Genomic DNA, 243,793 nt, shown 5'->3' on the forward strand with positions numbered 1-243,793 from the left:
ACAGAGTTGGTAGATGGAGAAGCAGCATGGAGATGGAGAAATAACCACGGAGAAGCAGCGTGGCCTAGTGGAAAGAGCCCGGGGCTGGGATTCAGAAGGTCATGGGTTCTAATCCCAGCTCCACCACTTGTCTGTTGTGTGACCTGGGGCAAGTCGCTTCACTACTCCGTGCCTCATTTACCTCATCTGTAAAATGGGGATTGAGACTGAGCTCCACATGGAAAAGGGACTGTGTGCAACTCGATTTCCTTGTCTCCACCCCAGTGCTTAGTACAGTGCCTGGCACAGAGTAGATACGTTCCCTGCAGTCTAGAGGTGGGTCTGCATGAGGTCAGCCACGGCCTGGCCATGATCACAGGGCGGAAGCATCCTCCTGGATGTCCCTGGTTGTGCTGGGCAACTCTCAAGGGTCATTTCTTGCAGAGGAACCTAGTGAAAAGAGTATTCATTCAATAGCATTTATGGAGCGCTTACTATGTGCTATGTGCTATGTACTAAGCGCTTGGAATGTACAATTCGGCAACAGATAGAGACAATCCCTGCCCATTGAGGGGCTTACAGTCTAATCGGGGGAGACGGACAAACACAATAGCAATAAATAGAATCAAGGGGCTGTACATCTCATTACCAAAATAAATAGGGTAATTAAAATATATACAAATGAGCAGATGAAAATGTATAACCGTTCCCATACCGGGAGTCGAACCCAAGCCGCCTGGGTGAAAACCAGGAATCCTAACAGCTAGACCGCTAAAGTACGGGCCTGAGAGTCAGAAGACCTGGAATCTCATCCTGGCTCTGCCATTTGCCTGCTGTGTGACTTTGAGCAAGTTGCTTCACTTTTCTGGGCCTCGGTTCAAGGACTGCGTCCAACCTGTTTATGTCATGTCTTTCCCAAGGCTTAGTAGAGTGTTTGGCACATAGTAGGCTGGTAAATACTCCGATTATTATCATTATTATTATTTATTAGTACCCTAAAGAATAGCAGCTTGAATATAAGATGGCCAATCTCACTAGTCAGGCAGGATCAATGCAGGACACTGTGGGATCCAGTGTCCCACACGTACAATATATATAATAATACATAATGTAATATTTATAAAGCGCTTACGTTGTGCCAGGCACTGCACTGACAGGCCACACCGCTTCTAGATGATTTTGAACCTGGTCTTAAACCTTCTGTATCATCAGTGCCAGCTGCCAACCCCTTTATCGTGGAGCCAAACTTCGGAGATGGGTACGTCCAGCCAGTTACCCTTTTGGGCATCACCTGTTGCCGTGACACTTTCCGTCAGCTCTGGCTGCCCTCCCTTCACTCCACTCAGCCGACCCACAGTCGCTCACTCTCTCCTGTGGCACCGGAGGCTGAAGAGAAGGCAGAGGTGTGCCAGCCCTGGGTAGGGGATATCTACTCCACTCAGCTGGCAAGCAGATGGGAGTTGTGTCCTGTACCAGAAAAAACTCATCCCCGGCCCACAAGACTAATCCCACTTAGCAACAGCTCACTGAAATACTTTCTTGCCTCGAATCTCTGCTCCCTCCCCTCCCTCTCTCCCTCTCCATAGATTTCTTCTCTCTCTCCTCCAGACCTATTCCTGCATCATCTCCCTGATCTTCGCCTCTCCCTAGCATCTCTCTCAGCACTTTCTGGCCCCCTCAAGCAAAACATGGCAAAGTCAGACTTCCTTTTTCATCAGTAGAAGCTTCCAATCCCTCAGATGCAGAACCTCCTCCCTTTCATCTCCTCGGCCTCCTCGCCCCCTCCGCCCCCACCCCCATTCAAGTTGCTGCTGGATCTTTTCATTCTTTATCCTCCACCCGTAACCCACACTTCGGTCAGCTCAGATCTGGGCAGCTGAGTCCTCTTTGCTGACCATCTTCCAGAAACTCTCTGCTGCTTTTTCCCCTCCCCTTGTTCTTAGATCCCCTCTGCTCCTGGTTCACAGTACAACTGTTACATCGGATTTCCAATCTCAGTGGACACCCCGTCCCTTCCATTTAGAGCCACTTACTTTCTCAAGTCAACAAGCCTCCGGGCTAATGACCTACAAGGGCCCCATATTTCAGATCTACACTCACCTGACCTGGCCAGACCGGACCTGACTGCCAAGAAACTCCCAGAATCTTCTTCAGTCGTCAGGTCTGCAAAGTGAGATGGATCATTTTTGCTTTCAGCAAGAACCTCTTGTGAGATTTTGGCAACTATGTGTGCCCACGGGGTCTGGGCTGCATGTGATGCAGCATGGCTCAGTGGAAAGAGCCTGGGCTTGGGAGTCAGAGGTCATGAGTTCTAATCCCGGCTCCGCCGCTTCTCAGTTGCGTGACTTTGGGGAAGTCACTTCACTTCTCTAGGCTTCAGTTAACTCATCTGCAAAATGGGGATTAAGACTCTGAGCCCCACGTGGGACAACCTGATCACCTTGCATCCCCCCAGCGATTAGAACAGTGCTTTGCACATAGTAAGTGCTTAAAAAATACGATGATGATGATGATGATTATTGTTTCCGCCAAACCCACGTCAGCCTCAGAAGTCCACCTTCCCCCCTGAAAAAGCCACCCCTAATTCAGGTGGGGGAGATCAGAGGAACTTTCCTCCCTGAACCTCCATAGTTCATTTTCCCACTCTCTCCCCACCACTTTCTCTGGTTCCGCATGGAAGTTTTGTCCATGAGGACTCAAGCAGTGGTATTCACTGAGCACCTGCTATGTGTAGAGGATGGTACTAAGCACTTGAAAGCGTACACTATAACAGAGTTGGTAGATTGTAACCCCAGCGAGGTTACAACCTAGAGGGGAAAAACAAAGTTACCCATCACGGACTCTCTCCTTTGCTTACGAGCTTCCTCGGAGGTGAGATCGTATCTTTTCGAGCCTAGAAACCCTCAGTCCATCCATTAATGACTCAATAACTTTCAATGAAATGTCAATAACAAGAGTTCCTGCTGCCCCAGAGTTTGGACACCTTCCCATCCAACACTTACTTATTTCCCCACTTCATTCTCCCGGGAAAGCTAACAAGAATCAGATCCTTCTAGGAGAAGCAGTGTGGCCTAATATATAGCGAACATGGGCCTGGCAGTTAGAAGGATCTGGCTTTTAATCCCGGCTCTGCCACTTCTCTGGTGTGTGACCTCGGACAAGCCCCTTAACTCCTCCGGGCCTCCGCACCCTCATTTGCAAAAACGAGGTTTAAGACTGCGAGCCCCATGTGGGACGGGGACTGTGTCCAACTTTATTAACTTGTATCTACCTCAGAGCTTAGTACAGTGTCTGACACGTAGTAAACACTTAACAAATGCCATCAAACAAAGAAAAAAAGACCTAGACAAACTAGAAAAGCAAATCTCACTGGAATGGCACAATTTGACAGAGCAGTGGCACACAGTGGATTCCTTGAGGACAATAAGAAAGCATCTCCAAGAGAAGATGGGGAAAAACTGGTGTCAGAGTGTACCAGAAGCTGAGTTTTAAAGGAACCAGCCATGTAGAACCTTTAATCACTGATTCAATGATCAATGGTATTAATTGAGCACTTACTATGCACAGAGCACTGTATTGAACACTTGGGAGAGTACAGTACAACAAAGTTAGCAGATGCCGTCTCTGCCCGTAACAAGCTTATAGTCTAAAGGAACTGACTGACGGAGAAGCAGTGTGGTTTAGTGGAAAGAGCCCGGGCTTGGGAGGCAGAGGTCGTGCGTTCTAATCCTGCCTCTGCCACTTGGCAGCTGTGTGACTTTGGGCAAAACACTTCACTTCTCTGTGCCTTGGTTACCTCATCTGGAAAATGGGGATTAAGACTGTGAGCTTTACGTGGGACAACCTGATTACCTGGTATCTATTCAGTAGTATTTATTGAGCGCTTACTATGTGCAGAGCACTGTACTCAGCGCTTGGAATGAACAAGTCGGCAACAGATAGAGACGGTCCCTGCCCTTTGACGGGTTTACAGTCTAATCTACCCCAGAGCTTAGAACATTGATAATAATAATGATGATAATGTTGGTATTTGTTAAGCGCTTACTCTGTGCAGAGCGCTGTTCTAAGCGCTGGGGTAGAAACAGGGTAATCAGGTTGTCCCACGTGAGGCTCACAGTCTTCATCCCCATTTGACAGATGAGGTAACTGAGGCACAGAGAAGTGAAGTGACTTGCCCACAGTCACACACCTGCCAAGTGGCAGAGCCGGAATTTGAACCCATGACTTCTGACTCCCAAGCCCGGGCTCTTTCCACTGAACCACACTGCTTCTCTAACAGTGCTTGGTACATAGGGCTTGACAAATACCATCATTTATTTATTTTTATTTATTTTATATATCAAGAACCAACCAAGCTGGAATCGGGTGTGGGTAAAATTCATTTGTTCATTCATTCAGTTGTATTTATTGAGCACTTACTGTGTGCAGAGCACTGTACTAAGCGCTTAGGGACAATCCCCGCCCACAAGGAACTCACAGTCTAGAGGGTGTGGGGTAAAATGAAGCATTGTACACAGGGAAGATTTATCCCTTAAATACTAACTAGAGATTGTAGATTCTCCATCCCTAGAGATCTTCAAGGGAAGACAAGACACAAATTGATCTGGCCTGGGTGGTTTGATCATTCACTGCCTGGAGGCAGGGACGTAGATCACATCACCTCTAGAGATCCTCCCCCGCCAGCTCCGAGAATCCTGGATTCTGTAAAATGCCTCGTTTCCGCCCCAGGGCCTGGAGAGTAGCAGACTGGAGAATGAAATGTCACTTAATCTGTTGAGGTGGCTGAATATTTCATAAAATGAGAGCAAGAAAATACAGACCTGAAGCTTGTGCTCTAATCCAGATCCTGCCCACTATCCTTTGAAGCTGAACTATAGAGAGGCCACCGCTTGCCACTTTTCCCAAGTTACCTGGCTGTTAGCTCGAAAGGACGGAGCCGCCTGCAACTGGGGTGGGGTGGGGGATGCAGGAGGGGCAGAAAGGGAACTCTTTTATGGCAGCCTCCCTCCCCACAATTGGATTTATCGGCACCATGAAAATCATCATCATCATCATTCAATTCAATAGTATTTATTTATTTATTGAGAGTTTACTAAGGGCAGAGCACTGTACTAAACTCTTGGAATGTACAATTCGGCAACAGATGGAGACAATCCCCGCCCACTGACGGGCTCACGGTCTAATCGGGGGATCATCATCATCACCATCATCATCTTCCTCTTCTCATCAGTAACAGTATTTGGGCGTTTCCTGTACGCATGACTATAGTATGGCCGAGTAGAAATGGTCCAGGCCTGGGAATCAGAAGACCTGGGTGCTAATCCCGGCTCCACCACTCGCCTGCTGTGTGATCTTGGGCAAGTCACTTCACTTCTCTGGGTCTGTTTTCTCATCTGTAAAATGGGCATTCAATACCGGTTCTCCCTCCTACTTAAATTTGATGATCTACCTCAGGGCTTAGTGCTGGGCTTGGCTCATAATATGTGCTTAAGAAATTCCTTAATTATTAACCTCCAATTTGCCATGTCTTATAAGGAGGAGATGGTGATTGTATCTGTTATATTTAGCCTTCTTTTCCCAGACTCCCTCTCGTTCATTCATTCATTCATTCAATCATTTATTGAGCGCTTACTGTGTGGAGAGCACTGTATTAACTGCTTGGGAGAGTACAATACAACAATAAACAGACACATTCCCTGCCTTCTGTGTCATCTATGCACTTGGATCTATACCCTTTGGGCACTTGGAATTCATCCCATCTTCAACCCCACAGCACTTATGTACATATCCATAATTTAGATAAGCAACGTGGCTGAGTGGAAAGAGCACGGGCTTGGGAGTCCAAGGATGAGGGTTCTAATCCTGGCTCTGCCACTTGTCTGTTGTGTGACCTTGGGCAAGTCGCTTAACTTCTTTGTGCCTCAGTTCCCTCATCTGTAAAATGGGGATTAAGACTGTGAGCCCCACGTGGGACAACCTGATTACCTTGTACCTACCCCAGGGCTTAGAACAGTGCTCGGTAGATAGTAAGCGCTTAACAAATACCATCATCATCATTATTATTATTTACTTTTATGAATGTCTGTGTCTCTCTCTAGACGGTAAACTCGTTGAGGGCAGGAAGAGTGTCAAACAACTTTGTCAAGTCCTCTCTCAAGCGCAGTGCTCTGCACACAGTAAATTCTCAGTAAATCGGTTGATTGATGGTGTACTCTCCTAAGTGCTTAGCACAGAGCTCTGCACTCAGTAAGCACTATTTATTTATGTATTTATATTAATGTCTATCTCCCCCTCCAGACTCTGAGCTCACTGTGGGCAGGGAATGTGTCCGTTAATATAGCCTACTTTCCGAAGTGCTTAGTATAGTGATTTGCACACAGTAAACACTCAATAAATACATCTGCAAGAATGAATGGTTGTAAAACAGGTGAGAGGACAGGTTGGAGATGTGGCGATTTGGAGAGGAGGTGGTTGAATCATCTTAGCGGATGAGCTCCTTAAGAGAATAAACATGGCCCGAGAAATGAAGAGGTCCAGGAGGGAGACTCATGGCAGTCTGTCCAGCCTGAACCTCCTACTACAGATCCTGCATCTGCTCAGAGCTGTGGTTCACAGCATCTGACAGCTTCACTCATTCATTCATTCATTCATTCATTCATTCATATTTATTGAACGCCGTGTTCTCAGGACAACCCATCGACAGGGGGTTTCTGGCTCATGTTGAAGCTCCAGCTTTTCTGCCCGTCGTGCCCCTGAGCAGGCAGTCTTTCAACCACCGTGGGACTCATTCCCCCAGCAGGAAAGAAGGCTTTCTGGAGGCGGCCAGAGATCTGAAAGCACTAATAATAATAATAATGGCATTTAAGCGCTTACTATGTGCAAAGCACTGTTCTAAGTGCTGGAGAGGTGATCAGGTTGTCCCACGTGGGGGTCACAGTCTTAATCCCCATTTTACAGATGAGGCAACGGAGGCACAGAGAAGTTAAGTGACTTGCCCAAAGTCACACCGCTGACAAGCGGCTGGGCCGGGATTTGAACCCATGACCTCTGACTCCCAAACCCGGGCTCTTTCCACCGAGCCACGCTGCTTCTTAGTTGTGGTATCTACAACAAGTGCTTCAAACGATCAATCCGTCGATAGCATTTATTGCTCTCCTACTGGGTATAGAGGACTGTACTGAGTGTTTGGGAGAATATAATAGAAGAAGAAGAAGATAGAATCCCTGCCCACAAGGAATTTAAAATCCAGTGGGGATGTGCACATGATAATTTACAAATTGGAGGAATAATGTAGTGAATACTTTACTCTTCCCAAGGAGAGCCCTGCCTCCATCCTGTACTGAAAATCCCCCATTTCCTCTACTGGTACAAGGGGTGGGCAACTAAGTGATCTCTGCCCAACTCTACATCGTGGGGGTGGCGGGCAAGGGGAGCAGGGAATGCCCAACCAAAGTAAAAGTACCTCTAAGATACCACTTGTCCGAGAGAATATCGGGATCAAACTTAATTAGAATGCTTTTAAGTGCCGTAAATTTGTGTGGAAACAACATGAAAACCCTAACAATGTTATTGGTAATTGTTGTAAATGGCAAATATTTTTTACACACACAGCCCTCAACAGCTTTCTAAAACTCATTAAATAGCTCTCCAGACTAAATAATTGTCTAACCCTAATTATCTAGCCCTGCTCTACAGGCACATCCAAAGATACGCAAATATATATGTATACATACACACACACACTATATACAAACCTGCATCTGCTTAGAAATGCCCAGTAAGTCAATAAGAAAATGTTTTAGAGATGGCCACAAAAGGGCAGGAATGGCATCTTTAATGTCTCCGGTCAATCAGTGGTATTCACTGAGTGCTTACTGTGTGCAGAGAGTTGCCCTAAACGCTTGGGAGAGTACAATATAATAAAGTCGGTAGACACGATGCCTGTCCTCAAGGAGGGAGCAGGGTGGCCTAGTGGACAGAGCAAGGACCCAGGAGTCCGAGAGACTTGGGTTCTAATCCCGGCTCTGCCAATTGCTCACGGTGCGACTCGGGGCACGTCGCTTAACTTCTCTGTGCCTCAGTTTCTTCAACTGTAAAATGGGGATACCTGTTCTCCCTCCTACTTAGACTGTGAATCCCATATGGACCAAGGATTGTGTCCCACCTACCCCAGCACTTAGAACAATGTCTGACACATAGTAAGTCCTTCACAAATACCCCCCAAAAGGGGGCTTACGGCTTAGGGTCTTTTCCCCTTTCTCTGCACTCCGCTCCTCCAACTGTCCATCTTAAGGCCTACCTGCAGAGCCTTCAGAATGGGGTTCCCCCCGGATGCAGAGTCCAGAGGGGCTGGTCAAGCGCCTGGGAGAGTGAAAGAAAGACACAAGGGCTAGGAGTGTCCAAGAGAGTGTCCTTGAAGATGGGAAGAGGTGCCCCTCCTCAGCTGTGCGGAAGAAGAGGAGGTGTGGGGGAACAGGGGAGGAAGGGGTTGTCCCCAGGGCAACCAGGGCATAGGTCCACATCTCCGTCAGCCCTCCATCTCCACCCTTCCCCCCAACACCCGCCACAAGAGTCCATTACCACCCAGCTGGGCTGAAGAAAAACACTCGGTGGTGGGGGCAGACCTGAGGGTTGTATAAATACTGCAGGAGGGAAGAGGAATGGCCAGGTGCCATTCTAATCAGTTAAGCACCCCCCCCCCTCGGCCTTGCAAGAAGGGAGGATGCCTAATCAGAGTGGTATCGTAGGCATGACCTTGGAGAGGGGCAGAGTGGGGTTGGGAGGTCCCAGGCCTGGCTAGGTGGGAGGCGGTCTACACCCAGGGCTCCCAGGACAACCTAAGATTAATCCAAGGTCAGAGATTGGCGAGAGGCAATGAGGATAGTGAAGAGCAGTGAGGGGTGGTGGGATAGAGATGCTTCCTGGCAGAGGAGCAATGGGCAATGCCGGGCCTCAGAGCCCCCAGCCCCCAGCAGTGGTCTCCCCTCAGAGTCTAGCATCACTCCTAACCTAGCCCCCGTGCTGGGTTTCACCCAGGCCCGGCCGGCAGACCTCCCACATGCCCAAGGGTGAGGGAGGCTGGAAGCCCTAGGACATCCAAACCATAAAGTACCTCTGAAAACGCTCTTTCCATTTCACATTTCTCTCTTCACAGGACTGGATAAGGCTCAGTTTTCCCCATCCCAGACCTCCCAATCAGGTCAGCGGCGTCTCCACCTCAAATCCCGACTCTCTTCTGCCCGGTCGCTTTCCAGAGCAGCCATGGGGCTGCCGTTTCTCGACCTCCCTCCAGCCCTACCTTGCCCATGCGCCATGGGTGGACGCTGATTTGGGTCCCGGGCCTGGCAAAGAGATGGAGCCCACTGATTGGATTATCAGTATACCTCCGGGGGTGGGAGGGCAGAAGGAAAGAGCAGTTTTGCTCCTGGCCTAGTAAAGCACCCGTCCTGGTTTGCAAGACTCTGCCAACTCAGTCACCCTCAGCCGCCAATTTCTAAGCATCTTGAGCTCTGCCTCAGAGGGCAGGTGACTAAAGTGAATTTGCAAGTGCGAGAAGCTGGGGGAGGTGAAAAGGAGACGGAGCTGGAAGGCAGTTTCCAAACTGCTTATTCTTTGAAGGGGAGTTTGTTGACCCCATTATGTGAGAAGCTCTCGGAGGAGCTTCTCCCTGGAACTAAATTCGAAAAACAAACAATAACGGGGCCAATTTTATTTTACCCTTTTTAATGGGGCAGTGGAGGGAGCTGAGTGGGAGAGGGCTAAGGGGAGGGGATACGACTGTGGGAGAGAGGTCTTTGGGATGGGCTAAAGAGGAGAATCCTGGACTCAGGAGACCTAAACCCCAATCCTCCCTCTTCTTCTCACTGTGTGACCTTGAGCTAGGCAAACAGCCTCTCTGGGCTTCAAAATTCTCTATCTGTCACAGCCCAGTGATGATCCCAGTCTTTCTAAGCCTCCCAGGTGGGAAAGTAACAGTAATTAAAAATTATGGTATTTGTTAAGCGCTTACTATGTTCCAGGAATAAGAGCTCTGATATAAAAGGGGATCCAGGAAGGGCTAATTGATCCAGATACCCCTCCAGGAGAGATATTTCAGGTGGCTCGGAGGGGAGGGAGCACAACCCCTCTAAACACCCCCAATCCTGTGTTTTCCAGCCCAGGTATGCACAGGCAGGTGTGCACAAACACCCTCCCGACACACGCATACACACGCAGAGGGAGCGAGGAGGGGACGGATGGGGAGCGGGATCCCCGAGCCAGGAGTTGGAGGCTGCCGGTCTGAGAATTCCTGTCTGGAGCAATAGCCCGAACCAGATTATTCCTGTACTGAACTCCCCCGTATCACTTGGACTATGCTATCTACCCATCGCCTCTCCCCATCTTAACCCTTCCCATTCCTGGACACATATTTAATGAGAGAGTCCCCAAAAGACCACTCGATCAATAAATGGCATTTATTTGGGCAAAAGAAGAGGAATCAGAAATGGTTTTAGCCCTTATACCTGGTTTCCATGGGCACTTCTGGGTTCATTTTAGACTTGGGGCACAAGCGTTAGGCTGGTGTGTGTGGCTGGGGAGTTCCTCTCTAGCCTGCTGCTGCTGGACCTCAGGAAGCAGGAATACCCTTTGGGAAGCAATAGATGCCGTGCCTGTCCTGGGGTCTGGAGCCTTTAGACCAGACCGTGACCCCAAGTCTCTCCAGCTTTGGCCCAGCCGGGGGAGGGGGGTCCTGCCCCCCCAGGGAGGGAGGGTCTCCCTGGGCCTGGGAAATCGGAGGCACCCCCAGCCAGGAAAGCTGCCCTTTGGGAAGGATGGGAGGCAGGGAGAAGAGGGAAGCCCTAGAGGGAAAGAGCCTTCCTTCCCTTTCCCCCTCTTCCCTCTCCCCCCCTCCCCCTGAGGCTGGGAAGACCCCTGGGACCCCACAGAGGCAAGAAACCCAAGGAGGAGGGGGAGGAGATGCGGGGGGAGGGAGAGGATAAGAGGAGGAGGGGGAAAGGGAGGGAGAGATTTTGGGGGTGCTGGTTAAGACAGGGAAGAGGCCTGGGGTCTGGCAGGGCAGGATGCGGGTGGATGCGGGTGGTCGAGGGGTGGGGGCTGGAAGCGGAGAGGGGGTTGAGGGGTCAGGGATCGTGCGGGGGTGCCCGGGGGAGAGCAGGATGGGGGGCGGGAGGGATTCTCCGCCCCCTTGGGCGCGTCAAGCGGCGGCCGGTCCCGGATTGGTGGCTAAAAATAAAATCTCCTCTGATCCGGCCGCTGATCCTCCCCCGGGCCGGCCCCCCGCCCCCCCCGGCCCAGTCCTCCATCCCTCCCCCCCAGTCGAGGACCCGGGAGCCGGGGGAACCCAGGACCGGGAAGGACCAGCCGGGACCCACCGGAGGCCGGCTCAGGTAAGTGACCGGTCCTTGGCCCGGCCGCCCTCCGGCCAGAGGGGAGGGGGCAGAAGGAGCCCCTCTCCCCATCAGCCCTCAAGCCCGGATGGGCCTTGGGGGTCAACCGATCCTGGAGGGTCTTCGCGAAACCCCCCTCGTGTGTGTCTGTGTGTGTACCTGGGGAGGGGACTGCTAGGCCGAAACCTGGGGAACCCGGGTTGGGCCCCCTCCCAAATGGGGACAGCAAGGACACCTGGGTTCTCCCGCTCTGCGGTCACCCGGGAGGTGGAGGGAGGGGGTCAGAGATGGGAGGTGGGCCCCGGGGGTCGGTTAAACCAGAGACCCCCCACTCCATCCACACTCCCCCTCTGCAGTTGGAGCATTGAAGGCCGGATCGTGTTCTGTCAAGGGCCAGGGGCGACCGGGATTCCTGTCGTGACATTGACCCGGCCTCCAAGGGGTGGAGGGCAGAGGGGACACTGGGGGGGGGGGGGACGACAAGATACTGGGGTCACTCACCAGGAGGGGAGCAGGGGGCTTCAAGCGCACTGTCGTCGTCCTTCCCTCCTCCCCCTGTCCCTCACATCCCCCCCCAATCCTGTAGGATCGTCAAATGCCCCAGTCCTCTCTCCCGCCAAGATGATGGCGTTTGTTAAGCACTTACTATGTGCCAAGCACTGTTCTAAGCACAGGGGTAGTTACAAGGTAATCGGGTTGTCCCACGTGGGGCTCACAGTCTTAATCTCCATTTTACAGATGAGGGAACTGAGGCATGTGACTCGCCCAAAGTCACACAGCTGATAAGGGACCGAGCCGGGATCATCCCAGCCGGCTCTGGGATGCTGGAAGGGAGCAGCCGGGGGAGGCAGTAGGGGGGCCCAGGAGCGGGGGGCTCCGTTCTGGGCATCATAATAATAATGGTGCTATTCGTTTAGCGCTTACTGTGTGCCAGGCACTGTACTAAGCGCCGAGGTGGATACGAGCGGGTCGGACGCAGTCCCTGTCCCACATGGGGCTCCCAGTCTCAAGCTCCATTTTACAGATGAGGGAACCGAGGCACGGAGAAGTGAAGGGACTTGTCCCGAAGTCACACTGCAGACCAGTGGCGGAGTGGGGATTAGAACCCGTGACCTTCTGACTCCCGGGCCCATGATCTATTTGGTCAGGGCCCTGCAGAAGAGGGAGGATTGGGGATTGGGGCTAATACTTTCAGGAAGTCAGTTGGGCTGAAACGGAAGGTGCAGGCTCAGGGAGTTGTTAAGTCAGTCAGTGGTATTTACTGAGCGCTTACTGTGGGCAGAGCACTGTACTAAGCACTTGGGAGGGAACAATATAACAGAGTCGGAAGACGTGTTCCCTGCCCACAATAAGCTTACAATCTAGAGAAGCAGCGAGGCCTAGTGGAAAGAGCACGGGCCTGGGAGTCAGAGGACCCGGACTCCAATCCCGGCTCCTCCATTTGTCTGCTATGTGACCTTGGGCAAGTCACTTAACTTCCCTTTGCCTCAGTGATCTCATCAGTAAAATGTGGATTAAGACTATGTGCCCTTCATATTAATGCCCTTCTTTCATATTAATGTCTCTCTCCCCTTCTAGATTGTAAGCTTGTTATGGGCGGGGGACATGTCTGCTAGTTCTGTTGTATTCTTCCAGTGCTTAGTACAGTGCTCCACTCATAGTAAGCACTAAATAAATAAACAAAAATACAAATACAATAGCGGGGGAGAAGGTTAAGGTACCAGTCGGGATCTTGTGTTTGAGCTGGAGAGAGGCAGGGGCCAGGGAGGAGGAGCTGAAGGTCATGGTTGAAAGAGCAGTTTTGGAGGGCAATTTTAGGCCCAGAGTGCAGGATGCTGGGAATGGGAAAAGACTAGAATTAAAGAGCCCGGAAGTCTAAGCAGGAGGGGACTGGAGACTGGTCCCAGAACTTGGCAGAGGGGTTAAGGTGGAATGGGCAGAACTGAGCAGTTGAAGGAGAAGGAAATTCTTGGATTTGGTAACCCATCCGTGAAAACCAGAGGCGGCAAAGATGGCCCTGAGGTTCGGGGTTTGGGGTGCACGTCTGCCCACATTAATGGGAACTCCAGGGAGGGCGGGGACCAGAGTCATCCTGGAGGCAGGGGGAGATTCTGGACTAGAAGGGCTAGGTCAAGCATAGAGGAAGAATCTAGGGTCATTTGTACCGGTTCCAGTGTTAGAAGATCAGATAAACTCCCATGAGAGAGGTAAGGAGGCCCCCGGCCTTGGGAAGAAAATCACACTGAGCTGAGAGAAGGGGAGGAGGTGGTGGTGTAGCCTCCCGATGGACAGATTAGAAAAATAAGAGGAGACCCAAATTGTGCCAGCGCCATGAAAACCAAGGCTGGAAAAGGGTACCCGGGAGGGTTGAATGCTAAAGGTGGAGGAGGTTGGGAGGAGGCGCCCCTCCCAGCCATGAGGAAATCATGATTGACCTCCAGCAAGGATGATGTCTGCAGAGTGGTGAGCAAAGACGTCAGGCTAGGGAAGATCAGGGAGGGAGCTGAATCAATCAATCAATTAATCAGTGGTATTTATGGAGCGCTTATTGGGTGCAGAGCACTCTACTAAATACTTGGGAGAGTACACGGTAAGAGGGTCGGTAGACACGTTCCCTGCCCACAGCGAACTTGCAGTCTAGCTGAAGAAGACAGCGGGGACTACATGATGGGTGAGTTTAGATTTAGGTAGGAGGAGGGAGGTGGGGGCCGGGGGTGGTCTCTTGGGCCCCCAGGATGGAGCAATGTGGGTGTTACACCACAGCAGGGAGTCTCCCTGATACCTCACCTCCCCCATCTCAGGTGGAAAAGCTCAATCAATCAGTCGTATTTACTTACTCTGTGCAGAGTAAGGAAGTGAGCACGCGGGTGACTGCCCCTGGCCTGTCCGTGCCCCGGACCAGAGCGTAACGGGGCAGGAAAGCCTAGTGTCCAGTGTGGGGCTAGGTGCACATGCCCAGTGCCGGTCTACGACAGGGTGAGAGTGCCAGGGGCCACGCTGGGCTGAGGAGTGAAAGTGTGACTGCCTCTAATCCCTTACCTCTGGGTGGCCCGAGATAACAGCTCCTCACCAGGGTGTTGGGATGCCCAGCAGAGCAGCCGGTCTCTGCCTCTCCACCACCTCCAGCTCCTCTCCTTTCCACCAGCAGCCCAAGAGATCCAGATCACCAGCAGGGAAACCGTGTGGCTGAGCAGAGCCCAGCTGGTCTGTCCGTAACCTTAACCTCAGGAAACAATCTCTGATGCATCTGGAACTTCTTTGGCACTTTTTTTGAAGATATTTGCTAAGCGTTTACTATGTGTCAGGCAGTGACCTAAGCACTAAGGTAGATACAACCTAAGCACGTTGGACCCAGTCTGTGTCCCATGTGGGGCTTACAGTCTTAATCCCCATTTTATAGATGAGGGAACTGAGGCACAGAAAAGTGAACTGATTTGCCCAAGGTCACACAGCAGACAAGTGGAGGAGCTGGGATTAGAACCCAGGTCCTTCACACTCCCAGGCCCAAGCTGTATCCACTAAGCCGTGCTGGGAAACTGCAAATCAATCAATCGAACATATTTATTGAGAAAGCTCTGGGGGTATCAATCAGGAAGAGGATGGAGAGAGATCATTCATTCATCGATCCAGTCAATCGTTTTTATTGAGTGCTTACCGTGTGCAAGGCACTGTACTAAGCACTTGAGACAGTACAATAGAACAACGAACAGGCACATTCCTGCCCACAACAAGCTCACAGTCCATAGGGGACTCCCTGGGGCAGTAGGCTGGAAGAGCCCTCCTTTCTCCTGCTGCCTGACCCCTCTTGCCAGCTTCTCCTCAACACCTTATCCAACCTTGGCTTCGCGGACTCCGTCCTCTCCCGGTTCTCCTCTTATCTCTCTGGTCGGTCATTCTCCGTCTCCTCTGAGGGATCCTTCTCCCCCTCCCATCCCCTAACTGTAGGGATTCCTCAAACTTCAGTTCTTGATCCCCTTCGATTCTCCATCTAAAGTCACTCCCTTGGTGAACTCATTCACTCCCACAGCTTCAACTATCATCTCTACACGGATGATACCCAAATCTATATTTTTTCCCCTGTTCTCTCTCCCTTCCTTCCTCCAGGCTCACATCTCCTCCAGCCCTCAGGACATCTCTACTTGGATGTCCTCCTACCATCTACAACTCAACACATCCAAGTCAGAGCTCCTTATCTTCCCTCCCAAACCCTGTCCTCTCCCAGTCTTCCCCATTACTGTGGACGGCACTACCATCCTTCCTGTCTCACAAGCCCACGACCTTGGTGTCATCCTTGACTCTGCTCTCTCTTTCACCCCACACATCCAATCCATCACCAAAACCCGCCAGTCTCACCTTCACAACACTGCCAAGATCCGCCCTTTCCTCTCCATCCAAACGGCTACCAAGCTGGTACAATCACTCATCCTATCCCGATTGGATTACTGCCTCAGCCTCCTTTCTGATCTCCCAACCTCCTGTCTCTCCCCACTTCGTCTATACTTCACTCTGCTGCCCGGATTATCTTTCTACAGAAACGTTCTGGGCACGTCACCCCACTCCTTAAAAATCTCTAGTGGTTACCTATCAACCTCCATAACAAGCAAAAACTCCTCACTATTGGCTTCAAAGTTCTCCATCCCCTTGCCCCCTGCTATCTCACCTCCCTTTTCTCCTTCTACAGCCCAGCCTGCACACTCTGCTCCTCTGGTGCTAACCTTCTCACGGTGCCTCGTCCTTGCGTGTCCCTCTGTCGACCCCTAACCCACTTCCTACCTCTGGCCTGGAATGCCCTCCCTCCTCAAATCCACTTAACCATCACACTTCCCCCCTTCAAAGCCCTTCATCTCCTCCAAGAGGCCTTCTCGGACTAAGTCCCCCTTTTCTTCGACTCCCCCTCCCCTCCCAATCGCCCTGACTTGCTCCCTTTGCTCTACCCCCCGCCGCACCACAGCTCTTGTGTATAGATGTACATATTTATAATTCTATTTATTCAATATTAATCCCTGTTTATTTGTTTTGACGTGTATATATCTATAATTCTATTCACTTATATTGATGCTCTTGCTGCCTGTTAACTTGTTTTGATGCTTGTCTCCACCCCCCCCTTCTAGACCGTAAGCCCATTGTGGGCAGGGATTGACTCTCTTTATTGCTGAATTGTACTTTCCAACTGCTTAGTACAGTGCTCTGTGCTCAATAAATACGATCGAATGAATGAGTGAATGAATAGTCCCATGGTAACCATGGTAACCTGTATCCATCGTCCCTCAGGCTCACCCCCGGGCCTCTTGCGGTCTTCCTTCCACAGCCGGAAGCCCCGATCCCTGGCCTAAGCCTTCCTTTCCTCTTCTCCCACTCCCTTCTGTGTCATCCTGACTTGTTCCCTTTATTCATCCCCCCTCCCAGCCCCACAGGGCTCTTACGTACATATCGTCTTTTATTTATTTATATTAACATCTGTCTCCCCCACTAGACTGTAAGCTCTTTGTGGTCAGGGATCGCGTCCATTTGTATTTCATCGTACTCTCCCAAGTGCTTAGTTCAGTTCTCTGCACCCAGTAAGAGCTCAATAAATGATTGATTTTTCAGGACTCTCCCCAGCCAGAGCCCAACCTCCACCTAACATTCAGGGTCCAGTCCTAAACTGATTGATTGTACGTTTTTTGGGAGCTCAGGTAAAGGGAGTGAAGCCCCTTTAAACGCCCTCCGAGGCCCAAGCTGAATCCAGTGTGGGGCAGCTGCCCGTGCAATGGAAACCAACCCTAGGGGTAAACGTAGATTTACTTCTTGGTTTGGGGCTCTGCTTCTCCACCAATCCTGGGGGGGCGGAGTTACCCCCCTCTGAAAAGGAGATTTAAAAGGGGAAATGACCGTCCCCTCCACCCTGACCACTTAAGGACGGAAGGGGCCTAGCTGGCAGTAGGGGTCAGGTCTCGCGCATCCCAGGAGCTGGGCCTGACAGGCTGATTCTAGCCCACGGCCCAGTGGCAGACCCGGAACTTGCCTAGCAGGGGCGGGAGAGCACACAGTGGTGCCCTCCCCAAACGACGGTAAACAAGGCCGGTTGAGATCCGCAGCGGCTTCCTCACGTGACCGCCTCTGGTGGGACAGGATGGGACTTGCCGCGTCTGGGGCCAAGTAGACGCTCCCTCCAGCCCAGATCCCTTCCCTCCTCTCCCATACTGGCGACCCTGGGCTCGCCCCTCTCCCGGCTGTCGGGCCGGGCCGGGCCGTCCCCAAAGCGGCCTTTGAACTACTCTCTCAGCGGCCCTTTATCATCGCTTTCTCTCCGGAGCCTGGGGAGGCCTGGGCGCCCTGTAACTCTCCCTCTCTTCCAGGTGTCCGGTGTCCGTGCTATCCGGCTCCATCCGACACCACGGCGGCCTGCTGCCGCCGGCGGCCGGGCATTGGGTGTCAGGCTGCCGTAACTTGGATATCGGTGCACCTTACTACCCAACCCGGTTCCCCTCTGTCTCCTCTCCGACTCTGTCCACCATCCCTAATAATAATAATACTATTAACTGTGGCATTTGCTAAGCACTTACTGTGTGTCAGGCCCTGTGCTAAGCGCTGGGGTGGATAAAGCAAATCGGGTTGAGCACGCTCACTGTCCCACATGGGGCTCACGGTCTCAATCCCCATTTCCCAGATGAGATAACTGAGGTACAGAGAAGTGAAGCAGATTGCCTAAGGTCACACAGCAGGCAAGTGGTGGAGCCGGAATTAGAACCCGTGACCTTCTGACTCCCAGGCCCGTGCTCTACCCTCTACGCCATGCTGCTTCCCGAGCAGCATCCCTCCACCCTGGGGCTGCGGGCTCTGCTTCTAATAATAATAATAGCAATAATAATAGTGGTATTTGCTAAGCGCTTACTTATGTGGCCAAGCACTGGGGTAAGTATATGCTATTTAGACTGTAAGCTCCCCATCGAACTGTAAGCTCGTTGTGGGCAGGGACTGTGATTGTTATAATTGTTATATTGTACTCTCCCAGGCACATAGTACTTTGCTCTGCACACGGTAAGGGCTCAATAAATATGATTGATTGATTGGATATGGTCTCTGTCCCACTTGGGCTCACATCCTAGACTGTTTGACCTGATTAACTTGTATCTACTCCACTGCTTAGAACAAACAGTGCTTGGAGTATATATATATATACATATATATATATATATGAAATCAATAAATATGATTGAATGAATAAATATTATATATATGTAGGGAGAGAGGCAGAAAGAGAGACCAGGTACTGAATCCCCATTTTATAAATGAGGAAAATGAGGACCAGAGACGTTAAAGTGATTTGCCCAAGATCACAGAGCTGGCAAGTGGCAGAGCCAGGATTAGAACCCGGGTCTTCTGACTTCCAGACCTATGCCCTTCTCCTGCTTCATCAGCAGTCTCAAAATGCTCCAGATCTCAGTTTCCTCAATCATAAACTAGGGTCTCGAAAGGAGCTTTCTCAATGGTCTCTCACCCCCTGGCCGTACGGATAAGTGCAGATTAGATGCCAAGTGCTGTGCTAAGCAATGGGGTAGATCCAAGATGTTTAGGCCAGACCAGTAGATGATGAAGTATTTTTAATTCATGTTGCCAGGTAGACTCCACCCCCATCTTGGCTGCTGCTGGTCTCCTCTGCCTTAAGCCCGGGCCCGAGTCCCTGGCCTTTTTGCTGATCGACCAGGCTTGTTTAGGCCATTTGGCGTTCCGAAGAAAGATGGTGGGGCAGAGCCTTGACTCTCTCAGACCTCTGGCGAGGGAGCGTGCTTGGACCCTGCTCTGGCCCTTCACCTTTATCTAATAATAATAATAATAATGTTGGTATTTGTTAAGCGCTTACTATGTGCCGAGCACTGTTCTAAACGCTGAGGTAGACACAGGGGAATCAGGTTGTCCCACGTGGGGCTCACAGTCTTCATCCCCATTTTACAGATGAGGGAACTGAGGCGCAGAGAAGTGAAGTGACTCGCCCACAGTCACACAGCTGACAAGTGGCAGAGCCGGGATTCGATCCCATGACCTCTGACTCCAAAGCCCGTGCTCTTTCCACTGAGCCACGCTGCTCATCTCCCCAAGTCACTCCGGCCCTGAGCTCTGACAGCTCGGCCTTCGGTCCTCCCGGGGCGGCGCTCACAACCCTCCCAGGGCAGTGTTCTTGTTCTATCTGTCCGAACACTGAATCTATCAGTGTTCGGGCCCAGCGAAGAGCGTTCCCAAGCTAGATTGGTCAGCTCTTTGGGAGGAGCGGAACAGGAGACTGGGGGAGTGAGCAGGGCAGATTCTGAAGTCCTTATGCGACAAATAGAGAGCATGCAAATGCAGATAAATTGGCAGGCCAACAACATGCAAATCAGCATGATTGAACTCTGAGTGTTTTTTATCCCCTGCCTGCAGACTGCTCAGACATCCCCCAGGTGTTTGGGTGATGCCACTCTACCAGATAAGGGGTAACAGCAACGGGCAGGGGGGAAACTGGGCATTATCCAGATCTCATTGCTGCCCCGCTCCGGAGAGGGGGGTCAACCACGGGTCACTGGGGTTAGTTTAATTCTGGAGTCACTTGGGGGTGGGGCAGAGTGGTCCCTTAGAATGGACAGATGGTGGGGGAGAGGGTGAAGCCCCCATTTTGGGGGTGGGAACTGACCCTGACTTCTGACTCACCCCTCTGACACCCTCCAGTTCTCCTGGTAGGGGGAGGCAGAAGGGGTTTCCCAGGGGAAGAGGTAGAGTGAGGTTTTGGGGCAATGGGGAGGAGGCTTTGGAGAGTGTGAAAGCCAGAGAGACAAGTTTCCCCCACTCGGACTGTGAGCTGGTTGTGGGCAGGGAATGTCACTGTTTATTGTTGTATTGTACTTTCCCAATTGCCCAGCACAGTGCTCTGCACACAATAAGCTCTCAGTAAATGCCATTGAATGAATGAATTGAATGAAAGGAATGAGGGGTGGGGGGAGAAGAATCAATCGGTCAATCCATAGGATTTCTGGAGCCCCTACTGTGTGCAGAACATTAAACTAAGGACTTAAAAAGAGTAGCCCAGAGGTAAAGACAAAGGCCCGGCCTCAAGTTTGTCAAGTGCTTACTATGTGCCGGTACTAAATGCTCTGTATTTAGTAAAATGCTCTGCAAACAGTAAGTGCTCAGTAAATATGATCGATCGATTGATGGGCCTCACGGTATTAATCCCCATTTAACAGATGAGGTAACTGAGGCTCAGAGAAGTTAAGAAATTATTATTATTAGGGTATTTGTTAAGCCCTTACTAAGTGCCAGACACTGTACTAAGAGCTGGGGTGGATACGAGCAAATCAGGTTGGACATAGTCCCTGTCCCACGTGAGACTCACAGTCTCAATTCCCATTTTACAGATGAGGGAACTGAGGCCCAGAAAAGTGAAGTGACTTTCCCAAGGTCACACAGCAGACAAGTGACGGAGCTGAGATTAAAAGGAGACTCTCAGGCTCGTGTTCTATCCATGAGGCCACGCTTCTTCTCAAATGGAACAGAAGATCCCGGCCCTAGAGGCAGGAAAGAAACACCCCCCCCCCCACCACTTCCTGTCTCTCCTCCTGGAAAGAAGAGGAAGCCCTGAAAGAAAGAGAGGGTGGACCTAGGAGTTTGTGACCAACTACCCAGTGGAATAGCATGGATGTGTATAGGGATGATGCTTCTGGAGAGGAAGAGTGGGTTTTTTAATCGATGATATTTATTGAATGCTTACTGTGTGCAGAGCACTGTACTGAACGCTCGGGAGAGTACGGTACAGCAGAGTTAGCAGACACATTCCCTGCCCACAGGGAACTTACAGTCGCGGTAGACTGTGAGCTCCCTCTTGACTGTGAGCTCGTTGTGGGCAGGGAATGTGCCTGTTTGCAGTTGTACTCTCCCAAGGGTTTAGTACAGTGCTTTGCACACAGTTAAGCGCTCAATAAATCCGATTGAATGAATGAAGTCAGGGTACGTGTGTGTGAGTGTGTGTATCTAGGGCCTGGCTTATTTGGAGAGGATTTTTTCTAATGGAAAATTCCACTTCTGCCCCACATCCACACGTTCACAGTTCACCCTTAGAGTGTGAGCATTCCAAGCGCTTGGTGCAGTGCTCTGCACACAGTAAGCGCTCAATAAATATGATTGAATGAAAGAATGAATGAATGAGCGAGCAGACTGCTCCGTGCAGACAGGGGGATAATAATAATGTTGGTATTTGTTAAGCCCTTACTATGGGCAGAGCACTGTTCTAAGCGCTGGGGGAGATACAGGGTAATCAGGTTGCCCCAAGTGGGGCTCACAGTCTTAATCCCCATTTTACAGATGAGGGAACTGAGGCCCAGAGAAGTGAAGTGACTTGCCCACAGTCACACAGCTGACAAGTGGCAGAGCCAGGATTTGAACCCATGACCTCTGACTCCCAAGCCCGGGCTCTTTCCACTGAGCCACACGATGTTTACGGAGCCTCAAACTTCATCCCCGGCCTCAGGGTGCACCCCAGCATGTCCGTCTGATCGATAGCTCCTCTAGACTGTGAGCTAGTTCTGGGCAGGGAAAGCGACTGTTTATTGTTGTGTCGAACTCTCCCAGGCGCTTGGTACAGTCCTGTGCACACAGTAAGCGCTCAATAAATAACAGTTGAATGAATAGCCAGCCCTGTCCTCCAACCTACTTCCATCCTAGAGATCATTAGGTCAATCCCAGAATCCAGGCAGACTGGAGGAGGGATGGGGAGGAAGCTCACGGGCCACAACTGTCAATCCAGCAGACTGTCCGGACAATCCGAAAGCATCCCTCGGGATACAATCTCTTGGTCAAAAATCATAGCCTGGACTGGTTGAACCATTCCGGAAATAAGCCATTCCAGAAATAGGCAAAATTTCTTGTTAGCTGATCCCAGCGGAGCAAGTGAGAGCAGGGACAGGTCGTGATAGGGCTGTTAAGAGACAGGTGAATTGGGATTTTTTAAAAATTTTTTTGGAAATATGTGAGGGCTTTATCCCAGGCTATCTTGATTATTAGATGTGAGAGCGTGGGTGTATAAGGAAGAGTGTGAGAATGAATGTGAGGGGGTATGAAAGCGGTGTGCTGTTAGTGTGAAGATGTGTAAATAAACATGTGTGGGAGTGTGTGTGTATGCACGTTGGTGGGTGTGGATGAGTGAATGAATAGGATGCGTGTCAGGAAATATGAGACGGTACAAACAAGCAAACCTTACAATTGTCCCTTGTTCTGAATTCGCCTGCCTCAGATTCACTGCTCACATGTCTTCCCCCAGCCTAGAAGACCTTGCCCCTTCATCTTTACCAATCATTTCATCCCTCCCCTTTCTCAAAGCCCTCCTAAAAAAATTCACTTCAGGCTGCGTTTCTCATTTAACACACCCCATGGTCATAGTAATAATTGCAGTGTTGGTTAAGCATGGACTATGTCCCAAAAGGAGTGTGCCTAGTGGAAAGAGCACAGACCTGGGTATCAGAGGTCCTGGTTTCTAATTCCAGTTCTCCCACTTGCCTGCGGTGTGACCTTGGGCAAGTCACTTAACTTCTCTTTCTCGGTTTTCTCATTTGTGAAATGGGGATTCAATAGCCGTCCTCCTTCCGACGTGCCCACGTGAGCCCCATGTGGGGCAGGGACTGTGTCCAAAGTGATTAAATTGTATCTACTCCAGCACTTAGAACTGTGTTTGACACATAGTAAGTGCTTAATAAACACCATTATTATTATTACTATTATTATTTACCCAGCACTGAACTCAATTGCTCTTCTTCCCTCTAACTGCCCCACAGCACTTACGTATATATCTGTAATTTTGTTTATTTATATTGATGTCTATTTACTTGTGTTGCTGTCTGTCTCCCCGCCCCTAGACTGTGAGCTCATTGTGGGCAGGGATTGTCTCTTTTTATTACTGTAGTATACTTTCCCAAGCGTTTAGTACAGTGCTCTGCACACAGTAAAGCGTTCGGTCCTCTACCTTCTGGTCTGCTGAGAAGCAGCATGGCTCAGTGGAAAGAGTCCGGGCTGGGGAGTCAGAGCTCATGGGGTTCAGATCCCGGCCCTGCCGCTTGTCAGCCGTGTGACTGTGGGCAAGTCACTTCACTTCTCTGGGCCTCAGCTACCTCAACGGTAAAATGGGCGTGAAGACTGTGAGCCCCACGTGGGACCACCTGATCACCTTGTATCCTCCCAGCGCTTAGAACAGTGCTTTGCACATAGTAAGCACTTAACAAACACCAACATTGTTATTATTATTATTATCCCCTTCCCAGCCACCCTTCTTCCCCACTCCCATTCCCGGGCTTCCTCCCCGGCTCCTGTCCCCACGTTTTATTCCCCACGACTCCTCCTGCCTACCTTTCCATATCAGTGCAAGGCCACATCCTCCCAAAAGCTTTCCCCAGTGAATCTCACCCACTCTCCCATCTGCCGGCACAACCGTGCCCTGAAACTTCCTTTCCTCCTCCTTCCCAGCCTCCCCAAACAGATCTAGGCATATTCCTATTCAGCGCGTGTGGCCTTCCTTCTGAGCAGACCCGGGGCCTGTGGCTATTTTCCAGCGTGGACCGCCCGCGAGCCAGATATCCTGTCACGTCCTTGTTGTTTGCCAGCATCTTGGTCGGTGACCCCAATCTGGGTGTGAGCGTGTGTCCGGTGCATGTGACCGTCACCCACCCTTCCCTTCCCCCCCACCTCCAACTCTTAGTTTTCTTACACCTCAGCTTCCCAGGGGTCCGGAGACCAGTGAGGTCGGGAAGGGTGGTGGGGGGAGTCTGTCTCTAAGCCACCGAGAATGGGTTGTCCGAGGTGGGGCCGGGGGGCTCCGTGACAGGACAGGGAGGCTGGATCAGAGATAGAAAGCCCCGAGGTTGCCCGGCACCTCGGAGCGAAGCCAGACTCCTCACTCCTTTGGGAAGAATTGCTGGAGAAGCTTAATTATCCTCTGCTCTAATGATGGCGATTAGCTAGTCAAATGAGCCTCGATTTGCATCCCTTCTCGTTGGCAGAAGTCTTCTTTGATTGGTCAGCTGTAACCTAGGCCCCGCTGAGCAGAAGGGGCGGAGGCAGGGCCCCCCTACCCGGCTGGTTGAAGAGCTGGGGGGCTCAGTCTGCCCTCCTGGCTGTCTGTACATCCTCTTCGTCCCCCGCCCCCCCGCCATCTGCATTCCTCTTCCCCTTCAGTGAAGCGGGCACTGGCGGAGGAGAGCTTCTCTCGGTGCTGTCGTGTCTGCCGCTCAGATGGGCCTGCTGGTGCCCAGGATGCGGGCTCTGGTATGTCAGGAGAGCGCCCAGCTACCCGCCTGCCGGGATGCCAGGGCACCCAATCCTGGATGTAGGTGTGAGGCCGCCAACTGTCATCTCCCCTAGGGGAGGGGCCTTGGCTGGGTCACTTGCTGGGCACAGTGGCAAATCCAGGATGACGGGAAGGTGGTCCCCAAATCAGTGATGCTGAGGATGCTCAGCATCCTTGATTCTATTTATTACTATTGTTTTTGTCTGTCTTTCTCCTCCGATTAGACAGTAAGCCCGTCAAAGGGCAGGGACTGTCTCTATCTGTTACCGATTTGTACATTCCAAGCGCTTAGTACAGTGCTCTGCACAGAGTAAGCGCTCAATAAATACTGTTGAATTAATGAATGAATGCTCGGCGGGGTAGGGGGGGACGTGGGGCTGGGAGTAGTGTCAGTGGTAACGCTGGTGATGGTGGTGATGGGGACGGTGGTGGGGACGATGAAGGTCATGGTGGCGCTGGGGGGTGACGACCGCCAGGGATAGTGGGAAGGTGACCATGATGAAGAGGAGAGTGTTGTGCGGTTGATTTTGACCGTAACTGGTTATAATGGGTCTGTTATAGTGTACTCTCCCAAGCGCTAAGTGCAGTGCTCTGCACCTAGTAAACATTCAGTGAATACGATCGATGGACTGACTGATGGATGCCCTATCCCTAGGATGCATGGGGAGAGAAAATTGGATCTGCAAATGGACTGCCTGTGTTGGGATGGAGACCTTAGGTGGTGGGCCTGAGGCACTCTACGCAGACCCCGACAGGTTTTGTGTCCCGGATCTGGGGGCCCAGTCCAGCCTGAGACAGTCAAGTCCATCTTCCCCCCATCCCTCCGTGCTCCTCTCCTCCTGCTTTTGTTTTAGGAAGGTTTGGGATCAGGGGCAGCTGGATTGTTACTATCAATCTGTGGGTTTGTGCTCATATGCTCATATGTGCTCATTTTGTGACCTAGGGGAAAGAGAGCACATTCATTCACTCATTCATTCATTCATTCGATCGTTGTGCTCATATGCTCATATGTGCTCATTTTGTGACCTAGGGGAAAGAGAGCACATTCATTCAATCATTCATTCATTCATTCAATCGTATTTATTGAGCGCTTACTGTGTGCAGAGCACTGGATTAAGCGCTTAGAATGTACAATTGGGCAACAGAGACAATCCCTACCCAACAACAGGCTCACAGTCTAGGCTGCTTCCCCTCAGGTCGCCCCTTGAGGGTGATGATGATGATAGTATTTGTTAAGTGCTTACTCTGTGTCAAGCACTCTTCTAAGTTCTGGGGTGGGTAAAAGGTTTGCAGGTTGAATGCAGTCCCTGTCCCACATGGGGTTCACAATCTTCAACCCCATTTTACAGAGGAGGGAACTGAGGCACAGAGAAATTAAGTCATAATAATAATAATAATGGTGATATTTGTTAAGCGCTTACTATGCGTCAGGCACTGTACTAAACACTCCTGGAGTGGATACAAGTAAATCGAGTTGGACGCATTCCCTGTCCTACGTGGGGCTCACAGTCTCAATCCCCATTTTACAGATGAGGAACTGAAGCCCAGAGAAGTAAAGTGATTTCTTGGTCCTCCTGGTAGCTGCTCCTCCTAATTGTGGCATTTCTTAGGTGCTTACTATGTGCCAGGCATTGTACGGAGATCTGGAGAAGATACAAGATAATTGAGTTGGACACGTTGGGCTCACAAGTCTTAATCCCCATTTTACAGATGAGGAAGCGCAGAAAAGTGAAGCGACTTGCCCGAGGTCACACGGCAGACAAGTGGCAGTGCTGGGATTAGAACCCAGGTCCTTCTGACTCCCAGGCATTATCCGCTATGCCACTCTGCTCTCCCCCTTCCCGCACAGGAAGACCCTACCGCACCACACCCTGACCAGATCACAGTTAATATGTGCATAAGCCATCCCGTGAACGGTTAGCATGTACACAAGAGATCCTGTGAAGAGTCAGCATGTGCACAAATGATCTTGAAAGCAGTTAGCATGTGCACAAGCAATCCTGTGAACGGTTAGCACATGAGTCTGACAAGTCCAGGGCAGTTTAGCGTGTGTTTCGTGGGTGACTGTTTAGAATTAGCACGTGCCCACAGGGAATTTTCTATAAGTTCATGGGGTCCCAACCAATTAGAAGGTACCCAAGGAACCCTTCTGCAAGAGGACAGTCTGTGCTTGGGTCCGTTTTTTAGGAGCCCGAGGGCATGCATGTGCATATATGTAGAGATGCGTACCATGAGATGTCTAAGAGGCAGCATCCAGACACAGTGGGACGGCGGTGAAGGTCGAGTACGGCCAGGGGAGTCTGTGCTGAATGGATGGATACGACTGTTGATCTCTACATACTCATGTGTGTGGAGCTGCTTGTGTGTGTGGGAGGGTGACTCCTTACATGTGTGTGCTGTACGGAGGACATGAATGGGATTATATGGCAGAGGTGCCATGTAGCGGAAGCAGCATGGCCTAGCGGATAGAACCCGGGCCTGGGAGTCCGAAGGAGCTGGGTTCTAATCCTGGCTCCGCCACATGCCTTGCTGTGTGACTTCGAGCAAGTCACGCAACGTCTCCGGGGTTCAGTGACCTCATCTGTAAAATGGGGATGAAAACTGGGAGCTCCCTGTGGGACGGGGACTGTGTCCTAGCTGATTAGCTTGTATCTACCCCAGCGTATAGAACCCAGAGTAAGCCCTTAGCAAATTACCATCATCATCATCAAGTGGAAGACAAGGACATGTTTTGGGGGGCTGGGAGGGGGAGTAGAGGTAGAAGAGGCTGCCTTCCTTGCCCCCCCACCCCACTTCCCTAGTGGCAGGAAGCCAGGCCAGACCGGAGCAGAGGGGAGGGGGGGAATGTGATGCAGGAGCATTCCCCAGTTGCCATGGAAACCATCAGGAGGAGCTGGAGAGTGGGAGCAAAGTGGGGGAGGAGGGAGAGAGAGGAAGAAGGAAGGGAGGAGGATGAGAGGGGAAAGAGGGGGAGAGAACTACAGGAGGGAGGAGTGGGATGGATGGAGGAAAGGAAACGAAGCGGGGAGGGGTCCCCGCTGCCGAGGCCCCGCCATCACTTGCCGGCCCGGCCGGAAGCCGGCCTCGGTGCTGCTGCTATGACAACGAGGGGAGTCAGGGGAGGGAGACGGAGCAGCGGCCTTGGCCCCACCACCCCCGGCCGGGCCCAGGTAGGTGCCCAGTCAGCAAACGGCAAGGCGGTGGGAGAACGAGGCTGGGAGAGGAGTGGACCAGGGCTGGAAGATGATGGGGCCCGGGACCTGCGGAAGGTGACCTCCCAGGGTCAGGGGCGGTGCAGAGAGGGTGAGGGCCGGCTGGGCGAGGGTGATTTGGCTGCAGTGGGTGAAAGGAGAGCATGACTTTGATTCCCAGGCCCAGAGGACGAGTGAGCAGGGATGGGCCTGGATGATCCCAACTCCTGCTCCCGACTTTCCCCTCTTCCGTCCCTTTGCGGCATTTATCTTAGAAGCCTCCCGGTCCATAATCAAGCACTCGATCAACTGTATTCGCGCTTACTACGTGCAGAGCACTTTACAGAACGCTTGGTAGAGTGCAGTATAGCAGATTTAGCAGGTACATTCTGAGCCCATCACGAGCTTACGGTCTAGAGCAATCTAGAACAGTCTAAAACAATACTATAAAACATAAACATCTAGTTGGTGGGACGTAGCATCTCTTGTGAGACCACTGAATGGGGCAGACCTTCAGGGTCAGCCGTCACAAAGTCAAATCCAATCCCACTTATGTTTATCTGGGGAGGGGGGTGTTGGGCCAAGGGTGTCCTGAGGGGTGAGATACAAGGCTGGTGATTCTCTGCTTGTGGGGACACCCACAAAAGCACTGGAGGACTTACTGGAAGTGAGCACCGGGTCCATTTCTAACCTGAGCAGAGCTAGAATATGGTGGTGCCAGGCTTCACCCGGACTCAGTTGGGCCCTGCCGGGCCCCAACCTGGTCCTGTCTCGAGCTTGGGCCTGGCCCAACCTGACCCAAGCCCTGGATGGAGATTTTCCAGGACAGCCCGAGCGCAGCAGGTTCTAGAAGAGTCTTCAAGGCCTCCCTATTGGGTTGGGAGCTACGGACCAAGTCCCTGGGGGCTGCCGGGATTTCTTAGTACCTGCAACCTTCCGCCCACCCCGTGCCAGCCCTCGGTGCCTTAGTTGTTACCCGCGGGACTCCCGACAAACCTCGCAATTACAGTCAAGGAAGTGCGTATGACATCACACGAGTGCGATACCCGAGGTGTCATTTTGTGGAAGTAAACCCCAGCTTGACCACCTTGGAACCTTTCTCTGCCATCCCAACCCCATCAGTTGGTCCTTTCATTCATTCAGTCGTATCTGTTGAGTGCTTACTGTGTGCAGAGCACTGTACTAAGCGCTTGGGAAAGTACAATACAGCAATAAAGAGCGACAATCCCTGCACACAACGAGCTCACAGTCTAGAAGGGGGGAGACAGACATCAATAAAAATAAACAGACATCAACATAAATAAGTAAAATGACAGATATATGCATATCCCGCCTTTGCCACTTGTCAGCTGTGTGACTGTGGGCAAGTCGCTTAACTCCTCTGTGCCTCAGTTCCCTCATCTGTAAAATGGGGATTAAGACTGTGAGCCTCACGTGACCCTTTTATCTACCCCAGCGCTTAGAACAGTGCTCTGCACATAGTAAGCGCTTAACAAATACCAACACTATTATTATAAGTGTTGTGGGGCAAGGAGAGGGGGGAAGAGCAAAGGGAGCAAGTCAGGACGATGCAGAAGGGAGTGGGAGATGAGGAAAAGTGGGGCTTAGTCTGGGAAGACCTCTTGAAGGAGATGGGCCTTCATTAAGGCTTTGAAGGGGAGGACAGTAATTGTTTGGCAGATTTGAAGAGGGAGGACATTCCAGACCAGAGGTAGGAAATGGGTCAGGGGTCGATGGCGAGACAGGTCAGGGGTCGGTGGTGAGACAGGCGAGATGGAGGCACAGTGAGAAGGTTAGCACCAGAGGAGTGAAGTGTGTGGGCTGGGTTGTAGGAGAGAAGCGAGGTGAGATAGGAGAGGGCAAGGGGACGGAGTGCCTTAAAACCAATGGCGAGGAGTTTTTGTTTGATACGGAAGTGGATTTTTGAGGAGGGGGGTGACATGTCCTGAACGTTTTTGTAGAAAGATGATCCAGGCAGCGGATTGAAATATGAACTGGGGTGGGGAGAGGAAGGAAGTTGGGAGATCAGCAAGGAGGCTGATGCAGTAACTAGGAGGGCTAGGATGAGCGACGGCATTAACGTGGTCCAGATTTGGGAGATTTCCTCTCCAACCCCCAGAGGCGGGTGGGCCCTAGCATTACGTCTGAGCTGGGGACTCGCAGCAGGAGACACAGCAGAGGGAAGCTTGATGCTTAAAAAAACCCCAATGAAAACAGAAATATAAAAGTGACTGGTTTTGTATCAGCACAAGACAAAGGGCCACCTGAAACCAGACTGCCTAGGATACAGTGGGATGACAGGACGCCCCGGCTACTACCCTTCGATTTCCTTCGATCTCCCCAGGCCTCGGAGCTCTAAAAGGCAGGAGTGGGGGAGGGGTGGAGAGTATGTGTGTGTGTATGTGTGTGTGTGAGAGAAATAGAAAGAGAGAGGCTGCCTAACTCTAGCATCTTGGCCTTAGTCAGGGGCCAGTGCCCCAGCTTAGCACAATGCTCTGCACACAGTAAGCGCTCAATAAATACAATTGATCGAATAGATGAATGAATATCAACCCTCCTTTTCACACACAAGAGCCCCAGACCACCCAACCAAGGGGTCCCAGGTCCGGACCCCAGAACTAGATGTGCCAGCCCCTCTCCTGAGTTGCTGATGGGGAGGAAAAATGAAATTCAGCTTTGAAATAAACTCGTACTCAAACAGCTTACTTTCACTTTGTTCTATCATGTGTATTGAGTGTTCCCTTCCCTTATAGGGTGGCTTATGGAGCAAGGTGAACGTTAGATTGTGAGTCCCATGCGTCCAAAACTATTATCTCGTATCTACCCCAGAGCTTAGTATGGTGCTTGACACAAGTAAGTGCTTAATAAGCACCATTTAAACCCACACCCCCGCAAAAAAATATGTTTTGCAATTTTCTGGAGGCAAAGTGGGGAGCACCACCACTTCTGTCCAACCTCTAATCTCTCCGTTCTCTGGAAATCTTTCCTTCGATAGACCTGGTACTCTGGGAAATCACCCAGCCTACTGGGTGGAAGGAGGCCAATCCCAATTTGAACCCTCAAAATACCCCTTCATGGGTATTTTGTCACCTCACAACCCCACAACCCTGAGCTCCTCCCAAAATCGAGGGATCTTAGATTCAAAATTCCCCTAGCACCCCTGGAGCATCCCGGGGACAGCTGGATGCTTCCTTCAGCTTCCCTGCACGTGGAAGAACCCAAGTGGCAGTTCCAGGGCATCCCGAGGCCCTGGGAGGGCCATGGCCAAGTCAACTATTGGTGTTAGAGCTGCAGGGCATCCACCAGCCCTGCACACTGGAATTATTGGCTCAGTGTGGAAGGAAAAGCTGAAGGCTGAGATCGTGGGCAGGACAAGCCCTCCCCTATCCATGGAGGCAGTGGTCATTCCATTCATGCCTTGCTAACCTCTTACAAGATAACTTCTTGGTGTCTAATCTCAGTCCATCCCTCACTCCCGGTGCAATCCAAGTCCAGAGCCGCCAAAGAGAAGCTGATAGGGGTCTCAGATGTCTTGGGATATCAGGCCCGGCTCTTTCTCCCACCCAGCTCCTAGGCCAGAGCCCAGGGGAAAGGTGGAGGCAATGAGCTCCCTCCGTCCCACCCCCCTGGAGGTCCCCAGCTGTGAAGCCTGCGGCCCGGCCTGCCTTCCCTTCCGCCACCTCCCTCTGGAGCAGGGCTGAGAGTGGAGGAGGAACAAGGAAGAAAGCAATTTTATGTTCTCTGTTACCTTTCCTGTGGGCAGCTTGGGGTGGGGCCAGCGGCTCTTCCTTGTGACGGATATCCACAACTGCAGCGGCTGCCCTCTCTACCCACTCCTCACCCCACAACTGTCTGACTCCGAGAGTTGAATCAAGCATCACTGATTGAGGCTCAGGCCCCGGACACAACAGGCAACTACTTAATATTATTACTATTATAATTTTTCTCTAGTGCTTACTGTGTGTAAAACGCTGTTCTAAGTACGGGATGGATACAAGGGGCTCACAGTCTAAGGAGGAGGGAGAACAGGCATTGAGTCGCCAGTGGCAGAACTGGGATTGACCCAGGGTTGCTTGAAATCCACTCCATGCCCCTTCCACTAGGCCACACTGCCTCCCCTGTTCCCCTGACCATCAGCCCCCATTGTAGCTCAGGGCTCTTAATGATAGCTTTTTGTTCCTTATGGGCAGGGATATGTTCACCAACTCTGTGGTATTGTACTCTCCCAAGCCCTTAGTACAGTGCTCTGCACACAGTAAGCACTCGATAAGTACCACTGATTGACTTTCCCACCTCATCTAGACCCCCGCCCCAGCCAGGGCTGCTCCCTCCTGCTGGCTGGGTGGGAGGTCAGAGGTCAAGGCTGCATTTCCCACTTATCCTGGGTATGGGTAAAAGCAGCTTAAATCATAACAATAATGACCATAATAATGATAAGATATTATTGTCACTGTTCTTATTATAGTACTGGTTAAGCACTGCCTATGTGTCAAGTGCTGTTCCAAGTGCTGGGATGGAAACAAGAGAACCAGGTGGGACCCAGTTCCTGGCCCACATGGGGCTCACAGTCCTAGGTAGGAGAGAGTAGGATTTAATCCCCATTTTACAGATGAAAAAACTAAGGCCCAGAGAAGTGAAGTGACTGGCCCAAGGTCCCACAGCAGACCGATGGCAGATCTGGGATTAGACCCCAGTTCCTCTGACCCCTAAGCCGTGCTTGTTTTCACTAGACCGCTCTGCTGTAAATGCTGGAGCTGGGCTGGGGCTGATCTGCACTGGGCTGGGCCTGGACTCACGACTGCCTTTTCCTTTCCAGTGAATGAGTCCCAGTGCTCTGTTGGCAGCAACCGAGTGCCCCTCCGGGCCCCTGACCCCTGGCACCATGTCTGGCTCCTACGAGGAGGCCACCCCAGGGCTGGAGGAGACCACCGATAGCTTCTGGGAGGTGAGATTTTCTGTCCCAGCTCCCTTCTCCTCACCCCCCATCCCCTCCCAAGCCCCACCCCTCCTCATTACTCCCCCAACTCCTTCCCTCCAACCCCAGTGATTCCCTCCTCCAGCTGGACAAATCTCCTGGAACCCCCTACCCACCTCACTCTCCATCCCTCACCCTACCCCTGCACCTTCCTTCCCTACTTCCATATCTCATCACCCTCCCACTGCGCACGCACACACACACACACACGTGCACAAACACCCACATGCCCACCCACGTGTGCACACACGTATGAACACACGCACACATACGCAATCAGATTCAGACGCAGCCACATTCCCCAAGAGAGTCCAACCAGTGTGCAGAGGCACCTGCGTGCCTCTGCATTTAAACCACAGACCCGCCCTCTTCGTCATCATCATTAGTGGTATTTAATGAGCTCTTACTACATGCAGAACACCGAACTAAGCGCCGAGGAGAGTACAGGCCAACAGAGTTGGCAGACACACTTCCTCCTGCCCAAAATACACACTCTTAGATACACAGACCCGTTCACACCCATGAACGCTGCCTAGGCACACATGCAGAAACACATGCACAGTCTCAGTTTCACCCCAGCCCTCCTCCCGGACTCACAATCACAGGTAGTTACCCCTCCCAAAGGCCTACCTACCCTCGCCACCCTTGGCGGTGGGTCAGACCCGGGCGTGCTGGACCACGAGAGGGCGCCCCGGCCTAACGCTTGCCCTCCATCTGCCTCTCACCCCCCAATCCGGTCAATCCACTGCCTGTTCTCTCCCCAATCCCTTTTGCTCCCCCTCTCCCTTCCCCATCCTCCAGCCCTCCCGTTCCCTACTCCCCTGTTCCTCCTCTTCACATCCCTTCTGGGGGGTTACTTCCTCTCCCCACCCTCTCGACCCCTTGCCAACTCCCTAGCCCTACTGGGTCCCGTTCCGCCCAGAGAGGGGTTGTCTTGGGAGCCAGAACAGGGAGGCCGAGATTGGAGGAGTGCGGTGCGCCCCTAGCCTTTGCCTTCCAGGCCTGGCCCCGAACCCTGCTCGTTTCATTTTTGGCCCACCAGCCTTTGTCATCTAGGCCTGGCCCCGAACCCTTCTCTTTCCAGTTTCGTCCCCCCAGCCTTTGCCTTCCAGGCCTGGCCCGAAAGATTGGCGGAGTGGGGTGATGCAGTGGATGGAAGGAAAATTCATTCATTCATTCAATAGTACTTACTGAGCTCTTACTATGTGCAGAGCACTGTACTAAGCGCTTGGAATGTACAAATCAGTAACAGATAGAGACAGTCCCTGCCCTATGACGGGCTTACGGTCTAATCGGGGGAGACGGACAGACAAGGACAATGGGGAAAGGGATGAAGGGGGACAGGAATGAGAGGAGAAGGGAGATGGGAAGCAAGGATACAGAGACGAGAGATCAGAGAAAGAGGGGTTGGGAGGCAGCGGACAGATAGGGGAGGGAGATACTTCATGGAGAGCTAGGATTGGGGGCACAGGGGGTGGGGGTCGGGCGGGTGGAAGCCCCTCTGGGGGCAAAGCTCTCCTTGGCACCTCCATGCCCAGTGTGAGCGGTGGAGCCTAGAGGGCAGGTAGGCACCCGGAGAGGTGGGGGGAGTTGGGGCGGTTGCTGGGCCCACCGGAGGAAGTTGTCCCGGGGAACGGCAGCAGGGAGGTGCCCGAGGGAGAGGCCTAGAGACCAGCCCCAGGGGCCTATGGGTACCCCTCGCCCCCGGGCCCCTTGGCCGCAGGTGGGGAACTACAAGCGGACAGTGAAGAGGATTGACGACGGGCACCGGCTCTGCAACGACCTCATGAGCTGCCTGCAGGAGCGCGCCAAGATCGAGAAGGGCTATGCACAGCAACTCACCGACTGGGCCCGGCGCTGGCGCCAGATCATCGAGAAAGGTGCTTCCCGTCCCTTGGCCGGAGAGGTGCTGTTCCTCCCTGACCCCCGCCCCAGAAAGGTACCTCTCCCCCCGCATCCCCTTGGAAAAGTGCTCCTTCTCAATTCCTGGTAAAGTGTTCTTCCCTCCTGGAAAGGCCCCCCTCCCACCCAAAGCTGCTTCTCCCTTTGCTCCCCTTATCCCTCCCCCAATCCCATGCTGTCCTCCCCACCATCACAAGAAACTTTGCACTCCTGTCCCAATGTGACCCACCACCCTCCATGCCCCTGTGCCCAAGGGGCCAGCACGACTGCGATGGAGACGCGTGGGGAGACCATCGAGAGGGCCAAGGGGGACGGTGCCTGCCCTCCTGCTCTGCTCAGCCTGGAACTGGGAGGCGGGGGCCCAGGAGCCAAGACTCCCGTGTCCCCGGCACCCACAGGCCCTCAATATGGCAGCCTGGAGCGGGCGTGGGGCGCGATGATGACGGAGGCAGACAAGGTGAGTGAGCTGCACCAGGAGGTGAAGAACAGCCTGCTGAGCGATGCCCTGGAGAAGGTCCGCGCCTGGCAGAAGGAGGCTTATCACAAGCAGATCATGGGCGGCTTCAAGGAGACCAAGGAGGCCGAAGACGGCTTCCGGCGGGCACAGAAGCCCTGGGCCAAGAAGATGAAGGAGGTATGGGGCGGAGGGAGGGCACGGCGGGGCGAGGGGTGGGAGGGGCCGGCTCCCCCACACCCCTGACCAGGCCTGGCTCGGTCCCCCTCCCCGCCTGGCAGCTGGAGGCGGCGAAGAAGGCGTACCACCTGGCCTGCAAGGAGGAGAAGCTGGCCGTGACCCGTGAGGCCAGCAGCCGGGCGGAGGCGTCGGTGGCCGGGGACCAGCAGAGGAAACTGCAGGACAAGGTGGACAAGTGCAAGCAGGACGTGCAGAAGGTCTGAACCTGGCATGGGGACCCCTGGGAAGGGCCGGGGGTCGGGGGAGGAGAATCGGGTGCAGATTCCGGGGTGACCGTTGGGCGACAAGAGAACAGGTGGGTGGGGCAGAGGTGGAGGGGAGCCCTGGTCGGGATCCCGGACCGGGGACAGGAAGAATAGGAGAATCGGGAGGGATGAGAGACGTGCCGCCCTCTCCCCCCGCCCCCTCCACCACACACCCTCCCCGGCCCCCTGGCCCGAAGACCCAGGAGCGGTACGAGAAGGTCCTGGACGAGGTGAGCAAGGTGACCCCGGCGTATACGGAGGGCATGGAGCAGGTGTTCGAGCAGTGCCAGCAGTTCGAGGAGAAGCGGCTGATGTTCCTGAAGGACGTCCTGCTGGACATCAAGCGCCATCTCAACCTGGCCGAAAACAGCAGGTACCTGAGACTACCAGGGACAATGGGGGCATCGGGGGCAAGGGGGAGAACTGTGGGCAGTCAATCCCAAACCTCTAACTTTCCTAACCCCAACCCCAACCCTACACAAGCCCTTTACCCTATATCCTGTCCTAACCCTAAAACCTGACCCCTAATCCTACCCTAACCTCAGACTGGGTCCCGGACTATGACCCCCAACTCCCAAACTCTAAACCTTGACCTCAGTAAAAATAATAATAATAATAATATTTGTTAAGCGCTTACTATATGTCAAGCACTTGTTCTAAGCACCAGGGTGGATACAAGCTAATCAAGTTGGACACAGTCCCGGTCCCACGTGGGGCTCGCGGTCTTAATCCCCATGTCACAGATGAGGGAGCTGAGGCCCAGAGAAGTGAAGTGACTTGCTCACAGTCACACAGCTGATGTGGCAGAGCAGGGATTCGAACCAATGACCTCTGACTCCCAAGCCCGGGCTCTTTCCACTGAGTCATGCTAATAATAATAATAATATTTGTTGAGTGCTTACTAAGAGAAGTGGCATGGTTTAGCGGCAAGACCACAGGCTTGGGAGTCAGAGGTCACGGGTTCGAATTCCGGCTCCGCCGCTCGTCAGCTGTGTGACTTTGGGCAAGTCACTTAACCTCTCTGTGCCTCGGTTTCCTCATCTGTAAAAGGGGGATTGAGTCTGTGAGCCACACGTGGGTCAACCTGATTACCTTGTTTCTCCCTCAGTGCTTAGAACAGTGCTTGGCACAGAGTAAGCACTTTACAAATACCATTATTATTACTGTTATTATTAACCCTTAAACCAAGATCCTAACCACAAACCTAACTCTAAACCTTGGCCCAAATACTAACCTTAAACTATAAATCCAATCACAACCCTAACCCTGAATCCTGACCTTAAACCGTGTCCCCAACCACAACCCTGATCCCACCTCCAACCCTAACCCTAATCCCTATCCCTAGAACTAAATTCCAGCCCCAAAGAGCGCTGCTCTATTTCTGAATTGTACTTTCCAAGAGTTTAGTACAGTGTTGTGCACACAGTAAGTGCTCAAGAAATGCGATTGAATGAATGGGTGGATGGATGGATGGATGGATGGATGGAGGGAGGGAGGGAGGGAGGGAGGGAGGGATGGATGGATGGATGGATGCCATCGAGTGAGGTTGTCAACAGCAGTGTAGGAGTTCTGGCCGGGCTGTGCTAGAGGGAAGGAAGTGGGTGGGCAAGTCAGGGATGGCTGCCTGGAGGAGAAGGAGGTCTCGGGCGGCAGTGGACAGGAGAGAGGACAGGGAGGTGGCGGTCAGGAGCCGGAAGGGGATTTAGTAGGGACAGGACCTGTAGGCAGGGGGCAGGTATAAGGGATGGTTTGAACTCCCCGTGGGATGTCTTGGGAGACACTGAAACTCTGACTCCGCCTTGGCCCGTTCGCCCACCCTCTGGGCCCCGGAGATGCCATGCCCCGGCTCAGCGAGTGGCCCACGGGGACCCCCGCCATGTCTCCCGCACGTGGGCCGTTGGGAGGTGGAGTGGCCGGAGGATGGGAAAGATGGAGCAGCCTGGCATAGTGGATAGAGCATGGGCTTGGGAGTCAGAAGGGCATGGGTTCTAATTCTGGCTCTGCCACTTGTCTGCTGTGTAACCTTGGGCAAATCACTTTACTTCTCTGGACCTCAGTTACCTCATCTTTAAAATGGGGATTGAGGCTGTGAGCCCCAAGTGAGACAGGGAGCGTGACCAACTTGATTTGCTTGTATCCACCCCAGTGCTTAGTACAGTGCCTGGCAAATAGTAAGTGCTTAACAAATGCCATTATTGTTATTATTATTATTATTAGGAGAGGGGGAGGTCTTGAGGAGTTGAGGGCTGGACCAAGGGGGACAGAACCGGGATGGCAGGGGTGGACAGGATCCCCCAGGTGGAGAGCTCCGAGGGCCACGATGAAGAGCTCACCTATGACCCAGAGCAGGCCGGGGCCTGGGAGTGGGGCCTGGGAGGAGCAGATCTGCCGTCTCTGCCCTGGGCCCGGTGGTGAGAGCCTGCCCGTTCCCGCCCCCACCCCAGCTATATCCTCGTGTACCGAGAGCTGGAGCAGACCATCCGGGCAGCGGATGCTCAAGAGGACCTCAGGTGGTTCCGCAGCACCAGTGGCCCCGGCATGGCCATGAACTGGCCCCAGTTTGAGGTGAGGGTCTGTGGTCAGGGAAGGGAGGGAGCAGGGGGTGCGGGGAAGGAGGAGGGGGACGCTCAGGGCCGGAAGTCAGGGGAGGAGAAATATGAGGCACTGAGGGCTAACTGTGCCCAGGGGGTAGCCGGCCAACTGGGCTAGGCTCCCTCTCGTTCCGCTCACCTAACTCGCCGCTGACCTCTCACTCACATCCTGCCTCTGGCCTGGAACATCCTCCCTCCTCAAATCCAACAGACAATTACTCTCCCTGCCTTCAAAATCTTATTGAATGCACATTGCCTCCAAGAGGCCTTCCCTGACTGAACCCTCTTTTCCTCTTCTTCCACTCCCTTCTGCATCATACTGACTTCCTCCCTTTATTCGTCCCCACCCCCCAGCCCCATGCCACACGTGTACATATCTGTAATTTATCTATTTATATTAGTACATTTCTCCTTCTCTAGAATGTAAGTTCACCGTGGGCAGGGAATATGTCCGTTATATTGTTATATTGCACTGCCCCAAACACTAAGTACAATGCTCTGCACACAGAAAGGGCTCAAAAAGTACGATTGAATGATTGACTCCCTCCCCCTCTGATCTTCCTCCGTCTCCCCAGGACTGGAACCCAGAACTGACCCACACCGTCCCCAAGAAGGAGAAAGTGGCCAAGAAGAATGAGGGGGTGTCGCTGACCAACGCCACGGCGGGAGTAGAGTCTGCGGCCCAGGCTGGAGATCGGGGCAGGTGAGTCTCCAGAGAGCGGGGAGGGGAGATGCCCGGCTGCCAATTCCTCCGTGGAGAAATCTGAGGAATTTGGCCAGTGTCCGGACCCCCAGCAGCTCCAGTGGTGGGACGAACCTACTCTCTGACACCCCTACATCCCCAGTCTGGGAACAGTCCTGAGCTGGGATAAATTTGTGGACTATGGACCTAGATTTAATTATTGGAGAGATAACGAAGGATGCTAGGAGACTTGAGAAGAGTGAAATAGAAAAACTAAGTCTCAGATGGAAACCAGGTAGAAAACATGTGAGTGGGAGAAGGTCTAGTGAGAGAAAAGGGGCCCGAGGTTAAGCCTAGGGGCCGAGAGGGACCCTCGGGGGTGGGGGGGGGGGGGAAGGGAAGAGGAGGGGCCGGAGGCAGAGGCGATGAGAGGAGCAGTCAGAGAAGTGGAAAGGGAAAAAACCCAGAGGAGGAAAGCGCGGTCAGTGGTGTGAAATGTAGCGTAGCAGTCCCTAAGGATTTGTACAGAGAAGTGATTCCTGGAGTGAGCAGGACAGTGGTCCCCGAGGATAACAGAGAAATGATTCCTAGAATGACCAGGACAACCGTTCCCGAGGGTAAGAAAAGAGTCGTGGTTCTTGGAGTGAGAAGGAGGTGACCACTGGAGACCGTAGCAAGAGCAGAAGCAGGAGGAGAGCGCTCAAGGACCAAGTCACAGGGACCAAGGGGGAGTAGGGGGAGAATGATAGGAGACTGACCACCGTGATTGAGAACGTACTCAGACATGAGCAGGAGATATGACTCAGAACTGGAAGAGACAGCTTTTTAGAAACAAGGACCCTGGGGATGGTTGAGGTGAAGGAGAAACTGTTGCCTAAGGGATAGGGCAAGTGATTTACCTTCCCTGTGCCTCAGTTATCTCATCTGTAAAATGAGTATTAAGACTGTGAGCACCACATGGGATAGAGAAGCAGCGTGGCTCAGTGGAAAGAGCCCGGCCTTGGGAGTCAGAGGTCATGGGTTCTAATCCCGGCTCTGCCGCTTGCCAGCTGTGTGACTTTGGGCAAGTCACTTCACTTCTCTGTGCCTCAGTTACCTCATCTGTAAAATGGGGATTAAAACTGTGAGCCCCACGGGGGACAAACTGATCACCTCGTATCCCCCCAGTGCTTAGAAAAGTGCTTTGCACATAGTAAGCGCTTAACAAATACCACCATTATTATTATTATTATATGGACTGTGTCCCACTCAATTAGCTTGTATCTACTCCAGCGCTTAGTACAGTGCTTTGCACATAGTAAGCGTTTAACAAATACCACCATTATTATTATTAATATTATATGGACTGTGTCCAACTCAGCTTGTATCTACTCCAGCACTTAGTACGGTGCCTGGCACATAGTAAATGCTCAACAAATGCCATTTTAAAAAAAAATGAAAAAGGAGAAGCCAGTGATACTGGGATTGGTGATGGGGAAGCAGGCAAGCTGCTCAGAGCTGGAGATGGGAATGATATTCCAGAGGAGGGAAGCATCTTCCTCCAGTTACCAGGCAGGCAGTTACCATCCGAGAGAGATGTGGGTGTGGAGGAGGGAGACCTGGGTCACCCGACCCTCTCGTTTCTCTGGGATGGAGGTGGACGGTTCCGGGAGAGGAGGGAAATGACCATCTGGAGCAGTCAGGGCCTGCAGCATTGCCTAGTAGTGATGGGAAGCAAATGGGAGATTGGGAGTGAGAATTGATAATGACCAAGGTTGGCATAGAGCCTGCTGGTCCCTCCTCCAGTGCTTGACTGGACAAGCCCAGGAGGGGAGAGCAGAGCATCTGGTAATTGTCTCTTCCCACCTCCTCCCCTTCTCTGCTAACCCCGAACCCCAGCCCAAGATCCCCCGTCCCTTCTCCCCGGGACCCTTGACTCCTTTCCCCGTAGCCACTCCCTGGGCCGGTTCCCCAGGGATGAGCAGGCCGAGGAGGGCAGCGGGAGGCAGGCCTCTGCACTGGGTTGCTTTTGGGAGCCGACGGGAGCTGATGGAGCTGACGGGGCCCTTCTTTCCCTCGACCTCCCGTCTCAGCGTCAGCAGCTACGAACGGGGCCAGCCCTATGCTGCCGAGTGGTCCGACGATGAGGGCGCCAACCCCTTCGGGGCAGGGGAGGCCAACGGGGGTGCCAACCCGTTTGAGGATGACGTCAAGGGGGTCCGGGTGCGGGCCTTGTACGACTATGACGGGCAGGAGCAGGATGAACTCAGCTTCAAAGCGGGTAGGGGTCAGGGCCCCGGGGGGGCAGGGCACCAGGAGACCAGGGTGTGGGAGGACTGGGTCTGGTGGGGTGGGGCACCAGGAGACTGGGGTGAGGGGGACCCAGGCCTGCCGGGGTAGGGCACCGGGAGGATGACGGGGGATGGTGGGGGGGTGAGGGCACGGTCCCGGGGGCAAGGTGGGATTTAAACCAATGGATGCTGGGGAGTGTGAGACCCAGAAGGCTTGGGTGAATAGAGTAAAATGGGGAGCATGGGGCAGCGTAAGGATCTGGTGAGGGGCTCTGGGGGAGCAGTGGGAAGCCAGGAGGGCTGAGTGGGAAGTTCTAGGGAGAGCAGAAATTAGGGGAGAAGGATCCCCTGCTGGGTCTTCTCCCCCACGCCTCCCGCCAGCCCCCCACTAACTGCCCTCTCCCGACCCCCCTTCCCCGCAGGAGACGAGCTGACCAAGCTGGGTGAGGAGGATGAACAGGGCTGGTGCCGAGGCCGCCTGGACAGCGGTCAGCTGGGCCTCTACCCCGCCAACTACGTGGAGTCCATCTAGCTGGGGGGCCTCCCCTGCCCCCGACCTCCATCCCCCGCCAGGCTCCCACTCCCCAACATCCCGACTCCACCTTCCCCATCGCCCTCCCACCCCGCTCCATAGAGTCCAGACATATTTTCCAATCAAGCTTTTATTTTTTTAAAAGTCGTCTTGGGAAGAAAAAAACAAAAAACAAAAAAACAAAACCAAGGATTGGCAGGGGAGCAGTGTAGAGGCCGAGGTGGGGTGAGGGGTGAAGGGGCTCTCGGGGTGCCACCCTGGTTTCCTGGAGCGCGGAGAGCCGGAAGGACTCCAGCTCTGCCCATCCCACCAACGAGGACCTCCCTGGACCCCCAACCTCTCCGTCCCGGGGCCCCTCTCCTGTCCCCAGGTCCCCTGCCCCACTGTCTCCTCCCAGAACTCTTAGCACTAGGACATCCCTCTTCCGGGCCCCGTGGTTTGCCTGCCCAATCTCCTCACTCCCTGTCAGCTCCAGCCAACTTTCCCCTTCCAGGCTCCACACAGCAAAGGCCCTTCCTCAGAATCTGTTTCCCTCCCACTGACGCTCTCCCAGATCCCACAGCTTCCCGTCTCCAAAGCCGGTGGGCTGGGGCGGCCAGGGAGTGCTGGGACAAGCCAGACTTTTAGAAACAGTCTGGGGGCCAACGATCCCTTGAGTCCAGCCATTCTGACCCCAGAAGGGTAAAGGCGAGAGCCGGTGCCCAGAGAGGGGCTACTGGGGTCAGGAAAGGTAGCTGAATCTTTGAGCCAGAAGTGGACCTCAGCCCCCTACCTTTTCTTTCCTCAGTTGCTGCAGTGTTCAGTCCTGCCTAGGGGCCAGAGGGAACCCCCGCCACTTAGACCCCGGTCCCCTAGTCTGTCCCTAGAGAAACATCCAGTCGCGATGACCAGCAGCTGGGATGACTGGCAGCTGGGGAGATCTGAAGCAGGTGAGGGGGCCTAGTTCTCAGTTTCCATCCGGACCCCTCCCAGGAGGCAGGAAGAGTCATTTCCTGCACCATTTTCATACCTCCAGGAGTCACTGGTCCATCCCCTGTCCCTTTGCTCCCCAAGGTGTTCATGGCCCAACCCCTGCCCTTCTGCTCCCCCATATGACTGCGGCCCACCCCTTGCCCTTCTGCTCCTCCAGGTGTCCCTGGCCCACCTCCTGCCCTTCTTTTCCCTAAGGTGTTTGCGGCCCATCCCCTGCCCCTCTGCTCTTCCAGGTTTTCGGGACCTATCCCTTGCCCCTCTACTCCCTAGGTGTCTGCAGCCCATCCCCTGGCCCTCTGCTCCCCTAGGTGCCTGAGGTCCAACCCCTGGCTCTCTGCTTCCCCCTCCCCGCCCCCGCAGTGTCCCCGGCCTATCCCCTTCCCGCTGCTCCCCTGCCGGTGTCCCTGGCCCTGCTCCTCTGCTTCTGACTCTGAGGAGGCATTGGTGGCAGGTTGCCCCATCCTGTAGGAGCAGTGAGCTAGCAGTTGGCTTGCCTGTGGCTGGTCCCGCAGGGCAGCGATTGGCATCCTGTCATTAAGGTAGTGGCTGCTGCTTTTCCCATGGGCAAATTTGGCTGTCACTCCTCCCTCCTTCCCTCCCTTGCCCTTCAGCCCTTGCCCTCTCCCAGTTGCAGGCTGGGCACAAAAACTGGGATTTGATCACACGCAGAAGGGTGTGGTTCTTGGCACTGAGGGGCTGTAACCAGATCAAAGGGTGTGAGGATTTGGGGAGCTCCCACTATCCCCGTCCTCCCTCAACCCCACCCCAGCTTAGGATGCCAAGGGCACCCTTAAATGGGAGCAAAATATCTAGTTCCACCCCTGCCTGTGGGGGTGGGGAAGTGGGTGGGAGAGGCAGATGGATGGACTCCGAAGCCTTCAATCTCCATGAAGGACAAGGCCCTAGGGCAGAGGCACAGGGAGGGAGGAGGGCAGGAGAGGGTGGTGGATCCCAGAAGATCCGTCTGTAGCGTCTTCTCTTCCTTTCCCTTCTCCCTGTGCCTCCTTTCCCTTCTCCTGCCTTCCTCCCCTCTTCCCCCCACCATCTTCTCCTCCTTCCTCCAGTCCCTCTGGTCCCTCTGTCCCCCTCAACCAGGGCTTTGGGGGCATAGATGAGACCTCAAGACTAGAAGAGGGGAAGGTGGATGTGACCCTCGGGGGCACCGTCTCACTGGACTCCTCTGACCCCCCGGGGGCTGGTCCCCAGGCCCAGCTGGAAGTGGAGCCCTGGGGCGCTAGGGTGGGGGTGAGGGTCCCGGGGCTTCCTGCAGATAGCCTGACTCTACCAAAGGCTGACGTCCCTAATCCTCCCCCCACCATCTCTGCCATCTGGTGCTGCGCCATTTCCCCTGCAGAACTCCCAGGGATTTCATCAACAGTCCCATAGACCCAGAGGCCCTCTCCCAGGGGACACCTCCCCTCAGCTACCACCGTCCCTCCCTGGCACCTTCTTTTGTTCCCTGAGCAGACTAGAGATGGAAGGACTAAAGCCAAGGCCTCACCCTCCAGGAGCAGGCAAGTCACCTCAGCTGACCAGGCAGGGCAGGAATATCGTCTGCTGCATAAAGGCAGACTCAGAGGTTCTATAGACTTCCTGGGGCCACTTCCTGCCTGCCTCCCTCCTCCTGGGCCTCGCTGGTGGTCTCAGAAATGCGACAGCGAGAGCTGCTGAGGGGATCCCAGGCCTGGGCCTGCTCCCTCGGGGGCGGGAAGAGAAAGCCTCAACTGTGTCCCCTGAAATCTCTCGGACCCCACCCCCTCCCCACGCAGGGTCCACCCCAGCCAGAGGAGCCCCGGAGGAGTCCGGGATGCGACGGCCAATTCCAGGAAACCACCGGGCAGCGCCACTCGGATCCCCTGGCTGCTGGGGTAGAGCATCCTGGAGCTGGGGGCACCGGGCCTGGGAGAAGAGGGAGCCAGTGAGGGGAGCAGGGCAGCTCGATCTGGCCGATTGCGATTTGACGGCAGTCTCTGCCATCTTTCCGGCCTCTCCCTCCCTCTTTGCCCCTCCTAGCCTCACCTCATCCAACACGGTCCTGGGCCCCTCTCCCGATTCCCCCACCTGACTGTGCCAGGCACCCCTACCGGCCCCCTACCCTGGACCTGGTGACCAGGGGCACTGAGCCTCCAGCCCACTAGCCCTCGGGCTGGTTTGGTTTCCAATGGAGAAAGCACCGGCCCCTGTTTCGGGCTCCCTGACACCTCCTGCCAGGCGGGGCCCCCATGGCCGGATCCGGGAGCAAAGCTAAGCGTCATCTCGGCTCTCCCTCCGCCTGCCCGTCTCCCCGAGCCCCTCGGCTTCCGGCCTTCCATTCATTCTGGCGCGTGTGAGTCTCCCCTCCAGAAATGCCGTGGTCTCAGCAACGCACCTGTTTTGTACCCGACTGTGTAATTTACAGGTCAATATTGTGATTGTATTTATGTGGATAAAACCAGAACCGTGTCCCTGTGACTGCAGTCTCCTCCTCTTCATTTGATGCTCAGGACTTCCTCTCACCTGGTGTCATGGCCCCCGCCTTAGCTCTCTGACTGACTGGAGGGTAGACTGTCCCTCCTGTTCCTTAGCCCACGAGGCTGTTCCATTGCCCCCTTCCCCCTACAACTGTCCAGCCTACTCAGTTTAGCTGGTATGCCAAGGGCTTAGGAGCAAAAATTTCTAGTTCCACCCCTGCCTATGGAGGTGGGGAGGTGGGTGGGAGAGGCAGATAGATGGGCTCTGAAGCCATCAATCTCCATGAGAGACAAGTCCCCAAGGCTGCAACATGAGGAGGGCAGAAGAGAGGGTATGGGGTGGATCCCAGATCTGTCTGCACTTCTCTTCCTGTCCTCTTCCCTTCCCTTCTTCTCCCCGTGCCCCCTCTCCCTTTTCCTGCCTTCCTCCCCTCTTCTCCCTAACATCCTCTCCTCCCTCCTCCAGCCCCTCTGGTCCCTGTGGTTTCCTCCGCAGAAGACAAAATCTCAGGTGTTTGAGAGGGGATCAGTGCCCCGTGTAGCTGAACTTTTTTCCCATTAGAGTATAAGCTTCTCAAAGGCCGGGACCTAGCTTCTAGTTTTGCTTTTCTAGTCTTCTTTTGCTTCTAGTGTACTCCGCCAAGCAGTTGGTACAGTGCTCTGTACATAGTAGGAGCTCAATAAATACCACAGATTGCCAGGGGAAGACTCACATGAGAGAGGGGCCCTCTAGGATGGATGTTGCTCCGTGCTTGCCGGGGGCTGCCGTGTCCCTTGACCCCAAAACTCAGAGGGAGAAAGCATCAGGGGCTCGCCCCTTGCCCGAGCCCAGGTTTCCCCATATGTTTTGGGCCTTATGGAGGCCCAGAGGCCTGGGCCCAGGTGAGGCTCTCTCAGAGCTGCCCCCGACCCCGATGGACTCCTCCACGGATTGAATCTAAGACCTGGGTCAACCCCAACCTCCAGCCTGGCCCTCCATCTCTACAACCACCCACCCCAGACTTCTCCCCCGCCAGCCTCTGACCCCAGCTTCCAACACCAACCTCCACCCGGCCTCCTCCTACAGCCTCTGACCCCTGCTTCCTCCTTCCTCCTCCACCCCCAACCTTGGGCTACAACCTAGATCCTGTGAACTCTGAACTGAGTCCCGCGAAGAAAGACACGCAGAATGACCAAGAGATAACGTGGCAGAGGCAGGCAGTGATTGGGTTAGACAGAATAGCAGCCTCTACATCTGAACTTCCCCGAGGATCTCATTTCCACAAAAGTGTGGTGCAAGCCCAGGTCTCCCGCGGGCCCTGGGGTTCACAGCGCTAGGGACCAGGTCTCTGTGAGGGTTACTTACTGTGTCAGCCCGGGCACCTGTGGGGGCAACAGCAGTGGAGGGAAATGTGTCTTCCAGTTCTATTGTACTTTACTCCCCCGAGAGCTTAAAAAATGCCTTGCACACAGTAAGCATGAATAAACACCGCTGATCGACAGATCGATTGGAGGAAGCCACAGTGCTGGTGGCGTCTGAGTTGGGAACATGTGTGTACATGTCTGCGGGTGCGCAAGTGTTTGTACGAATGTATTTGTGTCTGCACACACATATACACACATGCATAAGCATCTATGCATATGCAAGCACACCCATACTGCCCCTCACACCCAAACACCCTCAACTCCCCCCTCATTTACACACAAACACACATTGCAATGGCACACCCAGAGATACACACATTAGTATACAAACTCGATTCACCGACCCACACAGGTAACCATATATGGACACATATGCTCAATGAGATACATTCACGTTCATAAGCTCAGGCACACACACCTAGGCTTAACCCCCCCACCAACACACACACACATATGAGCAAACAGGAGCACACGTGAGTATACATGAGCACACAGGCATCTTTAGATGGACTGAATGTTGTTCCACCGGACTCGGGACCAATTCTGTTCATGAGCATCTTTAACAGCGTGTGGTCTGGAGGAATCAAGAATGAACTGTCAAGCTTACAGGTGCCCTGAAATTGCCCCGAGCAGCGAGCCTGCGATTGGAGGAAATGTGTCTGCCAAGGCAGGAAGTAAGACAGGGTGAACAAGCCAATGTGGTGCAATTAGGGATGCCCTCCAAACCAAACTGGAGGGGGGCAGGGAGGGGACGGGTAGACCCAAATGGTCTCCATCACTCCAGGCTGTCAGCAGTACAGGCCAAGGGGAAGAGGTCAGTCCAGTCTTGGATTGGATAATCCATGGCCACTTCCTGCCCTGCAGAGTTTCCCCCTGAGGAGTGGGGGCTCAGGGCCCCCGCTCTCCCCTAAGGCTTTTTGGGGTCACTAGGGAAGGGGGCCGCAGTTGGGTGCTTCCATGAAGAAAACCGAAGAAGTGGCACAGAAAGAGCATGGGCCTGGGAGTCAGAAGACCTGGCTTCTAACCCCAACTCTGCCATTTGTCTGCCCTGTGACCTTGGGCAAGGCACTTCATTTTTCTGTGCCGCAGTTTCCTCATCCGTAAAATGGGGATCTGATACCTATTCTCCCTCCTACTTCGATTGAGAAACCTCTGTGGGTCAGCGACCACATCCAATTTTATCATCTTGTACTTACCCCAGGGCTTAGTATAGTCCTCGGCACACAGTAAGCACTTAACAGATACCTCAATTATCATTATTATTAATGTGGTGGGGGCAAGTGATGGCTGGGAGTTGGGGGTGGCACAGTCAGCCCCTTTCTGCCCTGCCAACCCAGAGGTGATCCACGGGGCCCTCACCCCCGGCTGCGGGACCCTCGGGCCCGGAAGCTGGGTTGGGCTTTGACCTGCTGGAGGAGAGGCTACCTCAGGCAGCCCAGGTCAGGTCACCCAAGATTTTGAAAGCACACACACACACACACACACACACACACACACACACACACACACACACACTCCCCCCACCCCCGACCACCCCTCTTCCAACCACTTCTGCAGCCCACCCTGACCCGGCTTACCCATTCCTCTCCCACCACCCACCCTCCACCCTCTCGGACTGGTTCAGCTGAGAGGTGGGGGCGGAGATGGGGTTGGGTTACAGACCTTTTGTATTTCTCCGGGGCAGACACAAAGGTTCAGGAGCGGGCTCCTGTCAGCCAATCAGGGGCCAGGAGGTGCAGACCACCCCTCCCTCACCCCGGCCCACCAACACAACGCAATAAGGTACGAAACAGAGAAACACAACTAGAAGAGATTGTTGGCCACCCAGTGTTCTCCCTCTCCCTTCACCCATCCCTCCTCCTCCTCCGTCTCCTCCCTTGGCCTGGTTCCGAGCCCAGGGCCCCTGGGGCCTTCTCTGGCCCAGGATCCGTGAGAGAGATGAGTGGCAATTCCTCACAGTCCCCGGGACAGCAGAGAGGCAGGAACAGCGCAGGAGGACCAGAGGTGGTTGCCACATCAACCTTCCATGCTGCTTTTCTGGATCCACAGAGAGGAGGCAGTTATCTCAGCTCTGTCAGCCATTGGGAGGGGGCAGAGGGTTGGACCACAGAGGCTAGTCAAGTCCTGGAGGCTCCCTTCCTCTCCCACCCACCATGTCCCTGGTGTGGGGGGCGGAGAGTGGGGACAGACTAAGCAGAAAGAGAGCCCGAGCTGTGCCGGGAGACCTCCCGGGTACCAGGTGAGCCCCTCCCTAGCACGGCAGCTTCCGGCTCCACAGAACCCGCAGCAGCCCTTGGATGCTGGTTTGGGGGGGTGGAGGAGCGGTGAAGAAGGGGCAGGGACTGCAGCCTTTGAACCCTGTCCCCTGGCTCCGCTCTCTGGCCCTACTGCCCCTCCAGATCCCCTGTTCCGGCCTGTTCTGGGCAGCAAGAGATGTTGGCAGGGCTGGGGAGTGGGCAGAGAGGTCAGGTGGGACCCATTAAGAAGTGATATCAGGAAGAAGTAGGGTGGTTCAGTGGAAAGAGCCGGGACTGGGAGTCAGAAGACCTGCCTCTACCCAATCCTGGCTCTACCACTTGTCTGCCCTGTGACCTTGTGGCTTAACTTCCCTGGGCCTCAGTTTCCTCATCCTTAAAATGGGGACTCAATACCCCATTGATGGGATATTGATTGATTAATGGGCCAGGAACCCTGTCTGACAATCTTGTATCAACCCCAGCATTTAGTACAGTGCTTAGCACATGATAAGCACTTAACAAATACTATTATTATTGTTATTATTATTATAGTATTATTACGTTAGGAGTCATCCGGTAGGGAGTGGGCCTGGAACCTACAGATCCCAGGGTCCGGGGTTGGGGAGAGGGGGTCTCCCTGAAAATCTCTGCCCCTTCCACATGCCCCTCCTGGATGGGGCGGTCAGGCCTGAGATCAGCTGCTCCACCAGCTGGGCCCCGGAGGGGGCAGCCCTGGAAGATGGCACCAGGGGACCAGCGCCTCTCTCTCTCTGCAGCCGCGGGCTGGCGCCGCCCTGCAGTCTGGCTGGCACGGGGTGGGGGCAGTCAGAGGAGCCCAGCCCCGGGGGAGGGCAGTCCAGGACAGGGGCTGCCCCTCCCCCTGCCCCCGCCGGTGCCCCTCCCGTGCCCCCCTCAGACCGGGTGCACGAACTGGTAGACGAGGCGCTGGGAGATGTCGGGTTTGCGGATGATGCCTTTCTTGTAATACTGGCGGATGGAGCGGCTCAGCTTGTCATAGTTCATGGCCGGCCGGTTTTTCCGGATACCCCAGAGTCGAGCCACCTGGGCTGAGTCCTCGATCTTGAAGATGCCTGGCCCGGTTGACGGAGGGAGGAGGGTGGCGGCGGGGGGCAGAGGAGAAGACACAGTCATGGAGTGAGTGGGGTGGTCCGCGACTGGAAGGGTCTTCGGGAGATAATCGGGCCACCAGAACTCCTGTCTCCGGGCAATGGGACCCCCCACCTTCTTGACCCTTCCTTAAAAGCCTCCCCCTGGCTCCTGGGGCGGGTACCGTCTGAAAGTCCTTCCTGATGTTCGGCCTAGCCCCTTCCTGCTGCCATTAAGCTTGGTCTCTCCCTTGTCCTGAAGCTGCAGTGCCCGACTGTAGCCCGGGCTGTCCCCTTCCTGCATGAGTCAGCTCCCGGGGTGTCTTAGGCCTCTGCCTTGCTCCGGCCCCTGCCCCCGGGCCCGGACCCCGACCCCCGGCCCCGGCCCAGCCCACCTTTCTCTTTGTTGAGCCAGCGGATGAAGCGGCCGTAGTTGTGTGGCTTGAGGAGCAGCTCTTTGAGGAACTGCCAGAGGTGGATGGGCTGCCCCGAGCAGGAGGAATCCACCTCACTGTCCGTCCAACTCTCCTCGCTCCCTGCTGTGGGCCAAGGACCGGGGCGGTGGGCCAGCTTGGAGCCGCCCCAGGGGCCGTGCCCTCACAGGCCCCACCTTTTCCCTCCCTTCCCTTCCCCTTTCCTCTCCTCTTCTTCCCCCCTTTCTCCTCCCCTCCCTTCTCTCCCATGTCCTCACCTCCCTCCTTCCTCCCTTTCCCTCCTCCTTCTCCTCCTTTACCCTCCTCCCCCTTCCACCCTTCCCCTTGCCTCTCCTCCCATTCTCTCCCCTCTCCTCTTTCCCTTCCCTCTCCTCCTTTCCCTCCCTTCCCCTCTCCTCCCCTTTCCTCTCCTCTTTCTTCCATTTTCCTCTCCTCTTCTCTCCTCTCCTTTCCTCCCTCCCCTCTCCTCCCTTTCCTTCCCTTTCCTTACCTCTCCTAACCTCTACTCCTTTTCCTTCTCCTCTCTTCTCCTCACTTCTCTTCTCTTCACTCCTTTTGTCCCTTTTCCTTACCTCCCCTCCTCTCTCCTCCCCTTTCCTCCCTTCCCCTCTCCTCCCTTTCCTTCCCTTTCTTTACCTCTCCTCCCCTCCCCTCTCTTCACCTCTCCTCCTTGTCCTTCTCCTCTCTTCTCTCCACTCCTTTCTTTCCTTTTTCTCCCCTCCCCTCTCCTCCCCTTCCTTTCTTCCCCTCTCTTCCCCTACCTTTCCCTTTCCTCTTCCCTTAGCACCCCCCAGCCCCCGCGCAAAAAGCCCCCTCCCCTGAGGAGCCGAACTTACTGCAGTACTGCATCTCTCCGGGGGATGTTCTTTCTTTCATCCAGGCCGCTACAAGAGATGCAAGGGCTAGTCAGTCCCGGCATGCAGGACAGTGTTCTGCGCTCAATCAATACCAGTGACGGATTGGCTAATTGACGGTCAAAGGCGTGGATAAGGGACAGGTGGGTGGGGTGGGCCAGGGGAGGGATTGGGGGGCAAGAGGGAAAAACGTTTTGCCACCCAACCAGCCCCTCAACCCCAATCCCCCTCAGATGGAGACCCTAACCCCCAAGAGACAAAGAGACAGAAGCAGACCCAGCTCGGGACAGTTGAGCCTGCCTCCTCATGCCTCTGGATGAGAGAGGAGATGGGAGTAGGGGGTGAGAAGGGAGGTGGTCAACATCCAGCCCCGATGTCCGGCCCGCGGGTGGCGAAGTCTTGCCGGCGATGGGGCTGCGAAGGGTTAGGAAGGGCCAGGAAGGGCGAGAGCCCAGCATTCAGCCTTGGCCTGTCCCGCTCCTCCCTCTCCCTCCTGCTCCTGGTCCGGCCTCCCACCTCCCACCCTGGCTGCCTCTACCTGACTTCCAAATGTCCAGGTGGGCATGAAGGACATCCCCGCTGAGGGGGGACCGTTGGCGGAACTGCTCCTCGGACATGGCGCACAGCTCTCGGCCGGTCAGTTCCTGGAACGCCCGGCCCACTGGGGGCAGCCGGTACTGGTGTTCCGTCCACAGGATCCACTTCTGGACGTTCCCTGGGCTCCAGTCGGCCGGGTCTGTGGAGCGGAGCCCCGGACCCCCGGACAAATCCCGCCATCTGCCAGGGTGTGGGGGAGGTGCCTGGGGTCGGGCACGGGCAAGGCTGGGGACAGGGCCAGGGGTGGGGACCTAACCAGGCATTGGCATTAAATAAGCACATCTGGGTGTCACTCCCTTCCAAGCCAAGAAAGTCCGCCAGCCGCTCAGTTTGTGGAGAGGGCAGAGTCCCGATTTGGCCAGGGCACTGCGAGGTGGGGCGGAGGGTGGGGAAGAGTCAGTTCCTGCCAGGGAGGAGATGCCCGGGGGGCAGAATGCGGGCACAGACATAGAGGACTGGATGACCAGGGAAGAATGGTGGGAGGAGGAGGAGACAGCACCCCCGCTCCAGAGAAACGGACGGTCCGACGGGAGAGGCGGAGGAGAAACGGTTGACCCAACACAGGCAGACAACCCCAAAATGCAGGACCAGGGATGGAAGCCGTCAAAAAACCAAAAAGGAAATCCACACTCCTAACAGAGACTCCCTAAGATCTGGGGGAAGCTGCATCCATGTGATCGCTTTCAGGGGAAGTCAGTCTGGGGAGGCTTCTGAGAGGAGGTGGGCTTTTCTCCATTTTTTCAGGAGGGGATTAAGAGGCGAGGGGAGGACGTTCCAAGCAGGGTGAATAGGCACAAGCAATAGTGGACTTGGAGCTGGGTACTGGCCCCGAGCCTCAGGCCCTCCGACCCATCCCCGGGGGTGACCTTCTCGCCCCGCGTGCTGCTCAATGGTCCATTGCACCCCGATGTCAGAGCCATCTGTTCCAGGCTCCATTGTTCACGCGGTGGGCAGACGCCTCCTCCAGCCCGTGGGAGACAGAGGGCCCGGCAGCTCCGAGGAGTAGGGGGCGGAGAAGGGAACAGCCTGCCCAGGATCCCCCCGACAGAGAGAGGCACAGGGAGAAATGGGCTGGAAGGGGCCGGGGAGTTGGGGTGGGTGGAAGGAGGATTGAGGGAGCCTAGCGGGTGCGGGGTTGTAGGTCTAGACCCTGTGGGGAAGAGAGTAAGGGTTCGGTTTGGTGATGGAAGACCTAGATTAAGTGACTTCTCTGGGGATTTACCAAAATCTGGATTCACAGAGAGACAGAGTTTCTGAACAGGAACACCCTAGAGAGGGACTCTCACCCCCTGGCTCACACACGTACACAAAAAAAAACTCAAAGACACACAGGAACACACACCACCACTCACACCTAGAGGTACTCACAGTCCCAGGCTTGCAGCCCGGCACGCATACACACAGGCACATATTCAGACAAGCCACATGCAAAAACAAACACTGACACATCCAGGGAAGGACAGACCTATGCAAACACCCACAGATACGCACACACACACACACACACACACAAACACACACATCCCCACAAATTCACACACCTCCCCTGACCCCCAGCTTTACAGCTCCAAGCAGAGAAGAGGCCTGTGAGGAAGAAGGCCCTAATCTGTCTGGAAGAACTGGGCAACTAGGGAAGGCGGTGAGTCCAGATGAGGTTGGGAGAATCTGGGACGGGGTTGGGAAGGGCTTGGGGCGGGAAGGGGGGAACTGGGGCGGGGGGAGCAGGGGTAGAGGTTCATCCTGGGGAGTTCTCTTCACAGAAGGGGTGGCCCCTGACTCTCCTGGTTTGGGGCTAGTCCCAATCTTCCCTATGAAGGTTCTGGCGGGGCCCGGGTCCGTGGGACTACTTTCCCCCAATCCCCACTCTCTGCCCTCTTCCCACACCCCGACCCCAAGCCTAGGAGCCACCCCCGTAGTCCAGGCTGGACCCAGATCCAGCCAGGGCTGCCCCCACCCACCTGCTGTGATGTTGAGCAGTTTGCAGGCCGTCTGGATGTCCTTGAGGACCTCGCCCACCACCATGGACTGCACTTGCTCCAGGGAGGCCTCCTCCAGAGGCAGGCTGGGAGCACAGGGCAGCCCTGGCCCCGCCGGCCCCACCCCTAGACCCGGACTGTCGATAATGGGGCACTGTTCCGGCTCCTTCGGGGCCACGGCGCCCCCGCCCCCGGGGGGGCCCTGGCCCGAGCCCTTAGGTCCCCAGCCTCCGTCCTCGGGGTACAGCATGTCGAAGTAGGAGAGGTAGAAGGCCGACAGGCCCTGCTCGGGGCTGGCTGGGGGGCTCCAGCTGGGCCTCTCGGCCTCGGCCGCCTTCTCCGGGCCCGTCAGCAGCACAGCGTCAGGCAGGAGGAGCCGGGCCGGCGGCAGCGTGGTCAGTCCGGGCCCGGCGCTGCCCATCCCTCCGCACGGGATCACCCTGGCGTCTGCAGCCCGTGGGGCGGAGTGGTCCGGGGCGGGACGGAGAGGGGGGAGGGGGGAGACAGAGACACGGACGTTCGTCAGTGGGCCGAACCTCGGCCGTGGCCTGCACAGTGGGGACCGCTAAGCCTGTTAGGTGGGGCGGAGGCCCCCGCCCTCTGGCTCGGCGGGGCTCGGGCGCCCGATGCTTCTGGGTCACCGGGCAGCGTGGAGACTCAGACGGCTCCGGGGAGTCCCAGGTGTCCAAGGGAACCACCACCCGGGGCCTGGGGGCATCCTGGGGGAGCTCCCGAGGGTCGCAGAGGTGGAGGAGAGGCACATCTCCAAGTGACAGGACCGGGGTAGGGATAAGGGAGAGCCCAGTCTGGCCACTCGTCCCCGGGAGCAGATGGGGGTGGTGGCCAGCCTCCTCCATCCACACCAGGCTCACCCCAGAGGGTGGGAAGGGTGGTCGCCTGCTCCCGGCGACCAGATGGAGCCTTGGGGTCCCCAGCCCTGTGGCCCTTTAGCCCTGGGTCCTACGGTCCCTCAGCTCCCTGGCCCCTTTAGTCCCGGGTCCCTCGGCCCTTCAGCTTCTGAAAGCTACTCCTTGGCCCTCTGGTCCCTTAGCCCCTTGTCCCTCAGTCCTCCGGCTCCTAGCCCCAGTCCCCCGGCCCCCAAAATCTCACTTCCCGGCCCTCTGGTTCCTTAGCCCAGGGTCCCTCGGTTCCCCGCCTTTCTAGCCCCCGAACCCGCAGGTCCCCAGAGATCACTCCACGGCTCCTTAGCTCACACCTAGTACACTCTTTCCTCTTGCTGCTGCCAGGGCAGGGGCTTGGGACACGGGACCTACTGAGGGTCATCCAGTCCATTCCCCTGCTATGGGCTAATCAGCCACGGAGGACTGGGGGCTGAGAGATCGGGGCTCAGGATGAGGGGAGGCCTGGCAGAGGTGGGGATGAGCCTCAGCTCCTGATGTCCTCACTAGACGGAGGCAGTTCTGGGAGAGGCTTGACTATGCCTCAAACCCCTGCCACCCCCCATCTCCCATCCCAGCGGGGCCCAGTGGGGGATCCTGGCTCTTGCAGTGGGGAGGGGTACAGCCTCCAGGGAAGTCCCATCTCCCGACCCCGGGTCATTCTGCCCATCTGATTCCTGGAGCATGCCCATCCTGGAAGGCTCCTTCCCTAAGGCCAAGGGTCACCTTGTGGTCCGGCCCTCCCCTCCCCAGGGTCCAGAGGTCACCACGGATAGGGGAAGATGGCGGTCGGGCTGGGGTCGGGGTCGAGGGGGCTGCTGGTGTGACGGCTATTGCTGCGGGGTCAGGGTCTCGGGGGGGCTTCTGTGAGGCTCAGGTGGGGAAGGGCAAGGTGAGGGTGTGTGCTGGGACGGGGGCAGGGAGTGGTGGAGTCAGAGCCTTTCAAGGCCTTCTGTGCAAACACTGCTGGCTGTTGGCTGGGCTGGCCCAGGGTGTTTACTGAGGAGTCCAGGACACGTTGTGACTCCCTGGGTACACCGGCCCTTGCCAGCTGGCCCCACTGGCACAGCCCACCTGCCCGGCCCCTCCCTCTCCAGGCCGGGTTCCTTCCCCTCGTTAGTCCCCCCTCGGTCCCGCCCTCCCTGGGCCCTGCCCCCCTCTGGGCCCTGCTCCCTTCATCCTGCCCGCCAGCTCTGCCCACTGACTCCGTTTCCCCCCGACCCTGCCTCCCTCCCGCCCTGCCTCCTCAGGCCCTGCCCAGCCCCAGGTTCTCAGCTGGGCCACGTGTCTCGATCTGCCACGTTAGGGTGCAGATTGCCAAGGCTAGTCAGGCCGCGGGCCAGGGCAGTGCAGGTGCGAGAAGTAGGTCTTGGGGCTTGCCACCCTCGCCTCGACTGGCCGCTTGGTTGCCACCGCGGGGCCGGCCGGGGCCTGGAAGGGCAGGGCAGGATCCGGGGAGGGCAGGAAAGGGTCAAAAAAGGTCGAGCAGGGCTGGGAACGTGTCTGTTATACTGTTGTTCTGTACTCTCCCAAGTGCTTAGTACAGTGCTCTGCACACAGTAAGCGCTCAATAAATACAATTGATTGGGTAAGCCAGGTCAGGCCAGGCCTGGCCAGGACCAGGGAAGGGCACAGAAGGCCAGACAGGGCAGGGGAAGGGTAGGGATGGCATGAGGGGCTACCGGCGGAGGGGAGAAAGGAGTGGAGGGTCGATCCCCCTTGCCTTCTTTCATTCAGTAGTATTTAATGAGCACTTTCTGTGTGCAGAGCACTGTAATAAGCACCTGGGAGAGTACAGCACAATAGAATTGATAGGCACGATTCCTGCCCACGGGGAGCTTCCAGTCTAGAGGGGGTGCTTGCAGTCTAGCCCACTGCCCCCACAGCCCAGGCTGGGGAGTCCTCCAGTCACGCAGCCTGGGAACTCGGCGGGTTGGAGACACCTGGCCGACCCCTGACCCCAGCTCTCGTAGTCTCCGGTCCCCCCCAGGCCCCTTAGCCCCCGTCCCTCGGTCCCCTGGCCTCTATTCTCTGGTTCCCTGGCCTTTGCATGCTCATTCCCCGGCCTCATAGCCCCGGATCCCTCGGTTCCCTGGCTTCCTAGCCCTTGAACCCTCAGCCTCCCGAGGTTCACTCCCTGGCCCTTAGCCCCAGGTTCCTTGGTCCCCCAGCCTTCTAGTCCCAGGCCCTCCAGCCCCCAAATTCATTAGACTCCAAGCCCCTGGCCCCCTAGTCCACTGACCTCTGAGCCCTCATCCACTCGGCCCCCAGATATTCCAACACCCTAAACCCTCACCACTCCCCACATACCCCCCAGTGCCCCTCCCAGCCTCCCGAATCCCCAGTCACTAGCTGCCCGCCCTCCGGCCCTGAGGCCTTAAGCTGCTTTCCGGCTTCCCCCCGACCCCCGCCGACGTTTCCCCGGGCAATGCGCCCGCTGCCCAGCCGCGATGTGATTTACTCTGGATTAAAGATGCTGCCGGGAAGATCCGAGCAGCCCCTGGCCCCACCGCCCTTCACCCCCGCTGCCCCCACACAAAGCAGAGAAGGTAACAGCTGGCCGGCCCTAGGCCTGTGAGAGCCAAGACTGGAGCTGGGACCAGGGGCGGAGGGAAGGAGGCTGGATGAAGCCTGGAGGGGGAGAGGGGAGGAAGGGGCCCTGAGAGCCCCAGACCCTGGCAGTCCTGCCTCAGCCCTGGCATCCAGGGTCTGTCATTTTCCTGGCCCCATCTCCTGTCGCCCTGGGCCACTCCACTTTCCCTAGTGGATGTTGGGCTTCCCTTTCCTTTCCTCAGCCACCGTGCCCTGCACAGAGCCCAGAGGTGGAGGGGAATATGGGGGGAAGGCGGGGTAGATCTCCGGGGGTGGGACCCTGTTGGGTCTGCTGTTCTCACCCACCTTCAGGGCCTAGGCCTGGAACCGCTGGGGCCGGGGGCTCTTGCAGTGTTCAGACAAGGGCAGCTCACGCTGACCATCAGGACGCATGGCCCTAAGCTCTCTCTCGCTGGGGCAGGACCGGGAGGAGGACTCGGGAGTGGGAGGGGGCGGGTCCCCTTCTCCCCATCCCCAGGCCATTTTCATCCCAGTTCCTCTCCGTCCTCTTGCCCCATCCGGCCTGGGTCGCCCGAGCCAGGAGGATGTGACGGGTCAGCAGCGGGGCAGTCCACAGGCTGAGGGAGGGCAGGGCATTCAGCTACAAGGGCAGCAACCCAGCACCTTGGAGAGAGCAGAGCCCAGATCCCGAGGAAGGAGCAAGAGTCCAGGGGAGCAGGACCAGGCCCGCCTCAAGCCCAGGCTCAAGTTCCGGGCTCTGACCCGGGCCCTGACCCAGGCTCAAGGTCCTGGGTGCCCAAGCACTGGGCCCACAATTGTTCCCAGAGGCGGAGGAGGTGGTGTACCCCAACTCTCCATCACTCTGAGCTTCCGGTTACACGCCCCCGCACAGGGTAATGGTCCCCGTCCCTTCTTTCTCCTCTTCCTCCTCTCACCCTCTCCTCCACCTTCATCAACTGATGTCCTAACTTTTCGCTACTGGGGGAGGAGCTGTAAGAGGGAAAACCGAGGGCACAGCCAGACTACCAATCTCCTCAGCCTTCTGTAGCCCCCCGTCTCCGCTCCCTCTCCCAGCTCCCCACCATTCCTAACCCAACCCCTTCAGCCCCTCCCCTGGACTTTCTATCCTCATGACCCATCTCCCCACCTCCCGGTCCCCTACCCAATCCCTACTTCTCCTGGGTCCCCTGTCCATGTCCCAATCTTCCTAGGTGCCCCTTCCCATCCCCTGTCCGCCCTCCACCCTCCATCCCTCACTCCTCCAAGTCTCCCGGGGAATGACCGAGGCTCCATCACCCACGGAGCTCTGGGCCGGGCCCCTCCTGTTTCCTGGGACCTCCAGCTCTGCCTCCTTCCAGATGGGCCGAGGGTGGCTTCAGCTGACTCTCCCACAAACCCTCAAGACCAGAATAATGACCCAGCACATGAACCTAAAATAGTGAACACAGCACAGAGACCCACACAGTGACCCATCAGAGACCCAGAAGAGTGATCCAGAACAGTGACCCAGCACAAAGATGCGCATAGAGACCAGGCCGTACCCTTTTCCCTCCTTCATCGCTATCCCCTGCCCCACCCAGAGCTGGAGTCCCTAGCAGGAGCTGAGAGTTGGGGGCAAGCGATCGCTCCCCTCCTGGGCTTGGATGGGGGGCACCTCTGCACCAGGTTGGCAGAGGGAAGGACCCGAGGCTCCTTCTCTGGTGTTGTGATTTCTCCTACCCTCGGAACGAAAGGGGGAGGTGGATGGGGAAGGGCAGGAACCGTGTAGGTACCCATGGGCAAGATTCTCAGCATGGAGGAGCAAGGATCCTCGGCAGAGAAGCAGCGTGGCTGAGTGGAAAGAGCCCGGGCTTGGAAGTCAGAGGTCGTGGGTTCTAATCCTGGCTCTGCCACTTCGAGAAGCAGCGTGGCTCAGTGGAAAGAGCCTGGGCTTTGGAGTCAGAGGTCATGGGTGCGAATCCCGGCTCGGCCACTTGTCAGCTGTGTGACTTTGGGCAAGTCACTTCACTTCTCGGTGCCTCAGTTCCCTCATCTGTAAAACGGGGATTAAGACCGTGAGCCCCATGTGGGACAACCTGATTCCCCTGTGTCTACCCCAGCACTCAGAACGGTGCTCGGCACGTAGTAAGCGCTTAACAAATACCAACATTATTATTATTATTATTATTATTATTATCATCTGTGTGACTTTGGGCAAGTCACCTAACTTCTCTGGGCCTCAGTGACCTCATCTGTAAAATGGGGATGAAGACTGTGAGCCCCAAATGGGACAAGCTGTTTACCTGTATCTACCCCAGTGCTTAGAACAGTGCTTGGCACATAATAAGCACTTAACCTAGACCATCATTATTATTTCTGCCCACCCTGCTGTGCCCAGCGAGTCCCTGGCAAAATCACCCCTCAAAGTGAGGGTGGGCGGACAGGATTGGGCAGGACTAAGGAGGGCTGAGGAGGGATGGGCTGAACTGGGGCGGGTTGGGCAGGGCTGGAGTGGGCTGAGGAGGGCTGGAGTGGTGAACGTGGACCCTGCCAAGTCTTTTTTGTAATGGACTTTCTCCCTCTAGACTGTAAGCTCATTGTGGGCAGGCAATGTATCTGTTATAATGTGTTCTCCCAGGTGCTTAGTACAGTGCTCTGCACACAGTAAGCACTCCATTCATTCATTCGATCATATTTATTGAGTGCTTACTGTGTGCAGAGCACTGCACTAAGCGCTTGGGAAAGTACATTACAACAATAAACGGACATATTTCCTGCCCACAGTGAGCTTACAAATCTCCACTGATTGATGGATTGACTGGGAGAAGCGACCATCACTCTGGCAGAATATTGCCTGAAGATCAAACCCTTCAGCAAGGAGGCCAACTTCAGCCCTCGCTTCCGGGAGAACTCATCCTGGCAAGAGTTGCTGCCAGTCTGGCAGTGCCCCTTTCCCTCCCCTCTGTCTCCCTTTCCAACTTCCCCACCTTGTCTCTCCCTTTCCACTGCTCTTTCTGACTCCTTCCTCTGCCCTATCTGCCCCACCCTCTGCCATCTCCCATCCCCAATGCCCCTCCCTCCGCCCGCTCCCCACTAATGCCTCTCCATCTCCCCAGAATCACCCTCTCCCCATCTCCCCTCCCCACACAATTTCCTGGCAGCTTCTGCAGGCTGCTTCCCTTCCCTTCCCTGGCTTTGGGAAGAGGAGGGAGGGTCTGCGGTTGGTTTTCACGGTTCCGCAGATGCAGGAGCGGGGAGGCTGAAGGTCCCGGCTGCTGCCAGCAGGTCAGCAGGACTCTGGCCTTGGCCTGGTGGAGGCCCCGGCCTCTGCCAGGAGCCCAAACCTCCTTCTGGCTTGCGGGGAGAGGACGGGAGGGAGAGAGAGGAAGGGAGGGAGGGTCCTGGCATGGATCCCCAGAGCTGGCCTGGCCCCTCCCCACCGGAGGCCACCCTCCCCTAGGTGGAAGTGGGCACTGTAACCATGACGACAGGGTGGCGGTCTTCATCCCAGCCATGCTGGGAGAGGCACAGACACGAAATAGTCACAGGGCTCTCTGAGTTCGGGGCCCAACCCCATTCACCCAGTGAGCCCCTGAAAAGCCCCTCAAGTTCCCCGCCCCACCCCCAGCCTCTGGCTCTCTGCCTCTAACAGCCCCTGGCTCTCTCTTTGTAATTTATTATTTATTTTAATGTCCATCTTTCTAGACTGTAAGCTTATTGTGGGCAGGGAATGTGCCTGTTTATTGTTATAGTGTACTCTCTCAAGCATGTAGTACAGTGCTCTGCACACACTAAGCGCTTAATAAATACAATTGACTGACTCTCTCACTCCCTATCTCTCTGTTGCTCTGCGTGTGCGCCTGTCTCTCCATTCCTGCCCGGCTCAAACCCTGCAGTGAGAGAAGCTGCATGAAATGTAGGAATCACTAGCTCGGAGACCCTCAGCGGGGATGGGAAGGAGCAGACTCTCCCATCTGTTGTCCGCATCTCGGGCATCGTCTCGGGCAATTCCAGGAGAGATCAGTAGGGCATCTCGGGCATCATCTCAGGCAATTCCGGGAGAGATCAGTAGCCCTGGCTGATCGATAGGAGCCTGCAGCCAGAAATTCCTGCCGCCCATACCAACCTCTCAGCAGGGACAGAGGGGCAAATGACGGGGCAGGGTCACACAGACAGACTGGTGAGAACGGAGGCCGACAGGTCAAAGGCAGGCATGGAGACAGGCAGGAGGGGAGGCAAGGAAGCAGGGTGGAAAGGAGGCAGGGAGGCTCAGGCTGGGAGCAGAGACTGGCTTTGGGAGCGGACAGAGGCAGCCAGGCAGCGAGACGCAAGATGGGTCACATGCCAAGCAGGCCGACAGAGGTCAGGGAAGCCATAGACCTTAATTGCAAGTCCAGTCACCCCTGTTCACCAAGCAAACTCTGAGGTCTTTGTACCCCACCCCAACTCTTAACCTGTGAAGAGCCAAACTCCAACCCTATTCCGCCAGCCTCTAGACTGCCAGACCCCATACTGCCCAGCCCCGACACTGCTTAGCCCCAACGCTGCCCAGCCCCAGTCTGCCCAGTTTCCAAACCGCCAACACCATACCACACATATCCATACTGTCAGGCCCAATATCCATCCTGCTCAGCCCCCAAACTCCCAGCCATTCCCAAGATAATTTGTCAGTCTTTTACACGCCGCTTAGAGCGGGGAAGAAGCCGAGTGGGCCTTGTATGAGTCAGGGAGGGGCTGAGACCACGTGAGGGAGTGGAGGCAGGGGGGAGGTTGGCTGGCCAGGTGGCGGTAACTCCAGGAAAAGCTTCTGCCAACTTCCCCCTCCCCCCTTGCCCCAGTCACCCCTTGAGAATCCGAATGCTCCGCTTGCTTCTTGGCTTCTCCTGTTACAGGTCGTGCAGACTGTAAGGTCCTTTTTTTAAATGGTACTTGTTAAGCTCTTACTATATGCCAATCACTGTTCTAAGAACCGGGGTAAATACAAGACAAACAGGTCGGACACAGTCCCTGTCCCACCGGGGGCTCACAGTCTATGCAGGACGGAGGAGGATTTAATCCCTATTTTACAGTTGAGGTAACTGAGGCACCGAGAAGTTAAGAAGCGACTTGCCCGAGGTCACACAGCAGATAAGTGGTAGAGCAGGGATTAGAACACAGCTCCTCTGACTTGCAGGCCTGTGCTCTTTCCACCGGGCCATGCGAGGAACATGTCGACTAATTCTGTTGCACTGTACTCTCCCGAATCCTCAGTAGAGTACTCTGCACACAGTAAGCACTTGACTCTAGACTGTGAGCCCGTTGTTGGGTAGGGATTGTCTCTCTCTGTTGCCCGAACTGTACTTTCCAAGCGCCTCGTACAGGGCTCTGCACACAGTAAGCGCTCAATAAATACGATTGAATGAATGAGTAGATACCACGGATTGACGGATTGATCGGGATCTGTCCGATGAAGGAAGGAGTGCTCCAACTCCCATCTCCATGCCCAAGGCCTCCGGGCAGGGGAGCCATGCTGAGTCCTTACTGGGCAAAATGCCCGCCCATAACACTGGCTCCTTCCTGTTAGAGGGCAAGTTCCTCATGGGCAGGAGCTGGGTGCCATCTTTGGTTTATTCTTCCCAAGAAAATTTCACCCAGCGGGTGAAAGCGTGCTAATGCTATTAATCTTCTTCTCCCGCACTTTCCTTGCACTCTCAGATATGGAAAGTCACTGTCCCAGGGGCTGGGACACCTCCTAGAAGCGATAGTAGGGACAGTAGCCTATAGTAAGCGCTTAACAAATACCGTAACTATTAGTAGTAGTAGTAATAGAAGTAGTGCAGTAGTAACGTGGTATTGGTGGTGATAATAATAATAATTATAGTATTTGTTTAGCGCTTACTACGTGCCAGTCACTGTACTAGGCGCTGGAGTAGATATAAGCAAATCGAGTTGGACACAATCCCTGTCCCAAGAGGAGCTGACAGTCTCAACCCCCATTTTGCAGATGAGGTGACCGGGGCCCAGAGAAGTGACGTGACCTGCCCAGAGTCACACAGCAGACAGGCGGCAGAGTCGGGATTAGAACCGACAAACTCTGACTCCCAAGTCCATGCTCTTTCCATTGAGCCACGCTGCTTCCTTAGTGGTGCTAGTAATAAGTAGAGGTCATAGTGATAGTAATCCCAGTCCGTGGGTGCGGCAGTTCCTGGGAATGGCAGATGGGTGATCTTCTCCGGATCGGAGCGAGGGCGGAATCACACTGGGTCAGGCCCAAAGCCAAGCACCTGGTGGCACTCTAGACCCTGGTCACAAGGAGAAGGGGAGAAGGGAGAAGAGGAGGGAGGGGCAAGGGGGAAGGCGAGAGGGAGGGAGCAAGGAAGAGAGGGAAGGAGAGAGAGGGAGGAATGGAGGGAGGGAGGGAAAGAGAGAGGGAGGAATGGAGGGTGGGAAAGAGAGAGAGGAAGGGAGGGAGAGAAAGAGAGGGGGGAAGGGAGGGAAGGAGAGGGGGAGGAATGGACGGAGGGAGGCAGGGAAGGAGTGAGAGAGGGAGGAATGATAGGTGAGAGGGAAGAAGGGGACAGAGGAAAGGAGGGAGAGAAAGAGAATGAGGACTGGAGGGAAGGAGAGAGGGAGGAATGGACGGAGGGAGGCAGGGAAAGAGTGAGAGAGGGAGGAATGATAGGTGAGAGGGAAGAAAGGAGTGGGAGGGGGAGGGAAGGAAGGCCTGGGCTCCCCCAGGCTGTGGTGGAAGAGACCTATGCAAAACAGTTGAGATAATGAATCTGGGAAATGTCAGGAGGCGCCTAAGGGCATCAGCTCCTTAGGGAAAGTTTGCTTTGGGCCCAGCCGCTCCACCTGACTGGCAGCGCTGGCCGGCCCAGCCCTGGAGGGACAGGTCCCAGGGTGCCCCAGGCTCCCGTGGGGGGCAACCGGGGCAGGGCAGGGCGGAGGCTGCAGAGGGAAGACTGCCCCTTGGACTCCTTGCTGGCCGTGGACCGCCACCCTGTGGAGACCCTCTCTGAGGGCAGAGGGCAGAGGGCAGAGCTGCCAACCCCCGCAAATGAGTTCCCTGCTCCCTGCCTTCCAAAAGCTCCCTCTATCTGACACGGGCAGGTGGGTACTGCCAGGAATGCCAGGGAGGTGGGCGTGCACAGGCCCTAAACGGATCCCTGCCTGGAGAAGCACTGGAGTCCAGGGGGGCCGGGGAGCAGGGAGGGGAGCCAGCACAGGGGAAGGCCGGAGGGCCGGGAGGCAGAGACGGGGTGAAGGGCAACCGCGGTTAGAGCCAGACCCCGCTCCCGGCCTGTTTGCTTTGTTGCTCAGCCACAGCAGCAGCAGCAGCAGCTGGCAATGGGGAGCAGGGGTGGGCCCGGGACAAGTGAAGAGGGAGGAGCTTTATTGGGGGGGGCAGAAGGAAGAGCCCAGGCCCTTTGGACCCCAGCATCAGTCTGGCAGAGGTGGGGTGCGAAGGAGTGCACCGGAAGACTCGGAGAGGACCGGGTTGCCCGGTCTAGCGGAAAGATCGCGGGTCTGAGGGTCAGAGGACCTGAGTCCTAATCCAGGCTCCACCACTGTGTGATTTGGGGCAAATCACTTCACTTCTCTGGGCCTCAGATATGTCCTCTGTGAAATAGGGATTCGATGTCTGTTTTCCCTGTGGGCCCCAAGTGGGACATGAACTCTGGCCAACCTGAGTATCTCGTATCTACCCCAGCGCTTAGTACAGTACTTGGCACATAGTAAGCACTTAACGAATACCATTAAAAAAAGTAAGGTCCCAAGCTCCGTTTGCCCCCCCCCCCGCCACTGTGTGACGTCAAGGGGGGTGGGGGTGGGGGTCACCCCACCATGGGGGTCTCACCCCCATATTCTCTCTCCCTTTCCCCCTCCATGGTTCCTGCACTCCTCCATTCCTCAGCCTCCTCCCTCCCCACATCCCTGGCCCAGAGGAGGAAGCTGACGATGACCTGCCATCTTAGGAAAGAATGGGATTCTCTTCCGCAGGGAAACTGTAAAACACCAACCCGATCGCCCGGACTCTCCCAAGAGCTTAGGACAGTGCTCTGCACAAATTGAGTGATTAATAAATACAATTAGTTAATCGATCGATTGGAAGCAGTTTCCGGCCCTGCGGCCCCCTCCCTGTCACTCGCCCCCAAGCCCTTAGGCCAGCGCATGGAAGCGCGCACACATGGAACGTACGAGGGAGGTCACACATACACGACGCACACGTCAACGTCCTCCCACCCGCCCGGGCCTCGGCCACCTCTGCCGGCCGCCCGCACGGTCTCCGGTCAGCCGGCCGCCGCCCGGGCCCACCGCTCCTGCCCAAGCCCGCTCAGGTCAGCCTGGCTCTGGCCTCCGCTTCACCATTCCCAGCCTGCGGTGGGAAGGCCAGGCACATTCAGGCTGAGGGTCCCTCACTGGATCGAGCCCCCCACGCTCGAGACACTCCCTCCGGCCACAGGTCCTGCCCAGGTGGGCCGGCACACGGGCAGGCGGGCGCCACGCCGTCCCTGGCAGCAGAGAGGCTGTTTGTGTTTCACTCTCCAAGCAGAACCGGCCAGGGAAGGGAGAGGGACGGGGAGAGGGGAAGACATCGACCCTGCCCCGGCACTCGGTCGATGCGGCCCCTCGGCGGTTGGGGACGGAAGGGGGCCTGGGGGACTGGATCATCCCCTCGTTCCACCGGTTTCTGCGTTGCTAATGCTCGCCCCTGGCCATGGCCACGAAAGCCCCCTCCCCACCGTTCCCCTCCCTGTGTGCCGGGGGCGCCCGGGGAAGGGGAGAAGGCCGGCCTCGTTCGGGGTTGACAACGTGGCAGGGGTGGTGGCGGGTCCGGAGGGCGGAGGAGGCCCCGGCCCTGGGACCAGGATCCTCAAGCTGCCCTTTCTCCAGGGACCCCCCCCAGTGGCCGGGCATAGTCGGGAGGTTCTCAGGGTCGGAAGGAGGCCCGCTGGCTGCCCGGCGCCCAGTCAGCCTCGCCCCATACCAGACTCACCCGTTAGGTGCCCAGAGGCCTGGAAGTTGGCGGCGGCGGCGGCAGTAGTCCCAATCCACGGGGCCGGGAAGAGGCACAGAGTGGGGTGGGCGCTGGGGGGTCTCAGACGGGCAACGGGGGAGACGGCGGGGTATGGGGGGGCCAGGGCCGGAGAGCAAGGCCCCGCTCGGGGGGGCGGGCTGCGCCGCCTCTTATGCGGGACGAGAGACGCGGGGGCAGAGAGCGGGGTCCCTGCTGGAGTCAGGGCAGGGCGATCTTCAAGATGCCATCTGCCCCCTCATCCGGAGCTGCCTGCCGTTGCCCTGGCCGTGCCCAGCCCCGGGAGGCTCGATTCCACAGCAGGGGAGGGAGGCCGGTGGGCAGAGCAGAGGGCGCAGGTATGTGCGGAGGGTGGAAGGCGATGGCAGCGGCGGTGACGGAGCGGAGGGTGCAGTGTTGGGTCAGAGCCTGCTTTCCCATTATAAGCCGAGAACACCGATCTCCTTCCTTATTTACCTGAACAAACAAGGTCCCCGCTTACCTCAGCTGGAGGTGTCTAACCAGACCGGCGTCTAACCGGACCGCTGCTGCCAACCTTAACCCTTGCGGGCCGGAATCCCTGCCCTCCCACCCTTCACCCTGGAGCCTCTCCCTCCCCGCTCCCAACCCGGATCCCCCAGATATCACCCCCCGCCCCGCCATCCTTCCACTCCCCCTCCCACCCATCAAGCGTGGAGAAGTGGAAAGAACCCGGGCTTGGGAGTCAGAGGTCGTGGGTTCTTCTCCCAGCTCCATCATTTATGTGACTTGGGGCGAGCCCCTTCCCCTCTCTGTGCCTCAGTTGCCTCATCCATAAAATGGGGATTAAGTCTGTGAGCCCCACGTGGGACAATCTGATGACCTTGTATCTACCCCATTGCTTAGAACAGTTCTCGGCGCATAGTAAGCGCTTAACGATTACTATTATTATTATCATCCCTGAGGGGAGGGCCTGGCTCAGAGCAGGGGTGGGGACCCTCTTCAGGAAAGGGGACCCCCAGCTACGGCAGGTTCCCCCACCTCACCCCCTCTTTCAAAGGGTCTCCTGGAGACCAGATCATTGGCTCTGGGGGGGATTTGGGCAGGAAGAGGAGAGGAGCCAAGAGGGACCTGGTGGAAAGGGCTGGTTTGGCTGGAGCGAGTGAGTGAGTGTGTGTGTTTTGGGGGGACTCTGCTCCTCCTCCCTCTGCCCTTCCCACCGCAGTCCAGCCTGGCCTGGCCCGGGGGTCCCAGCAGGGGACGTCCAGTCCAGGGAGCCAGTCAGGGCGCGGGCATCGGCCCTTCCTCACGTCCTCCCCGGCGGGTGGTGCCCCAGTGCTCAGCGCAGGATGGGGCATCGAGCTGGGAGTCTGAGCCACCAGAGGGCGGCCTTGGGTCGGGGGGGGGGAACTCCTCCTCCTTCCCCTACCCTCACCCCTCACCCTCTCCCCGCACCCCAGGCCGCAGAGCCCCTCTGCCCTCCCATCTCTCTCTCTGCCCACCCGTAGCTCTCTGCCTGTCTCTGTCTCCCCCTGCCTCCTTGGCTGGGTCGAGGGTAGAGAAGCAGCGTGGCTCAGTGGAAAGAGCCCGGGCTTGGGAGTCAGAGGTCATGAGTTCAAATCCCGGCTCTGCCACTTGCCAGCTGTGTGACTGTGGGCAGGTCGCTTCACTTCTCTGTGCCTCAGTTACCTCATCTGTAAAATGGGGATGAAGTCTGTGAGCCCCACGTGGGACAACCTGATTCCCCTGTGTCTACCCCAGCGCTTAGAACAGTGCTCTGCACATAGTAAGCGCTTAACAAATACCATCATTATCATTATTATTATTAGCGGGTGGAGGAGGGATTGTTGGAGATGCAGCATGGGCCCGGGACCAAGCTCTGGGACTATTCACAGATAGGGGCAGCCCTAATTTATCTTAGTGCCTGTCTGCTCCATTGAACTGTAAGCTCCTTGTGGGCAGGGAAAGTGTCTACCAACTCTATAGCATCGTACTGTCCCAAGCGCTCGACACAGAGAAAGCATTTATTAATTACCACCGATTGACCGACTGGCAGACGGATCGGTCCATTCCCTCTCCACCCACCCCTCTTCTCTTCTACCCTCTGTCAGTGGAGTCCGTCAGTTGATGGTGTTTATTGCGTGCTTACTGTGTGCAGAGCACTGTACTAAGTTCATTTAATCGTATTTATTGAGCGCTTACTATGTGCAGAGCACTGTACTAAGCACTTAATAATAAATGGTATTTGTTAAGCACTTACCATGTGCCAGGCACTGTACTAAGCACTGGGGTAGATACAAGTTAATCAGGTTGGACACAGTCCCTGTCCCAAGTGGGGCTCACCGCCTCAATCCCCATTTTACAGATGACGTATCTGAGGCCCAGAGAATTCATTCGTTCAATAGTATTTACTGAGTGCTTACTATGTGCAGAGCTGTACTAAGCGCTTGGAATGTACAATTCGGCAACAGAGACAATCCCTGCCCAATAACGGGCTCACATTCTAAATGAGAAGTAAAATGACTTGCCCAAGGTCACGCAGCAGACAAATGGTAAAGCTGGGATTAGAACCCATGACTTTCTGACTCCCAGGCTTGTGCTCTAGCCACTACACCATGTTGCTTCTCTTGTGCTTGGGAGAATCCAATATAACACTAAAAGGACACATTCTCTGCCCACACTGAACATTACAGTCTAGAGGGGGATACAGACATAAAAGCAAATACATAAATTACAGATATGATGGGGATGATGATGATGATGGTATTTGTTAAGCACTTACTAAATGCCAAGCACTGTTCTAAGCTCTGGGGGAGACATAAAGTAGTCAGGATGATCCATGTGGGGCTCACAGTCTTCATCCCCCTTTTACAGATGAGGTAACTGAGGCCCAGAGAAGTGAAGTGACTTGCCCAAAGTCACACAGCTGATAAGTGGCGGGGCCGGGATTAGAACCACAACCTCTGACTCCCAAGCCAGTGTTGGTGCCACTAAGCCACACTGCTTCTCATATGTATGTATGTATGATATTTATGTAAGATATGTACATATGTGCTGTGGGGCTGGAAGGGGGATGAATATAGGGAGCAAGTCAGGATGATGCAGAAGGGAGAGGGAGAAGAGGAAAGGAGGCTTAGTCAGGGAAGGCCTCCTGGAGGAGATGTGTCTTCAATAAAGCTTGGAATGGGGGAAAGTAATTAATTGTCTGACAGATATGAGGAGGGAGGGTGTTCCGAGCCAGAGGCAGGATGGGGGCGAGAGGTCGGTGGTGAGATAGATGAGATGGAGGTACAGTGAGAAGGTTAATATTAGAGGAGCAAAGTGTGCAGGCTGGATCGTAGTAGGAGAGTAGCGAGGTGAGGTAGGAGGGGGCAAATAGTGATGGAGGTTGGCAATTACTGGGATGTTCCAGCCATCTGTGGGATGAAGGGGAGGGGAGGACGACAGCCAATCTGGCTGCTGCAGTGGTCACTCACAGAGCGGGAGGGCTGAGGAGGGGGGTCTGAACCGCAGCCTGAGGCTAGGTCATAGCCAGGGCAGGGGCCGGGTTGGGCTTGGGGGCAAGAAAAAGGAGGTTGGGGAGAAGCCAACCCCTCCAGCTCCCAGGGTGTTGAGCAGGGAGGCTTGGGTCGGGGGGGAAGGGGAAGTTTTGGGGATCAGGGCAGAGAAGCCTGGGAGAAACTGGGGGAAGACACTGTGGGAGCCAGTTGGAGGGGAGAGGTACTTCAACGGGCCACAGCGCTTTGCAGGGAACGTGTCTATTGTTATATCGTACTCTCCCAAGCGTTTAGTACAGTACCCTGAACACAAGAAGTGTTCAATAAATACAACTGACCGCCTGACCATCTTAGTGGGTAACCTGGGGCAGGGTGGGGAGGAGAGGGAAGAGGAGGAGAAGATTCAAGAGGGGTGGGGAGGAGAGGAGGCAGAGACATGCCCGGTTTTCCCTCCAGGCCCCACCCACGACCAGTTCGTTGCCTGCTAGGCGCATGTGGGCTCGGCCCCCTACCCCTCCTTCACGCCCAAGCCCACCTCAACCTCCCAGCCACCCCCTGGTTGGGCAACCGTCCTTGACGGGCACAGCTAGCTCTTGCCCTCACCCTCGGACTACAAAACCATGGCCGCAAGAGCCCATCTCGGTCCTGGCCGCAGGGTGGGGGCCTGCGTGGGGCAACTCCCCCGATTAGACTGTAAGCCCATCAGTGGACAGGGATTGTCTCTATCTGTCGCCTGATTGTGCATTCCAAGCCCTTAGTACAGTGCTCTGCACATAGTAAGCGCTCAGTACATACTATTGAATGAACTGGCTGTGGGTGAGGCGGGTTGGAGACAACTGCCCGGGGCCCCGCAGCAGATTCCTCCCTCTCCTCTGACTGGTCTCCGGAGAGAGGCCCAGGTCTCAAAGAGCAGCCTCCCCTCCAGCCCCCACACCTAATAATTCGTTCATTCTATCGTATTTATTGAGCGCTTACCGTGTGCAGAGCACTACACTCTTGGAAAAGACAATTCGGCAACAAATATAGACAATCCCTATTCATTCATTCATTCAATAGTATTTATTGAGCGCTTACTATGTGCAGAGCACTGTACTAAGCGCTTGGGATGAACAAGTCGGCAACAGATAGAGACAGTCCCTGCCGTTTGACGGGCTTACGGTCTAATCGGGGGAGACGGACGGACAAGAACAATGGCGATAAATAGAGTCAAGGGGAAGAACATCTCGTAAAAACAATGGCAACTAAATAGAATCGAGGCGATGTACAATTCATTAACAAGATAAATAGGGTAACGAAAATATATACAGTCGAGCGGACGAGTACAGTGCTGTGGGGATGGGAAGGGAGAGGTGGAGGAGCAGAGGGAAAAGGGGAAAAAGAGGGTTAAGCTGAGGAGAGGTAAAGGGGGGATGGCAGAGGGAGTAGAGGGAGAAGAGGAGCTCAGTCTGGGAATGCCTCTTGGAGGAGGTGAGTTTTAAGTAGGGTTTTGAAGAGGGGAAGAGAATCAGTTTGGCGGAGGTGAGGAGGGAGGGCGTTCCGGGACCGCGGGAGGACGCGACCCGGGGGTCGACGGCGGGACGGGCGAGACCGAGGGACGGCGAGGAGGTGGGCGGCAGAGGAGCGGAGCGTGCGGGGCGGGCGGTAGAAAGAGAGAAGGGAGAAGAGGTAGGAAGGGGCGAGGTGATGGAGAGCCTTGAAGCCTAGAGTGAGGAGTTTTTGTTTGGAGCGGAGGTCGATAGGCAACCACTGGAGTTGTTTAAGAAGGGGAGAGACATGCCCAGATCGTTTCCGCAGGAAGATGAGCCGGGCGGCGGAGTGAAGAATAGACCGGAGCGAGGCGAGAGAGGAGGAAGGGAGGTCAGAGAGAAGGCCGACACGGTAGTCTAGCCGGGATATAACGAGAGCCCGTAGCAGTAAGGTAGCCGTCTGGGTGGAGAGGAAAGGGCTGATCTTGGCGATATTGTAGAGGTGAAACCGGCAGGTCTCGGTAACGGATAGGATGCGTGGGGTGAACGAGAGAGACGAGTCAAGGATGACACCGAGATCGTGGGCCCGAGAGACGGGAAGGATGGTCGTGCCATCCACGGTGATAGAGAAGTCCGGGAGAGGACCGGGTTCGGGAGGGAAGATGAGGAGCTCAGTCTCGCTCACGTTGAGTTTTAGGCGGCGGGCCGACATCCAGGTGGAGACGTCCCGGAGGCGGGAGGAGATGCGAGCCCGAAGGGAGGGGGAGAGGACAGGGGCGGAGATGTAGATCTGCATGTCATCTGCGTAGAGATGGTAGTCAAAGCCGTGAGAGCGAATGAGTTCACCGAGGGAGTAAGTGTAAATGGAGAACGGAAGAGGGCCAAGAACTGACCCTTGAGGAACTCCAGCAGTTAAAGGATGGGAGGGGGAGGAGGCTCCGGCGAAGGAGACCGAGAATGACCGGCCAAAGAGGTGAGAGGAGAACCAGGAGAGGACGGAGTCCGTGAAGCCAAGGTGAGATAGGTATGGAGGAGGAGGGGATGGTCTACAGTGTCAAAGGCAGCAGAGAGGTCAAGGAGGATCAGAATGGAGTAGGAGCCATCGGATTTGGCAAGAAGGAGGTCATGGGTGACCTTAGAGAGAACAGTCTCGGTAAAGTGGAGGGGACGGAAGCCAGATTCCACACCGGGTTTACAGTCTAGAAGGGGGGAGACAGACATCAAAACAATTAAGCAGGTATCAATATAAATTGAATTATAGATATATACACATCAAAACAAGTAAACAGGCATTAATATAAATAAATAAAATTATAGATAGGTACATATAATAATAATAATGTTGGTATTTGTTAAGCGCTTACTATGTGCACAGCACTGTTCTAAGCGCTGGGGTAGACACAGGGCAATCAGGTTGTCCCAGTGGGGCTCACAGTCTTAATCCCCATTTTACAGATGAGGGAACTGAGGCACAGAGAAGTTAAGTGACTCGCCCACAGTCACACAGCTGACAAGTGGCAGAGGTGGGATTCGAACTCATGACCTCTGACTCCAAAGCCCGTGCTCTTTCCACTGAGTCACGCTGCTTCTCTATATACATATATATATACACAAGTGCTGTGGGGCGGGGAGAAGGGGGTAGAGCAACCGGACAGGCTCCATCTGAGACCGGTCCAGGACCCCCCAAGTGGACTGGACCACCCAAGGCAAAGCCGCCGTGGTCTCTGTCTCTCCTGAAAACCATGACCACGGGAAGCAGCGTGGCTTAGTGGAAAGAGCACGAGTTTGGGAGTCAGAGGACACGGGTTCTAATCCCGACCCTGCCACTTGTCTGCTGGGTGACCTTGGGCAAACCGCTTAACTTCTCTGTGCCTCAGTTACCTCATCTGTAAAATGGGGATTAAAGCTGTAAGCCTCCTGTGGGACAACCTGATTACCTTGTATCTACCCCAGCACTTAAAACAGCGGTTGGCACATAGTAAGTGCTTAACTAATATTATCATTCTTATTATCATGACCCACACGGGTAGCCTGGCACCAGGACAAGGGGGCAGAGGAGCAGGTGGGAGCCCAAAGGGAGCTGGGGGATCTTCTATGCCTCCTTTCGGCCCCGCACGCTATCTCTTCTTTCATTCGTTCATTCAATCGGATTTATTGAGCACTTACTGTGTGCTGAGCACTGTACTAAGCGCTTGGAAAGTACAAGTCGGCAACAGATGGAGACAATCCCTACCCAACAACGGGCTCACAGCCTAGAAGGGGGAGACTTCCTCATAACGCACAGGTCCAGCCCCCGCCATGGCCCCGGGGAAGCCTCACCTCCACGGCCCAGGGTCTGGAGCCATCACATGTGGGCTCCTGCAGTCAAACCCTTAGGCCTCAGGATTATAGTGGGGTCCTTTAAGGAGCCTCCCATCCAACGGGGCCTTCCCAACCCCTTACCTTATGTTCGGTTTCACCCTTACTTTTGGAATCAGTTTCGCCCCTACTTTCGGCCATGGCTTGGGCCTCAGCTCCACCTTGCCTTTTAGCTTCAGCTTCGCTCTTACTTCTGGCTTCGGCTTCGCCCTTAAATTCACCCTCGACTTTGCCCTTACTTTCGACTTTGGCTTCGCTCTTACTTTTGGCTTTGTCTTCGCCCTTACGTTGGGCCTCAGTTTTACCTTTGATTTCTCTTCAGCTTCATCCCTTACTTCTGGCCTCGATTGAATTTCGGCTTTGGCTTCGTCCTTACTCCGTCCCTTGGTTTCCCCTTTACTTTCAGCCTCAGCTTCGCCCTTACATTCGGCTTCAGCTTTGGCTTCGACCTTACTTTCCGCCTCGGTTTCGTGGCCTAGCGGATATAGCACGAGCCTGGGAGTCCGAAGGACCTGCGTTCTGGTCCCAGCTCCGCGACCTGTCTGCTGTGTGACCTTGGGCAAGTCACTTAGAAGCAGCGTGGCTCAGTGGAAAGAGCATGGGTTTAGGAGTCAGAGGTCATGGGTTCTAATCCCGGTTCCGCCCCTTGTCAGCTGTGTGACTTTGGGCAAGTCACTTCACTTCTCGGTGGCTCAGTTACCTCCTCTGTAAAACGGGGATTAAGACTGTGAGCCTCATGTGGGACAACCTGATTACCCTGTATCTACCCCAGCACTTAGTATGGTTCTTGGCACATGGTAAGCGCTTAACAAATACCAACATTATTATTATTATTCTCTGTGCCTCAGTTCCCTCACCTGTAAAATTGGGGATGAAGACTGTAAGCCCCATGTGGGACAGGGACTGTGTCCCACGGGATTTGCTTGTATCCGCCCCAGTGCTTAGAATAGTGCCGGTCACATAGAAAGCGCTTAGCAAATACCGTGTTATTGTCATTATTATTATTATTGTTATTTCTGCTGGGGGAGGCAGGGATTGAGGGCAGCTCAGGAGCAGGGGCTGGAGCAAGGGCTGTGCAGGGGTGGAGGTAGAGGCAGAGCCAGGATAGGGCGAGGCAGAGCAGAGCTGGGCAGGGCTCTAGAATGGTCTAGGAGTGAGCTGGGCTAGTGGCTGAGACTGAAGCTGGCAGGCCCAAGACCTGAGGTAGGGAGACACACTTAGACACTCAGGGAAAAATAAGAATGATAATAATTGTGGTATTTGTTAAGCACAGATTCAGTCTGTGAAGATCAGATACAGACCCTGTCCTACACAGGGCTTTCAGTCTAAGAGCGGGAGGGAGAATAGATTTTTATTCCCCATTTTATAGGTGAGGACGCTGAGGCACAAAGAATAATAATAATGTTGGTATTTGTTAAGTGCTTACTATGTGCAGAGCACTGTTTTAAGTGCTGGGGTAGATACAGGGTGATCAGGTTGTCCCACGTGAGGCTCACAGTCTTAATCCCCGTTTTACAGATGAGGGAACTGAGGCACAGAGAAGTGAAGTGACTTGTCCACAGTGGCAGAGCCGGGATTCAAACCCATGACCTCTGACTCCCATGCCACTGACTCTCTTTCCACTGAGCCACGCTGCAGATTTCTGGATTCCCCGGATCGGATAGGGGCTGCCCCCGACCCCCGCTCGTAGAGGGTCCAGCCTCTGACCTCAGGCCAAGGTCAGAGCAGCCCCTTCTGTGTCTCACCCAGGCCTGGGTCTCCCCAGAGCAGTCACCCCCAAGGCCCCCTCACTCTCAACTCCCGTAAGCACCCCAACCCGCTGCCGGATCGATACTACGCACTTCCCATCCCTGATTCTGGGCCCATCCTGGTCCCTGTCCCCGAGGGAGGCATTGCCTGACCCTAGATCCTCCTGGCTCCTCTTTGCTCCTCCTGGCAGTCTGGCTGGCCCCCTGCCTCTGACTGGTCGGGTGGCTTGGCGGTCCACTCTCCAGGTTAGAAAACCGAGGCTTGGAGCTGAGTCCTGACACCCGCAGTTTAATCTTCCCTCCCCTGAAGTTGCGGTGGGGGAGAGAGGGTTTGGGATGGTGGGTGTTTCCCCAACCTTGGGTCCCGCTTTCCCTCCTCCGCCTCTGTTACCCCCTCTCTGCCCATCTCTGCCCTCTCCCTGGGGACTCCAGAGCAGCGAGTCCCAGTGGATAGATCATGGACGTAGGAATCAGAAGGACCTGGCTTCCAATCCCCTCTCTGCCATTTGTCTACTGTGCGACCTGGGGCAAGACACTTCACATCTCCGTGCCTCAATTCCCTCATCTGTAAAATGGGCATTAAGACTGAAACCTCCATGAGGGATAGGGACTGATTCTAACCAGACTTGCTTGCATCCACCCCATCGACTCTGGCACATTGTATGTGCTTAACAAATACCGCAATTATTATTATTACTCGCTCCCCTGCCCAGGGGGTGGGGGGGAGGACTCCCCTTTTCCCCATTAGCCAGGGCCAAGGCTGCCTTTAAGGAAACCACAGACGATAAGAGCACAATCGGAAAACTGTTCTGCTGACGAGCCAGCCGAGGCCTGGAGCGGGGAGAAGGCGGTCGGCCGGCCGGACAGGCAGCGGGAAGGGGAAGGAGGCCCCCCGCCCCTACCCCCCAGCCTCATTATCCCCTTTGAAATTTACCCACCTTATCAGGGGAAATTGCTTTCGGTGCCCAGTGCCGATTAGGGCCTTTGTGCTCGGCTGGCACCGGGGGCTTGGCGACCTGGCTCGGGAGCCTCTTCCTGGGGGGAAAACGTGGCACCATGGTGGGTGGGGGGTGGGAGAGGGCTCCTGGGGAAGGGGCCGCCCCGGTCTCACTAAGTTCAAAGATTCCCCCGACCTCCTCCGCTCCACTCCAGCCCACCTCCTCCGGTGGCTTGTCCGGGGCTGGTGGCCGGGCACGGGAGGGAGGGAGAGAGAGCGGGAGGGCAGAGCGGATTAGCTGGACAGAGTGAATTGGCCCAACCTGAAGAGCAGGACAGTGGGGAGTCTGGATCCCTGACCGGGTCGGGACTGCCCCCCATCCCATCTCTCGAAGGGGGCCCCGGACCAAGGCAGAGCAGCCCCCGCCGTGTCCCACCCCCGTCTGGGGACAGTCACCCCCCTCCTCGTCTGCTCGCTCGCATCCGGCCCCCACGAGCTCCTCAACCGGTGTTGCATTCATAATTAATGTATTTTTATTAATGTCTGTTTCCCGCTCTAAACCATAAGCTCACTGTGGGCAGGGAATATGTCTGTTATTTTGTTATATTGTACTCTCCCAAGCAGGACAGAACAGTTGCAGATGGAGGTGGGCCTTCTGAGAGAGATATGTCCATGGCATCACGAAGGGTCGGAGACTACTCAACAGCATTAGACAGAGACACTCTCCCACGTGCTTAGCATAGTGCTCTGCACACAAAAAGCGCTCAGTAAATATGACTGACTGACTGACTGAGGGTCTCCCTGTCCCGATTTACCCCAGACCTTTGGCTTCCCCCTGCCCCGGCCCCCCGGGACCTTCGGTGGGTCAGCCGGACCCCTGAGCTCTGCTTGGCTCCCAGGGCAGTCAGTCAGTCTTATTTATTGAACACTGCCTAAGTGCAGAGCACTGTACTAAGCACCGGGGGAAGTACAGTAGAGCAATATAACAGACACACTCCCTGCCCATGTGAGCTAAGAGTCTAGAAGGAGAGACAGACGTTAATACAAATAAAATGACAGATATGGACTTAAGTGCTGTGGGACTGGGAGGGGGGGTGAATAAAGGGAGCAAATCAAAGAGGCGCAGAAGGGAGTGGGGAGAAGAGGAAAAGAGGGCTTAGTCGGAAGACCTCTTGGAGGAGATGGGCCTTCGGTAAGGCTTTCAAAGGGGGGAGAGTCACTGTCTGTCGGATACGAAGAGGGAGGGCTTTCAGGCCAGCGGCGGGCCGTGGGCGAGGGGTCGGTGGAGAGACGAGATTGAGGTTCTGTGAGTAGGTTGGCATTAGAAGAACGATGTGTGCGGGCTGGGTTGTTGTAGTAGGAGGCTTGTCGTTACAGTAGGGCAGCGAGCAATCAGTTTATCAATCAACCATATTTACTGAGCACTTACTGTGTGCAGAGCACTGTGCTAAGGGCTTGGGAGAGTACAATCTAACAGAGTTGGTGGACACGTTCACTGCCCTCATGAGCTTACAGTCTACAGAGGAGACCTGAGCCGGCTTGCACCTTAGGCAGGGAGTCTTGGGCACCTACGTCCTCCCAGGTTGCCCCGGAGATGGGTGGAGGAGGGGAAGGGGCTACCCTTCCAGGATCCTCCTCTCTCCCCCACCTAGTTGTGGGATGGGCATGGGGGAGATTGGAGGGAGGAGAGGAGGCGGAGCAACAGTGTGCCAACTACAGCCCCCGGTTCCGCCTTTCACCGGCTGCCCGCCCTGCCTGTCCCGGGCTCGTCGCCCTTCCTCTCGGCTGGTCTAGGGCCAGAGGGGTGAGGAAGGTAAGCTCACTGTGGGCAGGAAACCTGTCTACCAACTCTGTTAGATAGTACTCTCCCTAGTGCTTAGTGCTCTGCACACAGTGAGCGGTCAATAAATACAATTGATTGATTGGATGTCTGGCGCTTGGGACTGTGGCAGGAAGGCCTAGACCCCAATCTTCTCATCCTAGGAGACCCCCTAGGCTTTGACTCCAGCTGGGCCCACAGGGTGAGGATGAGGTCGGGGGAGGTCAGGCTGCCTGGCCGGGGGCCCACTGGGCAGGGGTAGCCTCATTACGGCTGGACTGGCCGTGTCCAGCCACCAGAAGAGATCTGGAAATTGTGTGGGTGACTGAGAATTGCTCTCCAGGGCCTCACCTTGGGGCAGGTGTCACAGGGTCCCTGCTCACAGGTATTTCTGGGGCTGTCAATCAATGTCTCTTGGCCAGACCAAAAGGCACATTCATTCATTCAATTGTATTTATTGAGTGCTTACTGCGTGCCGAGCACTGTACTAAGCGCTTGGGAAAGTACGATACATCAATAGAGACCATCCCTGCCCACAACGAGCTCACATCTCCTCCAAGAAACTTTCCCTGACGAAGCCCTCCTCTCCTCTTCTCCTACTCCCTTCTGTGACACCCTTGACCTGCTCCCTTCATTCATCCTCCCTCCCAGTCGCACAGCAGATATTTATATATCTGTAATTTATTAATTAATATTAATGTCTGTCTTCCCCTCTAGGTTGTGAGCTCACTGTGGGCAGGGAATGCGTCTGTTTGTTGTTGTATTATTCTCTCCCAAGCAGTTACTGCAGCGCTTTGCACAAGGTAAGCTCTCAATAAATATGATTGAATGAATGAACGAACAGGCCACCTAATGGGAGGCGAACGTCACCGTCAGTGGTGATGACGATAATGGTATTTGTTAAGTGCTTACTATGTGTCAAGCACTATTCTAAACGCTGGGGTAGATACAAGATTATCAGGTTGGACACAGTCCATGTCCCAGATGGGGCTCATAGCATTAATTTCCATTTTACAGATGAGATAACTGAGGCACAGAGAAGGGAAGTGACTTGCCCCGTGTCACATAGCAGTCAAATGGCAGTCAGGATTAGAACCCAGGTCCCACGGACTGCCAGGCCCGTGCTGTATCCACTAGTCCATGCCGCTTAAGAGCAGCAAGTGAGGACTCCCTAGGGCTGGGAGGGTCTTCCCCATGCATTTCCTTAAATCTTGGGCAAATCACTTCACTTCCCTGTGCCTCAGTTCCCTCATCTGTAAAGTAGTAATAATAATAATGTTGGTATTTGTTAAGCGCTTACTATGTGCAGAGCACTGTTCTAAGCGCTGGAGTAGAGACAGGGTAATCAGGTTGTCCCACGTGGGGCTCACAGTCTTCATCCCCATTTTACAGATGAGGTTACTGAGGCACAGAGAAGTTAAGTGACTTGCCCACAGTGACACAGCTGACGAGTGGCGGAGCCGGGATTCGAACCCATGACCCCTGACTCCCAAGCCCGGGCTCTTTCCAATGAGCCACGCTGCTGAAGACTGTGAGCCCCATATGAGACAGGGACTGCATCCAACCTGATAACCTCGTATCTACCCCAGTGCTTAGAACAGTGCTTGACACATCGTAAGCGCTTCACAAATACCACCACTGTTATTATTAATCTTAGTAGTAGTAGTACAGTGCCCTGGACACAGTGAGAGCTCAATAAACGTGATTGATTTATTGATTTACCCTTAAGCCTCAAAGGGCACCCCTGGCCCTGGTCTTGTTAAATGGCGATTCCGTATTTGCCCCGCCATCGCCTTCGGGATTCTTTAGACTCCACTGATGCCCCCTTCGGCCTTCGTCTGGATAATTATGGCATTTGTTAAGCATTGACTCTGTGCCAAGCACTGGGATAGATTCAAGACAATCAGGTTGGACACAGTCCCTGTCCCACATGGGGCTCACAGCCTCAGTAGGAGGGAGATGAGGCACTGAATTCCCATTTTACAGATGAGGAGACTGAGGCCCAGAGAAATTAAGTGGTTGTGCTGGTTAAGCCCTTCCTATGCGCCGGGCATTCTTCTAAGCGCTGGGGTGGATACAAGCAATTCAGGTGGGACACAATCTCTGTCCCCCACGGGGATCACAGTCTTAAACTCCATTTTTACAGGCGAGGGAACCAATAAGGGACTTGCCCAAGGTTGCACAGCAGGCACGTGGCAGAGGTAGGATTAGAACCCAGACCCTTTGACTCCCAGGCCTTCTGACTCAGTTGACCACACTACTTGTCTTTCTAGGAGAAGACTTGCTTAGAAGAAGCAGCATGACTCAGTGGAAAGAGCCCGGGCTTGGGAGTCAGAGGTCACGGGTTCGAATCCCGTCTCTGCCACTTGTCAGCTGTGTGACTGTAGACAAGTCACTTAACTGCTCTGTGCCTCAGTTACCTCATCTGTAAAACGGGGATGAAGACTGTGAGCCTCACGTGGGACAACCTGATGACCCTGTATCTCCCCCAGCGCTTAGAACAGTGCTCTGCACATAGTAAGCGCTTAACAAACACCAACATTATTATTATTAGGTTGAAGAGTCTCTCCTCATCCCAACGCTGCCCTTCTCGGTTGCCCCTTTCTGTCCCTTCCCAAGTTCTGTCATGTCATTCCTGAGATGTAGCGACCAGAGCTGCCAGTACTATTGGGAAGCAGTGTGGTCTAGCGGAAAGAGCCGGGGCCTGGAAGTCAGAGGTCGTGGGTTCTAATCCTAGCTCTGCCACACGTCTGCTGTGTGACTGTGAGCAAGTCACTTAACTTCTCTGTGCCTCAATTCCCTCACCTGTAAAATGGGGAATAAGGCTGCGAGCCTCATGTGGGACGGGGACCGTGTCCGAGTTGATTACCTTATATCTACCCCAGCGTTGAGAACAGTGCGTGTCACATAGTGAGCGCTTAACAAATCCCACAGTTATTATTATTATTATTCCCCAGGTGGGTGGTCCCGGTTATGTTTGGATGCATCCCTGAGCCCCTCGCCCCACCTGACGGGGTTCGGCCCGTATTGGCCTTTCTGTACACTCGAAACGCTTAGTACAGTGCTCTGCACATAGTTAGCGCTCAATAAATACTATTGAATGAATGAATGGATGGCTGCTGCTGCGCCTTGGGCTGGCGATTTGAGTTTCTTCTTCTTGTTTTTTAAATGGTGTTTGCTAAGCACTTACAACATGCAAGGCACTGTGCTAAGCGCTGGGGGGATACAAGCTAATCAGGTTGGACACAGTCCATGTCCCACACCATCTTAATCCCCATTTTAGAGATGAAAGAAATTGAGGGCCGGAGAAGTTAGGTGACTTGCCCAGGGTCACGTAGCAGACGTAGCATATAGCGGTGATCTGCCCACAGTGGACGCTCAATAAATACCAACGATTCTATGCGGAGGAGGTGGGAGTCTCTTGGTTGACCTGGGGAGTGAGGTCTGGGTCCCTGAGAGGATCAAGCAGTGGGGCTTAGTGGAACGAGCTCGGGCTTGGGAGTCGGAGGATGTGGGTTCTAATCCCGCCCCCGCCACTTGTCTGCTGTGTGACCTTGGGCAAGCCACTTCACTTCTCTGTGCCGCAGTTACCTCATCTGGAAAATGGGGATTAAGACTCCATGTGGGACAACCAGATTACCTTGTGTCTACCCCAGAGTTTAGAACAGGGTTTGGCACATAGTAAGTGCTTATCAAATACCATTATTATTATTAGGGACCTGTTAATAATAATGCCTTATTAATAATAATGCATAGTTATGGTATTTATTGAGCACATACCGTGAGTCAAGCAATGTTCTAAGCACTGGAGTAGATACAAAACAATCAGGTCGGACATAGTCCCTGTCCCACATGAGGCTCACAATCTAAGCAGGAGGGAGAAGGGGCATTGGATCCCCATTTTATGGATGAGGAAACCGAGAAGCAGAGAAATGAAGTGCTCACCCAGAGGTCACACAGCAGGCAAGTGGCAGAGCCAGAATTAGAACCCCGGTCCTCTAACTCCCAGTCCTGTGCTCTGCGCCTTCTCTCCCACACCTCCTGGGAAAACTCTTCTCTCCCATAAACGTTATCTCTGATCCCTAGACTACCTCCACTTACTCATTCATTCATTCAATGGTGTTTGGTGAGCGCTTACTATGTGCAGAGCACTGTACTAAGCGCTTGGAATGTACAAATCGGCAACAGATACAGTCCCTGCCCACTGACGGGCTTACAGTCTAATCGGGGGAGACAGACAGATGAAAATAATAGCAATAAATAGAATCGAGGGGATGTACATCTCATTAAAACAATAGCAATAAATAGAATCAAGGTGATGTACATCTCATTAACAAAATAAATAGGGTAATAAAAAAAATCCCAGCCCATCGTGCATACTTAGACCCCCTACCCGTCCTCGACTCCCCCGTCCCCACTAAGATGCACCCCTCCCACGTTGCCATCTCTCTGTCAATCTCACACCACCCACCCCCAGCCCTGGATCACCTCCACAGAACATTTCTCCCGCTCCCGGGTGAACGCTGCTGGACGAAATCCAGGCGCCAGTCCGATTTCGGCCACTTCAGATTCCTCCTCACCGGCTCCTATTCTCTTCCTCTTAAACAACGGATTTCTCCCCTCTCGATGATTCTCATGCCCATTGTCCCTGAAGGGTCTGGGTTCTAATCCCATCTCTGCCCCATGTCTAGTGGCATGTCACAACTTCCAGCATGGCTCAGTGGAAAGAGCACGGGCTTGGGAGTCAGAGGTCATGGGTTCTAATCCCGGCTCCGCCACTTGTCAGCTGGGTGACTGTGGGCAAGTCACTTAACTTCTCTGTGCCTCAGTTACCTCATCTGTAAAATAGGGATGAGCACTGTGAGCCCTACGTGGGACAACCTGATTACCTTGTATCTACCCCAGCGCTTAGAATAGTGTTTGGCACATAGTAAGCGCTTAACAAATACCAACATCATCAACTTCCCTGGACCTCAGTTACCTCATCTGCAAAATGGAGCTTTAAAGTGTGAGCCCCATGTGGGACGGGGACTGTGTCCAACCTGATTAACTTGTATCTACCCCAGTGCTTAGAAAGGTGCTTGGTACATAATAAGCATTTAACAAGTATCATAATTACCATTGTTATTATTTTTTTTATTATTAATTTCTCTCATTTTATACCTCCCTTCAGAAACCTCCAGGTTCCTCCCCTTCCCTGCTCTTATCCCTATTAAACAATCAGTGATATTTATTGGGTGCTTACTTGTTCAGAGCAATGTACTAAGATCTTTTTTATATTTGTTCATTGCTTACTCTGTGCCCAGGCACTCTCCACATGGGGCTCCCAGTCTTAATCACCATTTTACAGATGAGGGAACTGAGGCCCAAAGAGATTAAGTGACTTGCCCCAGGTCATACAGGACCTTACCATGTGGTGGTGCTGGAATTTGAACCCAGGTCCTTGTGACTCCCAGGCCTATGCTGAATCCACTCGGCCACACTGCTTCCCCTGGAAGAATACAACGCTACAGATTGCCCACAAGAATCTTACAATCTACAGGTCCCTGTTCCTCCTGCCAATAACTTTGGTGGTAAAATTGCAACAATCAGGGGTGAGTGCCCTAAATGTCCCCTTCACCTCCCAACCCCATCCCACCTTCCCTTTCAACCTCCTTACACACTTCCACTCTCATTCTTCTGGGCCACCTCTCAAGAAGAGCTCTCCTGTTTGCTTTCAAAACCTACCCCTCTTCACCTTCTTCTCCACCTCTATTGCCACCATTCAGGTCCAGATATTTGACATATCCTGATAACTACTGCATCAGCCTCCCCACTGACCTACTGACCTCCAGTCTATATTTCCTTTACCTCCCTTCAGAACGCCCAGGTTTCTCCCCTTCCCTGCTCTTATCCCTATTAATTAAACAATCAGTGATATTTATTGGGTGCTTACTTGTTCAGAGCAATGCACTAAGATCATTTTTATATTTGTTAACTGCTTACTATGCGCCAGGCACTCTACGCAGTCCACGGCCCACATGGGGCTCATAGTCTTAATGCCCATTTTAAGTCCATATTTCGCTCTGCTGCCCAGAAGGTTTTTTTCTGAAATATTAATGGTTATTCTAAAACCGGTAGTTGTCCATTCCTCTTTGTATCCAGCAGAAATGCCTGACCGCTGACTTTAAGGCACACACTCAGTTCTCTCCCCACTGTTTATCCTCTCTCTTCTCCCACCACACCCCTGCTCACACACTTGATTACTCCTAAACCATCTCTTTCTCTTTCTCTCTCTTTTTCCTTTTTTTCTCTCTCTCTCCACCCCCACCCCTTTTCCCAACTGAAACTCCATCTTGAAATCCTGCAGACCACTCCCCCCCCCCACCTTCGAAGAAATCTGGGAATCCCATTTCCCTCAGGAGGCTTTCGCTGATTAATCTCTCATCTGTTTAACCTCCACCCTCCCAACTGCCACTTCAGCCCTTCTGTGCTACTTAAGTATTTAGATACTCAGAATTCCTGTAAGCACCTATGTACATAACATATATTTTGTGACTTCCTATCTTTAAATCAAGTTTCTGTCACTCCCCACTAGATTGTCAGACCCTTAAGGATAGGGATCAGGCCTTCTCTTTCCCAGATATACTCTCCCAGCTGCTGAGCACACCAAGCGAGTGCTTAGTACATACCTTTATGGCTACAACTGCTCTGAACACAGCAGGTGTTCAGTAAATACTGTTGACTACTTGAATGACTGCCAGAAAATCCTACAGAAATGACTGGGCATGTTGCATAGAGAAGCAGCATGGCTTAGTGGAAAGAGCCCCGGCCCGGGAGTCAAGAACCTGGGTTCTAACCCCAGCTCCACCATTTGTCTGCTGTGTGACCTTGGGCAAGTCTCCTAACTTCTCTGTGCCTCAGTTCCTTCATCTGCAAAATGGGGATTCAATACCTATTCTCCCTCCTACCTAGGCTGTAAGCCCCATGTGGGAACTGATGGTCTTGTATCTACCCTAATGCTTAGTAAAGTGCTTGGCCCATAGTAAGCCCTTAACAAATATTATTATGATTATTCCTGGAAAAGTATTTTCTAAATTAAAAAGTAGGGGTTAGGAGTGGTGAGACTGGGGGCCTTTGAGATTCCTGGATTTCAGGGGGGATTGGTTATTTTGGATGAAGTCTCCAGAAGTGGGAAACAAGGAGTAAGGCTTCCAGGGTCAGGGAGAAGAGGCTAGCTCAATCATCATCATCATCATCAATGCTACTTATTAAGTGCTTACTATGTGCAGAGCACTGTACCGAGCACCTGGGAGAGCAGATCGAAACAGAGTTGGCAGAACCTACCACAGCACTTATGTTCCTATCTTTAAATCATATAAATTTACTTCTTCATATTAAAGTCTGTCTCCCCCTCTAGACTGTAAACTCACTATGGGTAGGAATCACTTCTGCTCATTCTGTTGTATCATAACTCTCCCAAGCGCTTAGTACAGTGTTCTGCATCTGGCAAGCGCTCGATAAAAACCATTGAATGGTTTGTCGAGTGCTCCCTGTGAGCAGAACACTGTGATAAGTGCCTGGGAGAGTACAACAGAGTTGCTAGGCATGTTCCCCGCCCACAATGAATTTACAATCTAGAAGGGAAGATGGACATTAATATAAATAAGTTATCTAGTGAAGCTCCAGTAGTTAGAGTTACTTACTTTAATCAAAGCAGAACACCACTGCTGGGAAAATTTTACCCAATACAAGCACTGGGGGAAAGGGAGGTCTGGGAAAGGCAGAGCTGAGATCCTGTCTTAAGATCCCATCCAGGTAGAGCAGGGAGAGGAAGCAGTGGGGAGGTGTGGGTTTTGCAGCTGGTTGACTTCTGGCAGCAGAGAAGGTTCTCAGCGGCTGGTGGCACCGGCCCTGTCTCAGCTCTTTGATGATGGCGTTTGTTAAGCGCTTACTATGTGCAAAGCACTGTTCTAAGCGCTGGAGGTGGGTACAAGGTGATCAGTTTGTCCCACGTGGGGCTCACAGTCTTAATCCCCATTTTACAGATGAGGGAACTGAGGCACTTTAGAAGTGAAGTGACTTGCCCAAAGTCACACAGCTGACAAGTGGCAGAGCCAGGATTAGAACCCGTGCCTCCCGAGCCCGTGCTCTTTCCACCGAGCCAATCTTGGCTGGGCACCAGATGGATTTGGGCTGGGGTTGGGGCTGGAGTTGGTTAGGAGTGAGTTGGGTCTTGGGTTAGCAAAGAGTTTTGGTGTGGGTTGGGTCTGGACCGATGTTAGTGTTGGTTTTACTATTAACAATAAAATAACCATAAGAATCATAATTGCGGTGTTTGTTAAGTGCTTCTTATGTGCCAGGCCCTGTACTAAGCACTGGGGTGGATACAAGCGAATCAGAGTAGACTCGGTCCCTGTCCCACGTGGGGCTCACAGTCTTAATCCTCGTTTTATAGTTGAGGGAACTGAGATGCAGAGAATAATAATTATTCTTATTATTCTTATTCTTATGGTATTTGTCAAGCGCTTACTGTGTGCCAAGCACTGTTCTAAGTACTGGGGTAGATACAGGGTCAGGTTTAGCAGAGTGCTGGAGTTAGTTTTTTGGGTAAAGTTGGGGTCAGCGACGGGTTAGAATTTGTGAAGATTTAGAGTCAGGGAAAGACTAGGGTTAGCGTCGTGCTAAAATGAGTGAAGTCTTTGAGTTAGTGGAGGGTTAGGGTTAGTAAGCAGTTAGGTTAGTGTAGACTTAGGGTGAATGAAGGCTTAGGGTTTGTTTGATTTATCTGTCTAGTGTAGGGCCGGAGTGAAGTGAAAGGGTGGCCTGAGGAGTGAGGTGGGAGTTAAAGGGGGGCTTTTGGGGACTGGGATCCTCTCTGGCTGTGAGGGATGATCTCGGGCTGTGAGGGGGGTGATCGCTGGTTAGGGGAGTGAGTGATGCCTGGCTGTGAGGGGTGATTTATTGCCGTGGGGGTGATCTCTGACTGTGGTGGGGCGATCTCTGGGTTTGGTAGTGATTTCTGGCTGTGGGGATGATCTCTGGTTGTGGGAGGGTGAACTCTGGCCATGGGGGAGATCTAAGGCTGGGATGGGGTGAGCACTGGCTGTGTGGGGGTGATCTCCGGCTGCGGTGGGGTGATCTCTGGGGTGGTTGCCCTGCTCTCTGGCTGTTGAGGGGTGATCTCCCAGGTCCGGGTGGGCTAGGTGTCGGCCTGCGTAGGACAGCAACTATTGTACTAGTCCCTGATGCAGCTGAAAGGGTGACTCATCTCCCTCCCCCTCCCGGCCGGACCTCGCCGATTTTCTTACTAACCTGTTCCTGGGAAAACCCCCAAGCTGCTGCAGTTGGCGCATCCGGAAGAGCAGGGGCTGCGGGGGAAGCCCCCCGAGGCTCCCTCGCTGGGCCCACCTGGGACCTGGCTCTCTTCCATCTCTCACGGTTAGAACAGACATGTTTTTCCAGCCACCCTGGGGCTGGGGAGGTGGGCCGGTGGTAGCTCTGGAACTGGGGCCTGGGGAGGGGTCCATCCCCTTGGGACCCTGAGAGAGCTCGGGAGGACGGTAGCCTGGTCAGCGCTGACAGCAAGATGGCTGTGTTCTTCCCCGCCCTCCCTGAGGCCCCTTCCCTGGTTCTGCCCTCCCACCACCAACTAGCGTCGCGGTGAGGGGTTGCTGTTTGGCATGCTGCGGGCAGGAAGCACAATGACAGCGCTCTTGGGTTCTTCACTAGGCTCTAACCTCTGACCTCTCCCCGGAGGGTTGCCTGGACATCAACTGGTCCCACTGTTTTGGTTAACCTCCTGTGCTAGTCACCAGTGAGAGTTTTGTACCAATAGGTGTGGCCACAGAAGTGGACGTTGGTAGTGTTGAGGGCGAGGGGGTGGCGGGACACGGGCGGGCTGGAGGTGGGCTCGGGATCTATCTGCCGCCAGGGGACGGGCCCAGATTGAACGCACGGGTACCCGGGCAGGACCGGGTCCGTGAACCGCCGGCACAGAGCAAAAAGAGTCGCCATCTCAGCCTCACCTCTAGCCCCGGCTCTTCCACTACCAGGGCACACTGGGCACGCCGGCCACAGCGGCTACATAGTCCGGGGCCTTGGGAGTGGGGAAGAAACATGGGAGTGGGGGTCCACGGTGTCAGAAGGAGCTGGGGGTGAGAGGGGGGACTGAGCACGGGGATACTTCTGCCTCCCACCACCATGGAAAAACAATTTTCCTCTTGGATTGGCCGTTCAGAAACATCCTCTCTAATAATAATAATAAAAATAATACTTATGGTACTTGTTAAGCACTTACTATATGCCAAGCACTGGTCTAAGTACTGTTCTAAGTACTGAGGTAGGTACGAGTTAATCAGGTTGGATACAGTCCCTGTCCCTCATGGGGCTCACACTCCTAATCCCCATTTTACAGGTGAGGTAACTGAGGCTTGGAGAGGTGAGGTGACTTGCCCAAGGACACAGAGCAGACATGTGGAGGAGGTGGGATTAGAACCCAGGTCTTTCTGATTCTCAAGTCCATGCTCTTTCCCCTAAGCCATGCTGCTCTCGGAGGCTTTTCCCAGAGCCCCATTCTGACCTGTCCCAGGTCATGCCAGCAGCGACCCTAGGACCGACCCCACTCCCGTCCTTCCCAACAACTCCAGCGTCCTGGGACACCCGATCTTCCTGCGGCTGTGGCTCCTCCCTGGTCCCACTGGGGTGATCCTGACAGGGACGGGGCCTCTTCCTAGCCCGGTCTGACCAAACCCAAGCTCCTGTTTGGGACCCTCAGAGTTCCCATCCTGGAGCCTCGGCTTCCCTCTGTCCCCACCCCCCCATCCCTGTCCACCGATCCCACGCGCCTCCTTTCTCCGCTGCAGCCCGAGGCTACCTCCTCCTGAAAGCCCTCCCTGATTCATGCCAGCACACCCACCCCTCCCTCTCGACTCAGTTTTATAATGACACTCCAGGTGGGGGGTAATGTAGACCCTGTGTTCTTGCCGTGTCTCCTCTAAGCATCCTAGAAGTAGCATGGCATAGTGGATAGAGCACGAGCTTGGGAATCGGAAGGTTCTTATCCTCACTCTGCCGCTTGTCTGCTGAGTGACCTTGGGCAAATCGCCTCACTTCTCTGGGCCTCAGTTACCTCATCTGTAAAATGGGGACCTAGACTGTGAGCCCTAAGTGGAACAGGGACTGGGTCCAACCCAATTACACCTTATCTACCCCTGTGCTTATCATCATCAATCATCAATCAATCAACATGATCTGATGTCCAATATGCGACCGAGTGCTTGGCCCGGGCTCCACAGCCAGTGTCCCAGTCAATCATATTTTTCAATCAGTTGTATTTATTGAGTGCTTACTTTGGGCGAGCATTTGTACAGAGTTTTTCGGAGAGTACAACACTGTCCAGTCTAGAGGACGGTGCAGACTTGCAAAGTTGTTGCTGATGATGAAGACTGGTGGGGGAAGCAGTAGAGTTGGGTGGGGGGTGCCTGGGTTGATGATGATGATGATGGAATTTGTTAAGCGCTTATTATGTGCCAAGCACTGTTCTAAGCACTGGGGTAGATACCAGGTAATTAGGTTGTCCCACCTGGGGCTCACATTCTCAGTCCCCATTTTACAGTTGAGGTAACTGAAGCATAGAGAAGTTAAGTGACTTGCCCAAGGTCACTGTGCCTCTGTTACCTCATCTGTAAAATGGGGATTAACTGTGAGTCTCATGAGGGACAACCTGATGACCCTGTATCTCCCCCAGCGCTTAGAACAGTGCTCCGCACATAATAAGCGCTTAACAAATACCAACATTATTATTATTATTATTATCATTAAGTGACGGAGTCAGGATTAGAACCCACAGCCTCTGACTCCCAAGCCCGGGCTCCTTCCACTAAGCCATGCCGCTTCTCTATTCTCTGGGTTCTGTTCTCAGGTTGGCAGCCGTCCTGCTGAGTGACCTTGATTCATTCATTCAATCGTCTTTACTGAGCGCTTACTGTGCGCAGAGCACTGTACTAAGAGTTTGAAATGTACAATTTGGCAACAGATAGAGACCATCCCTACCCAACAACGGGCTCCCAGTCTAAAAGACTTGATCACCTCCCCTGTCAAGCCTCCCGTGAAGCGGTCTGTCCTGCTACCCGGGCATCCTCCTCTCCTAGTTATGCAGGCGGTGAGGCCCAATTCCCTCCTGTGTATTCTTTCCCTGCGCTTAGTACAGTGCTCTGCACACAGTAGGCACTTAATAAGTATTATGACTATTACGATTATTATTACTGTTTTTATTATTTGTAATGATGATAATAATAACAACTGTGGTATTTGTTAAGCACTTACTATTAGAGAAGGAGTGTGCTCAGTGGAAAGAGCCTGGGCTTGGGAGTCAGAGGTCATGGGTTCGAATCCCAGCTCTTCTATTTGTCAGCTGTGTGACTGTGGGCAAGTCACTTAACTTCTCTGTGCCTCAGTTACCTCATCTGTAAAAATGAGGATTAACTGTGAGCCTCACGTGGGACAAACCGATTACCCTGTATCTCCCCCAGCGCTTAGAACAGTGCTCTGCACCTAGTAAGCGCTTAACAAATGCCAACATTATTATCATTATTATTATGTGTCAAGCACTGTTCTAAGCTCTGGGGAAGATACAAGATAATCAGGTCAGAGACAATGCCTGTCCACACAGGGCTCACAGTCTAATCAGGAAAGAACAGGTACTGAGTCCCCCTTTTACAGATGAGTCAACTGAGAGTCAGAGAAGTTAGGTGACCTGCCCCAGGTCACACAGCAGGCACGTGGACGAGCAGGGTTTAGGACCCAGGTCCTCTGACTCCCAGCGCCGGGCTCTTTCCATTAAGCCACGCTGCTCCAACGTTATTAGTGTTATTATCATTACAGGAGCCCGGGACTGGAAGTGAGAGGATACAAGTTCTACTCTCAATCTGTCACTGATCTCTGCTGGGTGACCTGGGGCACGCCCTTTGAGCTCTCTGTGCCTCCCAACCCCTAGATCTTATCTCTAACCCTAACCGCCCTCTCCAGCTCCCTCCCTAACCCTACACCGTGTCCTAACCGTAACGCTCCCTTTAGGTGCCCATTTCTCGGGTTCATATACCCGTCGCTCCGTCGTTCAGCTGTCCGGTACAGATGCGGCCCTGATATTTTGATCTGAGACACCCAGCCTCCCTCCACCTCAGCTTCTGCCCCCGAGTTCCTCGGGGAAGTCGGAGGCTCCCCCACTTGCCTGCTGTATGACTTTGGGCAAGTTACCTAACTTCTCTGGGTCAAGTTCCCTCAGCTGTAAAATGGCGACTCAGTGCCTATTCTCCCTCCCACTTTGACTGCGAGTCCCCTGTGGGACGGGGACTGTGTCCCTCGATTATCTTTTACCTGCCCCAGCACTTAGTACAGTATATGGCACACAGTCAGCGCTTAACAAATGCCACTAAAAAGAATAACAAAAAACTGGGAAGCGGTGCCCGTGTTCCCAGGGAGCGGGGAGGGAAACGCAACACCTCTGGACAAGGGGAGGGTTGAGGAGTCCCTCAGGGGTCACCCCCGGGTCACACTCTAGGCCGCGCAGCTTGTCGTAAAAGGTTCCGGACGTCGTCCTCGTCACAGGCTGCGGAATCTGCGAAAGACACGTAGGTGACCAACGTCTGTTTCTTCCTGGTCCGCATAGATGCTCCCGGGACCGGTGGCCCCCCGAGACCCGTCCCGGCCACCCTACTAGGCCGGAGCTTTTCACCAGCTCCGCTTTTCTCCCCCCCGCACCCCGGAGCTCCCCGGAAGGCCAACCTCTGGTGGAAAGTTGCAATTTGCCTCTCGTGTGGGAGGTGCGCGGGTTAGCCTTTTGCTGGTACACACGCTCACACACAAACACCGCCACACCGCCACACCCCTCTGTTATCCCACACGCACAGTCATTCACACCCCCTGAGTGGTTTTGTGGACAAACCTCCTCCCCAGGATTGTGCGCAGCTACACACACACACACAGCACAGTCACTCGCTTACTCACTCCCCGCAACACTTAGGTCCATATCTCTAATTTTCGTATTTATATTAATGTCTGGCTCCCCCTCTAGACTGTAAGCTCGTCGTGGGCAGGGAATGCGTTTGCTTATTGTTGACTCGTATTCTGCCAAGCTTTTAGTACAGTGCTCTCCACACGGTAAGTGCTCAATAAATACGACTGTGAGTGAACGAATGGCTTACTCACTCACTCCCAGGTCCACATCCTCAAACTCGCAGCCCTCCAATTCCCAAACTCCCCGGATTCCCCTCTCTCCAGCCCGTCAGTTCTCTCACCCTTCTTGCTTTCCCTTTTCCCCATCTTGTCTTTCCCCTCCTCCGGCTTCTGGATTCCTAATCAATCAATCAATCATTTAATGTATTGAGTGTTTTCTACGGGCAGAGCATTGTAGTAAGAGCTCGGGAGAGTACGACAGAGTTAGTGATCCCCGCCCTCAGGGAGTTTCCAGTCTAATTCTTCAGGTCCTGAGATCGGCATCAAGTAAAAAGGCCCCAACAGGGAAGGCCGGGCAGGGCAGGGCAGACCAGGGCAGCTTCAGGGAAGCTCAATACCCTGTCAGCCCCAACCAGGCGCAGAGTCTGGTTTTCCCGAGGGGTGTCGGCCTGAACCTGGGAGCCGAGTAGAAGCCCCATCTCCCCTCCGCAACCCAGGCCGGAGACTGGCAGAGCCCTGGCAGCGAGGCGGGCAGCGGACACTCTTCAGCCTGGGGACTCCACACCCCCTGGCCACCCAGTTCCTTCACTTGCCCTGAGGTGGCCCTGGTCCCGGTGAGGGAACGAGGGATCGGGAGGGCCAGGAGGTGACCCGGGCAAGTCGTGGAGCTCCACGGGCTCCAGGCTGGGGGTGGCTCCTCGGTGCTCCCTGGGGTGCCCTGCCAGTCGGAACGAAGCCCTGGAAGGACCACCCTCCTCCCGCCCCTGCCTCCCTCGATGGAGCGTCCCTCTGGATGGAAAGCCCCCGGATGGAACCCCCACCTACGGCCGGACGGAACACCCTGCACTCTGCCCCGGCCCGGCCCAGGACTGCCGCTCCCCTTTACGACCCCGCACCCTCAGGCTGCCCGCCCTCCCACCCGCCGGCCCGCCCGCCCTCGCCTCCCAGATGTCACCATAAAGCCATTTCCGAGGCCGGGGCGTGCGTGAGGCAAACAGCCTGACCCACCGGCTGGCAGCCACGGCCGGGCCCTCCCGGGGCCAACCTCGCCCATGTGACGCAAGGGCCGGGCTTCCTTCCCTCCCGTACTGGGCCCTGGGGGCTGGGCCCCAGACGGGCCCGAATGGGGCTGAAACCCCGACCGGTGCCTAGCCGATGCCCAGCCTGGAGCCTGGGGGCAGGGCCCATAGCTGGCCAAGAGGCAGGGGCAGAAGCACGCAGAAAGCCCCCTCCTCATTGGTGCCCAGCCCCAGCCCCACATCTTCCTCCTCCTCTCCCGGCTTCTGCCCTTCCAGGGCTCAGTAAGGCAGAGGATGGAGACATCTGAGCGGCATGGGCAGGCCTTGGGACCAGACACACACACCCCTCCCCCCCCCCCAATCTCCCCTCTCTCCCAACACAGTGGCCTCCCTCTGAGAGACTGAGATAGATGGGCTGGAATTCAAAACCCAGGACTCCCCTAATCAAGTGATCTCTTCCACTCGTCGTTTATACATTCTAAATTCTTGATTTATATTAACGTCTGCCTCCCCGTCTAGACTGTAAGCTTGTTGTGGATCAGGAAGAGTTTACCACCTCTGTTGTATTGGAGTCTGTATTATGCTGTGCTGTGTACTCTGCACACAGTAAGCGCTCCATAAATACCACTGAGTAACCGATCGATCGATATCCCTGTCCAGAACCGGCACAGCCAGCAGCTCCACTGCCGGACGGTTTGGAGATGAGCGTGACAACCTGGGCCTGAAGGCAGGGGGCTGGACCAGTTAAAATGAATAATAAGAATTGTGGTATTTGTTAAGCACTTACTATATGCCGGGCACTGTACTAAGCGCTGGGGTGGATACAAGCAAGCCAGGTAGGACGCAGTCCCCGTCCCACGTGGGGCTCACCATCTCGCTCCCCATTTTACAGATGAGGGAACTGAGGCCCGGAGAAGTGACGTGACTTGCCCGAGGTCACAGTGCAGACAAGCGGCGGAGCCGGGTTCAGAACCCGTGACCTTCTGACTCCCGGGCCCTTCTGATCACGCTGCTTCCCCAGTTGGTCCCTCCAATTCTGGGATTCCAATACGGCCAACTGACGGGGGGCACATCTCCCTCCCCTCTGCCCCTCCTTTCCTGGCAACCGGCCCAGCTCCGGAGGACGACAGACAACCGCCGCGCCCTGGGCTCCGGACAGAGCTGAACCAACGACCTGGAGAACTCGGGCCTCCGACCCACCCTCCTCTGAGTTATCTGGTTAACCACCTCCGCCGCCGCTGTTTCGAAGGATCTGGTTTGAACCTGAAAGACAAGCCCTTTCCCCCTCCAAAGGCATAGCCCAGAGCAGAGGTCCGGGCATCAAGGGGAAGCCCCGCTCACCCTGACTCGGCCCTCCCTGCACGCGTCCAGAAGGAAGAGGGTCTGGACAGTGCTCTCCCCACTGGTTCTTCCTTTCCAGCCCCCTATTATTCTGTCAGCCGGGGGGGGGGGTGGTCTAGGGGAACCCCAGGGTTCTCAGTGCAAAGGCCACCCACTCTCTTCAAGAGAACAAGCTGCCCTTCCCTCTAGACTGTAAATTCACTGTGGGCAGGGAACGCGTCTTACTAACTCTCTTGTACTCTCCCAGATGCTTACTACAGTGCTCTGCACACAGTAAGTGCTCAATAAATGCCACTGCTTGATTGACTGATAGCGGCTGTGCCGGCAGGAGAGCAGCCGTTCCTCTGGAGAAACACGTCTTCTCACAAGCCCGCAACCTCGGTGTCATCCTTGACTCCGCTCTCTCATTCGCCCCACACATCCAATGCGTCACCAAAACCTGCCGGTCTCACCTTCACAACATCGCCAAGGTCCACCCTTTCTTCTCCATCCAAATTGCTACTACGTTAGTACAGTCACTCAGTCTATCCCAACTGGATTACTGCATCAACGTCCATTCTGATCTCCCAACCTCCTGTCTCTCCCCACTTCAGTCCGTACTTCACTCTGCTGCCTGGATTCTCTTTCTACACAAACACTCTGGGCATGTCACCCCCCTCCTCAAATATCTCCAGTGGTTACCTATCAACCTCCATATCAGACAAATCAAACAAAAACTCCTCACTCTTGGCTTCAAAGCTGTCCATCCCCTCGCCCCTTCCTACCTCACCTCCCTTCTCTCCTTCTCCAGTCCAGCCCGCACACTCCGTTCCTCTGCCGCCGCTCACCTCCTCACTGGGCCTCCTTCTCTCCTGTCCCACCGTCGACCCCTGGCCCACGTCCTACCTCTGGCCTGGAACGCCCTCCCTCCTCACATCCGCCAAACTAATTCTCTTCCTTCCTTCAAAGCCCTACTGAGAGCTCACCTCCTCCAGGAGGCCTTCCAGACTGAGCTCCCCTTTTTCTCCGCTCCTCCTCCCGTCCCCATCGCCCCGACTCCCTCCCTCTGCCCTATCTCCTTCCTCGCCCCACAGCACTTGTGTCTATTTCTACATATTATTCTATTTATTTTATTAATAACGTGTATATATCTATGATTCTATTAATCTATTTTGATGCTATTGATGTCTGTCTACTTGTTTAATTTTGTTGTCTGTCTCCCTCTTCTAGACTATGAGCACGTTGTTGGGCAGGGATCGTCTCTATCTGTTGCCAAATTGTACTTTCCAAGAGCTTAATACAGCGCTCTGCCCAGAGAAGCAGCATGTCTCAGTGGAAAGAGCACGGGCTTTGGAGTCAGAGGTCATGGGTTCAAATCCCGGCTCGGCCACTTGTCAGCTGTGTGATTGTGGGCAAGTCTCTTAACTTCTCTGTGCCTCAGTTACCTCATCTGTAAAATGGGGATGAAGACTGTGAGCCCCACGTGGGACAACCTGATTCCCCTGTGTCTCCCCAGCGCTTAGAACAGTGCTCTGCACATAATAAGCGCTTAACAAATACCAACATTATTATTATTACAGTAAGTGCTCAGTAAATACGCCATAAGACATGAAGTTCCGATGGACATCACTACAGCCCCGACTAGGGGAAAAAGCCTTTTTGAAAAGACCACAGGCCTGGGAGTCAGGGGACCTGAGTTCTACACCTGACTGCCTCATGCCTGCTTTGTGACTTTGGGTAAAACCTTTCACTTTTCTGTGCCTCAATTTCCTCAACTGTAAAATGGGGATTCAAAACCTGTTTTCCCTCCTACTTAGATTGTGAGCCCTATGTGTGGGACAGGGACTGCGTCCAACCTGAATAACTTGTATCTACCCCAGCGCTTAGAACAGTGTTTTTTTTCTTTTGGTTACACATTTATCACGTACCAGGCACTGTACTTTGTGCTGGGGTAGATAAGAGCTATTCAGGTTGGACACGGTCCCTGTCCCTCATGGGACTCGCAGTCTTAATCCCCATTTTACAGATGAGGGAACTGAGGCACAGGGAAGTGAAGCGACTTGCCCAGTGCCCTACAGCAGACAAACGGTGGAGCTGGGATTAGAACCCAGGTCCTTCTGACTCCCAATCTGGTGTTCTATCCACTAGGCCACACTGCTTGATGCATAGTAAGCACTTAACAAATATCCTAAAAACAAAACCCAAAAAACTGGGCATGTGAAATGCTGTGCCGCAACCTTAGGGGGTCCCGGACTATTTCCCAGCCCTTATCCACAATCCCTTGCCATGATCCTGCTAATACTATCGCTGAGCCCTGGACTTAAGCCTGCAACGTGCCCTGGGCTGGTTGGTCTCCTGAGGTAATGTGGCCTAGTGGAAAGAGCAGAAACCCGGGAGTCAGAGGACGTGGGTTCTAATCCCGGCTCTGCCACTTGTCTGCTGTGTGTGAGCTTGGGTAAGTCACTTCACTTCTCTGTGCCTCGGTTTCCGCATCTGTAAAATGGGGATTCAGACGGTGAGTCCTCTATGGGACGGGGGCCGTGTCCAACCCGATTATCTTGTATCTACCCCAGCGTTTAGTACAGTACCTGGCACCCGGAGGTGCCGCTCAAGCAGTCGAATTGTAAACTCCGCAGTGCTTAACAAATTCCACAATTATCATTACTTTTATTACCCCACAAAGCACTACGATTGAAGGCAGCAAGAGCTCACTGGTCGTGTCAGCCCTGAGTCCACAACCCACACCCTGCCTTTCATTCATTCATTCATTCATTCATTCGATCGTATTTATTGAGCGCTTACTGTGTGCAGACCACTGGACTAAACGCTTGGGAAGTACAGTTCGGCCACAGATAGAGACAGTCCCTGCCCACAACGGGCTCACGGTCTAGAAAGGGACAGACATTAAAACAAGTCAACGGGCATCGGTAGTATCATTATAAATAAATTGAATTATAGATATATACACATCATTAATAAAAATTAATAGAATTATAATGATAAATATGTACATCTATACACAAGTGCTGTGGGGCGGGGAGAGCAAAGAGAGCAAGTCGGGGCGATGGGATGGGAAGGGGGAGCCGAGGAAAAGGGGGACTTAGTCTGGGAAGGCCTCCTCTCCCCCTCGTCCCGGTCGGAGGGAAAGCCGAGGTTTGGACAGAGCAGGAGTGAAGAAGGGACTTGGTGACGTGAGGGGAAGAGGAGCCGGGAGTACTGACACCCGGTTCCTTCTCTCCCTTACCATACCTCTCCTCTTAACCCCTTCCTATCATCACACCCTCTCCCCCGCAACCCTCACCCCCACCCGGCCCCAGACCACTCAGTAACCTCTGGGATTCAAAAGTTGGGCTGGGCCCATCTCCTCCTTCCACCACCCTCCCGGTGGTGAAAAGGTTAACGCCCGGACGCTGGAGTGGGGTTCCTGGCTTCCTTCCAGTTTGGCACCCGGAGGAGCTGCTCAAACAGCCGGATTGTAAACTCCGCAGGCGAGAGACGTCTGTTTCCACCAGCGGTGGCGGGGCGGGGGGAAGGCGGGCCCCGCGGAGACTGCGGTTTCAAGTCGGACGCGATGTTGGGGCCGGGGGTGCTGGGGAGGTTGGACGGAGGAGCGGACGGACCCCGCTGGCCTGTCCCGTCGAGGCTCACGATGGAGTTTGGGAGGGCTGGGTCCGCACCCCGGGAACTTGTGAGGGTGAGGAGGGCCGGTCTCGACGGGGTGGGAGGACTGGGAGAGGCTGTGCTGGCCTCTTCTCTCCAGGGGAATCTGTTCCCCACCCCGGGTCAGCAGCATCCCTCGGATCCCTCCTTCCTCCTCTCCCTTCCACATTTCCTCATCTCATTCGATCAATCAGTCGTATTTATTGACCGTTCACTGTGTGCAGAGCAACCTACTAAGCGCTTGGGAGAGTACTCACAGAGCTGGTAGACACGTTTCCTGCCCACAACGAGCTTACAGTCTAATAATAATAATAATGGTATTTGGTAAGCGCTTACTATGCGTCAAAGGGTAGATAAAAGTTAATCAGGTTGGACACGGTCCTTGTCCTACCCGGGACTCACGGTCTTAATCCCCACTGTACAGATGAGGTAACTGAGGCTCGGAGAAGTTAGGTGACTTGTCGAAGGTCACGGAGCAGACACGCGGCGGGGCTGGGGTTAGAACCCAGATCCTTCTGACGAGGGGGCAACCTTGTCTTCTCAGATCCTGAAGTCCCAACCTAGATAAGACCTGGCCCGGCTCCAGGTCCTTCCCTCTGGTAATCCTCCTCCTCTTTTATCTCCGGGCATATTTCGGGACTGTAGCCGGGGGAACCCCGTGGGCCACCTGCCCCCCTCCCGGTGCCCCTGGGAAGGGTACGGTATGGATCGGGCAGACTTTAACTCCCGTCCGTCCTCCCTCCCCTAACAAAAATCATCACCGTGATAACCGTCGAGCCCTTACTCTGGGCTAAGCACTGTACTAACCACTGAGGGAGATACAAGATCATCAAAAGGTTGCACCCAGGCCCTGTCCCATTTGGGTGAGAGATCGGGCACTGAACTGTCATTTTCCAGATGAGGAAACTGAGGCACAGAGAAGCGAAGCGACTTGCCCAAAGTCACACGGCAGGCAAGTGGCAGATCTGGGATTCGAGCCCAGCTCCTCGGACTCCCAGGCCGGCGTCCTCTCATTAGGCCGCGTTCCGTCTTTCTCCGACTTCATCCGGCCTCCTGCGCCCCAGGTCTCGGGAGCCTGGGCTGAACTTTCCTCATCAGATAGGGGTCCGGGATCCCAAGAGGAGCCGAGGGCCCTTGGGAACTAGTGGTCAGGGCCAGCAGCTTCCCCGCCTAGCCCGCGGCCCCCGGGAGCCAAGGGAAGAGGGAGCCGCCGGTGGACAGCAGCCAGTTGGGCTTGGGGGAAGGGTGGATTCTGAACCGAGCTGGAGTGGCCTCTGATCCTCCTCCTCCTCCTCCAACTGACCATGGAGTCCGAGAGAGCCCAAGGTCCAGGGGTTCCGGCTTCCTGCTGGAACTGGATCTTAGGAATCGACTCTCTGAGCTGCCGGAGCCATTCCCGGGAGCTCCGAGCTGGAGAAGGCTGGCCGATGGGATGAGGGGTAGGGGGTGGGAGGGTGGGGCGAAGGTAGGAAGTAGAAGACAAGGGTCCCAGGACAGGGCCAAAGCTTCTATCCCTCCCCGCCCACTGTCCTGGGGGAGGCGGCGGAGCTGGTGTCTCAGGGAGGACATTTTCCAGGCAAATCCAACTGGTTTGGGCAGAACCTGAAGCTTCTCTGCATCTCCCCCTCTCCCACCCCTCTTTCCTTCTCCCTTTCCCAGCCCCCACTCCTCACCCCCGAGGGTCGAAATAGCATCTGAGCTTGTTTGACTATTTCTCGTTTGTCCTCGGACAACTAAAGGAGTAAGCGGGGCGGGGATGGGGACTCTCGGGGGAAGGGAGCTCGGAGGACTCTGTTTTTCTTTCACATGGGTAGGTGGGCGGCTAGACTGGCAGGCTAACGGCTTCCCCTGTCCCCCCTCTTCCACTTCCCCTAGTTACCGGGTTCCCACCACCCTCCCCTCAGAGAAATGCAAATTGCCCCTCTGCACATGCAAAAGAGCTTAAGGAGCCAAGTCCCCCCATGCCCTCCCCCCTCCTTGTGGGGGTGCCCGGCTTCGGAGAGTGAAGGGTGGCAGGGAGGCTTGGAAGGGGGTACCGGGCAGTGCCCGACAACCCCTGCCTCTGCCTGCGGCCAGCCAGATATTTCCACCTGGGGCTCAGTTTCCTCCTCTGTGAAACGGGGACAATCCAACTGTCCGCCTGCAACCTCCTCTCCCTCCTTCTGAGGGTTCAGGGCGGAAAACGTTCAGGGGAGAAAAGAGAGTTACTTCCGCTGTCTACTGAGAAGCAGCGCGGCTTGGTGGGAAGAGTACGGGTTTGGAAGTCAGAGGTCATGGGTTCTAATCCCGTCTCCGTCACTTGTCAGCTGAGTGACTTTGGGCAAGTCACTTCACTTCTCTGTGCCTAAGTTACCTCATCTGGAAAATGGGGATTAAGACTGGAAGCCCCAAGTGGACAACCTGAGAACCTTATATCTATCCCAGCGCTTACATAATAAGCGCTTAACAAATACCATCATCGTTATTATTATTATTACTGCATTGGCCAGTTGGAAGAGTCCCAGTTAGTAAGAACCAGGTGAGGCGGCCCTCTGTCTCCTGGGAAACTGAGGCTTGGGGAGGGGAAGCAGGGAATTACACAGAGCACAGGTGGAGGTGAGCCTTGTGTTCCTTTTTTGATCAATAAATATGGGGTTTATTGGAAACTATTTACAAATGAGTTGTTGCTGTTGCTCTCTGGCCCCTCGCTTTTCCTCCGGCACTTCCTGCCTCTTCTCCAGCGCTTCCTGCCTGCCGTTGGATCTTTCCAAACACGTTAAAGGGCCAAACGTTCCCAACGGAGAAGCTGGAGCCCCGGAGGCCTGGAGTCTCCCAACTCGCTGGGGCTGCCCAGGAAGAACTTGGGGCCTTCTCAGGGAAAGAAGGAACTGGGCTGCGTCACATCGTCTTCCCAAGTCTTCCCCTTGCCTTTTATTCCCACCTAAGGGAGGAGGCTGGTAACACCACCACTCCAGGCCCTTCGCACTCTTATCAATCGTATTTATTGGGCGCTTACTGTGTGCCGAGCACTGTACTAAGCACTTCGGAGAGTGCAACGCAATATTCCCTGCCCACGACGAGCTTACGGTCTTACATCCTCTTTCCTTCCCCCTCTTAGTGGGGTGAAGTTTCCAGGATGAAACCTTGCTCGGAACTCCAGCCCCCATCCAGAGTGCTTGGTACAGGGCTCTGCACATAGGAAGCACTTAAAAAGTACCATTAATTGACTGAGCCATGATCCCCACCAAGCCACCTTAGTACAACCAGCCTGCTCTCACTGATTTCCCAGCACCCGGAGCCATATCATCTGTCAGCTAATTCTAGCACTTGGAAGGTTACTTACAACAATGTTGGTATTTGTTAAGTGCTTACTATGTGCCGCACACTGTTCTAAGCGCTGGGGGAGATACAGGGTCATCAGGTTGTCCCACGTGAGGCTCCCGCTCTAAATGCCCATTTTACAGATGAGGTAACTGAGGCACAGAGAAGTTAAGGGACTCATCCACCTTATCTCCCCTGTACGTGGGTGAACTCAATCCTTTATTTTGACCACTGGAGTTGTAGAAATCTGTATGCTTGTCTCCCCTCCTGAAGTGTAGGCAGATTCATTCAATCACATTTATTGAGCGCTTACTATGTGCAGAGCACTCTACTAAACTCTTATTATGATGGCAGTTGTTAAGCGCTTACTATGTGCCAAGAACTGTTCTAAGCGCTGGGGGGGAGGGATACCAGGTAATCAGGCTGTCCCACGTGGGGCTCACAGTCTTAATCCCCATTTGACAGATGAGGTCACTGAGACCAAGAGAAGTGAAGCGACTTGCCCAAAGTCAGAGAGCTGACAAGTGGCAGGGTCGGGATTAGAACCCATGACCTCCGACTCCCAAGCCCGGGCCCTTTCCCCTGGGCCACACTGCTTCTCATTACTACTCTCTACTACCTTCCCCTACTAGAGTGTAAGCAGGGATCTGGGCATCAGAAGGTCATGGGTTCTAATCCCGCCTCTGCCACCTGAGGCACTTCTCTGTGCCTCAGTTCCCTCATCTGTAAAATGGGGGTTAAGACTGTGAGCCATGTGGGGCGAAGGGACTGTGTCCCACCCAATTATTTCATATCTACCCCAGGACTTAGAACAGTGCCGGGCACATAGTGAGCACTTAACAGATATCATAATTATTATTATTGGAGAAGCAGCATGGCTCAGTGGAAAGAGCATGGGCTTTGGAGTCAGGGCTCATGAGTTCGAATCCCAGCTCTGCCACTTGTCGGCAGTGTGACTGTGGGCAAGTCACTTAACTTCTCTGTGCCTCCGTTTCCTCATCTGTAAAATGGGGATTAAGACTGTGAGCCCCACGTGGGACAACCTGATTCCCCTATGTCTACCCCAGCGCTTAGAACAGTGCTCGGCACATAGTAAGCGCTTAACAAATACCAACATTATTATTATTATTATTAATTCTTTATTCTCTGCTTCTCAAGTGCCTTGTACAGGCCCTCAAATGCTGTGGCTACTATTATTTCCTATAGTATTTATTAAGCGCTTACTATGTACAGAGCACTGTACTCTCCGTGGGAGAGAACACACAGGGGGGAATTTGAGACATGGTCTCTGTCTCTCAGGGGCTCACAATCTATTCTATAACTACATCTGCTGCTATCGTGTAGACCTACTTAATAATAACAGAAGTGGCATTTGATAGGCTCTTCCTGCGTGTACTGAACTAAATGCTGGGGTAGATATTAGGTAATCAGGTCCCACGTGGGACTCATAGACAAAGTAGGAGGGAGAACAACTTATTATCCATCTAATCCCTTCCTTTTATCTTTATTATTTGACTCTAGGCGCTTACTCTTCTATCTGCTTTATGTTTGATTATTTGCTTCCACTCATATTCCCCAGTTAGACCGTAAGCACCTTGAAGATAGGAATCATGTCTTTTTTATCATTATTCTTACTACTAATAATAGTATTTGTTAAGTGTTTACTATGCGCCAGGCACCGTACTAAACTCTGGGGTAGATACAAGATAAGACACAGTCCCTGTCCCGCATGGGGTTCACAGTCTTAATCCCCATTTTACAGATGAGGGAATTGAGGCGGACAGAAGTAAAGTGACTCGCCCAAAGTCACATAGCAACAAGTGACAGAGCCAGGAGTAGAACCCAGTTCCCTGACTCCCAGGCCCACGCTCTTTCCACTAGGCCACGTTGCTGCGTTCAACGCTCCATGCACAAAAGGCACAAAAGGAGGAAATTTCACTGATGCTGTTGATGACCGCATCAAATACCTAGGCTACTTTAAGGGCTTCCCTAGGCCTGATTTTGTGAATTTATTTCAATTTTCGTTTTTGTCTCCTCTCTCTCTCCTCTTTTTCAATTTTCTCCTTCCATTTTGCACCTTAGCCCAGGAAATGGCTTCCTGCTATAGGCCCAATTAAGACCTTCTGGAGCCAGAGAAAATGTTCATCTTGGCAGCAGGGACAGGGGTAAATAAGGAGAACAAAAATCAGACCACTGGGGAAGAGAAAGACAAGAACTGTAGACAGTAAGCTCCTTGTGGGCACAGGTGGCATCTACCCACTCTAATACACTGTCCTTTCCCAAGCACCTGGTCCAGTAAGCACCCAGTAAGCACTTAATAAATACCATGGATTCCTTGACTGAATGGGGGCCTAGGAGGAAGAGGGGCAGGGCAAGAGATATGAGAGAGAATGAGGCGGAGCCAAGGACGGGGGGGGGCGGGGGGGCGAGTGAAGCCTGGCTGGAAGCAGAGAAGGAAAGGGCAGGGGTCTGGGGCTAGGGAGAAGGGCACAGGGCGGGGACGCTGAAGGGCGAGGCGCTAGGGGGACCGGGCAGGGCCGTGAGAAATAGTAATATTAATCGTATTTGTTCAGCGCTATGTGCCAGGCACTGTACCAACCGCTGCGGTGGTTACCAGTAAATCAGGTGGGACACAGTCCCCGCCCCACGTGGGGCTCACAGTCTTAAGCCCCATTTTACAGTTGAGATCATTGAGGCACAGAGAATTTAAGTGATTTGCCCGAGGTCACACAAGCAGCCGGAATTAGAACCCAGGTCCTCCTGACTCCCAGGCCTGGGCTCTACCCACTAGACCACGCTGTTTCTAGGGAAGGGAACGAGGGAAGAGGAGCTGAGGCCCGGGTCTGGTGATACTGTGGAGAGGAGGGCAGAGCCGGGGGGTTCTGGGTATCCTGTTGCTAATGAACATCCTGCAAACGACAAGCCAAGTTGCCCCTCTTCCTTTGGCATTCCCAGTCCGGGCAGAATCCGTAGCCGGCCTGCAGCCGTGACCTCCTCCTGCCGGGCAGTCGGGCCGCCCCGCCTCCTCCCTGGCGGTGCACACCCCTTGGAGGGAGCCGGCCGTGCCAGCCCCACGCAGCTCACCGAACCAGTTCCCAGCCGTCCCCGCGAAGCAGGGGAGCAGCCGCAGGCTTCCAAACTGCCGCTCGGGCCCGGGCGCCCCTCCCTGGCCCTGCTCTTCAGACCCGGGCCCCCCCCCGCCGTCCACCCTAGGGGCCGAGGCAGGTCGGACAATTCCTCCCCGCCTTGGGACTCTGCCCTGAGAGGGTACTGAACGCCCTCTTGGTGCCAACTCGGTTCTACTGTCCTCACCCAAGCGCTTGGCCTGGAACGCCCTCCCTCCTCATATCTGACAGATCATTACTCTCCCCCCCTTCAAAGCCTTGTTGAAGGCCCATCTCCTCCAAGAGGCCTTCCCTGCCTAACCCCTCTTCTAGAGAAGCAGCGTGGCTCAGTGGAAAGAGCACGGGCTTTGGAGTCAGAGGTCATGGGTTCAAATCCCAGCTCGGCCATTTGTCAGCTGTGTGACTTTGGGCAAGTCACTTCACTTCTCGGTGCCTCAGTTCCCTCATCTGTAAAATGAGGAGGAAGACTGTGAGCCCCACGTGGGACAACCTAATTCCCTTGTATCTACCCCAGCGCTTAGAACAGTGCTCGGCACATAGTAAGCGCTTAACAAATCCCAGCATTATTATTATTATTCACCCACTCCCTTCTGCATCGCCCTGACTTGCTCCCTTCATTCGTCCTGGTCCCCGGGCTTGGGAGTCAGAGGTCATGGGTTCTAAACCCGGCTCCGCCACTTGTCTGCTGTGTGACCTTGGGCAAGTCACTTCACTTCTCTGGGCCTCAGTTCCCTCGTCTGTAAAATGGGGATTAAGATCGTGAGCCCCATGTGGGACAACTGATTACCTTGTATCTACACCAGCGCTTAGAACAGTGCTTGGCACATAGTAAGGGCTTAACAAATATCATCATTAATATTATTAAAGTCACAAGTCACAATCCTTGGGTCCACATGGATAAGTGAGGGCTGAGGAAGGGCAGATAAGACTGTACTTTCATTTCAGTGCGGCCTGGTGGATAGAGCACCGGAGTAGACACAAGAATATCAAATCCGACACCTGGGGCTTACAGTCTAAGTAGGAGGAAGGCAGGTATTCAATCATAGATGAGGAAACCGAGGCCCACGGAAGTGACTTAACCAAGGTGGCACAGCAGGTCAAGTGGCGGGGCTGAGATTGGCACCCAGGTGTCCCGAGCTCGGGCTCTTGCGGCTAGGCTTCTCCTAGGGTCGGGGCGCCCACCCGCCTCGGCACCTGGGAGATGGGAAGGGTTGCCATTTCTCCGACAAAACTGCAGAAGCTGAGGCGGCAGAGGGCAAGAGCTGGTCTAGAAAGAGCCAATCAAGTTCCCTTCCTCTCTCCCCTCCCCTTCCACGATTCCATTTTTCCAGGTTGCCTCCCAGCCGACACACGCGCACATATCAAGACTGTCCCTGTGGATCGAAAGCAGGGGTCTGGGGTACTCCGTGTCACCCCACCTCCTCAAGCCCCATTAGGGGGGCCACTCTCCCACTGCCCCAGATCACGGTCCCGTAGTGGCTCCGGTTAGAAAGAGAGGAGAGATGGGGGCCTCTGGGCCTGGAGGGAGAGGGGAACGGGCCTTCCCAAGGTGAGGCCTTGGGGATGAGAAGTTCCTTCCAGGGCAGAGCCCAGCCAGGGAGACCCAGCTGTGCAGGGACCTCTTGACAGATGATTGATTCAGGCCTGTCTTTTCTGTGGGAGTCTGGGGTCCGGGACAACTCCCGCCGGCCCCCGCCCCACCCCAGCTTTCCGATTCCGACTCCTGAGGAATGCGGTTCGCACCCGCTCCCGGGTTGCTGGACAGAGGCTGTGGGGGTTGGGTGGAAGGGAGGGCGGGGATGCCAGGCCTCCCAAACAATTACTTCTCTTCCCCAGTCTTAACCTCATCTTCCTTCCTAAAGGAACACATACACGCACATATGTATATACGTATATAGACATAGATATCAGAAGCAGCGTGGCTCAGTGGAAAGAGCCCGGGCTTGGAAGTCAGAGGTCATGGGTTCTAATCCCAGCTCCGCCGCTTGTCAGCTGTGTGACTGTGGGCAAGTCACTTCACTTCTCTGGGCCTCAGTTACCTCAACTGTAAAACGGGCATTAAGACTGAGAGCCCCACGTGGGACCTGATCACCTTGTATCCTCCCCAGTGCTTAGAACAGCGCTTTGCACATAGTAAGCGCTTAACAAATGCCATCATTATTATTATTATATACATGACATATATCTATATATCCCCCATACCTCAAGCACAGAGGGACCTGGCAAAAAGGGGGAGCCTTCACGCTGATGTGCCAAAGATCACATGTGACGTTGGTCAATGATATTTATTAGAAAAGTGCTTCGCACATAGTAAGTTCATTCATTCAATAGTATCTATTGAGCGCTTACTATGTGCAGAGCACTGTACTAAGCGCTTGGAATGTATAAATCGGCAACACATAGAGACAGTCCCTGCCCACTGACGGGCTTACAGTCTAATCGGGGGAGACGGACAGACAAAAACAATAGCAATAAAACAAAAACAATAGCAAGTGCTTAACAAATACCATTATTATTATTGAGTGCTTACTGTGTGCAGAGCGCTGTACTAAGACTTGGGAGAGTACACTACTACAGTGTAACAGTCACTTAATGTCGCTACGTCTCAGTTACCTCAACTGTAAATAATGGAGATTAAGAGTGTGAGCCCCATGTGGGACGGGGGCTGTGCCTAACCAGACCAGTTTCTATCTAACCCAGCACTTAGAACAGTGCCTGGGACCTACTAAGCGCTTAACAAACACCTTAAAAACAAAAACAGACCAAGAGAGACGTGGCCTGGGTTTTGATTCCCTCCCCTCCTCACAGGCCGTTCGCTCGGGCCCAGTGAGTGATTCACAGTGGGATCGGGGGCTCCCACCCTCACTCAGATTCTGCGGGGGAGTCAGCATCGTCATCATTAAAAATGGGGGCTGCTGGTCTCCAGCCAGAGGAGCTGGACTGAATCCAGGGGCAGTCTGGTAGTAGTAATAGTTGTCATAGTATTTATTATGCACTTACTGTGTGAAGAGCACTGTGCTAAGTGCCGGGGCAGAGTACGCAGACGGGAATTAGACATGGGTCCTCTAATAACTATAATAATAATTATGGTATTTGTTAAACACTTTTTATGTCCCAGGCATTGAACTAAGTGCTGGGGTAGATACAAGCTAATCTGGGTGGACACAGTCCCTGTCCCACATGGGGCTCCCAAGTCTTAATCCCCATTTTCCAGATGAGGGAAATGAGGCCCAGAGAAGCAGAGCGACTTGTCTAAAGTCACAGAGCGGACAAGTGGCAGAGTCAGGATTAGAACCCATGACCTTCTAACTCTCAGGCCCGTATTCTATCTGTTACTCCAGGGGCTCACAGTCTGGCCCTTTCCAACCCCAGCAGGGCCCATCCTCCTCCTCTATCCACCCAGGGAAGACCCAGCATGTCCTTACTCAAACGATAATAATAATATTAACAGTGATAATGACGACTGCCATATCTGCTAAGTTTTTACTCTGTGTCTCAACTGTACTAAGCACCGAGGCAAATACAACATAATCCGGTTGGACCCAGTCCCTGACCCACATGGGGCTCACAGTCGGAGCAGGGGGGAGAACGGGTAATGAGTCCCCATTTTACAGATGAGGAAACTGAGCCCCAGAGAGGTGAAGTGGCTTGCCAAGTTCACACGGCAGACTTGTTTTGGAGCACTAAATCCTGTCGGTCCCACCTTCACGTCGCCACTAAAATCCGCCTTTTTCCTCTCCATCCAAACTGCTTCCATATCGATACAGTCCCTCACCCTATCCCACCTGGATTACTGCGTCAGCCTCCTTGCTGACCTCTCAGCCTCCTGTCTCTCCCCACTCCGGTCCATACTCTACTCTGCTGCCTGGATCATTATTCTACAAAAAACCTTTCAGGACATGCTTCCCCACTCCTCAAAAAACTCCAGCGGTTGCCCAAGTACCGCATCAAACAAAAACTCACCAGTGACTGCAAAGCCCTCAATCCCCTTGCCCCTCCTACCTCACCTCGCTACTCACCTACAACAAGCCAGCCCACACGCTTCGCTCCTCCAGTGCCAGCTTTTTCACCGTGCCTCGAGCTCATCTCTCTCGCCACCAACCCCTTGCCCATGTCCAGCTTTTGACCTGAAAGGCCCTCCCTCCTCAAATCCCATCGACGATTACTCTCCCCGCCTTCAAAGCGGTAGTGAAGACACATCTCCTCTCCTCCTTCCCTAAGCCCCTCTTTCCTCTTCTCCCACTCCGTGGCTCGGGGGAAAGAGCCCGGGCTTGGGAGTCGGAGGTCATGGGTTCTAACACCAGCGCTGCCACTTGTCAGCTGTGTGACTGTAGGCAAGTCACTTCACTTCTCTGTGCCTCAGTTCCCTCCTCTGGAAAATGGGGATGAAGACTGTGAACCTCACGAGGGACAACCCGATGACCCTGTATCTATCCCAGCACTTAGAGTAGCGTAAGCCCGTCAAAGGGCAGGGACTGTCTCTATCTGTTACCGATTTGTACATTCCAAGCACTTAGTACAGTGCTCTGCACATAGTAAGCGCTCAATGAATACTACTGAATGAATGAATGCTCTGCACATAGTAAACGCTTAACAAATACCAACATTATTATTATTATCATCATCCTTACTCCCCTTGTTCTTCCTGGTTCCCAGCTCCACAGCACTTACATACATATCTGTCATTTAATTATTTATATCGACGTCTCCTCCTCTAAACTGTAAGCTCGTTGTGGGCAAGGAATGTGTCTGTTTATTGTTGTATTGAACTGTCCCAAGCCCTTAGTAAAGTGCTCTGCACCCAGTAGGCACTCAATAAATACAACTGAACGAACGAGCGACGGAACGAATGAGATCGGAACCCATCTCCACTTACTCCCACCCTGGGCTCCTTCCAAGATGCAGTTTCCCTTATCTCCGGATCCTCCTTCCCTCCTCCCCTCTGTCCTCTGCCCCAAGGGCCGGCTTCAGGTGAGCGGGAGAGTGATGAAGGAGACGCCTCCCGGCAGCCATCGGAGAGGGCAGCTGCAGCAGAAAGCGCCCAGGCTCCCTCAGCTCAAGTTGGAAACGGCTCGTGGCCCAACAGGGCCTTAGCGCTACAGAGAAACGTTCACATTTTGGGGGTTCGGGCAGACTTCCACCTGATGTTACTTCATCACCTCACTGCACTGTGGGCCCGCAGCACCAAGTGATGACATCCCAGAGAATCGGAGCGGGTAGAAAAGTGTCCTCTTCAAGATAGCCAAATGTCTGACTTCTCCCCCAGTGGCTGGAGTCAGGAGGCAGTTGCCAGGCAGGACCTAAGAGAGAGCCCTAAGGGAACTGATTAATAATAATAATAATAATGGTATTTAAGTGCTTACTGTGTGTCAAGCACTGTTCTAAGCACCAGGGTAGAGACAAGGTAATCAGGTTGTCCAGTGTCGGGCTCCCCATTTTCCAGATGAGGTAACTGAGGCACAGAGTAATAATGGTGGTATTTGGTAAGCACTTACTATGTTCTGAGTGTTAGGGGGATACAAGATGATCAGGTTGCCCCACGTGCGGCTCAGAATTTTTAATCCCCATCTATCAGATGAGGTAACTGAGGCCCAGAGTGGTTAAGTTAGAGAAGCAGCGTGGCTCAGCGGAAAGAGCACGGGTTTAGGAGTCAGAGGTCATGGGTTCTAATCCCGGCTCCGCCACTTGTCAGCTGTGCGACTTTGGGTAAGTCACAACTTCTCTGTGCCTCAGTTACCTCATCTGGAAAATGGGGATTAAGACTGCGAACCCCGCATGGGACCTGATTACCCTGTATCTACCCCAGCTCTCACAACAGTGCTCAGCACACAGTAAGCGCTTAACAAATACCAACATCATTATTATTAAGTGACTTGCCCAAAGTCACACAGCCGGGATTAGAGCCACGACCTCTGACTCCCAAGCCCGGGCTCGTTCCGCCAAGCCACGCTGCTTCCACCCCATTAGGGGAGAGTGTTAGGGGACTTGGATAGGGAAAAGCTCTCAGGGACCCGGCTAAGGGGGAGCACTAAGGGACCTGAGTAAGGGAGAGATTTAGGACACCGGGCTAAGGGAGAGCACTAGGGGACCCGGCTAAGGGAGATAATCAGGGCACCTGGAAAAGGAAGATCACCGAGGGACCGGAGCAGCAGAGCCCTGGGGGGCCCGGGTAAGGGGGAGCATTAAGGCACCTGGATAGGGGAGAGCACTAGGGGACCTGGTTAAGGGAGAGCACAAGGGAATCTAGCTAAGGAAGAGTTCGAAGGGACCTGGTTAAGACAGAGCCCTAGGGGACCTGGATAAAGTAGAGCGCTAGGGGACCTGCCTAAGAGAGAGCTTGCCTAAGGAAGAGCACAAGGGAACAAACACGTTGTGGACGGGGATTGTCTCTCTCTATTGCTGCATTGTGCTTTTCCACGGCGCTTAGTACAGTGCTCTGCACACAGTAAGCACTCAATAACTACGACTGACTGAAGGAACAAGTGAAGGGAACCTGGCTAAGGAAGAGCACTAAGGGACCTAAGATAGAGCCCCAGGGGACCGGGTTAAGGGAGAACATTAGGGAATTAGCACGAGGAGCAGCGTGGCTCAGTGGAAAGAGCCTGGGCTTGGGAGTCAGAGGTCGTGGCTTCTAATCCCGGCTCCGCCGCTTGTCAGCTGTGTGACCTCGGGCAGATCACTCGACTTCTCTGTGCCTCGGTTACTTCATCTGTAAAATGGGATGGACTGTGAGCCCTACGTGGGCCAACCTGATTACCTTGTATCTACCCCAGTGCTTAGAACAGTGCTTGACACATAGTAAGCGCTTAGCAGATACCAACATTATTAGGGAACCTGACCGTGGGGGCGAGCTTGCCGGGGGCCTGGAGAAATCAGAATGAAGACCCATCGCCCAGCCCGCACCCCGAGAGCCGCCTTCGTCCCAGGTGGCCTCAGTCTCGAAAGCAGGGTAGCGCCAGGTGAGAGCAGAAACCAGCTGGCGAAGACTTCCTCCTCCTCCTCGCCACCCCATTGTTCTCGGTGTGAGTGAGTGGGGCCGCGGAGGGTGGGGGGACGGGAGACAGAGGCACCGGAAGCCAGGCCACTCGCGGCCTGGCCCGGAGAACACCGTTCCGAGTCACAGAGGGACGAGGTCTCGCGATCGGGGGCGATTATCGAGCGCTTACTGCGTGCGGAGCGCTCTGCTAAGCGCTTGAGAGAGCACGATGTAACAGAACCGGTAGACACATTCCCCGCCCACGACGGGCCCGGGAGCCGGAGGGCCTCGGTGTTCGTTTCGGCTCTGCCGCTTGCCTGCTGCGCGATCTTGGGCAAGTCGCTTGTCTGGGCCTCGGTTTCCTCATCCGTAAAATGGGGATTCAATAGCCGTTCTCCTTCCCCCTCGGCCGGTGAGCCCCACGTGGGACAGGGCTGGGTCCGATCTGACTGAATTGTACCTATCCCAGTGGCTAGCATATAGTAAGCACTTACCAAAGACCGCGATTATTCTTCTTGTCGGAGGGGTGCCGGGTGGGCCGGGGCAGGAGGGGACAGCGCTTGATCCGCTGGGGCGGCGGGGGGCACCGGGAAGGGGCCTCGCCGGGCCGACCTTCCTCCCGCCACATGAGGGTCAGGGAGCGGGGTGGGAATTCATTCGATAGCATTTATTGAGCGCTTACTATGTGCAGAGCTCTGTACTAAGCGCTCGGAATGGACAAATCCGTGACAGAGACGGTCCCTGATGAGGGGAGGCCGCGCGGGACGGACGTCTCTCGAGGCGGGGAGAGAACGTCGAGGCCCGAGGAGAGGGGGCCCGCATCCCCGGCTTCCCTGAGCCCGGTTGGCTCCGTGGTGGCCCCCGCTGCGGCCCGGGAGCCCTGGGGGGCTGCTGGCACCGGGAGGGGCCCCGTAAGATGCCGGCGCGCCGCACGGGAGACCCGAGTCGCGCCCTCCCCCAGGCCGGGCCGCGGCCCCGTGGCCTGCCCCGGCCCGCGTCACGCTGCCCCGTGGGAATGACCGGGGTGAGGAGCCGCCATCCGATCTGCTCTCCTGTGCCCCGGTGACTTCGTGACAGGTTACAGCCCTAAAGACAAACAGATTCTGTCAAACAAATAACCGTTGGGTGCCGGGGCGGAGGGGGGGCCGGGGCAGGCGGGCGGACGAGCGAGCAGGTTGGAGTGGCTGGGAGAGCCCGGGCGGTGGGGTGAGGGGTGGGGGGGGGCTCCATTTCCCTACACAGAATAAACAGCTGCAGGCACCTGGAGCAGGATGTAGCTCTGCAACCGTGGCCCGGGGGGCACGGGGGCGAGAGGGGTGGGGGGTGTGGAGGGAAGGTCGGGGGGTTGGTAAGCGCTCATTCATCCAGAAGCGCTCCACCCTGGGGTCCCAGAACCCAGCCCCCACTTCTCCCACTCTGGCCAGGGGTGGGAAAGGAGGCCGGGCCCCTCCCCTCCAGCGTCGGAGGCTCCCGTCTCAACCCGGGTGGCCGGGACCTGGGTTCTAATCGCAGCTCTTCCACACATCGACCCACCCCGACCCACGGTTACTGAGTGACATCAGTCCTGGCCCACCCCCACGCCAAAAGGTCGGTGCCCCGGGTACTGCCCTGGCGATGCTCCTGACCCGGCCTTCCTCCCGAGGACCGGGCGGACGGCGGGACTCCTCCGATTCCCGTGGCCCCGGGAGCCCGGTGGGCCCGGCCCCGGGCCGGCCATCATCCGTCTTCAGAGTACGTTTTGGGAGAAGGGGGCCTAGGTGGGCACCTGGAAGCGAAGGCCAGACAGGAGAAGCAGCACGGTGCAGTGATGCGAACACAAGCCTGGGAGTCGGAAGGTCATGGGTTCTGATCACGGCTCCGCCACTCGTCTGCTGCGTGACCTTGGGCAAGTCGCTTCGCTTCTCTGCGCCTCAGTTACCTCATCTGGAAAATGGGGATTGAGACTGTGAGCCCCATGTGGGGCCAGGGACTGCATCCGACCCGATTTGCTTGAATCCATCCCACCGCTCAGTACAGTGCCTGGCGTGTAGTAAGGGCTTAACAAATACCATCATTATTATTATTAGGAGATTCCAGGCCTGACTGTCCCTCCTGTGCTTAGGAGCTTTGGGGCAGCCAACGGCATTCTCTGGGCCTCAGTCCCCTCTATGAGATGGGAGACAAAATTTTGGCTCTCATCCTTTTTCCCACCCTCCCGGGCCCAGGGTGAGCATCGCCGAAACAGTGGAAGTGAGGGGAAGTGCTTTGTGGGCTGGGGAAGGGAGGCCCGTTGGCATCCTTGGGACTCTCCTTCTGAAGACGGGAACTGGCCTCCTTGCCGGCAAAGGCTGAAAATGAGAAGGTGAGAAAGAGAGAGAGAGAAGGTCCTGGGGAAGGGACTGGGTTCCCGGCCCTGCTTCCCAACGAGAAGCTAGTGGCTTCGTTCCTGGGGCCTCGGGTCCCCCGTTCCCCCCCGGGCCCCGAGCGAGAAGGACCCCGGACCCGTTGGGAAGAACCCGGCCCGGCTCCGGGGCCCGGGAATAAGTTCGATGCCCAGTTCAATGAGACTCAGCAACTGGCGATGGTATGTGGTTTTTCCGTGTTAATTTAATCATCATCATACAAATATTCATTTATACAGTAAGGAAAAGCTTCCTCGTTTCACCTCTGCCCAGGCACAATGAGGCCACACCCCGCCATCCCGTTCCCTCCACAAGCATCTCGCTCCCAGGAGAGGAAACAATGGGCCGCAGCGGGGGCCGAGGCACGGGCCCCACCTCCGCCCGGCTCCGCGCTCATCCAGGAAAACAAAGGAAAGCCAGGCGCGGGACGGCGAGCATTTCTGGGCTACCCGGAGGCCCCTGCCCGTCCCGGGCCCGGGTCCAGGGCAGCGAGCCGCCCTTAGCTCCCCGGGTGCCTCCCCACACCGCCCGCCCCCCTGGGAGCCCTGCCCCGCTCCCCCTCTTGCCGGCTAGCTGCCTGAGCCCGGGCAGATTCTCCCCTGAGCAACCACGCGGACCGAGACCCCTTCCGGTTCTGAGCGGCAGCTGCCGCTGCCTGAGAAAAAGGTCTCGAAATTCAACTTCCTTTTATTCCCCACGAGAAACACACACACGCGCACACACGCTTCACACACAGCGACTCCCAAACCGATCCAGGGCCTCGACCCCGAGAGCGGACGTTCGAGGAGGAAGGTACCCCCGGGGGCTTCTGCCGACTCTGCAGGCCCACACGGGGCTCCCCGCCGTCAGCCGTGGCCGCCGCGGCCCAGAGCTAAGCCACGGGAGCCCGGCGGAGGAGGCCCGAGGGCCACGCACCTGTCTTTATCCCGTCGGGAACTCGTGCCGAGAGGCCACCGGCGCCTTCCTCCCGGCACGCCCGCACCTCTCTCTCCAGCGCCGCTAGGAGACGGTCTCCGCAAAGGTGCGGAGACCCACGGGGACGGTCCGTCCTCGGGACGGCGCCCCGGCCCCGCGCCGGGCCTTCTTTCCGACCCCAACTGGGCCTGCGGTCTGAACGGGGGATGGGGCCGGCATCCCTCGGTGGTGGGGGGGTGGGGGGGACGGAGGACGGGAAGCAGAGACGACGAGACCGCCGGGGCGAGCCGGGAAGCGGGGGGGTGGGGTGGGGAGGGAGAGGGAAGACGAGCGGGTCTCCCGGCCGAGTCCGCCCACGTGGCCCGGGGACTCCCGGCGGCAGAGGGGCCCGGGGCCGTCCGCAGCAGGCCGAACCTCCCTCCTCGAGGGGCGTTCTGCTGGCTTGCCGATTTTCCACGGGGGCACGGACCACCCGAAGGTCACTCCCTTCCGAGGGAACGAGGCACTCGGCGTGTGCATAGAAAATGGCTACTCCAGCCCAAACTCAACCTTCCCAACCGGCTGTCGGCACCCGTTTACGACCAGGTCGGCTCCCGGCATTCCCTAGACCCCACCCCAAGCCCGCCTAAAAGCTGTTCCTTCAGCGAAGGTCTCTCCTTCGGAGAGGCTCGAGACCGGACGTGACGGGGGGTGGAGGAGAACGGATTATCGGAACTCGAGACGTCCGAGGGACGGAAAGAGCCCGAACCGTCACCCGCGCCCTCACGCGTCCCGGGTGCCCATCCCGTCCGGCAACGTGGGAAAGGCGGCAGCCGCCGCACCGACTCGCTCCTCAGAGGCAAAAACCTCGCCCTCCCGGGCCTTCCCTCTCGGCCGGTGCCTCCCGCGCTGCTCCTCGTTCGACTCCGTGCGGTTCGAGGGCCGGGGAGGGTGACGGGGGGGGGCGGGGGGTGGGGGGAGGGGGACGTTGCATATTCTTTTATCTTTGGCAGACAGCTGTCGGAGCCTGGATCGAACTTTCCAGGGAGACGGTTCCCTCCCACCCTGTCCCTCCCGAAGCCCGGCGCCGGGGGCGACGCGTGAACTTCGCGGCTACCGCGGAGCCTTCGGAGGACGCGAGAAGGTGTCGTTATTGCTCCACTTGAAGCCAGCAGCTTCGGCTCATCTCTGGCGGGCCCCTCTCCCCCCGGCCCGGAGGGAGCACCGCCGCCTTTCCGGACAGGCCTCAGAAGGCAGGAAGTCCATTACTTCTGATCCCGTTCGGGCGGTGGAGGCAGCAGCCTGGCTTCTGCCTGCTGGCTCCTAGCCCATCCCGAGGGAAGACTTGAGGGAAACACGGGGCAGGAGACCCAATGGAAAACAAAGGAACACATGATATCTTAAAACGCTACACGCTAGCTGGTGAAGTACACCTAGGAAAAGTTCATTTCTTCGGATCACAAGACTCCCTGTATAAGCACAAACAGGCACGCGCGCGCACACACACACACACGATTTTTCACTAGGGTCAGGTAAAGTCCTCCCTGCTACTGGGAGGAAATGCTCGAGAAGCCCTAGATTGCATTTACCTCACTGACAGCGTTTCCCTAGAGCAAGATCGACCTAGGAAAAAAAAAAAAAAGCAAATTTTATTTCTGATTGGAGATGCATTCGTCTAGGTGGGTGCGAGGGAGAGCCAGATCCAACGGGAACCTCTGCCTCTTCAACTCCGTCCCAAGAAAAGCCCCTTCTCCTGGGGATCCGGAGAAATCCGGCCTTGGGAGAGGTTTCTGGAGATGTGGAGTCGGGGGGGCGATCGTAAAGTCCCGGAGGGCAGAGAGGGCCGTCTACCAACTCTACCGTGCTCTCCCAAGCGCTTAATGCAGTGTCCCGTCCACCGAAAGCACTCAATAAATACCAGTGATCGATCGAGAGGGAGTCCAATTCGAAGGCCAAAGGGGAAAATCAACTGGAGGTTAAAAAAGAGAGGGGGAGAAGGAGAAGGGAGGAGAAAAAGGAGAGCATCAAAGGTCAATAACTAAACAACCGATGCACTAAAACCATCTCAGACTAGGGGCTGCTCTAACTTCACGTGAAACGGCAGACGAGCAATGACACACAGAACCCCCGGACCCACAGTGCCTGCCTTCTCCCTGCACCGGCTCCAGAGCCGGCCAGCACGACCGCCGCTGTGCTGCGTACAAATGCCCGCTGTCCCTTAGTTTTTAAAAAAGAAAGGGAAAAAACTCCCCCCGCAAAATGAACATTTCCTCAAAACTACAACTTCTCTGTAGGCAAAATAAGGTTTCTGTTTTTTCTTTTTTGTCTTAAAAAGATGGCTTTTCTCTTTTCCTAGTTAAACTCTTTCTGTCCCCAGACTACCGAATTTCTTGTGAGACTAACACCTAAAAAAACAAAAACAAAAAGAAAAGAAAAGAAAACTGTGGCTGTGTGGATATCTTCTCTGTAGCTTAGAACAGCACTCCGGCAATTCAGCATTCACACATGCATACTGAGTTTGCTTGAAACTGGTCTGTTTCGTTTCCTCCTCTTCTTTTTCCAGGATGTCCACGCTGGGCCGTCTGGAATCCAGAAAAGCCCCTTCCCCTCCCCCCAGAGCCAGTCCTCTGTTCACGTCTCTTCTCGACGATACCCGTTTTAAGACTGTCCGAAGGGATAAGGGCCGTGGAACCCCTGGAAGAAAGTTGGAGATAATCAGTGATTTACGTTTTCCAAACGGGCAAAACACATCTTCTGACAGACACCGGACACTTGGGCACCCTCGGACGAACCGACCAGCCGTGGCCACGTCCTTTCCTCCGTTTCCTCCCGTTCCGTAGCGACACGATTACGGAGGCCTGCGACCGCTCTGAGTCGGAATTCCGGATCTCGTCCAGACCCCGACTCCTCTTGACCCTGCCCCCCCCCGCTGGGACCTTGGTGCTTTTTCCTTCCCCGGCCTCACCTCTAGACCGTAAGCTAAAGCGCTTAGGACAGTGCTCTGCACAAAGTAAGCGCTCAATAAATAGGACTGTCTGACGGTCTGCTCCCCGTGGGTAGGGAGTGTATCTGTCGTATTGTTAGATTGCACTCTCCCAAACGGTTAGTACAGCGCTCCGTACGCGGTAAGCGTTCGATGAATATGGCTGCTCGTTAGCGTTTCCTGCTGCCTAGCCCCATCATTCAATCAAATGTACCTATTGAGAGGTCGCTGTGAGCAGAGCACTGTACTAAACGCTCGGGAGAGTGCGATACAACAGAAATAACGGGCACGTTCCCTGCCCGTAGCGAGCATGCGGAAACCCACCCCTTGGCTTCCCCAACGGACTTTTCCTCTACGAGCAAGAGGCCAAACCGACTCCAGAGGCAGTTGCGGGGAACCGGTCAAGAGGTCAGGGTCCACTGTTTCCCTGCCCCCTGCCTGATGTGGCCAGAGAAGCATCACGGTCTAGCGGATAGAGCACAGGCCTGCGAGTCACAAGGCCCTGGGTTCTAATCCCGCTCCGGCACTTGTCTGCTGTGTGATCTCGGGCAAGTCACCTCACTTCTCTGAGTCTCGGTTCCCTCATCTGTAAAATGGGGAAGGAGACTACGAGGCCCATGTGGGACAGGGACTGAGTCCGACCCGATTACCTTGTAAACTACCTCAGGGCTTAGAACAGAACTATGCCTGGCACATAGTAAGCGCTTAACAAATACCATAAAATATAAAATAAATAAGAAAACAGTTCAATGAGGTTGGCAATAGTCTCCAGGATACTGAAAGCTGAGGTTTCTGTCGAGCGCTTGCGAGCAGCAGAAATCTTCAGGGATAGATGTTCTGGCCCCCGACAGAGGATTTTTTTATTATCAAATGCCGAGTCATTTAATAATAATAATAATAATGTTGGCATTTGTTAAGCGCTTACTATGTGCAGAGCACTGTTCTAAGCGCTGGGGTAGACACAGGGGAATCGGGTTGTCCCACGTGGGGCTCACAGTCTTAATCCCCATTTTCCAGATGCGGTAACTGAGGCACAGAGAAGTGAAGTGACGTGCCACAGTCACACAGCTGACAAGTGGCAGAGCTGGGATTCACACTCATGACCTCTGACTCCAAAGCCCATGCTCTTTCCACTGAGCCACGCTGCTTCTCTTCATTTCCACTTCAGAGCGACTCTATGGATATATTTTCTCCAGAACATCCTGCCTTCTGCCATAATCCGTAACCTTTCTTCCATTATCGTTGTTATGGTCTCTATCCGTCCAGCTGCCGGTCTGCTCTTTTCCTGGCATTAGTGCCTTCTCCATAGAATTAGTCCTCCTGATTACGTGTCCAAAACACGCTAATCTACGTCGAGTCACTTGGCCTTCGGTTATTAAACCATCTATTCGGAACTAAGGTCGGGGGGCCCTTTCTCAGAAGCCTAGGTGTAACTCTGAGGTCAGTAGCCTCGTTGGATGGGCTGGATAGATTTTTTAAGCCCGAGGGTCACGCCTACTAGCAACTTTACAGATCATGCCTCAGCCTGGTAGCCAAATCAATCGTAATTCTTGAGAACCTACTGTGCGCAGAGCACTGTACGAAGCGCTTGGGAGAGTACAAACCAAGAGAATTGGCAGACGCGTTCCTGGCCCACGAATACCTTAGAGCCTAGAGGACTAGCCGAAGAGCGTAGTCTTACTTCGACAGGCTCGGACTGGAGCTAGCCCCAATTTGATCGCCCCCACCCCGCCCCAAAAGGTCACCTTGAAAAGAAACCAATAAAAGGATTCAAGTTTTCAGTGACATGGCAAAAAAATCCTCTCTCCTGACCTCTCTCCTCTGCAGTCTTGCATTTCCTCCTGCCTTCGAGACATCTCTTCTTGGACGTCCTGCTGACGCCGCAAACTTAACATGTCCAGAAGAGAACTCCTCATCTTCCCACCCAAATCCTGTTCTTCCGACTTTCCCATCACTGTAGACAGCATCACTATCCCTGTCTCACGGGCCCCTAACCTTGGTACCATCCTCAACTCATCTTTCTCTTTCAATCTACATTTTCAGAGTCACCAAATCTTGTCAGTTCCACCTTCACGACGTTGCGAAAATCCACCCTTTCCTCTCCACCCAAACGGCTCCTTTGTTGATCCGAGCACTTGATCGTGTATCATCTCGACTACTGCATCATTCTCCTCGTTGACCTCCCAGCCTCCTGTCTCTCCTCACTCCAGTCCACACTTCATTCTGCCGGCTGGATCCTTTCTCTAAAAAACCACTCGGTCCACCTTTCCCCACTCCTCAAGAACCTCCCGTGGTTGCCCATCCAGCTCTGCATCGAACAGAAACTTCCTACCATCAGCTTTAAAGCACTCTATCAGTTCGCCCTCTCCTATGTCACGGATTTCCTCCTAAAACCCAGCCCACATGCCTCATTCTTCCAACACCAACTTGCTCTCTGCACTTCAATCTCATCTATCTCGCCTCCTCCCCGTTGCCCCAAGTCCCCTTTTACATCGAACAGACCATTACTCTCCCTCCATTTTCAAAACCTTATCAGAATCACATCTCCTCCACGAGGCCTTCCCTGATGAAGCCCGCATTTTCCCCATCTCCTCTCCCTTCAGGGTCACACTTGCATATGGATTTGACCCTTTAAGCACTTAATATTCACCCAACCCTCAACCTCGCAGCAGCTGTGCATACATACAAAATTTGTTCGTGTCTGCCTCTCCCCTTAGCGTGCGCTCTTAGTGGACAGGGAATAAGACTACGAACTCTGTTATACCGTACTCTCCCAAGAACTCAGTACAGTGCTCTGCAAACAGTAAGCGCTCAATAAATACCACTGATTTACTGAAAAGATGGCAAGGGTGGGTTTTGGGCTTTCAAGAGGCAGATGGTTCAGTCTCTCCCTCCATAGACAGTAAGCTCCTTGAGGGCGGGGATCTGGTCTACCAATGTTATCGAGCTGTAAAGCCGTACTCTCCCAAGCACTTAGTACAGTGTTCTGCATCGAGAGAGCACTGTCCGATCCTCCCTACTGCTCATCAATCACAATCAGCCAGTGAGATTTATTGAGCGTTTACCGTGTGCAGAGCGAGGTATCTATTAACTGTTTCATCCTCTAGCCAGCTCGCTCCACCTTGACACAAACTCCCCACCCCAGGACTGTTATTTCTAGTAATAACAATTATGGTGCTCGTTGTGCACTTACTGAAGCATTGTTCTACGTGCTGGCGTAGACACAAGATAATCGGGTTGGACACAATCCCCGTCCCTCATGGGGCTTTCCGTTTAGGTAGGGTGATTTAATCTCCATTTTACAGATGTGAAGTGACTTGCTCAAGGTCACCCAGCAGACATGCGGCAGATCTGAGATTAGAACCCAAGTCCTTCTGACTTCCAGACCCGGGGTCTTTCCACTAGGCCTCGCTGCTTCTCCTATTGTGAGAAAATTTTTTTTTTCCAATTTCAGACCGGAACGATGCCAGGATTGGCTATGCGGCGATGCAAACGTGGAGGTTTGCAGACTTTTAAGATGAACTGCTCAAATTAAAGGCTTCTCCCTTCTTGATACTGTCCTGGCATGCAGAGCGCCAGCAGAGGTTCAGTTTAAATCCAGGTTTAGAGAAACAATGCTGGGAAGAGATCATGAGAGGAAAACGCTCAAATCAAGAAAACATTTGTTGGCCATCAAAGGCCTTTTCCCTCACACCAAGTGCAGTGGCCTAGTGGAAAGAGCGGGGGTCGGGAGTCAGAAGGCCTGGGTTCTAATCCTGGTTCTGCTATATGGTCGTCAACATCACCTGTATTTATTAGGCACTAAATATGTGCAGAGAACTGTACTAAGCGCTTGGGAAAGTACAAGAAGTTGGCAAACACATTCCCTGCCCATAAGATTACAGTCCAGAGACGGAGATGAACATTAATCTAAATAAATGATTTAATAGATAAAGAGATATATATAACACATATATAGAACATATATAAATATAACATATATATGATATGTTTAATATATCTCTTTATTAAATTATTTATTTAGATTAATGTTATATATATGTTATATATATATATATAAATGCCGTGGGGTTGAGGGTGAGGCGAGTATCAAATGGTCAAAGGTGACAGATCCAAGTATGTAGATGACGTAGAAGGGAGAGGGAGCCAGGGAAAAGCAGGCTTAATCGAGCAAAGCCGCTTGGAGATGTGACCCAACGCGTCTGCCGTGTGACCTAGGGTAAGTCACCTCACTTCTCCGGGTCTCGGTTGCCTCATCTGTAAGGTGGAGATTTAGACTGTGAGCCCCACGCGGGAGATGGACTGTGATCAACCTGATTAGCTAGTATCTACTCCAGCGCTTAGTACAGTGTCTGGCACACAGTAAGCTCCGAGAATAGCACGCTTAGAGCGTACACCGTCCTGGAGATCCTCAAGGGGTTTCGATTCACCTCCACGATGTCTCACAGGCAGGTAGGGTAGCACTTGCCAAACTTGACGGATGAGGAAATGAAAGCAGAGATTCACCCATTTGACTAAAGACGCAGAGCTCATCGCCTGGTGACGGAAAAGGAAACATTTCTACCATTTCCGCCCCAGAGCTCCTGCCTTGCGCCACTCTGCTTCCACGGTATTTGTCTAATATATGTCACACGTCGTCTCTGATCCTCTGTTTGCCCTCTGGGGACAGAAATCCCATCTAATTCCCTTTCTTCGGGGGAATGGCAGCTGTGGGCGTGGAGACGCTGAAGGACCAGTTGTCGACGCAGAAAGGTCAGCTGCGGTGCGAATGTCACCGCATTTTGTTCCACGGGAGTAACGACGTGTCCCCAAAGAGCCACCTTCCTGAGCAGCTCTAGAATCGGTCAATCAGTGATATTTCCCGAGCACTTACTGTGTCCGGGGCACCGTACTAAGCGACTGGGAGAGGACAATCCGGCAGACAAGACCTCTGACCTCAAGGAGTTTACAGTCTAGTGAACGGTGACCGAACAGGGAGATGTGGGGAGTACCGGGGGAAAGAGGTGCAGAAGAATTTAAGGGAAAGGGCAGGAGGTCAGGGCTTCGACGGTAAGCCAGGAATCACGTCTACCAGCTGTATTGGCCTCTCCCAAGCGAATATTAACGGTATTTAAGCACTTACTATGTGCCAGGCACTGTACTAAGTGTTGGGGTGGATACAAGCCAATCGGGTTGGACACAGTCCCTTGTCCCACGAGGGGCTCACAGTCTCAATCCCCATTTTGTAGACAGGGAACTGAGGCGCACAGAAGTCAAGAGACTTGTCCAAGGTCACACAACAGACAAGTGGATTAGGACCCAGGTCCTCTGACTCCGAGGCCCGTTCCCTATTCACTAGGCCATGCTGCTTTTACAGTGCTTTTTCACAGCGAGCTCTCCATCAAGACCATTGATTGATGATTGAGGTAAGCTCCAAAAACACTGGCAAGGGCGGGGGCAGAGGTCTTCCAGCTGCTTTAAACAGTCGACCAGTGCCGTTAGGAGAAGTGAATGCGATACCGTTTTCAAAGCACGAAGCGGCATGGCCTAGGGAAAGTGCACGGGCCTGGAAGCCAGAGGACCCGGCTTCTAATCCCGGCTCTGCTACTTGACCGATAAGCCTGTATCTACCCCAGCCTTAACTCGCCACCTAGTAAGCCTTTAATACTAAAGTTATTACTGTTCGGGGCATCGTGTTTTTCTACAGTTTAGCCGAACCTATGCCCACCTGCCTGAGAGGGGGACCACTAGGGCTGGCTTCTATCTTCCCCCTTCCTAGTCCCCCATCCCACTGCCAAAATAGGGCTGGCTGGCCCTCGTCCACTTGCACGGTGAGGGGGAACAAAACTGGCATAAATCCTGTGGGATAACTCAAAAATTAATAAATTAATAACAGTAAAAAGAAAAGGAATTTGTTTAGAACTTACACTCTTCTAAGCGCTGGGGTAGATACAAGGTGATCAGGCTCCCACATAAGGGGGAGTACAGGTATTAAAATTTTGCAGATGAGAGAACTGAGGCCCAGAGAAGTGAAGTGACCTGCGAGAGGTCACACAGCAGGCAAATGGCAGAGCCAGGATTAAAACCCAGGTCCTCTGAACTCCCAGGCCCGGGCTCTTTCCACTAGGCAACTCTGCTTCTCTACTGCCCTCGTCCTTATCCCTATCGCCGTGATCCCGCTGCTTCCGCTGACTTAGCGGGGGGTGAGGATGCTTCCACCCGGGGAGCCCTGGCTGGCTGTGTCGGGAAGGGACGTCCCTTTCATCCTAGTCAAGCCTGAGACGGAGGCGAGCGGGAGAGGAACACCACACTTCCACTCCCGCTCGACACAGTTCCCCCTCCTCCCCATACCACACTGCCCGAGCACAACCCTTCCACGGTGCGTCCAAGCTCCGGTTTTCAAAACACGGGTCGGGCCCCGCCGGCCAACATCCATCCGGCGCTTAAAACAGCGCTTGGCACATGGTAAGCGCTTCACGAATACCATCGTCGTCCCGCCGACGGCTCGGACGAGTTCCGCAACACGGAGAGGACCCGGTTGTGGCGGAGCAACCCAAACGTTCCGCTCCCGGGGGATCACCCCCTAAAACTACAAGCTGCGAGGCATTTCCCCCACACCGCGCACCGTTCAGATTTATAGCCACTGAAATCACGATTGCTAGAATGTCATCGGGATCGGGTTCTGCCTGTTTTCCCGAAGTGAAGGCGCTGCTAGAGCTAAATTTTGAGGCAAAAACGTCGTCCGCCCCAGATATCTGGCACCCGGACTCCCGAAATCAAATCCGACCGAGCCGGCCCTCAAGAACTAGCACTTATCAGAGCAAATCACCGAAAGCAATTAAATACACGATTTGCTTTTGTGGTCATCGAGTCGAAGGCATGTACACGGTACGGTAGCTTACAGGTTACCTGTGTGGTAGACTACAAAGACTCATTCAGAGTGATTTGGCACCCGATTATCTTATCTGGGTTTTCCACAGATGTTTGGCACTGAAAGTCCCCGGGCACCCTTGCTAGAACGCTGGGTTACAAATTCCCAATACAGTCTTTACAAAAGCCACGTGGGACGAAAATCGTCTCCACAGAAAGAATGTAAGACCAAAGTAACGTGGGAACGGAAATAGGTGAATTTAGCCACGAATTCAGTCCCCCCGAAGACTGTAAGCTCATTAGGGGCAGGGAACGAGTCCGCTAGTTCTGCTGTACCTTCTCAAGTGCTCAGTACAGTGCTCTGCACATAGGAAGCGGTCAATGAATGCCATCAATTGACAAAAATTACTTTTAGAAATTGATTTTCCTTCATCTACATTTTAATGCAACCTCGGAGAAGTAGTGCGGTCTAGTGGAAAGAGACCGGGCCTGAGGGACAGAGGACCTGGGTTCTAATCCTGACTCTGCCATTCGTCTGCTGTGTGACCTTGGGCAGGCCACTTAACTCCTCTGTGCCTCAGTTACCTCATCTGTAAAATGGGGATTAAGACTGTAAGCCCCACGTGGGACAATCTGATTACCTTGTGTCTACTCCAGCCCTTAGAACAGTGCTTGGCACATTGTAAGCGCTTAACAAATACCATAATAATAATAATAATAATTATTATTATTAATTCTGACTCTGCCGTTTGTCTGCTCTGTGATCTTGGACAAGTCACTTCGCTGGGCCTCAATTTCCTCATCTGTAAAATGATGGTTAAATCATACTCCCTCCTACTTCAACTGTGAGCCCCAAGTGTTCAACTTGGTTATCTTATATAATAATAGTAATAATAATTATTATTATTAGGGTATTGTTAGGGTATTTGTTAAGCGCTTACTATGTGCCAAGCACTGTTCTAAGCGCTGGAGTAGACACAAGGTAATCAGATTGTCCCACGTGGGGCTCACAGTCTTAATCCCCATTTTAAATAAATGTTGGTATTTGTTAAGCGCTTACTATGTGCCAAGCACTGTTCTAAGCGCTGGGGTAGACACGAGGTAATCAGATTGTCCCACGTGGGGCTCACAGTCTTAATCCCCATTTAAAATAAATGTTGGTATTTGTTAAGCGCTTACTATGTGCCAAGCACTGTTCTAAGCGCTGGGGTAGATACGAGGTGATCGGGTGGTCCCACGTGGAGCTCACAGTCTTCATCCCCATTTTACAGATGAGGGAACCGAGGCACAGAGGAGGGGAAGTGACTTGCCCAAGGTCACACGGCTGACAAGTGGCGGAGCTGGGATTCGAACCCTTGACCTCTGACTCCCAAGCCCATGCTCTTTCCACTGATTTTACAGATGAGGTAACTGAGGCACAGAGGAGTTAAGCGGCTTGCCCAAGGTCACAGAGCAGACAGGTGGCGGAGCCAGGATCAGAACCCGCATCCACTGACTCCCAAGCCCGGGCTCTTTCCCACTAGCCCGCGCTGCTTCTCTTGTATCTACCCCAATGCCTAATACAGTGCCTGGCACACAGTAAGTGGTTAAGCAGTACCATTTTGGAAAAAAAAAAGGCATTGTTACCCTGGTCAATCTGTTCCGGAACCAGATGGATCCAAATTACTAGACACCTATCTGATTTTACAACTGGGGGCCCTTCCTATCACCTCTCCTCAAACTGGCTGTTACGACAAAACCACCGCGACAAGGAAATTTTCACACACCTGTCTTTATTTCGATCTTATCTGTGGTCTGATGGCAAAAAGAATCGCACGGGTCGACTGCGGGACGGGAGCCTTCCCCGTATGAGCTGCCCGGTAACCCCGGTCTCCCAGCGTAGGCCGATCGCAGCATCAGATAACACCCCGGCGTCCCCTCTCTTTTCCCCATCACTTCCTGGGCGGTGCCCATTCGGCTCCGCCAGATTATCGCGCCCTCTTCTGCACCGCTGTGTACACCGAATGCAAACGGAGGAGAATCTGGAGTTCGGAAGGAGGTTTAGTCCCAGGCCCCCCGCGCAGAAACCGTGTGGCCGCTGCAGTGTTACGGCCCGGCCCGTGGGCCCGAGGGGTTGATCGGCGGCCCTTTCCCTGCGCCGTTAATATGGGAGTCCCACATGTCTAGCTCCATTTCGAATCAGCGCAGAGACAAACTCTATCTCCTCTATCAAGTGGCACGATGCGGTGGATAGATCTGGGTTCCAATCCCAGCTCTGCTACTGCTCTGCTGTGTGACCCCGGGTAAGTCCCTTCACGTCTCTGGGCCTCTTAGGTGTAAAATGAGGATTGAGACCGTGAGCCCCAAACATACTGCTTAACAAAGGCCGTCTTTGAAGCACTCAAACACCTTTGTTTCCCCTCCTCCACTTCCCTAATAACAATAACAACGGTATTTTGTTAAGGGCTTACTATGTGCCAAGCACTGATACAAGGTAATCAGGTTGTCCCACGTGGGGCTCGCAGTCTTAACCCCCATTTTACAGATAAGGTAACTGAGGCACAGAGAAGTTAAGTGACCTGCCCACAGTCACACAGCTGATAAGTGGCGGCGCGAAGATTAGAACCCACAACCTCTGCCTCTCAAGCTCGTGCTCTTGCCACTAGGCCACACTCCTTCCCTACTGTTGTACTACAACCCGGCCCACACGCCTCGCTTGCTTTCATGTCGGTCTCCCCTCTTGTGGACTGTGAGCCCGTCGTGGGCAGGGATCGCCTCTATTTGTTGCTGAACTGTACTTTCCAAGCCCTTAGCACAGTGCTCTGCACATAGTAAGTACTCAATAAATGCGACTGAATGAACATCCGTGGCCGAGCTGCCCGCGTAGGCCAGGTTCTTGTGAGAGGAAGAGCGTGGCTTCTTGCGGGGCCGGGTTCCGGGAGCCTCAAACCTGGTCTCTTTCCCCGCCCCGTGGTCCAGTGGATACAGCACAGGGAGTAAGGAGGACCAGGGTTCTAATTCTGGCTCCGCCACTTAATAATAATAATAATAATGTTGGTATTTGTTAAGCGCTTACTATGTGCCGAGCACTGTTCTAAGCGCTGGGGTAGACATAGGGGAATCAGGTTGTCCCACGTGGGGCTCACAGTCTTAATCCCCATTTTACAGATGAGGGAACTGAGGCCCAGAGAAGTTAAGTGACTTGCCCACAGTCACACAGCCGACAAGTCTGCTGGGTGACCTGAGGCAAGTCACTTCACTTCTCTGGGCCTCAGTTACCTCATCTGTGAAATGGGGATGGAGACTGTGAGCCCCATTCGGGACAGGGATGGCGTCCAACCCGATTTGCTTGTATCCACCCCAGCACTTAGTAGAGTGCCTGGCGGGAAAGAGAAGGGATGGTCAACCTCATCTGTAAAGCAGGGATTAAGGCGGTGAGCCTCTTGCGGGACGGGGGCTGTGTCCTACCTGATTAGCTTGTAATAATAATAATAATGATGGTATTTGTTAAGCGCTTACTCTGTGCCAAGCACTGGGGGGATACAAGGTAATCAGGCTGTCCCACGTGGGGCTCACAGTCTTAATCCCTGTTTTACAGATGAGGGAACTGAGGCACAGAGAAGTGAAGTGACTTGCTCAAAGTCACCCAGCTAAGTGGCGGAGCCGGAATTAGAACCCACGACCTCTGATTCCCAAACTCGTGCATTTTTCCACTGAGCCATGCTGCTTCTCTATCTGCCGCGGCGCTTAGTTCGGGTGCCTGGCACGTAGTAAGCTCTTAACAAGCACCATTAAAAAAAAAACAACAAACCATTCTTGGTTCACTTCCAGACCCCGCTGCAGCTCACCCAAAGATCTGTGTGTAAGAAGGAACCTCAATCCCGGGGGAGGGAGGAGGAAATAGCAACAGAAAGGCAGAGATCTTCCCAAAGTTGGTGCAGACGTGAACCCTCTGCGGGGACCACCGACTCCAACCGGGACGAAGGACGGGGAAGCCACGACTTCTCTGCAATTTGGCGGAAGGGATGTCAATCCCATGTTTTTGCCAGCACGCTCCATCAGATTTCACGGGCACGTCGGAGAACATGAAGTACGGGGCTCTGGCTGGCAGCCACCAGGAGAATGGATTTGCACCCACGTTTCTTTCGGGCACAAGAGGAATCGAAACCACCCGAGGTCCATCTGTAATTCTACCGAGCAGACCGGTTTAGGATGCTACTTTACTTCCATTAGAATTTGGGGATGATGATTGAATTTGGCCAGGGAGAAGAGGAAACTGTGTTCCCACTCACCTCTCCCCTCCTACCCAAAAAAAAAAAAAAAAAGCAAACAAAAAAAGTCACTTCAAGGAACTAGTAGAGAATTTCCATAAAACACACAGTGCTCTAACAGCAATTAAGTACACCCCAAACCCAGTGAAAAATAGTCAAAGCCAAGAAGTAAACAAAATGGATCGGGGTGGCTTCGCTGCCACGGGAACCTACGAGACTTGAGAGGTGAAAAACGGAAAAGAATCTCCGAGGAGCCTTTTCAAGTCTTTTAAGGGTGTTATCCATATAATACAGTTTTTGAGCCCAGGGTGTCGGATTAATCTCTTCGGATTTTTAAAACGCCCTCGTGACCTTTGCCAAACATCAGAGGAAATGCTCAAATGCGATGGCAATTCTGGCTTCTCGGACGATAATTTGCTTAACGGCCCCCTCCTTCTTCCCCTCCGGTAAATACAGCCGATTTCTCCAGGGTGCAACCTGCCCTAAAGCTAAGCTCCTGAATCGCTAACCTGTCCAAATCGTGGCACCCATCTACCTCTTATTAATTAACCCTCAATCTTTAAGAGTCGATTCCTTCTCAGCCACAGAGCCAACGGAAGCTCTGGAGGAGAGCACGTGCTCATCACTGACCGAATATCTGACGGTAGTTTGGAGAACAGCGAACTTACCTTGGTCTCAAAGTAAAGAACGCAGAAATATGTTTCCAATTTTTTTTTTTTTGCTGACCTCCTTAAGCAACTACAACACTTCAGTTGCATCTTCCCTCACTCCCCACAGGCAGGGTTTCTTTACCTTAGGGTCCCCCCGCCTAGTTCTCGTCTCTCTCCCCCCGGCAACGAGGAGGATCTAGAATGCCCAAGGACACCCACGAGGACCCTGGAAGAAATAGCGGAATACAGACGAGATAAAACAAGCCCCCGACAGGAGTGTCCCGATGAGGTTCTCCACGCTGGGAAGTCTAGCGGAAAGATCCCGGCTCTGCCAGGTACCCTCTGTGTGACCTTGGACGAGTCACTTCACTTCTCTGCGCCTCGGTTCCCTCACCTCTGTTCCCCTCCCCTCCTCCTCCCCTCAGCACTGTGCTCATTTGTATATATTATTTATTACCCTATTTATTTTATTAATGAGGTGCATCCCCTTGATTCTATCTTGATGATGTTTTGTCTTTGTTTTGTTCTGTTTTGCTCTGCCGTCTGTCTCCCCCGTTTAGACTCTGAGCCCATCACTGGGCAAGGATGGTCTCTTCCTGTTGCCGAACTGTCCATTCTAAACGCTTAGTACAGTGCTCCGCACATAGAAAGCGCCCGATAAATACGGCTGAATGAATGAATGCAAAATGGCGATTCAATCCCTGTTCTCCCACCTAGAGAAGCAGCGTGGCTCAGTGGAAAGAGCACGGGCTTTGGAGTCAGAGGTCACGGGTTCGAATCCCGGCTCGGCCACTTGTCAGCTGTGTGACTCTGGGCAAGTCACTTCACTTCTCGGGGGGCCTCAGTTACCTCATCTGTAAAATGGGGATGAAGACCGGGAGCCCCACGTGGGACAACCTGATTCCCCTGTGTCTACCCCAGCGCTTAGAACAGTGCTCGGCACCTAGTAAGCGCTTAACAAATACCAACATTATTATTATTATTATTATGATTACTTAGACTGTGAGCCCCAAGTGAGATCTGATCATCTTGTATCTTCCCCCAGCGCTTAATAAAGTGCTCGGCACATAGTAAGGGCTTGACGATTACGGCAAATTATCATTACGGCTACACACCTGCAACGTGTCACCCAGCTCCTGACACACTCCCGACGCAGTTAGGGGCCGATCCCTAACGCTTCCGGCCTGCTAAGGGTCAGCTCTGTCAGCTGGAAAGAAAACCCTTAGCCAATGCACAGGAGGGTGGGGAGGGCGGGGAAGAGCCAGGTGCCCGCCTGTCGTCCCCTGGGTCGCCTTCTTTTCCAACAAACACAAGAGAAAACCTCGCCCACGCTGAAATCTTTCTCGGAGGGGAGGCAGTGTGGCCTAGTGGAAAGAGCATGGAACTAGGAAGTCGGGAGACTTGGGTTCTAGTCCTGGCTCTGCCATTTACCTGCTTGGGCCCTCTGGGAAGTCACTTCTTACGCCTCAGGATCCTCAGCTGCAGGATGGGGTCATAACTCCCGTTCTCCCTCCCTCCGAGACCGGGAGCCCCGTCTGGGGCAGGGACTGGATCCGATCCAATATTCTTCTATCATCTCGGCACTCAACACATGCTTGGTACATAATAAGGGCTTAGTAAAAACATCATCATTATTATTATTATAATTGTTCCCTCAGAAGCCTTTCCCTTTCTGGGGACGAAAGCGGGAAGTCTAAGAATCCGGTAGTAAACTCCTCGGCATACGGGAATCCTAAAGAGGGGGCACATTCCGAGGGAGATGAAAAGTCACTTGGGAATAGCAGGTTGCTGCTTTTCTTCATCCCAGCTCTGTTCAGGGAAGTAAACAGATGGAAATTGGCCCTCGGAATTGGACGCTATCCTCACCACAGGAAGCTAGCGGGCAAATGGAAAATCCCATATTACTAAACCCCGGCAGCCAGGAGCATCACTCCCAATGACTCCTTTTCTGGAAAGAGGACCCGGAGGTCCCCGGAGGAAGTGGAAGAAGATAGAAGACCCCAGGGACTGATTCTGTTATAACCTTCCAAATGCCGAACTCCATGGTCCGCTCACAGTAGGCGCTCCATAAACAACCCTGCCAAAAAATCGGAATGCCTGAGACCGACGGCCATCTCAAATATGGTACCCAAGCTACTTGGGAAGTACCGTGGCTGAGTGGAAAGAGCACGGGCTTGGGAGTCAGAGGTCACGGGTTCTAAACCCGGCTGCGCCGCTTGTCAGCTGTGTGACTTTGGACTTCTCTGTGCCTCAGTTACCTCTTCTGTAAAATGGGGATTAAGACCGCGAGCCCCACGTGGGACAACCTGATCACCTTGTATCCCCCCCCAGCACTTAGAACAGTGCTCTGCACATAGTAAGCGCTTAACGAACGCCATCATTATTCTTATTATTATTACTAGCCTAATTCTTTTGGCTGGCTGGGACTCGGGCCCAGGTGGCTCTGACCCTAAACCCTCCCTGCCGTCCTCCCCGACCCCGGGATTCCGTCGGGTCTCAGGTCCGGCTCTGACCGCGGCTGAGGGCCCCGTGTGGTGTCCGGCAACCGGTGGCTCATCTTTGTGACGCCCTCCAACACCGATCAGAAAAACCCTTGCAATTTCTTTCCATCTACAGATGGGGCCAGGTCCTCCCTGATTAGAGTCAGTAAGACCTGGGTTCCAATCCCGGCTCCGCCACCTGTCTGCTGGGTGACCTCGGGTAAGTCACTTCTCCGGGCCTCAGTTCCCTCACCTATAAAACGGGGATTAAGAGCGTGAGCCCCACCTGGGACAGGGACCGTGTCCAACCTGATCAACTTGTATCTACACCACTGCTCAGAACGGTGCCTGGCACATAGTAAGCACTTAACAAGTACCACAATAATAATAATAGCTTTTCTACTCCAGCCCTTAGTGCGGTGCTTGGCACATAGTAAGTGCGTAACATACCACAATTACTAGTAAAAAGCCTCCCTTTGGGAAGAGACTCTAGGTCCCCGAGACGGGCAACGAAATCGGGAGGCGGGGAACCAAGAGCGGTGGATAAAGTTCCCCCTCTTGCCGTCTTTGCTGTCCCGCCCCCTTCGGCTTTCCGAGTCTAAGGGGTAAGAGGAGTGGGCTGCCCTGCTAAGGCCTCATCGCCCCCACAGAGCCCAGCACGAGAGAGAGAAAGCAGCTACAGCTCCTGGCCTTGCGCTCTCTCCATAACCAGCTTTAAATCTGCCACTGGAACGGAGAGGTCATCTTTTGTGCCGCGGCCCGGGTGACGGGCACACCTGTCCACCGAGACCTGGGTTAAATCCACATTTTGGTCGGGTCACGTCATCTAGCCGTCGGCCCGGTTCCGGACGGCGATACCTTGCCATCTGGGCTAAGCTGGGGCTGCGCTGGATGGGGTGACCTTAAGGGGGGACAGAGCTGCTTGCGTCATCAGTGGCAGCTGAGCACCTACTACGTAGTACAGAGCACTGTACTAAGCGCCTGGGAGGGTACAACAGAGTTGGCAGACACGTTCCCTTGCCCTCAAGGAGCTTTCCCTTCCGTGAGTCCCTAAATCATCCCGAAACCACCGGCGCCCGCCCCCCCCCCCCCCCCCCCCCCCCCCCAAAGATCCACATTTGCTCCGGTTGCCGCGGAAATCCTCGGAAAGGTTCAGGGAAGAGAAAAATCAACCACCCCAGTTTCCAATTCCTACAGAAGGGACTGAAGAACCCTCCAGTCAGTTGACTTAACACTTACGAACTGAGCACCCCGGAAGGTCTACGGAGCGGAATTAGCTTTCAATCGGGAAACGGCGTGGTCGAGTAGCCGGAGCAGGGGCCTGGGAGTCAGAGGATCTGGGTTCTAGCCCCGGCTCCGCCACTTGTCTGCTGTGGGACCTTGAGCAAGTCACTTCACTTCCCTGGGCCTCAGTTCCCTCATCTGTAAAATGGGGATTAAGTCCGGGAGGCCCACGTGGGACAGAGACTGTGTGCGACCCCATCATCTTGACTCTACCCCAGAGCTTACTTAAGTACAGTGCCTAGCACACGGTAAGAGCTTAAAAAATACCACAATTGTTATTAGTTCTTAATCAATCAACGGTGCTTATTGAAAGCTTACTCTGGGCAGAGCACTGTGCTGAGCGCTTGGTAGGCACGATCCCTGCCTTCGAGGAGCTTTCGGTCTAGTGGCTTTTGCTGTAGAAAAAGCCGGTAGATGCCTCAACCAGAACCAAGTGTCCCTGAGGGTCTCTGGTGGTCCCCTTCTGGTTGTGGTGACGGTGGGACAGAAAAAGACAATCCTTCAAAAACAGAGAATCACTCACAATCCAAAGCATTTGAAGCCAGCCCAGGATTTAATTTGAGGTGAGCCCCAATGGAGACATTATAACAATAATGAGACCGTAATCCAGTACTGGGAAGAACAATTATTGACCTACCCAGCGGGCTTTTTTCTTTCTATGAAGAAAAAAAAAAGTGCACGTAGGAAAATAAGTTGACCAAGCATTCCTTTCTACTCATCTCTGGCACCAACCGTCTCTTGCCCAAGGTAAGCAGGTGCCTCGGCTATTTAAGGCTGCCTCACCAAGGGCCAGAACCAACCTCGCTGTCTCACTTTCTTTGATGTCCCTTCCTCGAGACCCCATCTCCGAGTGGCCGGTGCCCCCACGGGCCCGAAGGCCTCGAATTTTTACAGCCACACGGCAAAGGAACCAGACAAAGGGTGATTCAATTTTAATAGGTCACTTCCCTTTTCTATTCCTCAACCTCTCTAAATTGCTTTTCATGACACTAATCCTCTCCAAATAGAAGCTATTCTGGTCTTCCCAGATGAGTCACAACAGTAGGATTCATCGGGCAAAAAAGATTAACCTTGCGTCAACAAAGCCGGTGCCCGTCCAACTGTGCCGGGGCCTTGCGGCGGAGGCTAGCGAGCTCGAGGCGACATCAAGGGTTAATCAAAACCCGCCTCGGAGCTTCGCCGACCCCGGATCGGACTGTTCACCTGGGCTAGGCCGGCTCCAATTGAGCTGACAATCAGGCCAGTGGATTTCTAACAAAAGCCACCAGCCAGATTTATGACCGGGCAGAGCAGGTCGGCCTACACTTTCTCGGCGACCTCAAACGGAGGTGGGAGCTCCGGGGTTTGGGGATGCGAACGCACTGGTTATTCCCACATTCCCCACGTAGGGCGACGTACCCCGCTGCGGGGAACGCGTGGGCCCCCGCAGCTCTTCGTTATTAATAGCGTGTCGCGGTCGGGGAGGGGCTCCGACCGTGAGGCGGGGGTGTCCGGTTCCTGACAGTGAGAGATGGGCCATTCTGTTGACATCTCCACCCAGCCCTCGTAAAGCGGGAGGCACGGAGCGATCTTGGAACGCTCCCCGGCCGACCCCAGCGACTCACGCTCATCTGGACGCAGCAGAAAACCCAGTTCTCTGTCTCGCAGCCCTGCCACCAGAAGGCACTGACCGTCGCCCCTCTGCTTCTTCGATGATAGCGATAATGATGATAACTGGGGTATCTCTCAAGCGCTCACTCTATGCCGGGCATTGGGGTAGATAGAAGGGAATTGGGTTGGAAGCAGTCCTGGCTCTGCAAAGGGCTCACAGTCCTAATCCCCGTTTTACAGATGAGGGAACCGAGGCACAGAGAAGTTACGTGACCTGCCCCGAGGTCGCACAGGAGACGTGCGGCCGAGCCGAGAACCCGGGGCCTTCTGACTCCCAGATCCGAGCTCTATCCACTAGGTCACCCTGCTTCTCAATCTGTGGTATTTAATGGATTCGATCAATCGATCAATCAATGATATTTATTCCCAATGATATCTGGGAGGGTCTAGTTCCCTTTCCCTCCCCACTGGGGGGTGGGGAGGGTGTCAGAAGGTGGTCCTTTGACCAGCCCTTGCCCCAATGAGACCTCTTGCCTGGGACTCACGCAGGAAGCCCCCCGGGCCTTAAACACCGCCCGCCCGGTTCTAAGCCCCTTCCCGGAAGTCACGCTGACATCAAGGAGCTGATGTCATTCCCCGATGAATTCTTCCAGAGAAAGTTCCTTTCAGCCACTCTTTCACAGGGAGCAAGCCTCATGCTGGGGAAACAATGCCGACGACGACCCATGTCCCGTGTAAACACCACTCTCCGTTAGAGGAAGCCCCCTCCCACTGCAGTGACACCGTGTTGTCCCCTAAGGGATTTGGGGGTTTTCCATCTTCCCTCCGCCTTACCCCGTTGCCGGGCTGGAGGGTCCCGGGGCGGTCCTCAGCCTAATGACAGAAAGAAGCGGGAGGGAGGAGGGGGAGAGGGAGGGATGAGGGGAGAGAGAGAGGGAGGGAGAGGGAGAGAGGAGAAGAGGGAGAGAAGGATCAACTCAGCAGTGGAAACCTCCAGGTCAACTAGACGGGACAGAGAGGCGGGAATTACCGGGCCTTCCCAGACCCTACGGGAGTTATCTAGACCGTAAGCTCTTATGGGCAGGAGATGTGTCTGCTAATTCTGACATATTGTACCCTCCCAAGTGCTCAAGTACAGTGTTCTGCACCTAGTAAGCGCTCAGTAAATACCACCGATTGACTGATTATTGCACGGAGGTGGAATGGCTTAGTGGCAAGTGCGTGAGACGGGATACCGGGACCCTTGAGTTCTACTCCCATTTCTGTCCCTGGCTTGCTGGGAGCTCTTGGGCAAGACACTTCTCCCTCCTTAGCCTCAGTTTTCTCATCTTTAGAATGGGAATAAGATCCCGGCTCTCCCGACCTCTTAGATCGCTAGCCCCATAAGGGACAGGGACTCCGCTAACTGTATTTTGTTTGCTCCAGCATTTAGCACAGTGTTTCGGTGTATAGAAAATACTAAACACCGCAAGGAGAACCATCATCGGGGTGAGTCACACTGAACCGCAACCAACCGGGTAAATGGCACTCATTGGGTGTTTACCTGTGCACAGAGCACTATATTAAGTGTGTGGGCCAGTTCGATAATACTGGAGTTGGTAGACACGTTCCCTGCTCACAAAGAGAACCAAAAATCCAACGATGACGACGAATCCTTCTGGATCAATAGAATCCCTCCAGATCGAAGTTCTGCTTTTACGCTCTGGGCCTGTCACTCCCCTCCTTAAAAAAACCTCCAGTGGTTGCCCATCAACCTCCGCACGAAACAAAAAGTTCTCACTCAGGGCTTCGAGGTTCTCCATCCCCTTGCCCCCTCCTACCTCTCCTCCCTTCTCTCTTTCTCCTGCCCACCCCGCACGGTCCGCTCCTCCGCCGCCCACCTCCTCCCCGTCCCCCGTTCTCTCCTATCCCGCCGTCGACCCCCGGGCCACGTCCTCCCGCGGTCCCGGAACGCCCTCCCTCCTCACCTCCGCCAAACTCATTCCCTTCCCCTCTTCAAAACCCCACTTAGAGCTCACCCCCTCCAAGAGGCCTTCCCAGACTGAGCTTCCCCTTTTCCCTCTGTTCCCTCCCCCTTCCCCCCTTCACCTCCCCTCAGCTAAGCCCCCTTTCCCTCTGCTCCTCCCCTTCTCCCTTCCCCTCCCCTCAGCACTCTGCTCATCTGTATAGATTTTTATTACCCTATTTATTTTGTTAAGGAGGTGCCCATCCCCTTGATTCTCTTTACCGTGACTATGTTGTCTTGTTTCTGTCCCTCTGTCTCCCCCGATTAGACTCTGAGCCCGTCATTGGGCAGGGACTGTCTCTATCTGTTGCTGAATTGTACATTCCAAGCATTTAGTACAGTGGTCTGCGCATAGTAAGCGCTCAATAAAGACTACTGAATGAATATTTCCACCGATCTGCCTTTCCAATTAATTAATAGGTAATTTATTTTGTGTCTCTTGTAAGCTCTTTAAGGGCAGGAATCTCAACTGGACTCTCCCAAGCACTTATCGAGTGCTCTCTTCACTCGATGCAACTGACTGAATTACGGTATTTACTTTCAATTTTGTTCAATCACATCATAAAGAATCTTCAAACTCAATACGACAAAAAAGTCTTCCAAATCTAATTAATAATAATGTTGGTATTTGTTAAGCGCTTACTATGTGCAGAGCACTGTTCTAAGCGCTGGGGTATACCGGGTAATCAGGTCGTCCCACGTGGGGCTCACAGTCTTCATCCCCATTTTCCAGATGAGGTAACTGAGGCACAGAGAAGTGAAGTGACTTGTCCACAGTCACACAGCTGCCAAGTGGCAGAGCCGGGATTCAAACCCATGCCCTCGGACTCCCAAGCCCGGGCTCTTTCCACCGCGCCACGCCGCTTACCCTGCCTGTGGTTATCAGTTGTTCTCTGCAGTCAGGAAGCAGCATGGCCTCGTGGCAAGAGCACGGGCCGGGGAGTCAGAAGGACCTGGGTTTTAATCCTGGCTCCGCCAGTTGTCTGCTGTGTGACCCCGGGCAAGTCGCTCAACTTCTCTGGGCCTTAGTTACCTCATCTCTAAAATGGGGATTAAGAGTGTGAGCCTCACGGGGGAACATACAGTGTCCAACCTGATGACCTTGTATCTACCCCAGCACTTAGAACGGTGCTTGGCATACAGTAAGCGCTTAACAAATACCATGATGATTATTATTATTATTACGGCCAGGGATGAGGGGAGGACAACCGACCACCAGCAGCGAGGATCACAATAAGTAAATTGCTTCCGGGACCCTGTTTCCGACCCTCATCTCCGGCACACCTCAGACCCGTGCCCTTCCCCAACCCCCGTGATACCAGACCTCTTTTTCTTCCCCTGACTCCAGCAGTCCCGTGGGGAGGATAGAGCACGGTCCTGGGAGTCAGAAGGACGTGGGTTTTAATCCTGGCTCCGCCTCTCGCCTGCTCTGTGACCCTGGGCAAGTCACTCAACCTCTCTGTGCTTCAGTTACCTCATCTGTAAAAATGGAGATTAAGACTTTGAGCCCCATGGGAGACGGGGACTCTGTCCAATCCCATCTGCTTGCGTCCACCTCAGCGCTTAGTACAGTGTCTGGCACACAGTAAGTGCTTAATAAATACCAGCGTCATTATCGTTATTATCGGTAGCCCCGGCTCTGGGATATGGGACTCCTCCGTCCTCCAGACCCTGGGATTTAGAAGCAGTGAGGCCTAGTGGGTAAGAACCCGCACTTAGGAGTCACAGGACTTGGGTTCTAAGCCATATTTACCTACCGGGCGACTCTAGGCGAATCACAACGCTCTGGGCCTCGGTTTCCTCATCTCCAAAATGGGGGCGAAATACCTCTTCTCCCCTCCCGCTCAGACTGTGAGTCCCACGTGGGGCAGAGAATGTGTCCGACCTGATTATCCTCTATCTACCCCAGCACTTAACGTAACCCTTGGCGAATGGTAAGCTTAACAGATACTTTAATTAATACTGTTAGACTCCAGTCCTTTTTTTTTTATGGTATCTGTTAAGCACTTGCTACGTGACAAACACTGTTCTAAGCGCTAGGGCATTTACAAGGTAATTGGAGGCAGTCCCCGTCGCACCTGGGGCTCCCAAGCCAAGCGGAGGGCGAACGGTAATGAATCCCCATTTCACGGTTGAGGAAGCTGAGGCCCAGAGAAGTTAAGTGCTTTGCTAAGGTCACTCAGCCGGCAAGTGGCGGAGACGGGATTAGAACCCAGATCCCCTGGCTACCGGGCCGGAGTTTCATCTTCTGCTTCACGCTGCTGCTCTGGCAAGACCAGGGATTAGGGGTGGGAAAGGGGTCTAGTTCACTCTCCCCAGACAATTCCTGTCTCTTCTCCTCAGCCCCAGCGCCGCTGGACTATACTCCTTCCCCGGCCCTTCCCTCAACCTCCCAGAGCCCCCAGCCCCATTCCCTCCACCCAGACACTAAGCCTCCTCCGACTCCCCACTACTGCCAACCCCAAACCTGAGCCGCCGGTCCCCAATCCCTCCGCTGACCCCCAGTGATGCCAGGGTCCCCCTCCAACCTCCGCTCCAGGCCCTGGACCCCTCAAGTAGTCCCTTAATCCCCCGACTATCCCTATCCCAGCCCCTTCTTGTATCTGGTAGTGACCTGGCCACCTACCTGATTGAGAAAATTGAAACCATCAGGGGTGATCGCCCTAAAATCTCCCCTGCCCCTCCCCGGTCCCTCCCTCCTCCTGTCCTTTCTTTAACTCTCCCATCTTTCCCAGCAGCATCTCGAGAACATCTCCTGCCTTTTCTCAAAAGCCAGCTCCTCTACCTGCGCATCTGACCCCATCCCTTTGCACTTTATCAAAGCGCTTGCCCCCTCCCTTCCTTCCCTGACCGCCACCTTCATCTGCCCGCTCTCCAACGGCTCGTTCCCCACTGCTTTCAAACACGCTCGTGTCTCCTCTGCCCTAAAAAGACCCTCCCTCGACCGCTCGGCTCCCTCCCGTTCTTGCCCCATCTCCCTCCCGCCATTCGTCTCTAAACTCCTAGAGCAAGTTGTCCACACCCCCTGCCTCAAGTTCCTCTCCTCAACCCCTGCCGATCTGGCTTCTGTCCCCTTCACTCCACAGAGACCACCCTCTCAAAGGTCACAAATGATCTCCGTCACGCCGAGTTGGATGGTCTCTTCTCCATCCTACTCCTCCTTGGACTTCTTGGCTGCTTTCGACACCGCTGACCACCTCCTTCCCCCGGAAACGTTATCCAACCTCGGCTTCACTGACGCTGTCCTCTCCTGGTTCTTCTCCCATCTCTTTGGCCGCTCAATCACAGTCTCTTTCACGGGCTCCTCTTCTGCCTCCCACCCCCTAACTGTGGGTTTCCTTCAAGGTTCAGTTCTCTGTCCCCTTCTATTCCCCATCCAGATCGACTCCACTGGAGAATTTGCTTCCACGGCTTCAATTACCAGCTCCGTGTGGATGACTCCCAAATCTACATCTCCAGCCCTCATCTCTCTCCTTCTCTGCAGCTTTGCGTTTCCTCTTGCCTTCGAGACATCTCTACTAGGACGTCCTCCCGACACTTGAAACTTACCATATCTAAAACAGAGCTCCTTATCTTCCCACCCAAACCCCGTCCTTCCCCTGACTCTTCCATCACTGTAGACGGCACCACCATCCTTCCTCTCTCGCAAGCCCGTACCTTGGCGTTATCCTTGACTCACCTCCCTCAATCGACCCACATATTCAAATCCACTACTCGCTCCTGTCAGCTCATCGCTAAAATCCAGGCTTTCCTCTCCATCCAAACTGCTATCGTGTCAATCCAAGCACTTATCCTAATCCGTCTTGATTACTGCATCGGCCTCTTTGCTGACCTCCCTGCCTCCTGTCTCTCCCTACTCCAATTCATAATTCACTCTGCTGCCCGGATCATTTTTGGAAGAAAAAATCAGTCCGTGTCTCTCCACTCTTCGAGAAGCTCCAGTGGTTGCCCATCCAACCTCTGCATCAGAGAGAAACTCTTCTATCATCGGCTTTAAAGTACTCGACCGCCTTACCCCTCTCTGACTATAACCCGGCCCGCACACTTCGTTCCTCTAACGCCAACCTACTCGCTGTACTTCCATCTCGTCTAGCTCACCGCCGACCTCTCGCCCACGTCCTGCCTCGGGCCTGGGACACCCTCCCTCTCCATATCTTATTGCAATTACTCTCCCCACCTTCAAAACCGTGCTGAAGGCACACCTCCTCCAAGAGGTCTTCCCCGACTAAACCCTCGTTCCTTTTCTTCCACTCCCTTCTGCATCACCTTGACGCGCTCCCTTTTTTCATTCCCCCTCCCAGCCCCACAGCACTTCCATACAGATCTGTTACACCGTACTCTCCCAAGTGCTTCGTACAGTACTCTGCACCCGCTAAGTGCTCAATAAATACGACGGACTGATTGACAGGGCAGGGACAGAGATATTTTCTGTCCCGCGCCCTACTCAAAATCGGAAATCTCAGCGGCCTTCCCAAACTCCGTCGCGGTCTTTATCAGACTCTCTCCTCTGTTGAGACGATCCGCAGCGGTGATCCTTTTCATTCACTGAGGCTTACTGAGCGCTTACGGTGTGCAAAGCACTGTACTAAGCGTTGATCCCTCCCCCTCGGTCCGCTCTCCAGGACCTCTGTTCTCTTCCAACTTCATTCACACCAGAAACATCTTCTAACCTGGAAGGACCCACGGGGACTAAGGCAAATCCACGCATTAGAGTATTAATTACCAGGAACATCAGAATGTTTTGGGTGTGGCCTAGCCCGCCCACAGAAGACCGTGCTAGGACGTAAGGACCCGCCACCCAAAATCGGCAGGCTGGGATCGGCATCTCTTTCGGTCCAAGGTAAAAATGGAAGCGATGCTCCTTGTTAACTCCTTGAACTGCCAATTATACACTGTTGGTTAAAAGGCGCCAGCGTCGCTGAGTGACGATAAGCTCCCCAAGGGCATAGACCGTTATCTCCTTTTTTTAAAAAAAATGTTCCACAGTCCCTGATTTGGTGCTTTGCTATAGGAGACACTGACGATACGGCGGGGCTGGGGCGAGAAATCCCGGCCTCAACCAGCCAGACCTTCGGTCCATTTCGACAGCCCCGGCCCCTAACGCAACCTGACCGACTGAATCTTTGTTTTCTCACAATAAACGTTCAAATAGGTGGCTCACGGCCTCGAGGGCGGACTCCCTAGATAACACTGGGCCTACCTCCCCCTATAGACTGCAAGCTCGTTGAGGACAGGGAACTCGACTACCGACTCTGTTAAATTGTACTTCTCTCCAAGTGCTTGGTCCGGGCTCTGCACACAATAAGCGCTCGGAATACACCACCGAATGACTGATTACCTGACCCTCACCCCCCGCCGTCGTCCTCCTCCAGCTCTGAGTTTCCCACTTTTAAAAGTGAGACTCTTTTGGAATCCCCGGAGAGTACACGGTTGACGCGAGTGCAGCTGGCTTCCAGGGTCGTGCTGGTCAACAGCTTTCTGGAGATGGGGTAATGGGGAGTGAGATCCCGGAGCTAGAGTTTTAACAATCATTTCTACCAGGAAGGAAAGTCTTCCTCGAGGGCTGAGCGGAGTCATTTCTGGCCTCAACGCACCTCTACCAACGAGCCTCGGCTCTCAGCTGCAGTCGTAGATGTGCCTCGCCTTGGGACCCTCGATACCACCGATAACCCCCTTCAAACTAAAATGCCAATCTATTACGGAACGTTCTCTAACGGTCTCTCCTACCAGGCCGTGGGGGAATATGAGCAGCGAGAAACAGCCGGTGGCCATAGACTGAAATGACCGACGGCGCTTATGTTCTGTACTGTTTTTTAATCAGATTTAAATCTTTGGCTAGAAAATTGAAGGTATTGAAATGACTGTGATCCAGAAACTCTCATCCCAAATTAACCACTCAGTATCATTCGCTTCGTTTCTGTTAACCGACTCCGTCGTGAAATAAAACGAATCGGTTCAACAGACGGTATGTGTGTTTATGGAGTCTATCGGAGAGGAAGACTTCTAATGACGATTCATTTTGAGTCTGAGTGGGAACCGATCCACCCTCCGCTTTCGTAGTGAAGCCACAGCCTGTTGCCATTTCACCCCCTAAGGTTGCCGTGCTTTCTAAAAGGGCCCGGCAGGTCGTTTTTTTTCTTTTTTAATGGTAATCGTTAAGCGCTTACTATCTGCCACACGCTGCACTGAGCGCTGGGGCGGACAGGAGCTAATCGGGTGGGACACATGGGGCTCCCGGTCTCAATCCCCCTTTTAGGGACGAGGCAAGCCGAGGCCCAGAGAGGTGAAGTGACTTGCCCGGGGTCACGCGGCAGCCAAGTGGCGGGGCCGGGATCAGAACTTAAGTCCTTCTCACTCCCAGACCTGCGTTCTACCCGCCGGGCCACGCTGCTTCTCAATCCACCGGCAACGCTGAGGGCTACGGACGGTAAGCTGTCTGTGGGCGGGGAACAGGTCTGCCAACTTCGTGGTACTGCACTCTCCCAACTGCTTCGAACTGTGCTCCGCACATAGGAAGCGCTCAAAAAATACCATCGATGAGGACGATCCCAAGGCGAAGGAGGGCTTTATTAAACCGACAGAAGTCAACTGGGCGGCGTCGCCCCGACAGAGCTGGGAGGACAGTAAACTCTGATGAAAAGATTTTAATCGGCTAGCGAAAGAGACACAGGACAAGAAGGCAAAACACCTACGGGGGGCTTCTTACAGCAATGAGAGGATTCGAAAGTCCTAGGAATCTGGCGATATTTTTTCCCCCGCTCATTCACCTCGCACGGAAAGCTAAATCAAGTCAAGATGCCACTCGGGTTAAAGGGTGATCTGCGGAGGGGCAGGCAGGCTGGCAGCGTCTAATGGCAGAGACTAACCCTAAAAGACAGGAGAGCGCGTGCAAACGGGATTAAATGAGGCACCTAAGCCCGAGGCGATCGCTACAACGGAAGCCCGGAGCCGATCGCTTCCCTCCGAAAAATAAACAGGAGCAAACCTCAACTCATCCTGAAACATCTCTTCACAGTCTACGGGAAAACCGGGCGCCCGGCTAGTGCTATTTCCACTCACTGAATGCCCAACGGGGGCCTCACCCTCACGGCGTCACCCGGAGGAGAGGCGGGGGTGGCGGTCTGATTTTTTAAAAAAACAAAAAGGGGGGGGAGAAAGAAAGCCAATGAGCAAAGTTTCGAGGACACGAAGTTTCTTTCCTTTTTAGGGGGAGGGGAGGGCGGGCGCCGTGTGTTAGAAACGTGAAGGGGCGAGCGGAAGTTAAACGGTCTTAAAGAAACTCTTCGGATGGACGTAGAAGCCGAAGCTCCCGGCTCGCAACGGAGGATCCTCCCGTCAGAAACCCCGTCGCCTACCCCTTCTCTTTTTCTCCTAGGGCACCTACCTTACTGTAAGTCACTACCGATAAGTTGTTTGAGTGACGGCTGGGGGAGAGGTTTACAGAGTTTTGTGACAGTCCATCCTGATCTTGTTCGATTTGGTCAGGCGCGGGGGGGGCCCACGTGTTTTTGCTGAGCGTGCCTGCCCCGGAACCCCCAGGGTCTTTGACGGTGTTTTCGTCGGGTTGCCGGTTCTTCTGCGGAGAGGCAAACGGGTTAAAGTTTCCTTCCACCTTGCGGTGCGGCTGCGTGTTGAACTCCGTTTCGAAGGATGACAGCTGCTGCGTCACTCCTAAAAGTCCTCCCACCTCCACGCTGAGAATCACCCAGATGACATCTGAAACGGAAGAGCCGACCGGTCAACAACGGGCCGGCCGGGCTTTGGGCCGGGGGGGGGGGTAGGGTGTCGGGGTCCCGTCCACCCCACCCCGTTTCCGGAGCTGCCGGGTAAAGAGGACAGGGTAGGAGGCCGCGCGTTTCGGAAATGCGCCCCGTGGGGTAAAACCGAGAAGCAGCGTGACCTAGTGGGAAAGAGCTCAGGCCCGGGAGTCAGAAGGCCTGGGTTCGAATCTCGGCTCCGCCATCGGGGGGCTGCGTGACCTCGGGCGAGTTATTTAACTTCTCTGGGCTTCGGTTTTCTTACCTATAAAACGGGGATTGAGACCGGGAGCCCCATGTGGGACACGGTCTGTGTCCAACCTGATCATTTCGTATCGACCCCGGCACTCGGCACAGGGCCTGATACGAAGTAAGCGCTTAACAGATTCCATTAAAAAAGAAAACAAGACCAACAAACCGCACCAGATAGAAACCAGGGGCCACGAGGCGGAAAATATTAAATGATTCAGTTTTCCAAGGTGACCGACTCCCGGGGGTTTTGCGTCTTGGGTTCCCACGTGACTTCGGACCCGGGTGTAATTCTTAAATCCAATCAGCAATTTACCGAGTTCAATGACTCCTCCTGGCTAGAGAAACCTCACTCGCTGCTTCGCCCCCCCCGTACACGTGGCTAAATAAAGAATACCATGAAAACATTCCGGGTGAACCGACTTGAGTTTTACGTTCTGGGTGTGTTCTACTGTACTCTCCCAAGCGCTTGGTACAGTGCTCTGCGCACGGTAAGCGCTCAATAAATATGACTGACCGCATTTGGGTTTAAATCGAATTTACTAACCATCCGGCCCAACTCGCTGCAAATCTGAAAAAACCAACCAACCCCAAACCGGCAGCCCGGCCTAGTGGATAGAGCACCGGCCTGGGAGTCAGAGGGACCTGGGTTCTAATCCCGGCACCGCCACTTGTCCACGGTGTGATCTTGGGCGAGTCACCTCACTTCTCTGTGCCTCAGTTACCTCATCTGTAATATGGGGATCAAGACCGTGAGCCCCACGTGGGACAGGGGCTGCGTCCAACCTGATTTGCTTGTATCTACCCCAGGGCTCAGAACAGTGCCTGGCACACGGTAAGTGCTTAAAAAATACAGTCTTTTAGACTGTAAGCTCGTTGCAGGCAGGGAATGGGTCTCTTTCTTGTTGTACCGTACTCTCCCAAGCGCTTAGCAGTGTTCCGCACCCAGTAAGCGTTCAATAAATATGGTTGAATGAAATACCACAGTTATTATTATTATTATTATTATTATGCGTCTGTGAGTTCCCGGTTCCCAAGCAGGCAGGAAGGCTAAGGGTCTACAGGGGAGGCAAAAGGGCAGATGAGCGTTCCTTTCAAGCCCAGTGGTTAGACCTCAGAGAACTTGGGGGTTTCTTCTCCCTTCGAGAACTCTGTGTTTAGAGGCAAATCCGGCCAGCCCCCCTCCGGCTTATAAAGAGCCGTCCGACCCCCTAGGTGGTTCATTAAGAAGAGGGAAAGGAAGGAACCACGAAAAGCCAAATCTGATTAACCATAAAGGGAGACAGCACGTAAGCCTAAAATGGGATTAAATGGAACCGAAAAATAAAACAGGAAAGGGTGCGGAGGGAGGAGAAAGGAGAGAGAGGGGAAGAAAAACAAACCAAATTTATGAGGCCTTTCTTTCCAATTTACAGTGACTCGATGCTTCTCAAACTTTGCGTTCTGTTATTCCATGGAGGGTCCCAAGGGTCCCCCTCTACATACACAGGGAAGCAGCGTGGCTCAGTGGAAAGAGCCCGGGCTAGGGAGTCAGAGGTCATGGGTTCGAATCCCGGGCTCTGCCACTTGTCAGCTGTGTGACTGTGGGCAAGTCACTTCGCTTCTCTGGGCCTCGGTTACCTCATCTGGAAAATGGGGATTAATAATAATAACAATAATAATAATGATAATAATGTTGGTATTTGTTAAGCGCTTACTATGTGCAGAGCACTGTTCTAAGCGCTGGGGGAGATACAGGGTCATCAGGTTGTCCCACGTGGGGCTCACAGTCTTCATCCCCATCTTACAGATGAGGTAACTGAGGCACAGAGAAGTTAAGTGACTTGCCCACACAAGTGGCTGACAAGTGGCAGAGCAGGGATTCGAACCCATGACCCCTGACTTCCAAGCCGGTACTCTTTCCACTGAGCAAACTGTGAGCCTCCTGTGGGACGACCTGATCACCCTATACCTACCCCAGCGCTTAGAACAGTGATCTGCACATGGTAAGTGCTTAATAAATACCAACGTGATTATTATTACCTTTTTTTAAAAATGGCATTTCTTAAGTGCTCTCGGTGCGCCGGGCACTGAGCAATGGGGTAGATGCAAGCTAATCGCGTCCCCCATGGGGCTCCCAGTCCTAATCCCCATTTTACAGATGAGGTACCTGAGGCCCAGAGAAGTGACTTGCCCAAGGTCACGCTGCAGATAAGGGGTGGATCCGGCCCCAGACCCTCTGACTCCCAGGCCCGTGCTCTCTCCGGGCCGGTTGGACTCGAGGGCTGCTGCTAATCGACAGCCGTCGGGAGCTCGGCAGCTCTGATCTCCCGCTCGGCAGCCCGGACGATCCGGGCCCGGGGCGGGGGCGGGGGGGGACGGGACGGGACGGGACGGGAGGAGGCGGGCCAGGAAATGGAGGCCGGTCTGTCCTTTTCGGGCTCCCGTCACTATCACCAGAGAGCCGTGGGATACCTTGCGGTTCCACCCCCACCGGCGGACCGATCCTCTTCAACCCTCCGGGAGGTGGGGAGGCAAGGACAACCTCTCGGTTGGTGAAATATCGCATTGATGCCCACGCGGACAGCCCGCTTATCGGTAACGGATGCATCTGCGGAGGACCCGCCGGGACCGAGGACGCCACACTAAATGCCTGGGAGGATCGAGGAGGCACAGAAGAGATGATCCCTCCCCTCAAACGGCTCTCGGTCTCTCGGGGGAGACGGATGCGAAGTAATTTACGGCCTGGAAGGGGAGGCGAATGGGAAGGTGGATAAGTAAGTGTGGATAGAGTACGGGCACTGATACGATTAGGCTGTAAGCCCGTCAGTGGGCAGGGATTGCCGCTATCTGTTGTCGAATTGTACATTCCAAGCGCTTAGTACGGTGCTCTGCACACAGTAAGCGCTCAGTAAATACTATTGAATGAATGTTCCAAGATGCCCCGGGAGGCTGAGGGGCCGCAAGTGCCGAGGGGCCGCCCGCGTCCTTACGTGGGGTCATCTGGTAAAAAGCCGAACTGTCCGTTCCGAGCGCTCAGTACAGTGCTGCGCACATAGTAAGCGCTCAATAAATACGACCCAACGAACGAATCCCACCCGTCTCTCCAGATGAACACATCCCAACGTGAAGCGGCGTGGCCTAGTGGGCAGGACTCGGGCCTGGGAGTCAGAGGATCTGGGTTCTGATACCGGCTCTGCCACTTGAATACTGCGTGACCTTGGGCAAGTCCTTTCGCTTCTCTGTGCCTCAGGCACCTCATCTTCGGGCGCTTGATACAGCGCTCTGCACACGGTAAACGCTCAGTACAACTGAATGAATGTAAAAGGGAGATTGTGAGCTTTCTGAGGGACATGGCCTGGGTCAAACCCGTTTACCTGGTATCTATCCCGGCGCTCAGTACAGTACCTGGCACTGAAATACTATTAAAAAAACTCTCTCTAAAGACTTTATATAGACTTGGCACTCTCTCTCTCTATATATATATATATATATCTGTGAGCCCGTTGTTGGGCAGGAATTGTCTCTAGTTGTTGCAGAATTGTACATTCCAAGCGCTTAGTACAGTGCTCTGCACATACTAAGTGCTCAATAAATACGATTGAATGAATCTATATGTCTCATCTCTCTCTCTCTCTCTCTCTCTCCATATATACAAGAGAGAGATAGTGCCAAGTCTATTTAGAGTCTATATATAGTGCCAAGTCTTTTTATTTATAGAGAGAATCAGATACACGTAGAGAGTGATAGTGCCAAGTTTATATGTAGTCTATATATAGGACCAAGTCTTTTTATTTATAGAGAGAATCAGATATAAATATGGAGAAAGTGAGCGATAGTGCCAAGTCTATATTTAGTCTCTATATAGTGCCAAATCTTTTTATAGAGAGAGAATCAGATATCTATATATCTATAGATATATGGGGAGAGGTTTTCATATATACACCTATATATTTATATAGGTATATCTATAGATATCTATGGATAGAGATATAGATGTATACATATATGGGAGAGAGGTATATATATATATATTTATATAGGCACAGAGAAGTGAAGTGACTTGCCCACAGTCACACAGCTGACAAGTGGCAGAGCCGGGATTCGAACCCATGACCGCTGACTCCCAAGCCCGGGCTCTTTCCACTGAGCCACGCTGCTTCTCATCTATAGATAGATAGATAGATCTATATATATTATATACGGGGAGAGGGTTTTTGTATATACCTATGTATTTATACAGGCATATCTAGATCTATAGATATGTATTATATGTGGGGAGATGTTTATATACATGCCTATATATTTATATAAGTTCATCTATATCTATAGATATATATCTATAGATCTAAGTGCTGGGATAGATCGAATTGTACATTCCAAGCGCCCAGCGCAGTGCCCTGCACCTAGTAAGCGCTCAGTAAATACTACCGAATGAAAACCAGGTAAAGAAGTGTGACACAGCCCATGTCCCACAGAAGGCTCACCATCTTAATTTCCCCTTTTACATTCATTCAATTGTACTGAGCGCTTACTGCGTGCAGAGCACTGTACTAAGCGCCTATAGATAGATGGGGGGGGAGCGGTTTTTTTTTTTAATATGCCTATATGTTTATATAGGTATATTGAGAGAGAGAGAGATATAGATAGACAGATTGGAAGAGATAGAGAGAGACAGATTAGAGGAGAGAGACAGAGAGGAGAGAGAGAAGAGAGAGAGGGAGGGGAGGGAGGAGAGGGAGAAGAGAGAGGAGAGGGAGGAGAGAGAGAGATGGGTAGGTAGGTAGGTAGATAGGTAGGTAGGTAGGTAGGTAGGTAGGTAGGTAGGTAGGTAGATAGACAGATAGACCGATAGACCGATAGACCGATAGACCGATAGATGAGATGCAGATCTTTTAGTACCCAAATACCAGAAAAGCCCAGTTCAGGGTTCCGGGCGTTCGGGGTTTAGGATTCGCAAGCCAATTCCAGGGAACCGTAGCGGCTTCTCGGCCGATCGGGCAACCAAGCAAGCGGCGGCCGGCCAGGACGGTCCCAGGTGGGCAGGTGGTGACCTCTGCTGTTGGCTCCCGGTGACTGCCCGGCTCGCTCCCCCGCGGACGTCGGGGACCTTCGGGGAGACCCCGCGCCCCGCGGAGGGCCGGGCTGGGGCGGGAAGATATCCGCAGATCCTCCCCCGGGACGGGAAAAGATCCACCCGGACGACCCGTCGCCCACCGTTGGCGCCTCGGTGAGGGGGGAGGCGCAGCGCGGCTCGGCGGACGGAGCCCGGCCCCGGGAGCGGCGACGCCTCGGGTCCTGATCCCGGCTCGGCCACCTGACCGCCCCGTGACCTCGGGGAAGTCACTTCACTCCTCCGCGCCACGGTCAACTCATCTGTAAAATGGGGATTGGGACCGGGAGCCCCGGGCGGGACGGGGACTGGGTCCAGCCGGATTCGACTGGAGGACGGCGCTCGCCACACGGTAAGCGCTTGACGGATAACGTCATCGTCACTGCGAGGCCGAAAGACTGGCAGGACAGAGGAGAAGACCCGGGAGGGTTTTCTCGGAACTTTAACCACGCACATTAGCTGGCCCACTTGGAGCGGGAAAGGGGATGAACAGGACGAAGGCCTACCTCAACTGCCCTCGCCCTCAAGGCGGCCTCCAGAGGCGACCGCCGACCCCGAGGACAAGGTCCCGGTGCCGCGCCAGGAAACTAAAGAAAAGGATGCTGGGGCGAATGTCAGCATCTCTTCATCACTAACGGGGTCACCGCCCGGAGGTCTGCTGGTGGCCGCCTGACCAGGACGACCTGGCCGTGTGGCCCGGAACCAAGCAGCGCGGCTCAGCGGGAAGAGCCCGGGCTTGGGAGTCAGAGGACGTGGGTTCTAATCCCGGCCCCGCCTCCTCTCTGCTGCGTGACGTTGGGCAAGTCGCTTCGCTTCTCTGGGCCTCGGTTACCTCATCCGGAAAAATGGGGATTAAAAAACGTGAGCCTCACGTGGGACAATCTGATGCCCCTGCATCTACCCCAGCGCTTAGAACAGTGCTCAGCACATAAGAAGCGCTTAACAGATACCACAGTAATAATGATTATTATTATCGGTCCAAGATGGGCGGATTGGAAGTGTCTCCGTTCAGGGAACCCAGGCTGTGGTTAAGTAATCTTTCTTTTCCAGCCTTGTGATGACACTGAGCCACAACGTTTCCTCACGGCAGTTGTCACACACACGGTTCGAAAGTCTTGGAGGCAACGGGCTATTCCTTAAAGCAGACGCTACGGGGTGGCTTTTCGGTTTGCTCTGTGGTAGCCGAAGACGCTGCTCAGTCTCACGGTTTTAGACGGCTGCCTATTGGTTCCTACAGCCTCAGCCACAAAGATCATGAACTTCCAGTCCTCTAGCCTGTAAGCTTGTTATGGGCAGGGAAAGGACGCGCTAATTCTCTTCTTGATTCTATTTATTGCCTTGATTCTATTTACTGCCACTGTTTTAATGAGATGTTGGTCCCCTTGACTCTATTTATTGTTATTGTTTTTGTCCGTCTCCCCCGGTTAGACTGTAAGCCCGTCAGTGGGCAGGGACTGTCTCTATCTGTTGCCGATTTGTCCGTTCCAAGCGCTTAGTCCAGTGCTCCTCCCATAGTAAGCGCTCAGTAAACACTATTGAATGAATGAATGAATGAAATGCCCCGTGAAGCAGCACGGCCCAGTGGCTTAGAGCCCGGGCCTGGGAGTCAGAGGACCGGGGTTCTAACCCTGACTCCGCCACTTGTTTGCTGGGTGACCTTGGGCAAGTCATCTTCTTTCTTCTCTGTGCCTCAGTTACTTCTTCTGTAAAAATGGGGATGAAGACTGTGAGCCCCACATGGGACAACCTGATCGCCTTGTATCCCCCCAGCGCTTAGAACAGTGCTCTGCACATAGTAAGCGCTTGACAAATACCAACGTTATCATCTTATTTCCGTGGGCCTCAGTTCCCTCATCTTTAAAATGGGGATTAGGACCGTGAGCCCCACGTGGGTCACGGACAGCGTCCAACCTGATTAGCCCGCATCTTCTTAGTGTAGTGCCCGGCACACCGGAAGCGCTTAACAAATACCACTTCTTGGCACACAGTAAGCACTTAACAAATACCATCATCATCATTATTATTATTACTAAAAAACGACACAAAAATACAGAGTAGACAGAAAATACATGTTTAGCTAATGGGGGGGAGAGCTGGAAAGACAACGGGGAAGGCAGAACCTTTCCAGCACCACACGCTAAAAGGGAGGTAGAGAAGATCATCATCGATCATCATCATCATCGATGGCATTTGAGCATTTAATACGTGCAGAGCACTGCACTAAACACTTAGGAGAGAAGAAATAATAAGAATAAGAATAATGACGGTACTTGTTAAGCGCTGACTACGTGCCAAGCACTGTTCCAAGTGCCGGGGGGATACAAGGTGATCAGGTTGTCCCACGCGGGGCTCACAGTCTTCGTCCCCATTTTACAGTGGAGGGAACTGAGGCCCAGAGAAGTGAAGTGACTCGCCCCAAGTCACACAGCTGACGTGCGGCGGAGCCGGGACTGGAACCCATGACCTCCGACTCCCAAGCCCGGGCTCTTTCCACTGAGCCATGAATACAACAGAATCAGCAACCATGTTACCTGGCCTACAGTGGGCTTAGAGTCTAGAGAGAGAGAGAGACATTCATGTAAATAATTCACAATACACGATTTATAGATACGTACATTAAGTACTTTGGGGGTGAGGGTGGGATGAACACCGACTGCCCGAAGTCACGTATCCAAGTGCATATCCAATGATGCAGAGGGGAGAGGGGAGCCGGGGAAAAAGAGGACTTAACCGGGGAAGGCCTCTTGGAGGAGAGGTGACCTTAATAAGGCTCCGAAGGCGGGGAGAGTGCTGGTCCCACGAATACGGAGAGGGAGGCCGTGGGAAAGGGGTCGGTGGGGAGATGGATGAGAGAGAGGCGCAGAAGAACCAGGAAAGGGGGTCCAAAATTTTTAAAGAGTTGGAAAAGAGGTCTTAGGAGCAAAGGTTAAAGGAACTGGGATTGTTCGGACTAGAGAAGACAAGGAAACCGGTGGCTTACTAACCACCTTCAAGGATATTAAGAAGTTTTATGGGGAGGATGCTGCGCTGAGAACAAGATATGAGGAGACGGGATGAAATAAAGCAGGAGAGATGAACCTGAGGAAGACCTTCTTGTTTATCGGGGTGATGAAACAGAGGAAAGAGTTCCTGAGGAAGGTGGCTAGGTTTCTGTCCCGAGAAGCAGCGTGGCCTAGCGGAAAGAGCCCAGGCCTGGGAGTCAGAAGACCTGGGTTCTAGTCCCGGCTCTGCCGCCGGTCTGCTGTGTGACCTCGGGCAAGTCACTTGGGTTCCTCGGGCCTCGTTCCTCAACCGTAAAATGGAGATTCAACACCTGTCAGCCCTCCTACTTAGACTGTGAGCCTCACGTGAGACCTTCTGCTCTTGCGTCTACCCCAGGGCTTAAACGGTGCTTGATCCATAGTAAGCGCTTAACAAATACACAGTTAGCGTCATTATCCTGAGAGATCTTTAAGGAAAGAACAGACAACCACTGAGCCTGAACGGTTTCACCTGCTTGAAGGCAGTGGACTAGAGCGGATGATCTTTCGAGGTTCCTTTTAGCTACACGATTCTGTGAAACCTCAAGCCTCTGCACGTGAGTCGACCACAGACCCAATTCAACCTTCTCCTCAGAGAAGCCTCCCTTCTCTTGGTTTGAAAGTTCCCGACGTAGGAGTTGGGTTCACTTTTCCCAATCGAAAATGAGATTCACGCAAGCCCAGGCTCACCATCGGATGGTCAGTGTTTTGGGCGCTTTTTTTGGTGCGATTCCCAATATGCCGTTACAAGGTTACAGCCTCTTTTGCCCTGAACGGGTGAAATGCAAGTTGACTTGAGTTTCACGATCCGAAAGGCTCTAATTTGGGTTTTTTTTTTTTAAAAAAAAACAGTATTTATTAAGCTATCGGGTAGATACAAGATAATAATGATAATGATGATGACGGTATTTGTTAAGCGTTTACTATGCACCAAGCACTGTTCTAAGCGCTGGGGTGCAAGGTCATCAGCTTGTCCCACATGGGGCCCGCAGGCTTAATCCCCATTTTACAGATGAGGTCACCGAGGCGCAGAGAAGGGAAGTGACTTGTCCCAAGTCGCACAGCTGATAAGAGTCAAGTTGGATTCAATCCACGGCCCACAAGGGAGCTCACGGTCTTGATCTCCATTTTGCCAGATGAGGCAGCTGAGGCCCGGCAAAGTGAACTGCCTCGCCCAAGGCCGCGCTGAAGACGAGCGGCAGGGGCGGGATCAGAACCCTGGACCTTCCGACTCCCAGGCCCCCGCCCCAGCCACTAGGCTAAGCTGCTTCTCGGCCTCTCTGACCTGACCAGAGAGTCGTTTTAAGTCGGAACAGAACAGATGAACCTTCTCGCAGCTAAATATCTGTTTGAGTGTTGCCAACGGGAAACCGGGAATCAGACAGGAACAGGTTTCAGGCACATCCGGTGCAAGGAAAAGCCGTCTTGGGGCTTTCTCTCACCCTTCCAGGAAACATAAAGGAGAGAGAGTACGTTCTGAATGGGTTTTTCAATGGATGGGATGAGGCCGAAAAGACGAAAACCGCCCAGAGTGAACCCCTCGTGGCCTGGAGGAAAGAGCACGGGGCTGGGAGTCGGAAGGACCTGGGTTCTAATTCCCGCTCCGTGAAGTCGCTTCACTTCTCTGTGCCTCAGTTGTCTCACCTGTAAAACGGGGATTAAGACCGTGAGCCCCGTGTGGGATGGAGACTGTGTTCAACCTGATTATGCTGCATCTACCCCAGTACCCTGTAGAGTGCCTGGCGCAGAGTGGGCGCTTCAAAACAAAGGAGGGGTTCCGCGAGCTTCAACGACAACCCGTTTCCTCCTGAGGGAGGAAGGACCACCGCAGGGCCCTTCTCCTGGCTGGGGTTCTCCGCGATACTCCGTCAGAGTACCTCAGGGATGTTCTCGGGTCTCCTTAGCCGGAGAAGGAAGAACACACACTCCCTGAAGAGAGAAGAAAGGGCGAGGGGAAGCGGAGCCGACGAGGGGAGATGTCATTCTGTGCGGCTTAATCTGTCCCCGAAACAAAGGACGGGCTCGCCGTCCGGGAAAAACCCTTCCGAGAGCAGGCCGCGGTTGGTTCGAGACTACAGAAACCATCGAAAGGCAATTTTCTTCCCCAGGGGCTCATCCCTTGCTAAAGTTCCCCACTCAGACTACAAAGCTAATGGCATGTTTCTAAAAATACACGTCTACTCCCACATTCTGAGCAATAATTAAAGAACGCAGAATGCGCCGGGAAGATCGCGCTGGACGCCAAAGAGCAGGAAAACAAAAACCAAACAAAAATCTACCGCTCCCAAATGCGTTTCTCACACTGCTCAAAAATGGGCGGTCACGACGCCTGTAAAATCCTGCAGCCACAGTGGCGATCTAGATTTGGATGGAAGGCAGGAGAAAGGGCACTCTAAGCCGTTCGGGGATACATTTCAATTAGAACTGAATTCTTTCTTACCAAGGAAATAGAATAACGATCATAATAGCGATCATAACAATATTCTCTATGCGCCAAGCACTGTGCCGAGCCCTGGGCAAAGAAAGGATAATCAGATTGGATACAGTCCTGACCCCAGACGCGGCTCACCGTCTAAGAGGAAACAGAGGCCCCGAGAAGTGACTGGCCCAAGGTCACACAGCAGGCAGGGGGCACAGCCGGGTCTGGAACTCTGGTCCCAAGGGTCAGTCCCGTGCTCCTTCTACGAGGCCACGCATCCTTCCATGAACTATTTCACCGACCCACGTGCGAAATGGGATCTATTTTTATTTTCCCCCGAAAGCATCTATACGGTAGAGTATTCTTCAAAGCGAGAAGCAGCGTGGCTCAGCGTAAGGAGCACGGGCTTGGGAGTCAGAGGTCGCGGGTTCGAAGCCCGGCTCTGCCGCTTGTCAGCTGTGGGACTGTGGGCATGTCACTTCTCTGTGCTTCAGTTCCCTCATCTGTAAAATGGGGATTAGGACTGTGAGTCTCACGTGGGACAACCCGATGACCCTGTATCTACCCCAGCGCTTAGAACACTGCTCTGCACATAGTAAGCGCTTAACGAATACCAACATGTTTTGGTCCTCCCAAATGATCCAGCTAATTCTCCATCACTACGCTGCAAGACTCTTAAGAGCCAACAGCATCTATTGAGGGCCCAAGGGGGGTGGAGGAGACCAAATGCTTGGGATGATACAAGAGAGAAGGGATGACCCTTGCCCACACAGACATTACAATCCAGCAAGGGCGAGAAAGGAATAGGGGATAAAATCATATTTATTGAGAGCTTACTGAGTGCAGAGCACTGTACTAAGCGCTCACATCTACCTAAATGCTAAGAAGGTGCGTAAGCATGCCAATCCCCAACTAGACTATAAGCCCGTCAATGGGCGGGGATTATCTGTTGCCAAATTGTCCATTCCAAGCGCTCAGTACAGTGCTCTGCACCTAGTAAGCGCTCAATAAATACTACTGAATGTGAACTGAATGTGATACGGAAGGGCTGACGCAGTAGTTGGGAGGGGGGGCCGGCTAGGGTGGGAGAGTTGAGAGCTCAATCGACCTTTGGGGAGAGGTGATTTGTGGGGGTCTTTGAAGATGGGTAACGCAACAGTCTCCGGACCGCGGAGGGAGGACGTGAGCGGCAGGAGAGACAAGAATGAGGCGCAGTTAGTAGGATGAAAGGAGGAAAGGGTGCAAGCCGGCTTGTGGTGGGGAAAACCGACTGAGGGCCGGGAAGCTACCTGGGGCGGAGGGGAAACGGGCAAAGCGTCGGAGGTTTCTGAGGATTGGGGAGACGTGCGCGGAACGGTGTGGCAGGAAAATGGGATCCGGCAGCAGAGCGAAGTACGGCCACGAAGAGGGGAAGGGAGAGAGGAAGCGGAGAAGTCGGTGAGGAGGCTGGTGAAGGTTTACGAAGCAGCAGGGCGCGGCGGATAAGAGCACGGGCCTGGGAGTCAGAAGGCTTCACCGCATGCCCTGCTGTGTGACCTTGGGCAAGTCACGTCACTTCTCAGGGCCTCGGTTCCCTCATCTGTAAAATGGGGATCGGGACTGTGAGCCCCCCGCGGGACAGGGACCGTGCCCCACCCGATTCGCTTCTCTCCACCCCGGCACGTAGTAAGCGCTTAACGACTACCGTAATTTATTCATCATTATTACGAGGCGGTCAGGTCGGGATACGACCGGGGCCCGGACCGGCACGGCGGCAGTTGGCACGGAAAGGAAGGGGCCCGTTCTGAAAGCGACAGGGGCTGGTGACGGACTGTACACGGGGGTTGAAAGATGAAAGGAGTCAAGGAAAGCGGCAAGGCGGGGTGGGCGGTGGTGTCGTCAACCAACCCGCCGGGAAAGTTAGGTGGAGGAATCTGGGGGAGAAGATGAGTGGTCCAGTTTTATTCATTCATTCGCTGTCGAACACTGTACTGAGCGCTTGGAAAGTACAATTCGGCAATAGAGGGAGACAATCCCTGCCCAAAATAGATTTACAGTCCAGAAGGGGTTTTTTTAGACCTACTGAACTTGAGGTGCTGGCAAGACAGGCTCGTGAGGGATGTCCCGGAGGCAGGAGGAAATGTGAGATCACGGGGGAGATCGATCTGGGAGTCGTCTGCCCGGAGGTCGCAGCCGAAGCTGGGGGAGAGGATGAGTTCCCCAGAGGAGTGCAGTGGATTGAGAAGAGGAGAAAGGCCCAGCCACAGAGATGAGACGGAGCGGCCGGGGAGAAGGAGGCGGGGAGGACTGGGACAGAAAAACCAGGGTTGGGAAGGGCTACTAGGAGAAGCGGTGGTCCCCGGGGTCAGAGGCAACCGAGCGGGCCAGGAGGATCAGGACGGGAGAGGCGAGCAGGAAGGCGCTGATGACCTGGGAGAGGGCAACCGCAGTGGAGTGAGGGGGGAGAAAACCAGACTGTGAAAGAGGGGGCCGGGAGGGAGTCGGAGGAGAGGAAGCGAAGACGGCAGGTGCGTACAACCCGTTGGAGGAGTTTGGACAGGACGGGAGGATGGAGACGGAACGATAGGTGGATGATGATGATGATGATAACGATAAGGGCACTTGTTAAGCACTTACTATGTGCGATTCGTGCATTCGATTGTATTTATTGAGCGCTTACTGTGTGCGGAGCACTGGACTAAGCGCTTGGGAAGTACAATTGGGCAACAGATAGAGACCATCCCTACCCCACGACGGGCTCACGGTCTAGAAGGGGGAGACAGACAACAAAATAAAACAAGGAGACTGCAGTGGGCTCCCGAAAAGGATTATTTTAAGGAAAGGGGAGGGGTCGGGGGGTGTTCGCAGATAGAAGGGTAGGAATCGAAAGCTTTTCGGCAAAATATACGCACTCTGCAAGTGGCTCAATGTGACGGTCAGTCAGTGAGTGGTATTTCTGGAGCACTCCCTATATGCAGAGCACTGTATAAGCACTTGGGAGAGTACATAATAATAATAATAATAATAATAATGGTATTTGTTAAGCACTGACTATGTCCAGGCACCGTACTAAACGCTGCGGTGATTACGAGCAAATCGGGCTGGACACAGTCCCTGTCCGACGTCTCAATCCCCATTTTACAGTCGAGGGAACTGAGGCACAGAGAAGTGAAGTGACTTGTCCAAGGTCACACGGCAGGCAAACGGGGGAGCCGGGATTAGAACCCACGTTCTTCTGACTCCCAGACCCGTGCGCTGTAAGAGGTTCTTCTACACAAGGAAGTAGATATCTTCCGAAGATACCTCCATGCCACTCTCAGCTTGGCTCCAACTAGTAGCGGCCGGGTAAAGGCTGTAGGACTCGGGAAAGAGCCCGGGCTTGGGAGTCAGAGGTCATGGGTTCGAATCCCAGCTGCGCCACTTGTGTCAGCTGTGTGACTGTGGGCGAGTCACTTCACTTCTCTGGGCCTCGGTTACCTCATCTGTAAAATGGGGGTGAAGACTGTGAGCCTCACGAGGGACAACCTGATTACCCTGTATCTGCCCCAGCGCTTAGCACAGTGTTCCGCACATAGTAAGCCCTTAACAAATACCAACATTATTATTATTAATGTTACTGGCGCTTGTGGAGACAAGCTGCTGCTCCCACTGAGGAGTAAACCCTGTGGGCGGTAGTCGGTCGTTTCAAATGACTGCGAAGCTGAGTCGCTAAAAATATTCTAGATTTAAAGGCGCGAATTCAAATAGCTGGTGCGGATCAGCTCTCCGAAGAACAGGCGAGCCTTCCGCGAGCGGAAGCAGACAGCAAGCACATTCTGAAACGAAAGATATTCTCTCCGTCCCCCCTCTTAACCATACGTAGGGGCGAAATCGTGAAATTTAACAAAGCTAACAAATTTACCGTTCACAGATTTAACTTTAAATTTAACAAAGTTAAGGCCACCCCCTGATGCATTAATCTCCGTGGACCCGGTGGTCACCGTGACGCCCTTTTCCCCTAATAAAAATGTCAGGAACCACACTCTAGGAGAAATGACTGTACGGAGTGAACGGCTTTTAGCGAGGTCGAAGAGATTGCTTACCAATCCATCGATGGTATTTAGTGAGCGCTTACTCTGTGCGGAGCGTTGCGCCGCCTGCTTGGGAGAGTACGATCTAACAGAGACACGTTCCCCGCCCCCAAGGAGTTTCCAGTCTAGAGGGGGACAGAGAGCGTTTCCGCAGCCCAAAATTAAGCTGAAACGTTTCAACTGGTTGCTTTGTGATTACGAGAGGCCGCGCACGTGGGACGGTCCGGGAGCCCCGGGAACGCGAACGCCGCCCAAGTCCCCAGCGTGGCGACCCAGCGATAGACTCACCTCCGTAGTAGAGTCCCGTGGCCGTACACATTCGCCATTGTCCCTGATACATTCCCGCTGTGCTGGGGCTGCACATCTGGACGCTGACATCTGCCATCTCTTGGGGCTCTAGTGACCTGACCATAACCATGTTCACGTGGCCAAACTGGTCTCCCCCGACATACTTAAGACAAACCCCCGGAGGCCAGGCCTCTGTCCCTGAGATCAAACAGAAGAGAAACGTGTTAGAGACCTCGTGGCGCCGCAGCCGCCGGTGACCTTAGACGGCTGGGACTTTGGGGAGGGCGGGGGTGAAGGCGGTGGGGCGCGGGGCGGGGAAAGGAGGAGGCTACCAACACGGAAACCTGCGCGTTTCACTTGAACCGTCTCCCTCCCGCCGGGCCCGGGAGCTTGGGGTGACAGGGCTGAGTCACTCTGCCGGTCTCTACCCGTCCCAGGACGACAGCCCCAGGTCAGCGGGGGGCCCCAAAACGGAAGGCATTAAGATTCGCTAAAGCGGTAGATATCCAGACGACCTCGGGAAACGATCGCGTCCACACGGGCGGGGCAGACCCTGACGGTGAGGAGGTGGGGGGGGGGGGTGGGGGGGGGTCCATCCAGTTTTCGCTCCTCCTGCATCCCGCTGCCTTTATGGTGGGTGAGTTTGTTCCTCTTCCCTTTGCCTTTTTAAGCTGACAAAGAAAAACTAACAGTCTGCGGGCCCCGCTACCTCCCTGACTTCGTCACCGTGCCCTTGTTTCTTTCCATCAAAACTCTGGTGCGAAGAATAGTGTGGTGGCCCCGTTGGATTTCCGTTTAAATCGTTCTTCAGATTTCCTTGATTCCTTTCTGGCTTTTGCTCTCCGCAACAGACTCCGCCCATTCCGCGGGGATCCGCGGCGAACGTCAGCCGGGGGTCGACCGAGGTGGTCCCGGGTGCCGAAACGGTTGCCCAGAGAGGGTGGGAGGACGGCGAGGACTGGCCACCGCCGGGGATCGATCGCCCATCGGCTGATCGACGGCACGGGCCGGCGGTTGCCGGGGTTTACCGGCGGCTGGGCTGGCATGAGAAATTCCAGGAATGCTGCAAGGGGCTTCGTTCCTACGAACGAGAATTATCCCTGAAAGGCGGGAGGCTGACGGCGGAGAAAGGCTTTGGATGAGGTACCTCTCTGGGATGGACCGTCTCCTCTCTCCAGCCGATCTGGAACTCTATTCGCCTCAGCCCGAAAGGCAGCGGCAGAAGGTATTTCATGCAGCCGCCGAGGAATGCCGGGGGAGCACAGATGCCGCTTCGGACTGAATATCCCTCAAGCCGCCAGACTACACGCTCTAAAGATAGACCGCGAGAGGTGGGAAAATAGCGGTAGGGCCGTGAGGGAGACACAGATGGCATATGCCGGGTGAATACTGGTTTTCACTTCTCGGGTGTGTGGCCTGGCACGAAAAGATTCCGCTCCTTCGGGACGGGCAGAGGATTTGCATTTGAACAAGATACACTCAGTTCTCCCACGGCGCTGGGGTGGGGTTGCTTGAAAAACTGTGCATTGGAGAACACTGGCCTCATTGGGAAGCAGCATGGCGTAGTGGAAAGAGCACGGGTCCGGGAGTCAGGAGGTCATGGGTTCTAATCCCGGCTTCGCCACTTGTCTGCTGTGTGACCTTAAGCGAGTCACTTCACTTCTCTGAACCTCAGTTACTTCATCTGTAAAATGGGGATTGAGACAGCGAGCCCCACGTGGGACAGGGACTGTGTCCAACCCGATTTGCTTGTATCCACCCCACCGCTTAGTGCCGTGCCTGGCACATAGTAAGGGCTTAACGAATACTATAATGATTAATTAGCATTATCATCACTGTGCTCCCCCATCTCCGACAGGAGGTGCACAAAAACACTTCTTAGTACTGTGCCTGGCACATAGTAAGGGCTTAACAAATACTACAACGATTAATTAGCATCATCATCGCCGTGCTCCCCCACCTCTGACCCGAGGTGCACAGGACACTTCTTCCGACACCGCGTTGCGCTGCATCCAATCGGGCTTAGGCCGACCGAACGCCCAACGGCGTGCTAGCCAAAACACCCGCGTTACGGCGGCAGAACTGAGTTTAAGGGAGAAATGATGTAAAGATGCCTGGAACGGCAGCCGGGAGACGCCGAACGTGAGGCTGAGAGGTTGGAGACTTGTGGGGTAAAACGGTCTCCAATCAGGGGCTCCCCGAAAATATCCCCCGGCTGGCGTCTGGGGGACCCTTCCGTTCAATCTCACAGTGTCTCCCCTCTCGGGCTCCTCCAGGGAGTAACTGGGCACGGAGGCAGCCGTGAGTCACGGGAAAGACTGTTAAGTGTTTAAAGGGCCCCACGACAGGAGGGGCCGATTCGTTTACCACGTCCACAATATATATCCTTGAGGTGCTTCACGGGGTAAAGTCCGGGCCTTTTATTGAGTTGAGAACAAGCCATCGGGGTGAGCTGTTTTCCACCCATTAGTCAGGTGGCACTTATCTGTTACCAGGAAGAACACTTCCTCAAAGAGCCGGCCGCCCGACTTCCTCAGTGGCATCAGGTCTGGAGCACCACTTCCTGCCTCCCGTCCTCCGCCTCGGAATTTCGGGGGCGACTCACTTCAGTTTCAAGGTCCCGACCCGTGGCCGATGTGCCGGGTTCGACCCGCGGGGCCCGCCGGGAGGCCGAGCGGTGTGGACGCTTCCGCGCTTTCGGCGTGGTTGACTGATGAGTGGGAGGATTTTAATCATCCCAGGGCTCGCTTGAAAAACACCTTCCGGTGAGCCCGGGACAAAGGAAAGATTCGCCTGTACTTTCAGACCACCTGAGGTCCACAGCCGGCACCGAGGAGCCATCTGACCCCAGCCCAAGGAAAGATCGTCACTTAACCAATGCGGGACGTTCGAGTCCGCAACCTTCCTGGCGAAAAGTTTTACAACGTGCGAATGCACTGCCCGGGGAGTTGCCCACTTGGGGTCACCGCATGCCTCGGGTCGGTAATCGCAACCCTTATTTCTAGGCGAAGAACGGTGACTGATAGATCTGTTCGGCTGGAGCTCAGACTCTTCTCCTTCCCATCTGGTAAAATAAACGCGGGGAGTCCGTGAAACTCTATAACCTGCTCGACCTGAGCTCCCCTAAAAGGGCTAACGGGGCAGCACATGGCAATGGAATAGAAATTGGGATTTTTGCCCTCCTTCAGCTCTGTTTCAACCCCTGGGAATGAACTTTAAAAGCTTTCCCCTTTACTTTTCTGAACTTCCAATATCCCCTGGGGGAGGCAGAGAGGGAGCGGCGTCATTAAGAATTTCGATACCGAGGGGGGGGGGGGGGTTTCTGCAGTGTTGGTCAATGAAACTGAGAAATACCATGGGTTTTTTAGTTTCCCGAAAGTACGTTGACTGCTTCCTAAAGAGAAGGCTCTCGGGACAGTGGTGCATTTCTAAGTTTTCTGCAGTTTTCAAATCCTTCTCACCAGCTGTGCGTCTAAACGCCCGGGGAATCGAAAATAGGGGTATGGAGAGCCATTGTAAAAGTAAGTTGATATTTCTGTAGTTCTGGGCATTTTTTGAACTAGAATACAGACGATAGACTGGAAAGCCATACCTACACACATATCCATCCGCGCCGTCCCCCTCCCCAATCTTTACCATAGTATTCTACCCCAAAAGCAACACAGGCCAAACTAGGATGATGAGAGGAGGCCACTTGCTATTTATAAAGCAACATGCTTGGGTCTCAAAAATCCTTTTTTTCCACCTAATCTCTCAATGACCATCATGACATACTCAGTATCTCTAGCCAAGTTGCTCTTGCACTCCCTACTTGAAAGGGGGGCAAAAATATCCTGTTTGCACCAGGCATCTTGAAGCAATATATTTCCTACTGTGCCTTTTCTACAATTATCAGGGATTTTTAAAAACAAGAGAGGCATTTAGTGCCCAGTCCTGGAATCCTGTTTAAGCTAATAATTACATTCAGGTTGCCAATTTTCTCCCAGCTCTTATTCAAAGTGAGAATGAAAGAAGAGAATCCAGGAGCTCCGGCTCTCCATTTGACATTCTATGATCTTGCCCCTTTCCTTTTTTCGGTTGAACTAAAGAAGGCACATACCTTCTTTTGGCTTCCTTCAGTTTTTATGCCCCCCCCCCCAATGTCAGGAATAATGCTGCAAAATCACAGAGAAGCAGCGTGGCTCAGTGGAAAGAGCCCAGGCTTGGGAGTCAGAGGTCGTGGGTTCTAATCCCGGCTCTGTCGCTCGTCAGCTGTGTGACTTTGGGAGAGTCGCTTCACTTCTCTGTGCCTCGGTTACCTCATCTGTAATATGGGGATTATGACTGTGAGCCCCACGTGGGACCACCTGATTACCTTGTATCCTCCCCACCCCAGCGCTTAGAACAGTGCTTGGCACATAGTAAGCGCTTACCAAGTGCCATCATTATTATCATCATATGCTCTTAAAAAAGAATCCGTAAGACGGAATTCCAGGTAATATATAAAATGAAAATTCTGCAGGAAACTCATAGAAGCTAGGGGGCAGGTAAATAAATGAGGATTTCTATTCATTCGATAGGTGAAATCCAACTTTTGGAGAAAAGATTAAAGAAAAAAAAAAAGAGGAATGTCCCTTACAGAAGAGCTTTGCTCCAGGGAAAGGAGGAGGGATGGGACAGGAAAGGGTAATTGGGAGACACAGGGCCAACTGATCAACTAAACAAAACCCAGAAGGTTTCGGGGGACATTTAAAAATGAAATATTAGAAAGAGAATCTACCCATCAAAAAAATAATGAAAAAAAACACCTTTGGGGCATTTGTGGCCTTTCCTGCTCCCAGGTAGGAAAACTGGGAGGGCTAAAACAGACATGAGGGTAGAGCAGAAAGAAAAATCAGGCTGAAATCAAGTAACCGTTTCAAGAAATATGCTCTTCTTCCGCTTTGCTCCCCTTTTTTTGCAGGCCCGGGGCCCGTTCTAGCTCAGGTTCCTAATGCCTGGTCAGGACAAATAGCCCGGGAGAGGTAGAAAGACGAGAGAAATGTTGTAGGGTTGTTTTGAAACCATTTGCAAAGTTGGGTTAATCTAATTTGTTCCATGACGATCAAGTCCATTGAGCCTTCTCACAGAAACAGACATAAAATTTGACATTTATATTTTAGAAAAGGTGAAGCGAGACAGTTGACAATGATCAATTAAGTCTGCCGTGGCCTCCAAGACATTTCCCGTTAAAGGGAAGTCCAGGCCATGACAAATCTGCACCTGAACGCGGCACCAAATCTTGGGCCGTTCCATATCGGGTTTTCTCCGGAGACTTTCCTTAAACTGTTGCTCTGGCAGGGGGCTCATATGGATTTCTTTTTAATGGTGTTTGTCATATCTAGGTCGTTTTCTCCTGCTGCACCTCCTCCCTGCTCTGCTGGTGGAAACGGAATCGGGGCGGGGGGACGACAGGTCCCGTTAGGGGTGACGTGGGGAACTGAATGAAGAGAAATCAAGCTGCCCACAGGGCAAGTTTTCGTAGACGCTATGAACGGTGGCATCTCACATTTGGAAGTTACGTCGGGTCTGCGGGGATGCCCATTCAACTCGGCGAAGCCGAAGGCCTCGCTTCGCCCTGACCCCTTATCAGCCAAGCTTTCCTGGCAAAACTGGGCTCCAGACTTCAAAGTTTGTGGAACGGGGCAGCAGCACGGCCTCGTGGATAGAACAGGGTTCCGGGAGTCAGCGGGACCCGAGATCTAATCCCCGCTCCAGCACTCGGCTGCTGGGCGACCTTGGAGAAGTCACTTCACTTCTCCGTGCCTCAGGTCCCACATCTATGAAGTGGGGATTAAGACCGTGAGTCCCACGGGAGACACGGACTGTGCCCAACCTGATGGGGTTGCATCTACCCCGGCGCTCGGTACCGGTGCCCGGCACCCGGTGAGCGCTTAGTACCATTAGAAGAAATTGCTTATCCCAAGCTTTATTACATTTTCACGGGACGATTACCAGGTGGCCATTTCTGCCCACAATCCAAGCAAACGTGTGGGATTTAAGGAACCCAGAGCGACAATTATGATTCGGAAAGTTAGAACCCTTCCAAAGGGGCAGCTGCTCTCGGATGAGGGGAAAGAAGCCTAAAATCTCCCCAGTCACCTACTACCCTTAAGAACGGTGAGAACTTTCTTTCACCACAGCGGAAATGCCCGGGAGACGGGAGATTGGTCAGAGCAGAACTAAAATGGAAAGCAGCGGCAGGCTGCGATGAACCGCCCCCGTCCCCGAGACCTCGTCTTCCTCCCATTTTCTCCGTTTTGCCCTCCAAACGGGTTTTAAATCGTCCCAGCTGGCTTGGGGAGTAAAAACCAGGAACGAGACCCTCCCGCCCCTCCCCAGTCAGCTGCAGGGTACGGGGTCGGTGAAAGGAAATTCTGCACCGTCTTTCAGAGCGACCCTCTCCCCACCGCCCCCGACCCCCCCAAAAGTCACACGACCGCAGGGTTTAATAAACTCCGACTTCTTAAACTCTACAGCTGAAAGAAAACAAAAGCTTGGGAAAGAGAGGCTTCCCTGGCCTGACATTTACCAGAGTTTTGTATCCGCCACGTTTTGGTAAACTGTGTGTCGGGAGGGATCGATTCCCCTTCTCCTATGGTAACATCCTCAACAAAGGACATAGAGGGCACGTTGATATTGGGACTCTCAAAGTCATAGTAGGCTCCGATAGCTGCTTGCAAGTTCCTGCAAATGAAGAGAGAACGTAACAGGCTTCAGTCCAGACCACTCCAGCCTCTTCCGGGACGACCCAACGAAGGAATGTGCCCCCTTCCCAAGGCCGGTATTTAAAGGGAAAAGCAAAATCGAAGGTCCTCCTCCTCGGTTTTGTGGCTCGGACTCCTGGAATCCCAGCTCTCAGATCCCCGGACGCTGGCCGACTGCCCTCCGGACGTCGGTATTCACCCCACGGCACTCGGCCGTGTGGGGGAAGCAGCGTGGCTCGGTGGCAAGGGCCCGGGCTCGGGAGTCAGATGTCGTGGGTTCTAATCCCGCCTCCGCCACCTGTCCGCTGTGTGACCTCGGACAAGTCACTTCCCTTCTCCGGGCCTCGGGAGCCTCATCTGGAAAACGGGGACTGAGACCGTGAGCCCCACGTGGGACAACCCGATTACCCTGTACCTACCCCTGCGCTTAGAACAGGGCGCGGCACATAGTAAGCGCTTAACCAATACCATCGTCGTCATCGCGCTCCACCCCGGGAGCTCGGGGCGGCGAGGGAGCCTATCTGCCAACTCTGTTGCACTGTACTCTCCCAAGCGCTCAGTACAAGGCTCTGCACACAGTAAGCGTCCGATGAACACCACCGATTGACCCACGAGTTACTTATTTATACCGATGTCCGTCTTCCCCCTCTAGACGGGAAGCTCTCTGCGGGCGGGGAGCGCTCGGCCAACTCGGTTGCGCCGTCCTCTCCCGAGGGCTACGGCACACTGATCTGCACACGTAAAGCACTCGATAAATACCACTGACGGACTGGGCGACACCTCCCCGGACGGTAAGACCTTCTAAGGTTACCAAACCGGTGTGACTGGTGAGTCACTGGGTTGCAAAGCCTGCGTCTTTTAAAGGCCCAAGGTCCCTTAAACAGCAGCAACTCCTCCCGTCACCGACGGGAAGCCTCCCTGCCACCGGAGAGCACGACAGAGGTACACGCCGGAAGCGGGACTGGGGTGAGGGGAGAGGATTTGATCCCTGCCTCCGGTGGAAGCCAGGCGGGAGGGCTTTAAAGTTCCGAAGCGCAGCCCTCACCAGTCCCCTCTCGTGGCCAGCGACTACAAAGTCAGACCAGCGGAGCCCACGGTTACCTGAACCACCCAGCAGGCAGATTATCGAGTCGACGCCAATGAGACGAAGGCCACCGAGACGGCAGAAAGAGCCCCGGGGGAGGGAGATGGATGATTTTTGATGCAGCCATTACCACTGCCGAGCAGCAGAACTCCGAGAATTCTCTTTGAGAATTACTTCACTTCTCGCTCTACTGAAACTAGTTTTGACACCAGCAAACCCCCCCCCCCCCCGCCCCGCCCGGCCCCCCGAAACAGGCGATTCGCCGACCCAGGTCTGGCTGTCTATATATAAACCCATCCACCGCCAAGGGGCGGGCCGAGCAGTTCTCGTTATATCTACGGATACAAGGAAGCGGCATCCGAAAGTCGGCACTAGGACCCAGGTTCTCCTGCTTCTAATTCCGGCTCCGTGTGACCTTGGGCAAGCCACCTGACTTCCCTGGGCCTCGGTTCCCTCGCCTGTAAAACGGGGAGCGCGACCGTGAGCCCCACGGGGACTGCGTCCAACCCGGTTTGCTTGTGTCCACCCCAGCGCTCAGTACGGTGGCCGGCCCCCAGGAAGTGCTTAACAAACGCAATAATGATAACAGTTTAAAGAGACGATTCTCCTGGCGCAGTGCTCCGCCACGCAGCCTGCGGGACTGTTCTTTTCCGTTCACTTGGCTGCAGAGGGGGCTTCGGAAGCTATCTGTGCATCCCGGCTGCCCGCCAACTCCCTTCGGCCCGGCTCGTATTTCACCCCTTGGCCCTACCACTAGGAAAGGACTGCGAGGCCAGTGTAGCAGGTTGAGCGCTCAAGGGGGCGACCGGCCGAAATGCCATCTTGCTGCCCGGCCTGAGGAGCTCTCTCCCCCCCTACTCCAGGCCCCCCCCCCCCCGCCCCGGCTCCGCCCCGCCGGTCCGAGCGAACGGTATCGCTTATTAACCTGCCTCCCAGGGGAGCCGGCTCAGTAAATGGGGGATAAAAATGCCATCTGCGGACACCACCCTAAATCGAAAACGAAAGGAGGGCAGAGCAGCTCAGCGGGAAAGAGGACGATGACAAAGCAGACCTTCTCCCGGAGGTCAAGGATGAGAGCAGGCTTTGCCCAGCGGGGCGCCACGCCCCATCCCCACGTCGTCGCCAACTCACCCCGGGCCGGTGCCGCGTCACGGCCGTGACGACGAGGCCACCGGTAAAGCCGCTGAATGACAATAATGATAACGTCGGTATCTGTCAAGCGCTTGCTATGTGCAGAGCGCCGTTCTAAACGCTGGGGGAGACACGCGGTCATCAGGTTGTCCCCCCGTGAGGCTCACAGTCTTCACCCCCATTTTCCAGGTGAGGGAACTGAGGCCCAGAGAGGTGAAGTGACTTGCCCACAGTCACACAGCTGCCGAGTGGCCGAGCTGGGATTCGAACCCATGACCTCTGACTCCCAAGCCCGGGCTCTTTCCCCTGAGCCACGCCGCTTCTCTTGGGGTCACTGGCTTCCCAGAGGGTGGCGGCAATAACGACGAGACACGTTATCGTGAGTTCCCGATCAGGTCAACGTACTGGGCCTGTTATAGCCAAGAGGGAACTCAACACCAGATAAAGATGGCACAGAGTGAGGGGAGAGAGAAGCTCTTCGCCGTCCGCCGTCTCCGATGCAGACCTCCTCTTCTGTTTGGTAGGAGGACAGAAGAGCGGTGTTATCAACGAGAGAGAGGTCTCCTTGACTAAATCTGCACCGCAAACATCACCAAAGGAAAGGACGGCGAAGGAAGGGAGAGGGAACCTGAAGGAAGCAGCGAAGCCACCCCGGGTTCTGAACGGAAAAGTGGCCCAACGCCAATCTGTTCCCCAAGCAACTGACCGTCCATGTGCCTTTACAGTTACTTTCCTATAAAGCGGTGGTGTCTAATTCAAAATTCAACAAGGGAAGACAGAGAAAAGGCGAATTCGCCACCCGATCTCACCGGGGCACTCCCAAGCCTCAAGGGCTCTTAATCGTATTTCCTCCTCCTGGCTGAGTTCTATATCGATCTTTGGATTTTAATTACTTTCCGGTCGTCTTTGGCCACTATTAACGGCCGAACCTCTCCGAGCAGGTCAGAAACGGAAGCCTTGAGGACACGGTAATCAGGCATAGCACAGTTGGAGTTAATTCTTGACTCTATTAATGGTAAGGAGGTGCTAATAAGTCAGAAAAATCAACATATTTCAGATTAAGTGGGGGGGGGAAATCAACTGTCAGCAGTACATGGGTTCCTGCTTGGATATGAACTTGATTTCAGTGAATGAGACTGAAAGAAGGGTGAGACACTGGGATGAGGATGGGAGAAGAAACTGAGACACATCCTTAGCGGGATTAAGGAGTAGTGTCCCTAGATCTCAATTCCTCTAACGGCACCTCATTGCCATTACAAATTTCTGCAAAAAAAAAAAAATTCGGATCTTTCACGGAATCCTCGGAGCTGGTCGGTCCCCGTCCCTTAACGCCTCACCGTTCATCCCCTTCTGCATCGCCGGTGCACTTGTTCTCATTCAGTCAGTGGTATTCATTGAGCGCTTCCCGTGTGCAGACCACTGTACTAAGCGTTTCTCCTTAGGGACTCGATATTCGCCCACCCCAGGGCACTTAACGGGTATATCCTTCCCCTCGCCCATTCCACCACGGGTAGTTTCTTTTAATGTCTGTCGCCCTGCCTAGACTGTAGGTTGTGGGCAGGGAAGCAGCGTGGCTCAGTGGAAAGAGCCCGGGCTTGGGAGTCAGAGGTCATGGGTTCGAACCCCGGCTCTGCCACTTGGCAGCCGTGGGACTGCGGGCAAGTCACGTCACTTCTCCGTGCTTCAGTTACCTCATCTGGAAAATGGGGATTAACTGCGAGCCTCACGAGGGACGACCCGATGACCGTGTATCTCCCCCAGCGCTTAGAACAGCGCTCCGCACGTTGTAAACGCTCAACAAATACCAACATTATTATTGTTATTATTATTATTAAGGGGTGATGGTCTGCCGGATATAAAAGGGCAGGGGGGTTCCAAGTCGGGGGCAGAAGGAGGGCAAGAAGGGAGATCGAGGTGGAGTGGGTACGATGGCATTAGAGGAGTGACGTTGAGCGGGACGGCTTGTAATGGGAAATCAGCTAGATAAACAGGAGAGGGTAAACTAAGAGTGCTTTAAAGTCAATGGTGGGAAGTCTCGGGTTGAAGTCAGGTGGGAGGGCGAGCCCCGGAAGTTCCCGAGGGGTGCGGAAACTCGGACTGAACGGAGCTTTAGAAAAACGATCTGGGCAGCAGCGCGAAGTCTGGCCTGGAGTGGGGAAGAGACAGGAGGCGGGGAGATCGGCAGGTAGCCTGATGCACAAACAATAAATAACAAATAATGATGGTATCTGCTAAGCGCTTACTCTGCGCCGAGCACTGTTCTGAGCACTGGGGGAGATACAGGGTCATCAGGTTGGCCCACGCGGGGCTCACGGTTTTAACCCCCATTTTCCAGATGAGATAACCGAGGCACAGAGAAGGTATGCGGCTAGCCCCAGGTCACACAGCGGACAGGTGGCGGAGCCCGGGATCAGAACCCGGGTCCTCCGACTCTCAAGCCCGGGCTCTTTCCAGGAAGCCACGCCGCTTGGCGAAGCGAAGCGGGACGGGCTCCGCGCCGGGTTCAGAAAACGAGCGGTGTGAAAGGCGACGCTGCGAACGCGCACCCGTCAGGACCCGGCGACGGACCGACTACGTGGGTCGAACGCGAGAGACGAGTCGGGGATAACGCCGCTCCTCCTCTGATTAAATAAAAATAAATAAAACGTTGGCATTTGTTAAGCGCTTACTAGGTGCCGACCACCGTTCTAAGCGCTGGGGGAGGTACGGGGTAATCGGGTTGTCCCACGTGGGGCTCACACACTTTTAATCCCCATTTTACAGATGAGGGAACTGAGGCCCAGAGAAGCGAAGTGACTCGCCCACAGTCCCACAGCTTCCGGGTGGCAGAGCCGCGAGTCGAACTCGTGACCTCTGGCTCCGAAACCCGGGCTCTTTCCACTGAGCCACGCTCCGGCTCTTCCCTCCCGGTTCCCTTTGGATCGCAAAGCCGCACTGTCACAGGTCATCCTCCACCACCACCTTTGGAATGGAGAGGGAGGACCCTGCCGCGGGCTCCCGTCACAGGCGATCGATAACGGCTCCGCTGAAGGCGGTTCCCACATGGGAGAGGGAATGGGGGGAGGAGGAGGAGGAGAAAAGAGGAGAGGAGGAGGAGGGAGGAGGAGGGGGAACTACACCAAAATGCCCAGGAAGGAAAAAGAAAAAGAAACTCCAGGGCAGGGCTGTTTCGGAACCGGGGACGGACAGCCTCCAAAAGCGGGGAAGCGGCAGAGGGCACGTGGCCCAGCGGGCAAAGGCACGGTCCCGGGAGGCAGAAGAACCTGGGTCCTCATCGCGGCTCCGCCACTCGGCTGCTGTGGGACCCCGGGCCAGGCGCTTCGCTTCTCCGCGCTTCCGTCACCTCAGCTGGAAAACGGGGCTTGAGAGCGTGTCCCGTGCGGACAATGGACTGCGTGCAGCCTGCATGGTGTGGATCTACCCCGGTGCTTACTGCGGTGGCTGGCGCATAGTAAGGGCTTAACGAATACCCTAAAACAGAGCGTGGGAGACTTGAAGGGACACGGGTAAAGTGCTAGCGGAGAAGTGAAAACCAACCGTCGCAGGTATAGGGGGGAAGTGAGACTCCCAAAACCGAAAAACCAAAAACCCACTGGATCCCGTCGGTTCAATCTTCCCGTCATCACTAGAATCCGCACCCTCCTCTCCGTCCGACTGCAACGACGTCAATCCAAGCACTCGCCCTATCCATCCCCGACTACCCTATCGGCCTCCTTGCTGACCTCCCGGCCTCCTGTCTCCCCCACGGGGGGAGGTCCACACTTGGCTCTGCTGCCCAGATGATTTTTCTTCAAAACCGTCCAGTCCGTGTTTCCCCAGCCCTCAGAAACCTCCGGGGGTTGCCCAGCCACCTCTGCATCACCCCCAAACTCCTGACGATGGGCTTTAAAGCACTCGATCCCCCTCGCCCCCTCCTATCTCACCCCGCTGCTCTCCTGTTATACCGCAACCTACGCATTGCGCTCCTCTAACGCCAACCTACTCACCGTCCCCTGACCTCTCCTGTCTCGCTGCCGACCTCTCTCCCGGGTCCCACCTCTGGACTGGGACACCCTCCCTCTTCAGATCCAACAGACAGTCGCTCTCCTCAACTTCAAAGCCTTATTAAAAGCACATCTTCCCCGACCGGGCCCTCGTTTCCCCTTCTCCCGCTCCCTTCTGCACGGCCCTCATTCTTGCGTTTGCGTTCTTTAGTCACCCCTCCCTGAGCCCCACGGCACTTACGTACACATCCACAACGTATTTATTTATATTAACGTCCATCTCCCCCCGCGGGCTCTATTACCGTCCGTCTCCCCCTCTAGACTAGGAGCATCTTGCGGGCAGGGAACGTGACCACCAACTCTATTACACTGACCTCTCCCAAGGGCTTAGTACAGTGTTCTGCGAACGGTAAGCGCTCGATAAATACGACGGATTGACCGGAGGGAAAAGGGACGGAGAAAACCGCTCACGGCGCCGGTAAAGAACGCGAACGTCCGCCCGTATTTAAAGAGCGGAAACGAAGAGAAACACTTTCCGTTCACCTTCGGATTGATATCCTGACACAACCGGGAAGCCCCGGCCGGTCTATCGGTGTGGTCTATCTGGCCAACCTCTCTCCGACCCAACTCCTTCCTTCCACTCTTCCCAAAATCGCCCTCCACGCCGATGCCCGGCCGCCCCCGGCCTCCGGACGGAGGCTCGCGATCAACGTGCCGCCGTCATAGCGCACGAGCTCCGCGGTAGAGGGAGTTTCGTCCTTTCCGCTTCACCCTCCGCCCTTTCGGTCAGCAGCCTGGGGTAAGGCACGCCTAAGCCTGACACCCACGCAATCCCAAATACCCGAATCTCCAGCCCCGCTCTCTCTCTCTCTCTCTCTCTCTCTCCAGTCTCGCACCTCCTCCTGCCTTCACGCCATCTCTACCTGGACGTCCTCCTGTCACCCCGGACTTAACGCGTCCAAACCGCAGCTCCACATCTTCCCACCCAGACCCCGACCGTCCGGCCCCGATTCCCCCATCGCCGTCGGCGGAGCCGCCGTCCTTCCCGTCTCCCAAGCCCGTGACCTCGGCGTTACCCTCGGCTCCCTCCTGTCATTCAACCCACGTGTTCGATCGGTGACCGAATCCCGTCGGTCCCACCTTCGCAGCGTCGCTGAAATCCACTCTTTCCTCTCCATCCAAACGACTGGCACGCTAAAACGATCACTCATCCTCCCCTACCTGGATTACCGCATCGGCCACCATGCTGACCTCCCAGCCTCCCGTCTCTCCCCACTCCGGTCCTCGCTTCACTCTATGAAAACACTCAGGACACGCCGTCCCGCTCCTCCAGAAACTCCAGTGGCTACCCATCCACCTCCGCCTCAAACGAGAACTCCTCGCCGTCGGCTTTAAAGCGGTCCGCCACCTCGCCCCTTCCCACCTCACCTGGCTTCTCTCCTTCTACAACCCAGCCCGCACACTTTGGCTCATCTTGTGCTAAGCCTCCCACCGCGCCTCCATCTCTCCCGTCTCGCCGCCGACCCCTCGCCCACATCCCGCTTCTGGCCTGGCACGCCCTCCCTCCTCGGATCCGACAGGCTCTCTCCTGCTTCAAAGCCTTATTAATAATAATAATAATAATAATGATAATGTCGGCATCTGTTAAGCGCCTACTCCGTGCAGAGCGCTGTTCTAAGCGCCGGGGGAGATACAGGGTCATCGGGTCGTCCCACGTGAGGCTCCCGGTCTTCATCCCCGTTTTCCAGATGAGGGAGGTGAGGCACAGAGAAGTGAAGTGACTCGCCCACAGTCACACAGCTGACCGGCGGCAGAGCCGGGAGTCGAACTCGTGACCTCTGACTCCGAAGCCCGGGCTCTTTCCACTGAGCCACGCTGCTTCCCCTGCAGGCCCGTCTCCTCCGAGAGGCCTTCCCAGACCGATTCCCACTTTTCCTCATCTCCCACTCCCTTCTGCTTCACCCTGACTCGCTCCCTTTGCTCTCCCCCCCCCCCCCCACCCCCAGCCCCACGGCACTTACGCGTACGCATCTGTCATTTTATTAGAGAAGCGGCGTGGCTCGGTGGAAAGGGCACGGGCCTGGGAGTCAGCGGTCATGGGTTCAAATCCCGGCTCTGCCACTCGTCAGCTGTGTGACCGTGGGCGAGTCACTTCACTTCTCTGGGCCTCAGTTCCCTCATCTGGAAAATGGGGATCAACCTTGAGCCTCACGTGGGACCACCTGATCCCCCTGTATCTCCCCCAGCGCTTAGAACAGTGCTCTGCACATAGTAAGCGCTTGACAAATACCAACATTATTATTATCATCTATTTGCATCGATGTCTCCCCCCACTAGACTGTAAGCTCGCCGTAGGCAGGGAACGTGACTGTTTATTTTTGTAGTGTACGTTCCCCGGCACTTAGTATACTGCTCTGCGCACAGTGAGCGCTCCATAAATACGACCAAATGAATGGACACTCCAAGATGGAAGGCAAGGCAATTACATATCTCTAATAATAACAATAATGTTGGTATTTAAGCGCTTAAATTATGTGCCGAGCACCGTTCTGAGCCCTGGGGGGGGAAGATCCAGGGTAATCAGGTTGTCCCATGTGAGGCTCACGGTCTTAATCCCCGTTTTACAGATGAGAGAACTGAGGCACAGAGAAGTTATAAACTTAATCCCCATTTTACAGATGGGGGAACTGAGGCACAGAGAAGTGAAGTGACTTGCCCACGGTCACACAGCTGCCAAGTGGCCGAGCTGGGATTCGAGCCCATGACCTCCGACTCCCAAGCCCGGGCTCTTTCCACTGAGTCGCGCATGATTAATATAGATATTTAGCAGCAAGGCTTAGTGGATAGAGCACAGGCTTTTGAGTCACAAGGTCACGGGTTCTAATTCCAGCTCCGCCACTTGTCCGCTGGGTGACCTTGGGCAAGCCACTTCACTTCTCTGGGACTCAGTCACCTCCTCTGTAAAATGGGAATCGAGACTGTGTCCCACTCGAGTGGCTTGGATCCACCCCAGTGTTCAATGCAGTGCCTGGCACATAGTAAGCGCTTATCAAATGTCTTAATTATCATCATCGATGTCGGTCTCCCCCTCTAGACTGTAAGCTTTTTGTGGGGAGGGGACGTGTCCGTTTACTGTTACGTCGTGCTCCCCCGCGAGCTTGGCACAGTACTCTGCATACAGGAAGCGCTCAACAAATACGACCGAACCAAGACAAACCGACAGTGAACATAAGCCGGCGGGCTGAATCTAGAAGACCAACTCTCCATTTTAAGTCTGCCAGCTATAAAAGGGCTGAATTTTCTGGGCCCCGAGGCTGTTTCCTAGAATTCTTCTGTCTACGTTCGGACCCCGCTCACCGAATCCGGTCGGCACCGCGGCAAGGCTTCCGAGGTGCCTTACGTCCACAAATCGTCCGTGCTGGGGAGAGTCGAAAATGCACGAAAGCTAGACGGTATTTTTAAAGGAAATAAAACCTGACGATCGAACGTGTTTATTGAGCGCTGACTGTGTGCCGGGCACTGTATCAGCTGCATGGGAGAGTACACTCTAACAGAGTCGGCGGACCCATTCCCGCCCCGTGAGACGTTCTTCCCCTCGATTCTATTTACTGCCGTCGTTCCCGTCCGTCCGTCTCCCCCGATTAGCCCGTGAGCCCGTCAGAGGGCGGGGACTGTCTCTGTCCGTTCCCGATCTGTACGTTCCAAGCGCTCAGTACAGTGCTCGGCACATAGTAAGCGCTCAATAAATACTACTGAATGAAGTGTTCGGTCTAGAAGGGGAGACAGGCATTAGCATAAATAAATTGCAGAAAGGTGCGTAGGCGCCGTGGGGCTGGGACGGGGGGGATGAATAAAGGAAGCAAGTAGGGGCGCCGCAGAAGGGAGTGGGAGAAGGGGAAATCCATCCATTCATCCATTCGATAGCATTTACTGAGCGCTTACTATGCGCAGAGCGCTGGACTAAGCGCTTGGAATGGACAATCCGGCAACAGTCAGAGAGCGTCTCTGCCCAGCGACGGGCTCACGATCTAAACGAAATACGGAAATGGGGGCCTAGTCGGGGAGGACCTCTCGGAGATGGGCTACTCCTTATTTAAAAAAGACAAAAAATTTTTTAAAAACCCCAAAATAACAAATCTGGCTCAAATTAAGGGTGCAGGCTGAGGTACAGCAGGAGATCAGTCGATTTACTGAACGCTTACGGTGTGGGAGCACTTAGGAAAGTACAATATCAAAGTGTTGGCAGATGCAATCCCTGCCCTCAAGGAGCTTATAGTCTGCAGGGGCAGTTTACAGTTTCATTCATTCATTCATTCATTCAGCAGTATTTATGGAGCGCTTACTATGTGCAGAGCACTGTCCTAAGCGCTTAGGATGGACAAATCGGTAACAGATAGAGACAGTCCCTGCCCCCTGACGGGCTCACGGTCTAATCGGGGGAGAGACGGACGGGCGAGAACGACGGCAATAGATAGTTCGCGCGGCGGACGGTCAGAGACGGGGGCGGTCCAGCAACAGAGCAGTAATGATACGTATCAAGCAGTTACTATGTGAGATAATCAGTGTGCTAAGCCCTGGGCACGTACAAGCTAATCAGATCAGGCACCGCCCCATCCCCTCTGGAGTCCACGGTCTAGGAGGGAGGAATGACGGGCAGTTTGGTCCCAGGTTACGGGGGAGGAAACTGAGGCAGCGAATGACCGGCGCAGGGTCAGGAAGCAGACAACCGGCGGAGCCGGTCCCACGTTCTTTCCGCTAGGCCACACTGCGGCGGCGCTTCGGAGATCGCGGTCCGACGCCGGTGTTTAATTCGGAGGTCAAAGGAAATCTTTCTAAGACTGTGAGTATCGGGGGAACGGGATCAAGTTACCTAGAGAAGCGGCGTGGCTCGGCGGGCAGAGCCCGGGCTCGGGACTCAGAGGTCGTGGGTTCCGATCCCGGCTCCTGTCCGCTGAGTGACCCCGGACGAGTCACTTCACCGCCCGGTGCCTCGGTGAGCTCATCTGTAAAATGGGGATTGCACGTGGGACAACCTGATTGCCTTGGACCTACTCCGGCGCTCAGACCAGTGCTTGGCACCTAGTAAGCGCTTCACATATGCCATCATTATTATCAAGTTGAGAAGCGGCGTGACCTGGAGGACGGAACCCGGGCCCGGGAGTCAGAGGTCCTGGCTTCGAACGCCAGCTCCGTCACCTGTCTGCTGTGTGATCCTGGGCAAGTTCTCCGTGCCTCAGTTTCCTCGACTGTAAAATGAGGATTCGATACCCGATCTCCTCGCTGTTTAGACCGTGAGCCCCGTGTGAAACTGGGGCTGGGTCCAAACTCATGAACTTCTTTTATCTTCCCCGGTGCTTAGAACAGTGTTCGACAGAGAGTAAGTGTTTAACAAATACCCACGGTTATTATTGTTGTAGCTAACATATGTAAACTATTTATAATAAATCATTTCAGCAAGCGTGCAGAGAAGCGTTTGGGAAAGGTGGAAGCTAAAGTTCGCGACGTCAGACAAAAACAGCACTCTAGATGATGTAGATTAAAGCAATCCAGATAGATCAGGGAAGCAGCGTGGCCCGGGGGAAAGAGCCCGGGCTCGGGAGTCAGGGGTCATGGGTTCGAATCCCGGCTCCGCCGCTTGCCGGCCGTGTGACTTTGGACGAGTCGCTTCACTTCTCTGTGCCTCAGTTCCCTCATCTGTATAGTGGGGATTAAAACCGCGAGCCCCACGTGGGCCCACCTGATCGCCTTGTATCCCCCAGCGCTTAGAACAGTGCTCTGCACACAGTAAGCGCTTAACGAATACCACCGTTTATTTATTACCTGTGACCGGGGCCTGAGCAAGGAACCGAGGGGTGGGAAGTGAATAACAGGCATGTTTGGGCAGTGATTCAGAGAAACAGAGGCCGGATTTGGCAACAGACAGCGTGAGGCGAGATGAAAGGAACGAGACATCAGAGATTACCCCGAGGTTTTGGACTTGGTAGTCTGATAGGAGAATAATTATCTTCTCTCTTTTCTTTCCCAGCCTAATAAGAATCACAATAACTGTGGTATTTGCTAAGTGCTTTCTATGTGCCAAGGCCGAACTACGACTCTGCCGAGGTAGATTCGAGGTAATCAGATTGGACGCGGTTCCTGTCCCACCCGGGCCTCACCGTCTGAAGGAGGAGGGAGAACAGGTACTGCATTCCCATTTTAGAGATCACGATGAGGATGGTATTTGTTGGGCGTTTACCATGTGCCGGGCACCGTTCTAGGCCCTGGGGTAGATACACGGTAATCGGCCTGTCCCACGTGGGGCTCACGGACTTAATCCCCATCTTACAGATGAGGGAACTGAGGCCCAGAGAAGTGGCTTGCCCGAAGTCACGCAACCCATTAGCGGCGGAGCCGGGATTAGAACCCACAACCTCCGACTCCCAGGCCCGTGCCCTTTCCACTGAGCTGTTTCTCTATCTGTGATCAGTAGCACTTGACTCCTTGAGGGCCGAGCTTATCCGTTAACAATTTCCCTCCGTATAAAACAGAAAAAGGACAGAAAAGGATTTCCCTACGGATCCTGGTGGACCTCAGGGGGTGAAAACACTACCTCAGTGGACAGAGCCCGGGCTTGGGAGTCAGAGGTCATGGGTTCAAATCCCGGCTCCGCCGCTCGTCAGCTGTGGGACTGTGGGCAAGTCGCTCCTCTGGGCCTCAGTTCCCTCATCTGGAAAACGGGGATTGACTGTGAGCCTCACGTGGGACAACCTGATGGGCCTGTATCTCCCCCGGCGCTTGGAACGGTGCTCTGCGCATAGTAAGCGCTTAACAGATACCAACATTATCATCATCATCCCGTGCCTCTGGAGCGATTTCCCCCAATGTGTGGGTGGGATCGCGGGGAACCGAGGGCCGGCGGATTCCCCGCACACCCTCCGCTCTTCGCCCGACCCCCGGGGTGATTTAGAGGAGTTTATCCTGGGCGGAGGAAGGGGTCCCAGCAGAGAAAGGTAACGGAAGAAGAAAAGAAACCCCGCTCCCCCGCCCCAAACGCCAGGATTAGAAACTGACTCCGAATGTTGGACGCAACTCTCCGGGCCCCGCCGAGGGATCTGAGATAACGTTTCGCCGGTTAAAATAAATACATTTTCTAAACACTAAGCCTCCCCGCCTCGATTTCTGCCCTCTTCACTCTGATGGCCCTTCGGCTGACGGCAACATCCAGAGGCAAAAATATTTCAGAACTGTTTCCGTAGAGTGAGTGGTGTGGAGGAGAAAGTGCGTGTTCGGGGGGCGGGGGGGAGGAGCGCGCACAGAGAAGTTACAAGATTTCATTCTGAATCCCGGCCCGTATTAATTATCGATGGCATTTATTGAGCGATTCCTGCGTGCGGAAAGGAAACCGGGCAATAACCGAGCCGAATCGGTTTAGAAACGACTGTGAGGGTACAGCCGGTAAGGAAGGCGCTGATAAGCGGAAGGGGACTCCTCTGCAGTTATTATTCTCACCGTCACTGTGTTTCCGAGAGCTCAGAACTACACAAGAGCTCCCCAAGAGCACAGTTCACCCGGAAAGTTTTGTGGTAACCTGTATTTCTCACCCCGTCACGTTTCCAAGAAAGTGGCGCGAAACAGAAAAGTTTATGCCACTGCACACTGCTCCGTGGACGTGATCTGGGGAGCGGGGAGATGAGAAGAGGTGGGGTGATCAGGCTGCTCGAAACGGCGAATGATAATTCCATTTCCACGGCAGCTGGGGGAGGCCAGGAGGGCCGGGCCAGAGGAAAAGGCGCTCGGCAGGCAGTGGACGTTTTGCAAGCCAAACCCTTGGCGGTTTGGCTTTTCTGGAAAACTTTCCACGAGGGGTCAGTTAGCAAAGAGCACTTCCACAACCATCGGGTAAATATTTTACCCGAACTAGAGAATTAGTGAATTCGATGAGTAGCGTGGCTCAGCGGTAGGAGCCCGGGCTTGGGAGTCAGACGTCCCGGGTTCTGATCCCGGCTCCGCCGCCTGTCAGCTGTGTGACCCTGGGCAAGTCACTTCACTTCTCTGGGCCTCAGTGACCTCATCTGGAAAATGGGGATGAAGACTGCGAGCCCTACGTGAGACAACCTGACGACCCTGTATCCACCCCAGTGCTTGGCACGTAGTAAGCGCTTTACAAACACCAACGTTATTATTACTTAACTGCAAACTTCAGAAGAGCACACCTTCACCCCAGAAAGTAACCGCAGCGCCACCATCCCATCGGAGCGGATCGCGTCGCCGACCCTCGGCTGGGGGGCGACCGCTGGCTTCTGAGAGCGATTCCGGAGAGGAAATCCGACTGCGATGAAATTCCACGGGCGGGAAAATCCCAAGGCAAGGCCCAGGCGCGACAACTGGGGGATGGGAGGGGCCGAACCTGGAACGGGCCCCAACAATTTAGGGGGTAGGGGAAGGGGACGTTCCCGAGGTTGGGGGAGAGGCTCTCCAGGTCCCACTCTTCTCCCTCCTACTTAGACCGTGATTCCCCCATATGGGGGCTGATCTGATTGCGATGAATCTACCCCAGTGCTCGGCACGGAGTAATCACTTAACGAACAAACAATCATCATCATCGCTGAAGTCTGTAGTTCCAGTCCTTGCCCACAGAAACCTCTGTACGAAAACAGCTCGCCGGGCTGCAAACCCCCGCCGGCCAGGACCCGTGTTATCCCTTCCAATCGATCGACCGACTGCATTGATTAAGTGCTCACTCTGCCTTCTACTCCACTAAGGGCACTCTACCGATTTAAACTGTGAGCCCCACGTGGGACCATCTGATCACCCTGTACCCGCCCCCCCCCCCCCCCCCCAGCGCTTAGAACGATGCTCCGCACACAGTTAGCGCTTAACGAACACCACCGTTATTATTCTTTTTACTAAGCACTTGGTGGCGGACGTCCCCAGCCCACAGGGGGTTTAGAGTCTGGAGGGGGAGCTTTCCGTCTAGATGGATCAAACGGTATTTACTGAGCCCTTACTGTGTGCGGACCACCGCGCAGTACCGTGTGCTAAGCCCTCGGGAGAGTACAACAGAGTTGAGAGACCCGTTCCCCGCCCGCAACGAGCTTACCGGCTATTTAATACCGATAAATCACTGCCGGACGTGGACACGAGTGCTGCGGCGCCGAGGGCGGGGTAAACGGCACCCGCGCCGAGGCACGGATCCAAGCGCTTCGACGACGACGCAGAAGGGAGGTGGGAGTCTGCTGGCCTCCCGCTCGGCGACGGGCCGACACCCGCGGTGGGACCGCCGTGGTCCGCCCTGCCCCCTGGGGACATCAATCGACAGACGGCAGAAATAAATGGGGACGCAGCACGGCTGAGGTCACGGGTTCCGGTCCCGGCTCTCCCACTTGTCTGCTGTGTGACCTCGGGCAGGTCACCTGACTTCTCCGCGCCTCAGTTCCCTCTACTCGACAATGGGGATTAAGACCGTGAGACCTATGCGGGACAGGGACGAAAATGGCGACTGAGACTGTGAGACCTCTGTTGGAGGTTATCTTGAATCTCCCCCAGGGCTTAGAACAGTGCCTGGCACACGGTAAGCACTCAAACACCATAAATATTACAATTATCCTACCCCTTTCCGGGTGCAGGGAAAGCGGGTGCCCCGACAAACACTCCATCACAACCTACCGGGAAGGACATCAAAGGACCTATCCCCCCAGGCGGCCCCTTAAGCTACTAGGAAAGTCACCCTGACCGAGAGCTTCCTTTGCCACGCTCCGGATAGCGTGAGGGAGCTGGATACAGACATAAGAATAATAACGTTGGTATTGGTTAAGCGCTTACTACGTGCAGAGCCCCGTTCTAAGCACTGGGGTACATACAGCGTAAGCAGGCTGTCCCACGTGAGGCTCACAGCCTTCATCCCCATTTTACAGACGAGGGAACTGAGGCGCAGAGAAGCTAACGAGCGGCTCTTGGCTGAAAGACCGAATCGGCAGCAGGAGGCTGAAGAGCAGGCCGGGGTCGCCCCGTTTCGGCTCCGAAGCTAAACCACCTTCGAACCTGAAATGGGCTCAGGCCCACGCTTCTCCTGCCAAACGAGCTAAAGTACAAGAATCAAGGGTTCCTAGTTATTCTCCCGCCACCGTGCTCATTTGTATATATTTTGATTACCCTATTTATTTTGTTAATGAGACGTACATCCCCTTGATTCTACTGACTGCTACGAAGTTGTCTGTGCCCGTCCGTCTCCCCCGATTAGACCGTGAGCCCGTCAATGGGCAGGGACTGTCTCTATCTGTTGCCGAACTGTCCGTTCCTAGCGCACGGTACAGTGTTCTGCACATAGTAAGCGCTTAACAAATGCCGACATTATCATTATTATTCCTGCCCACAGCAAGCTTACGTCCACTGATAGCTGCTGCGGATACTCCCCCTCCCCCTCGTCCCTCTCCTCTTACCTGCTCTTTTGCTGCGCTCACTTTGATCATCACCTCGGCCCCACAGCACTCAGGGACACCTCCCCACACTCTTCTATTTCCCTTTAGCTGTAATATAATGTCATTTAATATGACGCCCGTCTGTTCCCGCAGACGACGAGCTCCTCGCGGGCAGGGATCGCATCTGCCGACTCTTCTGTACCGTCCTAAGCCCCGTGGTAGAGGCTTCTGCGCACAGTAAGGGCTCCGTAAATCCCGGTGACCGATTGTCACTGCTGCCTGGGTTTGGAGGCCCCCACCATCCCAGATCTCCCCCCGATTAGACCGTGAGCCCGTCAAAGGGCAGGGACCGTCTCTATCTGTTACCGATTTGTACGTTCCAAGCGCTCGGTACAGTGCTTTGCACATAGTAAGCGCTCAATAAATACTACTGAAAGAATAGTAAGCGCTCAATAAACACTCTTGAATGAACGAACGAATCCGCTCCGGCTCTAAACTCCAACGGGTGGACGCCTGAAGGATGAGAAACGCCTAATAATAATAATGATGGCATTTGTTCAGCGGGTGAGTGAATTCATGGAGCGCTTACTATGTGCGCAGTGCTGTACAGAGCACTTGGGAGAGGACAACAGAACGGGGTCGGCATGCGCCGAGCCATCCTGAGGCCTGGGGCACGGACCAGTTGACGGGGTTGGACGCAGTCCCCGTCCCACACGGGGCTCACGCGCTGAATTGGAGGGAGTCATTTTGAATCCCCATTTGGCAGTCGAGGAAGCCGAACGGACGAGTGGCCGAGCCGGGATTTTTTTAATTAAGGAACGAAGGCAAAGTTTTAGGCGGATTGACCTTTGAGAGCGATCCCAAAGATCACCCCCGAGGACAAACTTCATAGTTTGGTGGTAATTATACAGTGTCTTCTTTCTTGCTTCCATCAGGCCCCAGAAATGCCGCAGGTGAGTATTGATCTTTTACGCGATCGCACCCCCCGCGCCGCGGAGAGCACCGTCTGAGGAACGTCGGCCCGGGAGTCAGATTCTAATCCCGCCTCCGCCACTTACCTGCCGTGTGACCTTCGGGCAGGTCGCCTCACTTCTCTGGGCCTCAGTTACCACGCCGGGACACGGACCGGGTCCAACCTGATTATTTTGGATCTATCCCAGCGCTCGGTGCCCGGGACATAATAAACGCGTGACAGATAACGATTAAGAAATGTGCGTAGGACATTTGACCAGGTGCACAGAATGGTTGAAAGCGGGAGCCGGACTCGTCAACGGGACGCAGCGTCCCAGGGGAAAGAGCCCGGGCCTGAGAGTCGGTGGATCTGGGTTCTGATCCCAGCTCTGCCAACTCTTTGCTGTGTGACCCTGGGCAAACCACTTTACTTCTCTGTGCCTCAGTTCCTTGTTCTCCCTCTTACTTTCCCAAGCCAGGGACTGTGTCCAACCTAATTAATCCGTACCGACCCCGGCGCCTGAAACAGCGTCTGACGCACGGTAAGCGCCTAACGGATACCGCAGAAAAGGGCAGCTACATTTTTTTTTCTGGCTCCCTAATCCAAACAGCAGAACGATAAACCAGTCGCTCCTAAAAAGTGGGATCTTCGTGCGGTTCGAGGTTCTGACGTCGGGGTGCCGTTCAGTCTTTCAACGGTATTTATTGAGCGCTTACTATGAGCAAAGCACTGTACCGAGCGCTTGGAACGTACAAATCGGTAACAGATAGAGACGGTCCCTGCCCTTTGACGGGCTCACGGGCTAATCGGGGGGAGATCTGGGATGGTGGGGGCCTCCAAACCCAGGCAGCAGTGACAATCGGTCACCGGGATTTACGGAGCCCTTACTGTGCGCAGAAGCCTCTACCACGGGGCTTAGGACGGTACAGAAGAGTCGGCAGATGCGATCCCTGCCCGCGAGGAGCTCGTCGTCTGCGGGAACAGACGGGCGTCATATTAAATGACATTATATTACAGCTAAAGGGAAATAGAAGAGTGTGGGGAGGTGTCCCTGAGTGCTGTGGGGCCGAGGTGATGATCAAAGTGAGCGCAGCAAAAGAGCAGGTAAGAGGAGAGGGACGAGGGGGAGGGGGAGGGGGAGTATCCGCAGCAGCTATCAGTGGACGTAAGCTTGCTGTGGGCAGGAATAATAATGATAACGATAATGTCGGCATTTGTTAAGCGCTTACTATGTGCCAAGCACCGTTCTGAGCGCTGGGGGAGATACGAGGTAATGAGGTTGTCCCACGTGGGCCTCACAGTCTTCATCCCCATTTGACAGATGAGGGAACTGAGGCCCAGAGAAGCGAAGTGACTCGCCTAAGGTCACACAGCCGACAAGCGGCGGAGCCGGGATCGGAACCCACGCCCTCCGCCTCCCAAGCCCCGGGCTCTTTCCACCGAGCCACGCTGCTTCTCTAATGCGCCTGCCAACTCTGTTCCGTTCTCTCCCAGGCATTTGGTGCAGCGCTCCGCACCCGGTATCCACTCAACAAATACGACCGACTGATTGACTGACTGGCCGTGACTGTTGCTAGCCACCGGTCCTGCTGAGGTGGCCTAGCCCATCCAAGGGACTGAACGCTGGGGGAATTTCCAACACAACCAGATCCAAACACCTCCAGGTTTGCCAAGAGCTCGTTCGTTCAATAATATTTATCGAGCGCTGTGTGCACAGCACTGTACTGAGAGCTTGGAACGGACAGTTCGGTAACAGATAGAGACAATCCCTGCCCACTGACGGGCTTCCAGTCTGGGCCTCTGGACAAAGGTCCCCATCACCTCCTCCGAGGAGCCGTCCCTGATTACGCCCCGCTCTCCCCCGGCCCCCTCGCCCCTCTGCGTCATCTCTGCACTTGGCGCTGTGGCCTTCGGGCGTCTGACAGTCGCCCCACCCTCAACCCCACAACGCCCCTCAACTCCTCGACACTCACGGACGTACCTATACGTTACGTAGTACAGATAACTTCCCGACGCGCCTGCCCCCCTCCTCCAGACCGTAAGCTCGTCGGGGTTCGGCCGAGAAGCAGCGCGGCTCGGTGGAAAGAGCCCGGGCTGGGGAGTCCGAGGCCATGGGTTCGGATCCCGGCTCCGCCACCGGTCAGCTGTGTGACTGTGGGCAAGTCACTTCACCGGGCCTCATCCGGAAAATGGGGACGAAGCCCGTGAGCCTCACGTGGGACAACCCGATGACCCTGTATCTCCCCCGGCGCTTAGAACGGCGCTCTGCACGTACTTAACAAATACCGACATCATTATTCGGGAAGGTTTCGGCCCCACGCTGTCGTACCGTACTCCGCCGAGCGCCTCACACGGTGCTCCGCACCCGGTCGGCGCTCGGTGAGTACCGTCGATGACGGCGGCGGCGGTCTGTGGTTCCCTCCTGATGAGGTCTGGGGAAGGCCGCGGTAGCCTCGGGGGCGGCCAGGGCCGCTCGGAGGGGAGGCAGAGGAAGGAGGGCCCGGCCGACGTTCCCTAGGGTCGGCGGCCTTGCGTGAAAACCGCCCAGCCGGGCACTTGAGGAACCCGAAGTGTGAAATCCACTCTCTCCTCTTAGAGATTACGACGCGACGGAGGAGACAAGGAGACGTCAGTGGGCGAAAAGCCAGCGGAGGAAACGGCGCTATTACTTCAGAGCTCGATCACAACTCGTTCAGCTGACGAGACAGAGATTTTCCGTCACTGACCCCGGGGCCGTGACGCTGCGCATTTAAGGCTGAAGAACGGTACAAGAAGATATCGCGCTTATGGTACAGAATTGACTTCGGCGGCATCGTCGTCGTTAACGGTATTTGAGTACCCCACTGTGCGAAACGCTCGGGACAGAACAGGACAAAAGAGCTGGCAGACACTCTCCCTGCCCACACTGACCTTCCGGCCTAGCGGGCGGGGGAGACAGACATTAATAGAGAGAAATATTCCAGCTCAACCACTCGCCTTGGGCAAGTCACTTCACTTCTCGGTGCCTCGGTTCCCTCATCTGTAAAACGGGGATTAAGACCGTGAGCCCCATTTGGGACCGGGACTGTGTCCAACCCAATCATCTCGTATCTATCCCGGCGCTTAGTACAGTGCCCGGCACGTCGTAAGTGCTCAGCAGACACCACAATTATCATTACTATTAGTAACATTCTCCGGGCCTCGTTTACCTCATCCGTAAAATAGGGATTGAGACGGGGAGCCCCTTGTGGGACAGTGACTGTGTCCGACCCAACTTGCTTGTATCCACCCCGGTGCTCAGTACAGTGCCGAGCACACCGTAAGTGCTTGGCGAACGCCATTGCTGTTAAATGATTTATAATGTATAATTTATAGATTACTCACACAAGTGCCAAGGGGCCTCCTGGGCCCATCGTATGTGTCATCTCGTCCTCGCCCGTCCCGCCGTCGACCCCCCCGGCCCACGTCCTACCTCTGGCCGGGGACGCCCTCCCTCCTCGCGTCCGCCAAACTGACCCTCTTCCCCTCTTCCCGGCCCCACTGAGAGCTCACCTCCTCCGGGAGGCCTTCCCGGACGGAGCCCCCTTTTTCCTCTTCTCCCCCTCCCCGTCTTCCCCACTCGCTCCCTCCGCTCTGCTCCCCACAGCACAGTACGTATTTATAATTCCATTTCTTTTATTAACGACGCGCACGTATCCATTCATTCAATCTGATCTACTTATTTACAGCGCTGCTTCGATGCCTGTTGACTTGTTCTGCTGTCTGTCTTCCCCCTTCTTGACCGCGAGCCCGCTGCGGGCAGGGACTGTCTCCATTTGTTGCTGAATTGTACTTTCCAAGCGCTCAGTGCAGGGCTCCGCACACAGTAAGGGGTCAGTGAATACGACCGAACGAATGAATCTCAGGTGCTCCGGTTCATTCACAGACGGATCTCCTCCCGGAAAAAAGGGCAATCCCGCGGGCTGGACCGTACCTTCTGGAACGGGGAGAGGTTTTCCTTGGCAGTGGTGAGGAGAGCGGGGAAGAGGAGGAGAAAAGTGCCAGGAGAAGCCCCGGCCGCTGGGAGGCTTGCCGCCCTGGCCCCCGAGGCCCGTCCCAACCGGGGCCATCTGTCATCGGGAGAGGTGGGGGAGGAACAGCCTCCGTCCCTCTGCCTTTCTCAGATTCTCCCACTCCCTTCTGCATCCCTGCCTCGCTCCCTTTGTTCTTCCCCCTTTCCAGTCCCACTGCATTGCTTCATTTATTTATATTAATATCCGTCGCCCCCGCTCTAGACTGTAGGCTCACTGTGGGCAGGGGACGTGTCTGTTTACTGTATTTTACTCTCCCAAGTGTTTAGTATATTACTCTGCACGTAGTAAGTGTTCAATACGTACGACTGAAAGAATCAGCGAGCGAACGGGCACATCGAGCGCCTGTGCTTTCCACAGGCCCACCGGGGAGCAGACACAGCAAAAGGCCGCATTCGTCTCTTTCGGGCGCGTGAAGAGCCGAAGGGCTCTAAGAGCGGGGGGGAGAAAGAAATGTCCTCTTTCCATTTTACGCCCCTGCCCACCCACGGCTACTGACCTTCCTTGTCCTCTCCCAGAAAAACGATCCCTTTAATAATTGTAGTTATTCTTGGAGAAGCAGCGTGGCTAGCGGAACGAGCACGGGCCTGGGAGTCGGAGGACCCGGGTGCTGATCCCCGCTCTGCCCCTTGCTTGCTGTGTGACCCTGGGTAAGTCACCTGACTTCTCTGGGCCTCAGTTCCCTCAACAGCATACACGGGGGTTCGATACCCGTGAGCCCCGTTTGGGACAGGGTCTGTGCTCGGCCAGATTCAATCGCATCTGCCCCACTGCTCATCACGGTGCTTGACACACATTATCCTCCCCCTCCGCCCTCTGCTCCCTCCCGCTTCCTCCCCTTCACCTCCCCTCGGCTAAGCCCCTTTTCCCTCCGCTCCTCCCCCCTCCCTCCCCCTCCCCTCAGCGCTGTGCTCATTTGTATATATTTTTATTCCCCTATTTATTTCATTAATGAGGTGCCCATCCCCTTGATTCTATTTATCGTCATTAAGTTGTCTTGTTTCTGTCCGTCCGTCTCCCCCGATTAGACCGTGAGCCCGTCAATGGGCAGGGATTGTCTCTATCTGTTGCCGAATTGTCCGTTCCGGGCGCTTAGTCCAGTGCTCTGCACATAGTAAGCGCTCAATAAATACTATTGAATGAACCGAACGAATGCTAAAGACTATTATTATTATTTCCTACAGCCTTCCTTCGGGCTTCGGGAGAATGCGGGGGGGGGGGGGGGGGGGGGTGTTTCCTAGAGTTGAATTCTTTCAGCGACTCCAACTTCCCTTACAAAATGTTTGCCCTTTAAATCTACCGATGATAAAAAAGCTCAGGACTTGGACCCAGACCGGTGTAAAACCGGAGCGCTGTGTCCTTCGCTTTTACAGTTCAAAGGGCGGGACCGAGAAACCACAACCAACAGAGCAGTAAATGAGCAAAGCGTAATGATCTGTAGAAGGTGTAGAACTCGGGGGTGCTCAAGAGTGTCTGCGGGGCTCAGGGTCACTGCAAAATAGAATTTTTTTTAAAAAAAGACCGACATTATTTCTTATTAATGAGCGGCCACAGCGAGTCGGTCCGTCAATCGTCTTTAATAATAATGTTGGTATCTGTTAAGCGCTATGTGCCGAGCACTGTTCCAAGCGCTGGGGGAGATACAGGGTCATCGGGTCGTCCCACGTGAGGCTCACAGTTGATCCCCCATTTTCCAGATGAGGTAACTGAGGCACAGAGAGGTCAAGTGACTCGCCCACAGTCACACAGCTGACAAGTGGCAGAGCCGGGATTCGAACTCATGACCTCTGACTCCCCCGCCCGGGCTCTTTCCACTGAGCCACGCTGCTGAACGCTTCCTCTGTGCCGGGCGCTGTAACTGAGCGCTTGGGAGAGTACGATAGAATAAAAAAATAAAAATAAATGGTGGTATTTATTAAGCGCTTACTATGTGCCAAGCACTGTTCTAAGCACTGGGGGGATACAAGGTGATCAGGTTGTCCCACATGAGGCTCACAGCTTTAATCCCCATTTGACAGATGAGGTCACTGAGGCACAGAGAAGTGAAGTGACTTGCCCAAGGTCACACAGCTGACTAGCGGCAGAGGCAGGATTAATAATAATAATAAAACTGGTGGTACCTGTTAAGCGCTTACTACGTGCAGAGCACCGTTCTAAGCGCTGGGGTAGACACAGGGGAATCAGGTCGTCCCACGTGGGGCTCACGGTCTTCATCGCCATTTTCCAGATGAGGTAACTGAGGCACAGAGAAGTGAAGTGACTCGCCCACAGTCCCACAGCTGACAGGTGGCGGAGCCGGGATTCGAACCCATGACCTCCGATTCCAAAGCCCGCGCTCTTTCCACTGAGCCCTGAAGCTCCCACACGTTCCCTGGCCACAATGGGCTTACGGTCTAGGGAGGAAGACACTAATAGAAATAAATTTCAGATCTGTACACGCGTGTGAAGCGGTCTACAGGCACTTGGGAAACTCCCAAACAACAAATTAGATGGCCTCTGTCCTCAAACAGCTTCCAGTTGGGGGAAAAAAAAGGGAAGAACAACTGAAACGCTTCACGGCTGGAATGGGCTGGCTCAATCGCAAGCCGGTCAACGACGAGAACCGTGCTTTCACGCGTGCAGTCGCGTTTACTGAGCACCGTACTGAGCGCTTGGGAGAGCGTCTCCCGCTGCAGCCAGGAGAAGCCCAGACTGCCAACTCTACGGTCCGATCTATTTTTGTTTCTTACGATATTCCGAAGAGCTCCGGAGCTGGCTTCTGGCCACGTGCCGCACGGGAACTTGAGAGGCGCATAGTGCCAGTTGTTTTGTGGCACAGTCAGTTGAAGACAATTGTGTACTCACAGGAAAAATGTCAGAATTCAGTTCCCAAACAATAGCACTGAACTTCTTCCTCATTAACAGGACTGATTGAGTGGCCGCGGAGTTCCAAGGACTGCACCGAGCAGTTGGGGGGGGGGGGGTTCGACGGAAGGAAAACATCCAACCGCTGCCCGCGAGGGGCTCGCTACCAAAGGGGATGAACCGACAGAAAGGACTCACGACAGCGGAAACAAGAGGAAGGACACAGATATGATGGGAATAGAAATATTTCAGGATGAAAGAGCTGTATGACCACTGATTATTGGAATCTGAACGTACGTAGGGATTGCGTTTCTAGGCTCAGCACTGAGACAAACAGGTGGCGTTGGGCCGATGCGACTGGAGTCCCGTGAATTCACCGGGGAAGGTTTCCCGGGGGAAGTGGGATTTGGGAATAATAACTGTGGCGTTTAAGTGCTCACCGTGTGCCAGGCACACAGTGGACACAGGCGGATCAGGTGGGGCGCGCAGCCTCGACTCCCGTTTTACAGATGAGAGAACTGAGGCCCCAGAGAAGGGAAATGACTTGCCTAAGGTCACACAGCAGATAAGAGGCAGAGCTGCTGAACCATTTCTGAGCTTCGCTGACTAAGGTCAGCAGATGTTTCTGAATGCCAAGCCACTGCATTCATCACTGGCCTCCTGTCAATCGGTCATATCTGCTGGGCACCTACCGTGAGCGGAAGCCCGCAGTCGGCGCTCCAGCGTGGCTCAGTGGAAAGAGGCCGGGCCGGGGAGTCGGAGGTCACGGGTTCGAATCCCGCCTCCGCCACTCGGCAGCTGTGGGACTGTGGGCGAGTCACTTCACTTCTCTGTGCCTCAGTGACCTCATCTGGAAAATGGGGGTTTTTACAGACTGGGAGCCCCACGTGGGACAACCTGATTCCCCAGTGTCTACCCCGGCGCTTAGAACAGTGCTCTGCACATAGTAAGCGCTTAACAGATACCAACATTACTATTACACTATAACAGAGTTGGTAGACACATTCCCCGCCCACAAGGAGCTTAAAGTCTAGAGAGGGCACAGACACCAGTATAAATAAATAAATTACGGCCACGCACGTAAGTGCTGTGGGGCTGAGGGAGGGGTGAATAAAAGATGCAGATAATAATAAACGATAACGTTGGTATTTGTTAAGCGCCTACTATGGGCAGAGCACTGTTCCAAGCGCTGGGGCGTACAGGGTGATCAGGTCGTCCCACGTGAGGCTCACGGTCTTCATCCCCATTTTACAGATGAGGTAACTGAGGCACAGAGCAGGGAAGTGACTTGCCCAGAGTCACACAGCTGACAAGCGGCAGCGCCGGGATTCGAACCCATGATCTCTGACTCCCAAGCCCGGGCTCTTTCCACTGAGCCGCGCTGCTTCTCATCCAACCGCAAGAGCTACACAGAAGGGATGGGAGAAGGAGAGAGGAGGGCTTAGTGAAGGGAGGCCTCTTGGGGGGGGGCGGGGGTGCTCTTGGGAAGCAGCGTGGCCTAGCGGGTAGAGCACAGGCCCGGGAGGCAGAGGGACCTGGGTTCTAATCCCACCTCCGCCCCTCGTCCGCTGGGTGATCTGGGGCAAGTCGCCTCTGTGCCTCAGTAACTTCATCCGTGATTACGGCTAAAAACCCCCCTGTGGGATATGGCCTGTGTCCAGCCTTGTATCTGCCCTAACGCTCAGAACGGCGCCCGACCCACAGTAAGCGCTTACGTGCCGTAAAGAAAATAAATAAGGCTTTGGAGGCGGGGAGGGTGTCCGCGTCCGTCTTAAGCCAAGTCCTGAAACGCACTCTCAAAAGGTGGAGGGAAAAAAAACCATTCTCAACGGCAAAAGCTACCCAATTAAAAGTTCGTCTCTTGAACGAGTCCGGTCTCCTTCGAGGATCCCCAGGGAGGCTCCATTTACAGAACCCGGTTTCCAGAGACATCAGGGAAAGCGTTCAGATGAGCTCGCTACGGGACGAATGCCTTCCCTGAGCTTCCTGTCATCGAACAGAAGGACAGGAAATCGGCGTCTCCACAGTGTCACGGCGACCGGCCGGGTTTCCAAAAATGATGCGGCAACGACCGAGAGCAGTGCCGCTTAATCACGCGGGGCAGCCCCGACTGCAAACTGCGCGTCCGGGGTGCCTCCGCCACTCCGGCCTGGAAGAACAAACCGCGGAGTTCGAGTGGCCTGACAGAGACGGAAGACGGTGAGGAAGGTTCCGGGGGTTCGTAAGCAGACGGCGAAATGACGCCTCACTCGCCTGAAGACGGGGGTCGCCTCGCTCTAAACGCTGCTGAATCCTGAGAGAACCAGTGGAGGATAAGCTCGTCCTCGTTGCGGGCAGGGAATGCGTCCGCTTATTGCTGCCCTCGCCCGAGCGCTTCGTACGGCGCTCTGCACACGGTAAGCGCTCGATAAATATGATCGAACGACTGGAGCGGACGCCATTCTACGCAGTAAAAGCCGGGGATATCTTCCGGGGCCCGGGCCGATGGTAGCGAGCTGCTCACTCACAAGGCAGGAGCAGAGGGCAGAATCCTAAGGAGTCGGATGAGTGAGTCTTCAAGGTAATCTAAGTGTCCAAGGTCAGGAGGAAAAGCTGAATATCGGCTTCCGACACCTCTTCACCATCTTCCTCCAGGAGATACGGAGGAAGGCAAAGCCTCGGAGACGAAGCCGTCGGGGGGGGGGGGGACGGGGGCCGGACGACGCTTCTGAGAAATGCCAGTCTGAATCCACATAAATTGAAGCCAACTTCATACGGAAAATAAGAGTCAAATTCCAGCCCCCCACCGAAATTCACTCAAGTGAGAACTGTGTAATAAAAAGACCCGTTTTAAGGCAAGAGACCGCTGTAAATTCCACAACTTTAGTACTAGAAACCACAATAACGCTATTTATGCTGCAAAGAGCATGTCATTCTTGATATAACTGAAAACTGCATCACCTTCTGATAGCACAGAACCTACTAACACTTCTAAATCTCAGGCCTGCATTAAATTTGCCTATAACTACGCTGTTACAATATTGAACGCTGAAAATTAAGATGTTGAGAACCGAGACCTACTCCCTCTTAACTGGCTTCTCACGGTAGCATTTACAACCTGGGAACGATTTTACCCTTAACCAAATGACCGAATCCACATTCACCTAGGATGGTTTAGGCACAGCACTGGCCAAGCTCCCCTCCAGGCACGACAGCAGCATTTACTGAGCGCTTACTCTGCAGGGCACCGCGCTGAACACCTGGGAGAGTTCAAGAGAGTTAGCAGGCGCGATCGATCGCTGCCTTCGGGGATCCGACGACGTCGTATTATTTCCCTTTAGCACTTCGACACGCTACTAATCTCCCCGACGTATAATTTATTTTCATGTCTGTCTCCGCACGGGGACCGTAAGTTTCTCGTGGGCAGGGATCACGTCTACCGACCCTTCTCTATTTTTCTTTTCAAATGGCACTGGTTAAGTGCTGAGTGCCAGATGCTGCACTAAGCCCGGGAGAAGACACGAGATACACGGTCCACGTCCCACACGTGGCTCAAAGCTTTAATCCCCATTTTACCAATGAGGCAACTGAGGGCCGGAGAAGTCGGTCCAAGGTCACACGGCAGACACGGTGATGATAACGATGATAATGTTGGTACTCGTTAAGCGCCTACTACGTGCCGAGCACTGTTCTAAGCGCTGGGGGAGATACAGGGTAATCGGGTCGTCCCACGTGAGGCTCACAGCGGATCCCCATTTTGCAGATGAGGGGTAACTGAGGCACAGAGAAGTGAAGTGACTTGCCCGCGGTCACACAGCCGACAAGCGGCAGAGCCGGGAGTCGAACCTCTGACTCCGAAGCCCGGGCTCTTTCCACTGAGCCACGCTGCTACAGTGGCGGAGCGGGGATTAGAACCCAGGGCCTCTGACTCCCAGGCCCACGCCGTTACAAATGCCGCTGCACTGTACTTTCCCGAGTGCCTAGTACAGTGCTCCGCACATAATGCGCGCTCAATGAATACCATCGGTTGACTGATTTCCCGGGGTATGATCACCAGAGAGCGGTGGCTGGGCCCTTAAATCCCACCCGGGGCCACAGCGGGGGGCCACGAATCCATCCGATCGGGTTCGCGACCCGCCCGCCGACACCCACGGACGCGCACCGCCCCCTTCTGCTACCTCACACTTAAACTGTCGAAAAATAAACTCGGCTCCGACCCCACCCCCTCATCTTTCCTGTCGCCACCCTCACAACCTTCGAGTCATCTCTCCCCTCTCTCGCCTGCCTCCCGACCTCTTCCTCAGCAGTATTTCGCAGGTCGCTGCTTTTCTATTTCTAGACCCTCGACGCCTGGCAACCGGACTACTGCTTCCTGCGTGGTTTGCCAGCTTAAAATCTTCCCGCATCATCTCCTCCCCGGGAGACTTTCATCTACTGCAACTAACAACTCTCGTGCCTCTTTGCGAGTTTACCTGTACCCTTGGAGTTTTAGACGATTATAAGATCACGCGTCTTTGCTCATCTCTGCTGAATTATTAATTCTGACACTCGCCCCTAGGCCCCCGGGACTTATCCTTACAGTCTCCCGTTCCCCTAAAAGTGATTTCAGTGTCTTTCTCCCCTTCCAGACCGCGAGCGTCTCGTGGCCGGGGAACACGCCGACTGCATCGTTCCCTCCCAGGCGCTCGCCACGGTGCTCGCCGCACAGTAAGTGCTCACTAAATGCCACCGATGGACCGACTGAAGGCAAACTAGGACCGCGTCTTCTTCGGGAATTCTCCTGAGCCCCTAGAACGGTGCTTCGCACAATGCAGCGACTTGCTCCACGTGGATGATCACCTCGGATCTCCGGGCTAACGTCACGTACAACCACTTCTCAGGTTACTGAGGCCGAACCCTGCCTCCTCCCAACTTTTCTTCTGTAACGCCTTGAGAACGGAAGGAGGGGGGATCTCATTTTCTTCGGCTGGCTTCCTTAAACCGGGGGAGGGGGAGAAGGTGGAAACTACAGTAAACCCTCATCTAACTTCAGAATCGTTTACTGACACTTACTATGTGCGCAGCACTGTACCAGGCGCTTGGGAGAGTATCGTACAACAAATGTGGGAGACACGTTCCCTGCCCGCAAGGATCTTACAGTCAGAAGAGATCATTCTCCCAAAATATGGTACGTACCTACCAAACCCTGGGGAGATGAGAGGTCTCCCTAATGATAATACTGATGGTATTTGTTAAGCGCTTACTATGTGCCAGGCGCTGTTCTAAGCGCTGGGGTAGATACAGGGTCACGAGGTTGTCCCACGGGAGGCTCACGGTCTTGATCCCCATTTTACAGATGAGGGAACTGAGGCCCGGAGAAGTGAGAGTGACTTGCCCACGGCCACACAGCTGACAAGTGGCAGAGCCGGGATTCGAACCCATGACCTCCGACTCCCAGGCCCGGGCTCCTTCCACCTGAGCCCCGCCGCTTCTATACGCACTTAATAAGATAGGTTTGAGGGGCCAAACTGAAAATGAACCCGGATGGGTTCTAACTGCGGGAATGGTACAGAACCGGGCCGTACCTCGGCGCGCTGCATTTCGTGGGCTCCCAATAAACGCTACTACGATGATTTCGAAGCCTCCTTCTAAGCCATCTTCAACATTCGTTATAATAATAATAACAATGTTGGTATTTGTTAAGCGCTTACTATGTGCAGAGCACTGTTCTAAGCGCTGGGGGAGATACAGGGTCATCAGGCTGTCTCACGTGAGGCTCACAGTTAATCCCCATTTTCCAGATGAGGGCACTGAGAAGTGAAGTGACTTAATAATGTTGGTATTTGTTAGGCGCTTACTACGTGCAGAGCACTGTTCTAAGCGCTGGGGTAGACACTGGGGAATCAGGTTGTCCCACGTGTCAGTGACAGATGAGGTCACTGAGGCCCAGAGAAGTGAAGTGACCTGCCCACAGTCACACAGCTGACAAGTGGCGGAGCACGGGATTCGAACCCGTGACCTCTGACTCCCAAGCCCGGGCTCTTTCCGCTGAGCCACGCTGCCGCTTCTTCTTTATGCTCTTCTTACGGCTCCCTTTATTTGTGAATGGGTTTTTTTGTCTCTTCCCCGCTATGGGCGGTGAACTCGAATCTTGTTTTTGCGGTTCACCTGGACTTTGCACTCACCAGGCCCCCGACAGGTACAATTGATCGACTAATCGGCCACAGCTTCACGTGTCACGAGAGAAGCAAACTTTTTACGGTATCTGTTAAGTGCTCACTCCGGGCCAGACACTGTTCTAAGCACTGGGATAGATACAAACTAATCAGGTTGGACAAAGTCCCCGTCCCACACGGGGCTCACAGTCTTCATCCCCATCTTACAGGTGAGGGAACCGAGACACGGAGAAGAGCCGCGCCTCGCCCGGGGCCACCCAACAGACGACCGGCGGAGCCGGGATTAGAACCCAGGCCCTTCTGACTCCTGGGCTCTACCCTCTGGGCCATGCTGCATCTTCAACGAGACCTTGGAGACGATAAAACCAAGAGAAATTTGAGTCGGCCGAACGCCGGGGCTTTGATCCGGCCAGAATCAGGCCGGAGCAGCGAGGCCCGGTGGATAGAGAGCAGGGGCCTGGGGCCTGATCCCGGCTCTTCCGCTTGTCTGCTGTGCTCCGGACGCGGTACGGAACGGTGCCCTGCACCTAGCAGGCGCTCAATAAATACCACTGATGGACTGAATGCGGGGTGACCCTGGGCAAGTCACCCATCCGTGTCGGTTCCCTCACCCGTAAAAAGGAGATTAAAATTACGAGCCCCACGTGGGGCAGGGACCGTGTCCGACTTGACGAGCTCGTATCTACTCCAGCGTTTAGTACAGTCCCCGGCACGTAGTGAGCGCTTAGCGGACGGCATAAGAAAAGATTATTGATTGGCTCTGCCCCCAGAGCTTCAAGAGAAACAGGGAAACCCCACGGCGGGAACGGAAGAGAAATTTAAGACAGCGGAACGCTGTGCCTTGATAATAATAATAATAACGATGGCACTTGGTAAGCACTTACTATGTGCAAAGCACCGTTCTAAGCGCCGGAGGGGATACGAGGAAGCAGCGTGGCTCGGTGGAAAGGGCCCGGGCTTGGGAGTCGGCGGTCGTGGGTTCGAATCCCAGCTCTGCCACTTATCTGCTGTGTGACCGTGAGCTAGCCACTTCACTTCTCTGTGCCTCACTTACCTCATCTGGAAAACGGGGTGAGCCTCACGTGGGCCAACCCGATGACCCCGTGTCTCCCCCGGCGCTTAGAACGGTGCTCGGCACGGAGTGAGCGCTTAACAGATACCAACGTCATCATCAGTACTACAAGGGGATCAGGTTGCCCCACGTGGGGCTCACAGTCTTAACCCCCATTTTACAGACGAGGCCGCCGAGGCCCGGAGAAGTGAAGTGACTTGCCCGAAGTCACAGGGCTGACAAGGGGCTGAGCGGGGACTGAGGGCGGCCAGACCCGGGAGGGCTTAGGCCGGGGCTGCTTCACTGCCCTGGAGCTCCAGGAAGTTCTTGCCCCCGGCTAAAGGCCCCCAAGTCAGGACGCAAACTTCCCCGGGGCGGTCGGGCAGTCACAACTTCCCAGCGGCCACCTCAGTTAAATACCGACGGGCCGCGGCTCGGCTACCGTTTAGAAAGCCAAAGAAAGACACCCGGGGTGGGGGTAGGAGGACGGATGCGAAGAAACGTCCGGAATAATAACGTCGGTGTTCGTTCGGCGTTTACTACGTGCCGAGCACCGTTCCAAGCGCTGGGGGAGATACAGGGTGATCAGGTTGAGCCGCGTGAGGCTCACCGTCTTCACCCCCATTTTCCCGAGGAGGGAACTGAGGCCCGGAGAAGCGAAGCGACTTGCCCACAGTCACGAGCTGACGGGTGGCAGAGCCGGGATTCGAATCCACGACCGCCGACTCCCCAGCCCCGCGCTCTTTCCACCGAGCCACGCTGCTTCTCTAAGGGTGTGGGTGGCGGGGTCCACGAAGGACCTCAAGGGAGAACCGGTCGTGCAGTCGTATTTATTCAACGCTTACCGTGGGCAGGGCACCGTACTAGGCGCCGGGGAAAGGACGATACAGCAACAAAGAGCGACGATGCCTGCCCACAACGAGCTGGCCGCCGACTCCTCGCCCAGCTCCTCCCTCTGGCCTGCGACTCCCCCTCCTTTCACATCTCCGCCTTTAAGGCCTTGCTAAAAAATCACGCCTCCTCCAGGAGGCCTTCCCCGACTGAGCCCTCCTTTCCCCTCCGGGGTCGCCCCGGCACCTGGATCCGTGCCCTTTTTAACATCCGTGCCACCCTCACGGCCCTTCCGGGCGGTCCCGTAATGGACCCGAACGACCGTCTCTAGCCTGCCGGCGGGTCGTGGGCAGGGCCCGGGTCTTCCACCTGTCCCACCGTACTCTCCGGAACGCTCGGGACGGTGCTCGGGAACCCGGGAAGCGCTCGGTAAATACCGCCGACCGACTGATGCTCTTCAAACAGGCTTACAGCTCCGTTTCGGCCTAAAAGAAGGATTTGAGGGGACCGAAAGCGAGCGCTGAACCCTAACAGGCACTCGCGGCCGTATCTGCGGCGTGGCTCAGTGGCAAGAGCCCGGGCTCGGGAGTCGGGGGTCATGGGTTCGAATCCCGGCTCCGCCCCTTGTCGGCTGTGGCACCGTGGGCAAGTCACTTCGCTTCTCTGGGCCTCAGTGACCTCATCTGGAAAATGGGGACGAAGACCGTGAGCCTCACGTGAGACGACCCGATGAGCCCGTATCTGCCCCGGCGCTCGGAACAGTGCTCGGCGCACAGTAAGCGCTTAACGGATACCGACGTTATCGTTTATTATTTATTTGTACTGAGGTCTGTTTCCCCCTCTCGACCGTAATCTCCTTGCGGGCGGGGAATGTCACTGTTTACCCTTGTATTGAACTTTCCCAAGGACTCAGTCCAGTGCTCTGCACACAGTAAGCGCCCAATAAACACCACTGAACGAATGAATGCATAATAAAGACTCGGCCCTTATATCCTTCGGAGACAGAGAGCCAAATCAAATAAACGATCCTAAAATCTATGAAATTCTACACGGAATGTGTCCAGGCACGTCAGAGAGCATCCACTATGGGATGATAGATATTCTCCAACTACGTCACAAAGAAAACACGACTCTCTGGGAAAAAATGGAGGGGCGGAGGGGCAATCCGTCTCCATCGCAACGGGAGACTTCGGCTAGGTGGAGAGAAGAATTGTCACATTGAGGAGAACGGAACCGAGATACCACCGGAGGGTAGAGGTCTGGCCGCGGAACGGGGGGGGGCCTGGGCTCGGGCTGGTCTTGGGCCACATTTGGCATCGGTGGCATAGCCCACTTGCTCCTCGTAGCTTGCCAGCCTCCTAATCCCGGCTCCGCCGCGGGACCCTGGGCAAGTCACTTTGCTTCTCTGGGCTCCCTCATCTGTAAAATGGGGGTTTAAGCCTGTGAGTCCCCCGTGGGACGGGGACTGCGTCCAACCCAGTTACCTTCTCTCGGCCCCAGCGCCTGGCACATACGAATACCGCAACTATTAATTATTCCAGGTCCCAGGGAAAAGACCGGGTGTCGCTCGGCTCCCTTCCACTCAGTCGGTCGTATTTACCGAACCCTTACTGGGTGCAGAGCTCTGTACTTAGTGCTCGGGAGGGTACAACGTAACAGATAGATACATTCCCTGCCCACAGTGAGCTTACAGTCTAGACTCCTGGGTCTCAGTGGAGCCGGTCCAGGTCCCAGGATTAGATCAGTCCTGCCTGGGCAGGACTCGGTCTTACAGATCGTCCGCCCGTCGGTGCCCCGAGAATAGGTTAGACGACGCACCTGGAGGCAGAGAAGCAGCGTGGCTCGGTGGAAGGAGGCCGGGCTTGGGAGTCAGAGGTCGTGGGTTCGAATCCCCGCTCCGCCACTTGTCAGCCGGGCGACTGTGGGCAAGTCACTTCACTTGTCCGTACCCCGGTTCCCTCATCTGGAAAATGGGGCTGAAGACTGTGAGCCCCACGTGGGACAACCTGATGACCCTGTATCTACCCCAGCGCTTAGAACAGTGCTCCGCACATAGTAAGCGCTTAACAGATACCAACATTACTATGTCCAGAGCAAGTCACCTGAGCCAATTCTTCTTCCAAAACCTCTCCCAGGTCGGCCTCTTCCTGCGCAACTTTAGGCCGGTCGATTTATCTGTGCCTCACTTTCCTCCTCTGCAGACTGGGGACTGAATATCCGTTCTCCCTCCCTTTGAGACCGAGAGCCCCACGTGGGACGGGGGTATCGTCCAACCTGATTTCCTGGCACCTGCCCCGGCGCTGCGGACGGCGCTCCATCACAGTAAGCACTAAACCGTGCCACCGAGACGGTGCCGTACCCCAGTTAGAGCCTCCTCGCTGCTTTCCTGCCTCCAGCCTTCTCCTTCTTCAGTCCGCACTCCGGGCGGGAACGTCTGTACAGAGTATCTTCTGGCAGCATCGCTCGCCCCGCAACTTCCCACTCCTCCAAAACCTCAAATGGCTACCCATCGCCTTTCGCGTCAACCAAAAATTCCTCACTGATGGTTTCAAGGTTCGCCACTGGACTGCTCCACTCCACCTCCGCATCAGACAGAAACTCCTCACCCCGGGCCTGAGAGCACTTAATCACCCTGCCCCCTCCTACCTTGTCCCCCTCATTTCCTGCTCCTACCCGGCCCGCCTCTAACGCCCAGCTCCTCGCTGTACCTCGATGCCACTTATCTGGCCGCTGACGTCCCGCCTCTGGACCGGAACGCCCTCCCCTTTCCCATCTGACAGACTCTCCCCGCTTTCAAAGCCTGAGTAAAAGCACAGAGGCCTTCCCTAAGCCCTCATTTCCTCTTCTCCCACTCCCTTCTGCGTAGCCCTTGAGCTTGGATTTGTACCCTTTACTCCTCCCTCCCTGGGCCCCAAGGGACTCACGTCCTTATCTGTAATCTATTTAGATTAAGGGCCGTCTTCCCGTCTAGAATCTATGTTCCTTGTGGGCAGGGAACATTCAACTCTGTTAGGATACTGTAAGCCCGTCAATGGGCAGGGACTGTCTCTGTTTCTGTTAGAATAATACTAATAAATAATAATTACGGTATTCGTTAAGCGCTTACTATGTGCACGGCACTCTTCTCAGCGCCGGGGGAGATACAGGGTGATCAGATTGCCCCACGTGGGGCTCGCATTTTTTAATCCCCATTTTTACAGACGAGGGAACGGAGGCCCAGAGTAGTTAAGTAGCTTCCCCGGGGTCACACTGCAGACGAGCGGCGGAGCCGGGATGGCCTCTCCCAAACGCTTAGTACAGTGCTCTGCGTGCAGTAAGTGCTCAATAAATATGATCGATCATCCATATCGGGTCTCTTTAGCTACTGCTTCCCATCTTGCACTCTTTTGCTCCTCCCAAGCCAAGCTCACCTAAAATCTCCCCCCTCTAGGCAGTAAGCTCGTTGAGGGCAGGGAATGCGGCTGTTTATTGTTATATTGTACTCTCCCAAGGGTTCAGTACTGCGCTCTGCACACAGTAGGTGCTCAAAATATAAGGTTGAACGAAAGAATAATTGTGCTCCACTCCCGACTCGCTTGCCTCCGACCTTTTCCCTCCCACTGACTCCCTCGCCCGTAACTCCACGCCCCCGCTGGGGGAACCCCCCTCCCCAACGTCGGTCCCCCCGTCTCTGCAGCCCAAATTCCACCTCTTCCAGTAAGCCCTCTCAATTAATTCCCAGCCCCGAGTCACGTTAACCCAAAAGCCAGGCCTCGGCACCTCTGTATATTCAATAAATTCCGTTCGCCGTATTTTTTTTAATCCCGGCGTATTCGTTCGGTTTCCTACCCGGGCCTCGATCTCCCTCCTGCTCAGGCTATTTGTAGATAGTTTATATATGATCATTATGCTACTTATTAATCAATCAACGGCATTTACGGGGCACGGTGGAGAGTGCCGTATTGAGCTCGGGGTAGATATAAAATAATCCAGTCTGGCTACGGTCCTTGTCCCACGGGGGTTCACGGACTGAAAGGAGGACAGGTATTTTATTCTCATGTTACAGATGAGGAGACCAAGGTGCAAAGAAGTTACGTGACTTGACTAAGGTCCCCCAGCAGGCAAGCGGCAGAGCCGGGATCAGAACGCCAGTCTCCTGACTTTCAGTCCGGGGCTCCTTTTCATTCCTTTGCCATTAGAGGGTAAGCGCCTTGTGAGCGGCCAAACGATCAAGAGTGTTTACTGAGCGCTTACTGCGGGCAGAGCACTACACTAAACCCCCGGGAAGGAACGCTGTAACAGAATCGGCCCACGTGTTCCCTGCCCACGACGAGCAGTCCGGAAGGGGAGGCATTAATATAAATTACAGATTGGAGAAGCAGCGTGGCTCGGTGGAAGGAGCCCGGGCGTGGGAGTCAGAGGTCGCGGGTTCCAATCCCGGCTCCGCCGCTTGCCAGCTGTGTGACTGTGGGCAAGTCACTTCACTTCTCTGTCCCTCGGTTCCCTCATCTGGAAAATGGGGATGAAGACTGTGAGCCTCACGTGGGACAACTTGATTACTCTGTAACCACCCCGGCGCTTAGACCAGTGCTCTGCACATAGTAAGCGCTTAACAGATACCGTAATTATTATTATAGTTATTATTATTATTAGAGACGTACATAAGTGTCTTGGGGGCTGAGGGAGGGGTGAAGAGAGGGTGCCAATCCATGAGCGACGCAGAAGGGAGCGGGAGATGAGGAAATGAGGGCTCAGTCAGGGAAGGCCTCTAGGAGATCTGCTTTTAAACCACATCTGGCTTGATTTCCGTTGCACTTTTCCAGGGGCAGTACGCTCACTTAAGCTTAGCATGTGCCACAGACTCTTTCTTCTAAGCACCGGGGAAGACAGGAGGTAACTGGGTAGGACGCCGTTCCTGTTCCGCACGGGGCTCACGGTCTAAGAACTGAATCCCCATTTTACAGTGGAGGAAACTGAGGCACCAAGGCGCGTGTCAGAGGCAGAATTAGAACCCAGGTCCTCGGACTCCCAGCCCCCATGCTCTTCCACTAGATCACGCTGCTTTCCGCCATGAATTAATTTAGGTGGCCTTCGAAATCCCCTCCCAGCTTTAAATTCTACAATTCCCCGACGTGTAACACCTCACCCGTGCTATTTTTAAAAAAATAATTTCTGAGAAACCCTATTCACTCCTAGAGATAAATTGCCACTTTCAAAAAACACTACGGCTTCCAAGATTTGGGCTGACTTGTCACCGTTTCCGCCGGTTATTCTGCGCACGGCTCCCGGGACGCTCAGAATTCGGACCTGGTTGGGACTCTCCCATTCTTGAGCAGGAACACCCAGCCGCCCCGATAGGTTTAGACACTGGCAAGAAATGCTCGCGCTCAAGACCATTCTGGGTTCAAAATAATACAAATAGAAATGTTTGTGGAAATAAAAAAAAAAAAACAAACAAAAAAACACCCAAGCTTATAAGAGTTTCAGAACCCAACCTAGTCATCTTTCATAATATCTAAAAGTAAACAAAATCCTAGTTGCTAAATACACACACACTGCAAGCTCATAAAACACTCTGGAAAACACGGCTTTATAATAATAACTATTGTGGAAGAGCCCTAAGGACTTTCTAAAGGGCTTAAAGGGTATTATCAGCATGGGTGGGGGAGAGCTGGGGCAGGGAAATCAATTAATCTTGTCTCTATCTGTTGCCGAATTGTAATAATGTTGGTATTTGTTAAGCGCTTACTATGTGCAGAGCACTGTTCTAAGCGCTGGGGTAGACACAGGGGAATCAGGTCGTCCCACGTGGGGCTCACAGTCTTAATCCCCATTTTACAGATGAGGTAACTGAGGCACCGAGAAGTGACTTGCCACAGGCACACAGCTGACAAGTGGTAGAGCTGGGATTCGAACCCATGACCTCTGACTCCAAAGCCCGTGCTCTTTCCACTGAGCCACGCTGCTTCCAAGCGCCTGGTACAGTGCTCTGCACATAGTAAGCGCTCAATACTACTGCATGAATTAATCGTATTTACCGAGCGCACGCTATGTTGCCGAATTGTACCTTCCAAGCGCTTAGCGCAGTGCTCTGCACATAGTTAGCGCTCAATAAATACTATTGAATGAATTAATCGTATTTACTGAGCACATGCTATGGGCTGAGCACTCGGGAGAGCACGATACAGAGCTGTCGGACGTGCTCCCTGCCCTCAACGAGCTTACGGTCCAGAGGAAAGGCCTTCGGGAAATAAATAAGTCCCATTACGAGTCCAAGATTTGCCTTCCTACTCGTTTCCCGAACTAATTTTTTGAAGAGAAACAAGTAACTACACAGCTTACGGGGAGGGGAAGAGGGGAAAAACAACACAAACCATGCAAACAACTCTCTTTAAAACTTTTAACATCCTCTAGATGCGACCAAGGGCATTTCCACCTATCACAAACACTAAAGGAGATGACAACGCCACCTTCTCCCCTTCTTGTACTTTTTGCCCCCGCGCTCCTCGAGAAGAATCGTGGCCGAGGGGAAAGAGCCCGGGCCCGGGAGTCAGAGGACCTGGGTTCTAATCCCGGCTCCACCACCCGTCTGCTGGGAGACCCTTGGGCAAACCACTAAACTTCTCTGGGCCTCGGTTCCCCCACGGGCAAATCGGGGGTTCAATACCGGTTCTCCCTCCTACGAGACCTGATCCTGTATCTGTTCTGGTGCTTAGTCCAGTACTTGGCACACAGTGAGCGCTTAATAAATAGTACAAGCAGAGCGGCTCAGTGGCAAGAGCCCGGGCTTGGGAGTCAGAGGTCGTGGGTTCGAATCCCGGCTCTGCCACTTGTCGGCTGTGGGACTGTGGGCGAGTCACTTGGCGTCTCTGGCCCTCGGCTGGAAAATGGGGATTAAGACCGTGAGCCTCACGTGGGACAACCTGATGACCCTGTATCTGCCCCAGCGCTCAGAACAGTGCTCTGCACATAGTAAGCGCTTAACAAACACCAACGTTATCATCATTACCATTATTACTGTACAGCTAGCTGCCGTTTTGATGTCACCGGGGCCTGCCGTACGTTGAAATCGGGACCCGTTCTCCCCGAAATCAAAACCGCTCGCACACATCCAGGTCCCTACGGTCTAGAAGAGCGGGCTCTCGGCATCAGTGCTTCTCCCAAGGCCAACGTTTTCTAAAAAGAGCACCGCTCGGTCAGGTTCCGAAGCAGCGGGTGTTCATTCCCATTTCTGCAAAACCCAACAGTTCTACAGAGCTAGCAATGGCAACTGGAGATAATTCAGATAATGAATGGGGGGGGGGGGGGGATTTCAGACTCGGTGTGGCCCCAGCTGCCTGATGCCCGGCTGAGGATACGCTGGCCCTAGAGAGTAACATGAACAGATGTGACTTTAAGATATGTGGAGAACGGAGCAAAGATCTGCATTCACAGTGCCCTTTCTGGCTACAGCGGGGCATAAAAATGCTTTTAATGAACTGGGTTCTAATCCCAGCTCCACCATTTGTCCCCTGTGGGATCTTGGGCAAACCACTTCCCCTTTCCGAAATGATATTTAAGCGCTTACTCTCTGCCAGTCGCTGTTTCGAGCGCCGGGGCGGACACGAGGTAATCGGGTCGGACCCAGTCCGTGTCCCACACGGGGCTCACGGTCTTATTTTATCATTATTTACTCCCCGCTGTGCAGATGAGGGAACTGAGGCCCAGAGAAGTGAGGTGACCTGCCCGAGTTCACGCCGCCAACAAATGGCAGAGCCTGGATCAGAACCCAGGTCCTTCGGACTCCCGGGTCCGTGCTCTAACCACGAGGCCGCTCTGCCTCTCTCGTCTGTGCCTCGGTTCCCTCATCCGTCAAACGAGGCTTAAGACCGTGAGCCCCAGGAGAGACGCGGTCTGCGTCCAACCTGATTAGCCTGTATTACGATTACGCTATTTATTAAGCGCTAGGTGCCAGGCACTGTGCTAAGCGCTGGGGTAGATACAGAGAAGCAGCGTGGCTCAGTGGAAAGAGGCCGGGCATAGGAGTCAGGGGTCGTGGGTTCTAATCCCGGCTCCGCCACCTGTCAGCTGTGTGACTTGGGCAAGTCACTTCGCTTCTCGGTGCCTCAGCGGCGAAAATGGGGATGAAGACTGTGAGCCTCGCGTGGGACAACCCGATGACCCCGCATCTCCCCCAGCGCTTAGAACGGTGCGCGGCACACAGTAAGCGCTTAACAAATACCCACATTATTATCATACTGCGAGGCTCCCAGTGTCAATCTCCATTTTACAGATGAGGTCACCGAGGCTCAGACAAGTTGAGTGGCTCGCCCAAGGTCACCCAGCCGACAAAGGGCGAAGCCGGGATCGGAACGCACGTCCTCCTCCTCCTCTCCAGCGTTTGGTACAGTGCCTGGAAGGTGGTAAGCGTTTAATAATAATAACGTTGGTATTTAAGTGCTTACTGTGTTCTAAGCGCTGGGGTAGATACAGGGTCATCGGGTTGTCCCACGTGAGGCTCACAATCAATCCCCATTTTCCAGATGAGGGAACTGAGGCCCAGAGAAGTGACTTGCCCACAGTCCCACAGATGACAAGTGGCGGGGCCGGGATTCGAACCCCTGAACTCTGACTCCCAAGCCCGGGCTCTTGCCACGGAGCCACGCTGCTTCCCCTAATTTGTAATGTTTAACAAATAGCATTCCGGCCCTCCCGATCCAAAAAACCTTGGAAGGGAAGGGGGGGTGGACCGTGAAGGGTGGGAGCGATGCCAAGGGAAACAAAGCGTTACGCAGAGAAGCAGCGTGGCACAGTGGAAAGCGCCCGGGCTTGGGACTCAGCGGTCATGGGTTCGAACCCCGGCTCTGCCACTTGTCAGCTGTGCGACTGTGGGCCAGTCATTTCACTTCTCTGGGCCTCAGTTCCCTCATCTGGAAAATGGGGATTAACTGTGAGCCTCACGTGGGACCACCTGATTACCCCGTATCTCCCCCAGCGCTTAGAACAGTGCTCTGCACATAGTAAGTGCTTAACAAATACCAACATTATCATTTTATTAGTGGGAAGAGGCCGGGCTTGGGACTCAGAGGTCGTGGGTGCTAAATCCGGCTCCGCCACTTGTCAGCTGGGTGACCTTGGGCCAGTCCCTTCACTTCTCTGGGCCTCAGTTCCCTCATCTGGAAAAATGGGGATTCAAAAACGTCTCACGTGGGACAAAGTGATGACCCCGTATCTCCCCCAGCGCTTAGAACAGTCCTCTGCACAGAGTAAGCGCTTAACAAATACCAACATTAGTATTATTACTAGTGGGAAGAGCCCGGGCTTGGGACTCTGAGGTTGTGGGTTCTAATCCCGGCTCCACCAACTTGTCAGCTGGGTGACCTTGGGCCAGTCCCTTCACTTCTCTGGGCTTCAGTTCCCTCATCTGTAAAATGGGGATGAAGACTGTGAGCTTCACGCGGGACAACCCGATGACCCTGTATCTCCCCCAGCGCTTAGAACAGTGCTGTGCACATAGTAAACGCTAACAAATACCAACATTATTATTATTATTATTGTTAATCCCAGCTCTGCCACTTGTCAGCTGAGTGACCTTGGGCCAGTCCCTTCACTTCTCTGGGCTTCAGTTCCCTCATCTGGAAAATGGGGATGAAGACTGTGAGCTTCACGCGGGACAACCCGATGACCCTGTATCTCCCCCAGCGCTTAGAACAGTGCTGTGCACATAGTAAACGCTTAACAAATACCAACATTATTATTATTATTATTATTATTGTTAATCCCAGCTCTGCCACTTGTCAGCCGGGTGACCTTGGGCCAGTCCCTTCACTTCTCTGGGCCTCAGTTCCCTCATCTGTAAAATGGGGATTAACTGGGAGCCCCACGTGGGACCATCTGGTACCCCTGTATCTCCCCCAGCGCTTAGAACAGTGCTCTGCACAGAGTAAGCGCTAAACAAATACCAACATTAGTACTATTATGACCAGGGGAGGGTGGTTAGGGAGAGGGGCACGTGGAGAGCTCTGCCCCTTGTCCGCTGTGTGACCGTGGGCAAGTCCCTTCACTTCTCTGGGCCTCAGTTCCCTCATCTGGAAAATGGGGATTAACTGTGAGCCTCATGTGGGACCACCCGATGACCCTGTATCTAGCCCAGCGCTTAGAAGAGTGCTCTGCACAGAGTAAGCGCTGAACAAATACCAACATTATTATTATTAGGGAGAGGGACACGTGGAGAGCTCTGTCCCTTGTCAGCTGTGTGACTGAGGGCAAGTCACATCTCTGGGCCTCAGTTCCCTCATCTGGGAAACGGGGATTAAGACCGTGAGCCTCCCGTGGGACCGCCCGCTGACCCTGTATCTCCCCCAGCGCTGAGGAGAGAGCTCTGCCCAGAGTGAGCGCTGAACAAACACCAACATTACTATTACTAATCCCTGCTCTGCCCCTTGTCAGCTGTGACTGTGGGCAAGTCACATCTCTGGGCCTCAGTTCCCTCATCTGGGAAACGGGGATTAAGACCGTGAGCCTCCCGGGGGACCGCCCGCTGACCCTGTATCTCCCCCAGCGCTGAGGAGAGTGCTCTGCCCAGAGTGAGCGCTGAACAAACACCAACATTACTAGTATTATTAATCCCTGCTCCGCCACTTGTCAGCTGGGTGACCTTGGGCCAGTCCCTTCACTTCTCTGGGCCTCAGTTCCCTCATCTGGGAAACGGGGATTAAGACCGTGAGCCTCCCGGGGGACCGCCCGCTGACCCTGTATCTCCCCCAGCGCTGAGGAGAGAGCTCTGCCCAGAGTGAGCGCTGAACAAACACCAACATTATCATTGTTATGGCCAGGGGAGGGCGGTTAGGGAGAGGGGCACGTGGAGAGGGAAGGAGGGAGAGTTGGGCTAAGGAGGAGGGCAAAGTTAGGGTCCCGCCGGTCCTCGCCCTGAGGACGATCCCCGGGGGGGGGCAAGGGGGAGGTTTGACCTTCCTTTCCCGCCCCCCGCACAGGGCCAGGGCGGCCGGGGGGGGAGGGGGGTGTCCGGGCCCCCCATGTCGGGCCGCCCCGAGGCCTCCTCCCTGTCAGGCCCGGGCGGCCGCGGAGGCCTCTGGGAGCGGCCCGGCCCGGAGGCTTCTGGGAGCTTGGCCTCACCAGTTGGTCATGTCCAGGAAGAAGGCGCAGCCCGCCGGGTTGAGCTGGAAGCCGAGCAGCCGCTGGAACTCGGAGATGAGCACGTCCTTGTCGGTGGTGCCCAGGCAGCTGAACTTCTGCATCAGCTCCGGGTCCAGGTCGACGTCCATCCCCTCCATGGCGGGGGCCGGATCGCCCCCCGACCCCGCGCCCGCCTCCTCCTCCTCCTCCTCCTGATGCCGCCGCTGGGAGGGGGCGCCGCTTCGGGGGTGGGGGGGAGGGGAGGGAGGGGAGGAGGAGGGGACAGAGACAGAGACGGAGAGACAGAGACGGAGAGACAGAGAGAAGGAGGGGGGCGGGCGGGGGAGGGGCGGGGACCGACTCACCGCGCCCACTGCGCAGGCGCCGCCCTCCGCCGCCGCCCCCGCCCTCCCCCTCAGTGACGTCACAAGCGCGTGACGGGCGGCGCGTGACGTCAGCGCGGCGGGGGGGGCGGGGCGGAGGGGGGGGGAGGGAGGCCCTTCTGCTGCGTCACGCCCCGGGGCCGGTCCTCGCCGGGGGATGAGCGCGGGGCGGCTTCATCTTCCTTTTAATAAACGTTATGATAATGGCGTTAAGTGCTTGCATTGGGCTAAACGCTGGGGAGGAGTGGGGGGGGGGGGACTTTATCCTTTTAATAAACATCATGATAATGGTGTTAAGCGCTTACACTGGGCTAAACGCCGGGGGAGACACAAGGCAGGCAGGTTGCCCCAGGTGGGGCTCGCAGTCTTCATCCCCCCCTTTTAATAAACATCATGATAATGCAGGGGCTAAACGCCGGGGGAGACACAAGGCAGGCAGGTTGCACCATGTGAGGCTCGCAGTCTTCATCCCCCCTTTTCATAATCATTATAATAATAATAGTATTGCTAATTGCTTACTATGGGGTAAGCACCGTTCTAATCGCTGGGGGAGATACAAGGCAAGCCCATGGGGGGCTCGCACTCTTCATCCCCCTTTTAATAAACATGATAATAATGGTGTTAAGCGCTTACACTGGGCTAAACGCTGGGGGAGACACAAGGCAGTCAGGTTGCCCCGGGTGGGGCTCCCAGTCTTCATCCCCCTTTTAATAAACATAATAATGGTGGGGCTAAACGCTGGGGGAGACACAAGGCAGTCAGGTTGCACCAGGTGGGGCTCACTGTCTTCATCCCCCTTTTCATAATCATTATAATAGTATTGCTAAGTGCTCACTATGTGGTAAGCACTGTTCTAAGTGCTGGGGGAGATACAAGGCAAGCCCATGGGGGGCTCGCAGTCTTCATTCCCCTGTGAATAAACATGATAATAATGGTGTTAAGCGCTTACACTGGGCTAAACGCTGGGGGAGACACAAGGCAGTCAGGTTGCCCCAGGTGGGGCTCGCAGTCTTCATCCCCCCCTTTTAATAAACATTGTAATAATGGTGTTGAGCGCTTACACTGGGCTAAACGCTGGGGGAGACACAAGGCAGTCAGGTTGCCCCAGGTGGGGCTCGCAGTCTTCATCCCCCCCTTTTAATAAACATTGTAATAATGGTGTTGAGCGCTTACACTGGGCTAAACGCTGGGGGAGACACAAGGCAGTCAGGTTGCCCCAGGTGGGGCTCGCAGTCTTCATCCCCCCTTTTAATGAACATTGTAATAATGGTGTTGAGCGCTTACACTGGGCTAAACGCTGGGGGGAGACACAAGGCAGGCAGGTTGCACCAGGTGGGGCTCGCAATCTTCATCCCCCTTTTAATAATCATAATAATGGTATTAAGTGCTTAATATGTGGCAAGCACTGTTCTAAGCACTGGGGGAGACACAAGGCCATCAGGTTGCCCCATGTGGGGCTCTCAGTCTTCACTGTACATTTCAAGCGCTTAGTACAGTGCTCTGCACATAGTAAACGCTCAATAAATACTATTGAATGAATGAATGAATCCCCCTTTTAATAATCATAATCGTAATAATAATGGTATTTGTTAAGCATTTACTATGTGCCAAGCACGGTTCTAAGCCCTGGAGGAGATACAAGGCAATCAGGGTGTCCCACGTGGGGCTCGCAGTCTTCATCCCCCTTTAAATGATCATAATAATGGTATTAAGTGCTTACTATGTGGCAAGCACTGCTCTAAGCACTGGGGGAGACACAAGGTCATCAGTTTGCCCCGTGTGGGGCTCGCGGTCTCCATCCCCCTTTAAATAATCATAATAATGGTATTAAGTGCTTACTATGTGGCAAGCACTGTTCTAAGCACTGGGGGAGATACAAGGTCATCAGTTTGCCCCGTGTGGGGGTCATGGTCTTCATCCCCCTTTTAATAATAATAATAATAATGGTATTTGTTAAGCGCTTGCTATGTGCCAAGCACTGTTCTAAGCACTGGGGGAGATACAAGGCAATCGGGTTGCCCCATGTGGGGCTCACGGTCTTCCTCCCCCTTTTAATAATCATAATGATGATAATGGTATTAAGCATTCATTCAATCGTATTTATTGAGCACTAACTGTGTGAAGAGCATTGTACCGAGCGCTTGGAAAGTACAATTTGGCAATGGATAGAGACAACCCCCATCCAACCACGGGCTCACAGTCTAGAAGGGGGAGACAGACACCGAAACAAAACAGGTAGACTAGCATCAAAAGAGAGAAAGAGAATTCTAAATATATACACATTAATAAAATAGAGTAATAAATATGTACAAATATCCACAAGTGTTGTGTGGCAGGGAAGGGGGTACAGCGGAAGGAGTAGGGGTGATGGGAGGGGAGGAGGAGCAGAGGAGAAGGGGGGGCTCAGTTTGTTTTGGTCTTTTTAGTTAAATGACGGCTCATTTTAATAGCCAGACGTTGGTCACTATTTCAACAAGACGTCCTGAAGACAAAAAAAAAGGGGGGAGGGGAATCACGTAGTTAAATAATAATAATAATAATAACGATGGTATTTGTTAAGCGCTTACTACGTGCCAAGCACTGCTCTAAGCGCCGGGGTAGGTACAAGGTAATCAGCTTGTCTCGCGTGGGGCTCACAGCCTTCATCCCCATTTGACAGATGAGGTCGCTGAGGCCCAGAGAAGCGAAGCGACGTGCCCAAGGTCACACAGGAGACAAGCGGCGGAGCCGGGATTGGGACCCACGTCCTCTGAGGCCCAAGCCCGGCCTCTTCCCACCGAGCCAAGCTGCTTCTCTTGGGAGCTTACCCATTCCACGCGGGGGCTAGGCCAGCTGAAAACCGAACTGGTGAGTATAAATGTGGGCAAAAAGCCACCCTAATTCCGTTCATTCCCCCTGGAGATTTCCAAAGCTGTGAAGAGTGGCTGTGAATATCTCCCTCCACCATAGTGCGCAAAACCAGGTGTCGGCGCAACAATTCATGGAATTTATTGAGCGCTTACTGTGTGCAGAGCGCTGTACTAAGCCAACAGAGTTGGGGGACACATTCCCCGCCCACGAGGAGCTCACCGTCTAGAGGGTGTACACCTTCCGGGCTCAGTGGAAAGAGCCCGGGCTTGGGAGTCGGCGGTCATGGGTTCGACTCCCGGCTCTGCCGCTTGTCAGCTGTGTGACTGTGGGCAAGTCACGTCACTTCTCTGTGCCTCAGTTACCTCATCTGTAAAATGGGGATTAACTGTGAGCCTCGTGTGGGACGACTGATGACCCTGTATCTCCCCGAGTGCTTAGAACGGAGCTCTGCACATAGTAAGCGCTTAACAAATACCAACATTAGTATTAATATATTATTTATTAACCTATTTATTTTGTTAGTGAGGTGTCCATCCCCTTAGAGCCCGGGCTTTGGAGTCAGAGGTCATGGGTTCAAATCCCAGCTGTGCCACTTGTCAGCTGTGTGACTGTGGGCGAGTCACTCAACTTCTCTGTGCCTCAGTTACCTCATCTGTAAAATGGGGATAAAGACGGTGAGCCCACTTGGGACAACCTGATTCCCCTGGGTCTACCCCAGCGCTTAGACCAGTGCTCTGCACCCAGTAAGCGCTTAACAAATGCCAGCATTATTATTATTATTATTGATTCGCTTTATCATGATTATGTTGTCTTGTTTTTGTCCGTCTGTCTCCCCCGATTAGACCGTGAGCCCATCACTGGGCAGGGATGGCCTCTATCTTTTGCAGGATTGTACGTTCCGAGCGCTTAGTCCAGTGCTCTGCACATAGTAAGCGCTCAATAAATACTATTGAATGAATGGATAAATAAATACTATAAGAAAAAAACCAAAACACTGAAACGGTCACTGTAACTTCCCCAACTCCTCAATGTTCCCAGCCCAATCAAAGGGCCTGGTGGCTCTCAGAGAATAAATAAATGGTAGTATTTGTTAAGTGCTTACTATGTGCAGAGCACCGTGCTAAGCGCTGGGGAATACAAGGCGATCAGGCTGTCCCACGTGGGGCTCACCGTTTTCATCCCCATTTTACAGATGAGGTAACTGAGGCACAGAGAAGTTAAGTGACCTGCCCAAACTCACACAGCTGACAAGCGGTGGCGCCGGGATTAGAACCCGTGACCTCTGACTCCCAAGCCCGGGCTCTTTCCACCGAGCCCCGAGATGAGCGTCATAAGGATTGGCATCCATCTTGGCATCGATTGCAGTAAACACTGTCCGAAGTGATTCTTGGGCAAACCCTGAGGACATGTGTCCGGTGGAGGGAGGGTGCCCTTTACCCAAAGGGTTTCTGCCCAATCCTCACCCCTGTTGAACTCTCCCGGCGTGCCCTCAAGTGGACCCTCGATGTTTCATGGGGACCACCCCCGCCCCCTCCCAGGGGTGTCCACTATGTCCCGGAAAACGTCCAGCAGGCTAACCGGTCAGCCCTGCTCTGAGGATTCTAGCGCACCTACCCAATTCTAAACAAAGCCTGGAAACTTCCAGGATGCCGAAGACCCCGCGGGGCGACAGTCAATTTAGGGGAGTTGGTGGGGAGTTCCTCCCTAGACCGTAAGCCCACTGTGGCCAGGGAATGTGTAGAAGCAGCGGGGCTCGGTGGAAAGGGCACGGGCTTTGGAGTCGGAGATCATGGGTTCGAATCCCGGCTCGGCCCCTAGGCAGCTGCGTGACTTTGGGCCAGTCACTTCACTTCTCGGTGCCTCGGTTCCCTCATCCGTAAAATGGGGATTAAGACTGTGAGCCCCACGTGGGACGACCTGATTCCCTTGTGTCTACCCCAGCGCTTAGAACGGTGCTCTGCGCATAGTAAGCGCTTAACAAATACAAATGCCTCCTCCACCATTCCAAGCGCTTAGTCCAGTGCTCTGCACATAGTCAGCGCTCAATAAATACGACTGAATGAATGAATGGAGGAGATGGGCCTTCAGTAAGGCTCTGAAGGAGGAGAGTCACCAGAGCACACAAGCCAAGCCAGCTGCCCTGAGGAGGAAGAGGTAGCTTACTAAACTTTTTTATATCTGATCTCTTGTGGCAGGGTATTTGAGCTCCTCGAGGGCACGGAACGTCATCTGTGCTTCCGCTGAACTCGGCCATGTGCTCAATAAATAGCATTACTGCTAATAAAGGCGTTAGGAAGACGAGGCACGTGGAGTCGTCCACAGATTCACTCAATCGCTTTACTTGAGCGTTTACTGTGTGCAAAGCACTGTACTAAGCGTAGGTAACATCCACCTGCAGGCTCACACCCACAGTAACTGAAGTACAGCTTTCTTAAAACAAATGTGACTTTTAATTTTCCTTAGTCGTCATTAACGAGCTTCCATGAGAAGCAGCGTGGCTCAGTGGAAAGACCCCGGACTTGGGAGTCAGAGGTCATGGGTTGGAATCCCGGCTCTGCCACTTGTCAGCTGTGGGACTGTGGGCAGGTCACTTCACTTCTCTGGGCCTCAGTGACCTCATCTGGAAAATGGGGATGAAGACTGTGAGCCTCACGAGGGACGACCTGATGACCCTGTATCTCCCCCAGTGCTTAGAACAGTGCTCTGCACATAGTAAGCGCTTAACAAATACCAACATTATATTAACATTTAATGCAAGATCGTCACTGCCCTGATTCCACGAGGCCTAATAATAATAATGTTGGTATTTCTCAAGCGCTTACTATGTGCAGAGCACTGTTCTAAGCGCTGGGGTAGATACAGGGTGATCGGGTCGTCCCACGTGGGGCTCACAGTTTTAATCCCCATTTTCCAGATGAGGGAACTGAGGCCCAGAGAAGTGAAGTGACTCGCCCACAGTCACCCAGCTGACAAGTGGCAGAGCTGGGATGAAACCAGGCTTGAGCAAAATGATTTATTTTATTATGATCCCATGCCATTTGCCCGATCTAATTTTTTTTTATGGTATCTGTTAAGCACGTACTAGGTGCCAGGCACTGTTACTAACTGCTGGGGAAGATAGAAGATTGTCAAGTTGGACACAGTCCCTGTCCCCCATGGGGCTCACGGTCTAAGCCCCATTTTACAGATGAGGTCACTGGGGCACAGAGAAGTGAAGCGACTTGCCCGAGGTCACCCAGCAGACAAGTGGCAGAGCCGGGATTAGAAACCCGGTCCTTCTGACTCCCGGGCTCACGGTCTGCCCACGAGGTCATCTGCTTCTCATAAAAGTTATGAGAACTTTTATGACTTTTCTCTGCCCCAGCGCTTAGTATGGTGTTTGACACACAGTAAGCGCTTAACAAATACCATAAAAAAAAAATGGAGTCCCGCGAGAGTGTCCTCTTCAGCCATCCCTTGGAGCCCTCTTCGATTCGAGCCGTATCGATAACGAATGAGGCCAGAAGGGAGATCGGGGCTGGAGGAAAGTAAACAATACAGGGCTGGGCCAAAGTATCGGAGAAAGGAGCAAGGATCCCCCCCCGGGGTAAAATAAATGTTGGTATTTGTTAAGCGCGCTTACTATGTGCAGAGCATCGTTCTAAGCGCTGGGGGAGATACAGGGTCATCAGGTTGTCCCAAGTGAGGCTCACAGTCTTCATCCCCATTTTCCAGATGAGGGAACTGAGGCACCGAGAGGTGAAGTGACTTGCCCGAAGTCACCCAGCTGACAGGTGGCGGAGCCGGGATTCGAACCCACGACCTCTGACCCCCCAGCCCGCGCTCTTTCCACCGAGCCACGCTGCTTGCTGTGGTACAAAGAGAGACCCCCCCCCCTCCCCTTAATCCTTGCCCCCTTCCAACTCCTCTCTCCAGGACTCTTTAAGGTTGCTTTCTTTCTGGAAAGGCTCGAGGGGTCTCGCTTGTCTCGGTTTGGAGGGAGACGAAGCTCCCGCCCGGTACGGCCGGCCAACAGAATGTTAAAGGTTAACCGCGGACGCGCTCCCGCCCTGCCCGACTGCAGTCTTCGAGCCCGCGGGCCCGGAACAGCCGGCGGTGTTTGCCGGCCAAGGTACAGGGTCAACGACGGCGACATCGGGAGAGCGGGGACGGAAACGACCTCCTCCGACCCCCCCATCTCGCCCAGGCAGGGGGGCATCGATCCCAGCCGTTCCCTTCTCCGGCCACGTATCCGCCTTCCCACCCGCCTGCCGGGTATTTCCTAACCGCTCATTGATTTTTGCCTTCAGTCAATCCATCGGTGGTCTTTATTGAGCCCTCGCTGTGTGCAGAGCACTGTTCCGAGCACATGGGAGAGTACGAGATACCAATATATCGGACAATCCCCTGCCCGCGACGAGGTTTGACCGAGAAGGAAACCCGGGCGGGGCCCGAGCAGCCCAATGGGCCCAGAGTGAGAGATAGTAAGCTTTGGGACACCTTGACATTAAAATGATGATGATGACGATAATGAGAATAATGCTCATTATTATTAGCTCGCATCTATTTATTTGCCATTGTTTAAATGAGATGTCCATCCCCTCCATCCTATTTATTGCCATCGTTGTTGTCGGTCTCCCCCGATTAGACCGTAAGCCCGTCGAAGGGCAGGGACTGTCTCTATCTGTTGCCGATTTGTCCATTCCAAGCGCTTAGTACAGTGCTCTGCACATAGTAAGCGCTCAATAAATACTATTGAAGGAATGGATGAATGAATGAATCTATTAGACCGATTAGACCGTGAGCCCGTCAATGGGCAGGGATTGTCTCTATCTGTTGCCGAATTGTAAATTCCAAGCGCTTAGTCCAGCGCTCTGCACGGAGTAAGCGCTCAATAAATACTACTGAACGAATCTACCCCAGCGTCTAGTATAGCGCCTGTCACGAGAAGCAGCGTGGCGCAGTGGAAAGAGCCCGAGGCAGCGGGTTCTAATCCCGGCTCCGCCGCTTGTCAGCTGTGTGACTTTGGGCAAGTCACTTCACTTCTCTGTGCCTCAGTTCCTTCATCTGTAAAATGAAGCAGGGAAGCAGTGTGGCTCTGTGGAAAGAGCCCGGGATGAAGACCGTGAGCCCCACATGGGACAACCCGATGACCTTGGGTCTACCCCAGCGCTTAGAACAGTGCTTGGCTCAGAGTAAGCGCTTAACAGATGCCGCCATGTTCATTTATTATTATAAATAATATGGGTCCCCGTCCAGACGGGGAGGCAGGGTCCCAGCGGAGCCGTCACGGTGGGTGGGAGGGCCCGGGATGGTGTGGAACTCGCCGTGGGCTCCGGGTTCCCGGCGACGTGGAGCGTAGGGTGGATGATCCCCACGCCGAGTCGGCTCCCGACCCTGGCCTCGTCGACAAAATCAGTTCTTCTGCCCCGACCGGACGGCGCTCGGGTTGATTCTTGAAGCCGCGGCGAAACCTCGTTAAGCGGCACGGGATGGACGGATGCCGGAGTCCCCGGGTTTCTCATCTTTCCCTGGCAGGAGGCGGTAGAATTGCCCAGGAACCGGGGCAGGGCAGAGTGTTCTCCTCCACCCAGCGGGGGAAGAAAAGTAAGGGGCTTTCCTCTGTGGCCGCCTTCCAGGCTGAGGTCGCGACCCTGTGTATCTGTCTCTCTCACAGAATGTCTCCCCCTGACACACCGGAAGCGTTTAACAAAAGACACCATAACAATAATGACCATTATTCATTCATTCATCCATCCAATCGCATTTATTGAGCACTTACTGTGTGCAGAGCATTCGTTCGTTCATTCAGTAGTATTTACTGAGCGCTTACTGTGTGCAGAGCACTGGACTAAGCGCTTGGAAAGTACAATTCGGCCACAGAGAGAGACCATCCCTGCCCAACGACGGGCTCGCAGTCTAGATCACAAAACAAAAGAAGTAGACAGGCAGCACTACCATCGAAATAGATAAAATAGAACCATAGATAAATGCACATCATTAATAAAATAAATAGAGCAGTAAATACGTACAAATAGACGCAAGCGCTGTGGGGAGGGGTAGAGGAGAGGACGGGAGGAGGGGGAATGGGGAGGGGGAGCAGAGGAAAAGAAGGGCTCAGACTGGGAAGGCCTCCCGGAGGAGGTGAGCTCTCGGGAGGGTTTTGAAGAGGGGAAGAGAATGAGTTTGGCGGAGGTGAGGAGGGAGGGCGTCCCGGGACCGCGGGAGGACGTGGCCCGGGGGGGCCGACGGCGGAATAGGCGAGACCGAGGGACGGTGAGGAGGTGGGCGGCGGAGGAGCGGAGCGTGCGGGGTGGGCGGTAGAAAGAGAGAAGGGAGGACAGGTAGGAGGAGGCAAGAGGATGGACTTCTTCACTTCACTTCACTTTTCTCAGCCTTCCAGGCCGGCTCCGCCCACCCACGGAGAGGCCGGGAGGTTCGCAGACTTATAAAGCAGTGTGGCTCAGTGGAAAGAGCCCGGGCTTGGGAGTCAGAGGTCATGAGTCCGAGTCCCAGCTCTGCCACTTGTCAGCTGTGGGACTGTGGGCAAGTCACTTCTCTGGGCCTCAGTTACCTCATCTGTAAAATGGGGATTAACTATGAGCCTCACGTGGGACAACCTGATGACCCCGTATCTCCCCCAGCGCTTAGAACAGTGCTCTGCACATAGTGAGCGCTTAACACATACCAACATCATTATTATTAAAGCAGGCCGCCTTCCCGCTCAACCATCCCGACCGCTGTGAACCGCAGGGAAGGGTGGCTCGAGGAGCGGCAACTTCACCGAGAATCTTTCCCCTTCCTAATAGTCGCCGCTTGAATTATTTTTTGTGGTATTCGGTAAGCGCTTACTTTGTGCCAGGCACTGTACTAAGCCCTAGGGTAGATCCCCGCTAATTAGGTCAGACACGATAATAATAACGATAACGCTGGTATCGGTTAAGCGCTTACTCTGTGCAGAGCACCGTTCTAAGCGCCGGGGGAGACGCGGGGTCATCAGGTTGTCCCACGTGAGGCTCCCAGTCTTCATCCCCATTTTCCAGATGAGGTCACCGAGGCCCAGAGAAGTTAAGCGACTTGCCCACAGTCACACAGCTGACAAGCGGCAGGGCCCGGGCTCTTTCCACTGAGCCACGCCGCTTCCACGTCCCACGTGGGACTCACGGTCTTATTGTACGGAGGAGGGAAGTGAAGCGACTTGTCCAAGAGCGCCCGGCAGGCAACTGGCAGAGCCGGGACTCGAACCCAGGTTCTTCTGACTCCCAGGATTGTGCTCCCTCCACCGGGCCACGCTGCTTCCCGGCCATCCTCATTACGGTGGTCATTATTATTATCGTGTCATTTGTTAACCGCTCGCTATGTGTCAAGCACTGTTCTAAGCACCAGGGTGGACAAAAGTTAATTAGCTTGGACACGGTCCCTGTCCCTCATTTATTCATTCAAAAGTATTTATTGGGCGCTTACTATGTGCAGAGCACTGCACTAATCACCTCCCCTCAGCTAAGCCCCCTTGTCCCCCCCGTTTCCCGCTGCTCCTTCCCCTCCCCTCAGCACTGTGCTCCTCTGCTCATTTGTATATATTTTTATTACCCTATTTATTTTGTTAATGAGATGTACATCACCTTGATTCTATTTATTGCTATTGCTTTAATGAGATGTTCATCCCCTGGATTCTATTTATTGCTATTGTTCTTGTCTGTCCGTCTCCCCCGGATTCTATTTATTGCTATTGTTCTTGTCTGTCCGTCTCCCCCGATTAGACGGTGAGCCCGTCAATGGGCAAGGATTGTTTCCATCTGTTGCCGATTTATCCATTCCAAGCGCTTAGTCCAGTGCTCTGCACATAGTAAGCGCTCAATAAATACTATTGAATGAATAAATGAACAGTCTAAGAAGCTTTGAATTCCCATTTTGCAATTTTGCCCAAGATCACACAGCAGACAAGAGGCAGAGAGGGATTAAAAGCAGCGTGGCTCAGTGGCAGGAGCCCGGGCTTGGGAGTCCGAGGTCGTGGGTTTGAATTCCAGCTCTGCCGCTTGTCAGCTGTGTGACTGTGGGCAAGTCACTTCACCTCTCTGGGCCTCAGTTCCCTCATCTGGAAAATGGGGGTGAAGACTGTGAGCACCATGTGGGACCACCTGATGACCCTGTATCTCCCCCAGCGCTTAGAACAGCGCTCGGCACATAGTAAGGGTTTAACAAATACCATCGGTATTATTTTATTATTTATTATTATTTTTTATTATATTAGTTATCATTATTAACAAATGCCATAGTTATTGTCCTTAACAGCAGTAAGCGCTTAACAAGTACCATTGTTGTTTATTATTTATTATTATCGTTATTATATTATTTTATCATTATTAACAAATGCCATAATTATTATCCTTATCAGTAGTAAGTGCTTAACAAGTACCATCGTTATTATTGTTTTATTATTGATTATTATTTTTATGCTATTATTTTATCATGATTAACAAATGCCATAATGATTCTCCTTATCAGTAGTAAGGGCTTAACAAGTACCATCATTATTATTGTTTTATTATTGATTATTATTTTTATGCTATTATTTTATCATTACTAACAAATGCCATTGTTATTATCATCAGTAGTAAGGGCTTGACAAGTACCATCATTATTATTGTTTTATTATTGATTATTATTTTTAATTATATGATTTTATCATGATTAACAAATGCCATAATGATTCTCCTTACCAGTAGTAAGCGCTTCACAAGTACCATCATTAATATTAACCACCACCATCATTACTGTCGTTAACAGTAAAACCCACAGGGGGCGCCATCGAACGGGGCCCGTTTCGAAGTGGGCGTGGCCGGGCCCTCGGCGGCCGCCGACGTCACTTCCGGGCCGCCCCGCCTCCTTCTCCTCCTCCCCCGGCGGCGGTTCAACCCAGGGCGCGAAGCGCGGGCGAACGTCGCCGACTGAGCCCCGCCGGCCCCCGTAGGCCGCGCGCGCCAAAGGGGCCGCGCGCACGTAACAGGGGCCGCGGGCGGCGGGACGTGGCGTCAGTGCGTCACTTCCGGCGGGCGGTGAGGCGCGGAGAAGGGGGCGGCCGGACGGCGGGGAGCATCATGCCCAAGTGAGCGGAGTCGGGGGAGCGGAGCGGGGGCAACGGAGAGGAGGGGAAGCGGGAGGAACCGGGCTCCGGTCCTGCCGGGGGGGGGGGGGGGCGCAGCGCTCGCCCTCCTTCTTTCCTCCTCCCCCCCCCCCCGGAATCCAGCCATCCTATTGGCTGAGCGCGCACGGCCTGCAGTACCCGCACCTACCGCCCGGGGGCGGCAGTGAGGGGGGGCCGAGCGCTCAGTGCGTGCACGCCGCTGCCCTAAGCGCACGCTCTGGGGGGGGGGAGGGGAATGACTGCCTTTCTAATAAGGTCGGTGTTGGTTCAGCGCTTACGATGTGCAGAGCACTGTTCTGAGCGCTGGGGGAGGTAAGGCTGGTATTAAGCGCTTACTGTGTGCAGAGCACTGTTCTAAGCGCTGGGGAGGTAATGGGGGTAGCTGTTAAGCGCTTGCTATGTGCAGAGCACTGTTCTAAGCGCTGGGGGAGGTAATGGGGGTAGCTGTTAAGCGCTTACTGCGTGCAGAGCACTGTTCTAAGCGCTTATTATGTGCAGAGCACTGTTCTAAGCGCTGGGGGAGATAATGTGGGTAGCTGTTAAGCGCTTACTGCGTGCAGAGCACTGTTTTAAGCGCTTATGTGCAGAGCACTGTTCTAAGCGCTGGGGGAGATAATGTGGGTAGCTGTTAAGCGCTTACTACGTGCAGAGCACTGTTTTAAGCGCTTATTATGTGCAGAGCACTGTTCTAAGCGCTGGGGGAGATAATGTGGGTAGCTGTTAAGCGCTTACTATGTGCAGAGCACTCTTCTAAGCGCTGGGGGAGATAATGTTGGTATTAAGCACTTACTATGTGCCAAGCACTGTCCCAAGCACGGAGGGAGATAATGTTGGTCTTTAAGTGCTTACTATGTGCTAAAGCACTGTTGTAAGCACTGGGGGGAAACAAGGTGATCAGGTTGTCCCACGTGGGGCTCACAGTCTTCATCCCCATTTTCCAGATGAGGGAACTGTGGCACAGTGAAGTGACTTGCCCACAGTCCCACAGCTGACAAGTGGCAGAGCTGAGATTCGAACCCATGACCTCTGACTCCCGAGCCCGGGCTCTTTCCACTGAGCCAGGCCGCCAGGAGGTGGGGGAAGGGATGGAGGAGCCAGGGGGTTGCGCTCAGTGCAGAGGGAGGGGCTCAGTACAGTCAGTTGGTTGACAGTCGGTGGCATTTATTGAGCGCCTACTGCGTGCAGAGCACCGGACTAAGCGTTTGCGGGGGTGAACGAGTGGGTTTGTGGCAGGAGATGGCCCAAGGGATGGAGGAGCCGGGGGTTGCGCTCAGTACAGAGGGTGGTGCTGAATGCGTCCTTTGGGTCGTCAATCAGTGGCATCTATTGAGCGCTTAATGCGTGCAGAGCACTGGGCTAAGCGCCCCGGGGGAAGAAGTGAGTGGGTTGGTGGCCCGAGGTGGGCGAAGGGATGGGGGAGCGAGGGGATTGAGTTCAGTACAGAGGGAGGGGCTGACCGCATCCAGGTGGTCGTCAATCAGTTGTATTTACTGAGCGCTTACTGCACGCAGAGCACTGTACTAAGCGCCTCGGGGAGTAAATGAGTGGGTTTGTGGCACGAGACGGGCGAAGGGATGGAGTATTGAGATGAGTTCTATACAGAGGGTGGCAATGACTGCATCCAGGCGCGGTGGGAAGAGCCCGGGCTTGGGAGTCAGAGGTCGTGGGTTCGAATGCCGACTCTGCCACTTAGCTTTGGGCAAGTCACTTCTCCGGGCGTGGCTCAGTGGAAAGAGCACGGGCTTTGGAGTCAGATATCAGGGGTTCGAATCCCTGCTCTGCCACTTGTCAGCTGTGTGCCTTTGGGCAAGCCACTCAACTTCTCTGTGCCTCAGTTCCCTCAGCTGTAAAATGGGGGTGAAGACTGTGAGCCCCACGTGGGACAACCTGATTCCCTTGTGTCTACCCCAGCGCTTAGAGCAGTGCTGTGCACATAGTAAGCGCTTAACAAATACCAACGTTAAAATGGGGATGAAGACTGTGAGCCCCACGTGGGAACACCGGATGACCGTCCATCTACCCCAGCGCTTAGAACAGTGCTCGGCACGTAGTAAGCGCTTAGCAGATGCCATTATCGTTATCCGTTTGGTCATCCGTCAGTCGTATTTATGGAGCACTTGGACTGGGAGCCCGTCGTTGGGCAGGGATGGTCTCTATCTGTGGCCAAATTGCCCATTCCAAGCGCTCAGTACAGTCCTCTGCACGCAGTAAGCGCTCGATAAAGACGACAGAATGAATGAACGAACACAGGGCGCTGTACTGAGTGCTTGGGGGAGTTAGAATAGAACCGGGGGAACGGAAAAGTGTGCAAAAAAACAAGCTTGGAGCTTCCTAACTGGTGTTTACCACTCGGCGGGAACACTGAAGCCCCTTGGTGTTGCTAATGTTCACTCTTATTTTAATATTAGATATTTTTAATGTAGATATTTTTAACATTCGCTCTTTTTTCCACCCCTCAGGTTTTACTGTGACTACTGTGATACCTACCTTACGCACGACTCGGTAAGTACTGGACTCCCGATGGGTCTGGGACCCGAAGGGATCGTTTATTTTGGACGGAGCAGCGGGGCTCGGTGGAAAGAGCCCGCCGGGCTTGGGAGTCAGAGGTCGAGGGTTCGGATCCCGGATCCGCCGCCTGCCGGCCGTGTGACTTTGGGCGAGCCGCTTCACTTCTCTGTGCCTCGGTTCCCTCATCTGGAAAATGGGGATTAAGACCGTGAGCCCCACGTGGGGCAATCTGATCACCCTGTATCCCCCCCCCCAGCGCTTTGCACATAGTAAGAGCTTAAGAAAGACCAACATTTATTCTGTTAGTGGCTTGGTGTGTCTCCTCCCTCCTCCGCCCCGTGAATTTATATTAATGCCTGCCTCCCCCTCCAGATTAAGCTCCTTGTGGACAAGTATCTTATCTCTGTACACTGTTGTATCGTACTCTCCCAGGTGCTTAGTACAGTGCTCCGCGCGTAGTTAAGCCCTCAGACTCGACTGTTAAATTCCCAATGCCCTTCTGCTGTGCCGTCGCTTACCGTTAACTCTTTTAAAAGGCGTGTGGAAGGATAATCAGTCTGACGGCTCAACTCTTTCTTTTAAAAGACATTCGGGAGGATAATTAGCTAGGCTGCAGTCACCGGCAGTCACCACCAGTCTTGCAGTCAGTGGCAAGAGCCCGGGCTTGGGAGTCAGAGGTCGCGGGTTCGAATCCCGGCTCTGCCGCTTGGCAGCCGTGGGACTGTGGGCGAGTCGCTTCACTTCTCTGGGTGACCTCATCTGGAAAATGGGGACGAAGACCGTGAGCCTCACGTGGGACAACCTGATGACCCCGTATCTCCCCCAGCGCTTAGAACGGTGCTCGGCACATAGTAAGCGCCTAACAAATACCAATATTATTATTATTATTATTAATCTTTCATTTTCTCCAGTCTTCTTGGGGACACTGAAGAAATGTGATTTTTTTTTTTCTTTTTCCAGCAGAAGTAAGTTTTAGAGAAGCAGCGTGGCTCAGTGGAAAGAGTGCAGGCTGGGGAGTCGGAGGTCGTGGGTTCAAATCCCGGCTCCACCGCTTGTCAGCTTGGTGACTGTGGGCAAGTCACTTCACTTCTGTGTGCCTCAGTGACCTCATCTGGAAAATGGGGATGAAGACTGAGCCTCACGTGGGACCACCTGATGACCCTATATCTACCCCAGCGCTTAGAACAGTGCTTAACAAATACAGATACTTATCATTTTGCAGGAATGGGTTTCAGAGTGGATGTTTGTAAAAGGAATTCACTATACCTGTGAGAACCGCCCCCTCCCCGGGATCATCTTTCACTTGGCCGTGTTTATTCCTCCTCCCACGCAAGCCTAGTCTGGCTAAGAATTAGGAGATCTGGGCTACTGACCCCACTTAAGAGGGGTAAACAAGCCCCTCCAAATTAGCAGCGGGCGGGGACCGTGTCTAATAACAATGACGGCATTTGTTAAGCGCTTACTTTGTGCAAAGCACTGTTCTAAGCGCTGGAGAGGATACAAGGTGATCAGGTTGTCCCACGCGGGGCTCACAGTCTTCATCCCCATTTTCCAGATGAGGGAACCGAGGCACGGAGAAGTGAGTGACTTGCCCAGAGTCACACGGCTGACGGGCGGCGGAGCCGGGATTGGAACCCGTGACCTCTGACTCCCAAGCCCGGGCTCTTTCCAAGAGTGTAATGTAACAGAATCAGCAGACCTGTTCCCTGCCCTTAAGGAGTTTGCAGTCTAGAGGGAGAGACAGACATTAATATGAATGAGCAATACTATATAATTTAAAGATACGTATATAAGGGCTGTGGGGTTGGCTGGGGAGAATATCGAGTGTCCAACGTCTGTTTCCCCCTCCTCTAGACTAATTTCGTTGTAGGCAGGGGATGTGTCTGCTTATTGTTGCATTATCCTCTCCCAACCGCTTAGTAGAGTGCTCTGCACAGAGTAGGCGCTCAATAAACACGACTGAATGAACGAAGGAGGCAGAAGGGAGAGGGGGCCGGGGAAGAGAAGAGCTTTTCCTACAAACGCTCCGACGTGAGTTGCTAGGGTAGATGTTAGGGAGGGATGTACGGGAGGGTAACACCCAAGCATCCTGGGGCCACTGCTGAAGAGTTCTGGCCTGAACAGACTCTTGATAATAAAAATAGTAATAATGAGGGTATTTAAGCGCTTACTATGTGCCAAGCGCCGTTCTAAGCGCTGGGGTAGATAGAAGGTAGGTCAGGTTGTCCCACGTGGGGCTCACAGTCTTCATCCCCATTTTCCAGAGGAGGTCGCTGAGGCCCGGAGAAGTGAAGTGACTTGCCCACAGCCACACAGCTGGCAAGTGGCGGTGTGGGGATTAGAACCCAAGTCTTCTGACTCCCAGGCCCTGGCTCTTTGTCCCCGGAATGACCTCTCTTGGATTCTTATAATGGGAATGATGGTCCTTTCCCCGCCCCTGGTTCACAGGAATGTTTTGAGGAGAACAAGCTCCGTCTTCACTCCGGGTTTTTATTGAACTGCCGTGGCGGAGCACTTGGTCGCCATCCCGGAGGCCCGAAGAAGGTGTCAGAGAGGCGTTAAATGTGTTCAAACAAGAGAAAACATATGAACCTGCTCCGTATCATTAGGCGCAAAGTTCCCGAGATGATGCCATGAATTCCCTGATGGAGCCGGGAACCTTTAGTTTTTACTGTGCAGGTTTAATCGACTGTATTCTTTGAGGTTGGTTTGTTTTCCCCCCCCCGCTTGTAGAGCGCTGCGCCAAGCACTGTGGAGAGCGTACCCGGATCAAAAGATACTGGTCCTCGGTCTTGGGGGCGGGCTCACGATCGCACGGGAGACCCCGACGGATAATTATTTAGAGAGGGGAAGTAGGAGGAAGAATAAGGGCGGAACAGGAAGTAGGGACGTGTCAGGATGAAATGAAATACCTGAAAAAAACAAGTCGACATAGAGTGTAGAGAATAAATAATAATCATTCATGATGATGGTATTTGTCAAGCGCTTACTAGGTGCCAAGCACTGAGTCACTTCACCTCTCTGTGCCTCAGTTCCCTCATCTGGAAAATGGGGATGAAGACTGTGAGCCCCACGTGGGACGACCGGATTCCCCTGTGTCTACCCCAGCGCTTAGAACAGTGCTCTGCACATAGTAAGCGCTTAACAAATGCCAACGTTATTATTATTATTGTTCCGAGCGCTGGGGTAGATACAGAGTCTTCATCCCCATTTTACAGATGAGGGAACTGAGGCCCAGAGAAGCGAGGCGACTTGCCCGAGGTCACCCAGCCGATAAGTGGCAGGGGGCGGGATTCGAACCCACGACCTCGGACTCCCAAGCCCGGGCTCTTTCCACCGAGCCAACCGAGGGTGGTTGTAAATACACGTAGTTACTAAGGGGGGAAGGCTGATGGCCGAATATGACCCGGGTCTAGGATCTAAACACCTCCGGGGGGCGGGAAGCGGCGTCGTGCATCGTACGCTCCCAAGCGCTCAGTACAGTGCTCCGCACCCAGGCCTTCGATAAATATCGGGGCGTGGAGGGTTGTGAATTAAGCAGGGAAGATCTCTTGGAGGATGTGGGATTTTCGGGGGACTCTGAAGATGGGGGGGAGTTGTGGCGTTGAAGCGGGGGGCTCCCCCGGCCCCCACCGTGTTCGGCCGTACCCACCCGGAATTGGTTTTCACGTCCGTCTTTCCGTCCGCTCCGTGCGAGGAGACACCGCGTCTGTCTCTGCTGGTCCACCCTCCCGAGCTCTTAGGACAGTGTTGGGCACGCGGGAGTGCTCGCCGAATGCCCTCGACGGATTGATTGTGGAAATGTTCGGGCCCCTTTGGGCTTGCTGCTGTTATTTAGGCTTAGGTTTTCGCTCTCATTGCACTGGGGATAGCCCGGGGAGCCCGCGGCGGGACTCGGGTCAACGCTGGCGTTACATTTTGCAGAACAGGGGCCAGGTACGAGGCGGTGGTCGTTACCCACGAATGCCGTGCGTGTGTCCTGGGCTACGCTTTCTGTGGCTCCCAGAGGAAACCAGGTGGAACGGTCAGGCGGAGGAGGAGTTCAGGACAGCGCTATTCTTCGGGCTCCTACGGGGAGAATTCACTGCATTAAGTGCTTTTAAACGTTAAGGCCGTTAGCACGATGAGGTCTCTTAAGCACTCGTTACGTGCCAGGCACTGTACTAAGCCGCGGGGGTAAATGCAAGCAAAGCAGGTGGGACGCTTCTCGTGGAGCTCATCGTCTTGGTCCCCATTTTATTCGTTCAGTTGTATTTGTTGAACACTTACCGTGTGCAAAGCATTGTACTGAGTGCTTGGAATGGACAGTTTGGCAACAGGTAGAGACCATCCCTACCCAACAACGGGCTCACGGTCTAAACGGGGGAGAGAGACGGCAAAGCAGAACAAAACAAGTAGTCTGGTGTCAATGTCATCAAGATAAATAGAATCGTAGATATATACACATCATTAAAATAGAGTAATAAATTATATATACCAATATGCACAAGTGCCGTGGGGAGGAGCGGCAGAGGGAAAGGGAGGGCTCGGTCTGGGAAGGCCTCCTGGAGGACGTGAGCTCGCAGGAGGGCTTTGAAGGGGGGAAAAGAGTCAGTTTGGCGGAGGTGAGGAGGGAGGGCGTTCCGGGGCCGAGGGAGGACGTGGGCCGGGGGTCGACGGCGGGATAGGCGAGAACGGGGGCCGGCGAGGAGTTGGGCGGCGGAGGAGCGGAGCGGGCGGGGTGGGCGGCGGAAAGAGAGAAGGGAGGAGAGGTGGGAGGGGGCGAGGGGACGGAGAGCCTCGAAGCCTAGAGTGAGAAGTTTTTGTTTCGTGCGGAGGTCGACGGGCAACCGCTGGAGGTTTTTGAGGAGGGGAGTGACGTGCCCAGAGCGTTTCTGCAGGAAGATGAGCCGGGCAGCGGAATGAAGAATAGACCGGAGCGGGGAGAGACGGGAGGAAGGGAGATCGGAGAGGAGGCTGACACAATAATCCGGTTGGGATATTACGAGAGCCTGTACCGGTAAGATAGCCCTTTGGGTGGAGAGGAAAGGGGGGATCTTGGCGATATTGCGAAGGTGAGACCGGCAGTTGTTGGTGATGGATCCGTGCGGTGCCGTCGGAATGGACGGTTGGTTTTCAATTAATGCACCCCGAGGAATTGACACAGAATTGGTCCAGAAATCGGGCTACTAGAACCTCAGTTGCCCCTCTAAGGACAGCACCTGGAGAGTTTCCAGTCCTCCACCAGTCCCGGCTACGGGAGGGAGAGTCGAGCAGAGGCCCGGCCGTTCCATTCCTAGCTCGGGCAGTGGCTAGCGAATGGAAGGCAATCTGCCAGCAAGTCGAAAGCGGGCAGCAGCGGCACGGGGGAGAGTCGAGGGCGGAGACTCGAGTTTACAGCGCGGAAGGAGGCGATGGTAAACCACTTCCAGATTTTGACCAAGAAAACTCTTTGGATCCACTACCGGAACGATGGCAGTTAGAGTTGGGGCGCTCAAGGAGAGATGTGTCCGTGGCGTCGCTGTGGGTCGGAGACGACTCGACGGCCTAATGCTAGAGTTTAGAACGGTGTCCGGCGTCTCTTCGTCGTAGTGCTCAGAGTGTTCATTTGCCATTTCCTTTTTCTGTTGGGACGCCCGCTGTCAGTCGGCCAGTTCCTCTGCCCGTCTCTGAGCCTTTCCGCGCCCTTACTCCGATATCCCCCGCTGCTGAAATGGGCTCCTTGGCAGAGTCGTTGCGATGGTTTCTCGGTGCCGAGCCAGTAGGGTGCTTTCCCCACGTGCGGGCAGCGTCTGAGCTGCCGGGCCCGGTCGGCGGGAGCTGGGTGAGCGACGCTTTGGCCGGGGGACTCTGTGGCCTCCCGAGGGAAATCCCAACTGAAGCCTTCCCCGCTGACGCCCTCTCCTTTTCTCCGGCTCGCTCTCTCTCCGCGTCGTCTGGGCACTTGGGCCTGTGACCTTTGGGCGTTTGATACTCGCCCGACCCCGTGGCACTTAGCTACCTTCCCTTATATATTATAAATTATTCATATTAATGCTAGTCTTCCCTTCTAGACGGAAGCCCAATACGGGCAGGGAACGTGTCCGCCAACCCTGTTGCATTCTCCCTAGCGCTTAGCGCATATAGTAAGCGCTCGGCGTGTACCATCACCTACCTGATTAATTGAGGGTTGGGCTCTAGGTGACTCCTTTTTTACAAAAAATCTTACCCGTTAAGCCCTTATTATGTGCCAGGCACTGTTCTAAGCGCTGGGGTAGATACAAGATCATCGGGTTGCCTCACGTGGGGCTCACAGTCTTCATCCCCCTTTTCCAGGCGAGGTGAGTAAAGTCCAGAGAAGTGAAGCGACTTGCCCAGGGTTCCCCGGCAGCCGAGTGGCGGAGTCGGGTTGAGAATCCATGTCCTGACTCCCAGGCCCCGTGGCCACGCTGCTTCTCCGAGACACCTTGGGCCTGAGGCGAATGCGGACGGGCGGATGATTTGCCGTCTTGTTTATTTCCCAGCCGTCTGTGAGGAAGACCCACTGCAGCGGTCGGAAGCACAAAGAGAACGTGAAGGACTATTATCAGAAATGGATGGAGGAGCAAGCTCAGAGCCTGATTGACAAAACGAGTGAGTAGAATTCCTCCTTTTCGGCTGACCCGACGGGAGCGGGGAGGGCTCCCGTGTCATTTGCTCTTAGAAGAAACACGCCTCCGTGTCGGGCCGGGGATCGTTTCGACGGGCCGGGGTCCGTGAGTAGGCTTCTTTCGCGGAGAGCACGGCACGCCGAGCTTGCCTGAAGCAAGCCCGAGCGGTCACGGAGTCTTGGAGCTGCCGGTCTTGGCGCGGTAATGGTTCCCAGGTTCATAAACGGCACAGAGCCCCCTTTGTGCTGATCCTTCAAAGCTTGAGAACTCACCTCCGGCCACACGGGAGACTCCAGAGAAGAGATCTGTAATTCCCTCCAAATGGAAGAATTGATATTGTCGTCTGGGTTCGCTCTGCCCTCTACCTGGGTTACAAGGATAGGGTGAACAAAGAAGCCAGACAGCCATCGCTTTGTCAGAATCAACTTTTTATCATCGCGCGTTTGTGGGACGTCGCCGGTGCTCGATTTAGGGGGCGGAGCGGGGAATCTGGATTGTAGTTTCAGAGCGGTGACCTTGAACCAGAGGGCCCCATTAAAGCCCCACCGAAGGCGTCATCCTTACCATTTCACCGTTACCCGATTTTCCTCTCCCCCCCCCCCCCCGAAGAAAAGGAGGAGTGAGTTTTGATGCCCCCCTCAGCTTCGCACCTGGAGAGTTTCCAGTACTCTACCAGTCTCGGCCAGGGGAGGGAGAGTGAAGCAGAGGCCTACCCATTCCATTCCCAGCTTGGCCAGTGGCTGGCGAGTGGAAGACAATCTGCTACAGGTCAAAACTCCCCCGTGCCGGGCAGCGGCGGCACGGGAGTCGAGGGCGGAGACTCGAGTTTACCGCGGGGAAGGCGGTAGTGTTAAACCGCGATCGTATTTATACCAAGAAAACTCTCTGGATCTACTACCAGGACGATCGCAGGAGGGAGCGGGACGTTTTGGGAGAGACGTGTCCGTGGTGTCGCTGTGGGTCGGAAATGACCCGATGGCATAAGACAAGAGTTTTGATCAACTCCGAGAAACGGGTGTTTAGTGTTTCATGCACTATCTCCAGAGAAGAAGTGTCCCGGCTTTGGGACGATCCGCTTAAAAACTGGGGTCGGGGAGGTGGAAGCAAAAAAAAACCTCACGATGCCCGAAGAGTACCGAGGCCGAGAGTCGTCGGCGACGGGGTTTGGTGTGGGGAGAGGGGGAACCGTTGACACTTTGCCGTTGACATGCCTGGTTTATGCACTTCTTTCACGCAGCGAGGTGTTTTAACAACTTCTCCCTCCATCAGCCCCCTTTCACTTCAGGAAGACTCACTCTAAGTTAGAATCTTCCTGTGCCGAGGTGCACAACTGATATGATCTTAACCGAGAGATTGCCCTTAAGTCGACCCAGATGTGGCTAGGGAATCTGTGGCCAGGCCTGCCTATTGGTTAACTGTCTCACAAAGGAGTTATTGACGATCGAGAAACCGGGGATCGAAATGCTAAATTAACGTGCTGACGTTCTCTCTCCAAAAAGCGGCTGCATTTCAACAAGGAAAAATCCCTCCCACGCCGTTCTCGGCTCCTCCTCCTGGCGGGGCGATGATCCCCCCGCCCCCGAGTCTCCGTAAGTTGGCTTCTTTTGTTTCCTTTTCCGTGTTTCGGCCACCTTCCGGGTACATTTTGCCACCGGCGATCCTCCCCCTAGATGCTCGTGCCCCTCGCTTTGGGTTCGGGCCGTCTCCGAATCCGGGGGCGGGGGGGGCGCTTTCGGATCACCAGACAGATGGCAGAGTGGATGAATCGCTGAAATCCACGTCCACGTGGAGGGCCTGCCCGATTGTCGCGGGAAGGGTACGCTCACGAGAGCGGAGCCCGAGGGCAACCGACGGTTTGGAAGGGCCGTGGCCCCGTGGGAAGAGCCCGGGCCTGGGAGTCGGAGGACCCGGGTTCTAATCCCGGCTCTGCCACAACGCCTGCCGTGTGACCTTTTCACTTCTCTGGGCCTCAGTTACCTCCTGTAAAACGGGGATTAAAGACGCGAGCCCATGTGGGACATGGAAAGCGTCCAACCCGATTATCTGATGTCTACCCTCGGCGCTCAGTACGGCGCCTGGCAGGTAGCGAGTGCTTCACAGATACCATTTTATAAAACACGGCACCTTTAAGTAGAGAGTTCAAGTAGTGATGATAATTTTGGTATTTGTTAAGCGCTTAATATGTGCAGAGCACTGTTCTAAGCGCTAGGGTAGATACAGGGCGATCAGGTTGTCCCACGTGAGGCTCACAGTTAATCCCCATTTTACAGATGAGGTAACTGAGGCACAGAGAAGTGAAGTGACTTGCCCGCAGTCACACAGCTGACGAGCGATGGAAGAGAAGGCGGCCGTGTGACCTTTTCCGCGTCTCTTTCCTCATCTGTAAGATGGGGATTAAGACTGTGAGCTCCTTGTGGGACTTGGACTGTGTCCAACCTGATTGGGATTCAGAGGTCATGGGTTTGAATCCCTGCTCTGCCACCTGTCAGCTTTGTGACCATGGGCAAGTCACTTAACTTCTCTGTGCCTCAGTTACCTCATCTGTCAAACGGGGATGAAGACTGTGAGCCTCACGTGGGACAACCTGATGACCCTGTTTCTACTCCGGCGCTTAGAACAGTGTTCTGCACATAGTAGACGCTTAACAAATGCCAACATTATTATTATTATCAGCTTGTATCTACCTCGGTGCCTGGCACATGGTAAGGACTTAATTATCGATTTTAAAGAAGGGCAGAGGGACAGTATTCCATTCAGATTGAGTCACCGGCTAAGCGTCTCTTGGCCTGAAACTCCATGGATAAAAGCATTCAGGTGTCATTTAAGTAATGTGTCGGAACAAGGATCCTTTGCAGCCCAAGTGGCGGGCCCGGGATTCGAACCCGTGACCTCTGACTCCCAAGCCCGGGCTCTTTCCGCTGAGCCACGCTGCTTCTCAGATTACCTCGTCTCACTCTCAGATTAAGCGAGCGAGCCCTAGGCCGGACAGGGACTGTGTCCCACCTGACTAACTTGAATCTACCCCAGGGTTTAGGACAGTGCTTGGCACATAGTAAGCGCTGGACAAGTACCCTGATGGCGATCACGGTGACGTTTAACCCGAAGCTCGATCTTGTCTTTCAGCCGGTCCTCCTCGCCCCGGTATGATGCCAGCGCCCCATATGGGGGGTCCCCCTATGATGCCGATGATGGGTCCCCCTCCTCCTGGAATGATGCCCGTGGGGCCTGGTAAGTTTGTCTTCACCCCTCCCAGCCTCCACATCTTCAAAAGAGGTGTCGTCAGCTGTCTTAGGTGTCCGTCTGGTCGCGTAGTGAGTAGAGCCCGGGCCTGGGAGTCGGAAGGTCACGGGTTCTAATCCAGGCTCCACCGCTCGTCTGCTCTGTGCCCTTCGGCGAGTCACCTCACTTCTCTGGGCCTCGGTTACCTTATCTGGAAAATGGGGATCGAGACTCTGAGCCCCACGTGGGACAGGGACTACATCCAACCCGATATGCCCGTATCCCCCCGGCGCTCTGTACAGTGACTGGCACAGAATAAGTTCTTAACAAATACCATAACCGTCGTTATTATTATTCTGTGCCTCAAGTACCACCTCTGTAAAATGGGGATTGAGACTGAGCCCCATGCGGGACGGTCTTCACCTAGAGCTTAAAATCAGGGAACTCCAAAACACTCTCTGTACTTTGCCCATATCCTGAGTCACAGCAAAGACGATCGCCGTCACCGGTGACGTTTTAGTGAACGCCCACTGAACGTCAGGCAGTGTGCTAAACGCCTAGGAGAGTCCAGCAGGAGCCAGGCAGCTGATCTCTACCCCCGGTGCTCTCCCAAGTGCTTAGTACGGTGCTCGGGAACCTAGTAAGTGTTCGGTAAACCCCACTGATGATGACGACGACAGGGGATGTATCAGGAGCCGCCAGGGCCTAGTTGAAAGAGCACGGGCCTGGGAGTCAGAGGTACCGGGGTCTAATCCCAGCTCTGGCCCTTGCCCGCTGCGCGACCTTGGGCAGAGCACTTGACTTCCCTGTGCCTCCGTTTCCTCATCCGTAAAATGGGGGGATTCATTCCGGATCTGGGAGTCAGAAGGACTTGGGTTCTAGTCCCGGCTCCGCCGCTTGTCTGCCGGGTGATTTGGGGCAAGTCACTTCTCTGTGCCTCGGCTCCCTCTTCCGTAAAATGGGCGTTGAGCGTGACCCCCGTGCAGGGACCGTGTCCAACCCGATTATCTCGTATCCACCCCGGTGCTTAGGACAGTGCCTGGCACAGACTGAGTGCTTCACAAATACCACAGCGATTATTACTGACTCCCAATCTCCCTCTGTCTTGGAGTCTGAGCCCCGTGTGGGACAGGGACCGTGTCCTACCCGATTAACCTGTTTCCACTCCAGGCTTACGACAGCGCTTGACACGTAGTAAGCCCTCAACAAACGCTATAATCATCCATTATTGTTATTTTCCTCTGGGTGAAGATGGGAGAAGGAAGACCCGGGGACAACCTTCACCGGTGTCTTCTAAATGCTGTTGAAGGTTTACGATCCTCAGCCCTCCCTCCTTCTTTCTTCTCCCTTTGGATTCAAGATGTCTAGATAACTTTGCCCCCCGGGTCTTCAAGACCCCCAGATCTTTTCAGCGGGTCAGTCGGTCAGGGGTGCTTCTCGGGTGCTCTCCGCGCGCAGAGGACTGTGCTCAGCGCTCGGGAGAGTGCAGCAGAACGGATTTGGTAGCCGCGTCCCCTGCCCGCTACGAGCCGACGGTGCGGAGGACGGATGGGGGAGATGCGGTGCGAAGAGGGGAACCTTTCTAACGCGGAATCTGTTTTGGATCCTCCAGCGCCCGGCATGAGGCCGCCCATGGGCGGACACATGCCGATGATGCCCGGACCCCCGATGATGAGACCTCCAGCCCGGCCCATGATGGTGCCCACCCGGCCGGGAATGACCCGCCCAGACAGATAAGAAGAGAGAGCGGCCCGTTCGTCTCACTCCTGCGCTTCTCGTTTTTCTCCACCGCGGCCCCCCGGGGCCGGGGCGCTGTCCGACGCTCCGAAAGCAGAGTCTGCCACCCTTCCCCGGCGAAGGGGAACGACGGGATAAAAACCCGGAGGCGAAACTTCGCTTGTACCCGGGGGTGTCAAAATAAAAGTGTCGACCGCGGTTTAGCTGCAGAAAACTTGACATTCTGGTTTGTGGCCGTGAGGGGAGCGAGGAACGAGGAGAGTAGGGGACTCTCCGACTCCGATATCCCGTTCTGCTCACTCGCCGTTGTGTGCCCTCGGAGGTTTGGACTCTATCCGAGTTACGAATTCCCGCAGGCTTCATCCCGTGTTGAAAAATGCACCATTTTGTAAACTCTAGTGCCCGTAGGGTGTGTGTTTATTTTTTTTAATGCAGCCTATTCACCAGCTCCCAACAACATCCTTGTGGTGGGGAAGGGCGGTAGGATCTCTCGATCTCTGGGGAACCGAAGGGCTCCAGACTAAACCTCAGATGGTTTTTGGGGTTTGGTTGGTTGTTTTTTTTTTGAGATTCCTGAAATAAAAGTAGCCAGGCGGTTCATGCTTGGACACCGGTAGCACTTCCTCCAAAATATGGTCCACTTGCACCACCGGGCCAGAAAAGAAGCGTGGCCGTGGCCGGGCGGCTTCAGAGGGAACCACCAGGAGGGTAACTCACCGTGTCGGTTTGCTTCGGTTCATTCGGCCCCGTGAGATCCTTAGCTGGTCCTTGAGCCGGGAACCTCCCGTGTCATTCTGGGGTCGGGGGGAGTCTCTCCTCGTCAAGAAAACGGCGCACATCTTCTCAATCGTGGGTAGAACGTGTGCGCCACGCTTCAAATTGCTTCCGTCCCAAGAAACGTTGCGATAATTCGCAGAACGGGCGAGCAAGGCGGGGGTAGAACAGAATGGAAGCCCCTAATTCCCAGTTGGCTACACCCAACCGGTGACCCCAGTTTGACCCGATTAGGCTTTTGAGATGTCGCATCAAAACTTGACCCTCCCAATCCGGATTTACCTCTGCTAGGGTTTCCACGAATCCTAGGCCCGACACCCTCAGCGGCCACGAGTTAGACCTCGGCCGTTCTCCCGGGACCTTCCCTCTCCCCCGGCGACGTTCCGCGTCTTGGGACCCTCTCGCTGACCCTCCCCGTCGATGGCGAGTAGAGGAGGGAAGGCGGAGGCTCGTCGCGCTTTCTGGTGCGGACCCGGAGTCACCGTGTCCGTCGGTCGCTTCCGTCGAGTGGGTGCGGCACGCTGTACTAAGCACCCGGGAGAGTACCGTGTGGGTTAGAGCACTAGGACAAAGGAAATACTTAGAATTCGAGTGGCTACTTTGCGCGGAGATTTGAAGTGGACACGCGTACGATCGAAGGTCCTTGAACTCTCTAGTTAATGGAGAAGCGAGGGGCAGATATTACCCGCGCGTGGTATTGGTAAATCAACCATTGAACCGATGGAATCGATGCACCCAGCTCTGCCGGAACGTAGGCTTTCCGATCAACCGTATTTATGGGCGCTTACTGTGTGTAGAGCGCTGTACTGAGCGCTTCGGAAAGTAGAATATAACACTCCCTGCCCGCGACGAGCTTACGGTCTAGAAGGGGTTACGTGTTTTCATTAAAATACAGTCGGGAAATTAGCATCTGCCCCACGCGAACCCGTTCCCGTTCAGGGAGCCCCAGATTTGGAAGATTCTGGGAAGCGGCGTGACCCGGTGATTAAAGCCCGGCCTGGGAATCACAGAGACCTGGGTTCTAATCCCGGCAATGCCACTCGTCAGCTGGATGACCTTGTGCTAGTCTCGTAAATTCTCTGTACTTGTTACCTCATCTGTTAAAGGGGTTCTAAGACTGTGAGGCCTGTGTGGGTCGTGGACTTTATCCCACCTGATTAAGCTTGTATCTACCCCAGCGCTTAGCTCGATGCCTGGCACTTAGCAAGCAGATACCCAAAAAAAGAAGAAACGGTGTGGCTGCAGCCACCCGGAGTCAGACGGTACCTTTGCACGGGCTTTCCCTGACACAGGGTATTTACCACGCCTATCCCGCCGTCGACCCCTGGCCGCCGTCCTCCCGCCGTCCCGGAACGCCCTCCCTCCTCACCTCCGCCAAACTAACTCTCTTCCCCTCTTCAAAGCCCTAGTGAGGGCTCACCTCCTCCAAGAGGCCTTCCCACACCGAGCTTTCCCTTTTCCCTCTGCTGCCTCTCTGTCCCCCCTTCACCTCCCCTCAACTAAGCCCCCCTTCCCCCCCTTCCCTCTGCTCCTCCCCCTCTCCCTTCCCCTCCCCTCAGCACTCTGCTAGTCCGCTCATTTGTATATATTTTTATTACCCTATTTATTTTATTAACGAGGTGTCCATCCCCTTGATTCTATTTATCGTGATGTTGTTGTCTTGTTTTCGTCCGTCTGTCTCCCCCAATTAGACTGTGAGCCCGTGACCGGACAGGGATTGTCTCTATCTCTTGCCAAATTATCCATTCCAAGCGCTTAGTACGGTGCTCTGCACATAGTAAGCGCTCGGTAAATACTATTGAATGAACGAACGAATGAATACCAGGACGTGACTCCTGCGTTTTAAGGAACTCAATTCATCCTGACAAGAAGTGTTTAAGGTAGCTAATGGGATAACCTGATCGGGGAAGTGGGGCTGGAGTGAAATGATCCGCGATGCTTTGCAGAAAGCGGCCGTGGTCTACCGGCGGTCGGCTGAGTTGTCGGATTCCTCGGGGGTGATGACACCGGCCGAAAACGGCCCTGCTGGGCAAGCTTTTACCTATTTTTGCTGCTTCTCTGTGGTATTTGTAAGCGCTTACTCTGGGCCAGGCACTGCTCGAAGCACCGGGGTAGATTCGAGGTTGGACACGGTCCCTGTCCCCCATGGGGCTCGCAGTCTCCGTCCCCATTTTACCGCTGAGGGGACTGAGGCGCAGAGAAGTGAAATGACCTGACCGAGGTCACAGAGCAGAGAAGTGGCACGTGGGGGACGAGAACTCAGGTCCTCCTGACCCCGGGGCCTGTGCTCTCCCCCACTAGGCTACGCTGCCTCTCGGTGCTTTCACCCGAACCCCAACAATAGGCCAAGGCTTCCGTCTGAGGGGCGTCCCTCCCACGTCCGGTGGTCGCTGCTTGCGTCGGGAGATCACGGGCGCCGTTTTCCGTGAAATGCCATCCCATCTCTCTCGAGAGCCACGGTCCAGAGTGTTGCTGTTGGGTGTTAATGGGTTTCTTTCCCCAAGCCAGAATGTCAGATGCCACTCCTCCGAGCACTTAGTACGGTATAAGCGCTCAAATAATACCGTTGATTGAGAGAGAGGCAGCGTGGTTCGGTGGACGGAACGTGGGCCCGGGAGTCAGAAGGACCTGGGTTCTAAGCCTGGATCTGCCACTTGTCTGCCGTGTGACCTTGAGGAAGTCATTTCACTTCTGCCTCAGTTACCTCATCTGTAAAATGAGGATTAAGTCTGTGAGCCCCATGAGGGACGTGGACCGTGTCCAACCTGATTAGCTTCTATCTACCCAAGCGGTACAAATACAAGTACCATAAAAAAATAAATAAATAAATAAATAATTTTTTTTTTTATGAATTTCAAAGTTCACCAATGAAAACTTTAGCCCGGCATGTTCCCTCCCATAAAATCATCTAACATATGGTCACCCTCACCCCCAGAACCCGTGAGCAACTCCCTGATTACTTTTGGCCTCTCGGCTCTCCTCCGTAACACCTATCCACTTCACACCCTTAGGTTCATCTACCGCAGTTGAACAACATCTTTCGAATAATATTTACTTAGACACTGTCCCCGCTCTCGTCGTGTGCGTGTGTGTCTTTGGATCCAGCTAATTATCCTGTTTGTCACGTCTTGTTTCGGTTTAATAATCGTCTATTCTACGTCGTGGACCACGAGCGTTCTCCGTTTAACCTGCGAAACGGAACTGGGCTGCGGATGAATAAAAACAGCAAGCGCGTGGGTCGGTGATGAGAAAGTCCCGTGATGCAGGCGTCGGTGGATTCCGGCCAACCCATCCGAGATCTGCCGTGCTACTTTCTTCTTCCCTCCCTTCCTGCCCAGCTCGCTAAGGGGGCCTGGAAAGGACCCCCGAGCTGGGGAATTGGGGACAGGCCGTCTCCATATGCCCGGGCTTGGCATCTCCCTGGTGGCCCTGCTCAGATTCCTCTCTCCATCTCGTCTACTCCTTTCTTCTGACGAGAGCCTGCAGGCCGCCGGTTCAGAAATTGTACGTGGTCTGAAGAAACCGCCAGGCCGTGGCGGGGCCGCTGAGCGACGGGGCATTCGAATAAGGATTAGTTGGCAGCTCTCTTTGACGGATCAGCCCCAGAACCTGGGGCTTTTGAATGGGAGACAGGGAGGAATCCAGTTCTCCCCGTAGAAACTCTTAATAGTCGTCGCCGTAGACGATTATTCTTCACCGCCTCAAAGCCTTATCGAAGGCCCGTCTCCTCCAAGAGGCCTTCCCTGATTAAGCCCTCCTTACCTCTTCTCCCACTCCCTTCTGCGGCGCCCTCCCTCGCTCCCTTTCGTTCATTCACTCAATAGGATTGAGCGCTTACTATGTGCAGAGCACCGTACCGAGCGCTTGGAATGTACAAGTCGGCAACAGATAGAGACGGTCCCTGCCGTTGGACGGGCTCACGGTCTAATCGGGGGAGACGGGCAGACGAGAACGATGGCGATAAATAGAGTCGAGGGGAAGAACATCTCATCAAAACGGTGGCAACTAAATAGAATCAGGGCGATGTACATCTCATTAAACAAAATAAATAGGGTGATAAAGATATATACGGTCGAGGGGACGAGTACAGTGCCCCCCTCCCAGCCCTGCAGCGCTTATGTCCGTATCTGTCCTTTATTTCTATTAATGTCTGTCTCCCCTCTAGACTGTAAGCTCCTTGTGGGCCGGGAATGTGTCTGTTTATTGTTACAAGGGGCTCTCCCAAGCGCTGAGTACACAGTAAGTGCTCAAATAAATACAACTGACTCCCTAGTAGAAAAAGTACTAGTAATATTTATGATTGAGTGCGCATGGGGTACAATACACTGGACTCAGTACGTGGGAATATACTAGCGGCATATTCCCTGCCCACGAGGAGCTTACACTCCATTCAATAGTATTTATTGAGCGCTTACTATGTGCAGAGTGACGGGAGAGGCAGTCATAAAAAATTAGTCTCAGAATAATCAAAGTATAATCGAATCAAATAACCTGCCATCTGGGCCACCCCCCACCCCCACCCGCCTCCAGCCGAGTCCCGCGTCAGACCCTCACGGTGCTAACACCCTACTTCTGGCCAAGTCTAAACTATCAATCGGTGGTATTTACTGAGCACCTACTGTGTGCAGAGCACTATAGTAAGCTCTCGAGAGAGAGTCCGATGTAACGGAGTTGGAAGGCATGAGGAGAGGAGAGTTTAGACCCAAGTGATAGCCAAGAGTCACCCTTATTCTCTTTCTCTAAGTGCGGCCGTTCTCAGCACTTTAAAATTCGCCGTAGACTCGATTATTTATGTGGGTATTTCATTCTGTCATCCTGAAACGCTCCTGTTGAGTCTTGTTACGTCCTCATTCTTCCTCCTGCTCCCTCTTTGTAATAATAATAGTAATAATGTTGGTATTTGTTCGGCACTTACTATGTGCAGAGCACTCTTCTAAGCGCTGGGGTAGATACAGGGTCATCAGATTGTCCGACGTGAGGCTCGCAGGCTTCATCCCCATTTTACAGATGAGGTCACTGAGGCACAGAGAAGTGAAGTGACTTGCCCACGGTCACACAGCTAGGCAGAGCTGGGATTCGTACCCGGGACCAAGCCTGGGCTCTTTCCACTGAGCCACACTGCTTCTCTGTAAATTAATCACTCCTGCCTGTCAATCAATCGTATTTATTGAGCGCTCACTGTGTGCTGGGCACTGTACTAAGCACTTGGGAGAGGACAATACAACAATTTACAGTTACGTTCTCTGCCCACCTCGACGTTACAGTCTAGAGGTGAGACCCGGCCCCCTTCTAGTCAGAGATGTCTGCAGGCCCGGAGCGGAGGAAATGGCTTTTCAATCGTTCATTCGATCGCATTTATTGAGCGCTCACTGTGTGCAGAGCACTGCACTAAGCACTTGGAAAGTACAATTTGGCAACAGATAGAGACAATCCCTACCCGACAACGGGCTCGCAGTCTAGAAGGGGGAGACAGACAACAAAACAAAACAAGTAGACAGCACTACCAAGAAAATCGATAACTAGAATTATAGATATATACACATCATTCATATAATAATTACAATCATAAATATGTATGAAAATGCACAGGTGCTGTGGGGCGGGGAAGGGGGTAGAGCAGAGGGAGGGAGTCGGGGCGACGGGGAGGGGAGGAGGAGCAGAGGGAAAGGGGGGCTCAGTGTGGGAAGGCCTCCTGGAGGAGGTGAGCTCTCAGGAGGGCTTGGAAGAGGGGAAGAGAGCGAGTTTGGCGGAGGTGAGGAGGGAGGGCGTTCCGGGACGGCGGGAGGACGCGGGCCGGGGGTCGACGGCGGGATGGGCGACAACGGGGGACGGTGAGGAGGTGGGCGGCGGAGGGTGGAAGTGAGGGGCAGGAGCTTACGCAGAGGTTCCTGAGAAGAGCAGGATACAAGCTAACAAACATTTACTCGGGCCCGGGCTGACCTCACCCCGGGCTGGAGAGAGCCGGCCAGAAGGACGGGGAAAGGAAGTAGCCATCTCACTCATTCATTCAATAGTATTTATTGAGAGCTTCCTCTGTGCAGAGCACTGTCCTAAGCGCTTCGGGTTCCCATCTGCAGGTCTCAGCCAGCCGACGGTCTCTCCCCCTAGACGGTGAGTCCCTTACAGTGTCCCCTCCCCTCTCCCCCATCCCCGAGGCTTTTGTTTCTGGTTCTCCTTCCCAAGTGCTTAGAACGGTGCTCGACTTAGACGGTGACCTGCCGGGTGGTCGGCTCCTTGAGGCCAGGGGCCGCGGCTACCAACTCTAGCGCTCGCCCAAGCGCTTAGCACAGCGCGCCGCATAGAGTAGGGGTGCGACGATGTGATGGACGGGTGGATGGATCGTCCGCTCCAGCCTAGGAGGAATCGGAGGTGATTATCAGGGTGATTCTGGTGAATCTGATCCAAGTTCCCCAGAAAACTACCTTGATTATCCCCTTGTCTCTGCCAGAGGGGAGGTGACCTGGTAGGAAGGTACAGTGGTCAGCACGGTGTGCTCTCGGACACGCATTCATTTGTTCAGTCGGGTTT

At 54.2% G+C, this 243,793-nt stretch overlaps 4 protein-coding genes and 1 non-coding gene across 13 annotated transcripts; 3 read left to right on the forward strand and 2 right to left on the reverse strand.

The window, feature by feature from the left end:
* The first annotated feature begins 11,276 nt into the window (after window positions 1-11,276).
* On the forward strand, window positions 11,277-45,153 carry PACSIN1 (protein kinase C and casein kinase substrate in neurons 1). Of its 4 annotated transcripts, none has more exons than XM_029069322.2 (11): window positions 11,294-11,366; window positions 31,603-31,750; window positions 32,656-32,784; window positions 34,538-34,694; window positions 35,115-35,350; window positions 35,452-35,607; window positions 35,853-36,028; window positions 38,100-38,220; window positions 38,822-38,949; window positions 41,001-41,188; window positions 41,621-45,153. In XM_029069322.2, the coding sequence occupies exons 3-11, from the start codon at window positions 32,659-32,661 to the stop codon at window positions 41,728-41,730; spliced, it is 1,398 nt and encodes a 465-aa protein (XP_028925155.1). In that variant the 5' UTR covers window positions 11,294-11,366; window positions 31,603-31,750; window positions 32,656-32,658; the 3' UTR covers window positions 41,731-45,153. The 4 variants fall into 4 exon arrangements, with proteins under 4 accessions (XP_028925152.1, XP_028925155.1, XP_028925153.1 ...); XM_029069320.2 differs by lacking the exon at window positions 11,294-11,366 and adding an exon at window positions 27,690-27,818; XM_029069319.2 differs by lacking the exon at window positions 31,603-31,750 and having other exon boundaries at window positions 11,277-11,366.
* A 4,531-nt stretch (window positions 45,154-49,684) lies between these two features.
* SPDEF (SAM pointed domain containing ETS transcription factor) lies at window positions 49,685-54,181 on the reverse strand. Its single transcript, XM_029069791.2, has 5 exons — window positions 53,743-54,181; window positions 51,726-51,923; window positions 51,170-51,217; window positions 50,295-50,438; window positions 49,685-49,884 (listed from the first exon to the last, which is right to left on the reverse strand). The coding sequence occupies exons 1-5, from the start codon at window positions 54,179-54,181 to the stop codon at window positions 49,706-49,708; spliced, it is 1,008 nt and encodes a 335-aa protein (XP_028925624.1). The 3' UTR covers window positions 49,685-49,705.
* A 62,064-nt stretch (window positions 54,182-116,245) lies between these two features.
* On the reverse strand, window positions 116,246-210,294 carry ILRUN (inflammation and lipid regulator with UBA-like and NBR1-like domains). Of its 6 annotated transcripts, none has more exons than XM_029068375.2 (6): window positions 210,063-210,294; window positions 166,338-166,492; window positions 159,788-159,985; window positions 144,298-144,629; window positions 135,743-135,781; window positions 116,246-117,516 (listed from the first exon to the last, which is right to left on the reverse strand). In XM_029068375.2, exons 1-6 carry the CDS (start codon window positions 210,218-210,220, stop codon window positions 117,481-117,483), a joined length of 918 nt encoding a protein of 305 aa, XP_028924208.1. In that variant the 5' UTR covers window positions 210,221-210,294; the 3' UTR covers window positions 116,246-117,480. The 6 variants fall into 6 exon arrangements, 5 of the variants coding, with proteins under 5 accessions (XP_028924208.1, XP_028924211.1, XP_028924210.1 ...); XM_029068378.2 differs by lacking the exon at window positions 210,063-210,294 and adding an exon at window positions 167,614-167,738; XR_003760800.2 differs by lacking the exons at window positions 116,246-117,516; window positions 135,743-135,781 and adding exons at window positions 143,462-143,780; window positions 143,899-144,034 and having other exon boundaries at window positions 210,063-210,293.
* An 11,981-nt stretch (window positions 210,295-222,275) lies between these two features.
* On the forward strand, window positions 222,276-236,889 carry SNRPC (small nuclear ribonucleoprotein polypeptide C). Its single transcript, XM_029069969.2, has 6 exons — window positions 222,276-222,380; window positions 224,879-224,921; window positions 231,410-231,518; window positions 233,035-233,124; window positions 234,659-234,763; window positions 236,367-236,889. The coding sequence occupies exons 1-6, from the start codon at window positions 222,373-222,375 to the stop codon at window positions 236,489-236,491; spliced, it is 480 nt and encodes a 159-aa protein (XP_028925802.1). The 5' UTR covers window positions 222,276-222,372; the 3' UTR covers window positions 236,492-236,889.
* Window positions 232,168-232,305, forward strand: LOC114813621. Its single transcript, XR_003761337.1, has one exon. It is a non-coding gene; the product is annotated as a small nucleolar RNA SNORA7 (small nucleolar RNA).
* Window positions 236,890-243,793: the final 6,904 nt, after the last annotated feature.

This window comes from Ornithorhynchus anatinus, chromosome 7 (assembly GCF_004115215.2).
Source record: "Ornithorhynchus anatinus isolate Pmale09 chromosome 7, mOrnAna1.pri.v4, whole genome shotgun sequence".
NCBI lineage: Eukaryota > Metazoa > Chordata > Mammalia > Monotremata > Ornithorhynchidae > Ornithorhynchus > Ornithorhynchus anatinus.

Excerpts from the sequence above, each read along its gene's own strand:
- PACSIN1 (XM_029069319.2), top strand. The coding sequence starts at position 32,659 with ATGAGTCCCAGTGCTCTGTTGGCAGCAACCGAGTGCCCCTCCGGGCCC. Across the intron at positions 38,221-38,821 it reads TGAACTGGCCCCAGTTTGAG|GACTGGAACCCAGAACTGAC; the intron begins GTGAGGGTCTGT and ends CCGTCTCCCCAG. Across the intron at positions 38,950-41,000 it reads CAGGCTGGAGATCGGGGCAG|CGTCAGCAGCTACGAACGGG; the intron begins GTGAGTCTCCAG and ends CTCCCGTCTCAG.
- SPDEF (XM_029069791.2), bottom strand. The coding sequence starts at position 54,181 with ATGGGCAGCGCCGGGCCCGGACTGACCACGCTGCCGCCGGCCCGGCTC. Across the intron at positions 51,924-53,742 it reads ACTGCTCAACATCACAGCAG|ACCCGGCCGACTGGAGCCCA; the intron begins GTGGGTGGGGGC and ends TCCGCTCCACAG. Across the intron at positions 49,885-50,294 it reads CTGGCTCAACAAAGAGAAAG|GCATCTTCAAGATCGAGGAC; the intron begins GTGGGCTGGGCC and ends CAACCGGGCCAG.
- ILRUN (XM_029068375.2), bottom strand. The coding sequence starts at position 210,220 with ATGGAGGGGATGGACGTCGACCTGGACCCGGAGCTGATGCAGAAGTTC. Across the intron at positions 166,493-210,062 it reads TTCCTGGACATGACCAACTG|GAACTTGCAAGCAGCTATCG; the intron begins GTGAGGCCAAGC and ends CTTCATTTGCAG. Across the intron at positions 144,630-159,787 it reads CACGGGACTCTACTACGGAG|ATGTCATCTGGGTGATTCTC; the intron begins GTGAGTCTATCG and ends CTTCCGTTTCAG.
- SNRPC (XM_029069969.2), top strand. Across the intron at positions 231,519-233,034 it reads GAGCCTGATTGACAAAACGA|CGGCTGCATTTCAACAAGGA; the intron begins GTGAGTAGAATT and ends CTCTCCAAAAAG. Across the intron at positions 233,125-234,658 it reads CCCCCCGCCCCCGAGTCTCC|CCGGTCCTCCTCGCCCCGGT; the intron begins GTAAGTTGGCTT and ends CTTGTCTTTCAG.